Source organism: Thermobia domestica, chromosome 11 (genome assembly GCF_964235325.1).
Source record: "Thermobia domestica chromosome 11, izTheDome1.hap1.1, whole genome shotgun sequence".
In the NCBI taxonomy this organism is placed as follows: domain Eukaryota; kingdom Metazoa; phylum Arthropoda; class Insecta; order Zygentoma; family Lepismatidae; genus Thermobia; species Thermobia domestica.
The window spans coordinates 43,947,542-44,235,899 of NC_137464.1; the positions used below are offsets into that span (position 1 = coordinate 43,947,542).

Below are 288,358 nucleotides of genomic sequence, written 5' to 3' on the forward strand. Positions count from 1 at the left end.
CGCTTTCTCTTGCGGTCACGCATCCTTCAACTTGAAATTCATTTATTCCTTTTCTTGCTACTACGTACTGTGCTTTGTCACATGTGATCATAGTAACTGTCATTCATATAAGTGTTCCAAAAGCCACAAGGAGGACAAAACATCATGCGTGTTGTTTATTATTACGTTGCATGTCCAAGTTTGACACTACTGCCCTTTTCTTTTTGAATAAATTCACCATATGTGGGCTTCTTTAGAACGGGTTTATTAACGCAACATATTTTTACTTTATTTTCGATTAGAAGGACAACCGAGTTTAGTAGTTTTGATATATTTCTGCGGTGGAATGTATTACCTTTCCACTTCAATAAACCCACCCTAGTAATCATCTGTACCCTCATTGGGGGTGAGTTGAGTTGATTTTTAGTTTAGCGTCTCTTTCAACAACGAGGCTATATGAGACGTGGACCTACTGATTAACGTGGAATCCGAACCACATGAGCTCCCGCCGGGAAACAAACCCGACCCGCAAAAGGCGCGTACACTAACCGCTTAGCCACGAGGGAGTTCTTATAGTGGGTGGTTCTTGCTAGAAGTTTGTAGTGATTTGTTTCAAACAATGAGGCCACGGTAGTTCAGTGGTACAGCGTTCACCTCTGGTGCGTGGGGTTCGTGCTTCCATCCCAGTTCGTGCCAAGTGGACTTTGTGGTGGACAAACGCCGTGTGCGTGGATTTTCCCAGGGTTCTCTCGTTTCTTCCCACTTTATTCATTCCACCATTTCTCATAACCACCAACTTCTTCAGCCTACTCAGCATAACCGTTGGACGTTAAACTAAAGGATTTCATTATTTTTTTTTTTCAATCAATATTTGAATCTAAATTTCAAATAATTTCTCTTTCTAAATGCTGGAAGTCATGCAAACATCTTCACGCCTTCGGTACTTAAGAGAGATCTCCGGTTGGAAGAACATGTCATTCGCATCCCAAGTAAAGTTTTATGGCCACGTCCCATATAGCTTCGGCACTGAAACGAACACTAAACTTAAATTCAACGAAATCAAGCATAGTTACAACAAATACGTACCAACTCTGAAAACATTAATGAAAAAAAGAAAAAAATATATATATTTAAAATCAAAGTGTTATTGGTTGGTAGGTGTTTAGTGAGCTTTTCCAGCCAGGCGCGTCATGTAGGAGGGGTCAAGACAAGGAACAATTTACATTTTAATCAGAAATTATGGTAAAACTAATAGAAAATGTGAGATTACTTGTGTCCATCTCCTCCTTTCATCAAGCGTAATTTGAAATTTGTTTAGCTAAAACATTGTCCTAACATAACACATAGAGCACATCAAGCGGAACGGGTGAATTCACATGCGTATTTTTTGAGAAAATCGATTTAAAAAAAACGGACTTTGTGTCGTTAAAAGGTATGTCGTTCACTATCTATATTAATGGACAGAGTTTGCATTTTGCAACATGAAACTCATTCTTCTTAATAATTTACTGTTAACTAGCAGTCTTTTTCTAACGATGATACGTATACGTGGTGTGTTCAAAAAGAATCCGGACTTTTGAAATAGCGCGCCAAGTAGTAGTGGTAGCGCACTGCTGCTACTGATCGCACCTAGCGGCAGGTTTAGGCAACTAACTGCCATTTACCTCGTTTCGGTATGACCGTTTTAGTCGCTGGGTAACAGCTGCTTAAGGGCCTTCACCACAGCGAAATTAAACTACCTATAATTTTAGAGTTTTACTGTAATATCTTAAAAACAGATAAAAAGATTCGAAAAGCAGAAACGCAGTGAACTAGACAATACGATTTTGCATGCGATACCATTATCACAACTTATCTATCTGCTTTTGATTTGCAACTGTAGATAGATTTAGCTTTTTTTTTTTTTTTTTTTTTTTTTGCGGATTCTGTAAATAGTGGCATACCAAAAGCAGATGGGTGAATTGTGGTAAAGGTATCACATGCAAAATCATATTGTCTAGTTCACTACGTTTCTGTTTTTCGAATATTTTTATTTGGTTTGAAGATATTACAGAAAAACTCTAAAAATTAGCGGTAATTTAATTTTGCTGTAGTGAAGACCCTTAAGTGAGTACGTGCATAAACCGTTCGTCGGATTAAATGATACAGTGACAATAAAACAGTTCAAAGAACACCATATATGAGTGTGAAATTTTGCTACATACTTGGCAGAACATTAACAAAGACACTTCAATTGGTTTTAATTTCATTAAGGGTTTCTTCGTAAAAAAAAAAAAAAAAAAAAAAAAAAAAAAAACACGCATGGGTCGGTCAAAGATCAAGATGATGTTAGTAGTGTTTTTTGATGGGAAAGGCATTGTCAATAATGAATTTCTATCACGTGGTCAGATAGTAAACAAACAGTTTCACCAGGGATGTTGCGCAAAAGAAGAGCCGTAAATTGTGTGAAAATCAGACTTGGATGGTGCACCGTGCGAATGTGCCCACTCACGCTTAGCTCCTCATCCACAATTAAATGGCAAACCATTAAATTTCCGTTGTGCTCTATCCATTCTATTCTCCGTACTTGGCCACAGTAGATATTTTCCTGTCTCCCAAACTTAAAATCGCTTTGAAAGAAGTCGTTTCCAAACCATAGAGGAGATTCAGGACAATGCGATAAGAGAGATCTGCGCACCATCCCAGAAAGTGCGTTCCAGAAGTCTTTCTTTACAAATGGAAGAAGCGTTGGGAACGGTGTATTGCCAGCAGAGGGTACTACTTTGAAGAGGACAGTGCTTAAAATCTTCTACAATGAGCAATAAAGATGATATAGCAAAAGTTCGGTTTCTTTTTGAACCAAACCTCGTATTCTTTACACACATACTACTTGTGAATAGATTTTGAAAGGATCTGGGACACAGCTAAAGTGTAGGTCCTTGAGGTCAATGGCAAAGGGTTCTGCCAACAGAAAATTAAGTTTAAAAAAAATATTAGGTGCAGAAGAATAAACAGCAATTTATATATATTTTTAAATGTAGGAACAGTTGGAGCGTGCCCGAAATGAAGTTTCTTGCTACGAAACTGGGTAGTGACAATTCGTAAGTGGTTATCCGAAGAACTACAGAATACAAATAAACCAAGACGTGCGCACTAAAAAACACAGGCCTACAGAAAAAAAAAATTTTCTTGGTGCCTAAAATTTTAGAGCTGATTTTAACTATGTGTGGGGCGCTGAATCCAATAATGTAAGCAGTTTTTTTCTATCAGCTCTACTTTGGTAGATACAGGCTACTGTACCAGTAGTGTTATTTACGTTACAATGTATGTGGAAGAAATATTACAATCCAAAATAAATATGTAAATTATAAATGATGTAACCACTATTTCTGCATGCTTCTTGCAATAGTATACAAAATAAGCAAAAGAAATACAAATATTCTCGTAATAACAAGTTTGAATATGATCTTATAAACTCTGCAACTCAAATAAATCCTACTGTGCTCTATAGAGATTTCTGTTTGGAAGAACGGCGCTCTTTTCTCATTAGTGCTGCTATCTGTCGGTACTAAACGGAAACTAGTCATATAGTAGTTCCAGGAACGTCCACTAGATTGCATTGGTATTCTACTTGGCTAGTGGATCGTAGTTGTTGTCTTGCAGGTGGAGTGACATGTTGGAACATGTGAGTTTTGTTCTGAAATCATAACTTGTATCGCGTATACTAAGGCTTTATATTTAACATCCGTGTTAGTGGCCTGAACATAAAATGAGTTCAAGTCGAAGAAGTTGTGTTAACCATCCTGATGTGTTTTGCTACATATGTGGTGAGTACACATTTAAAGACAATAGAAAACATATCAGTGACTTTGTAAAAAAAGCATATCATGCATATTTTGGTGTACGCCTAGGGGACCAAGATAAAACGTGGGCTCCACATATTGTGTGTAAAATGTGTACTGAACACTTGCGACAGTGGACAACTGGAAAAAGAAAGAGTCTTAAGTTTGGTGTTCCAATGGTTTGGAGGGAACCCACAAACCATGTTGATGACTGTTATTTCTGCCTGGTAAATGTTACGGGTATGAATAGAAATAACCGGAACAAGTGGACATATCCTGATCTGCCTTCAGCAAGACGTCCAGTTGTTCATTCCGATGAAATACCAATCCCAACGTTTCACCACTTGCCAGAGCTTTGTGAGACTGAAAACGAACGTAGTGAACATTCTTGTGACATGGATGATGGAAGTGACAGTGATTATGAGGGAATGTCAACAATTCCTCAACAGTTTAATCAAGATGAGCTAAATGATCTAGTTAGGGACCTTAATCTTTCAAAAGAATCGTCTGAATTACTTGCTTCCAGATTGAAGGAGAAAAACGTACTAGAACAAGGAACTAAAATCACATTCTACCGAACAAGGGAAAAGGAGTTTTTACCATTTTTCACTGAAGACACAAATCTCGTATTCTGTCACGATGTTAGAGGTCTCCTAGAACACATGGGTCTTCCAGAATACAATCCAGATGATTGGCGCCTGTTTATTGATAGCTCCAAGCGAAGTTTAAAATGCGTCCTTCTACACAATGGCAATAAATATGGCTCAATTCCAATCGCTCATTCAACACGACTGAAAGAAGAACATGAAGCAATTGCTTTGGTTATGGAAAAAATTAAATATCAGGACCATCAGTGGGTGATTTGTGTGGATTTAAAGATGGTGAACTTTCTTCTTGGACAGCAAAGTGGCTACACAAAATATCCTTGTTTTCTATGTCTGTGGGATAGCAGAGACAAAGCAAACCATTGGTCAAAAAAAGAGTGGCCGCAGAGAGACGACATGGTTGTTGGTAAGAAAAACATTATTAACATGTCTATTGTTGAGTGTGACAAAATCATTTTGCCACCTCTACATCTCAAGCTCGGTTTGATGAAGCAGTTTGTAAAGGCGCTAAATAAGGACGGGCCGTGCTTTGCTTACATGGGAAACAAGCTACCTCAGATCAGCACAGAAAAATTAAAAGCTGGAATATTTGATGGTCCCCAAATAAGACAACTCATGAAAGATCCGGCTTTCGTGGAGTCCATGAATGAGACTGAACGTAGAGCTTGGACCTCATTTGTAGAAGTTATCAAGAATTTCCTTGGCAATAATAAAGCTGATAACTATGTTGAGCTAGTGAACCAGATGCTTAATGCATTCCAAAAACTTGGATGTAATATGAGTATCAAAATTCATTACCTGCACAGACATTTGGACCGTTTCCCAGACAACGTAGGCAGTCTGAGTGAAGAACAAGGTGAAAGATTTCACCAAGATATTAAAACAATGGAGGACCGCTACCAAGGAAGATGGGATGCCCATATGATGGCAGATTACTGCTGGAACCTAAAAAGAGACTGTGCAAAGAAACATTCAAGGATGTCACGAAAACGAAGCTTCCGAAGTGTTGAATAGATCGTTTTGAACAAATTATTTGATTTTTTATTCATAAAAACTATTATAAAATGTAGTTACAGAGTTATTATGTACTTGATGTTTGTGTTTATATGGTTTTCATTATTTTCAAAGTGTTCCAAATAACAGATTTAAATGTCATAGTTTTCTTTTCACTTACAGTAAAACAGCACCTATGCAATTTTCAACGTTGTAGCAGGTCAGTCTTGCAATTCCTATATCTCAAAAACTAAAGCTGTTAGGGGAAAACTAACGCCATATTTGGATTCAGCGTCCCAATTCTACTTCAAATCAGCTAAGAAACACCCGGCACCAAAACCACTGTAAGCCAGTGTTATAAATACATTCACCGTCTACTTACTATATATAAATGAAGCATTGAAAAACATATCGTATATCGTATATTAGGAATTATCAAGGAAAACAAGAAAAATCTATATCAATAAAAGTGAAAGTGACTATATTTGTGACCTTATACCTCTTGACTGCTCTCGATCAAATATTCAACATAGATAAAAAAAAAATCCTATGATTTTAATCATTTCTCTTTGACGGTGCAACTTATGGGAGGGGGAAAGGGGGAGATATTTCAAAATGATCGAAAATGACCGATATTAGTGTCGAATCCATAGTTTTCGGAGTTGCTGAGATGAACAGTGACACTTCCGATGTCGTTTAAATCCAAATTCAGCCCCTTTATGTCTAAAATTAAACGTATTCTCCCTGTGCGAAGAACGGGTATTATGCTAGTACCATATAATTCAAAACGATGATAAGAGTTATCGATATGATTTTTGAAAACAAAAGACATTGAAATGACAGAGGGCATGGAATAGTGAAATTATGATCCCTGGACAAAAAGCAAACTTTGATTGGATACCGACACAGTAGAAGAAGCCTAGTCACATAACCAAGAAGAATTTCAGAATAATCTTCGAAAATATTACCCAAGATAAATACTTGTGAACAAAAGTTGGTGAGATCTTTAACCACCAATGGATTGATAATGATTGAATATGACGATGAGAATGATTACGGTGAAACGAAGTGCATAATGCAGTTTTCTTTCACAACCTGTACGAACAGAACCTTCGATACTACAGGTTGTGTTAACCTTTTTTCACTTTCAAGCATCCGGCCTCTGGAACCATCGTCATATTAGGAAACTTGAAAACACTGTTACCTGATACCAAGAAACACCTTGCAATCCATCACGACAACCCATTAAAGCACATCCATTATGTGGCTGTCGCTGGAAATATTGATTGTTATTTCATTTTGAGATTCTTCTTTCAAAGTCAAATATACGCAAGGTTTATAAAACAACCGACGTAACGAAAGAATATTGAAATGTGCTCGGTATGAACAATATTCTGCCCAGCTGTAAGTTCTAGACCATTTACCATCTGAGTTAATGAGTCCATAAAGACAGGTAAGCACAGGTACAATGAAAAAGTATGGCCATGTCGCAAATCCTGCCCTGCTCCTTAAATAATTAGCATGTACTCGTAAATAAAAAATGAAACTGATGTTTCTTATGATCGTGTCACGGGAAAATAGCCGAACCGTTTGAAAATGAAATGAAATCTTTCAGTTTAACGTCCCACGACTATGTCCTTTAGATTAAATGAGATTATGATTAAGGCAAGTGAATGATGATAGAACAATTAGTGGAATGAGTATGAGAGAGGAAATGGGAGAACCCCGGGAAAACCCACGGACAAGATGTTATCCATCGCAAATTTACTTGGGCAGGGATCGAACCAGGAACCCCACGTACCAGAAGTAAGCTCGCTACCACTAAGCAACTGAGTGTCGAACTGAGTGACATAAATTATTCACTATAAATTGCACCTACCCTGAACTGAGTTTTTTTTTTAATTATTATTGCTTTGTTTAAAGTATGCATTCTAAGTAGGGAAAGGAAGTTCAAAATTTATGCCAAAAATAGGATATCTCACAAGTCATTGGGGTTAGGAAGATAAAACTTAGTATATAAACGTGTAATTAAAAATAATTGGGAATATGCATCAGAGATTGCCAAAATTTCGCTCCTAAGGAGGAAAGGCGTCAATTTCTCTATATATTCTTTTATTCAATACAACAAGGTTTGTCTCATCATCACGAAAAAAACGCCTAATTCGTTAGAAACAAAATTTCATACTTTAATTTCAACTTACAAGCCCACATTCGTTTAGAACACCTAAACGTCTCTATAACACAGGCACGTCATTTGGAGAGAGATGGGGCCATTTCCTCCTTCCAGAGTTTGAGATACACAATTTTTAAAAAATAAATTTTATACAAATACACTAGCAAATAACGTGAATCTCTTACGTCAATGTCCAAAAATCAATCTTTCCTCCTCCCCCCCTGGCAAAATCTGAAACGACGCCACTGCAATAACTCTATCACAATCAAAAGTGCATCGTTTGACATAACGAAATATTAAGTTGAAACTTAAATTGATTCATTTCCGTACCTCACTCCGACATATTGAAGTATATTATAATTCTTGACTACAACACAAATATCAGATTTCGGACTGAATCTTCATAGGTAACTCGTATGTAAAATTTTGTATTACACTTTAATCTGAGGCCTACTTACTCAGAGATAATGTAAATGTTGGAACGAAACAAACATAAAAACAATGCGGTTGTAAAGAAATCGTGGCTAGAAGGAAGCAAAGCCTAAAAACACTTATAAGATTTCATTCTCCCTGTTTGTATTCCGCCCACATAAATACCCGACTTCTTTAAACGGGTATATTGACACCTTGTTGAAACCCTACAACCGGTAAGAAAAGGCTTTCTGTATAAACGGAGGTCATTCTCGCAATGGTTAACAAAGTGACTTCAAACAAAGTGTTGGATGGCGAACGGAAAGAAAACTATTGCTGCGTAGTTCATTATTATTATTATTATTATTATTATTATTATTATTATTATTATTATTATTATTATTATTATTATTATTATTATTATTATTATTATTATTATTATTAACCAGTTCTTCCTCAAAGTACGGTAATTGCTATAGTTCTCGATATCTTGAAAAAATGAAATCTTATGCATCCGTTTATAAATTAAGTTTTACGCCATACATTATGCCGGCTAGGCTAAAGGAGACGGCGATGATGAGAATGAATGACAGTGGAATGAAGAAAGTGGGAGGAAAGGAAGAAGACCGAGAAAACCACGCACACTGTGTTTGCACACCATAAAGCTCACTTGGCGTGAGCTGGGATCGAACCAAAGACCCCATGCACCAAAGGTAGCCTCTCTACCGCTGAGCCATCGCAACCCAACTCGATATTTTGAATGGTTTATGAAATAAACCTCAACATTCACAAATATTAGAAATAGTAATAATTTCAGGGGTGGCCCAGGGGAGATTTCTACTAGGGTCATATCACCGATCATGTGGATTAAGCAATATTTTTACAGTACTACTTTCCACCTTCTCCCTCCGGGCTAACCTGAAATCATCATTCATCAAAATAGACGTCTATAATTCAATTTTCGCTATGAAAGAATTGTGAAATTTTGATTTTTTTAAAATTTATTTTTTTTCAAGATTTTCTTAACGTCTATGATAATTCAAATATGAAACAAAGTATGCACTGTTTATATATAAAACATATCAATACATTAAACTGTTGAGCACAGTCAGGATTAAATAGACAGCGAGCTCACCTTTGGGGACTAGGGTTTGTTTCCCGTTGGGAGTACAAGTGATTGGATTTCATTTTAAGCATTTAACTCCATGTATCGTATAATCGAGGCAGTGAAAACGGACGATAAATTATATATATATATATATATATATATATATATATATATATATATATATATATATATATATATATATGAAATGAAATAAACTCCTTGAGTTTTACGTCCCATATATATATATATAAAGATTTTAGCAGCTACTCTCTGTAAGATGGAAGTTGCGCTTAAACAGAAAATAATATGCTATTCTAATTGTTAACATTTCCAAGCATGAACATTCTCGAAGAACTGAGATTGGTCTAGTCAAAAGGTTTTGAGTAAATTTACTACGAACGACTGTCAATTACTAAATCCCTGTAAAACGAAAACAAGTCGAATACGGAGTGCGTTTTCCATTAAAATAGAGCAAATCATAATAACGACCAGTACAGGCATTTGTATTAACCGTTTTTAGCTTAATTTTGTAATAGGAACACCAATTATCTTATTGCCTTGCCACGTCACAGAAACAACAGGGATCAAGTAACGATGGGCCCAACTACGTATGCTAGCGATAAATATTCCCGCAGCGCATCACGGAAGGACATATCTGAGTGTTCGCTGACTTCTCCCATGGACACTTGGACGCGCGTTATCATCACCGAAGTAGCTGTTATTTGCTTTTCCGTCACGCTAGAGGTGGCTTAAAACGAACAGACTTTAATAACAAGAATCAAACATCGTTTATTTACATAGCCTATATCTACCAGACATTTTGTTTTGCGTTTGATTGTAATATGAGGCGAGCCACTCTGATCAGTGGTGGATCTAGCCCGGGGCGGTGGGGCAGGGGAGTAAACCCAGTTTTTGAAAAAAAATGAAGTCTTTGAGTTTTACGTCCCACGGTTATGCCGGTTAGGCTAAAGGAGACGGTGATGGCGAGTAATGAATGAAACGGTTCATTGAAGTATTTTATTCTTTATAAAGAATCCAACATGTGATATGTATACCTTCATATGTCATCTAAGCTGAATAACAAAACGTTCCTGTTCCTCCTTTTGTCATACGAAGCGAGAGAAAATTCGAGAAGCACCGAAAAGCAAACTGGGCTGGCGTGTTGAGATCTCGCTCAGTGGACGTCCGACATTAATCTCCGGCTTTACGGGTCTGTCCTCACGTCGTTCGTTGAGAAGGCCTTCCAGCACACTCAGCTGTCTGTTCATGGATAAAACCCGGTAAATTATGACAAAGCATGCACTGGTTCTTAAACAACTAGTGACGACAGTAATATATTGTTAGAATCAGCACCGCAAATGAATAATCACTTAACTAAGTTAACTTCCGTATTTTACTCGATTTTGACATTACTATTACATACCTTACTTTCGATAGAGGTAATTACTATATTATTAATTAATTAATTAATTAATTAATTAATTAATAATAGTATCAGTATGGGTATCAACGAATGTACTTGTTTCATACCGATTTAGCTGAGTTTTATTCGAGTCTTCATAGGCTTATAACAGATATTTCTCACGAAACATCGAATTAATATTTAAAGAAAAATAGTAACTATGGTAATCTACCGGATGCAATGAGATTGTTGAAGTGAGGCAATGCAGTGTATAACTAGTGGGGCTAGTTGGACTAGCCTGACTAGTAACTATTGGAGAAAATTATACCGCAATGATATATCCAGACAAATTATTTGAAGAATTTACACCATTAGTTTCTAAATTCCACCCACCCCCCAATTTTTTCAAAGATAAGGTGTAGCATGTAGGTAATGAATATGGTTTTCCTCCCTAGAGCTCTAGATTTATCACAAATCGAGAAGACTGGATACAGTGTTGGTAATGTGTTTTTTCATTCAGTGTCGTGAGGATAATTGGGGAGCTAGTTGAATGGAAAGATATAACGGACTCCAGTCAAGAACGTGAAATAAAATCCTAAGCACAGAAATGAGAAAAAAATATTTTAGAGAAATAAAACATATTTTGTGGTGCTTTGAATAGATAGTTAAGAAAAATATTCATATGTTTTGTTCTGGAGCTTTATATTCTATGCAGAGGTGCCCCCAAAGTAATTGTGCACGATCCCCCGAATTTTAGCTTTCTCCAAATTTACCATTCCTTCATTTTACATTTCTCCTCCAAATTTACCATTCTTCGCCAATTTTACTTTTCTCCTCCAAATTTACTATTCTCCTTCAATTTTACCTTTCTCCAAATTTATCTTTCTCCTCCAAATTTACCATTCTCCACAATTTTACCTTTCCTTACCAAATTTACCATTCTTCTCCAAATTTACCTTCTTTTCCCCAAATTTACCCTTCTTCTCTAATTGTACCTTTCTCCTCTAAATTTACCATTCTCCTCAATTTTACATTTCTGCTCCAAATTTACCATTCTCCCCCAATTTTCCTTTTCTACTCGAAATTTACCATTCTCCTTCAATTTTACCTTTCTCCAAATTTACCATTCTTCCCCAATTTTACTTTTCTCCTTTAAATTTACAATTCTTTCACAATTTTACCTTTCTTCTCCAAATCTACTATTCTCTCTAATTTTACCTTTTTCCAAATTTACCATTCTTTCCCAATTTTACCTTTCATCTCTCTCCTCCCAAGTTTACCTCCCCCCCGCCATTTTTCAGGTTAATGTACCGTTCTTAATTAAAAATTATGCCCTCCAAAATAAGCTCTTTGGCATCCGTAACTCTATGGATCAGAAACGTAGACATTACGAAAAATATTGAAGGCTTGCGAAATGTGGAAGTGGAGAAGAATATAGATAATTAGCTAGGTTGAACGGGAAGGGAAGAAAAGAGCGATTTTTAGATGCAATTAAAAAGAGGAAAAAAGTTTTAAAATTTTCAGTTTACCTAGAATATCAACATGAATAATCCATCATTAGGGGGGGGGGTGCGGCTTGATTCATCCAGAAAAGTAGACAAATAAGTACAAGTAGCATTACTCAAACTACTAAGTCTAACTAAAACGCATATTAAAAAAAAATTAAAAAAAGAAACATTTATTTTACCTTCAACTGAGAGTTATCTGTAGACTGAGCAAACTTGTATTTCTTATACCTGCCAGCAACAATAATTTAATGACAGACTATGTAAACTTATGTATGAAATGAAATTGGATTTATATTATTGTAGCATCAGATTTTCAGAACTGGCATCTAGCGGTCAGAAGACAATTTTCGAGACATGATTTTTAGAATCACTCAAGTGGGTCTTATAAAACAGTAATGTTACTAAGTACGAACTTTACTTCACACGAGCAGTCTCGAACGAAACTGAAATATTGGCTTCTGTCTTCTGCAATAGATAGCTAGAGCGATTTATCTCGGCCGAGTTTGTTAATATAGCCATATCCGTTAAAATATCCAAGGGTAACGGTGACCTACGTCAGTCCGTTACTTCACATGATAGCTCTAGAAAGAACGGTGTCTTACGTGCACCCCCTTATTCCGCATGATAACTCTTAAATGAACTCTAACTTACGTTCATTCGTTACTCCACATGATTGATAACTCTTGAACGAACGGTGACTTACGTCCATCCGTTACTCCACATGATTGATAACTCTTGATCGAACGGTGACTTATGTTCATCCGTTATTCCACATGATAACTTTTGAACGAAGATGAATTTCTGAATTCTGTTTTTATTTTTCAATAGACAGCTAGAGCGATTTATTTCGGCCGAGTTCGTTAACGGAGTCAAAATCGTTCAAATCTTTCATGAGTAACGGTAAATAACGTCCGTCCCTTACTCCATACCGTAACTCTCGGACGTAAGCAATTTTTTTTTCAATTCTGTTTATTGTAATGGATAACTAGAGCGAATTCCTACGTTAGTTAACATATTCTTAGATAATTTGTCTTTTACCGTGGCTTTCCATATTCTATTTTCTATTATTTAAACAAATGTGTATAATCATAGAGTGCTCGAAGTTATATATCGCACAGTTAGATAGCAGTAAACATCCTGCAGCGGTTGATATCTACTGGACGAAATTGAAACTTCTAGACGGGATCCTCTTTACTGCCTTTAACAGAGGAATAATAATAATAATAATAATAATAATAATAATAATAATAATAATAATAATAATAATAATAATAATAATAATAATAATAATAATAATAATAATAATTCACCTAATTAAAGGTAAAGGACTCTCCATTTAGGAAACGCCATAGGGAGCACAAGAGGTCGTTAGAATTTACCAACCAGGTCTCACCAGCTTATAGAGGTGAAACCGTGAACTGCATTAGAATATGGATGGAACGAGAAAATAAACCCCAATCCCCCACCGGAGATCGAATACGGGTCGCCTTACCGCCTATGTTGGCGCAGCTCTAAATCAGTTTAACTATAATGAAAAATAATTTTGAAAAACAAAATTGAAATTAAGGGATTTTATTCCATAGACTTATAAAGCTTGGATAATAGATTGAGGGTGAGATTGCAATTCCAGTTGGTAGTTGAACCTGGCCAAGTTTATGCGTAAAAAAAAGTCAACAAGGTATCTCCATTTCACTACAAGACAGCTACATGGTCTGTGTTAAGATGAAGAAAGTGTGAAATCAAGCATAAGTATCGGCCAAACTGGAGGAAACAAAAGGTCGAAGCAAAAAAAAAAAAAAAAAAAAAAGTATCCCCGTTGAGGCTCAGGGCGAGAGTGCTGCATCGTGCTTCAACACAATAGCTCATATTAATTCTCAAAATCTAAGAAAATACATAGGCTACCACACAAGCTGCTGTCATTACACCAATCTCAAATTTTCTTCAATACTTCAATAAGTCACATTGTGGCAGCGATACTCTTGCATAAGTAACGATACGGTGCAATACTACTGTGACGACTCTTACGCGTACAAGCTTTTTCCAAAGCTTTCTGTTGAGTAAGACAAACTACTTATAGCTATTTGATTACTTGGGAACAGGAAATAAGACTCCTAAAAAGGGGGAGAGGAAAAAAGCCGGATATCTCAAAAACTCAGTAATCAAAAACACGATTATCGCTTCTCTCTACGGCTTGGGAAATCCGGATTCGGTTCCCGGTGGGAGCTCATATAATTCGGATCTGATGTTAAGCCGGGATCTAGTCTCATATAGCCTCGGTGCCGAAAACTGGCATTAAAATATAAACAAACCAGAAGTCAACATCGAGTATTTAAATTTTTATTAGATATGGTCAGTTCAATTTCTAATCTTGTAATTTAAAAAAAAAAACAATGGAATTAGAATTAAGAATGGTCATTAAACAAAACTAAATTTCTGACTGGAACCCTCGAAATGATTTAACCAACCAAGCGGCTATTTTTTAAGCTGTGGGCCATGTGGTTAGAACACTTCGACTCTCACTCACTGTTTTTGCTGGACTTCTGACCCAAGTCCACAACCTCTTTCGTCCAATTATCTGTCCAGTTGTTCTCATGACGCCGGATTAACACCGTAACGGCAATATCATCAGAAGAATCTCAACAGTCACCTGTCCGAGGACTGACAAAGATGTAGCGCGCTGGTTTCACTGGAGCTGGTAGGTAGACTAGTGCGACTTGTGCGTTGGCGGACACCGGGCACTAGATGGGAAAATGCACGTATACCGTACGCCAAACATGTCGAGAGCAACTCCGGCAATTTTTTTGTCGTAGTAACTGCGGTACTATCAGTAAAAGGAGAGTAACCCAGCTCGTAAATAATACGAATTTCAAATTGTTTTCTTGATAATATTATCCTATAAACCTTCCGAGACTGTGTGGTGAGAATCTACTTCCATAGTGCAGGTTCGGATCTTAGTTCTACTATATGAAACTCAATTGGAAGAAACACCGCCTGCCTTGAGGACATTCAGATTTATTATTATTATTATTATTATTATTATTGTAAAGTAAGCGCGTATTATTATCTTTTTTAGGCGTTAAAATGCATACTTTTAAATCAAGACTATGTATTATTTTAGCACTTATAAGGGTGAAATGATAAGAATTCTGGAACAGACCGATTCTATCATTTAAGCAAGAGACGATGAAAAATTATCCATATAACAATGGAAAGAATTATGAAAGAATAATATAGTACATAACTGCCATACCCTGAGCGAAATTCGAACTTGTCATATAGACTGGTCTCTAAATCACCTGACTAACAACTTACACTGCTTAATGATGCCGGCCGGCTGGAACATGTCACTTCGTAGAATGTTTGAATCAATATGGTATAACATGATCTCACTATAATACTTATTAAAACATTTCGACCTATTACATTCATAGTGAAACTTCTTTTTTTCTCCTCTTTTTCAATACGTAAGGAATAAATAGGAGTCTACAAGAACATTGCGCTAATTAGTGAAGTAGTCGAAGGAAATGATATAAAACAATTTCTAATTTAAAATGAATTTGACATGATAATGTTTATATCTCATACAACGCAAGAGTTGCGGTAATGTAGTTGGTAGAGCGTCTATTTCTGCCACTTGAGCGGCCCAGGTTCGATCTCCGGTGCAGGCGTAATTTTTTTCCTCGTTCTACTCTCATTTTAATGTGACTTAGACGATCACCCAGTGTCTTTTTACATTGAGTACGTGGAAAAAAGAAGTAAAAGGGCCGGAGCGTGTTGCCAAGAAAATATGAAACCTTCACTTCTACATACATCTCGGAAACCCGGATTCGATTCCTGGTGGGAATTCATATGGTTTAGATCAAATATTAAGCTGTAAGCCCACGTCTCATTTAGCCGTGCTACTGAAAGGGACGCTAAACTCAAACCAAATATTAAAAAAATTGGGTCGCAGTGGCTCAGTGGTACAGCGTTCACCTCCGGTGCTTGGGATCCGTGCTTTGATCCTAGCTCGCGCCGTGTGGACTTCGTGGTGGACTAACACCGTGCTCGTGGGTTTTCTGGGAGTTCTCCCGTTTCCTCCCACTTTCTTCATTCCACAATATCATTCATTTCTCATAATCACCGTCTCCTTTAGCCTAACCGGCATAATCGTGGGACGTAAAACTCAAAGACTTCATTTCATTTTTTCCCCAAATATAAAACAAATCCACACACAGCTCTTGGACATTCACTGCCAGTGCCGCAAGAAGCTAGGGGTTAGTCTTCACTTATGCATCTCAGCCGTCCGCTGCAGAATTATCCTGACAGGTCAGTTGCCGGCAGTAAGAAAATGCTGTGATGTAATATAATACCTATGTGGATCGCCTTGTACTGTACAGGTTTACGAAACCAGAAAAATAGAGAAAAAAATAATTAGATTCTTTTTTTTTTCTTGTTCAACTCTGCGAAACCTAGTTAAATAAGATAGACTTCCATATACGCCTAGGCAAACGAATCTGTTACAATTGGTCGGCAAAACGGCAAAGCACCAAGTTTTCGCCGCATTGCTCGCAAATGAAGGTACTAAATAAAACAAGACGTGTAGCTCAGCAAAAGGCACTTACATACACATGCGTTAGATACTTCTTTTCCCTGGTAAATGAACAGCCGCTGAGAAAAAAAAAAAAAAAAAAAAAAAAAGAAGGAAAATGAACACTGAAGACTGACACACGACACAAATTTCCTCTAGGCTAGCAAGAAAATTAAAAAAAAAAAAAAAAAACGCACATATGTAGAAGGTTCCCTGTTTGTATTGCACTTACAAGTTAAGATTTCACACATGTGGTTTCGCCGTACCGTGCCGAAGGCAGTTACTTGTTCATTATTTTAAGTTTTGTTTATAATTAAAACAACAAAACGAGGTTCAACGTAAGGTGACAGCATTGTCTATCAACATCAGAAGAACGTCCGCATTGTATGCAAATCACGGACAATATAATTAAAGTTTTTTTTGGTACCTTTGAAAGACCATATGTATAACAATTCAGCAGACAATATGACAAAAACAAAAAAACAAAAAAAATCACAAATCATATAGGGCAAAAAGAAAACAAAAATGTTAACACGTAAACAAAACAAGCTTTTTTGTTAAAAAAAAAAAAAAAAAGGTAGTTAATTTAATTACTAAAATGTGAAAAAGAACTTACTTGGTTTGTCGACCTCCGTAAGCTCGTCACCACTAGCCGCATATGTAATGAGCGCCATCCAGAAGATTATAGAGTACAATATTCGAACGTCGAATGACATATTGGTTTAAGGTTTTCCCACAAAACACACTAGAACTTCCACTATTTTCGTGATTCAATTTCTCTTCTGGTCTCCAAACGAACAACAAATATTGTAAAAAAAAAAACACCAAAGGAAAAAAGATCACTTTCTTTTAATACTGAGAATGTGTGTATATAATTCTTTTAAAAATGTTACTTTTTTTTTTTCAAAATGCCACTAATTGTAAAACACTGTCATAGAAAGTCGAACTTTTTTAAAAATTTGTTTAGCCAGTAACAACACGTATTTTTTTTTAATTAATGTAAAAAATAAAAATTAGTTTTGGCGAACAATATTATTTTGTTTAATTAATCACACTGCCTTTTTGTTTTAATTTTTACTGTTTTGTTTTAATTTCCGAAAACAAGTAATTCTTGTTGTATTTCTTTTCTTTTGCACACAGACATAAATGCACATATGATGATTAAAAAAAAAACGATATTAGTTTTGTCCTTTTAAATTTCTGTATGGGATTGGGCGATTCTCCTTGATAGGGGAGATAGGACTACATATGACATACACACACAGACGAATAGATGTATTAAAAACAGATATATAAGAAAGTATTATATTAACCGTCTTAAATTCACTTTTTAGTCACACGCAATTTTCTAAAAAAAAAATCACTTCTTTAACACATTAGTAATACCATTTTTTAAAAAAGTTTTTTTTTATGTCTTTTAAGTGTTAGTAGAACAATTATGTTCGTTCCTAACAAGAGTTTGTGCCTCAAACTTCTCTTAGAATTTTATTTTTCCTGAAGTTTGTGAGGGAACGCAATAAATGTGTTATTTTCTTTTGATGAGATCAATAGATGTACAGTTCTTTTTGTTCGTTTGTTTGTTTGTTTCGTAGATAAATAGCACTCCTATGGATGGTTCGTTCTTTATTTGTTTTTTTTAATGTACCGCACACTCCAAAATACTGACAGACAAAAATTGGTTAATAACGATTACAAACACGCACGCACACGCAATTCACACTAAATCATAGCACGCAGAGAAATGTACTTATTTACGTTCTTATCACATTTGTAAACTTACGCACTTGAAACGGCGTCGATGTGTATAGCGTTAGTTAATTACACACGCAAAACATTCATTCTGATGTCTTTGTTGCTTTTTTTTATTTATTTTGTTCAGAAAAATGTATTTTCTATTTCTTTCAGTATTATAGGGTAGGAGAGATAATAATTTTACTGGGAGCCAAAAAATATCAGACAAGTTTACATTAAAAAAAAAAGAAAATCACAACGTACCGGAACCACAACAAATTAAATATATTCCTGTCTTTTATTCAGGGTTGTGTGTTCGGTAACCGAACATATGCTAGAAGAATTAAATTACCACCTTGCCGCTGTACTTTTTTAAGGTAGTCTTTTTTAACAGCAGAAATATCGGCCAAAAATATTTCGCACACTATTGCTTGTCGGTATCAAGTTCTCCCGCGAGGATAGAGAAACCGGGTTTTTCTGAAAAGCATTGCTAAAAAGGACAGTTACAATAGCACCACCAGCAAAATATCCAATCTTAGTAATAATAATAATACCAATAATAATAATAGTAACAGCAACACGGGTCAAAAAATCACTAAAATTATTATTGTTGTTAATTTGGCTGTTGTTGTTCTTGTTAGTATCTTGGGAGTAAAATTTCATTGCCGACAAAAACAAATTGAAACACGCTTTTTTTCTGATTATTATTATATGTACGCACATAAAAAAAAAAATCACTTGGTTTTTCACTTCAGTGGTTTTAAGACGAAATCGAAACGAATTACATGTTCGATTCCTTGCTTGGATACATCACAAATGTTGCTATTATAATTAATGCTACATAAGGACGAAAGTTGTTTTCGCAATAATAATGGAAAATGCGAACGGGACATGTCGCTTAAAGTATACGCGTAAAATGGATTTTTATTTTTTAAAAAATCACTTAATTTCTTTGATTAAACATTTAAAAGAAACTAATGAGCACACATACACTGAATTGGTTTTGGGAACAAAATGGATATAACTCATCAGTGAGGAGCTAGCAAAGTGATTTTGCCTTTTTTTTTAACTGTTAATTTCCTGTCTTAAGCACAAATTGTTTTTAGTTGATCAATTGTTTTACAGATCTTGTTCAGACTAAAGCTTCACACGCATAAACAAACCGTCTTGTTTTCGAATTATTATGTTTTTTTAAAAAAAAAATCTTTCCTTTTTTTTATCAATGGGACGATTACAAATCTACTTACGTATATAAATCACTTTATGGTAAGTATGTTTCAAATTCGATTCTTTTTTTTTTTTTTTCAGTTAAGCACAGACTCCTAGATAGTAGACTGTTACATGTTCACCATCTTTTTTTCCACAAGTATACAAATCACTTTAAAAAGCACTTGTTTCCTTTTATTTAATTTAAACGAACACAATCTTCCAACAGGCCAGCAAATTCGTAACAATTTGCCGGCAACTTTAGGCCTTCTACTGCAGATTCGCACCTGGTAGTGATGTTGTCATAAGGGTACACCGAATAATCCACGGCTTTGAAAACGTGTTGCAAAGTGTTATTAATACGGATATAATTGCCCGGTTCACTAATAAAACGACACGATACGTTATCCACGAACAACATTCTCGGGTCTCGAACACGGCAAGATCTTTTCTTTTATTATTATTTTTTCCTCTTTTTTTCTTTTTCAAAAAAATAAAAGTTTCGCACTGGTCAGCGCAGCGGTCCTAAATCTGTACTTGTTCGTTTTCGTGTCGACTAACTTCTTACTTCACGCCAGTGCCGCTGCTGTTAGCAGACGAAAAACTTCTCCGTCACTCACGACCTCTCGCTCTTAGAAGAGCCGCTGTTTGTGTTTCCTGCCGCTGCCGATCGGACGGCGCTGGTGTCGATTTTGTTCGCGCGACGCGACCCGAACACTTCTGCTGCGCGATGCCTACTGATAGTTCAGTTGCGGAGCGTGCTCAGTTAAATAAAGGCAAAACCTGCAGCACCAATCAATTGGGGTCTTGGGTTCTCGCTCGAAACACGCTCCTATATGGCGATATTGCTCATACTTTTTTCTTTCCTCTTATTGCTTCTATCCATATATATATATATATTACTTTTTACATATATATATAAATGTCAAGCAGTGATATAAACTTTCAAATCTATATGGAGGCACTTCGCTTTACACAACGTGACAAATTACCGCTGAAGTTCTCGTTATCTTTGAAACATCGAAAGTAAAGTGTTTTTTGCCATTACCCTTCACCCAAAAGATGCAACGATTAGTTTTTTTTTTTTTTTTTTTTTTCGCGCGGAGCATAACACGTAAAATGATAACGATATATGCATTTAATTGTCAATTCATTTCTGGATGAATGAATGAAAAAAAGGTCTCTCTAGCTATTTTCTACAAACCATTTATGTTGGGCAGTTTCCTTTCCATATTATTCCGTAGTAATTCTAGATTTCGTTGCTTCATGTTGCATGAGGACGTTTCCTAGTTACAGTCTTGTCTCGTAATATTAAGCCAAGGATATCTTTTCTCTGCCGACCATCATTATTTTCTTGCCACAACATGTCCAGCTCATTATTTCCTCCTTTTTAAAATAAAAACATTCGTCAGTTCTGTCAGTCTCCTATCTATGTGATATTTTTCTAATTTAGGCCAACTAGGCAGCCGCCTATGGCCGGTAAGTGATTTTTTCGTTTTCCATTTTTCTTGCTTTGTGGAGTTTATAGCATTAATAGCGTGAACAATTACTACATTGCACTATGCAAAAGCATTGAAGCAAGGTACCATATTGCAAGCTTCATCGTGTAATTATGCTCTTTATTTTAAGGGAGACGATGAGTAAGGTAAGTGAATGATAAGGAAGAATCAGTGGAACGCGAAAGTGGGAGGAAACGAGAGTGTCCCGAAAAAACCCTACGAACATGATATTGTCCACCACAAACTCACCTGACCGGAGATCGCACCAGGGACCCCACATACCAGAAGTAATCGCTTTACCACTGAGAGTACATGATTGGAATCAAAATGACATTAACCTATGTTCAGGTCAGCAGGGTAATGAAGGATTTTTTTTTTGTTTAAGTAGAGGCTTTTTACCTAAACGAAAAAGAAAAGCTATTCGGTAATCCTTATTGCACCCGTTCCCGGAATGACGAGGTGAAAATCTGAGGGGAACAGAGGGCCTCGAAATATTTCTCGCCTAAGATGCCAAAATACCTAGAGCTGGACCTGCATACACTTCTAAATGCTTCGCTGTGTAATTTTAGTGATTGAATATATATTTGAATCAATACCGAGATTATATGAGACAGACATACAGTACAATATATGTGGAATCCGGACCACCGTAATGCTTTTAATGTTCTTGCACCAGCTCCCTTAATGGAAAGAGTGACACTGTCAGCAAAGCCGCATTTAGATTTAATGAAGTCATACGCTATTGAAGGTAATGAGGCCCTTTATATGTTCAGTTGTTCCTTATTAATGACAAATTGCCTGCACTGTAGTACGCATCTGAATTCTACATGCTGCCATGTAACCAGCCAATGAAGAACATAGGCACCCTACATACAGAAATGAGCAAACTAGTGATATTTTACGGAGTAGGAGGAGCCCCATTACTTACATAGAGTCTATATAGAGCAGTAGAATACTGGTTTTTGTTGCAAAAATAACATAATTATGCAAGCATTACATTTTGCTATCAATTTTCCCTTTGCATAACATTTCTATAATACAGGATGGCCCAAAAGTAGGTATACACCCTTGGATTGATCAAAGTATAACATTCTAGTTTATGGGTTTATTTGTTTCGGCTCTTCTGATCTTAAGATGTAAGTAAAAATACATTAAGAACAAATAATAAAGAAACCATGTCTACCTGATGGATAACAATAAGAAATAATATAAAATGCAATGAGCTAATCAGTACTGTATTATATACCTACTTTTGAGCCACCCTGTATTGTGTAGCAAGCTGTGATGCGTGGTCACCTAATCAATTAAATGATAATATGTAACTTGGGTATTGATTTCCTACTTTAGTAGCTTGTTGTAAGGTCATTTCTAATGACACATGAATGAGCGGTATAGCTAAATCATCGTCAGGTCTCGGATTTTTTTTTTTTTTTTTTAAATTTCTAGAGAAGCATCAACTTTCGTTAACATGGAAAATTCCAATAACATCCTGTTAACCTGATTAGGACCAGAGTTGCTAATGGCATTACCATTGGTCCTTATTTCTATGAATGTTGTCTCATTTGCTGAGTACAGAACCCACCCTCTTCTTGAAACGTAATGCTTCACCAATTTGTAGGGGGACAAGCTGGGTCAGTGGTAAAGTGCATACCTCTGGTGCGTGGGGTCCTTGGTTTGATCCCAGGCCAAATAAGTTTGTGGTGACAACATTGTGTGGGTTTTCTCAGACCTTTTCTTCCCACTTTGTCATTCCACCCAATTTTTCCATCATCATTCACTTGCCTTAATCATTTTCTCCCTTAGCCTAAGGGGCATAACGTTAAACTGAAATATTTTACTTTTACAACAATTTGCTTATTTGTTTGTTAAAATTTAGAGTCTCTTTTCAGCACTGAGGCTATGTGAGACAGTTTAAGGTGAAATCAAAACCATCATACTGCATTCAATGCTCTTACCTAGAATCGAACTTGGGTCCGGTGCATCAAAGGTGAGTGCGCTATCTACTAGATTAGCAAGGAGAGGTAGTGTATAAACAGGGTAGAGCCCCTATGCATGACCAAACTCCTTTTCTAAAGTGATTGAGCAATCAATCTCCAGTGTGGATTGGATACAATAAGAGCCTGGGCTTAACAACATGAAACGAATGTCTGTGCGGTCTCTTCCGTACAAGAAAAAAAATCTATGGAATTCGTTTCAAATCCACTGACGACTTGAAAGCGGGACTTAGATGTGTGCCTAAGAATAATTATTCCAGAGATGCTGAAGCAAGCGATCAGACGCACATAGCTGCGAATACAGTTGTGTAAAAAAAAAAAAAAAAAAAAAAAAAAAAAAGTCTACTTTTCGAGAAGTTTGATAATTAGGAGCTGCAATAACATTAATGTTAATCTGATTTAATTTAATTTTTAGCTAAGCGTCTCTTTCAGCAGCAAGGCTATTTGAGATATGGACCTAGAGTTTAACGTGGGATCCAGACCATATGACCTACTGCCACGAATCGAACCTGCGTCTCCCGATATTAATATTGTAAGAACTCATGCGCCTTTCTTTCTTTAATGTATTAGTTTCAATTTTAATAAAATTTCTGCATTCACTGTCGTATCCACAGTCTTCACAACAGCAATACTTTAAAACACACAGATGTTATGCAAGGTGTTAATGAACTATACTGACAAACTGAAAGAGGTGATTTCTCACATCAAAATAAAAGAAAATGTTCATATGGACTTCTGTGGAAAAGTACATAGTTTCAGAGCTAAGTCTGTCCAAAAGGGTGCAAAGAATAAATTGCAAGACGTGTTATTTTGAATATAGGGGAATCCATATGGTGTAAAGAAGTTGCATACATACGCCATCGAAAAATCTATATTTCAGCGATGTGCAGTGGATGTGTAAGGCGGTCCTAGACATGCTTCTAGCAGGATTCCTAGATACGCTCGGATTTAAAGGTTGGACAAAATAGACTAAAAGTAAGCCTTAACAGCACTTAACACAGAATGAGTCGTTCTCTGCCAACTCCACGGTCACTCGTGCTCGAAAAAACGCGTGCAGAGATGTCTTTTTCACGCCTTTAGATGCCCTAGCTCTAAAACTATGCACTTTTTCCCACATACCCTCATAAAATTTCTTTTTTCGTTTGATGTGAGAAATCACTTCTTAAAGTTTGATGGCAAAGTTCGTTAATATCCTGTAATTTCTTTAGCATACTCATCTTTGGCGCGGGAGATCCGGGTTTGGTTTAGGGATAGCTGGAACCTGTTACTGATGGAACCGGTTTTCGGTTCTGAACGGATCCGGTTCTGAAAGATCCGGTTCCGCAACCGGGTCTTCAGATCAAGATCTGGAACCGGTTCTCAAGATCCGGAACCGGAACCGGGTTTTCAGATCCACTGGAACCGTTTCCTAAGATTTGGTTCTGGAACCGGGTTTTCGGATCCAGGTCTGGAACTGGTTCCTAAGATTCGGTGGAACTTTGTGGCCATCGCTAGTTTGGTTCACAGCCTAGGCCCCCCAGTTTTTTGAGTAAAAATAATTTAAGCTAATATTTATAAATTTTTGAAAGTTTTAATAAACTCGTGATATGCTTATCATAATCTACGTTCTAGATGCGCCTCTGTTAACAATGTCTAAATATATCATCGCAAAACTTTAAGAACATTAAAATGTATACCATTTGTTGATATGAAGACATCCACATTCACGAATAGACACTTTCTCACAAAAACACTGACATTGGGCAACTGTTGAGTCTATTAAATTCACCCAATAGAACAATTCTACAAAGGGAGTCGAAGCGCTACTCTTGAAATAACCTATAAATCAGGGATGCAAATAACCACTGGCCCACTCACCCGGGGCGAGTGGTTCATCGGTGCAGGCGAGTATTTAATATCATACCCAAGGTAAGTAAGTGATTTCTATTGTGGGATATGGGCTAGTAACTTTTTTCTTGGGCAAGTAAAATTTTGTTGCTTATTTCCATCCCTGCTATAAAAACTCTAGATCAGACTCAATGGGAGTGATTGGACCATTATCGGACGTTCAAACACTCTAGTCGTTCAGACCAGACATGGAGTGGTCAATGAAAACTTGACACACCACCCCTGACCCACTCCTACCCACCAAAACCCATAGTCATCAACTCTGACCCATGATCCACGCCCTCCTTTCCACTGGCTAAAGAGCTTGTAATAAAACAAAGCTCTGAAGTTTTCACTAATCAGAGTTTGAATTTCTACGGCCAATCTCTCAAGCACCACTCTGTCACAATACCGATATAAAATAGTAAAGTGTTAGTCATGGGTCATATTACGATTAATTTCAATTTAATTATCATATATAATTATTTCCTTGTTGAATTACAGAAATAGGATGAAACTCAGTGGAAAACTTCGCAATTTTGGAAGTATTACAGAAACTGAAATAGGATGAGATAGAACAGAAACTTTGCAATTACAGAAATACGACGAAATTTTAATAGTCTCAATTCAAGGTAAAAGAGACCAACGTAAAGGAAAAAGTGTAAAATTTTCCATATAATTACGCATACCGTACAAACTTAGAATTTTCATGTAATTAAGCTTGCAGTACAAATTTTATGTCTATTTATTGCTTTGTGCTCTGAACGTTCCACATAATAAACACAAATAGAAACAAGTGGATATAAAATGCGAAGCACTCTAGTAAAATTTTATTTCTCCGTTAATAATTGTTTCTCAATTTGTTTTTCAATTAATATTGATCGTTTTCTATTATTTTTACAAATCAACTCACTACCAATTTCCCATATATAAAAAGTGCCTCTCATAAAAGAGATTTTTTTAAAAAAATGCTAGAACCTATTCTCTTTACTTTTAATTACCAGTTAATACACTTAATTTTAGCTCCCTAAGTTGAACGGCTTGTGAGATACTTAATTCTTCACAAAAATTTGGACCCCCACTCCTCGCTAGGGATGCGTTCAAGTCGAATCGAGACAGGATTTTCCTGACAAAATTCGAGTCGAGACACAGCTCTTCCAATAGAAAAATATATACTTTTCGAGTCGAGACATCACTTTTACAGCACATTTTCGAGACGAGACAGTCTCAAATCTTGTCTCGTGTGCATCCCTACTCCTCGCCCCCCCCCCCCCCCGCTCATTATATGTATTAGAATGAAAGCGATATTTTAATATCCTATTTTGCATTAAGGCAGAACTATATACCAAATATCATTTCATTTGACTTTGCAATTTGGCTGAGATGATCACGCACACATAGTTATATTCAATTTTAATTGAGGCGCCTAGTATCAAAATCTACCATGTCCATTTCGCTTAGTTTCGAGTAATCTCACAAAACCTGCAGTGAATCTCCATATACACGCGTACAAAGTCCCATATTTAAACTAGTATTTTAGTATGAAATATTAAGCTTTTAAACAAAATTATGTTTCCATGGAATTCCTTTAAATCAAACATATAACAAACGATATATAACTCAATTTCGGCAAAAAAAAAAAAAAAAAAAAAAAAAAGGATTTGGGGGGCTTTTGATACTAGGCGCCTCAAAATCATATATACCTAAGATTCAAAAATATTTTCTCCCTAGTAGTTAGCTTCTCTAAAAGCTCACAGGCTGTGTCTCGAAAGCTAAGTAGTAATTCCTATTGCTATTATTGCAAGTACAAATATTAACATCTAAAACTGCGAAGTTCTTTTTTTGTTTAGAGATATTCATCTCAGGTAAATAAATGGAAACAAACAAACAAGGAAGGAAAATGGTGGTCTTGAAAGTTAAAAAGTAGAAAAAAATCACCAGTGTTCAAAAAATACTGTCTACAATGCAGTAAGTAGAGTAGGTCAGTGAGTTGTAGTATGTCAGTGGGTCATGTAGTGTTGACCCACAACTCATTGACCCACTCAAACATCCTTGACCTATTTGACACGTTGACCCACCGGGTCACTGACCCACTCCATATCTGGTTCAGAGTTAGATAACTAGGAGGAAAATGCATTCAATGATCGCCCATTCAAGAATTCAAGACCCAGCTGCGAGGAAAGACAGGATAGCACCATGGATGAACTAGAAGAAAAGTCACTATCACATTTCGTAGAAGTATTCACCTTATGCTTCCTGAAATGGATCTTGGAAATGTATCATTGAGCTGATAGACCAAATCCACACATTTTTGACCCGGAAGGAAAAGCACTCACATACGTTCACATAATCCCTTTACTCCACCAAGGTAATGTACAAGTTGGCCCCAAAGTAGGTATACACCCCTGCATTGACCAAGTATAACATTATAGCTTATAGGTTCATTTGTTTCGGTTGTCATCTAAATAAAAATACATTAAGAACAAATAATAAAGAAACTAAGTTTACCTGATGGATAACAATAAGAAATGATATAAAAAGCAGTGAGTTGATCAGTACTCACTTTTGGGCCACCCTGTACAGTACAGTCATGAACATAAATAAGTAGAGGTTGAAGCCATAAGAAATACTTTTACCTCTATTTATTTACGTTCATGACTGTACAATTTAAAATACGTATATTAGTTTCTCTTCCTTGCTCGGCTCCATAACAGCGTTTCTCACAATTTTTGTTGAGTTCCATCGTGACTAAGCGGTTAGAGTACGCGTCTTTGGCGTTTGAAGCCTGGTTTCGATTCCAGGCGAAAGATTCGGCGTTTGGTTCGGATTCCGCGTTAAGCAATAGGTCCAAGTCTCATAAAGCCTTGCTGCTGACAGGACAGTAAACTAAAAAATGAAATTAAAAAAATAAAGAAAATTATTGCCACAACACATCATTTTTCAAAGACATAACTTCAAAATATACTCAAGAACCATTACCGCCAAGCAGAGTAATTTCGTCCCAATTTTAATATATTCCAGTGTGGTATGAATTGACAACAAAATATTATATATATATATATATAAAAGAGCGTAAGAGGATAGCTTTATCAATTTAATGATAGAGATTTACCTGGCAACCATGGAAACGTTCTTGGTAACAAATCATCTTCTTCTACTGGCTGAATGAAGTAAAAGAAATTCTATATTTTGTTTTCCTCTCTGGTGCATTGAATGAATTTTTCCAATAGCACTTCACTATGCAATATACAACTGTACCCTGATAACCTACGGAATCTACCTCGCAGTTCTTGAGTGAAATACGATCAGCAAACTTTTTTTTTTTTTTTTAAATCCATCATTCTTTGAAATATTAAATGACTTGTGTAAGTTCTCATCATCACGTTACGTAGAACACTGATGTTTCCTCTTTTATTTTTTTTCCAATTCTCTCCCCTTTCTCTTTCTTCTCCAAACGGAAAGAGAAGAAAATTAAAAATTAGCATTCTGTTAACTTGTTTTTCCATGGTTTTTTGCCCTTTAAATTCTCTGGCGAATAATTTCATGGTAGATTTTCTATTTTTCATCCGATGAATATTTTGATAAGCATTTACGTTTTCCTTATTTTCTTTATTTCTCATTCTTTTGCCTCCCTTTCCCTCTCAACCCGCCTCCCCCGGCACAATTCTTCAAATTCTTTGTTTTGGTTTCCCGCGTTTCCATGGCATTTTTCTTTCATCTTCTATCTTCTTTTGTTTTGGCTGTATTTCTTGTGTTTTCTGGTATTCTCCCTTTCCCTACTTTTTCTCTTATTCATCTTATGCTGTGTCATCGTCAAATGTGGTGTACAGTTAATACTAGAAACTATCTGTGTGTGTATACCCACCTTTCTCTCATCCAAAATAACATACGAATCAAAAGAAGGAAAAAAAAACACATTGGAAACGGAGTGTGGTGAGGTTGGGGGGAGGGGTAAGTTTAGTAATTGAAATACCACCCTGGCGGATCTAGTTCCTGTTGGGAAATCACCTTGACTCGATTAGTTCCAAGCGAACGACGTGAGTGGCGCTGCAGTCAACTCCACCACAGAACCTTGTAACAATATTTTCCTTCTTTTTTTTTCGTTCCACCCTCGTATTTACTACTTTGTTTTCGTCCCCATACTTTCACTTTTTTTCGTAACAGTTGTTTTCTTTCATTCATTCTTTCTCTCTTTTTTTAGTTTGGTTTGGTTCCAAATTCGTTTATATTCGTGTGAACTTGCTTGCACTTGCTGATAATACCTTTGTACTTTTAGGAAAGAAATAAATTTCCTAATAATTTCCACACATACATACTCATATATATATATATATATATATATATATATATATATATATATATATATATATATATATATATATATATATATATATATATATATATATAATTTTAATCTAAGGCGGTAAACTTAACTGTATCCCATGTATTAACAATAGTAAACGAACTAGACACCCAACATGAAAGATTATTGATTATAACGGTATAAAAGTTAGTGCATTTTATTTTAAACAGAACCCCATGGTACGCCACCTCAGAAGAACTCTACTCGGTCAAATGGTTTGTTTGTTTGTTAGTTAGTTTGATGCAATAGTATAGAAAAATCTTTCAGTTTTACGTCCCACGATTATGCCGGCTAGGCTAAAGAAGCAGTAGTATAGAATAGAACAAGTGCCTTCTGCACGGAGGGCATAAGTAATTGAAAGTTGACACATTATCCTGAATCAAAATATACGATGAATCCGTGATATGTAACGAATTATATTAAATCCGTGCCTGTAAGATTAATATTAAATCCGTGCCTGTAAGATTAATATTAAATCCGTGCCTGTAAGATTAATATTAAATCCGTGCCTGTAAGATTAATATTAAATCCGTGCCTGTAAGATTAATATTAAATCCGTGCCTGTAAGATTAATATTAAATCCGTGCCTGTAAGATTAACATTAAATTCAGCAATTAGTTCTATTTTGTTTCGATTTAAAACGAAAGAAAAATTTACTGTTTTCTTCCTAAAATTTTCGGGTATTTTCAGAAAATTTGAGTTAGTTTTACCATTAAAAGAAGAAGAAAAAAACACTTGGCGTATAAGCCTATTTGTGAGCATAAGTTTGCTCCAGCGCCATCAGCTAGCGAACGGTTGAATTATTTCCAGCCTTGTCTCTAACACGCGCATCAGAGAGCTTGCTAGACGTAGTGGGCGTCACGTCTTGTTTTCACATGACTCCTCAGTTTGCCTCACGACACTGGGAGGACGCTGAAAATTGGGAAGCACCGGTCGGGAATCGAACCGGGACCACGTTGACATAAGTCCAACACTATAACCCTTAGACTAATGTCCCCTTTTTACCATTAGTATAAGCAAATACTAATATACTACTGGGGGCGCGGTGGCTCAGTGGTAGAGCGTTCATCTCTGGTGCTTGGGGTCCCGGGTTCGATAACAGCCTCCGCCAAGTGAACTTTGTGGTGGACAAACACCGTGTTCGTGGGTTTTCTCGGGGTTCTCCCGTTTCATCCCACTTTCTTCATTCCACCATTTCATTCATCTCTCATCATCACCGTCTCCTTTAGCCTAACCGGCATAACCGTTTGACGTAAAACTTAAAGATTTCATTTCATTTTAATATACTACTACTACTACTAAATAATAATAATAATAATAATAATAACTAGTGACATATGGAGGCCCGGATCAACGCCTAGCCTCAATAGCTGGAGCCTAGGTTTGATATATTTGTTTCTCTCTCCTTCTCCTCCTTGTATATTACAGAATAAATTAATATTTTGTGCTTGAAATTTCCCATCTGGGAGTTTCTGCGTTATAGATTATAATATTTCTTTCCCTTCTCGAGTGATCCTGCCGTATAAATGTGTATTAAACAACTATTGCCGTATATTTTGTGTAGCCGCGGCTGATTGCTGGGTCCATTATCGAAGGCAATTTAGTCGTTGTAATTTACAACGGAATCTAATAGCTCGATCAAAATATAAATGTTTCTTCATATATTACAATAACAACAGAAAGAATAGTATTTTCAAGCTCGAAAAGTAGAAACATATTTAAAATTACTCTTTTTTTTTTTTTTCATTAATTGGTTTTGCATCCTTCTCAGGAACACGAGGGGGAATAGTGTTCCAGAAGTATAGCTTAGAACAGTGGTTCCCAACCTAATTTCTATCACGATTCCATTTTATTACATCCCTCTTGCCAGCAACCCCCTTATAATCTTCGGTTTGTAATAAGCGTGTGTGGCATTTTTAATATAGCTATTGCGGAAATCTCAAGATATCCATCTATTTCTATAATAGTAGAATCCATTTCTTGTATAGGCCTATAGTGAATATAGTATCTTCCCTAAAAGCAAATGGATTAAAACCAAATTTGGTCACTTCATTCATATTTCAAAAATCGAATCCGATCCGTCATACTGTTTCAAAATAAATACCATTGGCCGGAGTGTTTTTTTTTTCTTCAACGGTAAGCATTAAAACAAAGACAAAAAATCGCTTATCAGTTGAAAATGACTTGATAATGTGTGTCACGAAGATTGAACCAGACAGTGCCGCACTAGTGAAATTCCACTATGCTCAGGTATCTCATTAGCTTTCAATTTTAATTGTATTTCAATATGCATGGTTTGTTGTATTTTTCTAGTATTTATCTGATCACCCAGAGAGATTCGTCATTAATTTGTGGCTACTAAATTTGAAGGCAATCTTGTTGAAGTGTTAACGTTTCTTTACACACAAACATATATATATATATATATATATATATATATATATATATATATATATATATATATATATATATATATATATATATATATATATGCATAGCTAAAATTTACCAAATAAATTCATGTACAGTACGATTCATATTGCATGATCATGTGATACTATAAACATAGAATAAAGATACATATATTTTAATAGAAATACATGTTATTGAGGGCTAGTGGTATAAGATTTGAAGGAGGCGTAGGATTTCCAAATCGCAGATGGTTATAGCCAAAGTCTGAAATGATGCTACTACATTCAAATGGGCTCAAGCATTCAAAAATACATAAAATCAACAAAATAAAGGAATTAGCTGAACAGAATTTGCATTGAGGCTAAATGCAAGTGTGATGCCTTAGTGGCGTGCAACAAGGTGCACAATTCACAATATATAAGAGCCATCCACAAAATACAAATCATAACCTTCTGTTGATGCAGTGATGCTTTTGTTGTTTGGAAGTTAGTTCATATTACGTCAACGAATAATAACTATGCCATGAAGTATCGCAAAGAATGTATCTCCATTGCACGTCAGAACTCTGTCCAAATAGAGATATGTTTTTCCTATAGAAAACATAAAAACACTGGCAATCCTTGTGTCGCAGTAATTTGATATGAAAAGTATCGTCACAGTTGGTAACATTCTTCAAGTTGATGGGGGAATTGAAAACTAGTTTCTGTACAGTGATTAAATGATTCTCTAAGTGCCTCACATATTTCGCCACATAATCGGCCTCAATAATCACCATGAGTGGTTTCTTTATTTGTTTGTTAATTAGAATTTAGCGTACCTTTCAGCAGCGAGGCTTTACGAGGCATGAACCTACGGCATAATGTGGAATTCGAAGCACACGAACTCCCACCGGGAATCGAACTCAAGTCTCCTGGACCAAAGAGGCGTACGCTCTCCGTATAGCCACGAAAGAGAGCTCTTTGAAGTGGTTTGGTATCTATGGTTTGTTGGTTGTCCTATAATACTGTAAGAAAAGACCTTTAACCGTTTTCAAACTAGTGAAGCATATAGGTTTCTATAATGCTGTTGGGTTAGCCATAGATACTCGATCCGTAGTTTTTGATGTCTTGGATTTAATGTGGATACTTCAACAAGAAAGCCGTGAGACGAGATACTCTCCAACACGATTTTTTTTTTTTTTTTTTTACTTTGAAACAAAGAGCAGTGTTGGATGGGCATGCAGTACTACCACATTTCCAAGAATTTGTTGTATCTAATAATATAGTATCTGACCAATTCACAGATATGACTGAAGTAACCTTGATATATATAATCTGTCGAGATTATGATCTCAAGTAACGAGAACCAATTATTAAGTACAATTACGACAGTGGCGACTTGTGAGGGAAGTAACATCGTTAAGAATTACAATTTTATGTCCTGAAGCTAAAGGAAGAAGACAAACTACTGTCGCAATTTTCATATATAAAAAGTGGAACATTAGCTTGGTGCGATAAATTGTAATTATTGCAGATGTGACTTCTCTTACGAGTCGTCAGTGAATATTATTACTACTACTACTACTGTTACTACTACTACTACTACTACTACTAATAATAATAATAAACTGCCGTTATCTGCTAGTCATTTTAAATTCGTAAACTTCGATGTAACACAAACCTTTGTTAATTTCTTCGTTTCGACATACTCGATGCATTATCGTACATCAATAGTAACCACCTTAATACCCTAAGACGTTTACATATTAAATACCTATTTCTAAATATCTTCAGAAGATTTCTCTTCCATCTGGGAGCAGAGATGGAATGGGTCAGTGGATCGTAGGTCAAATGGGTCAAGATTTGTGAGTGGGTCAGTGGGTTGTGGGTAACAGGACGTGACCCACTACAAGCTACTCTGTTCAGTGCATTGTATATAGTATCTTCTGATTAGTAGAGAATTTCGTCACCTCTATTTTTCTTTCCTTTTCATTTGTTTTTATTTACTTACCTCAGATAACTATATCTAATTGAAAAAAGAACTTCAAACATTTTTGGATATTGATATTTTTAATTGTGATAATAACAACTGAACTTACTAATTGGCTTTCGAGACACAGTCGAGTTTTACTTTTTTTTTTTTTTTTTTTTTTACGATAGCATACTTTACCTTGATTTGGGATTTTCAACTTTCATCCTATTTTCCAGTGAAAAGTATCTTTAATTCAGCAGGAAAATAATTATATACGATAATTAAATTGAAATTCATTGAAGTGGCTCATGACACACACACTTTACCATTTTATATCGTAAAGATCAGATCCACTGGGATTGTATCAGAGCGGTGCTTGAGCGATTGACCGTAGACATTCAAACTCCGATTAGTGATAATTTCACGGCTTTGTTTTATTACAAGTGTAAACTCTTTAGTCCGTAGAGAGGAGGGCGTGGATCATGGGTCAGAGTTGATGACGATGGGTTTTGGTGGGTGAATGGTCAGAGTGGGTCATGATGAGTCAGTGAGTCATGAGTCAAGTTTTCATTGACCCACGGCATATTTGTCGGGAGAGCCGGGCTCGATTTTGTCGGGAGCTTATATGATACGAAATCAACGGCAAGCTGTAAGTTCATGTCTCATATAGCCTCACTGCTAATAAGGACACTAAACTGTCATCCAACCAACCAATAAATATCTTCAGTATTGTTCTTTCTTCCAAAACTATCGCTAATATTTTTTTATTGGTTTTACGTTACATCCTCCAAATAGTTTCATTCTTCCCCATATCCACGTTTAATAAGCCTCCACTCATTTTCTGTCTCTTTGGTAACGTCTATGCTTATGCTCTGTTCGATATAAATCTATATATATAAAGGAAAGTGACTATCTTTATGACTTAATAACTCTTGAACTACCCGACAGATCTCGGTCAAATTTTCAACGTAAATGATGTACGGGCCTCGGATGCTTTTTATCATTTCACTTTCACGGTTCGACTTAGAGGAGAGGGATAGATGTAAAAATAATTGACAATGGCCGATGTTAGTGTTGAATCCATAGTTTTTTTTTTTTTTTTTTGGTAGCTGAAATGAACAGTGACACTTCCAATACCGTTTATATCCAAATTCATCCCCGCAACTTGGAGGACGAGGAGTTATATTAAAACGATCGGAAATGACCAATAGTGCTGAATCCACAGTATTCGGGTTCGCTGTGATGAACAGTGACACTTCCGATGCCGTTTAAATTTAAATTCAACCATGTAATTTGAGAGAGAGGGGCGGGGAGATATGCAAAAATGATCGAAATTGACCGATATCAGAAAGTTCTCCACTAATAGTAAAAAGTGACTGACTAACGGAATATAATACTAATTATTCTTATTTTTAAAACAGCAAAGCGGGTAATTGACTCTAGTAATAATAATAAAAAATATATTACTATTCAATACTTTGGGACTCTGCCTCTACTACTACTACTACTACTACTAATAATAATAATAATAAACTTCAGACACACTCACCTTATTAATTCATGTCCAGAAGCAATATACTTTTTTTTTCTTTCTTAAAATAGCACCCTGAATATGGAAAATTCAGAAATTTGAGACAAAAATAAATATTAAATTCAACGTGTAGTTTTTATATTTCTTTAGCATTTTCTTAATTTTTTAAAAAAAGTTTTGTTTGTACGATACGCTTCCAATAAATATAATCCTAAAGGCTGAGTTTGAAAATTTCGGCCACCGCGTTAGTATCTCTCTCTTTCTCTCTCTCTCTCTCTATCCTTTAGTCTGATCTGTATTAGATTTATAATGGCGAATGGTATTATGCCCAAAAGAGTTTACCTGTGTAGAAAACTAAGCTAAGGATTTTATGTTAATAATATTAACATTCCGATTATTTTAATATGAACTGTTTTTTTTTAATATTTAAATGTATGCGTTTTATTGTGAATTAATTATTCTTTAATGTCAAAACAGCTGCTAGTATTTCAGCGTAATTTTACTGAAAGCTTAATATCTGAAGTTACAGGGCTTTACAACTTTCTATTAAAAGGTAATAGCTGATTACATCTATCATTTTAAACTAATCGCTGTTATGACATAGGAAAACTTATTTCCATCAGTCGAATAAAGGGCAGAGAGAACAGATGGACCAAAAGTAGGAAGAAGATAGCGTTGCCCGAAAGACAAAGAGTACATTTTGAAATTCGAGATGAGAGTAGAAATATAACATTTCTCGTCTCAAAGAGACTAGGATCGAGAAGAAACGCGACATTTCTCATATCAAGTCTCGGGGGAAACACTAGTTCACAATCAAGCGCTAGAAATCTTAGTATATAAGCTAGAAGTTGATAAAGTGAGTGTAAACACAAAGAAAAGTATTTAACAACGTCTTAAAAACATGCAAGTCATTACACAATACGCTCCAATAATAGATATGGTGTGAATGTTGTTATATCACACTATTCGGGGATCTCTAATGAATTGGAAGGGTTCCAATAACTTATAGATGATATTAGGGGAAAAAATCAGGTCATAAATTTTTGCGTAAACTTACAAAACAAGACGAGACGAGACTTCATCAAAACTTACAACAACGAGACGAGAAAACCTTACTTCGTCTCGTCACCTGGCCAATACTACTCAAATTCGTCAGCATTATACTCCTTCAAAGCGGGGCATGGAATACACTCACAAACTTATCTCTCAGTTATATCTCTCAGTGATGGGAGACACTCTCTAGTGAATTGTAGTCTTACGGCATATCCACTGTCGGCATCACAGTATAAAGAGAAGCTTGCTTCTTTCGAGAGTTCCAGTAGAGTCGTATACCGAATCTCACATCATCAGCACTGTAGTCCTGAAATTTTCAGAGGGTACCGGTACACGCTGATTTGTGATCATCTATCATTGTCACATAGAGACATTGAAGACCTGTTTTAATGAACAATGTAAATCGTATGTATTAATAATATAAATAATACATATTACTGTTTTTTTATAGTCTAAAAGCATTTCGTGCTATTTTCTTGATGACACTTCTTACCCAAACCACAGCATTAATAACATAAATGGGTGTAGGTATGGAGAGGGAACCAACTCACTCCGAGAAGGAACAGAAAAAAATGGAGCCGAATTTTTTTTTCCATGACTCATATATTTAACATCTGCTAAGAATATAGGAGGAAAATGTTGATATAGTCACTTTATCATTGGAGTCATGGCCCGATTCAATAAATATAAACGAAACTATACACTTTGAAGCAGAAGGTATACTCTCATGACTAAGATTAAGCACAGGGTATACGGCGTGTACCCCGTGTACCCTCGACTACAGCCCTGCACATTATGACCAATATTCCATTTGGTCCAATCCAATTCGTGAACTTCCTGAAACCAGGAAGGACCCAGGTCTTTTAATGATCTGTCCTGTTATGCTCCATTCGAAAGAGAAAAAAATGTTGTCATCACTTATGAAAAATGAAATGAAATGTTTGAGTTTTACGTCCCACGGTTATGCCGGTTAGACTAAAGGAGACGGTGATGATGAGAGATGAATGAAATGGTGGAATGAAGAAAGTAGGAGGAAACGGGAGAACCCCGAGAAAACACACGCACACGGTGTTTGTCCACCACAAAGTTCACTTGGCGGGAACAGGGTTTGAAGCCGGGACCCCAAGCACCAGAGGTGAACATCACTTATGAGTTTCACTCAACCTTTGTATATGATTTCCATTAGGTGAGCAAATCATTTTCCCATTTACAGCAATTTGATATGTCAAACCATTCCGGAGATATGATAAGCATTGGTAAAGTTTGTAAAATTGCTTACAACGGCGCTTTTGTGGAAAATGTTTATAATGATATTATAAACTTAAATATTACATTTATATAATCATATATTCGTGATAAAACTTTTTGAAAAAAAAGTCGAATTTTGAATCTCATGGGGCGCGGTGGATCAGTGGTAAAGCGTTCACATATGGTACTTGGGGTCCCTGGTTCGATCCCAGCTTGTGCCAAGTGGACATTGTAGTGGACAAACAGTGTGTGTGAGCTTTGTCGGGGTTCTACCGTTTTCTCCATTTTATTCATTCCCTTATCCCCGTCATTAAGAGAAGGGATGAAATGGTGGAATGAAGAAAGTGGGAGGAAACGGAAGAACCCTTAGAAAAACGACGCACACGGTGTTTGTCCACCACAAAGTTCACTTGGTGCGAGCCCTAACCGTCTCAGCTGTGGTATTAGTGTAATCAGGGCATCCAAACACACAACAATAGGTGTTGCTGTATGTTTTCGTTTAACATATAGATTTGAAATATGTAATATAATCTGACATAGTGTCATTTGAAAAAAAAATATTGGATTGGCAACACTATTCATCTGTTTGTGCTGCGGCGTATACCTCATTTTACCATAACTTTTAATGATCTTGTAAAATGGTGAAAATGTACGCAAAACAGCTTCACAGTTAGAAATCAAATTTTTTTTCTTTTTTTTCGCACACAAATGTGTGGGAAAGTACAAAATTGTCAACTTAAAATTATGTCGTTCGTCAAAAGAAAGTACAAGGTTATTACAAACACGAGTTTTCTGTAATTTGGACATGTTATGTACATGGACTGAAAATTGCAGTGTCATTAGCTGATCATGACATGTATGATGTTCTTAACTTAGTTTCTTTCTTTATTCAATATAGTGTCAAGTTCTGTCATGTCACGAGTCGTCCATAACGTGACGTTTACAACCCTAAACGTGTCTGGAATTCTCACTGTTCGAAGACGACACCTTTAATAGTCACCCATTATTAATAATTGCGAAGGTTTTCCAGAATTGAGACAGTGTTTACCGCAGTTTATCTTCGTTTACGTAATTCTTTCTTAACACACTGATATATACAGTGATAATCAAAATAATGGAAACGCATGCAACTTATATGAATAATATGGCGTGGGATCACAGTTATACAGGGTGTCCCTAAAGTAGTGACTTTCTTGTTAGGTCCGGTGGAATAGGCTGTATGTTTGATGTTTTTTTTTTTGTTTCTTGTTTTGTTTGTGTTGTAGGGTAATAGTTTTTCCTTTTTTGTTCAGTTGGCAACACTATAAGATGGTTGCTCGCCTGACCCTGGAGAAACGTGTCCAATGCGTTCGCCTATTTTCTGAGACACACAACGTTACGAAAGCCCAGCGACGAATGAACGAGCTGCACGGACATCCTACACAACAGCGGAAGACAATAACAAGAGTGAACAAAACCTTCGACACCACTGGTAGTGTAATCGATACCACTGGTTGGCCTAAGTCTGTCAACAATCTCGCAAATGTGGCTCGGATACAGACGGAACTTGCAAGGTCACCATAGAAGTCGAAATCGATTCGACGGTTGTCCCACACCCTGAATATCCCGAAGTCATCTGTTATCAGGGTTCTCAAGGATCCGTTCTGAAGCTGCGCCCGTATCATCCTCGCCTGTTGCACTCACTCGCCTGTTGCACGGATCGCCATATCTAGTTTGCTGAGTAATACCTGCGGACGGTGAAGGAAAATCCTGAATTCGAGAACTACATAGTCTGGACGGACGAGGCAAAGATCCATGTTTCAGGGTCAGTGAACCGTCACAACTGTGTCTACTGGCGTCCTGAACATCCAGTATTGTGGAATTGACGATGAGAATCACCGAGGAATTCAACAACATTCACCTTTCAGATGTGCCGAGATGTGTGCAGAAAGTGCGTCTCCGGATGCAGTCTTGCATCGATGTTAATGGCTGTCAGATCGACCTCCAAATGGAGAATAGGGATTAGATACTGTAAAGCAGTTGAGTTTTTCATCATTCCTCTGTACCTACAATTTTGTTTCATGCTATTCTTGTTTATAATAAAAATGTACTGATCACTCAAAAGGCGAATCACTACTTCTGGTACACCCTGTACTTCAGAACAGCTCTGATTCGTCATGAAATGAAAGAATGTAGATCGCGTATAATTCCAGATAAATATTGTATCATTTCCGGTGCAGTTCAGCATTCATTGATCATGAGTACTTAGTTGTTAAGATCTGGAAATTAGGTAGACCAGGAGAGGTGTAGTAGTTCATTTCAATGTTCATGAAACCTCAGTCTCAATAGATTCAGCAATACGCATTGTCATCTTGAAAAATATTATCATTGGCCGGAAACATCTTGACCATAATAGGTACGTGTTCACATAAAATGTCCACGTAATCGCAGGACTCACGGAAACTGTGACCCACAGTATTACAGACTTACCACCATGTAGTACACAGAATAGAATTTGGAGTATAAGCTACTTTGGAAGTCCGTCGCACATAAACACGTCCTGTTGCTGGAGATAAGGTAAAGAGAGGACTCATCGGAACATACGAGGGTATATCCAAACATTTCCGGCCTGAAAACTGTAATGTCGTGCAACTGATAAAAGCCGTTCATGATTTATAGAGAAATCTATTTAAGAAATAATGTATTAGTTTCTAGCTGCGTCAATGCGTTTGGAGGCAGTCGTTTGTATCTATTGCATGACAATACTTCAGTCCACACAGTTGTTGCTGCCAAAGCTGTAATAAAAGACTGTGGCCTCGAGGAGCATCACCCAGCTTATAGCCAAGGTTTAGCACTACGTCCTTGGCAACAACGGCCGCGTGAACTAGAATATTGTTATGCAAGATGCAAGCTCAACGGACAGCAACAGATGCAAATTACTGCCTTCAAAGAACTGAAGCCATTAGACTGTTTGACATTAAACATACATTCTTTTGTCCACAGATGGCAGTATACGTCATGAACAGATTTTTATCATTGGCGCGATATTTCATGTCAGACTGGAACGTTCGGAAATACACGCGTATTTTGCATTTACAATCATCGATGATGCACTTTGCAATGTTTTCAGCACCATTTATACTCTAAAACAGGTTTTCTCAAAGTGTGATCCGCAAACCCCGAGGCTTCCTAAGAGATGATCAAGGCTCCGTGAGATACTTGGGAATATTGAAGAGAGAAACCACGATACTCGTAAAATAAAATAGTTATCTTTAAAAAAATACTCAGCTCATGGAACAATATTCTCAGTTGCTCTTGGTTGGAAGTTGTTTATGGTGCTTCACGTATTGTTCCATAAGAAATGACTCTTTGGACCAAAAGGAATTTGAAAATTTGAACAGTTTACTAATTTCGTCCAGATTAAAACTGCTATACAAACTGGACTAACAAGTAAAAATAAAATGAAATCTTTAAGTTTTACGTCTCACGGTTATGCTGGCTAGGCTAAAGGAGACGGTGATGATGAGAAATGAATGAAATGGTGGAAGGAAGTGGGAGGAAACGGGAGAACCCCGAGAAAACTAACGCACACGTTGTTTGCAAACCACAAAGCACACTTGGCGCGAGCTGGGATCGAACGAAGGACCCCATGCACCAGAGGTGAACGATCTATTACTTTTTTTTTTTAAAAAAAAAAAAAGTTAATTGATTTACCGAACGTGTCCAATTAAATTGCTTAACTACTTATTAATAGGTTTCTACTTATTTAACTCGCTTTTTCCAATAACTTAGAACGACAGGGACACAAACACAGTAACATTGAGGATAGTTAAAATTCCGAAGGCTTACCCAGCGGGAATCGAACCCGGAACCCCGTACACAAAAGGTGTACGTGGCAGCCACTAGACCACAAGGGAGGATTACCACTGAGCCATCGGGGTCCTCAGGACTAACAAGTTAATTTCATTCTTGCGCTATTTAGAAAATCCCATTTTTGTTAATATTCGACATTCAACTAATAAGAATAAAGTGCACTTGGTCACTCACCTTTGGTAAGTGTTGACCTATCACTTAGCTAATTCCGATATTTTAGCAAAAAAAGTAGATAAATAAATATGAATATACTGTAAATTTTCATGGATGTTTCTGCTTTTGCTGAAATTTTTCATAGGTGTCCTGGTTTTACAGTCTAAAAATTTGGGAAATTATTCTCAACAATGTAATACTATAATCCTATACATCATTGGGAGTAATTTCCCATATTTTAGGGTGAATCCTATACATTATTCCCAATATGATTTTTGATAGGCATGCGCTTGATCGTTTAAATATATATATATAGCCCATACCTACCACCGTTATTTAAGGTGAGTATAGTTACTGAACTATACAACATTAGATGAGTATCAGAGATGGTGTGTGTCAATGAAAATTTGACCCATGATTCACTGACTCACTACCCACTGTGATCTACTCTGACTCAACATGACCCATCCTTACCCCTCTAACCTACCACCCACCAAATCCATCATCATCAACTCTGACCCATGATCCACGCCCTCTTCTCCACTGTCTAAAGAGTTTACACTTGTAACAAAACAAGGCTGAATTTCTACCGTCAATTGCTCAAGCACCGCTCTGTCACACCGTTGGATCTGACCTTTACGATATAAAATAGTAAAATGTTTGTTATGGGCCATATTACGATGAATTTCAATTTAATTATCACAGTTCATAATTATTTCCTTATTGAATTACAGACACTTTTCAATGGAAAATAGGATGAAATTTGAAAGTCTCAAATCAAGGTAAAATAGGCCAACGTAAAGGAAAAAAAAAAAAAAAAAAAAAAGCAGTGTAAAATTCGACTGTCTTGAAAACCAAGTAGTAAGTCCTATTGCTATTATTTCAACTACAAATATCAATACCCAAAAATGCCTGAAGTTCTTTCTTCACTTTTAAATAGATTCATCTCAAGGAAGTAAATGGAAATAAATAAAAGAGGAAGAACATTGGAGGCTTTGAAAGTGAAACGTAGACAAATTCACCAGTGTTCAGAAGATGCTCTCTACAATGCAATGAGCAGTGTGGGTTGGTGGGTCAGAATGGTTCACGGTAGGTGGTGGGTCTCAATGGGTCACACCCTGTTGATCCACTTACCCACTCAAAAATCTTGACTCATTTGACCCACGACCCACTAACCCACTCCATCTCTGGTTGGTATATGCCGTATACATCCTATTAAATCCTTGATTGTGCCTTATAAGCTCCAATATGAACAGGAGTGACTTATTTGTATATTATTGTTATTGATTAATGTATGTTAGACTTTAAGGGTGTCACCAAATTGCTGTTAGATATCTTTTTTTATGAATCACTTTTCATTCTTTCAAAAAATTGCTACCGGGAAAATAGCCATAGTTATAGTATTTTCAAGGCAGCTAGATATGTGTTAGTCCTTCGAATTTACTTCAGTGTCCTTCAAAATGTCCATTGTTCAAAAAACTGTTCCCTCGCTTTAAGTATTTCTTCCGATAGGACAATAACACAAAGACACCAGGGTGTCTTTCCCGTTATTATATTCTAAAACCGTAGAGTCTATTATATAATTAACAATGTCTTACAACTCTTTCTTTAAAACTTAATCAGTCTAACATAAATCATGGAAACAAATTTACAGCATTTCTTTTTCCAATTGCATTCTCATTCTCTGTTAGTTTCTACCTGTCCCATGGAAGCCATATGTCGGAAGAGAACAGAGGTAAATTGCTACACAGCAGTGGATTAATATGGTAATAATAATAGTGCTTCTGTCTCTTAATGCGGTGGAACAGATTAAGCAACGGAAATTTTCATCTGTTTGGTCTGACAACTCATTTGACTTCAAACAGCTTCCAATTCTATTGTTTAATATGTGGGAAGGATGACGTCACATTGTATTAATTGAAAAAACCATAGCTAGAAACCCGTTCACAGGTTGTGCTTTAGTCACTCACAATGTTGCCAGATTGTTAGGGTCAATTAAGCATCATAGTTTGAATTAACAATTTCAACAAGATGAATGGTTTTGTTATAGGGGTGACAAATAAAGACTACGTTGCTACTATACAGGGTGTCTCAAAATTCCCTGGCATAGGGTAACTCTGTTATTATCAGAGTTACAACATAATAGAGAAGAAACCGTCTCCAATGATGTTCTCAATCTAAGTTTTTTTTTTTTTTAATCGGGGAGCTGTTTGGGCTGTACACTCTTTATGCGTCCAATGTTAAATGAAAATACAACGTTGCCATTTACCTGGAATCACAACATAAGTGAATGAAGTTATTGTCTTTTACGCTAACGTGTCGATGGCCAGCCCCCATTTCAAACAGCAACTTCATTTACTTATGTTGTGGGTACAGGTAAATGGCAACTTTGCATTTTCATTTAACATTGGGTGCATGAAGAGTGTACACCCCAAACAGCTCTCCTGATTTAAAAAAAAAAAAAAATCCTTCACTTTAGATTGAAAACATCATATTTGGAGATGTTTTTCCTTCTTACATATTTGTTGTAACTCTCATAATAACAGAGTAACCCTATGTCAGGGGACTTTTGAGACACCCTGTATTTTCCTTGAGTGGGATTTATGTAAATTATGAAACAATCACTAGAAGTTTTTAAATAAAATAAAACAGCAGAATTGGTACAATTCAATGTATGTACCTATGAAATGAATCATTTTCATTTCTGCAAAATCAATGTGGATATAAAATTATGAAATGTCTCCACTGCTAGTTCCCTCATGGTGACTCCCCATTCGTAAATTTAATGCCTTTTCCCCTCAAGAAGGATATCATCGTGGCTTTTCCCCCAAAGCGGATTTCTTTGTTGTAGTTTAGCGTCTCTTTTCAGCACCAAGGCTATATAAGACATAAATCTAAAGTAGAATCAAAATAGTATAATAGTCTCCCCACTAAGAATCAAACCTACTAGATATCAAAAGATGTTTGTACACCTCAGCTAATAAATACTTGTCGTCTCTTTAAAAAATAATATTTTACAAAAGACTATTGCAATGGTACAAAGATGTGTTCAATGAATATACGTAATTGATTCAACCAAGTGATCATATATCAGAATTCACAGACTAATTTCCGATGCAAGACATGGATCTCAAGTTGTTGAATACAAAGTTAACATATAGATATATAATTATGTATAGTACAACATTTAACACTGAGAAATAAATATGCGTACACTTTTTCATATTTACCTTCAAAATATATTATATTTCATATAATTAAATCGTCATCATCATCACTCAAGTCAAGACTTCTTCAAAGTCGGCCATGGCATGAACCGCAAGCAGTCACGCATTTTAGTGTAGACCGTTTTTTTTTTTATTCGACATGAACAAATTCCTGTATTTTTTTTTTTTTAATTACAGGCCTATTTTACATTTACGCCTGGTAATACTCGGGATATTTTGCAGTGTAGGACCATGTCACACTAAATCGGTTCATATTTTTACATTTTTTCCCTCCCAAATCCACTCACTCGGGTTTGTTTGATTCGGGGTCGGATCCAGGATGGACTTCTGGGAGGGTGGTGGGTTGTAATACTGCTACTTAGAGCTACTTTTAAGAGCTCCAAACTCTGGGATGAGTTTTATTTATATATAAAATAAGGAAGTTTCCTCTTCGAAGGGGGGGGGGGCAATCGACCCGATCGCCCCCTTCCTGGATCCGTCAGTGGTTTGATTAATACTTGAAGGCGTACACGTAAAGAATGCAAATAGACTGCTCGTTCCGTCAGTGGAAGTTTCTGAGTTAGCCTCGTTGCTGAAAGGGACGTTAAGCTCAAACTCAACTTCACTCAACTGAAATCACATACGTTTCCCATAAGTGTTAGAGCTACGTCCGAATTCTTCATTTTGTTTAACTAACTTTCTCCAGTCCATAACATGAAGATGTTGTGTCGCATTTACTTATTACATGAATCAGAAAAATCATTTTATTTATTTGTTTTTCATATTTCATGAATATAAATTAATTTTTCTTTTTTTCACTCGATTTCACATACATTTTGCTATTTCCGCTTTGCAGTGATAAACAGGAAGTACAACCAGGGGCGTAAATAAGGGCTCCGCAGACCCCGCATTGCGGAGGTACCAAGCCATCAGGAGACCCCCAAATCGTGAAATGGGACGTAGAAAGAGCCCCACACCAAGCTGTCTGCGAGAGGGCCCTCAAACCTTTAGTTTCTGACTACGCCGTATATGTCTTTAGCTATTACTGCCAACTCGACATTATGTGATGTAAGGTCAAAAGTCGTTGAAACAGTTAAGATTTCGGCATCACTTTCTGCGTGTTATATGGAATATTTACCAAATAAGAAAGTATTGGAAAGAAATTGGATGAATTATATTTTGGCCGCATTGTTTGTAAGGGATACACGCTGGGTTCTGTAAATAGGTGAAAATTTGTCAAACATAGCAGTTGTTGCAATGAATATCGAATATCTCCGGCCATGTTCATGATCTTTTATTGATAATGCCTCGCAGTAGCCATCAAGCAATACTATCTCTGATGATCCATTTTTCTCACCGATGTGCTGTTCATTGTCTGCTTATCATTTCTTCGAAAGTACCCTCTTTGCTCCATCGCACGTTGTGCATCAAAGCATCACCATCGATGATGTAGTGGTTGGATTGTGTAAACTCGAAGTTGTTACAATCACGTTGTAGTATAATACATATTCTAAGGAAGCTCTCTCCGGCCTCAACATCCGTTTCTTGCTACCTCTAATCGTTTTTACTTTATGATGATCGATCAATATTAAAACTAGATCAATACTAAAACTATATTTCTTTTCTATTTCTACCAATTCTAGCTGCAACGGGAAGATAAGGACACTTTTTAGATTTCTGGGCTGTCGGCAGCTATGACCATTTAGCCTGTCACGTTTGAGGAATGACGTCCCTCGGCGAGCACACTATCCGGGAAAATGGAAGGAAGAAAGGATTGGGGAAGGAAGGAAGTGGCCTGGGACCCATAAATTAGGTACCACCCCGGCATTTGCCTGGTGGAAAACCTTATTCAGGTTGGCTGGCCTGAAAAATCGTTTTAAATTTTTCGACCGAGTGTCCCCCCCTGGAATCAAACCCGGGACCGCTCGCATCGAAGGTGAGAGCGTTAGCGACTACGCTACGCGGGTCAAAATGGGGAAGTAAGGTAAGAGATACACCCAATTCCCGGAACGCTGAATCCATATCAACATTCGTTTTTTGCTGTCTCTCATCGTTTTTACTCTATGATGATTGATTGATATTAAAGCCAAATATGATATTTTTTTACGACTTGTAATTCAAATGGGAAGATAAGAGAAGAGCTATAACCTCTTCCTGTAACCCCGAATACACTTCATAAGACCATTCCCTTTTGTTCCGATACTTGTCGATGGATGCACTGACAAATACATGTGTTCTGTAAGACTCTTTGCATTTACACTTAGCATAAGTTTGAAAGTCAAGCATTGTTAAGCTCTTATACAACATTAAAGTTGAGCAGAGATTCTTTCAATTAGCATGGAATGGGTTACACTCTTCCGGATCTAAGCAACATGTAGCACAGAAATTTAATTGAATGCTAGTCCTATATTTTAACAAGTATTTCGTAACTTTCTAATCTATACGCGCTCTGGTAAACGGGAATCTCAATTTTTACAGAGAAGAGATCGATACAACGTAACAAGTTTGTTGTATTGAATTGCTTTAGGTCGGTTTCTCTGTAAAGTGGCTTCTCTCTCTTTTTTTTTAATAGCATATTTTTCACCGTTGAGCAAAAACTTTCTCATGTAGTAGATTGTTATCTTTGCCATAATTTAGACAAGTGATCAAACCTGAATTTTAACCATAATTAGTACGACTTACTCAACTAACATAATCTGTTTTCATTTCTAAAGAAGATCAAAAACGTATAATGGAAACTAATGTCATGTGCAGAAAAAAGAGATCTGGTTAAGTGATATAAATTGTCTTACCTATTTGGGTGACGCATCCTAAATGAGAAAAAGATAGTGTTTTCTTCTAGATGTTGAACGGTCAAACCATAAATAATTGTCTTCGCTCGCTTTGCTTTTTTAAAAAGCAAATACCGCCCTCTTTAATTTAGTATGTGACTTTGTCAAATAGATTAGAATAAGCTAAATCGTGTTTTAATTTTAAGATGAAATTGGCCATTAGATACAGTATGTTGCATGAAATACGTTTCAATTAATTTCTACATAATTTCTGTTAGTTTTCTACTATTATTGATTGTATTGATTTATCAATATTATCAATCTGAGGTCTCGTATATAGGGTGCATCAAAAGTTCAGGACCAAAGGCCTAACTCTCTTATTAGTAAAGAACATAAAATGGAAAAGCAGGAACGTTATTGAAAATAGGTGATTTTCAATCTAAAATGGTAGCATTTTCCAGTCAAACCAGCTGCACTTCTGTAAGGCATATCATATTAAATGGAAAAGCAACGTTGCCTGATGAACAGCTAGCTATTCGAACAGCTTGCTAAACTGGAAACGTGTCTTTTGATTTAACATAGGGCACCTTATTAACGTTCCCCGTGTCATTTTTTCCGTGCCCTTACGTTCTATTCAAACAGTCTGCTGAACTGAAAACATTGCTTTTGATTTAACATAGGGTACATTACTAACGTTCTTCGTGTCAGTTTTGCATGCCCTCACGTTCCATTCAAACAGCCAGCTGTCCTGAAAACGATGCTTTTGATTTAACATAGGGCACCTTACCAAAGTTCACCTTGCCATTTTGGCATGCCTTTACAGCCTACTGAACTGGGCGTTACGTTCTATTCGAACAGCTTACTGAACTGGAAACGTGTCTTTTGATTTAATATAGGGTACCTTATTAACATTCCCCTGGTCATTTTTTCGTGCCCTTACGTTCTATTCGAACAGTCTGCTGAACTGAAAACATTGCTTTTGATTTAACGTAGGGTACATTATTAACGTTTTCCGTGTCATTTTTGCATGCCCTCACGTTCCATTCCTACAGCCTGCTGAACTGGAAACGTTGCTTTTGATTTAACATAGGGTACCTTATCAATGTTATAAGCGTCATTTCTGCGTTCCCTTACGTTTCATTCAAATAGCTTGTTGAACTGGAAACATTGCTTTTGATTTAACATAAGGCACCTTACCAACGTTCCTTATGTCATTTTTGAGTCCCTTACGTTCCGTTCAAACAGCCTGTTGAACTGGGAACGTTGGTTTGGATTTAACATCGGGCCAGTGGCGTATTTACGACTTTGTTTCGCGGGGACTTTCCTGACGTTATTCCTGGAAATGTGAAAATTCTGCAAAATATTTCATTAACTTTAATATAGTAAATAAAATTTCTGGAGGGGGGCTTAAGCCCGGAAGCTCCCCCTTAAATACGCCACTGCATCAGGCACTTTACACTTTACCCAATGTGGAGCTAAGTGATTAGAAAATAATGAACATTTCATAAGTACCTATTTTTAACAACTCTGCTTCTTGTATCTTTACTCGCAACGAATTTTTCTCATGGCTGCAAACTGTTGATACAAAATTTATATATATACTTATAATTATCAACAAATTTACCAAGTCAGTTCTTTCTAGGAAAATATGATGTGTAACCTCTTACATTTTAAAAACTTATTTCTTTGAACTGCCGAATGGTTAACCGCATATGCGAATTACTTTTTGGTTCATGTGGTATCGAATTCAACTCTAAGTATCTTAGAAAACTAATTCTATGGACTATGGAACCCTGAGGTTCAATGCCGCGTTCACAAAATCTCCCCATTGACTTCTGTCCTTATCCAATTCAATCCATTTCTATTCTGTATTCCTATTTCTGCTAGATCCATCTTAATATTGTTCTCCCATCTGAGCCTAGGTTTCTAATGGACGTTTCCCGATTGGATTTCCAGTTAAAACTTTGAAAGCGTTCCTACTTTCTTCCATTCTGGCTACATGGCCTGTCCACTTGAGCCTCCTAGACTTGATGACCTTAACAACGTTTTGTAAACGGTATAATTTATGTAACTTCTCGTTATGCAGCTTCCGCCATTCCTCATTCCCGTTCCTTTTCGATCCGAATAGCTCAAAATTTTATTTTCAAATAAGTATTACTTTGAGTCTGCGTTCTTTCTACAGAGTAAGCGACAATTTTTCGCAACCATACAGCACAGCAGACACGAATATCGTTTTACGTATTTTAAAACTTCAAATTCCTCGACAGAATTTGCGGTCATAAAAGATTTTGAACTGAATACTAACACTAATTTCCTGCTTTCAGTTGTCATTTAGTTTCTTCGTGGTTATAGCTTTGGTCTGGCAACACTGATCCTAGATATTTGATCAACTCCCAATAATATCACAGAATTTTTGGTTGTAACCTGAAACCATGGACAACTTTTATGCTAAAAGACCTCCATATGGCTATATGGTTACCATACATATTCATAGCTGGTGATTACAGATTGATTGCCGATGAGATTTTATGTAACTTATGGACTAAATTTTGAAAGTGTCTATTCACCGAAATTGTTTCATTGAATTTTCCGGTTCTCCTTCAGGACGAATTATTACAAAAGCGAGGTAGAACGGAAAAACTAAATAAATTTGCACAAAAGAAATGAAAATGAAAATATTTAAATACAATGCAGAAATAATGAACACTTCTGACCAGAGTATATATATACTTGTTTATTAGAAACTAAATTACAGTGTAACGGTTTCGACAACTTAACGTTGTCTTCATCAGACACTTCTGTCTGATGAAGACAACGTTAAGTTGTCGAAACCGTTATACTGTAATTTAGTTTTTAATAAACAAGTATATACTCTAGTCAGAAGTGTTTATTATTTCTTTAGTGAGTTCCAGAGTCGTGATGGATAAAGTTACATATACACTCCATAGATACAAAGTGTATAAAGATATCAAGACTCCTTACGTCCGAAATTGGCACAACGCTGTAGTACTAACAACATCATATATATGGCTTGGAAAGCATAGTGAGTTCTAATCAAAATTTCAATTGTACGTATAGTTATATGTAAGTTACTTTTTGCTTTATCAAATGAGAATATATTTTTCACTTGAAGGCATATTTTGATTTTTTTAAAAAAAAGCAAATATTCTATTTTTTTCTAAATCTACCATTATTTGAGACATACGCGTATATTGTAACAAGTATGTGACTTACAAATTAAGTTTAATAAGGCACTGTGGTGGAAAATACAAACGCATTGACTTCAAGCAAGTGTGAAGGAGATAATAATACGATGGAATGTCACGGAGGGAACTAAATTACCAACGATAGATTCTACGTAAAACACGACTTCATGTAATAGCTTCTTCAGGGCAGTCGTGATAACGTTAAAAATCATGAGTTAACTACCATATTGACACTTACCGTGATTATGCATGCGTAAATCCAAAAGACAACTCGAAGAATTCTCTGCATACTGATTAACTCTTTGGACAACTATTCTTTAGATTTCTTATAAATCACTGTGATGTTCGAGTAGTTGTTAATGCTCCAAAGGCATAGCATATTTACAATATTACAAGCAGTAATTGTCAGGCAGGCAAGAAAGCATATATTTATTTCGGGAGAGGACCAATGTTTTAGGGGAGTTCAAATTCAATGTCAGGATAAATTATACCAAGAATTGTAAAATCAGTCCTAAAATTAGGCTAAGCTTACACAAAAATAGGGATTTCGGGTGGGGTTTGGAACCTAGGACCCACCCTTGCGTACGTCCCTGTGTCAGGTGTATGCGTGCAGTGGTGCAAATTTCTTTGTAACATCGAGGAACCCTTTCAAGTATGTCCATTTCGTTGCCAAATACCCGAGCAAAAATATCCATATCCTATGGGGATCAAGTACACTTTGGGGAAAGATGGAGGGGGCACACGGGACCCATAGGTTTCCTCAGTATGTATTGGGGGTCACAGTGGTTTAATGGTATAGCACTTATCTCTGGTGCTTGAGGTCCCTGGTTTGATCCCCGATCGAGAAAATTTGTGGTGGACAAATCGAGTGCGTGGATTTTTGGGGGGTTACTCACGTTTCCTCCCACATTTCATTCTACCAGTTCTTCTATCATCATTCACTTGCCTTAATTATTCGTTTCCGTTAGCCTAAAGAGGATAATAGGAAGAAGTCAAACTGAAAGATTTCATTTCATTTTTGAGTATGTGTGTCATCGTTTTTGAGGAAAACGAACTAATAATAGATATAGTCAGCTGATTGATAAGTAAACAATTTGTTCCAGGAGAATTAAAAACTAAAAATTATAATTGATAATGAACGACATACTGTATATACAGGCAAGGGCGCCGATTCCAGGGGGGCCGGAGGGCCCCAAAGCAAATGTGGGCTCCAGCATTGTATTTATGAATATACAATATTTGGCATAATTTGAATGCATAATTTGTCAAAAAAAAAATCCTCATATATACCTTCTGGATCTGAATGGGCCACCTCAAATTTAATACAAATCGGCGCCCTTGCACACAGGGCCGGACCCAGGATTGTCTGAGCGGGGAGGGAGGTGCACCAATAACTACCAAAATATCCAATCATACTAAAACTCTTCAAAGTGACATGTGACAATATTCTTTACTCCTGTCAACATAGAACGAAGTTTTTCTTCCCTACTTGAAAAATGTTATATTATTTTGCTTGGTGAATCTTATTCCTTCAACCTCCAGGAAATCAACTTAAAGTATTGCTTTTATAAAGCTTTGCCTTCTTTTAAACCCCAAACGGAAAATGTTGGCAGAAAGTTTCGGAAAGTGTTGCTATTTTCACTGCTAGCTTTTCATTTTAGATAATGTATATTTACAACTAAGGGGGAAGGGGGTGAACGTGCACCTTTTCATCCCCCTTAAATCCGGCCCTGTGTAAATACATTAAACTCCACAAAAAATCATCTCCCACTGTGAAGAGGCCAAAGAGACAACTAAATGCTCAATTGAGTGAACACTTACTTGCATTTTAAATTTATTTACTTACTGTATAGATATGCGTAACTAGACGAGGGGCCAGGGGGTCAGGATCCCCTGCAATAAGGTTGCCCACCACCCTTAGAATACTGCCGAGATATGAATTTTTCACTCATCCACTTTTAAGTAAGAATGCATTTTACAGACTACCTACTTTCCTGCTTTTTAATCACTATTCACTCCTTTCACTTGAAAATATATTTCCCTAAAAAGTTTGAGAGAATGAACCTCCAGCAGTCTCCTCTATGTAACCCAATACATCCACAGGTTTTAATTTCATATTTTCCAAACCATTCCACTATTATTTGTGTGTTTGCACACTTCTGGATCACCTTGTAGCATGTGTTAAAACAGTTAAGGATACAAAGAGTTAATCAGCGGATGACTCAACGCTAAGAATCTGGTGCAGAGGTCACGAGTATGAAAAAAAAGGAGAAACAGGTATGAGGACACATAATGGCAATCATCTAAATGTGGATTGGTTGAAGGTGCAGCCGAGGTGAAGAATGCTTTCTCCCCTTGCGTCCTCAATGACAGAAGGTCTAATTCCTATAGCTATGTCTTTTGTATACTTAATTACGTAATCAACTTAATGTCTTACCGACCGTCCGTCCCTGCTGGCATTAACACAACGAGACAGGAAAGAAGCATTTAGGTGAGGGATTCTCACAGCAAGAATGATGTAATCGCGAAGTAAAGTAGAGCAGAAGAGTAAAGTAAATGAGGGAACAGCTCAAAGTTGAGGTGCATTAATCAAAAAATGGGTGTTGTTCTATACATGAGCGAAAAGTTAAGATCTACGTGAAAATTAACTTTGGTTTTTACTCAATAGTTATTGTCTGTCCGTCACATTAAAGTAGTAGAAATTAAATAACTTTGTGGGAGAAACAATGACCTATTATGTTAGTTTTTTTGTTGACTGACCTCATTAACAACTATTGACCCTGTAGTTTACATTCGATAAACAAAACACGGAACATTTTAGCGTTCCGGCAAACGTTTTTGGGACACCGGTACAGAACTCTGAGAAAGGGATGATCCCGTATTTCACGGGATGTATAAGACTCTTACTCCACGACCCCTAAACTTCCCTTCCAGCCGGAGCTCCGGGAGCCCCAGTCAGGCCAGTAGCCAGCCCAAAAATGTAGGGGGGCCCGACTGAAGTTAGGGGGGGCGATCCAACCATATTATAGTTCATCACTATATTACAGTTTATTTGCAAGCCCACCGTGAAAATTTTAGAGGGGGCCCGCAAAATTTTAGGGGGGGACGGCCCCCTAGACCCCCCTGGATACGGGCCTGGCCTTAGTTCGACACTGGGTTTGATAAAAGAGAATGTGGGTGATAAAATATTTACATTGGTTGATAAAGCATTTGCACAACTATTATTAAGACACGAGAATCAGGTCGAAATAATAAATAGATATACGAGCATTGTATAATATCCCGTATGAATATTGTATATTATCTCAACTTATTGTTATTTTCATATTTCCAACTCGGTTGATGATGATAGGAACTCCATCCGCAAAGTCCAAAACAAATCAAATGTAATTATATTATCATATTATATACTACAACCATCGTACTCATAAAATAGCTTACGGTTTAAATATTTGCTCATCGTTAATTAATAATAAGCATATATAATTACTTGTTTGCAACGGCACCATAACTGTAAATAAAATTAATTATTTTCATTAAACACTGTATATATATATATATATATATATATATATATATATATATATATATATATATATATATATATATCTTCCTTTTGACGTGAAGGAGGTGTAACAATATCAGTGGGTGGTATCACTACTGTAGCTATATTTGGAAAACCGTGTTTTGTTTTCAATCCAAACAATATAAAAAACTACATGAACTGTCATAAAATAACGGGTACTTCCGGTTGACGTGAAAGGTTGAAATTTGGCATGATTGTAGCTTTCCAGAAGTAATTCACAGTAAAATTGCCAAAAGTAAATATTTTTAATATTTAGGGGGTCTAAAGCAGGGTTGAAGAAATTTCCAGTATTATTTAAATGGACCTTTTATCTTTTACATATGATCTCATGTTTTAGTTACTTGGAATTGGGATAAAATCTTGAAATTCAGTATACTTGTTCGTTTTGTTTAGCGTTACCTAAGTATATCACCAAAAATAAAAATTCCCAACTTCAGGGTGATTTTATGGGGAGCTGAAAAATCTTTTCCATGTTATTTATATTGGATATGTTGAGGCACTTCCGGCAGGATTAGAATGATGAACTTTGGCATAATTGTAGCTTTCCGGGACTAATCCACAGGGATATTGCCAAAAGTGAATACTTTTAGTTTTTAAGAGGTCTAAAGGGCGGATGAAAAAAAAAACAACAAAAAAACGTTACTTAAACGGGCGTTTTCTTGGGATACAAAATCTTATCTTCTAGGCAGTTTAAATAGAGAAAGAAATTTGAAATTTGGTAGAAGTGTGGGTTTAAGAGGAGCGAGGCCATAGACCGAGTAAACGCGGGGATCAGGGGTAAAGCCCCCAGCTGGGCTAAATTCAGGAAATATTAAGAGCAAATGCACGAAATTCACTCTTGATGCAGAGGCTGACACGTAAGAAACGCGAGGTCGTACGGAAAGCAAATGCGGGGGTCTGGGGGTGGAACCCCCAGCTAGCCAAAGGCCAGTTATACATATAAAATGCATGTAAAGTTTTATTATTATTCTCAAGTACTGATTTCTAGTTAAATCATTGACTTGCTACATGCCACATATTTTATATACCCTTCCTTCATCGTTGCTATAAACAATGCAGAGCTTCAGAATAAAAAATTGCCTGACTACCAAAATGACAAATATTTACAAGGAATTTATAGAACGTGAGACCCCTTAAATGATTACGGCGTTCAGATTTGATGGTATTAGGGAAGAATAGATCTTCTCCTTATCAATATATAGGGAAAACCGGGGCTATTTGAGTCAAGGGGCTTTTTTGGGTCAAACTCAAGAAAAAATGTCACTGTTTATTTAATATGCATACTAATATGCTGAACCTGCATTCAGTTGTGAGTTCGTTGGCAAAGGAAAGGTTGTGTGTGTCGTTGATCTGCTGCGTTCTTATCAGTTGTTGTGAATGTATTATTCGGAGTAAGTTGCATTGCAATACTTAATATTTGAAAATGAGCATTATCTTTTCTGACGATCTAGCTACTTATTTGGGTTTACCAACATCCAAAGTATCGTGATAGATGCTTTAGTGAACAAACTACTTCTGGTAATTAAACGACTTCCAAAACTTTGGTTCTATAAAACAAATGTTTTAAAATCTCCGGATGAAATGTGTGTGATAGCTCTCTTTCTTAAGCTTGTAATACAAGAACATTTGACAATCGAAATTTGAAATGTATTCAAAGCGCCATAATATCTCCGTCTTCCTTCCTACAAATTTATATATACAAGGTACGAAAGTAGCTCGAAAACTATGAGATATATCAAAGGCGGTTAAAGAAATATTAGAGGAACTAACAGAGTTGGGACGTATTGGAGCAACGAATATTGGAGAGGGAGTTGCTGTATAGTTTCCGCTCTTCCACCGCTCTCTCTAAAATCATGTGCGCCGTCACAACTCAACTCTGAAACATAGGTATTTAGATAAAGTGTGTATTAGTTCCTCTAATAGTTCTTTAACCGCATTTGATATCTCTCATACTTTTCGACCTAGGCATCCTCGAAGTTACATTTTTCTTGATTTCAGCGTCTCGTAACTTTGAAACAACGCGGTTTTCGCCCTATGTTCATATGGAATTAGGTGTGAGAATTTCACCAGTGGATTTTGGCTACATAATAAATGATGAACACCTTGGTTTTGGAAAACAGCTACATGATGTTCATATTTCACAAAAGCATATTTGATTCAGTCTTCTAATATATTTGTAAGATTAAAAACACAGAAAAAATAGGTTCACTCGAGCAGGTGGTTCCGCCAAATACTAAAATAGATAATAGTATAGATAAAATAAATACTAGTATAGATAAAATACGAAGTGAAACATTTTTCATGAAGGAATGAGAGCGTGAAAAAATGAATTTTGACTGATAGTGAAAGTATTGTATGTATAAGTGTGCTTTTTCACTATTATCGTTTATACGTGTATTCTCCGTCGCTGACTCGCCTGCTCCCTACGGATGTACCCCTCGCTACCGAAGGGTCCCCATGCTGCACTCCTGTTCTGACTCGGTTAGATAGCATTCGTGCTTTTTAGTGGTCACCTAGCACAAGTTGGTTCGTGTTTTATGCACTGTAGTTTTTATGCCATACGCCTACATTGTATTTATACTGAGACCTGCTGGAGTCAATCTGCAAGTGGTAATGGAGCTCCTCATTTCGTACATGCTCTGCTAAAAAAAATACAGGGAATAATTTAGTTTCTGGGGGTGGGGTATAATCAGCAACGAAACATATACAATCTATATATCAATCGATTAAGCTTGACAAATCGAATCGATCGATGCCGATTTTAACTACTTCCGGTTAACCACTTCTGGTTTACTGAGTCTAATTTAGTTTCCGGGGGTGGGGTATAATCAACAACGAAACACATACAATCTATATATCAATCGATTCAGCTTGACAAAACGAATCAGTCGATACCAATTTTATCTACTTACGGTTAACCACTTTCGGTTTATTGAGCCCACCTCCGGAAACTAAATTATTTCCGAAATACAAAGCTCTAAAACCTAACTTGAAAATGTAAGAAATGAAACAAAATTTAAGATCTGTTTAGAAAATTGTTTCGTAAATAACTCTAGCAGCTTAGTAACAAATGTACAATCTGGCCTAATAAATTTTTCTCAGAGTAATTATTAGTTTTCGGTGAATTATTTTCAGAAAACGTTTTAAACAATGTCTATGATAATTTTGCTCATATATAACGAGTCTCTCATTGAAAAAAGTAACATAATTGAATTTAATCCAGCTTTGAAAAAATAAAACCCATCTTCTTAAAATGTCATTCGTATTTTGCGGGTAGCTACGTATTTAATTAACTATTGTAGTATGCTAAACAGTTATCAAACTTGTAACATAACGTAACATAATTTATGGCTTAAATTTGATTTAGGTGCCTACTTGATGGATGTCAAAATTATAAAAGATTGGCTTAAATTTAAATATTAAAATAAAATCTGCATAAGTGACCTTAATCAGGCAATATAAGGCTTGTCACATGAGCCAGTGTCTGTATTACTCAAACTAGGACACGGAAAAGAGAAATTTAGTCCACGAGGTTCGAATTTCAGATCTCCAAACGTGGCATTAACTTAATGGAGAATAATAAACGGAAACTAACGAAAGGAGTTAATGCATGAAGTTCTATCTTCCCGGTGTACTCCAGGGCATTAGGAAGATAAGGATTAAATTAATTAGAACGTAAATTTATTTCTATGGTGTGGCAATTCACTTGCTGTTCAAGGCTGTAAGTAAAATTTCTTGCTCTAAATTTCGATTGTCGGCTATACTTGCTGTCTTTCGCCTACAGATCAAATCTCATTGATAGAATATAAATCGATTAATACACCTAGAAAAATCCTTATACGAATAGCAGTATGTTGTACAAATGTACGGGATCCATATGTTTGCAGAGCGTATGTTATCCATATACTACATACGTACGTGCTGCGTCTTTCCCGCTTAGATGTTACATTATACCACTGCAAGTTGTCTGACATCTAACAGTCTTCCATATGTTACAATACATACGTGTATTATGTAATATACGTCGGCTATATGTTATATACTTCAATCTGTATGTGAGATCCATACCGCCTATACCGGTATACAGTTCTTACTTTCATACGGAAAATATGTATAGATGAAACACTTGTACCGAAAGTATTATAAAACATACGTTTTCAGTTATACTTTCGCTGCAGAATTTTACATATTGTTGTACTTTAAGTGCAAAAAAATACAAGATTTATACATGTAACCTACGTGTTTACGTACGCCACATACATTTTTTCTCTGTGTAGCAAAAATTACAACTGAATAGAGATTTTACAATTGCAATAATGGTTAGCTTAGTCGTGTCTTTACGATTGAATAGTAATACAGAAATATTCTTGTAATTTCTCTACTTGACTTAATTAGAAGATTGATTTTGGACTAATGAATTTAGTATAAAATCAACACTGAATATTTGGTAACAGTAATAAAATTTTTGATAAACCTAAACTTAATTAATTCAGTAACATGTTTAAAAGAATAAATGACAAGACAAAATAATAATTTTCAAAAATGAAAAAAATAATCATTGCTTGTTCCTAACGAAAATAAATTCAAATTTACTTCTATTAAAACCTTACCAGAGACATTAACAAAGAAAAATAGCTTTTTAATAATAAAACAAAACTGTGAATTTGAACGATTCAAAATCGACAAAGAGCTAAATTCTAAATAATATTCTTTCCACAAATAGTAGCATTAATTCCAAACTGTTAGACTTTTTAAACATCTACCTATATCTTTATTACATACAAGGAACAGACACAAAAATGTACATGGGAAGCTGAAGAACACCTGGGCTTCTCCATACAAGGCATTCTGAAATGCATATCTTCCATGAAGTTTGAAGCCTATAAGAATTTGGCAATTGCACTTTTAATTTTGATTACACTGCCTATGTCTGTCACATCAGTGAACAGTTGATAAGGTCGTAGAATAATTTGCGAATTTTTCAATTTTGATCTCTCCATTGAGTGTGTGTCTTCGCAAAATAACATATCGCAGAACGTTTTACCAGAACTCTTAAACAAAACATGTGGGAAAAAATTGATACTGTAGGTATATATCTATCCTATTATAAATGGATAGGTATATACCTATTACAAGAATTGTGTAATGAGTATAATAATAAAATACATAGAACAATTGGTATAAAGCCTGTAGAAGTTAATAAGAAAAATTAATTCTTTTTAAGTTCGTCCTGGCAACGTTCTTCGAGCATTCTCAACTGGTCAGTGCCGTGCCGTGTAAAATCAGCGTCCGGGGCGAGAGTATATGATGGCGCCCCCAATTACATATATTCCAAGAAATTTTCCTCTCTTTTTTCTTTTTTCTTCTGAATTTTGCGCCCCCTGTTGATAAAATCGTACTTGCGTTCAAGTAGGAAACAGCAAAGATGTACAAATATGACTATTTTCCCACTAAGCGTGAAACAACATCAACTTTCTGTATTGAGGATATCGCAGCACCCAAAGCACGAAAGATTGAATATTAACGTAGAAACAGGCTAGCGAGATAGTGGTATGGTATGGGAAATATCAACTCATGTATCAATATAGGAATACATGCTCGTAAACATTTATGTAGACCATACTGAACATAAGCCCCATAAAAAAAACTGAAAATAAAAATAAAACACTTAAAAATACAAAAAGATAAAAATAAACAGCGCTACATAAAAAAATAAGATACATCTAATTTTTACTACTAATCTCCGTGCATTGGTAATCGTAATGGAAAATAAGAATTCCGGTAGATAGTAGCGGTGTACATTCAAATTGCTTTCAGAAGCTGATCTCGATTAATTTCATTTGACCCGGGACCCAGATAGTCTTTAGCTGCCTCTGTTACCTCTAATTTTCGTGCAACTTGTCTCGAAAAAAATCAGTCTTCCTGATGTCTTGATTATGTAGCACAAAGAACTTGATTAGATAGCCTATGTTTATTATTAAATGACATATTGTTCTCAGTAAAGAATATGAAAACTAAAATTTATTTAAAAACGCTTTGGAAGTTGTCTGTCCTGCATAATTTTGAAACGCATGAAAAAGAATTACATTGTGATGTTAGCTTCCAGCAGAAGAAAGACATACCGAGCAAATACTTAACGTTGACAAATAAGGCAAACAAAAAATTAACAACTGTGCAAACAAATTAACTCTCTGGTCCTTCTTTTTTAACAACGCCAAATTTAACGCCCTCTAGTTTGCACAACAAACACTTCGTTTGTACTTTGTCATCCGGCAAAGACCTTTTTTTTCCTTCCTCTTCCTTCAAGCACCCACATACATTTTTTTTGTAAGCGCTGACTACTTCTTTTGATGAGTAAGGGGTCACTTGTTAGTGCTAAAAGCAATTTCTCTCCATTGGCGATTCACTTTCAGACGTCAAGATGACATATGATACAAAGACAATTGTGGCTATAACGCGTGACAAGATTGTAAAAATGTTAGTATTTGGTCAAAGAATGTGAGAGTTACAACTCTTTCGTGTAATGTGTTAGTAAATACTAGCAAAACTCTACACAAAATGATATGTATTGCTTTAGTACATCTGTTCGTGACTGGAAGAAACGAAATAACAAAGACATCTGAAAAGTCAGGTATTTAACGAATTTCATGTAGGAATTATTTTCCGTTTATACATTGTTGGCAAGTGGTGGATTTGCCATAGTGGGGTTGTGGACAAGCCTGGACTGGCCCAGGTGGCTAGGCGGCGATCGCCTTCCAGACAGGGGCCAAATGAAAATTTTAGTAAAGAGAGGAGGTAACATAAATTTGGAATTACGTTAATCGAAATGAAAATTCATTATCCACTTTCTGATAGGAATATTAAGATTTACTATTGATAATTTCTTTCCTGATCTTTATCACGTCTCGCAGTGGGGCCAAACCAGGCAATTCTTGGCAAAAACTCGAAAAATGAAGTAAAAGATTGACTCGATAGCTATAATTTGTTATAATGAAACCTTAGTAGTGTGCAGGAAAGGAAGTTATAGCAGCTTACAATGACCTCATGGTACGTGTAAACTTGGTTATCCACCGAAGCCGGAGAAGCACTGCTTAATGACAGAAGATAGGCAGTTGACTTTGAATGCGACTATCCCTACATTGCTTATAGATATTCAGTGGCTGGCAAACATGGTGACACGACCCATATGTATGTATCGTTTTGTATATTTAAAATGTTGATGTGATATATAGTAGTATTACTTAATATCATATTTGGAAAATGCTGTGGTACTGAAAGCATATAAATTATGGTCAAACGATAGAATGGCATTTTAGTAGAAAATATGGCATAATATGTCTGTGATTTTTTCAATATGTCGTAGCGGAAACATTGTTCTTACTGTATGCAAAGAGAAAACCTGGAAATATTTGCACTTTGGGGAAATATAGCGCATGAAAATGTCTGAGGAAAGACGCATTCTGGATGTAGTGCTGCTTTTAGCTTGAGCTGGGATGAATGCAAGAGCAAGTGTTAGGTTATTATACATGTGATCCCCATGCAAGCACCGACGAAGTTGAATATAAGTCGATTCTGGGAATTTTGCCCCAGACCTCGTTGTGGGCTTCATTCACCTAGGCCCCATCTTGTTCCCAACATCTGGCATTCACCAACGGAACTAAACTCTAGTCAACCACATTTGATTAATGGTGGCGATATTTTGAAACGTCAATGTTCGCTAAACAATCTACGGACCATAAGATAGCACCATATTAAAAATGGTGCTGATCAATTCAGTTTTTTTTTTTTTTTTTTTTTTTTTTTTTTTTTTTTTTTTTTTTTTGGGATGCGTGCACAGAAGTGACATTGGAATCAACTGTAATGAGCTCGCTCCAGCTCAGAGTGTTCCAATCAAAGCCCTGAAATGAGTCCACGTATTCCATGATGCAATCTATGAAACAGGTTACTGACGCGTGTAAATCATAATATGGTTAATATATCTGATAATATATTCATATCGAGAACGTATGATGAGATATATTTTTTTATGTATTGAAGCGTCCTTGCATCTTCATTGTCATAACGAATCCTCCACGACATCGAAATAATTTTGAGAAGCAAGAACTTTTCATTAATTTTATTATTCTTCAGTTGTAAATTGAGTAATTACACTTTTCCCTTTCATAAATACAACTTTCCCCTTCAATAATGTAAACCAATCGTAAATTGCCAAATCAAAGCATGCTGCCCACGCGTGTGTTTATGCCAATCATGTAATCTGTTATATAATTTAGGTGTGAATATAAGGCATATTCCCTTTTCTAATGCAAACGTTTATATTTTTTGATGAAATAATGTCGAAATATCATAAACATTTTAGTCCATAGATCTTCTTTTACAAAGACATGTTCATATAGTGCATCTTGGTGCGTGCCATCTAAAAACTGTATTTTTTTATGTTTGCTTGTAAATTTATTTTGTGTCCAAATATTTCTCCTACATATTGAAGACATTATTGTAGCCACTGCACATACCGGGTCTTTTTTAAAAAACAATTTTCTGCTTGATATTACGCATTCCTACTTTCTGCCAAGAATTGAGTGCTTTGGCCCCACTGTGCGTCGCAATCATGGTAGATGATTCCATTACGAGCCCCCTTAGGCCTATATGTGCACACGATTTGCATAAACACACCCAATCTGGGTGCTTGACATAGTTCGTGGACCACAAATTCTTGCTGATATTAATGTTTTTACAAGATGATTTTGTCGTGCTTGTTTTGGAAGGTATATCCTCCCGGAAAAATATTTCGGGCTACCTGCAGTGGGCGTTCCTTTGCAGCTTATCGTACTCCTTGTTCACGAATACTGAAACTGCGAGTGTTAACTTTATATTAATTTGTCCGTAGTTCTTTATTAACAAATTACAAATTTCAACCATCCCACGGCAAGATGAAAAAAAATATATACTAATGATTACTGTCGGTGTTATTCTCATAAATATTGTTACGTAACATATATCCTGATTTTATATTATGATCTTTATGGCATAATGCATGGTGTGGCTAATAAAGGTGCTTTTATCGTGGGGAAACAGTGGGCAGTTGGGGTAGCCTAATGATACTTGAGGAGATTGAGAATTAGGGGCCAACACAATATGTCAGCCGCCGGGGCCAACTAGTAGCCGGCCGGCCCTGGTTGTGGAGCTTTCCACAGGGGCCGGTAGATCTAAAACAACTTTCAGACAGTACAGTATGACCAAATCAAAAGATGTAGACTATATCTGTAAAACATTTTTAAAATAAATATACTTCATGGTTCTGAATAATCACAATAACATTTTAAAACACATTTTTCTGACCAGAACAAAATGAATTATTTAATAATTATACGATTTTTGTTACAGTTTCAAGGACCTAACGTCCTCTTCATCAGACATTGAGAAAAGACAGATGACAGCAAATCTTATATCTTCCTCAGCCGTTAGTTTGCATTTTCATTTATATAATTTTAATTGTTTTTTTATATATATATAAAATTTAAATTTGTAATATGTAACAATATCATATAATTACATTGTTAATATGTGTTAATTGTCAATGCAATTTACAATTCTATTGATCTTCATATAAAATAAAATAAAATAAAATAACAGAAATTTGGAAATATTCAAAGTCTTATGCATTTTTCTTTTCTATCACTTCTAATAATTTCTCCCATTGCTCATGTATATTTATACCACTTGTCCAGTTCATTAAGTTCTCCTCTTGTTCTTTCTTTATTCTTCTCGCTTCCTTCCACTTCCTAATAATCTTTCTTTTTTCTCTTTCTAAACCTCTAGCCCCTTCTCAATCTATCATATGTCCCGTTTCTTTCACATGTTTCTAAATAGCATTATTTTCTCTTTTCATTCGAACATCATCTTTATGTTGTTTTAATCTGTCCATCAGCCTTTTTCCCGTCTCCCCTATGTATTTCATGTCACACACACTCACCGGCTGAGGAAGATATAAGATTTGCTGTCATCTGTCTTTTCTCAATGTCTGATGAAGAGGACGTTAGGTCCTTGAAACTGTAACAAAAATCGTATAATTATTAAATAATTCATTTTGTTCAGGTCAGAAAAATGTGTTTTAAAACTTTTAAAATGTAGGCCTACTGAACAGTCAAAATAATTAATATCTTAATTTCCAATTCAAAAATTGATTCCTTTCCTCCACTTTCGAAATACAACAATGTTCTTTATTTTGCATAACGCTCAGGTAATGTAAAAAGAAAGAAAAAAGAATCTTGTGTCTATAACGTAGCGATGGCCAGAACCAGATCCGGCTCTAGAAGACCCGGTTCCGGATCCAGGTCTGGAACTGATTCCTAAGATCCGGTTTTGGAACCGAGTTTCGGATCCAGGTCTGGAAAGGGTTCCCAAGATCCGGTTCCTGAACTGGGATTTCGGATCCAGGTCTGGAACCGGATCTCCAAGAACCGGTTCCTCGCGGAACTGGAACTTTGTGGCCATCCCTACTTTAACGATATTTTATATTGAGTCAATAGAAAGAAGGTGAGGATGGAAACGATGAAACCCTTAGAACATGGAGTTTCGGAGAAGAAAGACTCGATAAAGAAGGTCGTTTGTAAATTTGTGTACAAGTGTGGAAATTGCTAGTTACTTGATGTTTAAGACGCCAAATAGGAGTGAAAGTGCACGGACACTTAATATGGATCACGTGTGGCTGTTCCCTTGTGTTTGAAATGTGCTTTGGAAATCACTCGAAACATCACCAATGTGTTTTGGACATTCTTTGCTGACTTAGCTATTCTTGATCCAAAATGTATCCAAGATATTAGAAGCAGAGGACTTCAACCACGAGCACTTGAACGTTTAGCTAAGACATTAGCATATTATAAGTCGCATCACAGCAGATCTATTAAGAACGGAACTGGCCAGTTTAGCTAATCATTGAGAGGGACTGAAACAGTCCTCTTTGGATGAGTATGATGTAATGGAATTAGAGGAGGAGGTTGAAACCACACACATTTCTCCGGATGACTTCACTCTGAAGAAAAAGTGTATTCGTTGCTACAGACTTTTGTGTAGGTATAATCTTTTGACAGAAACTTATTGTAACATAGGATCTGCCTACAAGTACATGCTCTTTTATATAGGTAGCATGTATACCTATATATAGTTTCTTTTACATAGGTAGCATGATAGAGAAGCTTTTCCGTGTTAAAGTTCATAAAAAAAAACAGACTGAAAACGACTCTATCACAGAATAAGTTGGAATCCTTTATGCTTATCTCACTGGAGAAGGAAACGTTTCAATATATTGATGTAGACAACATCATAGATAGTGTAGCACAGAAAAGCGATGTCCTAAAACAATTACTCATAACTTGAAAATTTAATCTGAAAGATATATAAGTATGTATCAATGTCTGGCTGTAGCTATGTGCTCATATTTCTAATTCACTTCACAAAACTTGCTAAAATATATAACAGCCAGCTAACTCCCAAAATTTTATTTTCTATGAAGTTGAAAATAAAAAGCTAAATACACAAAACAACTCTCTCTTAAAACAGTAGAATACCTATACTATTGTAACCATTGTGTGCTAAAGGAGCATTGAGAATATTAAGCACAAAGTAGACCTATCTCGAATTGTATATAATTCCATTTACAAGAGCGTATATTCCTTAATTTCTAAAGGACCAATTTAAAAATATAAAATTATAAAAATTATTATTGGATAACAAAAAAAAATAGACGCTACTTTTTTTTTATAATCATACCCTTTTAGAGATTAAATTAAATAAAATTAGATTTAATATAATAATTTACGACTTCCTAAACGCCCTTGAAGAATAAAGTTTAATTATTAACAATGTAGGAATTTACTGACTTATGTAGGTATTCCTAACTTTAAAGTATTCTTAATTCCGACTAAAGATAACTATATAAATAATAATTTACATAATTTATTAGTTATTGATTAATCTAATAACCTAATTATTACTTATTAATTAGCCTACCTTTAAATAACTGTTTATCTAACCTACAATTCAAATAATGCCTTAATAGTAAGACTTCCCAAACGTCTATTTAAAATGTAAAGAAAACTGTCGACTTTTGACAGAGATGACAGAGTAAAGCCGACCTTTTTTCTTTTCTTTTCTTTCTTTTTCTTTTTTTTAAATAAAAAAGTCAGCATTAGCGAGTGCATGCTCTGGGCCCCCTCCCACAGAGTAGGCATTTATACCTACATGGTGAATCTGTTTTCGGTCCAGGGGCGTCATTCGGGGATTTCATGCGGCAATTCTGAGTTTGAGAAACACATTCTTTTCAATAAATTATATAGTAATAATAATAAAAAACTGAAGCTCTTGTCAGTGAATAATCTTCACCCCTATTCTTCCCACTGGCAAAATCTGGAATGATACTAGTGATTCGGGATCCCAGCTTGAAACACGGATTAATAGTATAACTCATAGGATAACCATGCAATGCTTTAAGCTAATTAAAATTCTGCAATAGTTAGCATGGAATAAGATATTACATTAAGAACTCCGAGATTTTGGTCTTCTACAAAATTTCATTGATGGCAGTAGGCCGTACGTGCAGCCATAAGCAACAGGAGTTCTTGGAAATAGATGGCAATACTGATTCTATCTGGCATAAATGGTTTTCATTATCATTCATAAAATAAATAGTGTAATATGCTTCGCATGACTCTGTTTACAACCAACTAATACATGTTTGTATTTATTAAAAACACCATGCGCGTCCTACTACGAATTGCAACAGTGGCAGACGACAGAAGACCAGTTACACCAATAGTCATGTGACGAAGAAGGACCATCACCACAGCCACACTAGAGCAGCTATATAATCGACAGGACCATCAGTACAAACGTCAGTCTTTGGCAGGTCAAATCCACTCTCAACCAGTGATGCCAACCTGTGGGAAAAATCCCATATCGTGGGAGTTTTTGACCTTATTTTCTTGGAAAGGGATAATAAGCAGCATATATGGGATTTTTCGAGAAGATAGAAATTTTACGGCTTATTCATTTAGATATTGTAAAAAGTGACTAACACAAAGAAATTTAATTTTTAATATTATAGCATACTTTTAATTAGTATAACGTGGGAAATTCATACGTAAAATGGGATTTTTTGCCTTTCGACATGGGATTTCATATTGTTTCAGGTTGGCATCACTGCTCTCAGCTTGCCTGAAGCTTTGAGAGGCCCAAAGCGTTGAGCTTGCTCGGAGCTCTACGCTTCCTAACCTACCCACTTAGTTCCCTCGGAACTTTGTGGAATTCCTAACCTCACCCACCCAGCTTGTCTGGAGTTTTATGGCTTTCTAACCCCTCTCTGCTTGCTCGGAGCAATGAGGATCCTATATCCACTCCACTTAGTTTGTTCGAAACTCTAGGCTACTCGGGTCTTGGGGAAAAAAAATATTTTACCCAGTTATTACAAAATTTTCATCATACGTTATTTTTATGTCATACTTGTATAGAAAGAAAGATTTTGTAATAAAAGTTCGTAGTGGGAGAAAACGATTCCCGAGTATGATTTGCTCTACTTAGCAGAACTTTACATGGTGGAGGTTATTAAGAACTTTACAAAATGCATTATTGTTATTTTAAATTTTAGTGCCCCTTAAGAAGTCATCGCGTACCCCAGGTTGAATAAGAGTGCTCTAGAGATTCCAAAGTATTCTACTTCTTTTCTTTTCTCAAAAATTACGAAATGAGAATGTCTTGTATTTTGATGTTTGAAAAGGTTTAGACAACTGTGAAAAGATGTTTCTTTATATATATATATATATATATATATATATATATATATATATATTCGTCTTGAGAAAAGAAAGAAAGAAGAAAGAAAAAAGGAATATTAAATCAAACTTCCAATTTATGAAAGTAAATCAATACATACATACAACCATGCCCAACAGTCTTCCATTTAACTATATTTAGCTTTGCTCTTTCTTTCTTTCTTCTTGACGTTCTGAAGAAGAGAGGAAAGCAAGGTAGAGAGAAATACAGTTCAAAAGAAAAGGTGAAAATTTAATTAACGATTTTTTTCCTTTTATATGTTTTCTTTTTATTCCATTTTTCTTGTAGGATCGTTTTCTCAGATGTGATTCATCTTTTGATAGAATACCACTTCCTGCTGTATTTTTGTACCTTTCCTTCTTCTCGAGTTCTTGTATGTATAGTACTAATTAATTTGGAAGCCTTGTAGAAGCGATTTCTTTTCTTTCACTTTTGATACTTTAGTTCAAGATGTAGAAATATAAGAATATCTCAAAATAGCTTTACGTTCTTTTCTCTCTCTTTTTTTTTTATTAATTTCTTTTAGCGGAATATAGGCTTAAGCTTAGGGTTACACGAGAATAGATTGTCACGTTCGTGTAGCGTATGTGAGAAACAATGCTTCATTATTTAAGGAAAGATTTATACAAGGTGTGTTCAAAAAGTATTGAACCTATGGTTGGTAAAAATACATTTATTAATTTGGAAATTCGAAACACTAGTGCAGGGCCGTGCCGTGGAGGGGGCGAGCGGGGCGACGGCCCGGGCGCCGAAATAAGTGGGGCGAAAAATTCGACAGAAAAAAGGAAAAAAGATAGGAAAACTTGCTTGGAAAAAAGATAGGAAAACTTTCTTGGAATATATGTGTGGGCGCCGTTGTATACTTTCGCCCCGGGCGCTGATTTTCCACGGCACGGCCCTGCACTAATGCACACCTAGTAGACACCTTGCTAGTGCACACACTTCTCCCAGCGCTCCCGCCATCGTTGATAACACTTCTGGAATCCAGTTTGTTGAAATGGTGAGCAACCGTGTCGTCGCATTCTGCATGGTGTCTTCTCTTGACTCAAATGGGGCCCCTTTTAGTGCCATTTTCAGCTTGGGAGATAATCAAAAGTCGCACAAAGCCATGTCAGGTAAATAGGGAGCGGACACTCTCCTGCTGCCCAAATTCTCGTTCAAAAATGAATGTACCGATCCGATTTAATAGTTTCCACTTGGGTATCGTATTTTTTAAAGAAAAACTTGATACCATATCGCTGCATTTTTTTTTGTAATTTTTACAAAGAACCGAAATCTGACGACCGCTCACTACACGTTTTTACTCATTGGCCAATTGCCACCGACTGGTGCTTTCTGCAGACGGGAACTATTTACGACTGCGCATGAGTGTCCCCACTACAACTACACTGAAGAAAGTATCCCGCGCTTCATTGGTTTCAGCGGGAAAATAAAATATTTTCAATAATTTTTAACACACCTCGTATATTCTAGAACAGGGCTGTCCAAATGGCGGCCCGCGGGCCGCATGCGGCCCGCCAAACCATTTTCTGCGGCCCGCAAAGCTTTCTTGATTTACGATTGTTATAACATAATATTTTAATTTATATTCATTCATTCTTTTAATGTTTCCACTCTTCTTTCGGAATAAGGCATACATTTAGCGCTTCTATACAACAAAAAGACGCGAGCATCCATGGCAACACTGGAGTCGGTAATGTAATCGCTGCTGAAAGGAACGATTACTTCAAGAACGTATATATATTTGATCTAGCTTTTTAAATCAGACCCTTTCTTCCTCGAACTTTGCCTAGAAGCCATAGCGCGCAAGACATACACCACTTCTTGTGATAAACACAATTTAGCATACTTTCTAAGTTGCAATCGTCTGACATTAGGTTTTGAAAATGAAGCATTTAATTTTTCTGAGTTCTGTAGAGACATCGAGAGTATCACGAATGGATTTAATGAGAAATTCTCAGATCTTGACAAACTAAAACACGACATTGCGTTATTTATAATCCATTGACAATAGACATCGAAGAACAACCTCCAAACTTACAGCTCGAACTTTGTGACCTTCAGGCTGACCATTCTTTCAGACAAGAACAAAGAAAGGAGTAGATTTTTCAGACTACTTTCTAACAAACGTTTCCCTAACTTTTGTGAGTTTAGTCGAAAAATAGTGTCAATGTTTGATAGTACTTATTTGTGTGAAAGTGCATTTTCCACCATGAAACTTGTGAAGAATCGCTTCAGAAGCTGCCTTGGAGATTCTTCTCTTTTACATCTCCTGTGTCTAGCAACAACAAAAATGGATGTAGATATCCCAGCCCTTGTAAAGGCTACTAGTCACTCTCAATTGCCACATTGAATAGGTATGTAATATTTCAAAATACATTTTTATATTTTTGTTTCGTAGCGTAATAATAATAATAATAATAATAATAATAATAATAATAATAATAATAATAATAATAATAATTATTATTATTATTATTATTATTATTATTATTATTATTATTATTATTATTATTATTATTATTATTATTATTATTATTATTATTAGCTGCGGCCCTCCACCTTACTAGTAAAGACTGTTATGGCCCTCAGGCTCATTATAATTGGACACCACTGTTCTAGAACATACAGGATGGACCATTTATCTAGATACATCCCTGTATCTTTTAAACTGATGGTCAAAAAGAGCTGAAATTTTTGTATCATGCAAATATCGGCAGGCAGACATTGTTTGGCATACTCTGGAAGACCATAAGGTTAACTGTGTTGCAAGCTAACATAAAGTTCTATTTTTTTTTTTCAAATGGCACTACCTCAGGTTAATTCTTATTTCAAATGTATATACATGCTAAACGAAAACATGCAACGTTGGACTTATTAAGTGTTGCAAACTAAGGAAGCTAGAGTATCACAAACATCCAATTTTTGCTGGTTTTCTGCAGAAGTAATAACGCAAGTGAGGTAGACAGAACAAAGCAGATTCAAAGTACTTTATTTCCTAATACTATGATCATGATACGACGGATTCGAATGAATAGGAACAAAGACACAAGGGATTGAAAATTTTACTTTTCTCAAAAACCTTTATTCCGCACAAATGGTTAGATAAGTATTTCATTTAATTATATTGCAAGTATTCATACAACCGCACATACTATATACCACATGTTACTATAAGCATACTATAAATATGTGTATTTATGATTCGTAAATAAATAGCGGCTGACAACATAAGGAAGTCACACTGTCATACTTACAGGAAGACACGAAGAGGTCCGAAGATCAGAAGTTTCACGACGATGGACCTTAAAAGAAGAGTTGAAGGAGAAGACCGGCATCAGTGCCTTGTACTGATTGTTCACCTACAATCCCTACTCCGGAGGCCGCTTTGGACTAAGGAGTCTTAATCTCCGGAGGCAGCTTTGAGCAATGGGGCTCTATTCTACCTCCTTCTAACAGCTTCGAGTTAGGAAACACCGATCTCGTCTGAGGCCGCTTTGGGCTAAGAAGTCTTAACCTCCTCAAGGCAGCTTTGTACATGGGGACTCTATCCTAACTCTTTCTAATAGCTTTGTGCAGGGGGACTCTATCCCATCTCCTTCTAACAACTTTGTGTTAGGAAACACCGATTCTGTCTGAGGCCACTTTGAACTAAGGAGTCTTAACCTCCTCGAGGGAGCTTTGTACATGGGGACTCTATCCTAAATCTTTCTAATAGCTTTGTGCAGGGGGGACTCTATCCCACCTCCTTCAAACAACTTTTTATTAGGAAACACCGATTCAGTCTAAGGCCGCTTTGGGCTAAGAAGTCTTAACCTCCCCGAGGCAACTTTGTGCAAGGGGACTCTATCCCACCTCCTTCTGACAGGATTGTGTTAGGAAACACTAATCCTGTCTGAGGCCGCTTTGTGCTAAGATACCATTCTGTCAACCCGAGGCAATATCTTGTGCCGAAGGGGCCCTTTCTACCTAATACTGAAAATACTTATTATTATCAAATTAATTATTATTATTAACACATTATTATTATTATTATTATTATTATTATTATTATTATTATTATTATTATTATTATTATTATTATTATCTAAATTAATAACAGACTTGTAGAAATATTTATTGAAACTTTGTATAATAACTTTATATTACATTTTGTAATAAAGGGTAGAGGTCTAAATCCTATGTACGTTATTGACTCTACCTACAAGAATTTTACAATATAGATGGTCTTCATAGATGTGAAAATCACAATGTCATTTACAGCAATTCAATATCTCAAAACTGTTCTGGAGAAATGTAAAAACTGCTAAAGTTTGTAACACGGCTTAAAATTATGAATTCCGTCAACTTATTGTACTTAAATCTATCAAAATGTTAATGTTATAATGTAATGTTCTGGTCAGAGGAAAAATAGGTGACCGTTTGTACCCACCAGATGGTGTAGGTATTACGGCGTCCACCTAGTATCGTGAGAACAATTGTGGAGCAACTTGAAATAAAGAAGTAGCAAACTCCACTCTAGAAAGGTAGCATTAACGACAATGGGAACCGAAATACTGACTATACATCACACCAAAAGGCATGTGTGCCACAAGCCAGCTGTTAGGTTATGGCCCTCCAAGGGTTTTTGCGTCGGAAATTTAATTTCATACCTGAAATTAAAGCAGGATCTGTATTAAAGTAGAGCATTCGATGCCCTCCCCCGGGAATCGAACCCGCGATCATGTGTTCCAAATATTTTGGTGGTTACACTAGTCACTCTAGTCACTAGACTAGCAAAAAGCAATTAACTTACAAGTGCTAGCGTAGTACTTCAGATTACGGTTGTTTATATTTCAAGATAAAGATCAAGTATGTTATTTAATGTGAAACCAAAGTGTTAGTTATGAAAAAAGTAAATCTTATAATGTCTAGTTACTACACCTATTGTTCATGGATCCAATTAGCCTTTCTTTAATATGCAAAAACAACTTGTTTCAATGGCTTTTGTTGCTGAATAGTGCGTTTGCCGATAGGAAGAAAAATGGGGACAGCTTGTTTCGCATGCTCATTCGAAACTTGGTTGTTGCAGCGGAATTGATTTGTGAGGTTTTGTGATCGATACCCAGTAGCCGCGTACGATAATTGGTCTGAAGCCTCGTGGCAAGGAGAACAGTCTGTTTCATCCGTGTTGTGTTTTTGTCCCTCGTTGTGGAAACAGGAAATCTATAGTCCTGTATGGCTCATTTCACGGTCTAATATTGAAAACAGAGAGAGAGAGAGAAAAAAAATTGCAATCGCTTTTGCACTGATTCGGTAGCTGATATGTTCACCATATTCTCAAATTATGGCCAATACAGTAACTTCAGTAGAACGGAAAAGTATGAATATTTAACATTTTAGGTAATATTATTTGTCATTTGGAACATCCCTTAGCCTTATTTCAAAAATTACAAGTATAAGTCTATGGTAAGGAAGAATTATAAATAACGTTCTCACTCTGTTTGACGAAGATCCAGGTACAATTTCTGGTAACCAGTAACGCCACAGGCCACACGACTTTTGCACGGTTCACCCAGACCTGGGCCTCGCTTTTCAAACCCGATCTGACCCGGAAATAACCGAAACATTATTTCTATAGTATTACTGCTGTATATCATAAGTTCATTGATCTTTTTTTTCTTTTCTTTCTTTCACTTTAAAGCCACACGAGTATCTCCTTTAGGCTAAGGAAAACGGATAATTAAGGCATATGAATGATGGGAGAATTGGTGGAATGATAATGGGGAAGGAAACGGGAGTACCCCGAGAAAACCCACGGACACGATGTTGTCCACCACATACTTACTTACTCGGGGACCGAACCAGTGACCCAACGTACCAGAGGTAAGTGCTATAACGCTGATGCACTGTACCCACCCACCGCCATAGTTCAATAATGATGGCCACTACTAGAGATCTGATAGTCACGTGTTCGATTCCCGGTTTGTCATTTCTTATTCAAGGTACTATCATGTCTCAACGATAGCCAATATCTTCCCATTTTGTAAAAATATTGCATTGTTTTTGAACACAGACTACATAAAACATTTAACAAAACACTGTTTGAGCTCAGTGGGATCTCTTATATTCTACACTGAAAGTCTTATACAGTCTCGCTCGATTAAATGTTGACAATTCCTTACAAGAGAAACATGTATATTTTCTTTTCTATGATTTCTACGCATTTTTAATCTTATAAACCTTGCAGTTACCTATCAGTGCAATGGTTTGATACACACACACACACACACAAAAGAGAAAGAAAACTATAGATTTTATGAGAAGAGAGAAAAGAAAGAAATGTTAGAATTACGTTAGCAGCCTAAAACACACTTTCAGGCTATGTCTCGTCGTCTCCAAGTCATATCAGGTTATTCCAAGTCACAGGTCTATGTGTGTCACTGAGTCGGACCTGGTCTCTCCAGATTACTGAATTCAGTGAGTCACAGTTCTCACTGCTTCCAGGCTACAAGTCACGGAGTTCTTTACCTGTACCATTACTAAAAGGCATGAGAGAAATATATACAGAGAATGCCAATGAGTCTGAGTTTGTGTGTGTGTGTGTGTTTATGCAACACCCAGGTTACAAAGAACGGACTCCATGAAAGAGGGCACCTATAGAACTACGACCAGGACTGAATGCGATCCAATTGACTGGTGCATAGATAATCATGCATGATCAATCCTCGCAGTACAGGCCGTTTTCCACCACACTATCTCGCCAGTGGCAGATCTAGACCGGGGCCAGGGGGCCTAGGCCCCTAGTTTTTTGAGTTAAAAAAATATTTTAAGCCATTATTTATATATTTTTGAAAATTTATAGTAAACTCATGATATACCTATCATAATCTGGGTTTCGGCTGTCCCCCTAGTTTCTATCTTCTAGCTCCAACACTGTATCTCGCTTTCAAGAAAGCAAAAGTTTTCATTAGATGATTAATTGGTTAATTAATTCATGACTTTTAACGTCCTTTGTCAGCACCAAAGCTTTTATAAGACAAAATTTATTTCTTAAAAGTGAGATCTGAACTATTACTTCAGTTTGAAAAAAAAAAAATCTTTAGATCAATGTCTTAGGATTATTCCCTAGGCCAGTGGTCGAAGTGAGATGGTATGCGGTGGTATGCCATACCGCCTCTGGTTTTTCAGTGATAAAGGCATACCGTCTATGGTTTTCCAATGATTAAAACATACCGCCACTGGAAAGTACAAATGCTAAATACCTTTGATAAATCCATTTTTATACACAGCAATTGACGAACAGCTTTGCACGTAAAAGGTTTTATTTCTTATGTAGAAATACAGTAATTTCACAACACCGACATTTTTCTTAAACCTTTCTCCCTATCATTTGTTTTTTAAATGAGGTATCTGCAAAGAAGTTCATCTAGTTTATATTTTGATGTGCCATATTGAATTGTTTCTTTGTTGTGTATGTGTGTATTTTCTTGCCTTAATACATATAAATGCCATATTTTAAGCATAGGTGGGTTTACGGGTTGTCTGCTGTGGGAGCGGACCTTCTGGGTGTTTGGAATACCCCACGGTCGAGTCAGGGACCGGGAGTTTCCCCGCAGGAAATTATTAATATCCTCATTCGGTTTTTGAACATTTTCTTGTATAATTCTCTATAATACAACAATAATAAGGGATATTTTTTCTGAAAGTTGTAGGGGATCAAAGTCTCTCCATGTCCCCCCCACCCCCACCCGTTACTACAGATATGCTCTCCAATGGTTTTCAGTCATTATGTAAACAGAAATGCAATCTTTTAGGCAACATACCGTTACTGTATTTCAACATTAGGTAGCCGGTATGTCGAATCAAAATTGCAATAAAACATACTGCCTCTGTTTTTTTTTTTTTTCTACTTTGAACACTGCTGTAGACTAAGGGAGACAAATGATTAATGTAAGTTAATTTTTAATTTCTGAAAAAAGTTCTTGATAAATGATTCCTTTCCTAAGGCAAAGTCACATTTTTGTAAAGGCGTTATAAGCAGAGTAGATTGTTAAAAAAAAAAAAAAAAAACTTCATTCTATTCTATGTGAAGTTGGCCAAACCACTTCGAAAAAAAAAAATGAAAAATATTCAAGTCAGAAGTTAGTGTTTAATTAGTGCTTTCAATTCCACATGGTCCCAGAGTTAGTGCTCAATAAATAAGGGCACACGGGGCAATCTCTAGAACAGTTTGAGCACTGATTCTATGGACTTGAGCACTAATAAGCACTAATTAAACACTAAATCTTGACATTAAAATTTTTGTTTTTCTGTAATGTGGTTGGGTCAACTTCACCTGAATGACTGCCTCTAGGTAACTGTACACTATCCTTCTGCTTGTACGAAATCTGTCCAACACTAGAGATTATCATACTGTAATTATTTGCAATTATCGAAAAGGTAGATTGAAAAGAAGTTCGATTTATCTACATTTTTTTAAACCATTGTTTTCAACATAATTTTCATGTAGAACAAACTTTTTTTGTTCTAATTGTCCAAGTTCGAATTAACGAAGAGGAACAATAGAGAGAGCAATGGCAGTATAGAAACTGATATCACCATGGTCGGATTTATCAACTCGGCCCGGACCTAGGGTCGCAACCTTCTTAGGAGTAAATACGAGCTCGTACTTTGAACAATACGGCCTCTAGGTGAGTGTACACATTTACGATAGAGTCGAACAGATGGACCGACTTCCGAAACTCATTTATTTTCGCCATGTAGAATCAATGTGTTGTAATATCCTACATGATTGTGTTTACATGTGCTTCTATTTGCAAACATCAACTATATGCATCTTACTACGGAGTACTATAGCTGCAGACGACTGAGACAACAGTGACGTAACTGGTCATGTGACAACGGAGGAACAACAGTGCCACTGCCTCACCGGGAACACCTGTATAACCGAGAGGATTTCAACGACAGGCATCGATCTCCAATGGTCAAATTCCCTTTCTTGGCTTAAAGTGGAGCCTTGGAAGTACCTCACCTAAATCAAAAGCCTCTAGCTTGCAGTAGAGCTCTTAGCATCCTTTTCCTCGCGGCTTGCGTTGGAGCCTTGTGGAAACCTTTACCTCTCTCTTCTTGCAGTGGAGTATTTTGAGATTGATTATCCCAACACCAGTCTAGCTTGCAGTAGAGCATTTTGAGATTGATTATCCCAACACCAGTCTAGCTTGCAGTGGAGCATTTTGAGATTGATTATCCCAACACCAGTCTAGCTTGCAGTAGAGCATTTTGAGATTGATTATCCCAACACCAGTCTAGCTTGCAGTGGAGCATTTTGAGATTGATTATCCCAACATTAGTCTAGCTTGCAGTGGAGCATTTTGAGATTGATTATCCCAACACCAGTCTAGCTTACAGTGGAGCATTTTGAGATAGATTATCCCAACACTAGCTTGCAGTGGAGCTTTGTCGGGACTCTAACCCTTCTCTGCTTGCAGTGGAGCACTGAGTGTTCCTACCTCCTCCTCACCTAGCTTGTTTAGTGAGGATTCCTTGCCGAGACTGTCAGGTCGAAAGGACACATACTTTTACCCAAACATTATAGTGGAATTTTGAAATTAAATCTGGTAATTGGATTCCGGACTGTAATTTGCTATATCTACGCTCAAGAAGAACATTACAGTAAAAATCCCTTTTGAAAGTAAAAATAAAACTAATCATTCTGTGTAGCTTTATTTTTTTCTTTTTAAACATAAATTTGTAACAATTCAAATATTTCTTTTGCAGCAGATTCAAACTAAAAATTCATTATTAAAATTTATACAAAAAAAAAATCGTTGAAACGAAGGTATGTATAATAGTATATAAGTTTATTATATTTATTTTCTGTTGAGTTAAAGTTTTGTTTGTCGGAGTAAGGGGTGGTAAACATTTTTCGGTCTAGGGTAAAACATTAAATCCGGCCCTGGGTATCACTCTATAATAAGTGGTTGAATGTAAATGACAAATATGATAGAAAATAGAATAACGTATATAGTTTCAGTACCATAAATCTTTTGCACATAACGTTTGTCGTTTGTGTTTCGCACCAGAATGTTTCTTTTCTTCTTTCTGAATAACCCTCGTACTAAATAACTCGTTGTTGCCTGAGCAGGAAACAAAACCAATATTCATATCCAGTGTGCCAGTGACATTATGATGCGAAACAAACCCTATAGATTCTTCTTGTTCGAAAAAGACGATTTGGCGTTTCTATAGGAGAGGGCGTGGTGCATTTGCTTTTAAATGTCCCTTCGATTAAATCCCGTCTTCCATGGCAACTCGTAACTTGAATAATTCTAATTTCCTTTGTCAAACCACACCCACTTCAGGAAGCGTTCACAGGAATCAGGGTAAAAGATTAGGTGCTAACGAGAGGTAGCTTATGATCTGGAACTAATTGTTCACACGGGGGCCACTACTAAAATGATACAGGCCTCTGCCATAAATAAAGATAGATCCTTCAATGTTCGCTTGATAATTACTCCACGCTCTTGTGTATTAAGCGTTGAATACGATATAAGACCTTTGATACGTCTCTTTGAACCTTTGTTAAATATTAATCCCTACATTTTATGGAACTTTTTCTTCTGTATGAGAACAAAGAGTATTAAAATAGATTGTATAACTTAGTTCATGGATTTTTATTTATTTTTTTTCTGGAGTTTAACATCCTATGGAAGTGTTTGATAATCAACAAATATTATTATTATTATTATTATTATTATTATTATTATTATTATTATTATTATTATTATTATTATTATTATTATTATTATTATTATTATTATTATTATTATTAGGCCCTATTATTATTATTATTACTAAATGAAACATTACATCAGTTTAAAGCGTTAGTTTTGCAATCGAAAGAAGTGCCTGTCACGGATCTTGCTCATAGTATGGATATTTTTTGTTGTGTCCTTTCAAAGACAATTTTTAAAAACTCCGTTTGCGCATGTGGTTCCCTGTTTCGATACCAGCAAGTAGACTTTGTGATCGGACAAACAATATGTGTGTGGATATTCTTTGGGTTTTCTCGTTTCCTCCCACTTCCTTTGTTTCACCATTTGCTTCATTCTCATTATCACTGTTATCCTTTATTCTACACGGCATAATCGGGGGACGTAAAGCTAAAAGATTTCTTTTCATATTTTCCGTTTATACATGCGCGTAAAGTGCTGGAGGTCTGGGCCGGCAGAGCAGTTCAGAATTAACGATCCCATGGGACTTTCTGCAGCTGAGATTAATCGCTAACTGCACAATTAAGAAGTAAACATTATAAGCGAATATATCTACATCAATTATATCACATATTTAAGGACGGATGAACTAATATGCACGATTGGTTCATAGGATATGAATTGTTTACGTACTCTGTGGGCAGAAACATGGACGTTATGCAACAGTGATGAAAAACAACTGAAAGCGTTTGAAATGTGGGTGTGGAGAAGAATGGAGAGAATTAGCTGAATCGACCTGAAAACAAATGAGAGGGTGTTAGAAATGGTGGGGGAGAAAAGAACGATTTTAGATATTATTGAGAAGAGGAGGAGAAGCTGGTTGGGACATTGGCTATGAAGGAACTGTATCATAAGTGACATGCCAAAGGGTATGATGGCAGGAAAGAGAGGGAGAGGATGAAGGAAGTTACAATTGATGAATGGCATCAAAACAGAAAAATCGTAAGTAAAGACGAAGAGCTTAGTTGAAGACCGAGGAACATGGAAGTGACCCGCCAATAGTGACAGAATACGTATGATAATGATACGTATTATATTTCTTAATATGCGTTTAAAACTTAGCTTTATCTGGATGCCAAGAACAAGTAAAATCCTGTTTAGATTGGTTTGATTAGAATAATTTATTTCTTTCAGCAGTAGGCTATGTGAGACATGGACAAGAAGAGCTTAAGAGTCTTCATCCCGGCGAAATTAAAATACCGCTAATTTTACATTAATTATGTGATATCTTCAAATAGATAAAAGATAATCGAAATGTGGAACAAGAGCGCCCTAGACAATATATTTTACTTGAGAAACCGTTATCACGACTCACTTATCTGCTTTCGATTTCGAACCATTTTGAAAATCGGCATTTATTTTTGCGTTTCTAAACAGCTGAAAACATAAAGCCACCAGGTGACTTGTGATAACGGTACCTCACGCAAAATGATATTGTCTAGGGCGCTCTTGTTCCATATTTCAATTATCTTTTATCTATTTGAAGATATCACATAATTACTGTAAAATTAGCAGTATTTTAATTTCGCCGGGATGAAGACTCTTAACATGGAATCTGAACTACGTGAATTTCCGTCGGGAATGGAATCCAAAATCCTATTCAAAATTAGCAAAACTGATGTTACGCTTTCTGAGCTTTTGAGTTGATATATTTATTAGTTCTAAAAATGTCCTCTTTATTACCTACACGTCATAATGAATGTTAGGGAATGTGTATTTCAGATCATATAAATAATACAAAAATATATGTACTGTGTAATTTATCTGCTAAACCAATGTAGAATTCTCGTATTTAAACAGAAGCGTAATTAGCTAACAATAGGTGGGACAGCTCTCAAGTGTATTGTAAATGGACAAACAGTCAGTTATACATTCAGCAGCTCTCATATCCATTAATATTAATTAATTTACAACATATAATTAAGAAGTGTACACAAATAGGACAACAGATTACTGGCAAGATAAATAGAATGACAATTTTGTATTATATTTAACAGGTATTACTGAGGATTTCTCTTCGTATAATACGTCATTTGTCACGGGACAAATAATAACTCTGTTTTCTTTGCAATTTTACCGTGTACCATTAATGCCAAGCGGAAACTGTACTTTCGTGTCACTCAAAAAGACATGAAATCTTCTCATACACGACATTAGGTACTGACGTAATCTATGACAGAAGTAAAAGGATTTGACGTCACATCCGGTAGAGGAATAATAGTAATAAGGCGCCGTTGTAGGAGTAAGTAAGGTTTCCGTGTCATAAAGTGAATCTGTGCAAAATTGAAAGAAGAAAAAGAAAAAATACCTCTCTTTTTTTTTAAAAAAAAGAAAAATGCGTGGGATTTCTCGAGAAATGATGACAGCATCTATTCATGTATGACAAGGTAGTGGTATCTCCGGCTCCATTATTCTACTTAAAGTCTGCAGTGACTTCTTATAAGAATATATCGGCTATTGTTGATAAAAAATGTCTTGAGTCTTTGCCATTGGTCTAATTGCTAGCGCGCGTGTGCCTTTGCTTTACGGAGGTTTTGGGTTCGATTCGCGCTCCAAAAGGCCTTCAAATTTGTATACATATTACGGTGATTCAAATTCCACCTTAAATTGTAGAACTGCTTCTTATATAGCCTCGGCCCTGAAAGTGCAAACCAACCAACCATATGTACCTTAAAAATTATTGTTTGGAAATGCCTGTTGATCATTGAAACGTTTTAAGTTTTCATTGATTACATACGCATCTTTGGGAAGGCGATGGTTTTGATGTTAAAACGATTCAATTTGTGTACCACTGTTAAGGTGATACTTCAACACTAACTCCTTCCCCTTTCTAGGGTATCGTAAACATAATTGACAGTGACAGTGTGTATTAGTTGTTATTTTTGTTATATACAAAGCTTTTCGCGTTATATTCGACATTTATATCAATAAAGGAAAACGTATATTTCTTGTACCACTTAACGAAAATTGTTTTGTGTGAGTATGACTTTTCTCACAATATCATACGTTGTCAACATCATCAGGAAATATGACATGTTGTTCGTTTCTTGGTATTAATGTAGAACATGTTGTGTAAAGCTTTGCATATAGCAAAAATAACAACTAATACACACTCTCACTGTCAGCTATTAGATATTTATAATACCCTAGGAAGGCGATAGTGATAAAAGTAATAACTAATACACACTCTCACTGTCAATTATTAGATATTTATGATATCCTAGGAAGGCGATAATGATAAAAGTAATGACTAATACACACTCTCACTGTCAATTATTAAATATTTATGATACCCTAGGAAGGCGATAGTGATAAAAGTAATAACTAATACACACTCTCACTGTCAATTATTAGATATTTATGATATCCTAGGAAGGTGATGGTTTTGGTGTTGAAATAATACCTTAAGAGCCTGTCTTACTAAAAATAATACAAAATTTACCATTTTTCTTTTGCATGTTTATTCATTAGTGAAAGGAGATAATGAAATGCAAGTCACCACAATCATAGATAATGCTATTCTACAACAGAAAATATGAATCTGAAGAATGTTCAGTATTGCAATCCATAGAAATTACAGTGTTGCCAGAAAAACAATTTCCCTAAAACCTAAGTTATGGCAGTCTGTAGAGGAACAAACTCAACTGCATTTGGTTACGTATCATATTGTTTTGGTTTCCTGTGAACTACTTTTTAAATAATGGTTGTATTTAGTTTGTAATAAACAAAATAGTTTTAACATACAGTTATTAAAACTAAATAATAATGTTAATTAAAACGTAGTTCACAAGAAACCAAAACAACATGATACGTAATCAAATGCAGTTGAGTTCATTCCTCTACTCTTTGTCTTAACTTAGATTTTAGGGAAATTGTTTTTCTGGCAACACTGTAATTTCTATGGATTGCAACACTGAACAGTCTTCAGGTTCATATTTTATGTTGTAGAATAGCATTATCTATGATTGTGGTGACTTGCATTTCATTATCTCCTTTCACTGATGAATAATCAAGCAAAAGAAAAATAGTAAATTTCGTATTATTTTTAGTAAGGCAGGCTCTTAACAGTGGTAGACACATTGAGACATTCTAACACTGTCATTTTTTGCTGTGCTGCTCCGCCTCTGTAGTGGAATTTTCGAATACCCCGGAACATGTATTTTCTTATTTTTATATGTTGAATTTCATCTCTGTAACTTCCGGGATTCATGGGGTATTCAATTCTTGGCAGAAAATTTACCTCCTCTCAGGATATGTGTTTCAAAAAGAATCCTGTTTTATCTCTTGCCTCCGTGACAAAAGAAGTATTCTGTAAAAAAAAAAAAAAAAAGTTATAAGTATGGCCTGAATGACGATGAGTCAGACACTTTTATAACACAGTTATACTATACATTTATGAAACACTTAGCCAATAAGTATGGAAATAGAATACATGTATATACTCGTAATTTCTATAATATTTGATATACTTTTTGGTACTTAAAACCGTTTAATTTAGGTAGTTAAGAATATTTGTAAATAATATTCTAGTTGGTATTGTCAACTAAGCCTCATGGTTGACCTGAGTTACCTAGTTCTTTGGAATACGTATATTGGAATAGATGGAGTCACAATATAGTAAGTAAATATTCTTTAACAACAACTAACAATGGTGCAGATATGTAGAGACAAATATCTATGCTTTAAGGTGAACATGCCCTAGGGGACAGTGTTGATCATGAAGAACAGGGAAATAGATAGAAGGTAGACAAAACCTCGGAAAAGTACAGAAGAGGTCAGCTAAAGTAAGGAGGTCGATGAGGTCCTCAAAACGTAAAATACTCAACAAGGGGATAGATAAGATCCAAAGAAGAAATAAAGATCCAAGAGAACCTGATGAGTTACTTAGGGCACGGGGAGGTCGACAAGAAGTTGATATTGGTTCGAGGTTAGTGAGGTTCTGAAAGAAACGAGAGTGGTCAGCATAGAAATCAATGAGGAAATTTGAGAAGGTACTGTGGTTCGGTGTAGGGATGCGCACGAGACGAGTCGAGACAGGATTTTCCTGACAAAATTCGAGTCGAGACACAGCTCTTCCAATAGAAAAATATACATTGTTCGAGTCGAGACCAATTTTACAGCACATTTTCGAGACGAGACAGCCACAAATCTTGTCTCGTGCACATCCCTAGTTCGGTGGTAGAATTCTCTATCTGATGCGAGTGAATCCCTGGTTCGAATCCAGAATATGTGAGTTTGTGGTGAACAACACAGTATCCATCGGCTTTATCGGACTTTTCCTGTTTTCTCCCACATTCCTTATTCCACTAATACTTTGAATACGCTCGGGATAATTCAGTTTTATTTGATCCCTTGTTGCCTTTAATCTAGAGGGCATAGCCATAGAACGATAAATTATATATATTAGAGAGTGGCCCAAAAGTAGGTATACACCCTGCATTGATCTAGTATAACATTGTAGTTTATGGGTTTATTTTCTTCGGCTGTTCCCAGCTTACGGTGCAGATACAAAATGCAATGATTTGATCAGTACTGTACTGTATACCTACTTTTGGGCCACCCTGTATATATATTTATATATAGATAGATAGATAAATATCTTTTCACTTCTTAATGCATTTTTACTTCTTTATAATATTTTGATTGTATGATGTTCTTGTGTGAGGAAAAAGAAAACAAGCGACTGCACTAAGAAGGAATAGCACACAATGGTAAACCTATAAGTTAAAAGGAAAATGCAAAAGTGAAAAAGAAGAGGGAAAAGGGTTCAATTTAAAAAATTAAAAACGAAAAAGGTAAAGAGTAAGCGAATAATTGAGTTGTTAGAAAATCATGCAAACATCATTTTCTTCTTAGACGTTTTAACCAGACAGGATAATTTCCATACATCACGGAATTTCCTTTTTTTTTTTCAAAGCTCTCTGTACGGTTTCCGCAGAAGAAGAAAAACTTTTTCAGTATTTCACTAAGTTGGAACCAGCATTTGCGTTGGAGGAATATACTTTAAAAAAAAAATAAAAATAAAAGCATACAGTACTTACTAGCTGTGGTTAAGTTATGTTAGCAGAGCTTAATTACTGGTATGTTTCTTTGCTTGAAACTTTTGATAGCTTAATTTGCAAAGTTAACGCATACTCTATATACTTTTTTTTGCTTGCTTTAACTTTTATTCTGCACTTTTTTGGGTACAAAAATAAACTTTTTTTTGCCTAATAATGTTTATTTAAGTGTACCACATAAAGCATATAAAAGTTGGCACTGAGTTAGAGATTTTTTATGAGTGCCCTTATATGATGGAAATATGTTATTACATTTTCCCTTAACCTCAAGCAGACTTTCTGGAAACTTTATAAAGTGTTAGCATATGCAAATTATTTGTTTACTTACATAAATTTAGAACATGTTATTTTCTCTTAACTTCAGTGTTAAAAAAAAAAAGTTATAAGCTGATGTTAATACTTAAAATATCTTTAGTACAGGGTCAGTGATAATTCTCTTCTGAATTTCACATCCCGATAGCACAATAACCAAGGGAGGCAGAACAGAAATGAAGCTACCAGAAGACACAGGCTCTTTCCAAGTTTTCATGCGTAATAGACACTGGTATATAATGAAACTATTAACAGGGAGAGAATTTCTAAAAGTTTTAATGCACAATAGGCACAAAAAAAAAAAAAATAATAATAATTGAAAACTAACTAAATCTATGGCCAATGAAACCACACTGTAAAATATCGTTGTGTTATTTCAACGACATGCCTATGTGTTAACACGATTGTGTTAAAAATATAACACAAACAAGTGGTTACAACAACTCACTCTCCATTTGGAGTTGTGTGTCAAATGCCGGTAGTTGAAATGACACACAGCCTGTGTGTTAAATTAACACAAGTGTAGAATCTTCGGTGTTGTTTTCTGCGTGATTGCCAAATATGTTGGGCATCTAATTATAAAGGCTTATGAATTGAAGCTACAGACAAACACAGTAGAAAGAAATACGTAAACAAATCCAGGTATACGCAAAATTTCAAAGTGCAACCCGCGCGATGTGTTTTCAATTGTTTTACATAATGTTTCTGAAGAAACCCTAGCAGCACAAGATGTGCTAGGCATGTGCCATTTAGGTGTTCTAAATTCATCTCCCACATTTGATGCGTTTATTGCTTCTTTTTCTAAGCGATTGTGTACTAGAAGCAACAAACGCATCAACTTTGTTAGATGGCAACTGGCGCCGATCATTTGAAAGTGAATATGGAAGAACTATAAAATAAAGTAAATAGACAATCGTCATTTTGTTATAAAATTAGGTCTACATGGCGAGCAGATTTCATCTTATCCCGAACTGTTATCGTCGAATATACGCGGCTTAAAGGAACACTCTGATTAACCAAATTCAAAAGACCTCAATAATTTATCCCTCTACAAGCGTCGCTTTCTTCACCGCCTCCGTGGCCAGTGGCCAAGTCGGAAGAACCCGCGGCCAGTAGTTGAAAGGTTGGTGATTCGTGCCGATCCCCCGCCACTGGAGTACATTTTTTTTTTTACTTGTTTAAAGTGTTTCTTAGACTCAGCATAATGTAAACACATTACGCATATAGGCGATTTAACATATTTTGGGGGAGTAATTTTAACAAGGATTAACACGGAGCGTTATTGTTTATCAGGTACGACGTGCTCCTCAGATTAAGAGACCGAAGCTGCAAGGTAAGGTCATCAAACTTTATCATGACAATGCCAAGACTCACACAGCCATGATGACACTGCTGAAAATCATGAAAGTAAGATGGAAAGTCGTCCTTCAGTTTCTTTATAGACCGCACTTTGCTCTTTCGAATTTCTTCTTGTTTGATTGTCTGAAAGGCCACCTGCATGGAAAAACATTCAACAATGACAAGGACCTCTTTTGTTGTGTGAAGCCATGGTGTAAAAATCACCCACCTGAATTTTACCAAAGTGCATCAAGACATGGAAACAACGTTGGACGAGCAGCGATGCCACTAGGTGTCGCCCAGGACAAGAACTCGCCTTAGCGCCTCCCCCCCTGACCAACCAAACCAAAACGATCCCCGACTATACCTGATATTGATATCACACAGGAATTCTCCTATTCCATGTTTTGTCTTGAAGTGGTAAAGTTTGATTTCAAAATTGCAGTACATAATTTAATCTTTAGTACAAGATAAAACACCAAACTAATTAGCATTTGATTGCCAAATAATCTGAGAGTATCAAGCTTGACATATTCTTATAGTTTTATCATAATAACTGGAAATCACAATGTTTTCAGAATTATATTTAGATGTGCGTATGTGTAGAATGAATCAACAATTTGTTGTTTTAGAATACAATATTTAATTATGACAAACAGTCAAGCTGTTGTCTCGAGTATTATATTCGGATATTTTGCAAATCTCTTAAATCGATGTAAGTTAAATGAAAACGATGGAATTAAAATTTAACTTTGCGGGCTCTTTTGCCTTTAAAGGTTTTTAGAATGTCCTCAAAAGATAGCTTTGAAACTAACTTATTCTCTATGGTTATGATCGTAAGGTTGGTGAGTCATTGTAGTCCTGTTAAGTTTCTAAGGTAACTTTTATGATCTTTAGTTTGCTAACACTCTCTTCTTTGCCTTATAATGAAAATAAATATTTGCCCAGTTTTGCACCTCCCAATCCGTCGCCCGAGGCACAAGCCCCGTTTGCGCGCCCCTTAGTTACGTTCCTGTGAATGAGATGCGCCATAGCAGATGAACACTACATTGAGTGACACAGTTTTGTAGGCAAAGGATCAAACTATGTTTATCTAAAAATTTCATAATCAAATTGCAAGTAATATTTGTGCAAAATTTACTCAACGCCCGTTGTATATTACATATATAATGAACGAAACGTAGCCTAATATAAACGTTGCAGAAATTTACTATTTATTTTAAAAGAACTCTTACTCAAATCTAACTTTTTCTTATATAGTGGTACAGAAAGAAACCCAACGAGTTGAGTCTTCCTTTTTTTATTATTATTATTATTTTTTTTTAAATTTTTCTTTCGTTTCTTTTGCAGTACTCATAGGGATAACTGAAATCCTAAATAAAGTTTCTACTTTTAGAACATGAAACGGAAATTTTTAATACAGAAAGAACTCTTTCTCATTTTTATCTCCAACAGAAAGAAAGAAAAAAAAAATGGAGAAAGAGTTGTTTTAAAGTAATGAAGCATTCTTAGATGTATAATTTAAACAACAAAAAGAAAGAAAAAGTTTCTAAAAATGTTTCTATCTTATTTTTAGATTATGAAGTGGAAAGAATGGATTACTTTTAAGGCAAAAAAATATTTTACTGTCTGTATAAGGGCTTTTATTGTCCTTGAAGCATAAAATTAACTCTACACATAAATTTCACTGTGTGTATGTATAATTTTGTATTAGTATTACGCATATGAAAAGAGAAAGAAGCATATATTCCTATCGTGGGGGTTCCTAGTTTAAAAATAAGAGTGAATTGTTACGAGAAACTGTGGGGGTTTGACCGTTCGTGCGTTTGGGGGATTTGTCCATTTGTGTGGGAGTTATGACCGATCGTGTGGGCGTTTTGACATTTCTTGAGTGTGAGGGTTTTGGCTGTGGGGGTTTTGGCCGTTCGTGCGTTTGGGGGATTTGTCCATTTGTGTGGGAGTTATGACCGATTGTGTGGGCGTTTTGACATTTCTTGAGTGTGAGGGTTTTGGCTGTGGGGGTTTTGACCGTTCGTGCGTTTGGGTGATTTGTCCATTTGTGTGGGAGTTATGACCGATCGTGTGGGCGTTTTGACATTTCTTGAGTGTGAGGGTTTTGGCTGTGGGGGTTTTGACCGTTCGTGCGTTTGGGGGATTTGTCCATTTGTGTGGGAGTTATGACCGATCGTGTGTGCGTTTTGACATTTCTTGAGTGTGGGGGTTTTGACCTAGACCCTCTAATGCCACGTTCACAAAAGCCCTCCATTGACATATGTCCTTAGCCAACTGCTTCTAGTTTCTACTTTGTGTCCAATCTCTCAGAGATCTATCTTAATATTGTCCTCCCATCTGTGTCTGGGTCTTCCTAATAGTCGTTTTCCGATTGAACTTCCAGTTAAAACTTTGAAAGCGTTCCTACTTTCTTCCATTCTGGCTACATGACCTGCCCACCTGAGCCTCTTAGTTAGAAATGATGACCCTAACAATGTTTGGTAAACGGTATATAAACTATACAGTCCCTCGTTATAAAGTTTCCGCCATTTTTCAGTCCTGCCATCTTGGATTTGAATGCTCGTCTCAGGATCTTATTCTCAAATGCTTTTAGTCTACGTTCTTCCCTTATAGTAAGCGACCATGTTTCGCAACCATACAGAACAACAGGATTGATTATTGTTTTTATAAATTTTAAGCTTCAAATTCCTCAACAGAATTCGCTACGACACAAGATTTTGAACTGAATAATAACACGAATTTCCTGCTTTAAATCGACATTTAATTTCTTGGTGGATAGTCTTTTGATCTGTTAACATTGATAATAGATATTTGAAAGTATCTACTTTGTCGAGAGTATTACTTGATATTTTGACCCATCTATAATTCGCACTATTACAATCCCGGCGAGCTTCCATGTACTCAGTTTTCTTTGCATTAACTTCGAAACCCGTGTCCCTGTAAGCACTTAATAATATCTTTGCATTTCTTTCTATTGTTTCTTTCTATTGAAAACAAAAGCCTAACATAATCAAAATACACCATAACCTGGTGACTACCATCGAGCTCTTGGCCCTGATTTCCTAAAGTTGCGTAGTCGATTTAGGATTTAGGATTTAGATTTCTTGGCATCTAAGGGATGACGTCCCTCGGCGAGCACACAATCCAGGGAAAGGGAAGGAAGGAAGCTTCCTGGGAACTATAAGTTGGTGTGAATGAGGAAAACCCAGGAAAACCTCATTCAGGGTGGCTGGCCTGAAAAAGCGTGTTACACTTTTTTGACCTAGTGACTCCACAGGGAATCGAACCCGGGACCGCTCGCACCGTAGGCGAGAGCGTTAGCGACTACGCTATGTGGCCCCGTGAATTTATTTCATTGTTTCAGTCTATTCTCAACGTGAAAGCTCGTGGACAAGAATTTTTCTCGTAGACTTCCAAATTATTTGAATTTAATACCGAATCCGGAAGTAGTTGACCTTTAACTCCAAATGGGGTTTAGTACAGGTATAAAGTCGGGGATGGAACCTGTAATTCGAACATCTATTTCTTAAGTATATTTTTATGCAGGTATTAATATTGAAACCCATTACTATTTATGGCTTTGAATAGAAGGATTAAGGTTGAGATGAAACTAATATTATGGATGCTTAATCCATATCAAAAACCCATTTCTCGCTATGTCACACTACTTTTTCCTACATGGGGATCAATACTGAAACCAAAAGTAATATAGGATTTCCACCACTTCTAGAACGCTGAATCCATATCAAAAACCCATTTCTCGCTGTCATACTACTTTTTCCCACATGGGGATCAATACTGAAACCAAAAGTAATATAGGATTTCCAACATTTCTAGAACGCTGAATCCATATCAAAAACCCATCCCTCGCTATCTCATACTACTTTTCCTCACATGGGGATCAGTACTGAAACCAAAAATAATATAGGATTACCACCATTTTAGAACGGTGAATCAATATCAAAAACGCATTTCTTGCTATGTCATACATTTTTTTTTCACATGGGGATCAATACTGAAACCAAAGGTAATATAGAATTTCCACCACTTCTAGAACGCTGAATCCATATCAAAAACCCATTCCTTGCTATCTCACACTACATGTTTTCCACATGAAGATCAATACTGAAACCCAAAGTAATATAGGATTTCCACCACTTCAGAAATGCTGAATCCATATCAAAAAGCCATTCCTCGCTATCTCATACTACTTTTTCCCACATGGAGATCAATACTGAAACCAAAAGTAATATAGGATTTCTACTACTTCTAGCACGCTGAATCCATATCAAAAACCCATTTCTCGCTATGTCATACTATTTTTCTCCACATGGGGTTCAATATTGAAACCAAAAGTAATATATGATTTCCACTACTTCAGAAATGCTGAATCCATATCAAAAAGCCATTCCTCGCTATCTCATACTACTTTCTCCCACATGGGGATCAATACGGAAACCAAAAGTAATAAAGGATTTCTGCTACTTCTAGAACACTGAATCCATATCAAAAACCCATTTCTCGCTATGTCATACTATTTTTCCCACATGGGGATCAATACTGAAAACAAAAGTACTATAGGATTTCTACTACCTCCAAAACGCTGAATCCATATCGAAAACCCATTTCTCGCTATGTCATACCATTTTTCTCCACATGGGGATCAATATTGAAAACAAAAGTACTATAAGATTTCTACTACTTCTAGAACGCTGAATCCATATCAAAAAGCCATTCATCGCTATCTCATACCACTTTTTCCCACATGGGGATCAATACGGAAACGAAAAGTAATATAAGATTTCCATCATTTCTAGAACGGTGAATCCATATCAAAAACCCATTTCTCGCTATGTCATACTATTTTTTTTACATGGGGATCAATAGTGAAATCAAAAGTAATATAGAATTTCTACCACTTCTAGAACACTGAATCCATATCAAAAAGCTATTCCTCGCTATCTCATACTACTTTTTTCCACATGGGAATCAATACTGAAACTAATAGTAATATAGGATTTCCACCACTTAAGAAATGCTGAATCCATGCAAAAGGACGTTCCTCACTCTCATGCTACTTTTTTCCACATGGGGATCAATATTGAAACCAAAAGTAATATAGGATTTCTACCACTTCTAGAACACTGAATCCATATCAAAAAGCCATTCATCGCTATCTCATACCACTTTTTCCCACATGGGGATCAATACGGAAACGAAAAGTAATATAAGATTTCCATCATTTCTAGAACGGTGAATCCATATCAAAAACCCATTTCTCGCTATGTCATACTATTTTTTTTACATGGGGATCAATAGTGAAATCAAAAGTAATATAGAATTTCTACCACTTCTAGAACACTGAATCCATATCAAAAAGCTATTCCTCGCTATCTCATACTACTTTTTTCCACATGGGAATCAATACGGAAACTAATAGTAATATAGGATTTCCACCACTTAAGAAATGCTGAATCCATGCAAAAGGACGTTCCTCACTCTCATGCTACTTTTTTCCACATGGGGATCAATATTGAAACCAAAAGTAATATAGGATTTGTACCACTTCTAGAACACTGAATCCATATCAAAAAGCTATTCCTCGCTATCTCATACTACTTCTTTCCACATGGGAATCAATACTGAAACTAATAGTAATATAGGATTTCCACCACTTAAGAAATGCTGAATCCATGCAAAAGGACGTTCCTCACTCTCATGCTACTTTTTTCCACATGGGGATCAATATTGAAACCAAAAGTAATATAGGATTTCTACCACTTCTAGAACACTGAATCCATATCAAAAAGCTATTCCTCGCTATCTCATACTACTTTTTTCCACATGGGGATCAATATTGAAACCAAAAGTAATATAGGATTTGTACCACTTCTAGAACACTGAATCCATATCAAAAAGCTATTCCTCGCTATCTCATACTACTTTTTTTCTAGATGGGGATCAATACTGAAACCAAAAGTAATATAGGATTTCCACCACTTCCGAAATCCTGAATCCATACAAAAGGACATTCCTCACTATCTCACACTTCTGGGGATAAATACTGAAACCAAAAGTAATATAGGATTACCACTACTTCCGGAATGTTGAATCCATATCAAAGGGACATTCTTCACTGTTCCTTACTGTTTTTCTCTGTGGTGATTCAACATTAAAACTGGAAATGATAATGGATTTTCGGATTTAATAGATTAGAGAGGGTGGAATTGGAATCTATCCTTGTGACGTCGAATCAATTCCTAAGAAATTGCTTTGCGCCCTCTATTTCCTTGTTTGCTATATGGTTATCAACGTTGAAACCCGAAATAGTTTATTTTTAGCACTTCCGGTATGAATAGAAGATTGGGGGAGTCAATGAAATTCTTTCCTCGGGACGACATATCGATTGCATTAAAAAAAATTCTTGCTTTCTACTACCTTTTTCTTTGTGATGTCTGTCGAGTAACAAACGGACATAGACAGTGCCCGATTTAGGTTTGATGGGGCCTTAAGCTATTGAAAGGGGCCCTTTATACGTCAAGCTTTAGGGACCCTTTATAGCTAAGTCAGGCTTTCTTTTTTAGTAACAAAATGTCGCCTTTTTTAAAAGTTTGAATATATGCTAATTTACAGACCTAATGGATATCTATATGGAAACAAGGGCCCATTACGAGCAGGGCTGGGAAACAGGGGCTCCATTATAAGCAGGGCTTGATAATAGGAACCTCATTACAAGTGGAGCTGAGAAATAGAGCCTTGTTATTTGCTTCATAAAAGCCTAGTATGTAACAATACAAAACATCATTATTGTATGTGCGTTTTATCTTATTTGCTTTTCCTTGTTATTTGAAAATTACATTACAATGCTATTTTCTTTAATTTTTTTGGGGGGGGCTCCCAAGCAAGTGTGGCCCTGAGCTATAGCTAGTTCAGCTTATACTTAAATCCTGCGTAGGACATAGGAGTTCTATAAGGTATGTTAGTGTTTCACTTTCCATCACCTTCACAAGTTGAACATTTGTGAAATTTAACATTTTAACCTCCTGATTGTTTCATCACGATGTTAGATGAACAACGATAATCTCACCAAAAATCGAACTTGAGACACCAAAGACACACACGTCAACTTGGTTAGAAGACAATCAAAAACAAAAAACAGCAATTTTAACCAAATATCTGCCAGATCTTATCGTTAATTTATTTATAACATAGCACATGCGTTACAATACGTGTAGTGAATGACTACATGCATAGTTCCGTCCAAGCACGGAGGAAACTAAACTTTAGCGTACCGTTTCAAGGAGAGAATGGCGTGTTATATGCAACATTGGTGCTTTTAATCATGCATTCCACACGACAATCGAAGTTTAATTACAAATAATACTTGTGGTTGTGTGGGAGACACGCCAGAGAAAGAGAGGGAGAAAAAAATAATAACTTAGTGAAAAAGTGGCAAAAATGTTACGAAGAATTCAGCAAGAACCTATATATATATATATATATATATATATATATATATATATATATATATATATATATATATATATATATATATATATATAATTCAAAAGGAAGGAAAGGTGAAGGTGATGTTCAATGGAAAGGTGTATTGAACACAATGAAAGTTTTTCTTTCTCTTAAAAAGAAAAAGTAGTGAAAGTTCCGTGAGTAAAAAAAAAGTTCTTAGAAATACTGCATTTGATAAGAGTTGATGTTCCAATTAAAATAGAACTCCTTTTATCTGATATATGAGTCGTCCATTTCGAAACGACATCTTGACCAAGAAGATTCAATTTTGAGATATGGGCACCATTGGATCAATGGTATTCGTAGCAGGGGCGTCATTTAGGGGGGGGGGCAGGAGGGGACAATTGTCTCATCAAGGGTTTAATCGATTGTCTACTAATATATTAATACAAAACGTGAAAGTCTTATGTCGGTAGTGCTCTTGCTCCACCCCGCCAAGCGAAATATCAAAAGACTCCCCTGATTCGTAGCTTTCATATGATACATGGTTTATAGTTCCAAAAAAATCCGATAAACGGTTCCAATTACGTTCAAATGTGAGGAATGTTGTCTTTGCCCATGTCCAACAAACCAAAATGACAGAGGAAAAGATTTTTATATTTACAGAAACAAACGGCTTTTTGTCCTTTGATACATTTATAGTGTGTAAATTAAACAATTCAAATTGATTCTCGTCTACAAGTCACAGCTTGATTCAGATGAGTTAAAAACGTACTATTTTCTCATAACACAGTAGGTTCTAAGGACGGTATGTTTATTCGTAACTGTTGGTAACCTTTCTATTGTTGTTACTATCTAAATAAAACATGTTTTCAGCGTTCAATATAATGATAAAATGGCTTCGTACAGTTCCAAAACGTATCTTGTCTTTCAAAGAGTTCCAAAAATGACTCTTGTCTAAATTACTTTTTAATATTTCCTTCTAACTATTGTATAGTTTTTGCTTAAATTTTTAGCAGAGATGTATTTGATCCTAATCAATAATTCTGCAATATATATATATATATATATATATATATACAGTGGCGGATCCAAGGGGGGCTATAGCCCCCCCCTTGACGCTCAGGTTTACACTAGATAAAATGGGCTTCAATCCTGCTTTACACTGGATAAAACGGCAAACTATGGTTTAGCTCCTCCCTTGATCATATCCTGGATCCGCCACTGTATCTATCTATCTATCTATCTATCTATCTATCTATCTATCTATCTATCTATCTATCTATCTATCTATCTATCTATCTATTTATCTATCTATCTATCTATCTATCTATCTATCTATATATATATATATATATATATATATATATATATATATATATATATAGTATATAGCACATATTAGTGAAAATTTGAAGCTCAGAACTTTTTTTATTTCTGGAAAATTGTGTTTGGTTGATAAGATGCTATTTGGAAATGGACGACTTATATATAAATCTATATGTGTTTAGACAATCTAATATATTAAGCGATTTTAAGAGGCTTAGCCTAAACTCAACAACTCCCCTCGAGAGAACTGAAATTCATAGTTTAGGAAATTTAAGAAATAGACTATCAGCAGGACAATGTGAATTAAATTGCTTTGCTTACTCGCGTACATCGTTGTGTCCTGTTCTGTGGTCCAAGCTGTAGAATAAGCACACAGATATACTGAATCCACTGAAAACTGTCATAACCAAAGTTCCAACGGTCCGCATTTCGAGTCTTTGTTGCACCAAGAATTTCTACAGATTCAGACGTCAATGTATCGGCAAAGTGGCTGAAGTAGTTCTTCTCCGTAGCCTGACATCTACTTGTGGTATCCCGAGGTCTCACTGTAAGCAAACGGAAGCAGGGTATCAAGAGAGTAGTAACCAAGTGCCGAGATTCAATTAAAGGACTCCTAATATCCTGGAGGTTGTGATTAAAATAGTGCTACTAACATTCTGGTGTCAAATCGATTTAAAAGCACCAAGAAAATGAAGAATAGTAATAGAATTGTCCAGAGAAATTTCTCGTTCTATACGCCGAAGTTAATCGATGGTCAGTGATGCTCTTTCTGATTCATCTTCGGGGATCCCAATTGGTGGCATTGATTTACACAGTGTATCAACTCCAAAATTGATCTTGATATCTTCTGTAGACGCTGAAGCTTAAATTGAACTTTGCACTAACTGATTTAGCAAGTTTTTCCGTTGTTGTGAGTTTGTTGCCGAAATGATAATTATAATTATTAAGTTTAACTTGATATTCACTGTTGGAAATTTTCCATTAAAAATAATAATAAATAAGGACAGACTGACCGAAGTACAAATTAAAAACAAAATGAATTTATACGAGTGTTGCGTCATTCGATCGGCCTCACCTTTAGTTAATTTTCCTTATATTTTAAAAACAAGATTTCAGAAAATCCTTTTAAGTGAATTCTAAAATCGGAGAGGGGAACGACCTGATATCGTTACAGTTTGTTTTCAATAATTTTATTTAATTTTCGTTAAGTATTGTCCGAGTTAGTCAAATGGTGTTATAATTTATAATTTTGCAATTAAATAATTTACATAATGTTTCTAATTTGTCGATTGTTTCTCTATCTGCACCTTACAATGAGAACTGGACGTTATAGAATTTGAATTTAGTGCCAATTCTGTTCTTTTTCATTTTATTAGATTTGATGTAAATGGTACACAACTGTGATAAAAAGAGTAAGATTTTATTTAAATATTTTCCCAGAATAATTACAGTTGTTAATTTAGATTATTTACCACACAGAACATTGTAAAATAGTTATTAAGTGTGCTTAGATTATTATTTGTTAGAGGATATAAAAGCAAAGCTTCTTTTCTCTGATTAATTGACATGTATAGCAACATGAAAAATTTTAGTTAAGCTTCTTGGGCCCGTTTCCTTGATTGTAAATACCTTTAACAAATGATGCTCAACTGAATATTCGAATCCCAGATTAAAGTTATGGATACTCAGGTTGATAAATTGTGTACAACTGTGAGCTTGAAAGTTTATATAATAAGCATGAGTCTTATAATAAAGGAACTAAAGATTTTGAAATCTGTTTTTATTTAAGTATTCGAATGCTAAACAAATAACATCGATGGCCTATGTTTAGCAGAAGGGGTTCAGCTCTTTTCTCTAAGAAATGTTACAATTTTGGTAATTTTTGTTCACATTTGGTTAGTTTAGGGTAGGTTAGGTTAGTTTAGTTTCTGTTATATTAGTGTAGGGGTCCCGCATAACTTTCCAAAAAATGATGGAATTTCGCTTATTTCTACTAATATTAGGTTAGTTTAGGTTAGTTCAGTTTAGCTTAGGTTAGTTTATGTTAGGTTAGATTTGGTTACGTTATGTTACGTCTAAGTACTTGCATCATTCATTTCTCCTGTAAATTGTGTTTTTTACGTGCTTCTGGACCCCTTGTACTAAACATACTCCACATCAATTACTGTCAGTCGTTGCTTCAACATCTCTCTCCTCATGTATGAATTCTTTGTCACCTCAATAATCTCCTTATCTGTGTCTTCGATCTGGTGCCTTGTTCTACTGCAACGTAGCTGCAGATGCGTAGCAGCGTTACAACATAGTAACAATGTACAGTTTGATGTTGGATTGGCACATGACAATAATATTACGTTATACTGTCTCAAAGTTTGCGGGATGATCACAGCATCGCGTTTGGACCTCTAGATATTGTTTCTGACAGGCACGTTCTATTGAAATCCACTGAAAATTCCGTAAATATTGCCATTTTCTTTAAACATTCTGCCCATAGAGACAGTCCCATCAAAATCCAAGGAAAATCCTGCAAACATTTCCATGGTCCTTAAATCTTCTACTGATAGAGACACATCTCATTGAAATCCAAGAAAATTACATGGATATTTCCATCATTAAAAGTTTTTACAGTGACAAGCACATCCCATTGAAATCGAAGGGAAATCCCATGAATATTTCCATTATCCTTCAATTTTCTACTGTGACAGACACATTCTATTGAAATCCAAGGGAAATCTCATGACTTTTCCATTATTCTTCATTTGTTTTTACTGTGACAGGCACATGATACTGAAATCCAAGGGAAATCCTATGAATATTTCTATTATCCTTCAATTTTCTACTGTGACAGACACATTCTATTGAAATCCAAGGGAAATCTCATGACTTTTCCATTATTCTTCATTTGTTTTTACTGTGACAGGCACATGATACTGAAATCCAAGGGAAATCCTATGAATATTTCTATTATCCTTCAATTTTCTACTGTGACAGACACATTCTATTGAAATCCAAGGGAAATCTCATGACTTTTCCATTATTCTTCATTTGTTTTTACTGTGACAGGCACATGATACTGAAATCCAAGGGAAATCCTATGAATATTTCTATTATCCTTCAATTTTCTACTGTGACAGACACATTCTATTGAAATCCAAGGGAAATCTCATGACTTTTCCATTATTCTTCATTTGTTTTTACTGTGACAGGCACATGATACTGAAATCCAAGGGAAATCCTATGAATATTTCTATTATCCTTCAATTTTCTACTGTGACAGACATATTCTATTGAAATCCAAGGGAAATCCTATGAATATTTCTATTATCCTTCAATTTTCTACTGTGACAGACGCATTCTATTGAAATCCAAGGGAAATCTCATGACTTTTCCATTATTCTTTATTTGTTTTTACTGTGACTGGCACATGATACTGAAATCCAAGGGAAATCCTATGAATATTTCTATTATCCTTCAATTTTCTACTGTGACAGACACATTCTATTGAAATCCAAGGGAAATCTCATGACTTTTCCATTATTCTTCATTTGTTTTTACTGTGACAGGCACATGATACTGAAATCCAAGGGAAATCCTATGAATATTTCTATTATCCTTCAATTTTCTACTGTGACAGACACATTCTATTGAAATCCAAGGGAAATCTCATGACTTTTCCATTATTCTTCATTTGTTTTTACTGTGACAGGCACATGATACTGAAATCCAAGGGAAATCCTATGAATATTTCTATTATCCTTCAATTTTCTACTGTGACAGACACATTCTATTGAAATCCAAGGGAAATCTCATGACTTTTCCATTATTCTTCATTTGTTTTTACTGTGACAGGCACATGATACTGAAATCCAAGGGAAATCCTATGAATATTTCTATTATCCTTCAATTTTCTACTGTGACAGACATATTCTATTGAAATCCAAGGGAAATCCTATGAATATTTCTATTATCCTTCAATTTTCTACTGTGACAGACGCATTCTATTGAAATCCAAGGGAAATCTCATGACTTTTCCATTATTCTTCAATTTTTTTTTTACTGTGACAGGCACATTATACTGAAATCCAAGGGAAATCCTATCAATATTTCTATTATCCTTCAATTTTCTACTGTGACAGACACATTCTATTGAAATCCAAGGGAAATCTCGTGACTTTTTATTCATTATTTTTCAATTTTCTATTGCAGACCTAAATGTCCAGAGACAAATATCAGATATTATAATGACGTTACGTGGAGATGTGCTATTTGGATAATGTAATGGCTTTCAATAATAGTTGTCCTAAAACTACTATTGATTCCGAGATATGATTAAATGTAGTGTATTTGTTTGTGTGTGTTACTTAGAAATCAATCCTCCGTTTCTAGAAATTTTGCAATACCTAAGAATAAAGCTCACTAGTCGCCACTGTTCCTTTCATATGAAATAACTATGATATTTTCACGATGACTCCAACTGTTAACTAACACTATAATTAATTTTGTTTTTAGAGATTTAATAATGAATTTCAATTTATATAAAGGAAACACACTGTACATTATGTTTTAAAGAAAGCCATAAAGGTTTCTAATTTCTGGGTAGGACGCTTAGAATACAAACACATGAGATAATTTAGAACTCCAACAGAATAATTATTACATAATTTTACGCCTGTAATATTCCAAATGCTTCTATTATATTACTAACGAAGGTTAAACGAGTAACTGATAAGCATAGCAAAGTACTCCTTTGGTCGCTGTTGCATAGTTTTCTAAGTGCAACTTATGCGCTTGAAGACCACTAATATATGTGGTTACATGCAAAAAGATATGGAGTTGGTAAGAGAAACAAGAATCTGCTATGACTAATTTATACTTCAAGCATCACGAAAAGCATAATTATACGTTCGTGAATCAAGTCTGAAGAATACGTTAGAATTCATTTATGTTTTTCGTTTCTTTTTTTGTCATTTTGATCTTCAACACACGGAAATATTCGCTTTGTTTAGTCCTTACGGCTTACAACGTAATGATTTTGTAAATCCCTGTTGAATCTTTCACTTGAATTGTCAAACGAATAGATTCCTCTTCAAGATTTCAAAACTAAAATGTGTAGAATAGAATCTCTTCAGAGTATAACGGTAACTAATTATTTTCGTTTCCTATGCCTACTATACGCGTATAAGGAGAAGAGAGAAAATATATGAAAGCTTATTCGCAAGTAGTTGTTGCGTTCGAACCTTCGGCCCATCATATACTACACATTTAAAATCGTGCTTAACAGCTTTAATTAAAGGGTGCTTTTAATTTTATAAGTTTTTAAAATATGCCCAACAATTAATTTGAGCTTGCACAAATATTAATGCTGAAAGCTAATTATAGTTACAGTCATTCTCTTAATAATAAACAACAAAGCATGTTTATATTTAATATAATCACTGCCAATTTTCAAGTACTTAAAATTAGATAATACAGTTTAATTTGCAATTAACTCATATACGATCAAATTATTTTTTCCCGAGAAATTTTGTGAAATTCGCCATATTGAGTCTATAGGCTACTGGTCCAGAAGGAAAGTTTATAAATGAATTTTCGTAAAACATACATATTTACGAACTTTTTAAAAATGTTGCAATAACGCATCACTAAGCACATACCGATGACATACTGGCAGAAGCAGGGGCGGATCCAGGGGGGCAATCGCCCCCCCAGAAAAGGAGAGTTTCTTGTATTATGTATATAAATAAATTCCATCCCAGAATTTGGAGCCCTTAAAAATAGCATTATGACAACCCACCGCCCCCCCAGAAGTCGGTCCTGGATCCGCCCCTGAGCAGAAGCTTCTTCTAAGGTTACAAAATGATTTACAGAAGAAATACCAATGAAAACGCTTCTGCTTCATTTTCACATTGCTAAAGAATACATATTTGGTCTATGTGTTTGACAGCAGTAACAAACAACCTGTTAAACAATGAGCTAATAGTAATTGCACACTGTACATTAGACCAGAACATTTAATTGTAAATGTGATATTTAATTCAATCGTTTCACCTGATGTTCAAACGCCTATTGTTTGTGGAATATGTCGAAGTAGTTGTGGTGCAGGGTCACTTTGCATCTTTTTCGTTGTTTGCGACTTGCATAACGCAAACCTAAGTCTTTTGATATCAGTACCTATCAGTGTTTCTTTCAGAAACAATGTTCCGGGGGGCACACTTAATATTCGGGGGGGCACTGCTGGTACTATTCTGTTTATTATTATATTATATACGTATTATTTGGTCTCCTCTGGGGTCACTCTCAGAGCTCCGGGGGGGGGGAGTGCCCCCTCAAAAACGTGTCTGAAGGAAACATTGGTACCTATCACATACTGTCCCTTATTATACCGCACTTCAGTAGGCACTGTCTTTGATATAAGAGATTTGACTCTTCCTGCCTTAGAGTGTTTGGTCCCGTACTTTTACAACAAAGGAAGTGCAACACATCATCTAAATTTCAGGAAGTCCATTAGTTTTTCGCTGTATCTTAGCTGCATTTTTAGATAGAGAAAAAAGGAATTTTGAAGAGCAACGCCAATCCCAAAATAAACAAGGACAACCACCATTTCTTACTTCTTAAATTTGTTCTGTATGACGCTTCGTTTTGGTCCATAAGGTCAGTACGGTATAATAGTTCAAGTTCAAGCAGCGAAGAATAATTCAAGTGAACGGAACGTCCATGACTATTATATGTAAGATACTCAAAAGTTCAATGAGAAATGGATGATGAGTTGTGTTGTTAAGTGAAGAAATCATTGGTTAAATCGTGGACGAATTTCAACCAAAGACATTTTAAATGAAAGTAAATAATTAAATTAAGAATTGAATTTTCCTGGCGACGTGATTTTAGTAAGTCTTCTCGGGCTATCAGCCAGGTGAAGGTATTCATATCCAACATTTCGAATGGAGACATGGCATTCATCTTCAGGGATTGTAATGAAGAGATCGAAGAATGTATATATGGTGACTATTTAGGGGGAGAGCTATGAATGGGCCAATCAGAATCCAGCACTTTCCTCAGCCAATCACAAGCCCCATTCATAGTCTTCCCCCTAAATAGTCACCATATATACATTCTTCGGTCTCTTCATTACAATTCAATTCAATTCATTCATTCATTCAATTGAATTCGAGTAAAAGAACGCGTACAGAGTGCTTAGTATACTCAATTCTCATGGTGCTAAAGTGGACAAGGAAGACTGCAATAACAGACACTAACATACCACACACAGGAACAGAATCACCTCCTCTTCCTCCTGACATAGAGAAGAATACCTGCACCACACCCACAGAAACAGACTCTCCTCTTATTACCGCTGATCCTGAGAAAGGTTCCTCAAACAGTGAATTTCCTTCCATACCTATAAGTTATTACGTCCTCACCAACCTCGCTGCTCTTCAACTACATCATGGATCAGAATACAGTCTCTGTCTGCGTGCCGACGAACTCATAACGGAGAAGATTTTCATGTCAGCATTCAAATAAAAGAGGCTATAGATGCGTTTCACAAAAAGTTCATCCTGAGAGATTTTGGACCGAAATTCAGACTGAAAACCATTTCAACCCAAGAATACATCGCTCTAGAGGGGGATGGAAAGCTACATCCTCTTGAAGAACAACCGACTAAACGCTCAAAAACCTTACCTACACATGTGTGATCAAAGACGTTGATATGAACATTGATCTCGAAGACAATGAACATGAATAGAAATGTAGACTTCTTCAATATCACCAGAATCCAGAACTCAACTATCAGGCCCACTCCTCCTGCTTCGACTCTTCTCAACTAGTACTGATACCGTCAGCAGATTTATCGCTGAAGGCATTTGAATTCACGACAAGATTTACAAAGCAGAAGCCCCACGATCCACAGCCAGACCTACTCCGTGTTACAACTGCTACGCCAATGACCACCGCACTCATGCCTGTACACGTCCCAGAGATTGTTTTTGCTGCGGAGATAATCACAACTCGCCATGCAACAAATCTATCAACCGATGTTTCTGCGCCACTTACAAGAGGATCGGATACAGAACGGGAAGCAGTGATTGTCCACAGAGGCCTCGTCACAAGCCACTCAGACAGACCATACCCAATATACTGAACCCGATCGAGTTCCCACCTCTGCCAGCTTCCAGCCCTTGTCAGACCCATAAAACAACTTCAACAGAAGAGAAGAAGAAGAAGAAATGGAAGAATCTGAACCAGAAATATAACCAGCCATCCTTTGTGCAGACCTAGATGCCAAGATCGCTGCAGCCATAGACATAGCCACCGACTCCATCATGAAATGGATAGCATTCATCCTACCTATAGTCACTGACCCCCTACGACAGAAACAACGCCATCAACGAAGTCATCAACAAAGCCATCAAGCCATCAACAAAGCCACTCACAGTATTTTCCGCAGAGAACTCAACATCCTCACCAGAACCCAAGACAACCTTTACATCACACACACTAAACTACATAACAGTACAAAGAAGAACACTACAGAGCAAAACATTTCCAATAATATACCATCGGATATCACCTAAACACACTATCAATACAATATTCGCACCAAGATGAATATCCCACCCAACAACTAATACCTAACCCACACAAATGTTTTTGAACTAAATATAATGTGCCTTCTGCTTTTGCACTCTCCACGGATGTATGGAAGTATTCTACAATCAGCTCACATTCTAGCACATTCTATCATCGACAGAAGACATCACCACCAAGTCAGGTACAGGACCACTTTCCAGGAACAAGATCTCTTGACCATCGGCATCACACATCATCGGCAACGCACGCAGAAGTGCAGAAACTGAATTCTATTCCGTCTTCTTTTGTCATTTCGTCTCACCACACCACACAATTGACTGCAATGGACAAAATAGCATCACTTGGTAGACATTCCTCTCTGCCTGAGAGCAGAGTAAAGTTTTTATTTATTTTTTTTTTTTTTTTGTCTTGTCTGTCTTGTCTTCGTTACAATCCCTGAAGATGAATGCGATGTCTACATTTGAAACGTCCAATGACAGTACCTTTACCTGGCTGATAACCTTAGAAGACTTACCGTACTAAAATAATTAAATAAATAACACGTTTCTCTTTTATTCATATTCGCAAAATCTTTACTATTAAGTGCACATACGGACTCTGGTCCTTGGGCAAAGGCGTGCTCCGAAACGTTTGCTAGACTCCCTAAGATCTGGTTTATCTTTGCTTGGATATCTGACAACGAAACACAAATATCTGAAATGCTCCCTCCTCCCAATAATGTTATACAAAAATTGGCACCTGGGCCCACGGTGGCTCAGTGGTAGAGCGTTCACTTCTGGTGCTTGGAGTCCCGGGTTCAAACTCTGCTCCCGCCCAAGTGAACTTTGTGGTGGACAAAAACTGTGTGTGTGGGTTTCCTCGGAATTTTCCCGTTTCCTCCCACTTTTTTCATTCCACTATTTCATTCATTCCTCATCATCACCGTCTCCTTTAGCCTAGCCGGCATAAACGTGGGACGTAAAACTTAAAAAAAATTGGCACCGTTGTCTTTTACTAGTCGAAAAACGATCATCCAAGCTAATAAAGGATTTGCATGCTTGTCATTGTTGCGACATTTATAAAAAATGAACTTCAAAAATTCAAGTTGAATTGTCCGTAACTAAGAATATGTAACAAATCCAATGGCAGAATAAATCAAAGTAGCTTTGTAAAGAGTGAAACGAATAAAATTATGATGTGCAAAATGCAGGCAAAAGTTTTCACATTCTTCTAAGAAACAAGTATTCAGTTTACTGCCTCAGGCAATGAAAAAGACTTCAAATTTGTGCTACACAACTTGAAATTCTTCACATTTACTCAATCTTCATCCTGCGTAGAAATTTCACTTACCGATGGAAAGATAAAATCAGTTACAAGTTGAAGGCAAAATTAGTTACAAGCTGTAGGTAAGTCATTATTGTATATTTTTTAACCGGCTTAAAAAAGAAGGAGGATTAATATTCAATTTATAGCTGTACATTGTTATATTCACACATAACTTCAAAATAGGTTCCCCGATTTTAAACATTCTTTTGTTTGAAAGAATACGCTTTCGCGATTGTCCGACAGAAACTTCATTAGAATCTGATCAGAGTCTTCGGTGCTAGGTTAAAGAGTTTCTCAACGGCTGAAAATGTTACTCCAGAAAGATTAAGAGAAAACTTTTTTATTTCTGAATAGGATGTGATGGTTCACAGATTTTATAGGAGTTAAGAATGAACTTCATGAGTCTCTGGAAGCAGAAGTAGAAGTGATACATGTACACCACGTGAAGAAGTTTAGTTTAGAAGTTTAGTGCGATATTTTCTCAATTTATTTTTGAAACCGAAAGTGGTAGTAGATTTCTACTACTTCCAGTTTCAGTAGAGGTTTAACGCAGGAGATAGTATATAACACAAGAGTACCTCTTCTTAGAACACTAAAAGACGATTTTAAAAATTCTTCTTGCTATGTCTTACCATTTTTGCTTGATGTATATTGTAAGGATCCCCATATCGCAACATGAGCACATGTTTATGGACGACACATGTTAACGTTTATAAACAAGCAGACGATACACTGAGTAGGAAGACACGAAGAAACCGAAAGAAGACGAGCCACGAGAAGAGGGCCTATAAAAGAGGAGCTACAGAGGAAGAAGGCATCAGTTGACCACTGATCACCTACCCACAACAGCTCTTGACGTCGCACTGGACTAAAGAGCTCTACCTATCCTAATATCCCTGGAGGCTGTTCTGAAACGAAGGGGATTCCTCAACACAACCATACCTCATGAGGATGCCATGAGCCAAGGAAGTTTCCTAGGACTTTAACCTGGTATCGCTACATGACACTCCGGTGGCTGCCATGAGCGAAGAGGTTCCCGTATGAAACCTCATTCCCTTCAACCTTGGTCATAAAGGAGTTTCTGAAGTATTGGCTTTGTAAAACTCAAAGACTATTTTGTATTTTTATAAATAATACATAGGTGAAGGGTCCATTATTGACTCTACCTACACTAATCATTTCCATATTCACCAATAATCAAGCTTTCTATAGAATTTGTAGTAGTTTTCTATTACTTCCGTGCTTTCAGATCAAAAAATCCAATGTATTTCAGTCAAAAATTTTCATGTAGGCCTTATATCTGGAGAACTACATACAGTGTAGCTAAACTCAAATTATCACTTAATACAATATGATGTGCTTATTCCGTAGAAAATACGAAAACTCGATTTAGAGGCCGCTCAAAAATGTTTGTAGCCTCTGATGTAAAAATTAATTATTAGCCAAGATCGCAATCGTTTGATGCAGTTTTTCTATCATTCCTAAAATTCTTGTTTGTAGAGACTAAAGGATGGAGACGAAGTGTATTCCTGGTACGCTTAATTGATTGCAGGAGACTTGAGTTTGATTCCCAGTGGGAGCTCATGTAGTTCGGATCCAACGTCAAGCTATAGGTCCACATCTCAAAGCCTCGCTGCTGAAAAGGACGCTAAACTTACGAGGAAACGGTCCCAAGTGTAAACAACCGATTTGGCTGGGGTCCGGATATGTGTTACGACAGACCAAAGTAGGAGACACGTATTTTGGCGTTTTGGCCCATACGCAGAAATTTCCGAAATACGGGGCCCAAAGTGCCCTTACATGCTGTAACTAGGAAGCGAATGACGTTACGTGTACACAACCGATTTGGCTGGGATCCGGATATGGCTATTATAAGCCCAAGTCGAAGAGATGTAGTTTTAATTTCGACCAACCCTGACAGGCCGGCAAACTTTACTTCCGCCACTCTGCCCGTTTTCCTGACAACACACGCTGTATCGATTAAATATTAATGTTCACTCTCTTGCACGAAAGTGTTCCGCCCGGTTTCCACACATCCTAGCCATAGAAATACAAGCGAAAAACGCAAACATTCTTTCGCTCGGTTGACACCCTCGTGGTCACCAGATCCCCCCTCGACGGCTTGTGCCAGCTGAACATCTGTTCAGAATTGCATGGATACCACATACGCCAACTTCATGGCCTTATTGAAAATCTAGCCATATGGGACCCTGTATATTCGATATTCCTTTTTGTGGGACCTAACAACAAACACAAGTCTCATACTTTTGGATATATTACAACATTTCCAACCCAAGCCAACATTCTGTATCAGTAACGTCATTCGCTTCATAGTTATAGCATATAGACCCACTTCGGGGTCCCTATTTCGGAAATTTCTGCGTATGGGCCCAAACGCCAAAATACATGTCTCCTACTTTGATCTCCCGTAACAAATATCCGGACCCCAGCCAAATCGGTTGTGTACACGTAACGTCATTCGCTTCCTAGTTATAGCATGTAGAGCCACTTTGGGGCTCCATATTTCGGAAATTTCTGCGTATGGGCCCAGACGCCAAAATACGTGTCTCCTACTTCGGTCTCCCGTAACACATGTCCGGACCTCAGCCAAATCGGCTGTTTACACTTGGGACCGTTTCCTCGTTAGTTCAATCAAACCGATTGTAGAAAACTGCTTCACGCTATTAACGATTTTGTACTGTAGTAAATGTTTAAACCGGATTTGGTTTATTTCTAGCATTTCTGGTTTGAATTTTACCTCCATCAACGAACTCGCTATTCCGAACTTTTGACCTTCTACCAGGCCGGTAGCCAGCTCAAAAATGTAGAGTGGGCCCGGTAGAAGTTAGGGGGCCCGACCCAACCATATTATAGTTCATTTTCAAGCCTACCGTGAAAATTTTAGGGGAGCAGTGAAAATTTAGGGGGGGGCACCCTAGCCCCCTTCCCCATGGATACGAGCCTGCCTTCTACATTCTGATCAAAATTAATGGCCACCCATCAAGTAGTTGTTGAGATATTTTGTCTACCGAATATACAGACAGGGTAGAAGTTTTGATCAAAGGAAGTTTTGATTAGAAACCAAAGTACTTAAAACATTCAAAAGTTGAAATAAACTTTATTTTTTGCCGAGCGACGTAGGATGCAGTTGATTGAAAAATAACTTTCTGACAACAATCTTAATTCATTATTTCTTTCTATTATTAAATCTTGAAAACGAAAGGATAAAAGATATAAAATAACACAAGAAAATCATAAGAAACATGTAAGTAATTTAAAATATATATTTTTTGTTCCTTGTTCTTATGCTTTCACATTCTACCTGTGTGAATCATATTGGATTGGCTTGGCGGAAAACAATAAGAGGTACTTGTATCACGAGTGGGAAAGTACAACATGCTTTCGGATCGTTTGGAAATGGTCAATAAACAATGATAACGTCCTTGTAAGTACATCACGAAGCAGTACTCATTCTTCTGCGAAGAAAATTCCAATCTCATTCTTTCAGAGAGAGAGAGAGAGAGAGAGAGAGAAAATACGAATCATTGGTTCCGTTCCGCGCTTTTCGCTGCAGAACAAGTTGTTTGTTTCGCTTATACAGGGTGTTACAAAAAAACTGTGTCACAATATTTTAGGAACAGATTAGAACCGCTGCAGAACAGACATCAAAATAAGAAAAAAAAGTTCATGTTGATCTGTGCTTAAAAAGTAGATAGTTTCGAAGTTATAAGGTGCCGAAAACGTGAAACAAGTGAATTTTAAAAGTACATAGCTTCACCACTATGAGACCTATCATAATGTCGGGTCAAGACATCACTGAGGAACTGGTATGTGAAATATCCAAATGTCCACGTTTAAGAATGCTCCAGTACTTACACAACAATTTTTAGAGAGATAGTTGGAGAGTGATCAAGTAGTCCCAAGCAGCCTTTTAAAAAATGATTATGCAAGTACCATTGGCTATGAATTGTTCTGACTATGCAATGAAATACATGAGACCTGGGAGTGGCCAAAAGACTTCCTGAAGACGATCATGATACCGATGGCTAAGAAATCGAATCCAAAGAGATGTGAGGATTATAGAACTATTAGTCGCATATCTCATGCAGCTGAAATTTTGCTCCGAATACTGAATAGAACTTTATATGGAAGAACAAATGAAGAAGTTGAGGAGGAGCAGTTCGAGTTCAGAAGAGGTAAGGACACAAGTGATACAATTAGATTATTAAGGGCGATCGGTGAAAGATTTATAGTAAAAGGGAAAGAGGTATATGTTGTCCTTATCGATCTAGAAAAGGCCTTTGACCGCGTGAAATGGGGATTGTTGTTGGGAGTTCTAAAGAAGATAGGGTTGGAATGGAAAGATCGAAGACTCATAAGAAACTTATACACTAACCAATCCAATAAGTGTTAGAATAGGGGAAGAACTGACGGAAGAGAGTGCAATTAGAAGGGAAGTTCGACAAGGATGCTGCTTTTCGCCAACACTATTTAATGTCTATCTAGAAGAGATAGTGAAAAGAGTTTACATGATGATGACGACATTTCGGTAGGAGGTAGAATGATTAGATGCATAAGATTTGCAGACGATATGGCGCTTGTTGTAGAATCTGAAAAGGAAATCAATAAAGTGTTAGAAAAAATGAGGAAGGGCTTTGAAGAATATGGGATGAAAATAAATGTTAGAAAGACAAAAACCATGGTGATTGGAACGAATATAAAAGTGGGAGGGGAGCAAATAGAACAATTGAATAGTTTTCGATATCTGGGTAGTATTCTTAGTAATGGCATGATGTGCGAAAGTGAAATAAAAGCAAGGATAGGAATGGAGAAAGAAGCCTTTAGGAGGAAGAAAAGTCTGTTTTGTGGGACCTTGAATAGAGAGTTGAGAAAAAGACTCATAAAATGCTTCGTATGGAGTGTTGTACTGTATGGGGCGGAAACGTGGACATTACGTAAAGGTGATGAAAATCGACTGGAAGCATTCGAAATGTGGGTGAGGAGAAGGATGGAAAGAATTAGTTGGGTCGAGCGGAAAACGAATGAGTGGGTGTTAGAAATGGTGGGGGAGAAAAGAACACTTTTAGATATTGTTAAGAAGAGGAAGAGAAACTGGTTGAAACATTGCCTAAGAAGAAATTGTATCATGAGGGACGTCATAGAGGGTATGGTGGCGGGAAAGAGAGGCAGAGGGCGAAGGAGACTACTATTAATGGATGATATAAAAACAGAAAGATCATACGTGGAGACAAAGAGGTTAGCGGAGGACCGTGGAGCATGGAAGCTTCTCAGCTGCTGCAAGTGACCTGCCAGTAAGGGCAGAATACCTACGATGATAATGATTGGCTCTGAAAGATGGATATTCGGATAGTTCACATACTAGTTCCTCAGTAATGTCGGTCCTATATTAGTGAAACTATGATCCTTTAAAGTTATTTTTTTCACGTTTTCGGCACCCTGTAACTACGAAACTCTACACTTCCGACCACAGGTCCATATGAACTTTTTTTTTTAATTTTGATGTGATGAATCCATTCCCAAAATTGACAAATTTTTGTAACACCCTGTATATTTTTGTTTCAATTCAAGTTCTTGTTAACATTTAGTGATGAAAGTTGTAAATTTGAAGGATTCGATTAACGAGTAATTCCATCCTTGCCTCATTTACTTTCGCGTCATGTCTTCAAGACACAAGAATCATTAGTCTGCCAGGGGCACACCCACTGGGGGGAGGTCCACAGGGGTCCGGACCCCCTCAAAAGTTCGTAAGTCGACATACATTCATAGCTACTTCTTAATAGAACTATAATTATTTAACATAAGAGTAAAAGTGCAGGTACCGTAACACGGGGGACGCCGTCCTACCAGCTCCAGAAAAATATGTACTGCGTCCCTCCAGTTCCTAAAAAAATTACAATGGACAAAAATAGGCAGGGGGACGGCTTGACGTCATGCCGCTACCTACCGTCCCCCTACCTTTTCAGACCCACTTTTACCCCTGGTTTAACATAGAAATTGTTGATGTAGCATAAAGGTTTGATCTTATCCTCTTTCTTTTCTTATAAAACCAATCTAGTTCTACTATTTTCCCCCCCTTAGAATATAAGTGGCAGTACTTAAAAATTACTTACCGCCTTTTCGGGTGTAGAATTTCACCGGTTCATTACTACATGGACGTGGTGTCTTATAGTATTGGACCTAGTAATTGGCAAATTCCCGGTAAGATATTTTACGGGAATATTCCCTGGGAAGATTCCCGGGATGATTCCCAAAAATGGGAATTTTCTTGAATTTATGTACAATTACAAAGAAAATTGCTTTCTATTACTATACTATGATTTCAAAGTTAAATTCGTTTTTTTTTTTATCATAGTATGTTATTACTGTTGTCTCTAGAGGATTCTTAAACATGTATATTCTGAACAGTATTAGGTTACTTTATTAATATTTTATTATATTTAGAGAGTACGCATAAATGCATATTTACTTACAATATGTTTTGTACAAGTAAATATGTGGAAAAACTGTTATAGTAAGTCTACATACTTTTACACCGCTAAACAGTTTAAATTTATATGTAAGTGGATTTTCTAAACTTGACTCTACAACTGATTATACAAACATATTAAATTTTTAAATGTTATAAACAAATTACGTTCGGTAACTGCCAGAACACATATATTCCTTTGGGGATCCCATAATACAATTTGTACCATACGGGTGTTTCATGGTACATTGCGTTATAACTCTCCTATTTGAGCTTTTTTGTCCGTTTTTTTTTTTTTTTTTTGTTTTCAAGTCCAGAAGCATTGTAGAAGACATTACGTATGGTTTCACACCTTCCTACGTCGAGACATAGGAGGTGATGACGTCATAATTCTAAAATATATATTTTCGTGTAATATTTTTTTTGGGGGGTTATGTAAAGTATTTTTGGCAGGCTTATTTTTGCACGTTGAAGATTGAAATTTTGCACAAACATGCAGTCCACCGAGAAGTATTTACCAGATTTTTTCAGATTTCTGCGTTAAAACAGGGGGGATCCAGAGGGTCAAAAAATTGAAAAAAGGGATATTTTTACCAAAAAATCCCTTTCTTCGCGATTTTCCCGCCTTAGATACATGATGGAGACAAGTGAATGGTACCGCCTGAAAGGCAGTTCTATTCTAAAGAGAATGATGTGCGACACATGGCCCTAGGGTAATTAGGGAAGTGTCAGGGAATTTTTATCAAAATATACTTCTATATAGGGGAATTTTGGACATTTTCAGTATTATTTTTTTTGCGGGCTTATTTTTGCACCTAGAAGATTGAAATTGTGCACTAACATTCAGTCCACCGAGTAGTATTTACCAGATTTTTTCAGATTTCTGCGTTAAAACACCGGGGTACAGAGGGGCTAAACGTTAAAAGGGAAATTTTTACCAAAAATCCTTTTCACGGGATTTTCCCGCCTTAGATACATGATGGGGACAAGTGAATGGTACCGCCTGAAAGGCAGTTCTATTCTGAAGAGAATGATGGGCGAAACATGACCCTAGGGTAATTAGGGATGTCTCAGGGAATGTTTAAAAATTTCCCTCTGTATACGGGAATATGGGACATTGTCGGTATATTTCTTTTTTTGGCGGCCTTACTTTTGCACCTGGAAAATTGGAATTGTGCATAAACATTCAGCCTACCGAGTAGTATTTACCAGATTTTTTTCAGATCTCTGCGTTAAAACAGGGGGGTCCAGGGGGGCTAAAAGTTGAAAAAAGGGTATTTAGACCCAAAAAATCCCTTTTTTCGGGATTTTCCCGCCTTAGACACATGATGGAGACACGTGAGTCATACCGCCTGAAAGGCAGTTCTATTCTGAAGAGAATGATGGGCAAAACATGACCCTAGGGTAATTAGGGATGTCTCAGAAAATTTTTTACCTGAGATCATGGTGTTTTACGGTAATTTGGGGCATGGTGGGAATTCCTGATAAAATTTCTCCCGCCCTTGGTATTCAAGATAGAAACTTGAAATTTGGCACACACATTCAGTATACCAAGTACTATTTATCAGATGTTTTTTAGATGGCTACGTTCACACAGGGCTGCTCCAGAGGGGCCCAAAGTGCGAGAAAAAATTCCCTCTGAAATTTTCCCTTTGACATAATTTTTCCCGCTCCTGGTATATAGTATGAGCATGCAAGTGGTACCATTTGAAAGCCAGCTCCATTCTGAAGAGAATGAGATATGAACCATGATCCTAGGATAAATAGTGACGATGCAGTAGCTGCTTGACTGAAAGTCTAAAAAATAGCCTAAAAACCCCGGATCCCTTAAGGGATATATGTCTTATCCCACATCAACGTCTTATTTTATCAACATTTGCGCATACATACTTATGTTCACAATATTTGCAAGATACTGACTTAACTTTATAATTTTGCATGGAACACTGCCACACGACCTTCCTACCTATTTCTCGAAATTTCATGCGTTAATTCACATGTAAGAGAAGTCCGAGTACCTCTTCAGAAATTTGAATCAGAGACAGGAGATAGACCGACTACTATTACTAACGGTGGTTCGGGATGTATTAATGGTACTTCATATCTATTTCTACATAATTTCTACATTACTTTACAAACTGGTTCCTTTTCATCATTTGTAAATTAGTAATTTGCTACTTTTCAGTGCAAATGGAAATGGAATATATAAAAAAAACATATTATTAGTTATATAAAGTACAGACAACAAATTTTAATTTTTCTAACCTCCAAATTTTTTAAAACCTAGAACATAATAAATTAGTCATATGGTTCTTATGATTTGGAAGATAAAGTAAAGAAATGAAAATAAATTCCTTCCCGGGAATTTATATCCCAGGGAAAAAACTCGGGAATATTAGCATTTATTATTTTCCTTCCCACTGGGAATATTCCCACTGCCCATCACTAATTGGACCCCGTCCCAAACTTTGGACTCCTTCCGAAAAAAATTTCTGATTACGCGCCTAAACCTAACTTTAAGATCATATTATCAAGATGGAAAATCTTTGAAACCTTTGATTTTAACGTCTCATGATTATGCACTTTTAGGCTAAGGTGTTAATCTGGTAGTCTGACCTTGAATTTTAATACAGGGAGTGTTGAATTAACACCAAAACCGTGTTACTTACACGGCTTTGACCTTGAGTTATGACACAGTTTGTATGTTGAAATAATAAGAAAGTGATGTAGAAGTAACACAGAAACTGTGCTATATTGTATTTGACATGGTGTAATAATTACACAAAGTAACTACACACTGTGTTACTTTCTTCGTGTTGGCGCAACACCGCCACAAGTAATTCAACACTTTTCTGCACACCTCTGAACCTGACATGGTGTCGAATCAACACCGAAAATACTAATCCAGATCCGAATTTAACACCACTCAACACCAGTTGTGTGTTAAAGACGTAACACACCTCCTGAGTTAAACGCCAAAACCGCGGGATCTGTGTTGAACTAACACCGCAATAGTGGTAGTCACGCTGGAACCACTGCCTGTGTTAAAATTGACTTGAATTAACACAACCACTTTTTACTGTGTACGAGTTTCTAAAGTTCGTTTGGTACAAAAATCACTTCCAGATTGTCTAGAAGAAAGCACACGTGCCTCTTTAGTGCACAGAATCCCGGATTGGATCCCCAGTAAGAAAGCCTATTGAAAATCTACGTCTCATGTAGTACTGAAAAGGAAAGCTAAACTCTTAACCCAAACTTGGTACAGAAAACTTACTGGTACTATACTGTAAAAAATCATTGTTATTTCAACGACATGCCTATATACATCTAATCATTCTACCTTCTACCGAAATGCCATCTTCATGATGTAGGCTTTTTTTTAACTATCTGTTCTAGGTAGATATTAAATAATGTTAGCGAGAGACAGCATTCCTGTCGAACTCCCCTTCTAATTGCACTCTCCTCGTTCACTTCGGCTTCTATTCTGGTAGTTCATATATGTTTTTCGAGTCTTCTATCTTTCCACTCCACTCCAACCTTCTTTATAACAATTGCTAATTCACGTGGTCAAAAGGCTTTTCTAGATCAATAAATACAACATATTCATTTTTGTCTTTTTCTCTAAACCTTTCACCGATTACTCTTAATAATCCAATTGTATCTCTTGTTTCCTTACCTCTCCTGAATCCGAACTGTTCCTCTTCAATTTTTTTCATTTTTGTAAACCAAAATCTTTGAAAAAAGCAGGGGCGGATGCAGGGGGAGGGCGATCGGGGCAATCGTCCCTTCCAGAAGAGAAAACTTTCTTATTTTATATATATAAATAAAACCCATTCCAAAATTTGGAGCCCTTAAAAGTAGTAGTATGACAACCCACCGCCCTCCCCAGAAGTCGGTCCTGGATCTGCCCCTGGAAAATAGACAAGGGAGGATAAGGAATAATTGAGCGATACGAATGCAATTAATCCATTTTTTAAAGTTTACTTGCGATTGTCACGTATATTATGTATAGAAAATGGTTAAATCGATCAAGAAGACGACGTATTTATATCTTAATCGTATGTATATACCATTACATTACAAAACATTTTATTCAGCTTGTCAACAGATATATATATAAACAAGTTGGTAAATTTCCCTTAGCTATTAAGGTTAATAATGAATGTCTTGTCTACAGAATCGAACAGAAAATCATAATAAGCGTTCCTATTTTACCAGTAATGAAAGACAACTGCGACAGAGTTAACATGCACCAAACTTATTCTACAAATGAAAAGATACTTAGTGATACATTAGACACAAGGAACATAATATAAGCTTTCTTTCTCACGTTATATTTGTGGAAAAGCAAATAATTCTAAGAATAATTATCACTATTACTGTTGAAAGACATATTTTCCGCTGCTATCCGTAGCTCCCTTCCCCAGTTACACCGACAGCAGACATGGTCGAGTTTCTTTTCCACTTAATATATACGTTATGCTACGTTTTTTCTTTATTTCTTATTATTCGTATCATTATCGGAACGACATATCATGATCGTGTACTGATCTAGGTAATGAATAATGTTTGTCGGACATGCAAAAAGAATATCCCTTATTTACGATTACAACCAATGATATTGGCTCTTTCATACGTTTACTATAGAAGCCTATTTGTTCACTTCGCTAGGGTCCTTTGTGTTTCTGAAATAAGGGTGGATACATAAGAAAAAAAAGATAGAAGAAACTCGAGTAAGAAAAAAAAGGAAGAAATAGAGATTCAGAAAGTACAGGTGAAAAATATATAAAAGACACGCCAAGGTTATCGTGTGCAGGACAATTCTCTTTTAGGTACAGAATACCAAGAAAGAAAGAAAGAAAGACTTATACAGTAGTGACACCGTTTCACACTAGTATTCAACTAAATTGGGGTCATATTGGTGTGATAAGGAAATAGATCCATCTTATTAATGCAACCAGTTCGAATCAAATGTTAATAGGTTTATTTACCAACACTTGTCTGAATAGCAAAATCTAAACGTCCGTATAACAAAAACCAGTTGGCGTGAAACTTACAAATGTATTTAGATAGATTAGTTTATCTGTCAATTATATGGATCAATGACTAACTTTATCTATCAACCATCATGTTTCTATTCATGGCTAACCGTATCGAAATTAGCGGCTAGTCATAACGATTCGCCTAGTAGCTATTGATTTGTTTTTATGAGTTCGCACCACAAACTATCATGAAGACGATTATTCGTTTCGATTTTTATTATGTGGACTATGTGTAAGATTAAGTCACCTTTACTAATATACAGTGTGTTCAAAAAGTCGCTTCTCAGTAGGTATACGTACGTGTAATTGAGAGAAAAGGATTGAAACATTCGCTTTTCTTGTTGTGTATGCGTATGTAATGTTATGCAAATGTCTGATACATATATGAACACAGACTTAACTTTCAACTCAATAGAGACGTATACTGGACAATAAAGGTAGTTTGCGTTATATTGTAACTAGTTCTTAAGCTCAACAGAGTTCTGTTGAGTATCGAATAATATTAACATTCGATACTCAGGTGTCTGTTCAATATTAACATTTAAGCAACAAGTGTTTCTTGGTTGAACTCGTGTTTCGTGCGGGTGACAAGTATAAAGAATTTGGTGAAACACTATTCATTGAAAAGTGGTTCAACAGTATTCGTTGAACAATTTCAGAATTGACGTATTACTATTAAAGTACTGAGAATCGCTGTGACATACAAGGTATAATTTACATACAATTTATCGATTACCAATTTTTACCTCGAATGTTTGAAAAAAAAAGTGTGTAGGAGGATTCAGCTGTGCTTTCAATCTAAGATAAACATATTCAACTCTTAATATAATGGAGTATTTCCATGTATCTTTTTGCTATAATCCACTGCGGAGCAACTTTTTGAGCGCACATTTAAAAGAATGTGTCTGTCTGCCTGTCATCATGGTTCCACCAAATTTTTTACATAGAGAAATCTTCACTAGATTTAATCGTGTACGAACCTGTTTTTTTTTTTTTTTTCGATTTTCGACTTGACGGGGCACTCAGAGGAGGCGCACGTTCTGAAGGTTCATAAAGTGTAGAGCATCTAAGAAACCCCTAAAGTTAGAGAACCCAAATTACTATGTGGTATTGTACGTTGTATACTGTTCAGTTCATGTGAAAAATTGACATTCCTACTAGAATTATATATATAAATGTGATGAAAAAGTCTTCTATTTCATCCTTTCAGTTTTACGTCCCACAGTTACGTCGTATAGGCTAAAGGAAACGTGATGAATGAATGAAATGGTGGAATAAAGAAAGTGGGAGGAAAAGGAATAACCACGAAAAAAACATGCACAGTATTTGTTCACGACAAAGTTAATTTAGCGCGAACTGGGACCGAATCAGGAACTCTACCCACCAGAGGTGAACGTTCTACCACTGAGCCACCACTGCCCCAAAATATCCCACATTTGAGATTACTTTTCAAGGCAAACTATGTTTAAAAGTAGTTTCATCGGATTCAAAACTCTCTAATTACTATATATATATATATATATCATATATTATATAAGTGCAAATAGATATGTATAAGGAGGTACCACCGTACAAACGCTATACAAATTCACATTGCACCAGAAAGTTTACTTAACTTCCATATCTCAACATACTATCTAAACAACTACACAGACAAACATTCATCAATAATTACAAAAGCGGTTATTTCAATTTTATAAAATACCTTTTGCCGACTGTCATTTGAAAGCTAAACAATATTACTTTTACAACTTTGATTTGATTTGAGTTTATGGTCCCTTTCAGCAGCAATGCTATATGAGATTTGGACGTACAACTTAACGTGGGATCCGAACCACATAAATTCCCGCCAGTAGTCGAACCCGGGTCTCCCACACCAAAGGCATGCATACTAACCGCTTAGCCATGAGGGTGCCCTATTTTTACAGTTCTCACCTATAGGGATGCTCTACTGTTATAACAAAAATCTAGCTGATTTTGCACTAACTAATATTTATTATGTTAATTGTATTTACTTTATCAAAACTAGGTCAATGGGAGAATAAATCTATTCAATTGACATCTACCAAACCTAATTACTTCTTAAACATAAGAACTTCATGCTAAAGCAAACTCCCTGCTTCAAGTATACCAATATACATTGGCGCAAATTCCGGGAGGGGGATGAAGGGGACATGTACCCTCCAATCTTGGAAATGGGGGGACTGTCCCCCCAATAATCCGATTTGAAATGTGTTTTTTGAAAAAAAAAAAAGTCATGATTTGTATCCGATTGCCAGAAAGGAAAGTGAGATGAAAGTGATGTCTCCCCAGAATGTCTCAATCTGCCCGCCTCCCAATGTTGAAGACTATACTCTGCTCCCTAATCCTCCACAGGATTGTTTTTCAACTTCACAATTTAAGCATCGCTTAGCAAAAAAAAAAAAAAAAAAAGTTTTACTTGTCCCCCCCCCCCCCATGTTGAAGGCAGATTTGCGCCGCTGCCAATATACAGTCCATTTTCGAAGCGACTGTAATCTTCGGAAACCTAAAAACTAAACACAAATTATTCGTATTTATCTTTCTATTTCCATCTCCATTTGTTACACCATGAGGTATAAATGTATGACTGCAGACATAAATCCAAGTAGCCTGTATTAAAGTTTAATTGAATCATTGAGTTCCAAAAACGGTCATCTCCATCGAAGCTAACTTGAGAGGAGTGACAAACAAAACTAAATTAATCAATATCTATCTGACATATAGAGTTATTTTCATTTTTGGAAAGTAGAAAAATTTCCGTTCTACGGACGGGAAACCAAATCAGCTCTGTATGTGAGATGTATATTGACTAATTTTGTTTTGTTTCTCACTCCTCTTAAATTAGCTTCTATGGGCATGACCGGTTTTCCGAATTCAACGATTCAATTGTAGCAAATTCTTAAAAATGTTTTGTTAGTAGTTACTGCATATATTGTAACTGAAGTAGTACAGACATGGGTCCGAGATTGTCTGCATTCGGGTGATATGTTTAAATACTTGAACTGTTATAAGAAGTCCTGGTATTGGCGTGTTTTATATTCCACTTAAACTACATATTATAAAAAAAAGTTGTAACAAGACATAAAATCTAAAGTAAATTTGTTCGAAAGTATAAAATATATTAGGTTAGTATAAAGCTCTGTTACTTAACTATTCTCCATCTTAGCAGGATCTACAAGAATCTGCAGGAAGGTAGCCTTAGCTTGCTTCGAAACATAGTCGATATTACTAAACAAAATATAACCGAAAATTCGTGGTCATTAAAAATAAGAATTTTAGAAATGATTAAAAATAATGGATTAAAAGATTGCGATCTTAGTCAAGAATTTTAGGAATAATAAAAAAATGGATCAAAAGATTGCGATCTTAGTCAAAAAGTTTAGGAATGACAAAAAATGGATCAAAAGATTGCGATCTTAGTCAAGAATTTTAGGAATAATAAAAAAATGGATCAAAAGATTGCGATCTTAGTCAAAAAGTTTAGGAATGATAAAAAAATGGATCAAAAGATTGCGATCTTAGTCAAGAATTTTAGGAATGATAAAAAAGGGATCAAAAGATTGCGATCTTAGTCAAAAAGTTTAGGAATGACAAAAAAATGGATCAAAAGATTGCGATCTTAGTCAAGAATTTTAGGAATGATAAAAAAAGGGATCAAATGATTTCGATCTTAGTCAAGAATTTTAGGAATGATAAAAAAATGGATCAAAAGATTGCGATCTTAGTCAAGAATTTTAGGAATGATAAAAAAGGGATCAAAAGATTGCGATCTTAGTCAAGAATTTTAGGAATGACAAAAAAATGGATCAAAAGATTGCGATCTTAGTCAAGAATTTTAGGAATGATAAAAAAGGGATCAAATGATTTCGATCTTAGTCAAGAATTTTAGGAATGATAAAAAAATGGATCAAAAGATTGCGATCTTAGTCAAAAAATTTAGGAATGACAAAAAAATGGATCAAAAGATTGCGATCTTAGTCAAGAATTTTAGGAATGACAAAAAAATGGATCAAAAGATTGCGATCTTAGTCAAGAATTTTAGGAATGATAAAAAAAATGGATCAAAAGATTGCGATCTTGGCTAATAATTAGTTTTTGGATCAGGGCTCAAAAAATTTTGAGCGGTCCCTAAATCGAGTTTTCGTATTTTCTACAGAATAAGCACATCATACTAAGTTAAATGAAGTTTGCGTTTGGCTTCACTATATGTAGTTCTCCAGCTATAAGGCCTACAAGAAAATTTTTGATTGAAATATGTTGGATCTTTTGATAAAAAAAAAAAAAAAATATCCGATTATTCAATACAATCTAGTATTTTAACTACAATACCTAGCACAAGTTGATCTGGAACTTTCAACTTTATTGAAATAGGAGAGATTATATTCTGAGCGAAATGCCGTAAAAAATAAAATAGAGGAAGTATATCAGAAAGTTACTGAAAAGTTCAAAAAGAGTTAGTATCAGCGGAATTGAAACCCTCTGGAACTTTACATTGCCAAAAAATACTCAAAACTGATATAACATCGTATGATTTATACCTGAAGTATGGCTTCCATTGAACAACTCAAAGACTTCTGTTATTCGTTTTTTGAAGCTACGGTTTTATGGACTAAATTTTTTTTATAAAGCCAAGAATCGCAGGAAAATCAAAGTTAATAGTTGGATAGTGAAGTATAATTACCAAGAACTATTGGTACTAAGGAAAGAGTAATTAAACATCTACGGTCTACACCCGCAGAAGACAACATAATTGTATCTGTGAATAAATATGCTTTCAATTTTTGTTTAACCTCGAAGCAGTTTTGCGGTTTTGTTAGTTTTAAAAGCACGAAAGAGAAGTGCAAGAGGTTGAAGAGTGATGTTGGATGCGAACGGAATGCTTTTTTTAAAGATTTTTTTGTTTCGTGAAGGAAGAAGGCGTTTCGAAACGTGGTAAATCTATAATTATCGCATTTCGCAACTTACGAGTATTCCATATTGTTGCAGAGACCTGCGGTAACTGTTGATAGCTCTTTGCATTCAATAGAAAGGCAGGAAATGACTCCGGTAATGAACATTATTTGAAAGACCACCATCATTAAATAATGAAAGAGGTTATTGGAGCCTCAGAATAAAGAACAAGCACATAAAAGCTATGCGGGTTTTTCAAATATACCATATCAATTCATAAATGAGATATATAGATTTTACGAATATGCTATGCCAATTCAAATGGAATTCAGACAGGATATTTATAGAACTTCTTGCACCAAATGCGTGGCTTAAGTCGATGAAAATTTATAAGCACAAGAGCAAAGCCAACAGAAACAACTTAAAACTGAGTAGTAGGTGGAAATTCGTAATTTGATTTTGTGCACAATAATAAAAACAAGCTGCTTTCATTATTATTTGTATTACTCGACCATTGAACGAAGGTCTGCGCGCTTTGTAACTTAAATGTGAATAAATACGCGTACATAAGCGTGAGAAATCAAATCATTTGGGATATGCTAGGCACATTGTTTGTATGAGAAATAGGCAGAGTATATAGTATATTATTTATTTTTTGGTAAGTTTGTGGTATAAAGATATCTGGGTTGACTAAGAAAAGGATCAGATGGTAATATAACACAGGTATCTTCTGTTTCGCCTATTTGTGTTTAGCCTAAAGCCCTGTCATCAATTTATATCATTATTTCATCTTATAGGTGTAGGCAAAACAAGAATTCCTACTTAGCCATTCTTGTATCACTTACAGCTCAGTTGGCAATCAATATCATTATTTCTATGTAATCATAGATATAAGCGAATCCAGATTAGCATATTCCTGTTTCTGCTGAATCTTCCGGGAGATGAAAAGACTCCAATTTGGGATGAAAAGTCGCTAAAACGTTCATGAAATTGCTCATCTATATGCACTGTTTTAAACTTGCAAATGTACTTTATATGGCTTATGTTTCCCACAAGGTTAAGGTCTAATACGACAACTACTATTGCGGCTCGTATTGATACTACTACTACTACTACTACTACTACTACTACTACTACTACTACTACTACTACTACTACTACTACTACTACTACTACTAATAATAATAATAATAATAATAATAATAATAATAATAATAATAATAATAATAATTATTATTATTATTATTATTATTATGACGGGATCATAATACGGCAAATTATGAGCGCGTTAAAATGGGTAAAATCGATGCTTTCAAATATCTAGGATCAATATTAACAGAAGAAAACCATATTCACGAAGAAATTAAGTGTCAACTAAAAGCAGGTAGTTCGTGTTATTGTCGTTGCGAATTCTGTCAAGGAATTTGAAGCTTAAATATATATATATACAACGATAATCCTGCCTGTTCTGTTGTATGGTTGCAAAACATGGTCGCTTACTCTGATGGAAGAACGTAGACTGAAGTTATTTGACGGTTTATCAAACATTGTTAGGGTTATCAAATCTAAGAGGGATAGGTGGGCAGGTCATGTAGCCAGAATGGAAGAAAGTAGGAACGCTTTCAAAGTCTTAACTGGAAGATCGGAAAACGACCATTAGAAAGACCTAGATGCAGATAAGAGGACAATATTAAGATGGATCTCGCAGAAATAGGAATACAAAGTAGAAACTGGTTTCAGTTGGCTAAGGATAAAAGCCAGTGGAGAGTTTTTGTGAAAAACTGATTGAACCTTCCGGTTCCATAGGCAAAGAGTTTGTTTATTATTATTATTATTATTATTATTATTATTATTATTATTATTATTATTATTATTATTATTATTATTATTATTATTATTATTATTATTATTATCACCAGGGCCGAATTTTGGGGGTGCACCGGTGCACGTGCAACTCTCTTCGCAAAGTAATTTAAATATACCCTATCTAAAATGAGAGCTAGCGCTAAAAATAGCAACAGTTTCCGAAACGTCTTGCCGTCACGTTTCCGTTTGGGGCGTAAAGAGGGGTTTTGCGAAAGCAATAGTTTAAGTCGATTTTCTGGAGGTTGAAGGAAAAGGATTCACTACGCAAAGTAATATAACATTTGTCAAGTAAGGAATAAAAACAAAAGCCAGGAAGAGAGAACAATTTTTCCTGCATATCACTTGCAACCCTCTTTAAAATATCCCTCCTCTCCGCCCCTGTTCTATGTATCAGGTGTAAAAAAATTGACACATGTCACTTTGAAGAGTTTCATGAGACTGGTTATTTTGGTAGTTATGGTGCACCCCCCGCAGAAAATCATACATCTGACCCTGATTATTACATACAATATGCTCTAGTCACGTCTAGCGTTGTGAAATTTCCGAAAATTTTGAACATGTTGGGAAAAAAAGTTGTTTTTTGGGGTTTCTTTCCGGAAAGATTGAAAAAATTGGGAAAATAACAAAAATATTTTTACTAGGTTAATTTTACTAGCAATGAAACCGTTTTTTTTTTTTTTTGAACGCGTGAAAAATGCAAGTTGAGAAATTTCAATATTGCGAATATTTAAAAAAAGAAGTATCCGAAATTAAAACTGTTGTGATTATTCTTGGAAATTGATAGTTATCACTCATTTCCTTTATGTGCTTTTTAGCCGTTTATTAGTCGTTTTTTATTAATTACAGAACTTTTACAAGTGCATACACATCTACCATTATGAAGCGTTTGTGTTACAATAAATAGGGCTCGTGAAGGAAACTGAGTTCTTAATGTGCTCTTTGATCTGGTGAAATTTTGTTAATTTTAATCAAATTACTTCTTAAAAGAGAAAGCAGTAGTCAAATTTCACTAATACCCATGAATTGAAACATATAATTACTATTATATAATATTCTAATATAGACTTTCATATAAAATTTATGCATAAAATTTTTTTTGTAAACAAATGCCTGTTTTCTAGTTCGACAAGTTATCTATATAGTATATATCAAAATGAAAGTGACTATATTTTGTAACTTAACAACTCTTGTATCAACAGACTGATCTCGATAAAATTTTCAACATAGATGAAATTTGAGCCTCGGATGCTTTGTATCTTTTCACTGTGAAGGTGCAACTTGGAGGAAGGAAGTTGGAGATATATCGAAAATTAGCGATATTAGTGTCGAAACCATAGTTTTCGGGGTTACAGAGATGAAGAGTGACACTTCCAATGAAGCTTAAATAGAAATTCAGCACTACAACTTGGGAAAACAGGAAGGGGACACACACACACACACACACACACACACATATATATATATATATATATATATATATATATATATATATATATATATATATATATATATATATATATAATGATCGAAAATGATAGATATTGGTGTCAAATCCATAGTTTTCGTGGTCGCTGAGATGAACAGTGATACTTCCGATATAGTTTAAATCCCAATTCAGCACCCCAACTTGGAGGAGGGAGGAGGAGTAGATATATAAAAGTAATCAAAAATGGGCAATATTACTGTCGAATCCATAACTTTCGAGGTCGCTCAGATGAACAGTGAACTTCCGATGCTGTTTAAATCCATATTAAGCCCACATTAGTATTCCTAAAGGGGGAGGGTGACATGTAAAAGTAATTTAAAATGACCGATACTACTGTCGAATTCATAGTTTTCGGGGTCCCTAAGTTCATTGGTGACAGTTTTGGTACTCTTTATGTCCAAAATAAAACTATTCCCCCCGTGCTAGAAACAGGTATTCTGTTAGTGTTTAATAATAACGAACGGAAGTTTTACATGTTAAATTCTTTAATATATTTCTTGCTGTAGAAATTAATGCACTTGTGCGGTGTATGTGTAAATAAGATAATCTCTCTTTTTAAATTGTTCGAAAAAGATACAAATAATAAAGGGAAATTTTATAAGAAATCAGAAAACTAAAAAGTAAAATTAAAACTTGTTGCTTTAAGTCTTCTTTTCCACTAGCGAGATACATTGTATATATGCTGCAGACACGTTACACCAAACAAGATTAGCATCAGGCAAAGAAATAGTTTTTAAACTATATTTTCCGGTTTATGCCAATATTTACGAACAAAATATTTTTTTCATAAAAGATTCAAAATTTTCGGAAATTTTACATAACACAAGGAAGATACAGATGGTGATCAGAAAAATGAAAACACCTGAACGAAATTGCAACTTACCAGATTAATATGGAGTCGGGCCACCTTTCGCCTTCAGAACAGCCTTGATGTGACGTGGGATGGAGGCATAGAGGTAATGAATGGTAGCAAGTGGAATTTTACACCATTCCTCGTGCAGGGCATCGGCCAGTTCTGTGAGAGAGGATGGAGGTGAAAATCGTCGCCGGAGTCGTGTTTCCAAGACGGACCACAGATGTTCAATTATGTTGAGATCTGGGGATTGGCTGGGCCAGGGGAGGTGTTGAACTTCATCCCGATGTTCCTCAAACCACGCTGCAACAACGCCAACTGTGTGAATGGGTGCATTATCATCCTGGAAGATGGCTTCATTGTCCGGGAACAACATCCGGACCATAGGATGCAAGTGGTCTCCTAAAATTGCGACATAATCGTTGGCAGTGATTCGTTCGCTAAGTGTGGACCCAATGACCACCACACACAGGACCCAATGAAAACCATGATATGGCGGAACACAGCATCACCGAGCCGCCGCCATGTTTCACTGCAGATCATAAGCTTCTTTGGGCGTTCTCCACACATAAACATGGCCCGTGGTTGGGAATAGGGTGAAGGATGACTCATGCGACCATATGACATGTTTCCAGTCCTCAACGGTCCAAGTTGCATGGTCGCGGCACCATTTGCGGCGTGCGAAAGCATTATGGTCCCTGATGAGTGGTTTGGCCCGTGCAACTCGACCCCGTAAGTTCATGTCATGTAATTCGCGTCGGACTATGATTGCCGAAACAGGGCGGGGGAGGTGCTGATTGAGTTCCTCCGTCACTTGCTCCGCAGTGGCACGACGGTTCTGCTTGACAATGCGCTTTAATACCCGGTGTGACCTGTCGTTCATGATTTTCTTCCACCCACTGTTCCGCTTCCCCGATGTGGTTTTCCCGTGTGTTGTGTAGGTCGTCATCATCTTCGACACTGTCCCACGCGACACACCTAACACAGTAGCCACTGCCGTCACACTCACTCCACATAACCGCGCACCAACAATTTGCCTTCTTTGAAAATCTGAGAGGTCTCCCATTTTACACTACCTCCGTCTGCTGCAGCCACTGGACACTGCTGTTCCATTGCGCCTGACGTAGTATGGAGACCGACCTAACACACCACCACCAGCGCTCCGATGCTGCGGGCGCCACGACACCACTGACAACCCATACATCTGACGTGTTGCCAACTACAGGTGTTTCCATTTTTCTGATCACCATCTGTATATCTTCATAAAATATATATTTGATTTTAACATATTAATTAAAATGATTCTGGACCCGTTATTTTAACACTTCCTTGCACAAAACGGGAACTTCATAACATAACTCAAGATAATTTAAATGTGTCTATATTAATTAATCTAACTATGGTTATATTTTAGTATGTTTTGTAGCCACAACGCCATTTTATCACAGTGCTAATTTTAAAGAAGTGGTGCACATTTATTTGTTGCCACAAATTTTCCCTATTCTAATACAAGAAACATAGGTACTCAATGATCTTAACTGTAAACTACTAAATATAAAAGGGTTTTTATTTTAAAAGCATAATAGAGTAAAATATTAAAAAAATTCGAGTTTTACCAAATTTTCCGGTTTTCCCAAGTTCGGGAAGAAAAAAGTAAAATTCTCATTTTTTACTCAAAATTTTCGTTTTTTTGCCCAGGCCTTCACAACACTAGTCACGTCTTTATCTACAGGACGCAAGCAATATTTGGATTCACGATTCATTTCTTATTATTTTCTGTACTTTTGTTTGTATTTTCAAGCAATGGCGTCATTTTATCTTTCGCTAGGAAAAGGAGAGCGGAAGCGAGACTACATCAATATAAATTGAGTAGGATTTTTCATTAGTATATTTATTGTCCTAACACTCAGTTTACTCTAAATTACACTTCTGCAGCTAATCGCCTTACTGTCGGTAATTATGGATTACTTGTGCCTCTCAACGGTAGCTCTGTAAACTAAGGGACATTGAAGGTTGGAGTTGTTTCCTGTTAAAGGGCAAAGAGCAATACAAAGTAAAGGAGAATTGTGCAGGATTGGTCAATTTGTATACTTGTCCAACTCTTCGCCGCGTTCTCTGATGAAAAGAAATATAGAAAGATAAAAGAAAATATTTAAAATTGCTTGTAATTAAAAGTGCCCGTCTGGTGTGTGGTCTCTGATTCGATCCCCGGATAAGTAAGTATGTGGTGAACAACATCGTGCTCATGAGTTTTCTCGGGGTCTTTTCTCACTTTCTCATTCCACTAATTCTTCCATCATTATTCAGTTGTCTTAATCATCGTCTTCCTTACACTGAGAAAAATTGTAGATGGTGTACTTAAAAAGATAGGTTACATGCGTAATTCTTGTAATTTTTGGACAACGTACAGGAGACGTATAACTGAAAACGCATGTTTTATAATACTTTCTGTATAAGTGTTCCATCTATACGTACTTTCCGTAAGGAAGAATGTAGGCGGTCAGGATTTCACATACAAATTTACGCAGTGGCGTAGGGAAGGGGGGCCCGGAGGGGCCGGGCCCCCCAAAGAGGTCGACAATGTACTTTGGTACTTTGATGTTTTGTAATTTTTTATATATTTTTGTTTATATATTTTTTGTTTGTAATTTTTCTATATGTACCTATAACAGCACTTGCCCCCCCCCAAACACACATCCTGACTACGCTACTGAATGGACGTATATAACATATAGCTGACGAAGGTAACATAAGTATATGCATGTGATATACGGAAAACTGTTAGATGTCAGACATCCTGCAACGGCATGATGTAACATCTAAGGGCAGTGCCTATGTAGCATAAGGATAACGTATGCGCCGTACTGATTTCTATAGTAAGCAAAAGGATACCGTATATTTGTACAATCTACCGCTGTGCGAAGAACGGATTTTTTTCTCTGTAGCCTAATAGGCGTAATAGTGGGACGTTAAACTCAAAGATTTCATTTCATTTTCATTTTAAAAGTGCCCGATTAGAGATTAAGTTGTTCACAGCTCAAAAGTAGCTAAATTTTGTAATAAAGTCGTCAAATCATCGTTTAAATATCACCAAGAAAAAGTTACCGATCAGAAAAATGTTTTTTTTTTTTTTCCTTCTATCGTATAAAAGTTGAATCCCCTAGATTTAGCGAATATCCGCCGGGATTGGAAAAAAATTGTCTCGGTCTCGTCTCAAGGAGCAAGTCTCGATCTGATCTCCATCTCGTCTTGATAATCTCGAAATAAATTGTGTAGAATTTAAAATGTATAAGTAATATCATCTTACAGCCTGTTGTTTCATTTTTTAAAAAATTACTAGCTGAACCTACGCTGTCTACACAGTGCATCATTCACATATGAGTATGAATCTCATTGTCATTCCTCACAACAAATGTACAGCGGGGTACACTTCTAAATGGTACACCTTAGCCGTAAATCTCCATATGGCTGTACCATTTAGAAGTGTCGCCCGCTGTACATGTCCCATTACAAACACAAGTGAAAGACTTCTTGATAAAATTCTGCAAGGGGTACGATAAAGGGGAGATATTTTTCGATTATTTCTTTAATATCTCACACCGTTTGCAAGATTTCAGCCTATTTCCGGTTGGAGTTTCTAATTCATGTATTCTCAGCGTTTTCTTCCTTCTTGCATTCAGTATGTATTAAGCAAATACATTACATATACAATGAATTATAATGTCAGTGACATATGGTGTTCATTGGACAAAACACTCCAAACAATAAAAGTTCATCTTATATGTTAGGCTGGAAATGGTTATCTTTCGTTTTTCATTATCATTTGCTCATTAAACAGGCGCCTGATAGATATACAACCCCTGCATACATTTATGTGGTGTTGAAATCTATAAATCGTAGGATATGGTGCTTTACTTTTTTAAAATTTCATCACTTCCAGTATACCCCTAAAATTTAATAAAGAAATAATGGCCATGTTTTTAAATATTCAATTAGAACTGGACAATCTACACAAAATTTGAAAGCGACCAATGAAAACTGCACATTTCTAACATTTGTGGTTTTCGAGATCTCATTGCCGAAATGATTGGAGACAAACATATAAACCTATCATCTTAATATATAGATTTTTACTCTTTATTTTTGAATTTCAGAACCCTAGCAGAAGTAGTGTGACGTAGGTATGGGCTCGCCCACTTTTCGGACGGGGGTTCCAAATGACACCACGGAAGAGCACACATACCCGGAGTAGCAGACGACATCTAAGTACAGACCACACCTCAAAAACCGAAAATGGACTTGACCATGTCTTTGACCTTTTCCCGCTACCCTGTTTTAGGATTATTCTTGTCATCTGTGAGCTGCACTTCTTCGTCGGTAACTGGAAACATACATTCTTGCTGTGTGTATGTTCGTAGATTCAATCCTCAGTAAGTGAGCCACGGTGGCTCAGTGGTAGAGCGTTGATCTTTAGTGCGTAGGGTCCCTGGGTCGATTCTACCTCGTGCCAAGTAGGCTTTGTGGTGGACAAATACCGTGTACATGGGTTTTCTCGAGGTTCTTCTGTTTCCTCCCACTTTCTTCATTCCACCATTTCATTCGTTTCTCATCATCATCATCTCATTTAGTCTACACAGCATAACTGCGGGACATAAAACTGAACTATTTCAATCGTCAGTAGTCTGTATATCAAGCCTTGAATTAATCAATTAATCAATCAGTCAATCGAGCCATTAATCAATTAATCAATCAATCCATTAATTAGCCAATCAATCAATTAATCAATCAAGCCATCAATTAATCAAGCCTTGAATTAAAGCTAAATGGTAACCTATACCCCGCTTTAGGCAATAAGTCTTGTCTCATATTGCTTCAGTGCTGGCTTTACAATCAAACTAATCAATCAATTCTAACAGTATCGTTTACTTCCTTTCTGTTGAATCAATGTTACTGAAACAGACGTAACTGATAACGCAAAAGGTGGCAGCAAAAGTATACGTAATTGAACCAAAATTCAAATTTTACGATTTCTCATTTATCATACGTTACTTTCGTTTTTGACTGTTGTAATCACTGCCGAAAACACCGTGTTTTGTTTCAAATGGATGAAATGTTTTATTACCACCATTCCTCATCTCAGAGTGTTGTTGGTGTTCTATAACACAGGTTTTCAGCAAATTTGTGGTCTAATAGATATAGAGTTCATCTTTGTTATGTATAATCTCGGGTTGGATCGCAAACGAGTTAGATTCAAACTCCGATCTCTCATGTAATTTGGTTCCCACCGAAAGTACATTCTGTTTCTTAGACTAATTCATAAAGTGTAAGAACATTATACAGACATATAATCTAAATTTCTTCTTGAGCTTAACATTATCAGTAGTTTCAAATTGTCCCATAAGTAGTTTCTAATTATGTTTGCAGTGGAGCAAGATGAAACTTTAGAATCTAAATTTCTGGTAGGGTTGTAGGCGATACAGGAATACGCTAAACAAGAATATAGAATCATAACGCGAGATCCCAGGAAGATGTCATCGTCATAGGTGTTCTGCCTTTATTGACAGGTCACTTGCCGCAGCTGAGGAGCTTGCATGCTCCACGGTCCTCCACTAACCTTTTCGTCTTCGCGTATGATCTTTCTGTTTTAATATCATCCATTAATTGTAGTCTCCTTCGCCCCCTCCCTCTCTTTCCCGCCACCATACCCTCTAGGACGTCCCTCATGATACAATCTCTTCTTAGGCAATGTCCCAACCAGTTTCTCTTCCTCTTTCTAATAATATCTAAAAGTGTTCTTTTCTCACCCACCATTTCTAACACTCTCTCATTCGTTTTCCGCTCGACCCAACTAATTCTTTCCATTCTTCTCCACACCCACATTTCGAAGGCTTCCAGTCGATTTTCGTCACCTTTACGTAATGTCCACGTTTCTGCCCCATACAGTACAACACTCCACACAAAGCATTTTATGATGAGTAACATTAAAATGATTTGACATACAGGGGTGCCCACAAGGGGGGGCTATGACGCAAACTGCGTCATTGAAATATTTGGGGGGGGGTAAAAATCTATATAAATATGTTTGAGGGGGTTAAAAATTAATCGAAAAGTTTTTTCATGGAAGAACACCTACGGATAGACAATTGAGGGGGGTGCGTCATGGACATGAGGGGGGGTGGGCACCACTGTGACATATAACAGTAATCAACTGTGAGATTTTGTTTCTTTGCCTTAAACTTACGAGTTTCATAAACAAGAATGTTAGTTATGCACATCTCTAAGAATAGCAACAATTTACTGTCTTACTTATGCAAAGACAAATTTCCAATCTAACTTCCGTACTGAAACAAGCTTTATAGGCACCAATTCCTTTTCGTACACCTCCCTATTCATACAACAAGAAAGTCAGAAAGAGAAAATATAGTGAATCTGTCTCTCTAAGTCTGAATCAACCTTTACTTCTTTTCGATTTTCTCCAACTGTAGTTTCTTTCGGGCCAGTTACTACATCTTGAAGTGTTTGGAGACAATTTCTGGCTCCTGTTAGATTCTTCAGTGCTTGCTGAGACGATCTGCTTCTAGAGCTGCGCTGCTAAAATAAACAGAACACACAGAGAAACCAACCTCGCTCGCAAAGAAGACTGTTGTATACCAAAAGCAGTGAGGAAAGGAAGCACTTGTATAAAGGATGGATAGATAGAAAGAAGAGGAAGAAGGAGAACAGGAGAGAGAGAGGAAGAACTTTTTGAGAGCATTTTCTTATTCCTCTTCTGCCAACTTCCTTCTCAACAAGAGGAACCTTACTTCCTGAACCTTTATGCGTTAGGGAAATTCACTTTTGTATATTTCGTGTTATCTTCTTACAAAATCTTTCGTGTTTTCCCTTTTTCATTCTTAATGTACAACAAGCAACAAAAATGCTTTTATGTTCTTCATAAGTAAGAAGAGAGACATTATTTGAGACAATGTTTAAAATTCTGTTTTTACTAGCTTTCCTAGTGTTTTGGTAAACATAATTATGTAAAATAACAAAATATTTTTCGTTGACAGTTCTCATTTTCCTTATACTGTTGTAGTTTGTGAGTCTTGGGAGAAATTCTGCAAAATAAATGTTCAGAAAAAAAACTGCTACAACAACAACAAGTATGAAGCTGTCAAGATTTGTCAACCTTTGCCATTGTTTCACTGCAAGGTACAATGCATAAAGCTTTCGTACGGGATTTACTTTATGCAGTGGTGGTTGCTGCTTTAGATTCTATAGGTATGCAACCAGCCATTTTTAATGTCTTTGGATTACCAAAACTCATTTATACAGGGTGAGTCAAAATGAGTTCCCGTATTCAATTATTATATCAACTGTGCATTGGGGGGACTGGTAAGACTGTTCCCATATATATTTTAAAGCGATGTTCAAAATATTTACGAAGTTGAAAAACAATACTGTGGAGGATCAGGTGAACAGAGTTGTCTTCAACATTGGAAGGCTGGTAGATTTGAGGCTCATTCTAGGAGGGGGGCATCAATTTCATCTCACTTTCCTTTGTGACAATCGGATACAAACCATCACATTTCTCCCCAGAAAAAAACACATTTCAAATCAGATTATTGGGGGTTAGTCCCCTAGTTCCAAGATTGGAGGGGACATGTCCCCTTCATTTACCCGGGATGTGCGCCAGTGATTATTATTATTGTGCTTTTAATAACACTATGTAAATAAAGATTTGTTACAGAGATTACACACACTGATTGATCACTCAAAAAGTTTTATTCTAACATATTATAAATATTCAATATGCGATCCACGAGTTACACGACACATTAGTCTATAGTCTAGTTCCAGACAAACTCTTGCAGTTCAACCACAGTTGTAGCAAGTGCAGGTGCAAATACCGTAAATTTACCACCGAAATGCCGTTGAAGTTACACAACGGACTTGTTCGCATGAAAATCAAGCACATAGAACGCTCTGTGGCCTGTAGAAAGCCATATTCTTTACTTCGACTACATTGCTCCCTGGTGGACGTCTACGTAACTATGCCTCTGCAATAGAAAGAGAAAAATGCTTTTTGAGATTACATTTCACGGATATATATATAGGCAAGAAAAGCTCATTACTTTTCGAATAATAAATTAATTAAATCGGAGCATCATTTTGACTCACTCGGTATAGGTCTATTTACTCTTCCCCATCTGTTCGTCACGGAAACAAAATATCTTCAAGAACTATTTTTGACGAATCACCATCAATTTTGGCTAAACTGTACAGGGTCAAAAATTAGAAATTGAATTCGCTGGCAGAGCTGATACTGAAACCGGAAGTCGTTTAAAATCAACCACTTCCGGTTTTAACGTTGATCATTATAGAGCAAATACAGTAATTGTAGATAGCGAGAAGCGTCCTTTTTATTAAGCTTTTAAAGAATACAATTCGTTTCCATCCTTAATTCTCTCCTAAAACCGGAAGTGATAGAAATCCTCTACAACTTCCGGTTTCAATATTGAACTACGTAGAGCAAAAAGAATACGAGATAGCGAAAAGAGACTTAAATCAGAAGTAGCAGACTTATCTATATTCGGATTTAAAGTTGGTGATCTCCGTAGAATAAATACCGTAATACGTAGCGACAACTGGTTTTCTGCAATCAATTAAGCTTCTCAAAAGTATATTCCGCCTCCGCTATAGTCTCCTAACTAAAAGCGGAAGTGACAGAAATCAACCACTTCCGGTTTTAATGTTGTTCGCTATATAGTAAAAACGGTAACATACAGATGGTGATCAGAAAAATGGAAACACCTGTAGTTGGCAACACGTCATATGTATGGGTTGGCAGTGGTGTCGTGGCGCCCGCAGCGCCGGACCGCTGGTGGTGGTGTGTTAGGTCGGTCTCCATACTACGTCAGGCGCAGTGGAACAGCAGTGTCCACTGGCTGCAGCAGACGGAGGTAGTGTAAAATGGGAGACCTCTCAGATTTTCAAAGAAGGCAAATTGTTGGTGCGCTGTTATGTGGTGTGAGCGTGACGGCAGTGGCTACTGTGTTAGGTGTGTCGCGTGGGACAGTGTCGAAGGTGATAACGGCCTATACAACACACGGAAAAACCACATCGGGGAAGCGGAACAGTGGGCGGAAGAAAATCATGAGTGACAGGTCACGCCGGGTATTAAAGCGCATTGTCACGCAGAACCGTCGTGCCACTGCAGAGCAAGTGACGGAGGAACTCAATCAGCACCTCCCCCACCCTGTTTCGACACTCACAGTCAGCCGCGAATTACATGACATGAACTTACGGGGTCGTGTTGCACGCGCCAAACAGCTCATCAGGGACCATAACGCTTTCGCACGCCGCAAATGGTGCCGCGACCATGCAACTTGGACCGTTGAGGACTGGAAACGTGCGGTATGGTCGGATGAGTCATCCTTCACCCTATTCCCAAAAACGGGCCGTGTTTATGTGTGGAGAACGCCCAAAGAAGCTTATGATCTGCAGTGTCTCCGCCCAACTGTGAAACATGGCGGCGACTCGGTGATGCTGTGGGCCGCCATATCATGGTTTTCATTGGGTCCTGTGGTCACACTTAGCAGACGAATCACTGCCAACGATTATGTCGCAATTTTAGGAGACCACTTGCATCCTATGGTCCGGATGTTGTTCCCGGACAATGACGCCATCTTTCAGGATGATAATGCACCCATTCACACAGCTGGCGTTGTTGCAGCGTGGTTTGAGGAACATCGGGATGAAGTTCAACACCTCCCCTGGCCCGCCCAATCCCCAGATCTCAACATAATTGAACATCTGTGGTCCGTCTTGGAAACACGACTCCGGCAACGATTTCCACCTCCATCCTCTCTCACAGAACTGGTCGATGCCCTGCACGAGGAATGGTATAAAATTCCCCTTGCTACCATTCACGACCTCTATGCCTCCATCCAACGTCGCATCAAGGCTGTTCTGAAGGCGAAAGGTGGCCCGACACCATATTAATCTGGTAAGTTGCAATTTCGTTCAGGTGTTTCCATTTTTCTGATCACAATCTGTACATTCAGCATCGGCTTTTCTGCAATCAATTAAATATTTGATATATTCCAACTTCTCTAATAACACCGGATGTGGTATAAATCTATTACCACTTCCGGTTTCAATATTGGGGGAAAATGTCACGCAACACAAACGTAGGGTACACGTAACATTGCTATTTGTTTTAATCTCAACGAACATTTTTAATGTCTTTAGTAGTATTTGAGCACAAATAAAACTTTGTTCTTCTGCGCAAGTCAATATTCATATTTCTCTCAAAAATTTATACTTTTAAAAAAGCCTGAAAAACAGGTAGCAGTTTACGTTTAGAGTTGTATAAGCAGATGAGACAAAGTTCACTATCATGACATTCTTGTTTCGATCTGGTTGATATGAAATCCACGAAGTCTATCTACACACATATATAAATTAAAGTGACTATGTTTGTGACTCATATTTCTTGAACCACCCGATCTTTTTCAATCAAATTTGCCACATATATGAGATTCGGGCCTGGAATGTTTTTTTTAAAAATCATTTCACTGTGAATATGCAACTTAGGGAAGGGGAAGGTGGACATATTTGAAAATGACCAATATTTGTGTCGAGTTCATAGTTTTCGGGGATTTCTGAGATGAACAGTGACACTTCCGATGCGGTTTAAATCAACCCTTTTGTGTCCAAAATGAAACGTATTCTTATCCCGTGAGAAGAACGAGTATTCTGCTAGTTTGATATATATGGAACAATTTTGGTTCTCATATATGTTTCGCTTAGACGAGCTTAATATCACAAACGTAGAGGGGAAAGGGGGGAGGTTTTTCCTAACAGGATCTGTAGATAGGAAATTTGAGTGATTAATACCTTTAGGTACATAGAAAATGCTTCACAATTACATAAATTTAATATTAGTAACACCATACAAAGAGAAGCAATTACAAATATATCTCTAAGGTGTAGTATTATCATGGAGAAGAATACGTATTTTGTGGATAGTGACGTTTCTGGGTATCAAAATTGAGTGGGTGGGTGGCGTCTCACTCCCATTTCAGTTTCGAGCCTATATAAGACATGAAACTACAGCTTAATTCAGGATCCGAACCCCATGAACTCGCACCACAAATTCAACCCGAGTCTCCAGTACCAAGGGTGCGTAAATTAACAATAGTCCACAAGGGAACTCTTTACAACTTAGAAGAAGGTTTACATCACATTAAATTTGAAGGAAGTCCACACCGAAGGACGAAAGGAGAGATATTTACTATTATTATGTTTCTTTTGAGCTGTTCGACATAGACATCTTAATGTTACTATACATGAGTTTTTTTTTTTTTTATGAGAATAGGAAAATGCAATTCACTTGAAAGAATTAAGTATGGGGGAAGCAAACAAACGAGACACAATGTGTCTACAGTAATACGAATAGAACAGTAACAAGAGTGTAAAACAACTGCGAACCATTGTGATAGATGATGTTATAAGATTAGGGAAGTCCTTTCCAATTTTCCAATTTTTCCCCCTATCTTTTTCTCGTTTTTCCAAGTCTTCATTATAATGAAATTCTGGTCTGAGAGAAACCTTAGTAAAAGAAGGAAGGAGAAAGAGGAATGAGAAAGACGGGGATAGAAATGAAATCTAAGAAGTATTTTAATTGAAGAAGCGTTTTCAATTCATAATATCGTCCGATGCGGTTTTCGTGAAAAATGACGAGAATGTCATGCACTTTAGGCTATATTTGAGAATTCTTTTTTTTTCTTCTTTCATCTTCACTTTAAGACAATTTCTCTAGAGGCTATCATTTTTTTTTATTCTCTCTGTATTAAGAAAAGTCTAACTGCGTATTTTCCTTGCTAACTTTTCCTTTTTTGATCTATAATAATTTTCTTGGAAACTTATTACAACTGAATTTCTTTAAAGATAAATATTACATCTGAGAAATAACTTTCTTAGATAATTATTAATCTGAGAAATAATTTTCTCACTTATTATAACTGAGAAATAATTTTCAGATCATTTTTATACACGAAAAAATCTTTTTTTAGACGTTTTTAAATCGATTATATCACAAATGAAAAAAAAACTATTTATTCCTGAATCATTATTAGAACATTAATATTAAATTCGAGAATTTATTTATCCTAAATAATTGTTACGCATTACTACATCAGTTGTAATAATGTTTTTTCTAAAATCGTTATTACATGGGAAACAGTTTTGATCTAATTCCATCTGAGAAAAACTATTCTTCAATTGTTAATACGTCTTGGAAATATTTTCAGATTATTATTACATCTTAGAAATACCAATTTGTAGACATGACAAAACTTTTAAATCTTACTAAATCTTTTTAAAAAGACCTTTCAAATCATTTAGAGTTGAGAAACATTTTCAGATCGTGGACGTAGAATGAATATGCATTTATTGTTGAATAATTATTAAAAGTGGATACTATTATTTTAAAGATCCTATTATATACAAAAATGTTTCCTGTTTAATTATTATTAGAACTCAAAAATGATTCTGGATCATTACAAGTAATATTGCGTTCTATTAAGAGAAATGAAGACAGTAATAGATGCATCTTCCACCACTGGTTCATATTTTTTTCTATACTTTGAGACGGAGTGGTCTACCATCAGCATGTCACATGTAATAATGACATGCTGCGAAAGCTCGGCCTACTTTATAGACTGGTAGAATATTTCTATTTTAACTGTGCCTTTGCTGGCGCTGCTGTCGATATGTGATTTCCCGTGCCTCCTTCGAAAGAGGAAGGACAAGTTGCTGCGGCCGAAATCTTTCAGTTGTTGGATGCGGAAGCGTTGCCACAATGAATTATTTTACGGACTTCGCTGTGCTCTGTCTTGTTAGCCATTCTAAGTAATCTACGATCTTCACTCGTCAAGACCAAACGACTAAATGACAAATTGGCAATACAGCTGAGATCATTCACTTCTTTTCTCTACTCAAAGGGAGTGCTTCATCCACCAGAGGGTAGCGGGGGTGGGGCCGAAGTATAGTTCGCATAGTTTCCGAGGGCACAGGTGGAATAGGCAGGCTCTACCGTTAACTATCCAGTCTATTCTTGGACCTCCTATATTCACATACGGGGAGTAGGATACGCACACTTCGCGGTCAGACTGAAGTCCTGATTGTCTACCAGTTTATCCTACTGGTCGAGTAGACCCTGGTAGCTTGCCACGTCCTTCAATGCTCTGCAGGCATGTCGCCCGCGTGTTATAAGGCAAGCTCAACTGCAAGCACTAGCTACCGCATCCCTCGATTTGACCATAGGCCGGCAGAGTCCAACCCAATCCAGGAGCCCTAGCCTTGCCTGATCATTTCCGGCGCTGCCTGCCCACTTCTACCGTTCAATGGCTACCGCTTTCCCGGTAGAGGTTTCGCGAACACGTCGAGATACTCCTGTATCTTATTCCAAATCCAATGGTACGTGTCTGGTCACAATTTGGGTTTGATGCTAGCTCCTTATTCTAGAGAGGTTCCTTCCTTCCACTGGAATCGGAAATCTTTACCCAGATACCTCAAATCAGTATCTTATCCCAATCTCCATTTGGTCTCCCTCCAACCAGTAAACTGACATTCTCCCCGGTAGAATTGTCCAAGAAATATGAGACGTCCTCTAATTACGGTAGAAGTACACCATACCTTCCCAGAGCCAATGACTAATGTAGACTGTCTGCGAACAGACATGTTCATTTGGGACTAAGAGAACCTCCTCTGACAGGCTCGTCCAAGCAATATGTGACTACCTATCTTTAATGTGTTTAGGACCACATACAAGTTGTAGCTACACTACTTTCCGAACCCAATGGTGCATGTAGGCTACCATTTGGGACAGACCATTTACATCCTTCCTCGGTAGAGCCGTCCAAACAATATGAGACTTCCTCTATTTACAGAAGAGGTGTATCTTACATTACCAGATTCAATGGCTGATGTGGACTGTTTCCCTTTGAAGACAATGACCATTTGGGAAAGGCGATTTCCCTAGTAAGGTCGTGGTTGCGACTCCACTACCTCATTCACTCTGGAGGTTGAGAGAGTGCGTTCGGATACAAGTATCCCATTCCGGACCCAAGAGCGCGCACTAAACGCTCATTGAGGGCTGGGCCATATCATCCTGTCGGTAGGATGTTAGATTCGCACCCCTGGGTAGAGCAACTATCTTTCATACGTGCTGGGGTACGACTTAATCTTATCTGTCGAACTCAAGGGCACAACCTAGTATTTCGGAGATAGAGTATTAGCTCTCACCTTTACCGTTAGACACGGCAGCAAAGATTATCTACCTCAATGAGAACGTGTCGAGGTCGCACATACCCTTCCAGATCCAATGGCACGGGTTATTCGCTATTTAGAGATCAGGTCTAGGAGCTTATTTTCCATTAGTTTGTTACCCGGCTAATTAACAGCATACATGATACATTAGAGCAGCATCACCGGATTTAAAAAGAGTAATGTGTTTCCTCACACTTTCCGAATTCCAATCTCCCCCTCTGCGCTAATCAGAATGCCCCGTCTCCTTTTCTCAGCACGGGCTTGGGACCGGCTATGGCGAGGCTACTTTTTCCTATGCAATACATGAATTAATGAAATAACTATTTTAAGAAGAAGAAAAAATATCAGCTTTATCACATTGGCAAGGAATGACATGTTTTTAACGCCACTCAAATTAGTTACTGTCGATTTGTTCGGAAACTAGATTTCACCTTTAAGCATGTCAGATAGTTCATGTCCTTACTAGCGATGCCAAAATAATAAATACATTTGAGAAAATATTTTAGATTATTATTACATAGGAGAAATACTTCTTCTTAGATCTTTGTTGATCATTACTATAAATGAGAATTATGCGTTTCGCCTTAAATCATTTTTAAGAGTGACAAATATTTTAGATTGTTATTACATTTGAGAAATACGACGTTGATTCAAATGACAAACTTAAAAGTACTGTAAATATTATAACAATTATTAAAGTATCTATCATTTTTCAACGTAATCTCCCTGACGTTCGATGCAAGTATTCCAACGTTTCGGAAGAGTCTGGATACCACGTTTAAAAAAGTCTTTTGTTCCTGACTGTAGCCACTCATACATCGCGGTTTTCTCCTCTTCATCACTTCTGAAATTCTTGACTCCCAACGCTTCTTTGATGGCTCCAAATACATGAAAGTCGTTAGGGGCGAGGTCTGGTGAATAAGGTAGGTTGAGAGACATTCAAATTTCAAATCCTGGATAGACTCAACAGTCAAATGGGCAGTATGCGTCGAGCGTTGTCATGCTGTAACAATACACCAGAAGTCAGAAGTCCTCATCGTTTACTCCGAATTGCCGGACTAAGTTAGTTTGTGAGCAGATATGAATAAGAAGTACTAATTACTATTGCTTCCTTCTCCATGTAATGTTTCAAAATGTCTCCCTTTGCATCCCAGAAGAGAGTGAGCATGACGTTTCTCGCTAATGGTTGAGTGGGGAATTTTTCCTTTTTCAGTGATAACCTATGGCGCCATTCCCTGCTTGATCTCTTTGTTTCTGGTTAGTGATAGTGAACCCAAGTTAGATCACTTGTAACGATTCTTTCAAGGAATGAATCACCTTCGCCGTGGAAACGACGTAACAGTTCTTCTCAGGCATCGGCGCGATGGCCTTTGAATTCAACTGTAAAGTGACGTGGCGCCCGTCTTGCAGACACTTTATTGAACTGCAGCACGTTACGGACAATATTGTGCGCCGAACCGACACTATTGTTCAAAATGATTGCTATTTCCTTCAGAGCAATACGCCTGCTATCCTTTACAAGCTCTTCCACCAAAGTATTGTTTTCGTCCATCACTACGTGGTCGTGGGTATCCTCTACAGACGTTACGCCCATTTTAAACTTTCTACACCACTCGAACATTTGCTGCAGAGACAAACATGAATCATCGTATTGTGCTGTCATCCTGCGATGAATGCTTAACATTCTCAGTACTCAAAAGCGTATCACAGATCGCTGCTCTAACGTTGTACACTAGATTCTCGCCAATCCGGCCCTCAGTAGTCCGGCCTCTCAGTAATCCGGCGCAAATCCAACCAAAAACACGTGCACAATAAATTATCGTGCGCATGCGCAACAATGCTTAGTTAAACAATGCTTTATGTACTGTACGTATTCGAAATTGTAGCATTCTTTACAGTTCGGTTGCGTGATGAAGCATGCCACCGTCGCGTATCATCATTGCGACAGTTAAAAATTAGGGACATGTTTCATAGTGAGTGGGACTAAGTTTCCTTTGAAAATTAATGTATATTTGTATTTAATAAAGTATATCCTCTATGTTTAAAAATTATATCCTTCGATTTAATAAAGTACAGTACACTATATCCCCTATGTTTTCAAAATAAATAAAAATACAAGATAAATAAATAAATCAAATAAATGTCAGACACTCAATAATCCGGAACTTCAGCTGATCCGGCACCCATATGTGCCAGGAATGGCTGGATTAGCGAGGGTCTAGTGTACATGTTGCTAGTGGTGCGGCCATCTTCGTACTAATGCTCTTGCCGTCTTCTGTGCTGTAGGTCTCTGCTGTAGGTCATTTTGTGAAACTCAAGGAACAATATTGCCAAATACCAATTCCATCATATAACTTTTCTGAATTTTGTAGTACTTTTAAGGTCTATAAATGAATCACCCTCGTATATATTTTTTTCGTGAATCAATGTTATAGATGAGAAGTAGCTTTTAAAAAAATCATTATACCTGAGGAATATAATCATTGTCAATTTATGACATTTTAGACTTTTCTAAGATCATTATTGCTACTGCAAAATGATGTCTTAAAATTGTTTTTATTGCATTTTATAAACATTTAAAGATTTTAAGGCGCTGTACATTCCAAATTTTAGTGTTTCTTTTAGCTTTAGGGAGATTTTGACATAAAAAGAAAAGAGTAGCGCGAATTTTTTATTTGATATACTTCTTTTTTTATTGTCTGGGCAAACAGATATGGTAACAACAATTATGATGTCATAGCTCATTTATCAAAGAGTGTGTAGAGCTTCTTAAGTAATTAAACTAGCTTATTATTACCTTACAGGAGTACTTAATTATTCGTTTAGAAGAACAGATGCTTAAGTTTATATTCTAGACGGCTAGTTTATTATCCTCTTAACATATCCTAGCAAATAAATTTAATTAGAATGAAAACAGCAAATTTCATAATTGAAAACTAAAAGCATTGTTTTTAAATCATGCTTCTTGCATTTTAAATCCACAATAAGCATTTTAGCGACATGTATTAGCGTCAGGCAGGCAAGCGATAGTGCAAGGAGTGACATCTATTAGTATGAATGTTTATTATTAGGAATAAGTGTGACGCACTTAGACCTAGCCTTTTATAAGTAGTATAGATATATGATACTAAAATATCGTAATTTTAATCATACAATGCTATAACAGGGTGTCTACTAAATTCTAAAATGAAATTTTGTGACCTTTCCCTTCCCAAATCATAAAATTTAGTAACATTCTCAAGAGCGAATTTGGGTGCGAATTTGGCCAAATTTTCAAGCATGCGATGGAAGCGTGGTTTGTTTGCGATTTGGTAGCATCTAAAGCCGACCAGAAACATTTTTAGTGGTAAATTTTGACGTTTTATAGAAAAAATTCCAATCTATACTTACATTTGCACAGAAAAAAATTCTTGACCCAAAAGCTAAATTTCGTGATTTTTTCTTGACTTTCATGACCGTTTTCTGATTTCGTGAATTTTTCATGACTTTTGTGACCGATAGACACCCTGTATAAGGACTAGGTACAGAATTAACCGATTTGTTTTGATTATACACGTGTTATAATATAATCAGTTTTGGCAAGAACTTTATGCTTTCTCTGTTATAGAATGCTAAGAGCTAGTTAGTCATAATTGTTATATTTTTTGTTACAAATTACTTTAGACTATTCAAGTAGGTAATACTCCCTTTCGCACAAATTGAGAATCTTCTAGCATATCACAATGGTTGTAAATATCCCTCCTCTCAAAAGCTACTACTTATATATCAATGTTCGTTCTATTACCGACTCTACGAATTCTTGCAGAGGTCGAGAACAGGTGAAAAAAAAATACTGCAAATGTTTGAATAAACGCTCCTAATTCCGGAAGAACATTTTTTTTTTAAATTTATGCATATGTGTCCATCATTCCTGCAGAAATATGTGGGCCACCATGTAATGACCATAATGTAATTTTGAGAGGGAAGGAAATTGGAAGACAGAAATGTCTTGCAATTTTGTTTTGAAGAGATAGAAAATCTTAGTGTATTATCTGCACTTTACGGGTACTTGTTCCGTTACCCTTCAAAGCAAGGGACAGCGAGTAATGGGAGGTAAAGAGGACAAACAGTTAAGAAGCTGATGTAACAGAGGAAGACACTAAATTAAATCGTTGTGACTTAAAGTACATATTTGTTAGTCTTAGAAGTACTTAAGTTCCAGTCCCTACTTATCCCTAGGGTGTCTTAGTATAGAGTAACTTGAAGTTAGGAAAACTTGGGTTAGGTGAACTTAGTTTGATTAGGTTAGTTAAACTTAGGTACTATACTTTAAGTTAATTTAGAGGGTAGGTAAACTTAGAAAATGTAAAAACTAATTTATAATAAATTTCTTTAACCAGGAATAAAAGTAATCTGAAGGTAAAATTAAGGAATGTTAAGTCGCTGCACCAAATATTGTTTATATAATAAAATGTTGTCTTTGGTGACAATAAAAAATACAAATTCTCCATTAATATTCATTCAATTAAAAAACTCACTTGACAAATATTTATTCCCAATAGTACCAAGGTATATGACACTACTACTATTTCATATGACACAAATAACAGTTTTAAAACGATTTTTAGGAATGATCCAAAAAATGAATCAAAAGATTGCGATCTTGGTCAAGAATTTTAGGAATGATCAAAAGACTGCGATCTTGGCCAACTATTAGTTTTTGGATTAGTGGCCACAAAATTTTTGGCTTTTAAGTCGACTTTTATTTATTTATTTATATATTTATTTACCGAATAAGTACATCATACTGAATTAAGTGATAGTTTGGGTTTGGCTACACTATATGTAGTTCTCCAGATATAAGGCGTACGATAATTTTTTTGGTTGAAATATATTGGAATTTCGTCTACACCGGGAGATTTGTGTTTCTTTAATTTCTTTATAGCAGTTTCTACTTCTATTCGGTTGAGTTCTGGAATATACGGTTCTGCGGTGTGTATCTCCTGTTCTACACACACACTAGTTTTTGGTTGCGTGTTAAGCAAATCGTCAAAGAAATCTTTCATCTATTTAAGATGCTATCCGTATCACTTGAGAACTGTACCGTCAGATTTCTTTAATATATAAGCACGAGGTTGATAGCCTTTTTAAAATTTGTTGACTCCCTTATACATGTCCCGGCTGTTTTTATTTTTACTATTATCTTGAAGTCCCTTAATTTTAGCTTTCAGAAAATCGCGTTTCTTTGTTCTAGAAGTTTTGGAAGTTTTCCGCCTGATATCTGAGAAATTTTGTGTAGTTATTTCATTTGGATTTTGTAGCCAGCATAATTTTGCCTGTTTTCTCTTCTCTGCTAGTTTTATGCATTCCTGGTTGAACCATGGTTTGTTCCTACGTATTTCCGTGTGTCCCAGTAAATTTTGTTTTAAGTGTCTTTGTTCTTAGAAAATCTTAGAGGGTTAAACGTAAATCTCTCAGAAGGTATAGACGTTTATTCTTTATCTCAAATGCTCAGATATCAAGAATGACAGCTGGGATCATATAAGTGAAGTAGTGATAGTTGTTCATATTTGAAACTCATACATACCATTATTAACAATTGTCGATCCATTGCTGGATGAATGTCTTTTAAGTACTTTTTGACAACCATCCATCTTGCATGATTCGTTTCCAAGATATTCGAAGTGCAACATAATTTAATCACAACATTTTTATGCTATGTAGGTCGCTGCATGTCACAAGAAAATTATATCTACCTACGTATCTGTCTACTATATCTGTCATACATATCTATATCTATATCTATATATATATATCTATATATCTATATATCTATATATATCTATATCTATATCTATATCTATATATCTATTTTTTGTCTACCCCTGTATATATATATATATATATATATATATATATATATATATATATATATATACAGGGGTAGACAAAAAAATCTAAAAACACTTGATACAGGACACGTAAGTTAGGCGCTCCACTGTACAACACTTGTTGCGGTTGCCGATCGTTTCTTGTTTTCAATGTGTCATACGGACCTTCCTTCTGTCAGCAGCAACCAGTTCACCTGTGAGTGTCGTGGTGTGATAAAATGGGCGACCTGACAGACTTCCAAAGAGGCTTGATCGTTGGTGCCCGTCTGGTTGGAGCTTCAGTGGCGAATATTGTGAAGGTATCGAAAGGCACTGTGTCCAATGTCACGAGGGCATACAGCTCACAGATGACGAGAAGAACCCTAGCAGAAATAATGTGACGTAGGTATGGGCTCGACCACTTTTTGCACGGGGGTTTCAAATGACACCACGGAATAGCACACGGATAACTACCCGGAGTAGAAGACGACATCTAACAAGTAAACCTTACGTTTGGGTGAATCGAGTTGCTGACTGAGACACATATGAGAAAGTAGTACTAAATGTGGTCAATATTTCAGTGAAGTTGTAGGTGCGAAGCTCCAGGGGTTTAGGAGATACAGCTACCAGAATACCATATGGAAGTACAGAATAGTCTTCATACAGTTGGAGGTAAAAGCTCTGTAAGACCTCTTGTAACGACAAAAGGTGAATAACAAATATATTAGGACTAGGGGGAAGTCATATAGTAAGGGTATACCTGACGGCGGCCATCTTGAAATCCGCCATTTTGAATTAAGGTTAAGTTTTTAAAATAGAAATAGGGTCATGTGATACATGATTTAAGGCGCAAATTTAATCAGAAGAACAATGGTGACGTTAATTTTGATTTACGCGCAATTGGTAAAAAGTTACAGGGAAATTAAATATTGTTGCAGCATATGTATTAGTCCTTTACCCCACCTTGTAAATTTAGTGTTAATGATAATAATTAAATAAAAAGCAGGTGGATAAATATTAGGTCTATGGTAAGAGTGAGTTGCCTTGATGGCAGCCATGTTCAAATCCGCCATTTTGAATCAGACAAAAGTTTTAAACAAAACACATAACATTGACACCTTATTAATAGCAAATTTTACCATAAATCCAACGGTATAACCATTTTTGCTTTATCATTAACCAGCATTTGTTATCGTATAAACAAGTTGCTAATTTAAGGAAAAATGACCAAAGTGGAATTGAGTCATAATTAAACTTGGGTCTTTCTTCCAGAAAAGTCCTCAATTAGTACAATCAATATGTAGTTCAGAAAAGAGTGCATGACTTGCACAAATGCTCTGCTCACAGTGAGCACACCTGACAAAGGCAATGGAGTTACACTTGACCCATTTGTCGTTAACAATTCCGTCAAAGCAGTAGTCGTAAGGAGCGATCCATTTAATTTTGTGCTGGTTAATGATAAAGCAAAAATGGTTATACCGTTGGAGTTATGGTAATATTTGCAATTAATAATGTGTCACTGTTATGCGTTTTGTTTAAAACTTTTTTTGATTCAAAATGGCGGATTTGAACATGGCTGCCATCAAGGCAACTCTTACCATAGACCTAATATTTATCCACCTGCTTTTTATTTAATTATTATCATTAACACAAAATTTACAAGGTGGAGTAAAGGACTAATACATATGCTGCAATAATATTTAATTTCCCTGTAACTTTTTACCAATTGCGCGTAAATCAAAATTAACGTCACCATTGTTCTTCTGATTAAATTTGCGCCTTAAATCATGAATCACATGACCCTATTCCTATTTTAAAAGCTTAACCTTAATTCAAAATGGCGGATTTCAAGATGGCCGCCGTCAGGTATACCCTTACTATATGACTTCCCCCTAGTCCTAATATATTTGTTATTCACCTTTTGTCGTTACAAGAGGTCTTACAGAGCTTTTACCTCCAACTGTATGAAGACTATTCTGTACTTCCATATGGTATTCTGGTAGCTGTATCTCCTAAACCCCTGGAGCTTCGCACCTACAACTTCACTGAAATATTGACCACATTTAGTACTACTTTCTCATATGTGTCTCAGTCAGCAACTCGATTCACCCAAACGTAAGGTTTACTTGTAAGTATAGACCACACTTCAAAAACCGAAAATGAAATTGACCGTGTCGTTGACCTTTCCCCGCTTCCCTGTTTTAGGGTTCTTCTCGTCATCTGTGAGCTGTACGCAATTCATGGGCAAACGACGTCTACAAAGCACAACAGTGGTCGAAAGACAATCTTGTGAGATACGTACCGGAGGACATTAAAACTGATTGTAGCAGCTAAAAAGACCACTGCAATGAAAATTACGTCTGAACTCAATTGCGGACTACAGAACTCGGTTTCAACGGAAACAGTGCGACGGGAACTTCATAAAATGAAAATTCATGACAGAGCTGCTATCGCCAAACCCCTAGTCACAGCAGTAAATGCGAAGAGGCGTATCCAGTGGTGCAAGGACCACAAGGCGTGGACTCATGAGCAGCAGAAACACGTAATGTGGTCCGATGAATCGACCTTCACCTTGTTTCCAACAACCGGTCGTGTTTACGTATGGAGAACACCGTCGCAGGCCTATGATAGACTGCCTGCTCATAACTGTAAAGCATGGGGGTGGTTCTGTTAGAGTATGGGCAGTGATATTGTGGTTTTCTGCAGATCCAATCATAGCCCTGCATGGAATGATGAATGCTAAGGCATATGAAGCCATTTTGGGGACCAGGTTCTACGCATGGCCCAAATATTGTTCCCTGATGGTAATGGCATCTACCAAGGTGATTTGGCACCCTGTCACATTGCATAAACGGTGAAATCATGGTTTGAGGAGCATGACCAGGAGCGATCACACCTCTCCTGGGTCCCACAACCCCCAGATCTGAACATCATTGAGCCATTGTGGTCTGAGTTAGAAAGGCGTGTTCGGTCTCATTACCCTCCACCAGCATCTCTTAAGGAACTGGAGCATGTTTAAGGATGAACAATGGAACAAAATTCCACATACCTCGATTCAGAAGCTGTATACGTCCATTCCACGTCGGATCCAAGCTGTTTTGGACGCAAAAGAAGGCCCTACACCATACTAGATATGATGTGGATTTAGATATTTTTAGATTTTTTTTTGTCCAATCCCTGTATATATATGTACACACACAGAAAGAAAGAGAACCGGTTGTTAAAAAGTTCGAATAGTACCACTGCTTATACGGGAGTTTGCAAAGATGAAGATGCGGAGGACGCAAGTATTTGAATCTCTATTGTATAGCAAATAGAACACTAGGAATATTTCATTAAAATGTACTATTAAAAAAAAGTATTGAATATAGAGTGTGCCATTCCAAATTTTCTTGCGGAGGACCGAAATTTCTAGATCCGGTACTGAGTTTTTACTATCTCTAGGAATTAAAATGAGGAAATGGATAGAAAGTGTTTAAATATAAATTGCAGATAGATTACGAAGCAAAATATGTACGTAATTATACTCCATGAAGACAAACTTTTCAAAATAAAACTTTAAGAATAAACAAAATAAAGCTTATCATTAATAAGTGAATAAATAATACAAAATGAGATGTTAAAATAATTATTTCTCTACAGAGAATAAAAACTACATTGGTTCTGAACGAGCCAAATTCATAAGACATTCAAAAATTGTTTTGTATTTTCTTTGAGAATTTACATGAAACAATTGTAATGTTTGTTGTTGTAAGGAACAAGCATACTCCAGTTGTTATTATAAGACATTGTAATGTATAATATATGAAATGTTAATTCAGCCAATTAATAGCCTTTAGTTTAGTTGGTCTATGTTAAAGATATTTTGGAAATCGCAAGACGTTACTAGAGAAAGATCACTTATCCCCTGAACTGTTTCTTCACTTCCACTGAGCTATTACCTCCTCAAAGAAATATAAAAAGAAAATAATTACAAGTTGAACTCCCACCAGTACGAAGTAATTAAATTAAGAAAATTTTAAATTATATTACTTATTAGAGATGCAATATTTATGGAGGTCATATGATTCTTCGACCTTCAAAGTCTCAGTAGAAAATAATTGTCAATTTATTACCCATGTTACTCTTGTTCCAAAGCGAATCAGAGGTTTATCAAACCTCTCTACGAAAGAAAATGGATACCGTAGAGTTGACGTGAAGGTAAAATTAAGGAATGTTAAGTCGCTGCACCAAATATTGTTTATATAATAAAATGTTGTCTTTGGTGACAATAAAAAATACAAATTCTCCATTAATATTCATTCAATTAAAAAACTCACTTGACAAATATTTATTCCCAATAGTACCAAGGTATATGACACTACTACTATTTCATATGACACAAATAACAGTGTTAAAACGATTTTTAGGAATGATCCAAAAAATGAATCAAAAGATTGCGATCTTGGTCAAGAATTTTAGGAATGATCAAAAGACTGCGATCTTGGCCAACTATTAGTTTTTGGATTAGCGGCCACAAAATTTTTGAACGGCTTTTAAGTCGACTTTTTATTTATTTATTTATTTATTTACCGAATAAGCACATCATACTGAATTAAGTGATAGTTTGGGTTTGGCTACACTATATGTAGTTCTCCAGATATAAGGCGTACGAGAATTTTTTTGGTTGAAATATATTGGATCTTTTAATCCAAAAAGAAAAGAAAAATGTCAACATTTTTGTGAACACATGAGGTAGAATTATACAAAATTAGTGGAAATAATAAGCGATATAACAAATCGGTTGTATTATTTGAACTCTGAAATTACCTAATTTGTACAGACAACTTCTTAATCTATAAAGTCCATTTACCAATTCTGATTTTTTTTAGAGAAACTAAGTTCATACTTATGTTGGTTCAGTGTATACTACTAAAAGTACTACCTTGACATTGGATGTATGCAAACTACAGTATGAATTTCACAAACTTGAGTATTCTTTTATGCCATAAACGTAACAACATAATTATAATATACATAGAATATTACGATAGACATTGATAACGCTTTATGCGAACAAGATTGAGAAAACACTTAAAACTGTCTTGACTTAGAGAGAGAGAGAGAGAGAGAGAGAGAGAGAGAGACGGAGTTAAGCATTTAAGTTTGAAGTGTTTTTCATCTTAATTCATTTCACCTTGGCTGTTCTTCTTCTAAGGTCTTGAGACCTTTTTTTTTAATCTCATTTTATGTTTCTCTTCTTCCTCCTCATTTTCTTCTTCATAGTTCCTTTTCTTGCTACACTTCTTTCTTTTTTTTCTTCTATTCTCACACTTTCCAAAAGTTGTATTAAGCGTCTCTAGGAAAGTCAAAAAAGTTTTCACATAAATTTCTTTCTCCTTACTCTTTTTTAAGCATTTTTTTAAACTTTTCTTTAAAAGAAATTATTTTCTTCTGATACAGTACCTTCTTCGTCTTCTTTTGTGTACGAATTCTAAAGAACCAACGAAAAAGCATGGTATCGTGGAAGAAATCATGTTGATTGAGTTTAAACTTATTATTATTATTATACTATGTATTATACAAGAGTAAATTCCAACGTGGGGGCCATGAAAGGAAAAAAAGGTGAAGCAAGTTGCTACATAACAACGAGTCATTTCAAACAAAGAAGTGTATGACGCAGAAACACAATGTTGCGATTGGACTGGAGTATTGTGCTGTATGGGTCAGATACATGCACATTACGCAAAAAGGATGAAAAACGACTGGAAGCATTCGAAATATGGGTGTGGAAAAGAATGGAAAGAATTAGCTAGGGCGAGCGAAAAAGGAATGAGATGGTATTAGAGATGGTAGGAGAGATAGGATCAATTTTAGATATTATTAAGAAGAGGAAGAGAAACTGGTTGGGACATTTGCTAACATGTAAGAAGGAACTCTATCATGAGGGACGTGCTAGAGGGTATGGTGGTGGAAAAAAGAGGGAGAGGGCGAAAGAGAGTAAAATTAATGGACTGTATCAAAACAGAGAAATCGTATGTGAAAACGAAGAGATTAGTGGAAGACCGTGGAGCATGGAAGCTTCTCAGTTGCAGGAAGTGACCTGCCAATAATGACAGAATACCTATGATGATGATGATGATGTTTTGCAATCTTTACGTAACTTTCTGCTAAAAATCGTAATGCTAAATTTATACAGATACTAATTGACCGCTGGTTCCTCACACGGGGAAAATAATATGTCTATGAGAAATATTTGAAAAAGTGGATATGAGAACCCTCTTTTCCCCTTTAGGATGCATATTTCAATCGAAATAAAATGGCAAGAACGTTACTTGACCCAAGTGCTAAATATGATTCTCTTTGTTACGTAACAACTACCCTTAGATTTCTTCTTTCTCTGATCTTCTAAATTTGTTTGTTTCGTCACTGGTATTGTGTGGGTTATGTTGGAAGTCTTCGTTAGAAACAATGCAAATATGTTATACAGTGCAATAATGAAAACCAGAATCCATAGTTACGTTATGATATATTCTGTTCTTGAAGTCAAATTTGAATTTCTGGTACTTCAGTTACTGCATAACACGCATTTTAATGAAAGTGACACAATAAAAAAAACTAATTTAAAATAGGTCCTAACTATTCAAAAATTGATACCAGTCGGTTCAGTCGTTCGAACTTGAAACAATCACAGAGAAGATTACAATCATTTTGAATTGATACAGAAGATAAGAGTATACATATAAGTTCACATTTGTACCGTGTCCTGCGAAAACGAACTAAACGCCACTTTCATACTTTTAAGAAAATTACGTATAAAGGTTGATGTCCAGCATTAATGTAGCAGTAATCAAAAGTGAAATTGTTTTTTTTTTTCTTTTTGGAAAGGTGTTGGTTTTCCTCTCTTTTCGATTGTGCAAAACGTTATAATGCTTATCAGGAACCAATCATCGCATTTACGTGGATTTTCAAAGTTTGGCGCTTAGTTCATTTTTGCATAATACGGTACATTTTACTTTTACAATTATTTAGTTAACAGAGATTACTTTCTTCAAGTAATTAGAATTGTATCAATTTCTATAATTTAATCAAGTGATTTTGCATATTATATGAAACACCGTACCAAAAATATTAGAGAAAATCAATTTAACATATCTATATGTATTTTCTGTACGTTGCATTGAAGATAATTCACTAGGACTCAGTTCAAAGTTAGTTAAGCTACACTAAAACCATAAGAAGTTCAATAAAAACTTGTTACTCATTTTATACAGCCTTTATTGAATACGATTTAGTGCTGTAATGTAATTTTCAAAACAAATCAATGTTTATTTAAAATCTTTGGGCGGTATTCAGAATGAATTCGTTAATGAAAGGTTAGTCACAGACTAGTTAGTGGCATACTAGCTCTTTACTAAGTAAGATGTACTTTTTGGTATTCAGAGTCTACTTTGAGTACAACTAAAAAGTTGATTTGGGTATGATTAACTAATATAACCTCAATGCATCGAGTGAGATAAATAAATGTGGCAACTACGTAAAAGTAGATGTGCGCATGCGTAGACTGTAAACATGAAAATACATGAAATACGAAATACAATATGTGTCGCTCAAGCTAAACCGTGACTAAAAGGATACCCTCTGCTCTAGATTAATTAGTCACATGTGATTAACTTCGTCAACTACTACGTCCTAGTCTGAGACTCTGAATACACTTTTGATAACCATCCGTTAGTCAAACCCGTAGTAGGGCATTAATCAGACGTCAAAACGACTCTACATAACGCCCTTTGTAATTAAAATTAAAATAAACAAGCTGAGTTTCCATAAACAAGTTCACTTTCAAGGAAGTGAAATTAAAAGATGAAAGTGAAAATGACAAAAATACAAAAAACAAAACAAGGAATTTACACAAATTGAAAGCCAAACCAGAGATATTTAAACCAAAAGCAAAAACCAGAGATATTTAAACTAAACAATAAGTATACAAATGGTCAGTAGAAGCAGAGTTGTCAATAGCATCGTCATAGTCAAGTTAGTCGACAGCTAGATTGGAATCCTTGTCAGAATGTACACTCATGTCCAAAATTATTGTCGCATGTTTATAACTGCCTTCTTGTAAGAATATAATTTGATTATGATTTTGCAGTGTACTTTTAATTATGATACATGTGTATAATCGGGAAATGTATATTTGTGGTAAATATCATGGAAAAAGAATTATAAATTCGAAATTTAGAATGAGTAAAACAAAATGTTGCTAAATGGACAAAGTTTTTTTTCGGTATATTGTTCTTATTTTTACTGCTCTTTTAATATGAAATTTGCCACATACATGTCTTTGCCGATTATACACACACTAACATTATAAGAAATACCGGGTGAATTCGTTATCAAATTATATTCCTACAACAACATATTTATAGATATGCGACAATAATTTTGGACATGAGTGTACCTCAGCCTGTATAAACCAATTTTCGTGTAAGTAACCTTGATTTAATTGTGCCAAGAAACGACACATATGACAGGCTTAGATTGTTTTAAATTCATAATTTCTGTATTTAGAAAATTTTGTAACTTCCTTTTAATTCAGCGTAACTTGTGTTCATAATAATTAAGATGAATCTAAATCAGTATTTGTTTTACTACCAAGGATACTAGAAACCATTTCAATTGTTCAGTTATTCTCATAAACTATGTGTATTATGGAAAATTCTCTGACTCAAAAATAACGGTAATTCATATCTAAATATAAGCAATATCCTATCACAATTATTTAAATTAGTAAACAAATCTCTCTCTATTTTAAAGTTACGAAACAGTGCTATTCAATCAAAGGTAGTTTTGCAGAAGTTATACAACTTTGAACTAAAACTATTATATGCATTCAATCAAAACTTGTTACTTAATTTTGTGAAACTTTTCTTGAAAATAATTTTCTATTATTCATCAAAGGTGGTTATCAACAATTTATGCAACCCTGAACTAAAAGTATTATAGTGACTCATAAAAATTTTCCTAATGAATTTTATGCATCCCTTATTGGGAAACATTTACATTACTCCCGCGAGCAAAGACTGCTATGCACAATTTATGTAACCTGAAACTAAAAATATTGAAGGAAATTCAATCAACATTTATTGTGGATTTTATTGAAAATAATTTACTTGAATTAAATGATTGACTGCTCACATTATGCAATCGTTATAAGAATTAAAATTTATTATGCATTTTATACAATTATCATTGGAATATCAAATCAAAAACTTATATGCATGCTTTAGGCCACACTGAACTAAAACTATCAAAGAAATCCCATCAACGCTTACTATGCATTTTATGAAACCCTTATCGATAATAATTTACTTGAATTTAGTCTTAGACTCTGTTCACTTTATACAATCATTAGGTAAAGACTATTATAAAAATTTAATGAAAGGTAATGGGTTATGCTTTTTATACAATTATTATTGGACATAATTTACTAGAATGCAATAAAATTGGCTATGCACATTTTATGAAATATGAACCATATTTATTCTAGGTAGGGCTGTTCCGATAATCGAGTAATCGATAACAATTCGATAAAATTTCAAAACCGTTTCATCGATATAAAGAATTTTAATTTTATCAAATTATCGAACTTTCGAGACTCCCGAAATGATTGAGAATCTCGAAATGTTCGAGACTCTCGAGATGATCGAGACTCTTGAAATAATCGAGACTCCCGAAATGTTCGAGACTCCCGAAATGTTCGGGACTCTCGAAGTGTTTGAGGCACTCGAAATGTAAGAAACATTAGACAACTTCGAGACACTCGAACTTTTCGAGAGTCTCGAATTGTTTGAAAGCAGCAAATACAGAAATATATCAATATGATCGCATTTGTCGAGTCGCTTGAATATTTTGAAAAGTTCGGGGTTATCGGAGTGTTCGGAACAAATCAATGCATTCGAGGTTAGCATAGTTGTATATAATATGTATTACATATATGCAGGGTGTTCATATTATAACTTCTCTCCTTAGCAATGAAGTGAAGAAAAAGTTGTTTTTTTTTCGCACAGATTTGTACAAGGTTTAAGCAGTCTGTCAGAAGAGAGAAAGAGGAAGAGAAAACATGCATCACCCGAATAGAATTGGAACCCAAGACACTATTAGTCTACTAATAGTCACTTTGCCGATTGCGCCAATAACGGGGCAGGCAGGAAAATAATTTTACATATGATTTCGACAAATACAACTTTGCAATAACTTATCAGGTGAAAAAAGTTGTTTGATTAGGTTGGCTGCAAGAAGAAATCATTGGAGAGGTGAAGGAACCAAACTGTCCATCACTACTTTTGATAATACCCGAAACTTCGATAATACTCAAAATGTCGACAATACCCGAAACTTCTATAATACTCGAAATGTCGATAATATCTGAAACTTTGATAATACTCGAAATGTTGATAATACCCGAAACTTCGATAATACTCGAACTTTCGATAATATCCGAAACTTCGATAATACTCGAAATTTCGATAATACCTGAAACTTCGATAATACTCGAAATGGCGATAATACCCAAATCTTCGATAATACTCGAAATTTCGATAATTTCAAATACTCGAACGGTTTCGAGTAACCGATGACAACTCGATAAATTTTCACTCCCGAAGTTCGATAGGTCCTCAGCCTTGTCGAACACCCCTAATTCTAGGAATTCAATCAACACTCATTATATATTTTATCAACTGTTATTTGAAATAAGTTGCGAGAACTCAATCAATCTTTATGCACACTTTGGGCAGACCTGAAACAGATATATTATAGAAATTCAACTAACAGTAGTTATTTGCAACCCTCACTGGAAGTGATTTATTAGAATTTAATCAAAGACAATCATATTCACTTTATGTAACTAAATTAAAACTTCTATAGGACTTCAATCAACATTTGTTATGCACTTATTCCAATCGTTATTGAAAAACAAATATACTCCAATTCGATCAAAGTTGGTATGATTATTATCCAACCACAAAAGCCTCTGGAAGTTCAAGGCAAACTTCAAAATAGAAATAACACAAAGCCTATGAGCAAAGCACATTTTTTAAAATTAAAATGTTGATGTGTAACAGTTTCGCCAACTAACTGAAATATCATTATATTTAGAACCATCCTAGGTTATTTGCAGGTCCGGATTAAGGGAGAGGGAACTTAGGGGAGCTTTAGCCCCCAGCCTCCAAGTAGACAGGAGTCTCAACTCTGGTCAAGATCTCAGCTGTCTATCTAAAAAAGAATCACGAAGATACAATCATCATCATAAAATAAAATATGACCAAAAAAACACGAAACGTATTCACTTAATTTTCCTACTGTACATTCACTGAAATGTATTAGATGAAGTCAGCAGGGGCCAAATATTTTTTTCTAGCCCTGGGCCTCCATATGGATTAATGCAGTCCTGCACTCCTGGGTATTTATATACAATAATAATATGAGACTTTCTTGTATTATAACGTGTCTCATTTTGCCAAGGTTTTAGTTAGTTGGAGAAGTTATTAAAATATTGTACTTTTCTCAGTGACTGTGTTATTTCTATTTTTTTTTAATTACTGAAGCAAAGCTAATACGAAACCAAAAAGCCAAATTTAGTAAGTATATCTTCAAATTATGGTGGAGCATAATTTATTATAATTGAATCAAAGATGGTTATGGTCACTTGCAATCCTGAACTTAAAGTATTTTGGTTTGAGTCAACACGTCTTATGCGTTTTATGCAACCACAATTAAGAGTAACTTACTGTTAGTAGAACACAATCAATGTTCTGCAAGACCCTTACGTTTTATGCAATATTACATAAATTATATCGTTGGGATAAAGTCAAGATTAGTGAAATTTCATTTGGATTAATAAAATCATAACAATGAAAGTGACTGGTTAGTGTATATACAGTGCCGGATTTAGGTTTGATGGGGCCCTAAGCTATTGAAAGGGCCGTTTATACGTCGAGCTTTAGTAGACCTTTATGCGTCAAGCTTTCTTTTCTAGCGACAAAATGTCGCCCTTTTGCGCAATGTTTGTATATATGATAATTTACGGACCTAATGGATATTCCTAAATGGAAACAAGGGTCCATTACAAGCACGGCTGGGAAACGGGGGCTCCATTATAAGAGGGACTGGATAGCAGGGGCCTTATTACAAGTGGGGCTGAGAAATGGAACTCTATTACTTGCTTCAAAAAAGCCTAGTACATAACAATACAAAACATCATTGTTTTATGTGCGTTTTATCTTATTTGCTTTTTTGTTGTTATTTGGAAATTACTTTACAATCAGTTTTCTCTTTAAATTTTTTGGACTTCCAAGCGAATGGGGCCCTAAGCTATAGCTTGTTTAACTTATAAGTAAATTCGGTACTGTGTAAAGATTGTAGATATGTAAATTTCTTCACAAAAGCCAAGAGAATAACGAGAAAGCAGTAAATTTGATTTTCTCTTGTAAAAATGTCTTCTGGTAATTACTTTTTACTTGAAAAAAATCTTAAGGTGACAAAAAATGTTTGTAGTTCCGACGTCACGCACCAACAATCAGTGGCACGTGATAACAAAAAGGAAAGAAAGTAACAAATGTAATTAGAAGTAATTAGTTAAAGGAAATTGTAAATTGATATAATTGACTAATAATTAAACAAAAATCCGAAGGCCAAACGTACTTTCTTATTATATTGTATTAGGTGAGCATATCCCTAGTAATAAAGGTAAGACCATAAATCAATATAATATGTAAGTTACAAAAAGGTTAGATAGTAGTACCCTTTTGACCTACAACAAAGTGAAATGAATATAATTACATAAACAATTTTTACAGTGCCGGATCTATAAACCGCAAACCCTGCGGTGTGGGGGGCCCGGACCCTAAGGGACCCAAGGGCTTTCAACGGTCCCCCTGCACCTTGCCTGTAAATATTAATTTTTAAAACACTTGAAAAATGATATTTTCACAACAGTTTAACTAGAACCAAGTAATGAGCTACCAGGACTGACAACGACGCACAAGATGTCTCTTACTTTCGAGGGGTTTAAAAATAAACTTATCCGTACATTATGCCTCTTGCAAGAGTTGCAACACTGCTGAAATGTTTTCAGGATTTTTTACATCCAACTGCATCCAGATTTGCAACTCTGGTGTTAAGTCATTTGGAGAAATTGGGATTGTCTTTGAAAAAATGATGAGGGCAGGGATATAAAGGCGGTGCTGGGATGAGTTTGCTTACTCTCAAGGAACCCATCTGAGTGCGAGGTCCGCAAAGCAAGAAATCGTTGGTGGCATTAAAAGCCCCTTCCCATCAAATAACAGAATACAAAATATTAGCTGCTAATGGCACCACAGGGGGAACCAGAGGGGGGTATCAAAGACAGACGCATGTGATGCAATTGCAGGAAGACGTGATGGACACGAGGGAGGTGGAAGGTATGTAAATCTTTGGAAATGAATAGACAAGGCAAAAATAAGGCATACGTATTTCATGGAAAAAGCTGAACAACGACAGGGGCATGACCCCTGGAAGTGCTGCATGTATCGTGATTTTTATACGCAGACCAGGATTCCAGCAGAAGTAAGTTATTGTCACTATGGGACAAAAGCAATGTCCATACCAAAGTCACAGTTCGCGCAATCCCATTTTACCACTCTTGCTGGCAGTGACGTACACAGTCCCTAATGCATTTGAAAGTTGGTCCACACAGGGCCTAATTGTGAGCGGTAGAGAACCCGCAACTTCACGCAGAAAATAAATAATTTGCCAGCTAACGTCCCATCTAATCAAATAATTGACATTATGGTGCAAGAGTGGGTCAAATCACTGATGGACGTTGCTCGTGCCACAACTGTCTTCACACCACGAATAGCCAGGGTACCTTTCTTATGCATTTTCTCTTCGAATCCTGACTGGTCTGTATTGAAAACACAGTTCCTGCGAAACGTGGGAATTAGTGCGTTCACCTCATTTAGAAATGCTTGTACGGACGCTCTATTTGTTTGTTCATCGGCACATTGTCATCTCGTTTGAAATTTTGTGATTTTACATCTCCCTATTCTGTAGTGTTTCTTAATCTTCTCCAGCCACCCTTTGCTTGCCTGACAGCAGGGTTGATATGTTTAAAACAAAATGTTTAAAAGAAGTGTTTAAAACATGTTTAAAACGAGAGCTGTTGTTTTATTCAGTTTGTTTTAAATGTTTTAAACAAATTGTTTTAAACGTGTTTTTTTTTTGATGCTGGTTGGACATGTTTAAAACAATTAAAATATCAGATTGAAGAAGCTCATTTAATTTTCTAACAAACAACCCATCCTCCGCAGGATTTGTGCATGGAGTAAATTACAAGCAGAGTTATATTCTTATTATAATAACAATTACTGAACGAAATTCTGCACATCAATGTGCGTATAACTAAACCAACAGAAATTCAAGTGAAGTATTAGAACATTTCTTAATTTTCAAGAATAATGGAGGTTAAACACACTATACACTATTCTAAGATCCAAATTCACAAATTCAAAACTTGGGTATTTTTTGATCACTATCATTTCCATAATAGTGAACAGTTCTCACATCATAAGTTAGAAGAAATAATCTGACAAATACAATACAACTCATAGAAAAGAGCAGTGACTAGCCTACAAGGAGCAAAGAGCAAGGAGCAGTGACTAGCCTACATTTTAACTAAACAGTTTTCAAGATACATATCTATCTGCAACATGGGTAACTAATAATGATTAGTGTCTACGGCATAGAAATTCCCGATTTCTTTCTCCGGAATTGAACATTTGGGCGGATCGAAATTAGGGAAGTTCCCGAAATTTGATCGAGCGGTTGAATATAGATGACAAGCAATACCTAAGAGTGTAAAAATGTAATATATATGCCTATTTAGATTATTGTTTTAAACAAAATAAACATTTTAAACATGTTTTTTTTTGTTTAAAACAATGTACTTTGTTTTAAACGTTAAAAACGTTTTAAACAAAAAACATGTTTTAAACATAAAAAACGTTCTTTTTTTTTAAATCATGTTTTTTTCCAACCCTGCCTGAAAGTCAGTGTACCCAATATCACGTGCACATTGAAACCCATAACGTTGTATATCACTATCATCAGGGTTGAAAAAAACATGATTTAAGAAAAAAAACAAAAAGAACGTTTTTTATGTTTAAAACATGTTTTTTTGTTTAAAACGTTTTTAACGTTTAAAACAAAGTACTTTGTTTTAAACAACAACAAAAAAACATGTTTAAAATGTTTATTTTGTTTAAAACAATAATCTAAATAGGCATATATATTACATTTTTACACTCTTAGGTATTGCTTGTCATCTATATTCAACCGCTATATCAAATTTCGGGAACTTCCCTAATTTCGATCCGCCCAAATGTTCAATTCCGGAGAAAGAAATCGGGAATTTCCCGATCTCCGTTCACAGAATATGTAGTGTAGTTTCTTTGTGTTACGTTCTATCAGGGCTTTAAACCTCAGTGGTTCAGTCTTAAACCTCAAATTAAGGCTGGAAGATGGTTTTGGTACCAATTTATTCCTGAAAGATGCAGCTTTGCTGATGTGCATTTTATGTATGTGGAAAGAGGGTAAATATCGTATTTTTTGTTTTTGTTTTTTCAACAGTTTTTTGGGGGCCATTCCCCCTCTTGGGGGATAGATTCATAAAAATTGTTACGTGAAGCAATGAAGTAGGCCACTACATGGTAATATCGTGTATTTGGACTTCTTACGTATATGGGGAAAGCAGGAAGGGGACAAAGTTAGCCAATTTTTGGAGTTTTTTTTTAACGTAAATTACATTTATTTTTACAACAAATAGCTCAGTCCTTAATTAAGCTAGAAAGATGATTTGGCACCAAAATATTTTTGAGAGATGAAGCTTTCCGTCAGTAGCATTTTATGTATATAAGGGGTACGTATGTACGGCCGAGAGAGGGAGGATGAAGTTTTTTTTCATCAAATTTTTTTCATCAGGTTTTGGCGGGTATATCTTCCCCCTTTGTGCCACATCCCTAAAAATGGTAGTGAAGCAATGAAGTAGTCCCCTACATGATAGTAACCTGTATGTGTACTTGTTGTTTATAGAGGAAGAGGGGGTCAAATTTGGTTAATTTACATTTATTTTCGGGACGGTCCCATATAACACAAGATATATTTCACTGAAGTGGCCTAGAAGCATAATTCTTGTTCGTATGCATGATGTGTGCAGCAAAAATGATTTGCATATGGACGTGGTACTATAGTGGGGGAGGGGAGAGAATGTCTAATTCAATGAATGTTTTTCTGCGTATATTTTTTTAAATATTTCCTACATAAAACGAATTCATACGCAATGGCAGCAATGGCTACTATTTCTTATATTATTGTCACAAGTATGTGGCCTACACATTAGCATCATTTTGTTAGCGTAGGGAGACTGCAAGGGTTGCCAAGGCCCCGCAAAATCAATATTTTCATATTTTTAATGATTTTTTTTATGTCTGTTCTTTTTCTACGAATACGGCGGGAATTTCACGAATGTTACCTCGTTGGAATTTGTGGTCTATAAGCTTTCCAATGGTGTATAACTCATGACTCTGTGATAATTAAGGGGTCACCAGAGCCCCGAACATGAGAGTCTACCGTTTTGTTAAAATCCCTGGCGGGTGTCTAAGAGTTAATTGTGTTGTTATGCCGTAGACACTAATCATTATTAGTTACCCATGTTGCAGATAGATATGTATCTTGAAAACTGTTTAGTTAAAATGTCATTTGCTCCTTGTAGGCTAGTCACTGCTCTTTTCTATGAGTTGTATTGTATTTGTCAGATTATTTCTTCTAACTTATGATGTGAGAACTGTTCACTATTATGGAAATGATAGTGATCAAAAAATACCCAAGTTTTGAATTTGTGAATTTGGATCTTAGAATAGTGTATAGTGTGTTTAACCTCCATTATTCTTGAAAATTAAGAAATGTTCTAATACTTCACTTGAATTTCTGTTGGTTTAGTTATACGCACATTGATGTGCAGAATTTCGTTCAGTAATTGTTATTATAATAAGAATATAACTCTGCTTGTAATTTACTCCATGCACAAATCCTGCGGAGGATGGGTTGTTTGTTAGAAAATTAAATGAGCTTCTTCAATCTGATATTTTAATTAACAATTTGTTTAAAACGTTTAAAACAAACTGAATAAAACAACAGCCCTCGTTTTAAACATGTTTTAAACACTTGTTTTAAACATTTTGTTTTAAACATATCAACCCTGACTATCATGAACATCGTGTAATTCGTCCCGAGCCTATTTGAATCGCATGAATATCAGCTCTCGTAACAATCTTCCGTTATCCTCCTGTGACTCCCGTATTTTTTATGTACTACTCGATTACATTGCATGAGCTCCTTCGTGGCTAAGCGGTTAGCGTACGCGCCTTTGGCGTGAGAGACCCGGGTTCGATTCCCGGCGGGAGCTCATGTGGTTCGGATTCCACGTTAATCAGTAGGTCCACGTCTCATATAGCCTCGCTGCTAAAAGGGACGCTAAACTAAAATCAACTCAACTCGATTACATTGCTGTTCACTAATACGAAATTTGTTCATAATCGTTTTCTTTTTATGACGTGGATGTTCATTCAATAGTCTGTATCTTTTCGACTGCCATTGTTTCCCCTTTCCGCCGTTTACTTTGTGGGGAGGGGATAGTGGCATGATGTTGCTGATGACGATCCCGCCTCAATATCGGTAGCTGTATCACTGCTTCTATTATATGCCTCCTCTTCATGTGTCTCCAGCTTTAAGTTGTCACAATCCAGAGTATCTGCTATTATGCAATTAACTGTATCGTCCTGTAAAAATGCGAGAATTTCATTAGCCGCTTCCTTTTCCTTATCGGATATCTCTTCTGTTTTTGGCACGCGAAATATCAACTTTGGCAACTGTTGTTGCAAATACCATACAATATTAACCCTATTAACGCTTTCCATTGCCACCTACCTTTTCTGCTACACGCAAACAAATCACTACACTATTGCATTTGCCACATTCGTCACTGCCCGTTTACGTGTTTTACTGTCCGCATCTTCCACTCTATCCGACTACCTCTCGGGCAACCCGTCTAGGTTTTGTCCACTACTAACACGCATTCGCCGTCAGTACCTAGTGGCGCTTCGATAACCCTTAACAACGTTTCCCAGTCACTCTGTCAACTTCTACTGTGACCGGATACCATTCCTTCACTTCCGGGGCTTATTCCCCCCGGCCCTATCGTTGTCTAGCTTTTTACATGTAATACGTATTCCTTATCTTTGTTTTGTCTATTCATTTCCAAAGATTTACATTCCTTCACCTGCCTCGTGTCCATCACGTCCTCCTGAAGTTGCATCACATGCGTTTGTCTTTAATAAAGCTCCCTGGTTTTCCCTGTGGTGGCCATTAGCAGCTAATATTTTGTGTACGGTTATTTGATGGGAAGGAGCTTTTAATGCCACCAACAATTTCTTGCTTTCCCGATCTCGCACTCAGAGGGGTTCCTTGTCAGATGTTGAGAAAAGACTTCAAGAAATTGAAGAACGAGGTATACATAGTCCTATTCACTGCGAGGTACATAATTTAAACCTTGTCATTAATGATACTGTCAAAGGTGTAAAAGAAGTTGCCAGTTACTTCACAACGCTCCAGGATTTGCATATATTTTTTGGCCAGAATATAAATAGGTGGGATATTCTGTCATCATTGACAGGAGAATCATATGTCACTTTGAAAAAGTTCAATCCAATTAGATAGGCTTTACGGTATCAGCTCATTGTAGCTATCAGGTTGAGATATGCTGATGTAATGAAAACTCTCCGAAAACTTTCACTGACAAGTGAGAAAGCTATTGTGCTGCCAAAATGTCTTGAGCCGTGGCAAAAATGCGAACTAAAGCTCACACTCTCATACTCTCACACACCCACGCGTTGAGCCAATACGGGTTCAGCTGTTACTAAGCGAGAGAAAGTGAGTGGAATTTCTTCAGCCGATAGCAGCGCTTGCAACGGAATACTAGGGATCAAGTCAATATAGCATATCTATAACGAGGTATCAGAAACAGAGCAATTGGCGAAAGTAATGGATTCCTTCGATTTCATGTTTCTGACTATGGTGCTGTCAAAAATATTTTCACAACTCAACATTGAATCGCAACTTCTCTAAACTAAACAAATTGACCTGAGAACGTTTACACACTCTTGAAGACAGCCAAGAGAAATTGAAGAAAATGATTGAAGAATATCATCAAATAAACCAAGAGGCCACAGCTGTTACTACAAAGTGGAAAGTCAAACCTGTGTTCGTAGCAGAAAGACAACCCAAAGTGAAGAAAATTCGATGAACTGCTAGAAAATCGTCGGTTTTCGGACACAGCGAGGCTTGCTTCAGGGTTAACGTTTACAATTGACTTCCAGATAGAAAAGAAGTACCACCAAGACATCGGTCCGTCACTACTATTGGAATTAAAAACCATATTTCATATTGGAATTTAAAAAAACAAAAACATATTGGAATTAAAAAGATCAACACTGTTTTTGAATTGGCGGTGTATGTCGAGTTTAATACTATTGCCCCAATTTATCCTGAAGTTTTGACTATTCTTGCTTTATCCCTGATTTTACCCGAAACTGTGGCTTGTAAAAGGTCATCCTTAAATCTTAAAGAGGATCAAGAGCTACTTAAAGTGTTCCATAACACAGGAGAGAATGGCGTCTTGGGAATGTTGACAATCAACCATGAGAGAGCTTTGACCATTGAAGAGAGAGATCTTATACGCAGTGGTGTCATACAGCCTGTTCGCGCGAACCGGTTGTTAAAATATTTCGAGTTCGCAGAACCGTTTGTTAAACCGAGATAAACATACATGCATCACATACACACACATATACATCACCAAGCCAAGCATGAAAGAAAGAAGCCAAAAAAAGTATGTGTTTAAACCTGGCAGAACTCATTTTCAGAATTTAAAAACTAAACCATGCATATCGTTTGTTCACGATTGTTCCCATAAAATTTTCGTTTGTTCAGGATTTGTAAAGAAATTATATCATAAAACAAAATGGGCGGTGACAACTTCACGTAGCAGAACCCATTTTCGGCAATCAAAAATAAACCACGCAGATAAGATTTGTGTATCTTTTGTATTAGCATAACAAGTGTGTGCATTGTAAATTTCAGCTGGAAGGGAGAGCTTGTAGAATACAAATTTTTCACAACCAAAACAATTGACCCATTTAAAGAACATTACTTTGCTCTGTACTTACCCGAAGATTAATGGAGGGCGAGGGTAAACGGTAAATTTTATTTTAATTCTTACAGGGTTAAACGTAGATCTCTCAGAAGAAGGTATAGACGTTTATTCCTTTTCTCAAATGCTAAGATATCAAGAATGACAACTGGGATCATATAAGTGAAGTAGTGATAGTTGTTTATATTTGAAACTCATGCATATCATTATTAACAATTGTCGATCCATTGCTGGATGAATGCCTTTTAAGTACTTTTTGACAACCATCCATCTTGCATGATTCGTTTCCAAGATATTCGAAGTGCAACATAATTTAATCACAACATTTTTATGTTGTGTAGGTCGCTACATGTCACAAGAAAATTATATCTATCTACGTATCTGTCTACTATATCTCTCTCATATATATATATATATATATATATATATATCCAGGGGTAGACAAAAATCTAAAAACGCTTCATATACGACACGTAAGTTAGGCCCTCCACTGTACAACACGTGTTGCGGTTGCCGATCGTTTTTTGTTCTCAATGTGTTATGTGGATCTTCCTTCTGTCAGCAGTAACAAGTTCACCTGTGATTGTCGTGGTGTGAAAGTGGTGCGGTAAAATGGGCGATCTGACAGACTTCGAAAGAGGCATGATCGTTGGTGCCCATCTGGTTGGAGCTTCAGTAGCGAATATTGTGGAGGTATCGAAAGGCACTGTGTCCAATGTCACGAGGCATACACAATTTGACGTCTACAATACGACGGCATGAGCAAACGACGTCTACAAAGCACAACAGTGGTCCAAAGACAATCCTGTAAGATAAGGACCGTAGGATATTAAAACGGATTGTAGCAGCTAAAAAGAAGACCACTGCAATGAAAATTACGTCTGAACTCAATTGCGGCCTACAGAACCCGGTTTCATCGAAAACAGTGCGACGGGAACTTCATAAAATGAAAATTCATGGCAGAGTCGCTATTGTCAAACCCCTGGTCACAGCAGTAAATGCGAAGAGGCGTATCCAGTGGTGCAAGGACCACAAGGCGTGGACTCATGAGCAGTAGAAACACATAATGTGGTCCGATGAATCGACCTTCACCTTGTTTTCAGCAACCGGTCTCTTTACGTATGGAGAACACCGTCGCAGGCCTATGATACAGAGTGCCTGCTTCCAACTGTAAAGCATGGGGGTGGTTCTGTTACAGTATGGGCAGTGATATCGTGGTTTTATGCAGGTCCCATCATAGCCCGGCATGAAATGATGAATGCTAAGGCATATGAGGCCATTTTGGGGGACCAGGTTCTACCCATTGCCCAAATATTGTTCTCTGATGGCGATGGCATCTACCAAGATGATTTGGCACCCTGTCACGCTACAGAAACGGTGAAATCATGGTTTGAGGACCATGACCAGGAGCGATCACACCTCTCCTGGGTCCCACAATCCCCAGATCTGAACATCATTGAGCCATTGTGGTCTGAGTTAGAAAGGCGTGGTCGGTCTCATTACCCTCCACCAGCATCTCTTAAGGAACTGGAGCATGTTTTGGGGGAACAATGGAACAAAATTCCACATACCACGATTCAGAAGCTGTATACGTCCATTCCACGTCGGATCCAAGCTGTTTTGGACGCAAAAGAAGGCCCCAGACCATACTAGATATGATTTTCACATTTTTGCAAACGTTTTAGATTTTTTTCGTCTAATCCCTGTATATATATGTACACACACAGAGAGAAAGAGGACCGGTTGTTAAAAATTAGAATAGCACCACTACTTATACGGGAGTTTGCGGAGATGAAGATGCGGAGGAAGGATTTCTTCTAAAACGTAAGTATTTGAATCTCTATTGCATAGCAAATTGAATACTAGGGATATTTCATTAAAATTTACTATTAAAAAAAGAATTGAATGTAGAGAGTGCCGTTTCAAATTTTCTTGCGAGGGGCCGAAATTTCTAGATCGGGTACCGAATTTTTACTATCTGTAGGAATTAAAATCAGAAAATGGACAGAAAGTGTTTAAATATAAATTGGAAATAGATTACGAAGCAAAATATGTACGTAATTATACTCCATGAAGACAAAATCTAATATAAAACTATAAGAATAAACAAAATAAAACTTCTTATCAAAAAGCATGAGATGTAATATAAATTGAAATAATTATTATTTCTCTACAGATAATAATAAGTACATTGGTTCTGAACAAGCAAAACTTATAAGAAGTTCGTAAATTGCTTCGTATCTTCTTTGAGAATTTACATGAAACAATTGTAATCTTTGTTGTAAGAAACAAGCATACCCCAATTGTCATTGTAAGACATTGTAATGTATAATATATAAAATGTTAATTCAGCCAATTAATAGCATTTAGTTTAGTTTGTGGATGTTAGTGATATTTTGGAAATCGCAAGATGTTACCAGAGAAAGATCACTTATCCCCTGAACTGTTTCTTCACTTTCACTGAGCTATTACCTCCTCAAAGAAATAAAAAAAAAAAAAAAAAAAATAGTTGCAAGTTGAACTCCCACCAGTAAGAAGTAATTAAATTAAGAAAATTTTAAATTATATTACTTATTAGAGATGCAATATATATGAAGATCATATGATTCTTCGACTTTCAAAGTCTCAGTAAAAAATAATTGTCAATTTATTACCCATATTGCTCTTGTTCCAAAGCGAATCAGAGGTTTATCAAACCTCTCTACGAAAGAAAATGGATACCGTAGAGTGGATGTATTTTGCACCAACAAGGGTTACTTTGCACCTAACAGAAAAAAAAATATTTCGTTTGACTGTGTTGGTAATAATCTTATATTCTGTGACATAATAATGACCGATATCACAGATAGTAACATGGAGGATGTCTGAAGAAATGTGACCGCAATTGAACTGTTACTTGCTCTGTGAGAAGACAGTAAAGTTTAGTGGACAAATTTATCCACAAGTCAATTCAAAATAAGTCTATATCAACTTAGCTCTCTACTTGCGTAGGGATTATGAAGACGTAAGCGATATTAAAGTTGATTCCGGTTTCTGTAAAGATCATGTCAATAAAAGAGTGAGATGCCATATTGTTCCACAGTCTCGTTAAGAATTCAGAATGGTGTTACTTTGCACCATGTTTCAATTGACAATAGAAAAGAAATTACAGATTACCAGTAAAAGTTGCTGAAAGTACTGAGATTGGTAAGAACAGAACAAGAGGAGGGAAGGAAGTTTAGAATAGAACCAGGTAAGAATGTATCACATGATGATTTACAAGAGCTGGATATGCTGGTACAACCCTCTTCTAGTGCCGGTATGTCAAAAGTATACGATTCTACTTCCAAACGTAAAAGAATAACAGTAATAATAATAAGAAAATTTTAGATACTAGTGATTCAGATAAGGAATAACATATGTAATATACCTATATATATATGGGACGTCTGCGGATGAAGATTGTCCGGATAACTCTACCAGTACGAAGAAAAACGAAAGCTTTGAAGAACATTGCAGTTGAACGTGTATTTTCATTGTTTTCATTTAAGAAGAACTGTTTCCTAGTCAGATTATACAAGTAAATGACAGGGGGCTATTATTAAGGCCACGGCAAGATCGGAACGCTACTGGATATTTTGCAATATTTCTGGGAAGATATTGTCGCCTATGTCAGTAATTCAAACCCAACCTTACGTCGTAAGAAGTGATTGTAGATTTCATAAGATGCTTGTTTACTTTCTATATTGTATTAGTTCTGTAATGTTATATAATAGAAGAGATAGTCGTTTGCTACGTTTGTCATGGCACCTTAGTACAAAATGTTCTTAAGTAATTCTTTTTTAATAGTTTAGGTATTGGTACGCGCACATGATTTATGTAATATAACAAATCGGCATAGATATACTTACTTTAGAATAAGTTCAGTAAATTTGTAAAAACTTATCAAAAACAAGAATGCTGTAAAAATTACTAATTATGCATAATTTACATATTTTGTTAATTATAATTATTTGTTAGCAACCACTAATGGTAGATGTATTCACTACAAGTTGCAGTTTCGTACCAGTAGTACTCAACAGTACATAAATTACAAACTTTTACTAGTGCGAAGTTACATGCTTATGTGGGTGTCTTTGCACCGATTTTTGAAACCAATCCCACCATACACATAAGATACGTAATAGCCAGAGCATGAAATGTGTAGATCTCAAACCTTAAACTAAAGAGGCGAAGCCAAAGCAATCTTATTTTACTATAATGACGGAAACCAAGTAAGAAATCACACTTTACTCGAAATTTGGCGCAAGTATATCCACTTTACGGTAGCAGGAGAAACTTGAGGGATAAATACTAGTGAAACGTGCTCATGACTTGCATCGAAGTCAAGAAGGTACCAAGCGTTACTTTCAGAGCATCCGTTGGCCGGCAAGGCCTGTCTTGAATAAGGGTTATTCCTTATCTGAATGAGTATTTCAACCGCTGAAAGCAGAGATACTACCACAACTAACTTCAAGTTACAAATGTTTACGCAAGAATGTCGATACACTTTCTTTTCACTCCAATTTTTATCATACTTCACACCTACTACCAACTAATGATCTACCATTAGAGATTTCAACATAAACAGGAACCTTCCTGTATTTTAAACACAGTTTAATTAACTTAAGCCACTTTTGGCATTACTATATTCCAAAACTCTGTCATATATATCAATAACAACTTAGTTACGTTACTCATTTGTTTTATATAATCATTCAACTAACTTTTAACACCTTGTCCTAGTATTTTATTCCCAATGTCTTCCTGGGTATCACCTAAAAATGAACTGTACTCACTGACATCGGCGCAAATCTGTCTTCAACATTGAGGGGGACGGCTAAGACCGTTCCCATATTATGTCTTCAGTGGCGTATTTAGGAGGCTATCGGGCTCAAGGTATCCCCGAAATAAGTTTGTTAGTTTTTCGCATTCCACGTACAAAAATAATTTTTCTTACAATTCTAAGAATGTCATTAATTTACCATTTTCTTACGCTCTTTGTTCAGAAATAATACTGAATTTGTCAAATTTCATTCCATGTAAGAACTGCGTCCTTTTGTTCTTTCTTTCGTCCTTTCTACTTTTCTATTTCTTTTTCTTGACATTACTTCCTTTCATTTCGCCTATTATACTTTATCGGCAGTTGTCAGTTGTGATTTAAGTCGGCCGTCATCACTAACACCAAAACAAAGAGCAGTTGATAAGCGAAACTGGTGTTCCACACCAACTTGCGCGGATATCAACATGAAAGGACTTTAGTTATTATAACAAAGGAAAAATTATATCGTTTAGTTATTTTTAAAAGAAGGAAATGTTTGAATTAAAGAAAATCAAAACGAGGGGAATAATTAGCCCGGGAAATTAGGAAGGAAAAGAGGATGCTTCCTTTTTCTTGTATGAATAGAATAACGGGTTAGATTCACTCCTAAATTTTTGTATTATATCATATAGGATTTATCGGACTGCAAATCTTACCATTATAACTTCAATTTATGCATAAATTAAAATATATTTAATTCTCAGACTCAGGTGGGCAATTGTCCACTTCCTTCCTTGTGTTGGGCATAGCCCCTCGAAACAAAATCCTAAATACGCCATTGCTTGTCGTCAACATTGGGAGGTGGGCAGATTTGAGGCTTATTCTAGAGAAGGGAGATGAAACTCATATTAAGGTAGATGAATCTGATCAACTGTTGTAGAGTATATTATATATTAGGCGATGTAGATGAAGTAGTAGTACATATCAGTATTACAAATCACTGCCGTGAACACATTCTGAAATCTGAATACATGCATATTTATAATTTGAATCTTACTAATTAGGCATCCACAAAGATCCACCTTAAAATTGTTTTATAATAATATAATAATATAAATAATAATTTCCCCAATACTATGAAGAAAGAATATCAATTATGTATGACGCAACAATACTCTTTGAGCAAAATGATGATAATCTTAATAACATTACAGGAATCGTTACAGAAATCTGACGCATGTCATATACGCCAGATGTAACCTGAAGATTATGGAGAGAAAAAATCCAGCAATTGAATTCTTTTCTTTGCTTACGAAGGATTCTCTCTGAAAAGAAAATTTGGACACGCGAAAATACATAGAAACAAACCATGGTTCAAACTAGCAGAGAAGAGAAAACAGGCAAAATTACGTTGGCTACACAAAATCAAAGACTACAAATCCGAATAACTATACAAAATTTCGTAGACATCAGGCGGGAAACTTCCAAAACTTTTAGAACAAAGAAACGCGATTTTTTGAAAGCTAAAATTTAGGAACTTGAAGATAATAGTAAAAATAAAAACAATCGGGACATGTATAAAGGGATCAACGAATTTCTCGTGCTTATGTTGAAGACAGCTGTATTCCAGAACCCAATCGAATGGAAGTAGAAATCGCTATAAAGAAATTAAAGAAACACAAATCTCCGGGCGTAATCGAAATTCCGCTGAGTTAATTTTAGCTGGAGGCGAAAAATTGTGGAACAAGATACACAAACTCATTCTCCTTATCTACAACAAGGAAGAATTGCCACAAGAGTAGAAAGAATCAATCAATGTTCCAATCCACAAGAAAGGCGACAAAACTGACTGTAATAATTATCGAGGCATCTCTCTTCTGTCAACATCCTATAAAATCCTTTCAAACATTCTATTTGCAAGATTGACCCCATACGCAGATGAAATTATTGGTGGAAATTATTATCAGTGTGGATTTAGACGAAATCGATCAACTATCGACCAAATATTTACCATTCGCCAAATACTCGAAAAAAAGTGGGAATACAATACCCCGGTACATCAACTATTTATTGATTTTAGAAAGGCGTACGACTCGGTTAGGAGAGAAACATTATACATCGTTCTTACAGAACTTGGAATGCCGAGAAAGCTAATTAGATTAATTAGGATATGTTTAAATGAATCCCAAAGTAAAGTCCGGGTAGGAAAATTTTTGTCCACGAGCTTTCACGTCGAAAATGGCCTGAAACAAGGAGATATGTTGTCACCATTATCATTTAACTTTGTTCTGGAATACGCTATAAGGAAAATCAAAGATAGCAACCAGGGCCTAGAGTTGAACGGTATTCACCACGTTATGGCATATGCTGATGATGTAAATTTAATAGGGGATGATAGGAAAACAATAGAAAGAAATGTAGAGGTCTTATTAAACGCTTGCAGGGACAAGGGCTTAGAAGTAAATACAGAGAAAACTAAATATATGGAAGTGCGTCGGGACCGTAATACGGCAAATTATGAATGCGTTAAAATATTAAATAATACTTTTGATAAAGTGGATACTTTCAAATATTTAGGATCAATATTAACAGACGAAAATCATATTCACGAAGAAATTAAATGTCGACTAAAAACAGGGAATTCGTGTTATTATTCAGTTCAAAATCTCTTGTCGTCGCCAATTCTGTCGAGGAATTTGAAGCTTAAAATATATAAAACGATAATCATATATGTTGTTCTGTATGGTTTCGAAACATGGTCACTTTCTCTGAGGAAAGAACATACACGGCGTAGACTGAAAGTATTTGAGAACAAGATGCTCAGACGAATATTCGGACCCAAGAGGAACGGGAATGGAGAATGGCTTAAACTTCATAACGAGGAACTACATGATTTATATGGTTTACCCAACATTGTTAGGGTCATCAAGTCTAGGAGGCTTAGGTGGGCGGGTCATGTAGCTAGGATGGAAGAAAGTAGACTTCAAAGTCTTGACTGGAAGACCAATCGAAAAATGACCATTAGGAAGACCTAGGCGCAGATGGGAAGACAATATTAAGATGGATCTCGCAAAAATAGGAATACAAAGAAGAAACTGGATAGAAGTCAGTGGAGAGCTTTTGTGAACGCGGCATTGAACCTCTGGGTTCCATAGGCTATAGAGTTAGTTAGCTTACGAAGCATGAGTAGATGCCTAGGCTGATACTACAAAATAGATGAAATGCGCATTTACTGAAAAGATGGGTTCTACTGACATTGGATAGTCTATATACTCTTCGTGTGCTACGCCCTAGGGGAGAGGAGGAGATAACATTTCATATCAGGTTACGTCACGTACAGTCGCACGCCAAAATGTAAAAGCCAAGAGAAACAAATTTCATCTCACTTTCCTTTGTGGCAGTCGGATACAAATCATCACACTTATCTGCAAAAATCACTTTTCAAATCGGATTCTTGGGAGAGCCTCCAGTTCCAATGTTGGGGGAAACGTCTCACCATTTCCCCGGAATTTGTGCCCGTACCTACAGCTGTGACAACTTTCCAGCATGAGGAGAGGGGCATATTCTCCGGTGGCATTTATTGCAATTTGTGCTCAAGTAGCGGAAGTGGAATTAATACATATTGATGAGACTTCTAAACGCACTACAGCACGAAGTTCAGTTTGAAATACTACAGAATACGATTCTTTTTAAAAAGCCAAGAGAAATCAATTTCATCTCACATTTCTTTGTGGCAGTCGGACATAAATCATAACACTTATTCCAAAAAGCACTTTTTAAGTCAGATTATTGGGGGGAACAGTCCTCCCCAGGTCCAACATTGGGGGGACATGTCCCCCTCATCCCCCCGGGATTTGCGCCAGTGCTCACTGACTTCCAATAGTTAGCAACTACTAATGGTAGATAGATTCGCTACAAGTTGTAGTTTCGTACTCGTAGTTCACAATAGTACATAAATTACATACATATTTACTGGTGCAAATTTACATGTTCATGTGGGTTCCTTTGGGCCGAATTTTGAAACCAAACCCACCATACAGTTAATACACAATAATAGTCAGAATATGATATGTGTTGTTCTCAAAACTTAAAGTAAAGAGACGAAATCAAACCAATCCTGTTTTTGGGAACAGAGTAAGAAATCACATTTTTCACGAAATTCAGTACAAAGTACATTCACTGTACGTAGCAGTTTATACTTGAGGGATAAAAATGGGTGAAGCGTGATCCTGACGTGCACCAAAGTCAAGAATACTAAGCGTGACTTTCGCATAATAAGTGGACCACAGCGGCCTGTCCTGAATGAAGGTTATTTTTTAGCTGAATGATTATCTTGAGTTTTCTTCAACCGCTGAGTAACACCTAACAAGCAGAAACTGTGCTCTAATGGCATGACGTTGAAAAATGATGCAAAACATTGAGGGACAAATTCAATAATCGTTTTAGAAAGTTAGCCCTTTTACAGTATGTCGAAGTCAGATTCATGGCTGGCTGTGACTCCTATAAGCATTTCAATAATATTTGAATATTAGTCAGTAGTCATTTGGAGCCCTTACGCCAAGATGTGTTGAATTTGAAGAAGAGTATTTGTTTTCAGTGCCCATCTCGTTTTGTAGTAGAATCAACGATAATATTACCTTCTCACTTCGGAGCCCAATTTCATCACACTTAACTCGCGGAGTACTAACCTTAAATTACGTACTGTACGTTGGAGATAAATATTTTTCCATCACAGACAATTCAATTGACTGAATAATTGTGCCCCGGACACTTGTTCATGTCGCCGGAGAGGTATCGGTATGGTCTCGCCTGTTCACTTGGCTCCCAGAGCAAAGATTTCAAACTAGGTCTGTCAGACTTAAATATTTTCTCAACGCAACATACATGGGCGGTATATTTGGTCGCCTACCTGCTCCCTAGACATTTGATTCAGGTAAAACTAACTTCAAACTACGTTTGCCATAGATAAACATTTCCCCAGAGCATTATGCACTGGCGATATGGTTGGTCGCCTACTTGTATATTGGGTTTAGCTCAGGAGGGGTTGACTTCAAGCTACGTATGTCATAAATATTTCTCAGAGCAGCATACACAGGCGAAATGGTTAATGCGTACTTGTTTTTTGGGTTTAGCTCGCAACTGGTTGACATGAAGCAACGTATGTCATACATAAACATTTCTCCAAGGCAACATGCACGGAACAATTTGATTGAACGCTTATCTGTTCGCTGGGTATGTTTCAACAATTGGTGGTTTCTGTGTGAAACACAGAGTCCATATATTATATAAGATTTCCAATATTTGTTTTTACCTTTGCGACAAAAAAGTTTAATTTTTATGTCAGTTACAAGGCCAATTTCTATTTGATTTTCAACCTGTTTAGTGGTATAGAATTCTGAGAAAATAAACCAACAAAGAAAGAAACCTAGTCTGTAAAAATCTGTGAACATTGTGTGGATTTTTGGTTGAAACTTGGTTTCTGTTGTCGTGACAGGATGAGAGAACGTTTAAAAAATACGTGCTTATGAAGATTTAGAGAAACGTGGAAAACACTCATTTTTACTTTAGATGTTGTTCATTTCGCGGAAAACCTTCTGGAAAGGTCGATCTTAATGCACGTGTACAATTAGACATACCGGAATGTGGTGGAATCGATCATAGTTTTCCTTGGAAAGCCAGTAATTCTTGAGAGGGAGAAATACAGAGAGAAGGATATATTTTAAACACAAAGATGATTTTCTTTGTTAACAATAAAATAAAATAAACAATAAAATAAGAAGAGAGACATGTATATTCAACATGGCTATCAGATGATAACATAATTAACACATAATAGTAAATTAGTTTAATTTTTTAAAGTGCAAATTCCTACGTGGTTTTACAAACATTTTTGTGAAATATAAAGAGAATAATGTTAAGTTGTTCAGGCTTGTACTCTTTTGTTTAGGTTCTGTAAAAAAGGCAATAATGACAAAAAATAGAACCTGGAAATGAGTACATTTTTCAAATAAATTTTATTTTTTTTTTACTTTAACATTTATTGTTATTATAATTTGATTTTAGAATTAATTTAGTGTAATCTTTTATTATGATGACATAAACATAAATCCGCCATGTTTGTAAAAGTTAAAATCGGAAGATTTTGTCAAACTTCCCAACTGAATGATAAAGAAGTTAAGAACACATGGAAATTATTGACAGTTTACTGTAACGTGAACTTAGGCTACAAGAATAAGATTTAAAGTGTATGACCTCTTATTTTTGGGAATTCCAACAACCTTTCAGAAGACATTGCTATAATAATGTTTGTATTACTTTCTGAGACTCCTTTACCCACTCTCAATGTCATCTTTTCAAATTATTTCGTTCTCTCTCTTTATCTCTTCCATTTTTGTGGACTTTGATATGGAATTCCTTTAATATTGGTCTCGTTCATTGATTCTTCTATTTCCATTTTCCCTTCTTTATTTTCCAAAATCACAAGTTTTGTGTGTTTTAACCCGAAACTGTCATGTAATATAGATCACTGAAAACCTATTACATCAGAAATCTGTTTCCTATATGTTGTTGCTACTAAATAACTACCAACAAATCTGTTCTACTTATTGTTGGCAGGAAGAGTCACGAAAGAATGTACATGCCAATGTAGTTTTAAGTTAATGGTAGTTAGTCTGTGGGTTGCTAAGATTAACAAGAGGTTGTTAACTCTTTAGTGGGCAGTGTTGCTCTCAAGCAACGTCGCATTCTATTGCGTTATCCGCACGAATTATAACTTCAGCGATTATTTAATTGGCATTACTGCTTTCATACAATATTCATATACATGATTTGCGGGTCGCTTCTTTAGATACTTCTAATCTTCGTTAACAAGGAACAGTCAAATTTAGTATTGTAGAAGCTTTATCTCCTATGTTCCGCGAAAGTTCTTTTTTTTCTATTTGTGGTTTCTTGCTCTGTAGGAAAATATTTCAACGAAACTGTTGGCAATTACTGTATTCTTATGATATTTTATCATAATAGGGCAATGCTGCTCAGTAGCTACACATAAGACCTATTTCATGGCAATGTTGCTTTGAAATAAACACTCTGTATTTTGTAATCAAACTACAAAAATACTTTAAAATTACGATATTATGATCAGGAAGGCATTGTTAGACCATAAAAGCAAACTAAATATTTTAAGGGTAATGCTATAAATGCTTGTCAATTAAAGGGTTAAGATTAAACAAGCAGTAATGAAGATATAGATTATATGTCTTAAGGACAAAAGTTTGAAAGGTTATGTAAGTATAAGAATTGGGAAAGATTCAAGGAGATTATTGTCAAAAGATTAAAGATCAAAGGTATGATTTAAAGAGAGAATAAAGCTTCTAGATCTATACAAGAGTGATCATGTGAGTTTGATTTATAGTGCAATAAGTTTACCGAATATTTCGACCAACACTAGCTTAATCCTCTTTAACTTTCACAAAGTAGCACTTATGAAAACCCATTATTAAACAGAGTTTTACATACAATTTACTCTTGCATTTCTTAACAAAAGCTTGCATATTCGTAAACGTGGCTATCTCGTTCTTAGTTTACTCTTTACATCTTATAGGAACATAAATAAATTTACATACAGTATCATATTATAATTTAACATTGTAACATGTTAAAAATCAGTAATGGATTAATATTTATTATTCATTTTTATAATTATTTAAAGTAAATTGTAAAATATTTTAATTTTAATTTTTTATAGTAAATCGTTGGTGTTGTTTACTGGTGTTGCAGATTAATTATACAATTTGCATGAAGCTACGTATGTCATATATAAACATTTCTCCAAGGCAACATGAACAGAACAATTTTTATAGTAAACATTTTATAGAACAGAAAAAAACACACACACATGTTTTATATATACAAATACAAAAGACATTTTTCAACCGAAAAAGTACAGTAGTATGTGAACATAGCTGAGTTGGAGAGATATAATTATCTTTTCCCCAAGACTCAAAAATAAAAACCTGCAAATAGACAGAAGAGAGCAGGTCAATAATACGGAAATAGAGGAATCGTAGACGGGCCTGAGGGACACCAATAACAGTCTAATAATATTTGTAGTACAATCAACACCACCTTTATCAAATATAACATATCTATGACTGATAGAAGTACAAACTTCCATTCATTAAGTTATTATGCACTACAAATACAAATCTACGTCTCTTATATAAGCAAAGTTAAAATTTATATTCGTTCTGTGTAAAGAAATAAAACATCTTAGAAAAGAAAAGAAAGAAAAAAGAAAAAGGAAAAAATGAATTTAATAATGTTAACTCAGTGTCATATTACAGCTACTTTTCTCCTGAATACCAAAACTGTTTAGCTGTAAAGGGTGTAAATATTCATTTGTAGTCCTAGCTTCCTGAAGCCTTGCCCATTATATTCGGGTCGATCAATATATATATATATATATATAAACAGCACATTTGAATATCAGATACATATTCTTTTTTCTGTGATGAGTCTAATAGACAACACGGCGGATGTGTGCTTCTCATCATAAACCACCTTTTTGTGTTATTTATCAGTCATTCTCTAATTTCCCACTCAGCCCAAATATACATACATACATATATACACACAACTGATATCACACAAAAACAAATATACAAAAATGTTTGTTAGGCTATTCAATTAATATTTCATTTTATGTTTTCTTTTATTGTTTTGTATTTGGTAATTGAATACATCTGTTGCTTACACTTAAAAAAAAAATTGTGTTGTTCATTTTTATTCTGTATGTACCTTTTTTTTTATTATGCATCACGCATATTGAACATTTATCTAAAAAAATATATAAATATAAATACAAAGCAAAGTTAGAAAAGGTCAAGAGAGCATAAATGTGTATTCATACAAACACACACACACGCATATTCTTTTTTGTTAGTAATGGTGAAAGCTCAGTGACGAGTACATGTCTTATGAGACACGCAATGCTCAAATTAATTAGCCCACTGCCCTTCCTGATTTAAAAGGGGTTCAGAAAGAGAGAGAGAGAGAGAGAGAAAATGCAAATGACAAAAACACTGTACTGTAGGTAGTAAGAGTTTACGTGACCACAGCCTTATAATTTGATAACAATTAAGGTGCCCAAAACTGAAATTTTAAGTGGAGTTTATGATTTTGCACGTTCTTCTACTTCACTGTATATATATTTTTACTTATTTTTAACATTGGACATTTCCCTCCCTCCCTAAATCTACCTTAAGAGTATAATGAATTTTGTACTTTGTTTTGCTAATCTCTTTCGAACCGTCAAATATGAAAACTAAATATGAAAGTTTTCTTTTTAAGTCAAAATTAAAGTCTAATATCGTAGTACAGTTATATACTTAGGGATGGCCGGATCCGGATCTGGCCGGATCCGAAGATCCGGATCTGATTGGGTCCGGATCTTTTGGATCCGGATCTCGGATTTCGGATCTGGGTCCGGATCTCGGATTTCGGATCTGGATCCGGATCTCAAATCTCGGATCTGGATCCGGATCTCGGATCTGGGTTCGAAATTCGGATCTGCATCCGAAATCCGGATCTCAGATCTTGATTCTTATCCAAACTCACATCCCACCCAAATTGTGATAAACTTGAATATCAAAAATTCACCGAAAGTAATTTCACGAAGTCCTGACAGTGAAGAAGAAAACAGAAAATTAACAAGTCTATTTGTCTCCTCCATTCTACACTAAAGATCAAATGCTTGCCTTACTAAAAAATAATCTGATTTTCGAATTCGATTCGGATGAGAATTCGAATGTCGAATCTAGGTCCACCCGGTCGCAGGACCGAGATGAAATACACACATATTTATATTTGAAACCGGAATACAAAACTCGAATATTTAAAATACCTCAATACACCTATTTCATTGATAGTTAAGAAAACAAACAGTTAAGACAAGTATTGACTAGTTTTTACATATATTTATCTTGCTCAGTCTGCTCTAAATATCAAATGTATACCTTACAATTAGATTTAATAATTATTTAGTAAATCACAATATGAGCACCGAGAATAAACTATGAATTTTGGTGCCCCTTATCTAGATTTGAAATTTCGGATTCATACATAGAATCAGGCTGAAAGATAAATATTTCAGATCTGGACACCGAAACAAGTGCTAGTACCAAGATCGTAGCCGTTTTACCTAGGTAATGCGAGCGGAAGGCGAGCACTAATTCCGCATGTACCGGTACTTTGGGGGAACACGAGAAGCTAAATACAGATAAATATTCTTTTTCAGGGGCAACTTGCGCTTTAACATGACTTTTCATGAGTGTTGTGTTCAAATACGAAAACAGTAATGACGACTTGTTTGAAATAAATGGCTTTTCTTTTTTAGCAATAAAGTTAGGTACTTTCACATTGAATAAAAATTAGCAAAGCACATTTCACTGATTAGAGTGCTGGTTCTTATGGAAGCTTTCACACTGAACCGAAGATTTCCTCATGTGGGTATCGAATTGCCACAATTCACCTTGCTGAAAGACGTGGTTTATCAGGAGGTCGGCCAAGATTCTTTTGGACTTAGCCTGTAGACTGCTTCTGGTCTCAATTATTCCCATATAACAATACTAACCATATATAAAGTTGGTTCGAAATGATTTATAATATTACTAATTGACCTTAAGGGGATAATCGCGATTTAAATATTCGTAAATCAGAAGAGATGTAAAAGTTAAGCGTTAAAATGAATCCGATAATTCCTAATGCAACCTAATGATAGCAATAAAACTCCTTATGTAACATTTTCAAAGCTAAGATTAACAGTTTTGTTCCTGAAGAGGGTTTATGGCAACATAGAATATTATAAATCCAATTATCATAAGTAGTACCTCTGACAGCCCCGCATTTCACATCACCATCGCCCTTCATCCTAACAAGTGGAAAATTCACTTACCCACAATGAATTTTCAGGCATTCCACTGATATCAATATCTCAGTTTGGGTTTGGGATCATGCTTCGGTGAACCTTGACTATCACCATCAGCAGCTATTAGAGAATCAGAACTTATTTCTGTATTAGACAATGTGGGTAACTATAGATTTTCGTCTATAGAAGACAGAGAGCGTGCCTTAGATGCCCGTGGTCATGGGTTCAATTCCCGGAGAGGCACTCAACAATTTCGATGGTGACCCAGCATCGTGAGGACAATTGGGGAGTTATCTTAAGTAAGAGGTAGCGGACTGCAGTCTAGAAAGTTGGCATTAGTGACTTCGGGTGTCGATGCGTTGACTACACATCCCCACTTTCAATGTAAGCCCGCTGGTAGGAACCAAAGGACTGTCGTGCCAAGAATTTAGTTTGTTTTAATTATCATAAATGGCTTCTTTATTATTAAATTTTATCCAATATTTTCTTTTCAACTAGTTTGGGAAACTCAGAGCTAGCTACTTGTTTTCTTTTTAATTCATGTTCATAGTTAGCACAACTAATCACTAAGGAAAAACAATCTTTTCAATAAAATTCGCCTCGCGTCTTTCGTAGCTCTAAGTTTAGTTATTTTTAGTTTTCTTTTTTTTCAAGTTGAAGGGCGGTTTATCATTTTCCCCTCGCTTTCCCTATTTTTTTTCTAGTTTTACCTATGTTTCTTTGCACGGACATTGCGCCTATACGCACGTGCTTAGTGTGTTCGTTTACAAAAGTGGGTCATTTTCCTGGCACTATAGAAAGAAGAGTGCACTCTATCAGAGAAATATTAATTGACGTATGTAAGTGAATATATCTATGACGAAGTCATAATTACTCAGTTTTTGCATCGTACATAGTTTCCACATCCTTATTAATCGCTTCATCCTCGCTTCCTGAATTCCAGTTCTAGTATTCTTTCTTAATGGGGACTGACGTCTCATGTAGGCTTATTAACTATAACATCAGCAATAAAGAAAGTACGGTTTAATTTGCACTAATTTTAAAACATTACGTTAATTAAATAATAATAATAATAATACGGAGCGAGTTCAGGCTACTTGTTAGTATTGTTGCTTCGCAATTGGATAATACCGGGTTAGAATTCGGAGACCAGCCATCCTGACTGAGGATTTTCCAGGGTTGTTCCTCAGTTATACTGGGCTAATGCTAGGTTAGTACCTTGATCTAAGGCTCTGGAGACCTTCCTTTCATTCCTTTTCCAATGTTTTCATCTGTTGATTACTACAGTGTAAAATGGCCTCTGAGGATGTATCTGGTAGCTTATAGTAAATAAACAATAACGACGTAATATATCTTCACGAAACGTGTGGGTTAGTCCATACAGTCAGTCTACAGCCATACAGTCCCAATAAATAGCTAAAGTTTTAATATCAATTTCCTGACTTTTGTATACTATTTTCATATTGTTTCAGCTTTCAATTTTCTCATGTATGTTCCCACCGAGAATTGAACCTGAGATCACATGAACAAATGCGAAAATGTTAAATATTTTTGAACATTTTAATATACAAAACACAAAACGCTTCAATGACACGACGCATTGATGGATATGTTTTGGTTACGTCCTGCAATGTATGATTAAAGAAGCCAGGAGGGTGAAGAAAAAATAACAGAAATCTCTTTCATATTTACTTCAACAAACTCCCGACCTCAGAAGGACAAGCCATAAGTTAGGTAATAAAGTCATACAACGAACACAACCATATCACTCTCCTGAAATTCTCGTGTGTATGTTTCACAATTTCAGATGTAGGTTTGGATACGAATCAAGATCTGAGATTCGAATTTCGGATCCAGATCCGAGAACCGGATCCAGGTCCGAGATCCGAATTTCGGATCCAGATCCGAGATGCGGACCCAGATCCGAAATCCGAATTTCGGATCCAGATCCGAGATCCGGATCTGAGGTTCGGATCCGAGATCCAGATCTGAGATTCGGATCTGAGATTCGGATCCGAGATCCGGATGTGAGATTTGGATCCGAGATCCGGATCTGAGATTCGGATCCGAGATCCGGATCTCACTGGATCCGGAAAAGTTTTGGCCATCCCTATTATATACAGCATTCTATTTTCTACACCACTGTGTGTAAGACATTTTCAGTATAAATTTATATAATATTATATACATTATACTATAAATATACCACATTGACTGGACACCTAGTCTTCCGTTCCTAGCGCTGCTATCGGCAGAAGGAATTCCACTCCCTTTCGCAAAGACTCTCTCGCTTAGCAACATCTGGACCCTTATTGGCTCAATGCGTGGGTGTGGGAGGGTGTGAGCTTTAGTTCGCATTTTTGCCACGGCTCAAGACATTTTGGCAGCACTATAGCAAAATACTCGTTCTTCGCAGTGGAAAATACGTTTCATTTTGAACATAAAGGACTGAATTTGGATTTAAACGGCATCGGAAGTGTCACTGTTCATCTCAGTGACCTCGAAAACTATGGATTCGACACTGATATCGGTCATTTTCGATCATTTCTTAAAAAATATCTCCACTTCCCTTTCCCCTGCGTTGTACCACAAGGTAAAATGATAAAAAGCTTTCCAGGCCTAAACCCCTCATACATGTTGAAAATTTGATCGAGATCGGTCGGGTGGTTGAAGCAGTATAAAGTCACAAACATAATGAATTTCATTTTCATAGCCAATAAAGAGATAGATTTCTTACCGAACACCGCACGCAGATTGACCGTAAAATTTTTCAATCTAAAATTTACGTATGTGGTAACTTTGATAATTTTCTTTTTATGGTGAAGTGAAATTTTATGCTATACTGTAAGTATCTGTAACCTTTGTAATTATACGAGAATTAGCTGAATGCAAGAATAAACGCGTGAGCTTTCTTCCATAATGTACGTACAAACTAAGGCATTAAAGCGTCACACAGCTGAAGAAAACTGTATACAAGAATTAGTACATTAGGTGAGCTTTCTTCCCTAATGTATAAGCTTAGCTTCCTTTAGGTTGGAAGTATTCTAGAGTGATGATGTTTCTAATAATAGAGAATGCACAGAGCAGCGAAATTTTGCATTATATGATTTTGTACTAGACATTTAACTATTTTTATTATCCTCCCCACAACTATTTTCTTGTAAGATAGCCAATAAGAACACGTTATTTGAAGAATTTAGAAATTACTTCATGTGATACTCTAACAATTGATATTCAATTATGCATTTATTGCTAATACGTAGTATGTGGGTCACTGCTAGGAGTCACTGTTAAAAGATATCAAGGACCTTTTGGGGTTCCCAGGAGGAAAATGTTGTTCGTGTGCTTCCTGTGCTCCAAAGAAAGCCGAAGAGTCTTAGCCGACGAGCTACGTCCGGTATGTCTTTTTTTATTATTAGTAATTAAATAGTTACCACTAATAACTTTCCAACGCACATATGATTTCAAGAAGTTAAGAAGAACACAGAGGCTGAAGGCTTCCATATGAACTCTTTTGAAGTATTCACTCAAGTATGACAGTACGCTCTTTCACTACTTCCAGAGAGTCCTACATCACTACAAACACTCTTGATGATGGCCCAACACAGCACTTTTCACTGGAGAAGACTTTTTTGCAGATGTACAAGGGAAGTTTTATTCCACTTACGTTGGGATGTTTCCTAGAGGAAGGAAACTATACGCCGCTTGCGAGAAGAAAGGCTGTATTTCAGGAGTTCAAAAGCACAATAGTCCATTATGCTGGTGTCGGACTCTCCACTGAGATGTCGGTAGAAGGAATAATATGAATTTTGGTCATAGCTCCCATCCATCTGTATAATGCGAACGATGATTTGGGACACCTTGTCCTGATACAGTTCTATCCGCTTGGTGGTAGCATAGATTATAGGAATTTCGTTGTGGTAAACATCTGTTAAAACATGTTCTTGATAATACAAAAGAATTGGTTGTCAAAGGATACACTGTTGTCAACGCGACATAACTTTAATTTTCCTTTCTAACAAAATTAGCCACATCCAATAAATCAATTGATATGTTTCGATGCCTTGAAGAAAGAAATTACTTTGTCCATTTGCATCGGCACTTCCGTATGTAATTGCTTGAACTTTAATAGTCAGATATTGCTATCCATGCGTTGTCTACGGTGACTACAAACTTCCACTGATTTTCGCAGGTGGCACTTGTGCAACTTTCTGCAGTTGGGTTTCCGTTGCACAAGATGACTTCCAGAACGTGAACATCCGTCTTATGAACCACCATGAGATGTAGCTAATTGTGAATGACGTGGTGGATGGTTAGTTGTGACTAGTGATGGGTAAATTCCCGGGAAGATATTTTTCGGGAATATTCCCGGAAAGATTCCCAAAATGGAAATTTTCCCGGGAATTTATGTACAATCATAAAGAAAATTGCATTCTATTACTACGTTATGATTTCAAAGTTAAATTCGTTTGTTTTTTTATCACAGTATACTATTACACTTGTCTCCAGAGGATTCTTTAAAATATATATTCTGAACGGTATTATGTTATTTTATTAATATTTTATTATATTTAGAGAGTACGTATAAATGTATATTTACTTACAATATGTTCTATGCAAGTAAATATGTAGAAAAAATGGTGTAGTAATTCCACATATATTTACGCCGCTAAACAGTTAAAATTTATAAGTAAGTGGATTTTCTAAACTTCACTCTACTACTGATATTATAAACATATTATTTTTTTAAATGTTATAAACAAATTAGATTGAGTAACTGCCAGTAGATACATGTCTCACCAATGTATCAACATTTGCGCATACATATTTATGTTCACAAAATTTGCAAGATACTGACTTATCTTTATAATTTAGTACGTAACATTGCCACACACGACCTTTCTTCCTACCCATTTCTCGAAATTTCATGTAATTCCCGCGTTAATTCACATGTAAGAGAAGTCCGAGTACCTCTTCAGAAATTCGAGTCGGAGACAGGAGACACCGACTTGTATTATTAACGGTGGTTTGGGATGTATTGATAGTACTTCATCTCTATTTCTACATAATTTCTACACTACTTTATAAACTGGTTCCTTTTCATCATTTGTAAATTAGTACTTTGCTAGTTTTTAGTGCAAATGGAAATGGAACTTAAAATATCATATTATTAGTTATATAAAGTACTGTCAACAAATTTATTTTTTTAACCTCCAAATTATTTAAAACCTAGAAGTAAATCATAATAAATAAAATAATTAGACATACAGTTCTTGTAATTTGGAAGATAAAATAAAGAAATGGAAATAAATTCCTTCCCGGGAATTTATATGCCAGGGAAAAAACCGGGAATATTCCCATTTTTTATTTTCCTTCCCACCGGGAATATTCCCACTGCCCATCACTAGTTGGGACACGTGAAACAGGTGTTCATAGTACCCGTGTCGGTGGGGTCTGTTTCTGATTGGCTTAGTTAGTGATATACAGTCGTGGAAAAGCCACGCTGCATATCATCGCATTGTGACATTGACTGGAGCGTCCAACGTACAGTAAATCCATGTTTATGGCACTGTTTAACTATACTGGAACAACAGAAGTGTCTTTCGGACATTACAATGTTGTCTTTCTATAATCAGTTCACTATTTTCATATTGGAACTCGCACATTACGACTATTTTGCTAACACTACTGCCACACACACTATTCCCAGAATGATGCAAAGTTCATTTCTGTGCCAAGCTTGCACTTGTATTATGCCCTTTACATTTCGTCTATGGGGAACCCTATTAGCCTCTGTAATTTAAACTCTTCCTGATGCCCTTTATAGTAAAAATTGAGGGGTTTAGCCAAATTGTAAGCGGTGAGTGGTGTAAAAATTGAACGTTAGCCAAATGGTTAACGTTCGTGGCACCAGATCCAATTCCCGATAAAAAAAAAATGAGATTTTCCAACTAATTAACCCAACATCATGAGACAATTGGAATGATACATAAATTAAGAGTTAGTAAATTTTACTCTAGAAGACCAGAAATAGTTATGCAGACTACAAACAACATAACTAGGAAAAACGTATAATTACATACGTACGTACCTCTTTCTGGTTGCATTTCAACCCGCTCGAGTTTTTACAAACTGAGCAAGAACTTGTCATTGAAAGAAATAATATGAAAGTAAAAATATCGACGCAAGTTGCTCTAAGTATAAATTTAACAAATAGCTAATATTAGCATACAGTGTATCGCTACTGCACAAAAGTATACAGTACATTTAAGAGTGGCACACATATTGTAGTATATTAAATAAGCAAATTATGTCTGTGAGCAAAGATCTGGAAAACCCATGTGAATCTATCTCTTCAGGCGGTCATTCATAGTATCCCCTCCTCCATTTTTTTCTTTTTCATTATAGTGTTTGTAAAAAATGACTTTACCTTGTGGAGGCGTTACTTCATAACTCTTGCAGTAGGTGTGCAACGCGAAGGGAAGATATTACAAAACAAGCAATGAATGGAGCGTTTAGAAAAGAAAAACAAATTAAAGAAAAAACAAATTGTGAAAGGTCAAAGTGTGCTGCAGGCCAGAAGAATTTCCGGTCTATTCAATGTTAGGTGGTAAAGAACAAATTATTGCTCTACGTAGGGCTATAATAAGAAAATCCATGGCTGTTGGTTCAGAGTTCCAATACCAATGGAGTAACGTTGTTTGAATTTGTTTTATTATTAGAGTAGACTGGCTTAGTTAGTGATACATAGATTGCACGTAACAGTTCAATACCAAAACATATACTCCATTTTTCCTTGGTTTATACCTTTCACTAAAGTTTTCGATTTGGTCGATTTGGGATATATACAGGATGGTAAGAAACTATTTGAACAAACTTTGGGAGCTGATTCCTGGCACCGAAACAAGCAAAGAAGTTCTCTGGAACTTTGGTCAGTGAGGGATAGTTTCGGCGATATAAGGTGCGTGGGAAAAATGAACTTCAGAGGGCTGTAATTCAAAAACAACGCAACGTAGAGAATGCGGTTTAGAACTCGAAGTCATACCTGCTCGATTGAAAAATGTATGCTTGAAACCTCCGCAATATATGTGTGAGGGATTTCCCAAAGGAACGTAGAGATTACTTGCCAAGTTTATAGGAGATCCCTACGTTCCTTTGGGGAATCCCTCACACTCAAATTGCGGAGGTTTCAAGCATACATTTTTCAATCGAGCAGGTATGACTTCGAGTTCTAAACCGCATTCTCTACGTTGCGTTGTTTTTGAATTACAGCCCTCTGAAGTTCATTTTTCCCACGCTTTCGGCACCTTATATCGCCGAAACTATCCCTCACTGACCAAAGTTCCAGAGGACTTTTTTTTGCTTGTTTCGGTGTCAGAAATCAGCTCCCGAAGTTTGTTCAAATAGTTTCTTACCACCTTGTATATCCCCAATTAATAGTTAACTCAAGAGAGGTGGAGAAAGAAAAATCATATCTCAACACTTTTTTTACGTTTCCATCGCAATTCTTTAAATCGCATTTTCGGCGGCAAAAGAGAACATTATTATTATTATTATTATTATTATTATTATTATTATTATTATTATTATTATTATTATTATTATTATTATTATTATTATTATTCGTCGAATAAAGTGTCGAAACGGATATGGTCTCTTGTCATCAGTTCCACGGACAGTTTTCAGTAATTTGGTATGTGATCCGTAGTAGATTGTATTCTTGAGAACCTAACGGACACGAACAGAAACCTCGGCTTTCTTTTAGGGGATTCGACTCTGAACTTTAACTATATCCAAGATCGAAAAGGAACCGTTCTGTCATAAAGGAAAGACAATGATTGACCATTTTGTATTGGAAAAGTAGTCACTTCGATAAATCTTTAAGTATTACGTCCTACGAGTATGCCAGCTAGGCTAAAGGAGACGGTGATGATCATAAATAAATGAAATGGTAGAATGAAGAAAATGGGAGGAAACGGGAAAACCTCGAGAAAACCCCCACACACGTTGTACATCCACCACAAAGCTCACTTGGCGCGAGGTGGGATCGAACCTAGGACCCTATGTACCAGAAATGCACGCTCTACCACGGAGCCACAGCGGCCCTTACTTCGGTAATAAACTATGATCATACATACATTGCATTTTGCAACGCAATTTTTCGTTTGTATCGCATTTCTAGGATTTTGTGCAACAAACTGCGATGCGTTACAGCTTAAGTAAAACGCTGATGTATATTTGATCCGACTTCCGAAAAGTTGTGGTTATGATATCTCAGTAACTTCACGAACTATTTATATAGCAACACTGTTATAACCGGTAACGAAGTTTTCCTTCTTCCCTTTTCGTAAATTAACCAAGATGATGGAGAAAAGTAGAAAAAAACAGCAAAAATAGTTAAAAAGAAATAAGAAATAGTAAATGTGGACAGCGTTCAGTGCATTAGCGCATTTCCTGTTTCCGTTAGCTTCTTTATGGAACTTGGATAAACTCAGATCCGGAACAGATTCGATTGTTTAGTTTGATGCTGTTGTTCAATCAAAGAGTAAAGTTACTTTGTTCTTTTCTTTCTTTTATTGTAGCGAAGGGTTGAGCTCTGATGGTCCAAAGAAGAAAAAAATACCAATAACTTTGAATTGCAGTTTGATAGCATTGCTATAAGAAGGAAAATGCTGTATTTAGTTACCAGTAGTGTAGTATCTTTACCTATGATGGTCTGGGTACACCTAATAGAGTACCATCTTTACCCGTAATGGGCTTGATGCACATAGTAGAGTAGCATCTTTACCCATGATGAGCTGGGTACATAAAGTAGAGTAGCATCTTTACCCATGATGAACAGGGTACATATAGTAGAGTAGCATCTTTACCCATGATGAGCTGGGTACATAAAGTAGAGTAGCATCTTTACCCATGATGAGCTGGGTACATATAGTAGAGTAGCATCTTTACCATGATGTGCTGATACACGTAGTAGAGTATCATTACCTATTATGGGCTGAGTACACATTATAGAATACCATCTTTACCAGTGATGGACTGGGTTCACATAGACAGTAGCTTCTTTGTAGTTATGATTTTGGTACACATAGTAGAAAAAATGAAATGAAATCTTTAAGTTTTACGTCCCACGGTTATGCCGGTTAGGCTAAATGAGACGGTGATGATGAGTAATGAATGAAATTGTGGAATGAAGAAAGTGGGAGGAAACGGGAGAACCCCGAGAAAACCCACGCACACGGTGTTTGTCCACTACAAAGTTCACTTGGCGGGGGCTGGGATCGAACCCGGGACCTCAAGTACCAGAGGTGAACGCTATACCACTGAGCCGCCGCGGCCCCGTGCACATAGTAGAGTAGCATCTTTACCCATGATGGCCTGGGTATATATAGTGGATTATAATTCTCTATAATGGGATGGGTACATATAGTAGAGTGGCATCTTTACCAATGATAGAGTGGGTACATATAGTAGAGTAGCATTTTTACCCGTGAAGGGCTAGGTACACATAATAGAGTAGCATCCATAGTCGTGATAAACTAGATACACATAGTAGACAATCAAATTTACCCATGCTGCGCTGGGTAGAGTAGCTTCCATACTCGTGATGGGCTAGGTACTCATAGTAGATCATCAACTTTACCCATCATGGGCTGGGTACACATAATAGAGTAGCATCTTTACCCGTAATGGGCTGGTACCGATAGAGTAGCATTTTTACCCGTAATGGACTGGGTACCCATAGAGTATCACTTTTACTCGTGATGAACTGGGTAGATATTGTAGAGTAGCATCTTTACCCATGATGGGCTGGGTACATATTGTAGAGTAGCATCTTTACCCGTAATGGGCTGGGCACACAGAGTAGCACCTTTACCCGTGATGAACTGGATGGATATAGTAGAGTAGCATCTTTACCCGTGATGGGCTGGGTCCACATAGTAGAATAGCATCTTTATCTGTGATGGGCTGGGTACATAGAGTAGCATATTTACCCGTGATGGGCTGGGTCTACATAGTAGAATGGCATCTATTGTCGTGTTGGGCTAGGTACACATAGTACCCATCATGGGTTGGGTACACATAGAGTAGCACCTTTACCCATCATGGGCTGGTTACACATAATAGAGTAGCATCTTTACCCGTAATGGGCTGGTACCCATAGAGTAGCATTTTTACCCGTAATGGGCTGGGTACCCATAGAGTAGCACCTTTACCCGTGATAAACTGGGTAGATATAGTAGAGTAGCACCACGCATTACCCATGAGGGGCTGCATTTCCAAAAGAATACACACTTTACGAGACCAATCGTCACTTTCACGACGCCTTTTCGAGATGAGGAGTAGGAGTTAGGAATTAGATTTCCGGGCTTTTGGCATCTGTGGTCATGTTGCTATCCCGTCAAGTATGAGGGATCACACTACCCGGTAAATTGGAGAGAAAAAATTGAAAGGGAAGGAAAGAACTGGCCTGTGACCATGATGTTAGGTGTCTTCCCGGCATTTGTCTGGTGCGAATAAAGAAAATTTAGGAAAACCTCACTCAAGGTGGCTGGCCAGCCACTGTAAAAGTTGTCCGCTCCTGAAATCCAAGCCTATTAATCACAAAGTTACGTTACCTCTATGATAAAAAATTTAGTCAATATAAGTCAAAGTTATGTGGCATGGGAGCATGAAGTAGAAAATGCTGTATATGCTACAGCAAAATTATAATACTGACTCTCTTAGCCTATTGGCTAGAGTGCATTTCTTTCGAGCATGAGACTCCGGAATTGGTTCCGGTGGAAGAGCATCGAGCCTACTGCAGTGGTTCAGATGTCGCTTTGAACTGTAGGTAACGTCTTCGTATGTAACCTTGCTTCTGACAAACGATATAAACATATACATTCAACCAATCAATCAAAATCATATTGTATTGCATCATAGAAGTATTTACTATGAAAGACATGTATCTACAATGGTCAGATGTAAGGGTTTCCTTCCTCAGAAAGGTCTTGGACGGAAACTTTGCAGTTTTACTATTCCCCTTCCAAAGTTTGTCACTCTCAACTCCACAATTTACCTTCCTCCTCGGAAAGATAATATTATGCGCTCCAAATATAACTTTCTCCCTCAAAATTTACCGTATTTCATTTTGATTATACCATTTTCCGTGTAAAATTGTACCCTCTCCCAGAAATATTCTCGTAAGCGCAAAACGGCGTCCTAAAACTTAAAGAAAATGGAGTAAATGTGAACTGTGCATGGATTACGCGAGATATCTGTCGTGTTGATGACTGCTCTTTCTTGTGACTGTAAGTTCGTGAAAGAGTTTTATATACGAGGTATGTTCAAAAAGTACTGAACCTTTTATTACACGCGTAAAGCAATGAGGCGCAGGAGACTTTGTTCAGTGTAGATGTAGAGGGGACACTCATGCGCTGTCGTGGATTTTTTCCCGCCCGCATGAAAGCATCAGTCGCTGGCAATCGGCCAACGAATGAAGACGTGTAGTGAGCGGTGGTCGGATTTAAGATTTTTGTAAAATGGCAGAAGAACTTGAGCAGCGATATTGCATTAAATTTTGACAAAAGCTTGGCGATACCCAAGCGGAAACCATTCAATTGGATCGGTACATTCAATTTTGAACTACACTCTGTAAAGAAAAAATAGCGACGCTTGCTCCGATATAGTTTTCACAACACACATCAACCAATATGAGTTTTTACATGAATTGCTGATAATATTAGTATGCATATTCTTAATGAGCAGTTCATTCTTAATACTTGCGCCGCAGTTTCATGTTTTTTTTATATGTATATAATGAATTTATATGCATATATTAGTAACTGTGTGTGTTTTCAGCAAAAACGGCTGTGGGAAGAATTATACATAAAAGTATGAAAGATCAACAATAATAGCACAAAACAAAAAATGTAATTTAAGAGTAAGATATATTGTGTACGAACATTGAGAGGTACAATATATCAAACTAGATTTGGTATATGGACCATGGGCTTTAGGAAGTGCAGGGAATCGTCGAGGTCTTTTCGTGATAAGGCTATTGCAAAATCAACCTTGATTTCATGGAATCACTCCCGGATTATCTGTTCCGTGAGTTTAATTCTGTCAGATATAGTTGTTTATTGAGTCTTCTGCTCATATTGCCCAAACTTTACAATTTGATTCATGTCAGGTGAGTTTGGAGGCCACATGAGTCTTTGAATAGTCATATTCTTGCACCACGTATTAACGATTTTCGCTCGGTGACATGAAGCAATAACGTCCTGAAAAACGAAGTAGTCCATATTTTCATGAGGAAAGTTATCTTTAGCTGTTGTAAGAATTTTACGTACCAGAATTTGAAGACGTTTTTGTGCATCAAATGACTCTTCACATATATCCATTGTTCTGACGTCTTTGGCGGTGAAGCAAGCTCATACCATCACTCAGTAACTGAATATTTGCATCTCTTCAACAAAATCCGTATCAAGTTCCTCGCTCATTCGTATCCACTACTTCACACCACTATCGTTTCCCACTATTCTAAACTTTTTTCAACGGAGAAAACATGCTTCCAGTTGTCATAAGTCCAAGTAGCATATCGCCTCACAAACCTACGTGTTGAAGCCTTCTGTGTTTTTGTCAGTTTCAACTTTCCAGGCGGTTTTTTCTTCGTAATATCCTCTTAATACAGTTAAGACAATACAGTCGTACGAGTAACTGCATTTCCAAGATCATCTCAAATTATAGAAACGATTTTTGGGGAAGTCATTCCTTAATTCTGCAGTCTTATTGATTTTATTTGGCGATCTGCTCTGGTTGATGTTTCTTTTTCCTAGCACACTCTTGACGAAGGGATGATTTCTTATACTATTTTTGCTTGTGAATTACTCTTTCTGCCGTCGAATGGTAGATTTTGAGTATTCCAGCCATCTCCCTTAGAGATGTAACTTAGCTGTGCAAAGCAAGAATTATGTCTTGTTCACGTGGCGACATGTCACATTTCTTACCCATCATACTTGTTTACAGTCCACATGTAGCAACAATTTCATACACAAACAACGCTCCACAACAACAATATTGCCACTTAACACTGTTCAAACAATGACAAAGCAGAGAACAATCACAAAATGCTAATTACCTGGACCTACACATCACAAATGCAATGCAGAATTCTCAATAAAATAACTTACGAGACGCTCTCAAGTGCCATCTGGAGAGAATATTACTGATACATAAGTAATTAGTAAGCGCCGTTGCACACCATAGGTGTCACAGATAATCCAAATGAACTATCACACTCATCATTTCCTTCTAGCCGGCTGCAACTATGGTTTTCTGTGTAAGTTACCTTGAGAATTGAGGTGTCGCTATTTTTTCTTTACAGAGTGTAGAATTTGGGCATGGGGAGGGTGTCCGCAAAATTTGATTAAGTCTTTCATCGCCAAACACAACATTCCTGTGTGTCGTCAGGCTCGCCACTCACCCGACATGGCTCCGTGTGACTTTTGTTTATTTCCCAAGCTGAAAATGCCACTAAAAGTGATCCGATTTGAGTCAAGAGAAGACATTATGCAGAATGCGACGGCACAGTTACTCACAGTTCCATAAACTGCGTTCCAGAAGTGTTTCGAACATTGGCGGGAGCGCTAGGACAACTGTGTGTGTATTATTAAGGAGTCTCCTTTGAACGGGGATTAGGGTTTCGAATTTTCAAATCAATAAATGTATTTTTGCGAACCAAAGGTTCGCTACTTTTCGAACACACCTCGTATATAACATTAGTTCTTGATAAACCGAGTGAAATCATGTGTAAATCTAAGCCTTTAAGATAGTTTTTTTTCGTGTTTTTGTGTCCTCTGTGGCAGGCGACTTCCCCTTCCTTTTTTTTCATCTTCAACAATCTCCCTTTGGACTCAGGGACGTCAGGGATGAAACGAAAAGAACATCCCCCTCAAGGGAGCCTTGGACAACGTTTGTCGCTCTATCTATTTGTTATCTTTCAACCACAACTAGAAACAAACGGGGGGAAGGGGAGTATTGAAGAAAAGACTGAGAGAGAGAGAAAGGAGTTGTTTTCGGATGAATGGTAGGCGACTGCTCCCTTACGCTGCTGTTAACCTTGTGATGTTATCAGAAGGGAAATCTAAACACGCGAGATGCATCTGCCTTATTAGGGAAGGTAGTGAAAGTCAGTCTTCACTTGTAAAATTCAAATTCCGAAGTTTGAAATATGGCTGACAGAAACCATAGAGGGATATAAAAGGGGGGAAGAAAGAAAGAAAAGAAACAATATAACGAAATTTGAATTTACAATTAACTTCTAAATTACCACAGGATGTTTACTTAACGAGATAGTAAATCAGTTAAATATATACCATCAAGTAGATTAACCACTATATTGCGTGCTTTGTTAAGTATCTAAGTACACTATACGACGTTTCTTTATTATATGATTTCTGGTGATGTCACAAACAACTGATGCAGCTCTTTACCTCTACTCAACTAGAGAGACACTTACGTATGCTTATCTATGTAAGAGCAGCCTCTCATAAATAATACAGAACTACTACTACAAAATTATTTATAGCGTAAACTTGTAAAGAGGGTAATACTCAGTAAAGGTAATTATATTTTATGGTTAAAAGGACTGAGTTCAACACTTCTTCATGTATTACTAATAGAAAAAAATAATATCTGCGTCAGTGTTCGGGTTATGGTTGGATTTTGGTTGATTAGTGTTTAGCGTTTTTTTTTTTTTTTTAAGCAGTGAGGCTATGTGTAGACGGCTATACGGATGTGGACAGGGATGTACGCAGGGGGTGGGTCCTGGGGGTCCGGACCCCTCCCCCCCAAATACTGACTTTTTAATAAATTTAGTCTAATTTTACAATTTTTAATATAATTTAGCCTGAAATTGTGTTTGGACCCCCCGAAAAGCTTTGGACCCCTCCCGAAATAAATTCCTGCGTACGTCCCTGGATGTGGATATATTTTTCAGTTCCTGTGCGAATGGCGGATACAAATGCAGATATTCGTGGAAAGACAAGAATTTTACATACCTTTCCTCTAGACACTTTTAACTATTTACATCGTGTGATTACTCTTTCGGAACAAATGACTATCAGAATAAAATTATTATTATTCGTTAATTATTATGTCTTTTTCTTTCCTGTTAAACCCTATAATCAATATGAAATACTAATATGATTTTATGGGAATTTGGGTGAGATAGTTTATTCTTCCTTCTAGAGAGTCTTTTATCTCCATTTATTTTGCCTGTGCGTTCTAAGCAAAGGCACTTATGTAGGCCTATCATAAGTAGGGATGGTCACATTTTTTCGAAAAATGGCTTTTTCGAAAACGAAAAACGAAAATTTTTTCGAAAAAACAAAAAAAGAAAATTTTTTCGAAAAACAAAAAACGAATTTTTTATCGAAAAAACGAAAAACAAAAATTTTTTTCGAAAAAACGAAATTGAAATTTCCGAAAATCGAAAAACAGATTTTTCGAAAAAGGCCATCCCTAATCATAAGTTAAGAAAACACAAGGATTTCCTCCAACATTGAATTGAAATGAAATGAAATCTTTCAGTTTTAGATCCCGTGGTTATGCCGGCTAGGCTAAAGGAGACGGTGATGATGAGAAATGAATGAAATAGTGGAATGAAGAAAGAAGAAGGAAGTGGGAGAACCCCGGGAAAACCCACGCACGCGATGTTTATCCACCACAAATTTCACTTGGCATAAGCAGGGATCAAACAGCAGAGACCTCACACATCTCTAAAATTAATTGACAGATACGGTATTATTAGCATGATACATATGTATATATTTGTTAGGAATTTGCATTTGAGGAAATCTTAACTAATTATGCGTAGTAACTAAGTAGGAGTAGTTTGGCTAGTTGACTTATAGCAGGGAAAGAGGATATTGAATATTTAATTTGAATGTTATCGATATTATATCATAAGATCAGTAAACTATAAAGGAGAGATTTAGAATTGTTACAGTAGAAATTATATTTGGAACTGTAACTCTTATAAAAGAAAGAAGGTTTATAATTTGTTATCACATCTGCGGATGCGGCACAAGGTGTTGCGTATGTAGACAGAGATTTTGCGGATACGAATTATCCTTCTGTAAAATTATGTACAAATTTGATATTGCATTTGATATTTGTTTCTTAATTTCCTCTAGAAGTTACCAGAGTTTCTCACGAAACGTCCCCGAAATGTGTGATGTTGCGTCTACCCACGAACTGTGAAACTCAAAAATACAGTGGTAGGGTTGCTAACAAAGCATTCCAGCTATAAAAATTGTTTTCTCCTTATAAGACATTTTTTTTTTTTTTTTTTTTTTTTTACAGTCAAGACATTACATAAACAGTGTATACAATATAAAAACATCTTCATAGGTACGTGTACAAAATTCTATTCTTACGAAGATTATAAATTATAGTCGAGTGATGCCAATTCCATAATGAATTATAGAACTTCTTGAATGGTGACACTTGTATATACAACGTTCGAGATGAAGTATTCACCGATCTTTTACGTTTTCCAGAAGTGCTTCCTTATACGAGTGGCAATGTGGTGTCTGCAGACAGAACGTGAACTACGTAGACAGTGCTAAGAGAAGATTGGAAGTCCCTCAGACGTTTCAAATGTGCTTTGTTACAAATATTTATCATTCTACGTGGTAAGGAACTTAGAATAGAAGAGAAGGGAGAAAAGAAAATGGATAGAAAAGAAGATAAAAAGAAGAAAACGGGGTTTGAAGATGAAAAAGTGAAAAATCTTGGTTCTCTAAATATTTAGTAGAAACTGCGGAAGAAGTTTGTTTTTACTAACTTGGAACCTATTCGCAGTTTGAAGGAGAAATTAAAGCAAAAAGAAAGAAGCAACAGTTCACTAAAGATGGTCCTAAATTTATTGGATCTCTTATTTATTCAAAAGGTTATTCTGAGCGAAGATATTTTTTTATTTAGTTACTTATTGAGAATAACAGAAATCAGATGTAGTCCAAGGCCACCTAACTTTTTATGTTTAAAAACTTCACAGCTGCTATCAACACGTACTACAGAGTAGTCCGGTGATAACTTTCTTATCAAGTAGGATCTATTAACTCATTGCCAACTGTTCTATCTGCACAGAAAATGAAACAGATGTTTACTGATGCTGTAGCAGTAAAGTTAAAGTCTTTGGTCGTATTACGTAGAAATGTACGTAGAAGAGATGTAAAAAGACGCGAGTGTGTTCTCGGGTTCTGGATCAACGGTTGAGACTGAACTCCTGTAATCACAAGTGCTATAAGTGAATAGTAAGTACCCGGCTATTTGAGGCGATCGCAATGCGTATTTATTGGTCATGCGTACGCTTGGAATACGCTGACCATGTATTTAAATGTATTAATAGATGGCTAATCACAAACGCAAAAGCAATAAAAAACGCGGAGAAAACGTCAGTTCGAGCGTATTTGGTGCATTTCGGAACAATAGACCGCCTGCTGTTTAAAAGATTTCAAAAGGAAGGGGGAAAAAAGGAAAGACGTGTTGCCAGGCAAAGGGATTGTAGCAAGAAACAGCTGCTTGGAAGATGGTTTGTGCAGAGTATTGGAACTCTGCTATTACACACCTGGACTTGGCAAAAATTTCCTGAAACCCTGACTGGCTCACAGTATGATTTACAACTCTGGTGAAAGTAAAATTACTGAATAGCCACCTTGACCGCGTTCGCTACAGGGGGTAACGCTTTCTCAAATAGCCTAAGTCTAAATCAGAGCTCTACTCCGAGCGAGTGCGATCACAATTGAGTGAAATTCCCATTATGTGCAACCTGTGGCGTATTTAGGATTTTGTTTCGGGAAAGGAAGATGGCTATACACAATGGGTGCCGACAAATTTTAATGAATTTCATTTTCCTTCCTTTAATATTTGTATAATGACACTTCCAGGTATGAGGAATGAAAACATTGAGTGGAATACGCGATAAAACGTACTAGCGATAAAACGTACCACCGACAAAACGTACCACTTACCCTGCGGGCTGCTTGTGAAGGGTTTTCTAAAAAAACATTTTAAATAATGACAAGCTACGAAACGTATCACTTGCCTGGAGGGCTACTTGTAAAGAGTCTTCCAATCAGCCATCAAATTAATAATGACAGGCGACAAAACGTACCACTTGATAGGACGGTACATAAGTATATATATGTACCGGCCAAAATAAGGTTAAAAGTTGGACAGATTGGTGGTGAGAAAAGTACCGATGCAAGACCAAGACTAAGGAATGCAAGACCAAGACCATACCTGCAAGATTCTCGCAACACCAAGACCATATCTGCAAGATTCTCGCCAGACCAAGACCAGCAAGAATCTTGAACAAGCACTATTTGAATATTTGCTAATTTTCATCACACTTTATCCAGGCTTTGGACTGGCAAAATAACAATATAATGTATAAATATAGCTACTTTGGCGTGTTTAAAATCTGCTGTGGCTAAGCTGTTGTCAACATTTATTTTCCTTTTTCTTTTTTTCTTTTTCTTTTTTTTTGTGCGTATTTTTGTTTTTCATTTTATTTACATCAGCAACGAGAATGTTTTGGTCTCTTGTCATTTCAGAAGATCGTTGTAGTTTATTCCAGTTTCTGTATGTAAGCTATTGCCTTTAAGCAAGATCTTAGACTTCCATTTTCTTCATAATTTTGCTTCACTGTCCTTTCAAGGCGTTCATCATGCTTTATGTACTTCATCTTCCTCTTAGAACTTCGAATATTGAACTCTGACCTCAAAAACGCACAGTGTGATCTCTCGGCTTCTTCTCTCAAACAAATAATGACGTCTTTAACGCTCGGGTTTGGTCTTCCTGAGAGTGTGTTCAGCCGGTTGGTCCAACCCTCTACGGCATTTGTAGTTCGGTGTCGTTTATTATTACAGTTCCACATTGTTACTGGAATGTCCTCATTTTCCAACTAATTATTTACAAAGTAATCGAAGAAAAGAGTTAGCTTCGTTGATTCTGGGGCTTCCGAGTGTATTTCCAGCCAGCCATCGTACACTTCCTCTGGTTTTAAAAAAGCCAGAGCCGCACACATGCGTATATGCAAACGGATTTCCTCATTCTGTCGATACTCCACCGAAAGTCCTATCTCCTGAACTTTCCGCCAAAGACATTTCTTAAAATGGAAGAAGCATCCACTGATTTCTGTCGAAGAAAATACTTGGCGAAGTGCAGATATGGCTGACGATTCAAAGTCCACGTTCACTATTTCTGGTTTCCACTCCGGAACAGACTGAAGGATGAGTCGAAACAAACGAATATATGTCTCTTTATTCTTATTGGGTACTAAACCAAACACTACCGGATTGATGTTGTTTCTTCATACGTAGTGCCATAATACAATTTTGAAGTACAGATGTATAATATAAAAATTACACTAACCTTTGTCATGTAAGTTGTCTAGCGTGTCATTGTAAACTCTCGTAATTGACGTGTCTTCTTCTCGAACCCTTGTATACGCTTGTTCACAACCAGCTGGGCATCGTTCGGGGCTTCACAAACGTGGTCACTCAACGGGCCACTAATCACTTCATTGTCTTTTGATTTGATAAAAACGCAACACTTACTAGATTGTTGTGTTTGGCAAATCCACGTGATTGTATCATCTCTTTCTCCTATATGCATACCCTTCGAAATTATCACACAAACAGCCCTCATTTGTAAGACTTATCTCCATTTTCTTTTTACGCTCCAAACTAAATATCCCACATGAGCCCCAAGTCATAATGAGTAATGTGAGTGCTCGGGTTTGTGAGCTCAGTAGAACACCCAAACCACCACATGATAAGACTAGCCAATCAGTACGCGAGGAGGCCTATCCCCCCCTCCCCACGAAAACCTTTCGTGAAAGTAAATTTTAATGACTACCACCGACCCGGTTTACAATGTCAGATTTCCTCGAAGTAAAAGAGGAATGGTCAATTGGTCAACGAAGGTCAATTGGTGAAAGCAAATTTTAATGACTACCACCGACCTTGTTTACAATGTCAGATTTCCTCGAAGTAAATGCCTGACATTTCAAGGTCAACTTTTTCCGTGAAGTGGTACGTTTTGAAAATGAAATAAAATCTTTGAGTTTTACGTTCCACGGTTATGCCGGCTAGGCTAAAGGAGACGGTGATAATGAGAGATGAATGAAATGGTGGAATGAAGAAGGTGGGAGGAAACGGGAGAACCGAAGAAATCCACGCACACGATGTTTGTCCACCACAAAGTTCACTTGGCGGGAGCAGTGGTACGTTTTGTCGCGGATTAAATAACTGAAATGTTTTAATTAGTCAATGACAGATTGTCATTTATATAAGTGGTACGTTTTGTCGTGGAATAAATAACAGAAATGCTTTAATCAATCCATGACAGGTTGTCATTTATGACAGGTCGTCAAAAGTGATACGTTTTGTTGCGAAAATTCAAGTGGTACGTTTCGTCGGGACATCATTGAATGAGAGTAAGGAGGTGGCAGAAATAACTGAAAAGTAAGATAATATCTAAGTTATCAAGAAGAAAATATGCGGGGGAAAGGCATGAAATTCGGTGGCGGTACATTTTAGAAATATAAATAAGCTAATTTCCTACCTAATTTCCCGGGCTACTTATTCCCCCTTCTTGATTTTCTTTAATTCAAACATTTACCTTTCTCTATAAGTAAACGATGTAAATATTTCTTTCCTATAATAGTTAACTAAGTTCAATTACTGTATGTTGATATCTGTGCAAGTTGGTGTGGAACGCCAGTTTCGCTTATTAGCTCTTGTTACTTTTGGTGTTACTGATGACGGCCGGCTTGAATCACAACTAACAACGCTCGAACGTACGATAGGAGAAACGAAAGAAAGTAACAACTAAGAAAAAGAAACAGAAGAATAGAATGGACGAAAGAAAGAAAAAAGAAAGCAGTTCTTACATGGAATGAAATTTGACAAATACATTATTACTTCTGAACAAAGAGCAGGGGAAAGGAGGGTAAGTTGACGAGGTGTTTAAGATGACGAATTGTCAATTTCAGAATCCTGAAGTGATATGGCAACACAGCCTTCATGCGGTTCTAAAGGCACTAGTGCCACATGTGTTGGGAGATAGAAACTATTCCAATCGGCCATGTTCCAGTTGACCAGGAGTGCTTTGACTGTTTGCACGTCAGTTCGTTGTAAGATTTCGGTGTCAGAAAATAACGTCTGAAGCTATTGTGGTAAGTCCCCAGGACATGATTTCTGTTTTTTTTTCGAAACAATGTAGTATATTAATTACATCAATAGTTCAATGTAACTCAGAAATAACTTGATGACAGATTTGTCTCTTTTGCAATAAAAAATGGCTGTTTCGCGTAAGATGACGAATCAAATAGGCGGACAAGACGGCGAATTCGTCATCTTGCCCGAACTGCGTGAGCCTAACAAGGAAGCAATTTGGAAGAATAGTTTATGACTATGTTGAGACTATGACGATTCCTCACCGATTCAACCAAGAAAAGAAGAAGGCCGGCAAGGACTTCATCAAGACCTTTATGGATAAATTTCATTACTCTCTGCGAAAAGCGGAATCTACATCTGCAGGGAGGCTAGTTGCTTTCAACAAAACAAATGTTGAATCGTTCTTTAGTGTCTATAAAGATGTTTTAAATTAGAAACACTTTGAATCTCATCAGATTTTTAACATGGATGAAACGGGCTGTTCAACTGTACCTACGAAACCTCCAAACGTATTAAGTTCAAAAGGAAATCGAAGAGTAATTAAAGTTTCTTCTGCTGAAAGAGGTGTGAATGTAAGTGTGGCTTGTTGCTTTAGTGCTGTTGGCAACTACATCCCACCATTCTTTATTTTCCCGAAGGTGCGTATGCAGGAACACTTTTTGAACAATGCTCCTCCTGGCTCTGCTGGTATCTGCAATGAGTCCCATTCCATATTACCTTACAGGCAGTTAACGTGTGCAGAGAAAATCATATTAGCCTCTTAGGATTTTCTCCGCACACAAGCCACCGGATGCAGCCTTTGAATGTTGCTCTGTATGGTTGATTGAAAACTGCATATAGCCGTGCTTGTGATAACTACTTGATGACTCATCCAGGTGAGAGAATCAGCATAAAGAATGTTGCTGCCATTCAATGTGGCATATAGTAGGGTGGCCACGATCAGTCATGCAGTAAAGGGTTTCCGTGCTACAGGGTTAGTGCCATTAAATTTTCAGATTTTCAGCGATTCTGATTTCGAGCCATCATTGACAACCGAAAACCAATATGTTTCTGAAGTTACAGCGACCGCAGCAACTGAAATAAATGCCACGGAACATTCAACAACTACAATGTCTAACTCAGCATCTGCATCATCTGTATCAGTACCTAAACCTTCTATTCCAAAATTGTCTCCTTCCTTTGCGCAATCTAACCAAATACACTTTGAACCTGCATCAACACTTGCAGAACCCGATTCTTCCATTTCTGAACCAGGACCATCTCATGCAGACCCTGGACCCTCAAATGCGAAATCATACAATGGTCTACCCCTGCTTCCTAAAGCAGTTAACAAAGGCAGGAAACAGCGAAAGAAGCTGCCTTCGTTGCTTATCACCAGCAGTCCTGTCAAAAGAACTCCGGAAGAAAGAAAAACCGGGAAATAAGCCAAAGAGAAAACAAAAGAAGATATGCGTACCCAGAAGAAAGGAACACGGAAACGAAAAGACAAATCTCCGCAGCATAAAAAGAAGACATGTATTAAGGATTTATATTCAGTCGACTCCTCTGACTCTTCTATATCAGTGACTTACATGAACGAAGACGACGATTCCGATGTTTTGAGGGAAGAAGTGTGTGTAGTATGTAATGAATATATTTTAGTAAAAGTGAAACGTGGTTCGCTTGTAATGTTTGTCAGAATTGGGCCCATGTTGCTTGTACTGAATTGTCTGTAACAGAAGCAAAATTCAAAGCATACATCTGTGACTTTTGTGCTTGAAATCACATTGCGCTTGTGTTCATATTCTTCTATTCATGATATTATTTGTGTATTCTGCAAAATACTGCGTTTGAAATACAATAACCAGTCCAGTTCTGTTCTCGCTTTTTGTCTCGTCATCTTACCCACCTATGGAAGTCATCTTACCCGCATAGGAGGGTAAGATGACGAAAGTGATATGGGGTTAATAAAAGTGAAATATCATCGTAACTTTTGAATTTAAAACCATCAAATAATTAACAGAGTAAAACGAAAGTCTAATAATTGCCGTGAACATAAAATCGAAACATTTCATCAACACAAGGCTGACAAAACATGCATAGAAGCTTACTATCGTCAACTTACCCTCCCTTCCCCCATAAGAAAATGGAAAATCAATGATATTCTTAGAAATGGTAAGGAAAATTATTTATTGTTCTATGTGGAATACAAAAAGTAACAAATTTATTTCGGTGGGCTTGGGCCCGATACCCCCCTAAATACGCCACTGTGTGCAATGAACCCGAGCCTATGAGAGTAACAAGTGCAAGGTCGAACTATTGAGAACTGTGTTAAGAATAGCAAGCTCAAGTTCAATCGATTTCGAGCCTGAATTTCATTGAAATCTGAGCGCGAGACACTGAGCTTGACTCTTCCTGAGTGAATTTCAGTGGCAAAACGTCTTCATTGGAGCTTCCATTACGAGCTCCAATGAGGATAATCACCTCGACTTTTTAGCAACCGCGAACCTCATTGCGAGTAGAGAGCCCGAGCTGTAGTGAACTTCTGGCTGAGCTATCATGAGCCTCGTTGAAATGAGATCATTGAGCACAAGCCAATAAGATTCGTGAGAGTGAGCAAATTTGAGCCTCATTAAGTAAAGCGAGCTCGAGCTAGAGCGACTTCGAGCCTGAGCAAACGCGAGCCTAAGATAATGATTAAGACAAGTGAATGATAGCGGAATAATTGGTAAAATGAGAAAGTGGGAGGAAAGGAGAGTACCTCGAGAAAACCCACGGACACAATGTTGTCCACCACAAAACTACTTGACCGGGGATCGAACCTTGGACCCCATGGACCAGAGATAACTGCTCTACTAACGAACCACCGTGCCTCTTCCATAAGCTGGATACTTCAATATGGCCTACACAGTGAGTGCTATTAAAGAATTATATTAATAATTCTTCCATTAATAAACTGCATTGGTATTTTCTTTGAAGTACTGTGCTCTTCAATACCTGCTTTTACTTTCAAATCATATTTGCTCTGTAAAAAAATTATGTATTATACGGAATTGAATCTTTTTCATTATATTGGATATACAAGAAAAATAATTTTAGAGTATTGTGATACATACGTTCTCTTTTTAAGCACCTTTCAAACCCATTAGCTCTTTTTTCATACAGGAAATCACTTATTTTCTGGCTACAATAAAGTACCTCAATGACATTTCCCTCCATGAAAGATCGATTAGAGTAAATTGTCTACAAAAGGGCATTATACTTTTTGCCATCTATGGTTTGTAATTTATAATTTTCAAAGAGAGTCAGTCTGTAATTTGTTTTGATATATTTATGGAATCACATGACCATAAATAAAGTGCAAGTGTTAGTAATTTCATTGCAAGGTGTTTCACTTTTTTGTATGCGTGCATTATGGGTAGCACTTGTCAATGATTACATGTAATTGACTCCATTACTTATGAATGACATCGATCTTTGTGATAGCTATTTCTAATTCGTTCAATCGTGTCGCATTTGTTTCCTGTTTTTTCCAAAATAGTCTTTTTCTTCTTTCGTACTTTTTATTGATTGTTAAACAAGATCGAATTGAATTTGTATTGCATTCTTTGTTCTTTTATAGCCGTACAAAGTACAAAGAACGAACACAATATTAAAGAATAGATTCCTCCGTTCCTAAGAAGAAAACATTGGTAAAGCTATATACACTGATGTTAGCGAAAATTGCAAATGGGGGGGGGGGGGAAGCAAAATATGTAAACATGTAGGTTTGTTTATTTCATTTGAGTGTAGTGTCCCTTTTAGCAGTGAGGTTATATGAGATGTGGACTGAAGAGTCTTCATCCCGGCGAAATTAAAATACCGCTAATTTTACATTAATTACGTGATATCTTCAAATAGATAAAAGACAATCGAAATGTGGGACAAGAGCGCCCTAGACAATATCATTTTACATAAGAACCCGTTATCACGACTCACTTATCTGCTTTCGATTCTGAGCCATTTTGAAAATCGGCATTTATTTTCGCGTTTCTAAACAGCTGAAAACATAAAGTCACTAGGTGACTTGTAATAACGGTACCTCACGCAAAATAATATTGTCTAGGGCGCTCTTGTTCCATATTTCAATTATCTTTTATCTATTTGAAGATATTACGTAATTACTGTAAAATTAGCGGTATTTTAATTTCGCCGGGATGAAGACTCTTAAAGTTGAACGTGGGATCCAAACTATATGTGCTCCACAGTGATTAGAACCTAGGTCTTCCGTACACTAACCGCTTAGCCACGAAGTAGTTCATGTAATATTTAGAAATTGAGTATAACAAACATACATGTGGTTTCACATAGAAATAAAGAATCATAAGCTGGTTTCTTTTTAAAATGATAAAGAAAAAGAAACACTGTTCAATATTGTTCAAGATTTGTTGCCTTTCTTGAAAAGAATACACCTTCCGATTGATTGATTGATTCTGAGTTTAACGTCCCGTTCAGCAGCGAGGCTATATGAGACGTGGATCTACTGATTAACGTGGAATCCGAACTACATGAGCTCCCTCCGGGAAAATACACCTTCCGATTAGGTATGGAAGTTAACTTTATTCAAACGATTGTCTCGGCTCGCTTGACACTGCCCAACCTGTGAATCCAATTTTGCACTATATGTTTGATAGTTTGTGGCGTTATTTCAAGAATAGTTCAATTAATACTGTATTTCAGTGTCTGAATAATTTCCGAATTGTCAGCATAACTAGTGTTCGATTCTCGGAAAGTGTGCTTGGTTCAGATCTCATTTTAAGCAATAAGTTCTGTCTTCCCAATGCTGCAAAAACATGGTCAAACTCCAAAAATCAATAAATGAAACATCAAGTATCAGATATATTTTGGTACTTACTCAGTGTTATCAAACCCAGTTTGTTTATAGATACGTACCCCTTTTTACTCTCACCGTAATATTACTATTGCACTAAAAATAAAACCTGAAATTTATTTTATTTTAATAACTGTTACATTAAAATACACTCAGGAAATAACTAGCTCTCGAAATGTTTAATTTAACACATTAACGAGTAGAACTCTTCAGGAGTTCATTTGATTTATATTCTTTTGTTGCAGCGACAGTGTTGTTAAGAGTTTAAAAACCGATTTTGAACTCAAACTCACATATCTGGCTAGATGATCTTCCCTTTCCCCCTCTCCCTCCTCTTTGATATTCTTTTCTGATACATCAGATTGGTTATTGTTTGGATCACTAGCTTTCACATATCCCCACATTCACACACACACACATACACACGTGTGTACGCATATCTATGTGTGCTCACCCGTACACTTCGAAACAGGAAAAGGGAAACCACAGACGCTGGTTCAACACTGTCAGGAGAAAACAATAACACCTCGGAGAATTGATCAATGACAAGTTTGGAAGAGTGAAAATCTGTGTCGAGCTTTCGGCTGACAAGCGGGAGGAGGGGGTAAAATCGGGGGTGAGACCATTAGGAGGATGCTCCCTTTGGAATTCAACATCAACAGGGAAAAAGAATAGTGCAGGGAATTCAACTGACTATTAGCAAAAAGGGCTGCAGAAAAGTTTTTTTTTTTAATTTTTTGTTTTAACCACTTTCCACATCAATTGTATTACGAAAGAAAAAAAGGCAACTTTAGTTTTTTTTTTTTTTTCATGAGAACGCTTTAAAACTGTTTTGCAATCAGTTACTTTAAAGGTACTTAAATATGGTGGAATTTACGTATTACACTGAAAGCCTCAATTTAGAACGATTTAACTTGACAAATCGGTGATGGATGAAACACCAAAGAAAGTTGTCACTTAAGAGTTATCTTTGTAAGATAAGAAACAGGTCATCTTACCCCCTACTTTCCGCCTCTTACCCATACTGAGACAAAATTCCAGTTTTACTTGTAATTAGTTTCAGATAGGCTTTGTTCTTCAGTGGCGAAGCGTGATTTAATGAAAAAGTTAGGCCGAAACTATTACATAAGAAATAGAGAAACATTACCTCATATATCATCTTGGAAGTACAACGGTAGTTTAATCGCGTAAAGTAACCTGTTTCTTAACGACGTAGCAAACATTGTCATGGCTAAGTGGTTAGAGTACACGTTTTCGACTCTGATTAATGATGGGAATTAATATGGTCCCCTTTCGGACCCCTCCTTAAGCTGTGATTCCACGTCTTATATAGCCACGGTACTGAAAAAGTAACGTTAAAATCAAACTGGACCTTATAATTTTGAGTTTACACACACACACACACGGGGCAGGAATAATGTTGCACATGTGATGAGAGATAATTCTCCACTCCACTCGTAATTTTGTAGAAGTCTCGTACTGAAGCCTTATAATTTTGTGTTTATACACAGGGCTTGGGGGCCAACTCACACACAGCGTTGAGTGGGGCCCCTTCTCTACGTCCCACTTTACGAGTTGGTGCCCCGCAATGAGGGGTCTGTGGGGCCCTTATTTACGCACCTGTTTATACACATAAAATCAGGTATAGTTTTGCCCACAAGGATAAACGATATTTTTTGGTCCCTCTCATAAATTTTTGTAGAAACCGTGTCTCGTCTCGAATCTCGAAGTATTCTTTCTCGTCTCGTCTCGATTCTCAAGTCTCTTTCCCGTCTCGTCTCGTAAATTTTGTAAAAGCCTCGTCTCGTCTCGATTACCAATAGTTTTCCCCGTCGTGTCACGTATATTTTGTAAAAGCCTCGTCTCTTCTCATAAATTTTGTAGAAACCTCGTCTCGTCTCGATTCTCGAAGAATTCTTTCTCGTCTCGCCACGATTCTCAATAGTCTTTTTCCCGTCCAGTCGCTTAAATATGGCAGAAGCTTCATCTCGTTCCTAGATCCGGCCCTGATATTTATTATTGAAGCATATTGTGTAATGGGATTGATAAATGCTGTAAGTGATTTTATCTGTGTATCTGTAAGTGATTTTATCAATTTATAGATTGTATGACAATAGAAATAGTAATAAATAGTAGGAGAACAATAGAAATAAATGTGGAGGTCTCATTAAATGCTTGCAGGATATGGGTTTAGAAGTAAATGCAAATACATGGAAGTTCGTCATGATCGTAATATTGCAAATTACGTAAGCGTTAAAATATCAAATAATACTTTCGATAAAATAGATACTTTCAAATATCTACGATCAATATTAATAAACCAAAACCATATTAATAAAGAACTTAAATGCCGACTAAAAGGAGGAATTTCGAGCTATTATTCAGTTTAAAAACTTTTGTGGCCGCGAATTGTTTCAAGGAATTTGCTGAAAGTTTATAAAATGATAATCAATCCTGTTGTTCTGTTTGGTTGCGAAACATGGTCGCTTACTCTGAGGGAAAAATGTAGGCTGGAAGTATTTGAGAATAAAATCCTGAAACGAGGAACGGAAATGGGGAATGATGGAAACTTCATAACGAGAAACTACATAATGTATATCGTTTTCCAAACATTGTTAGGGTCATCAAATCTTAGGAACTTTGAAATTACCATGATAAAACTTTTACTTACATGCACCTGGCAACACTGCTATTGATTTCTGTGGGGCTACTTAAAGCAGAAGGTATACAAGAACAATTCTCGAACTATACAAGACCTGGAAACGAACATTCGCAGTGCCAATTGAGAATATTAACACTTCTACGCTTCATAAAGTTGTTGCCAACATGGTGAAACGTGTGAACCAGTGTTTGAATCAAAACAGGGAACACTTCCAGCATCTGCTGTAGAGCTGAGAACTCATTGCGTGGTAGTAGCAGTGTTGCCGGGTGCATGTAAGTAAAAGTTTTATCATGATAATTTCAAAGTTTATTTTTCCATTGTTTTCAGGAATTGCATAATGTAGACAGATCTTTAACAATTTTTTGGATGCGCTGGAACATCAGCAATGTTGCCAATTCAGAGTATTAATTTATGAAAACTATGATTTCCCTAGTTCCTCCTTACAGAGGCCTCACCCGATTAGTTATCGATGGAAATGAAAAATTGTTTTTTTCCATCCCATAGTTTCCAATCTACTCCAACTAAACAAACTGGGAATTAACGACAGAACATCCATACGTATGAGCTATGAGTCAATTTATATGTTTTGTAAAAAAAATTGATTTACCCCTTCGGCTAAATCTGGCAACATTGTGTGGTTCCTAATGTACTTCAATCGTAGCTTGCTAGTTTAAAAATATATGCATGAACAAAGCTTTATTTTGGTATAACCATTATTCGTGTATCGCTTCAGGTTCAAAAGTTCTACTATTCCAAACTCCGGGTTGCATTGCATATTGGACACCCTGTAGTAAATTGGCCTTTCACCTCCTTGAAAAACTTTGTATTATAAGAACTTAGAGCAAAGAAAGTGATCTTTAAAGCAAATCAATTAAAATATTTATTCTACGCCAAAGTGTACTAAAAATTGTCAATATGCCAGAGTTGAAGCTGTATCGTCTTGAAAGAATTTTGTTAAAGCAGGCCCGAACTTAAAGACCAGGATCCCTAGTTAACAGTGTCGAGCACCCTTTTACGGCAATTTAACAAAACATGAATTTTACTTTTATTTATTTATCTTGCGTACTTTGATTTCAGAAAGTAGACTTAAAAGTAGAAAAGAAAGACCGTAAGTGCCTACTGTATACCCACTTTTTCATATACTATTTTTTACAACTACAAGATTGGTTGAGTTGAGTTGATTTTAACGTCCCTTTCAGCATCGAGGCTATAGGAAACGTGGACCTATGCTGAGAAAAATCCGTTTTCCGGACAGCGGTATATTGTACAAATACACGGAATCCTCTTGCTTACTACAGAAATCAGCACGGAGCGTACGTTATCCGTATGCTACATAGGCACTGCACTTAGATATTACATCATGCTGTTGCAGGATGTCTGATATCAAACAGTCTTCTTTATATTATATACATATATGAAGTTACCTTCGTCAGCTATATGTTATATATCCATTTGTATGTATGGAAGACAGAAAGTATTATAAAACATGCGTTTTCAGTTATACGTTTGCTGTACGTTAAGTCCAAAAACTACAGGATTTACAAATGTAACATACGATTTTTCGTATTCCACATACATTTTTTTCTCAGTGTACTGATTAATGTGGAATCCGTACCAAACGAGCTCCTGCCCGGAATCGAGACCGAGTCTCCCAAGCCAAAGGCGCTTACGCTAACCGCTTAGCCACGTAGAAGCTCAGTTACAAGATTAGGGTAGCCATATTGACCATAGGATGAGACAGCCACACACAGGCTGAGACAGGATGAGACCATAGGATGAGACAGCAGTGCAACCAGAGAACTGTAGGCAATGTAAGAAAACCTCCTACCTCATACTCATCCGACGTCCAACCACGTGCTACACAAACACCACTCCAACGTTGTGATTGAGCCCTGTGGTCAATATACTCAGACTTCTCTGTTCTCATCCTCTTCTGCCTCCCTCTGCCTTGACTTCACTGTCCTGTCCTCTGGTCAGTACGTAACTAACCTTAATTTTGCCAAATCAGGAGCTTTTCTCTCTGTAAAGGAGTAGATGACCTTACTATAGTCCGCAGATTGCATTATTTTTCGTGTCTTGTATCCTCAATATGCATTATAGTAATCGCGAGGAGTCGTGAAGCTTGACCTACATTTACCAATTTCGCCACCCAATAGAACACGGTCCGGTCGTCAACCCCCATCGACGTAATTTTGCCAGTATCGTCTCTCGGAGTATACAGAGAACATATTCTGAGGGTGTAGTGTTGTCGGATTGTCGCTACGTTTCGTTTTGTTCGTTATTGTTACTGTCATTATTTTATATTTTTCTTACCATTATTGTTACCATTAATTCAAATAATTGTTAGTGTTCGTGTTAATGTTCTTTAAGTGCTGTTTTTTGACATTCGTTTCCTATGTCCTCTAAATTTGGTAACGTTATTGGTGCAGTTCGATGTTTCGCTTTTTCCGTAGTATGCGTTCAGAAAGCAACTCCAGGAATCGTACAGAATTCTTCCCATGCATTACGTGAGAGAAAGCAGTTCTGTGATTTGTATTGAGCCCGGGGTTCACGAGTCCTCTAGCAGGGCCTTCAATCATAGTATGGGCCATAGGCAGCCACCCGGGCCCGAATTTTTGTGTGTGATGGAAAATCATATATCCATAGTATTTCCTATTGCAATGATGCCACGTCCTAGGTCCTCTGTTTCGCTTCACCGCAAGTAAGTAGAGGTACCAACTTATGAGTCTGACCCGAACGAAGAGTGTAATGATTATATAGCGAAGCTGCATGAATTATTATTAGCAGTGGCGTATTTAGGGGGGTGGCTTCCGGGCTTAAGCCCCCCCCCCGAAATCTTACCTAGTATAGTAAAGTAAATGAAATATCTTGCATAATTTTCACATTTCCAGGCAAAGCCCCCCCCCCCGAAAGTTAACAAAGCCCCTCCCGAAACAAAATCGTAAATACGCCACTGATTATTAGATTTATGATTATAAAAAGTTAGTGATTCCAAAAGTTATCAACGTGCTGGAAAGGGTGTTGACCTAGTTCCTAGCTAGAAGTAGCGTAGTTCGCCTACATAGACTTTCTATTTTTTAAAAGAACTCTGTCCAATATCGTGGACAACCCAGAACTTTTTTCCTAAAATATATTTTACGTTTTTTAAAAGCCTTTGCTAACTTTCTTTTTTAGGTATACGAGTAATAAATATATTCATTAATGTGAAAGAATTAAATACACAAGACATTGTTCTTAATTCAAGCTGATGATTAAAAAATTTTTTTTAAAAAATTAAAAATTTCTGCATCGTTTCGCTTTTCTCAGTGGCGGATCTAGAAGATAAAACCTGGGGGAGAGAGGCAGTCAGAACCAAGACTATGTTAGGTATATCATGAGTTTAGTATAAACTTTCAAAAATATATAAATAATAGCTTAAACTACTTTTGTGTTTGAAGAAACTGGAGGAGCCTATGCCCTCCGCCCCAGGCTAGGTTCGCCTTTCGAGTTTCTTCAGATAAATTCAAGTACAGAAGAAGAAAAAGATAGAAATAGCCCAATATTTCAAGTATGAAGGATTTGTAGTTAATATCTTATAGGTGACAAGATTTACCTGATGACAAACGTATTTAATTAAATTAATTTGTAAAGTTTACCCAATAGAAAGCTACAATGTCCGGTGCTTTAGTTTTTTTTTTTTTTTAACTTTTTATTTTTTAGTTAAATCCTGTGAGTGACTGTTTCCTTTCGAGAACCGTTTGCAAGTGTTAAGCACTGCACATCATCTCATTCATACTTAATGAAGTTCTAATGGATTCCTACCTAGAGAAGCGTCTAAAGGGACACAAAATAACCGTGTTACATTTACGCGGATTTCTGCAGGGATACAGGAAATTGACCCAAGCAAAACCTGCCACAGCTAATACCATACTGTATTTCCTGGTCAACTGTCGCTTTCCAGGAAACCGGAAAGGCAAAAGCTGAAGTTTAAATGGAGCCTTCTCTTAGCCTTTTACATAGCTACATTATATGTTATTATTAGGAAGTTAATTTTACCAGAATGGTTATTGCGAAGTCAAAGTCTCTTCCATTCCTGTTAAAATTCACTAACAAATAACATTAAGTATTGTTACAATTTAGTTTTTTGTGCATACGAAGTACGTACACAAACTCAGATACTCTGACATTCATCAGAAAAGCTTGTCTTCCCATGGTAACATGACACAATCAAATAAATCCTCCTACTGATACATTTCTCCCTCAAAAAAGTTGACTTTACAAATATACTCAATGATTACTACGTCTACCTTGCCTTAATCTTTCTTTAAAATGTAGTCATCAGTTGCTAACAGCTGGTAGATTGATTAGAATTTAGGCCTCTCTTTCGACAGCGAGGCTATATGAGACGTGGACATACAGCTTAACGCATGATTCGAACCACATGACCTCCCACAGGGAATCGAATCCAGGTTTTCTCTGGCAACAGTTAATCAAATTTGAAGTTTCAAAAAAAAAAAAAAAAAAAAATTAGCATCCTTACAATTTTAATGCATTTATAGCGCACGAAAAATGAATAAAAATGTTCATTAACAAGAACTTTGGAGGAAACCTGGACATTCGTGGTTGAAGGTACAACTGTGATTCTTTTGGCATGGTAATTTACTGCGGCAAAAATCATAACGATACAATAATGCAAACAGGTTTCAGAAGTGAGGAAAATGGAACTTGACCAAAATTGGTAATATTGGCACTCCGTAATCACGATAGAACCATTTTAGTATTCTGATGATGTAAATATACACAGCCGACCTGGCCAGTACACACCATTTAGTTTTGAGTTGGCAGAATTTTGGAAATTCAGCACTGTATTCAGGATAAATTTTCTTGAATAAAACACAAAATTCATTTAAGTTGGAGAAGGTTAATCTTCTTTTGCATGGATACCTTTCCAGTATCTCTAAGCCCACTAACACAATATCTTTTTCCTTGGGCTACCATTATCATCCTCATAAAATGCATGAATTTCAGACAGTACTTCAGGGTGAAAATCGTTTCTTTTTATTGGCAAAACATCAAGCAATATGCCTTGTTGGTGTTTTCCAAATTACATAAAACTTTGTTTGTAATAACTGCTTGATGATACAAGAGTTTGTACAGTTTTTCAGTAATTTTATTGTTTTGTACACGTACGTGTACTGCCATCAGCTTTCTAATAACTCTTCAACCACTTCTGTATGCCCGCTAGTTCACGTAGGACAAAAACAGTTTTGGTGCTTTTTGACAAGATTTCGTGCACTTGATCTGGCTTTCATTTGTTTTTGGATGGATCTATGTGAATGACATCATTTTCACTTCGGATTTCAACTACTCTTATTATGGAGTACATTTTATTTATTTATTTATTTATTTTTGTCATGATCTGAAATGATCATGCTCCCAGTCATTTGCTAATTTCACGTTGAATGTCCCAACGGAAATCAAACCTGGGTTTCCCGCCCCAACGACGTTTACGTTAATTATGCATCTAGGAGTGATTTGACAGTCCATAGGGTATGTGACGTATGGCATCACTAAGAGGGGATTTCTAGAAATTCGACCGGCAAGAGTGTGAAAAGGTGTTGGTAACTATTACAATACGATGTCCATATTTCATTCGTTATCCCCCAAGGTTACTGACATAAATTTGGCATTTGGACTTTTCATTTAAAAATGAGTAAACGTATGTTTCAGAGCTTCACTATAGTTTATCTAGAAAGAAAACAAAAGAGGTGGGGGTAAGGGTTGTTCAATAAAATCCACGTACGAGGTGTTTGAATTTCGTGCAAAGCTCACTCAGTTGAATTATATATGAAAGAATCACAAGGAGGGAACGAAAATACTGTCAGCAGGAACACATGGGAACATTTCCTAGTAATAAATTTTGAGAGGTACATTCAAAACAAAGAAAGGTGGGTGAACAAACAGTCAGAAACTCAGAAAATGCAACGTTCTAAAAATAAAGCAGGAATTACGTAATAACAAACTTATACAAACTATCTCTTCTTTTCATAGATATTAGTGAAACAAAACGAAATAGCGAAAAACAAAGTAGAACAAAGTTAATTTTGAAACAATATTATGTTTGTCTGTATAGTTTCGTTCTTGATTATCCTTAAGAAACGAGTCTTTTTCCCCCCTTTTTTTTTGAAAGAACTAATTACATTATTCATTATGCATTAAACAGAAAGAAGAAAACATGGGGTATATTCTTATATTTTCTTGAACAAATAAATTAAAATTTCTGAAAGAAAGCGAAATCTTATGGTACGTTGGCTTGAGAGTTAAATGTTTACACAAACAAATCTCTCTTTTTTTCTTTAATTATATATTTTTCTTCTTCTTAGAATTTAAATTATTGTTGGATTGTTTGTGTTAGCTTTAAAATGCAGCACAAGTTTATTTTTTTTTTCTTTTATCTTGTAGGTTCCAACTGTAGCAATTCTTCTGCATGCATAAAACTAGTGAGACGAAGTGTGTTTTTTTCATTTCCTCACATTGTTCTGAATACAAGACCAATTTTTCTTCTATGACGTCTACTGAGTTTTCTTTCGGATTTTTTTTTTTTAATTCCAGCTTCTTCTTCTGTTTGTGTCTGTGTACTTTTTTTTCGTGCTCTCTTCTGAGTACAATGTCAGAAAAAAAGTATATATATATATATATATATATATATATATATATATATATATATATATATATATATATATATATATATATATTCTTACGGGTCTCTTGCCAGTCATTTGCTTCCTACTTTCTGTATTTGTCTGACACATTGTAGTGAACTTAAGCACAAGAGAAGTAATTATGGTAATTGAAATTAAATGTAACATCATTTTCATTCTTCTGTATTCTCAGATTATCTTATTTCTGAAGTCTTTGACACTAACTGTTAATGACAATATTCATGAATAGTTCACATTAAAATATCCAATTCAAATATATTTTCCTTTGATGGAATTTCATTGTCTCTTATATATTTTTTTTACTCTTCTCTTTTAGTCCTTGATTATTTACACTAATTAATGGCAATAATTCTTAACAACTATGGCTAATAGAACTATTCATATCAAACAGTTTTCCTTTAGATTGAGATTCTTCATCGATTTCATTTTCACCACTACTTCATTGCTGAAACATTAGGATAGTAGTAATAATAAGAATTTTCAATAATAAATTTCGATTCACTTCTTGGTTCATAATAGAATCCTTTATGGTTTTTTCCCCCTTTCTTTTCAACATCATTCTCTTTTTGTAGTACTAGACAATAGTAGCAATAATATTCAATAAAAAAATTTCAACAAGATTATCGGATTCAAATACCTTTTCTTATTGGAATTAGTTATCACTTTTATTTCTCGGTTATTTTCTTCCTACAACATTTGAAATTAATATGTAATAACAAATTTCAACAAGACTGTTGAATTTAAACTACTTTTTTTTATTGGAATCAATTATCGCTTTCATTTCAAAATTATTTTCTTCCTACACATATTAGGCAATACTAACACTAATATTTAACAAATATGGCCAATTGATTTTTTTTTCAGACGATACGACGTGCTTTGACAAGATTGCATATAATTAACATGAAGAACATATTATAAATGCACTTAAAATTATATTTTGTAAAACTAAGTGGGCTTTGTACAATTTGCAGTGTTGCTCCAAGCTAAAACATTTTAAGGTATTTAAGGGCAAATCTTAAAGAAAGAAAAAAGAAACTGCATACGGGTCGAAATAAGTTTAAAACATTAATGCAAATATTTGGACCATAAACTTGAAGTATAATGCTGACTGGAAATAGCGAAATGGGCGACCTGGAGAAAGGAAATTTAATATCACGTGACTCAGGTTCATGGTTGCGGACAAAAGTAATAGGTAACAAAACTAAAGCCGTTAGCATTTTATAAAGGTAACCAAGAAAGTTCTGTCGCTTTCTGTGGAGGTCTGTGTTCCTTTGGCCCTCACATCGTGAGATGAATGCGAATGGAGATAAAGTGAAGGTCAGTTGTTGCTATGGGTATATCCAACGTACTACTTGGTTGTGGCAGTTCAGTTACACCGTGAACTTGCGTAAGGACAGAGTGAACATGGGACCTCAACAGAGCGAGCGTCATAAGGGCGTGTGTGCTGTAAGAGTTGAAACTGGGGTCAAACGCCACTCCAGCGGGGCGGAAAAATGCCAGACCTTTGGTGAGGATGTCCTGACTACGTGGACAGTACATTGGTAGTTTAACAAGTTTAAGGACTGACGTAACACTCGAAGATGCACCACGTGCCGGAAGACCAATACATGTACAAAATGAAGATCTTCAAGCAACAATTGAGGAGCACAGTGGCCAGGCATGTGAAGAACTGGAACTACAATTCAATATGAATATAGAAAACATTCGACAGCACGTCCATCAACTTGGGAAGCACTTCAAGTTGGGTCAATGGGTCCCACATGATTTGACTCCTGGCCAAAAGGCAACGCGAGCAGACATCTGTGTTCCTTTGCTGTCTTGTCTAAGGAAGGAGCCATTTCTGAACAGGGTGTGGACATTGATGAAAAAAGGCCCCGTACGAAACTCCATCACTGTCATCATTGGTTAGCATCCCATGAATGGGTTCCAAAAGAGCCGAAACCTGCACTACACCAGAAGAAGGTCTTCCTGTGTATGTGGTGGACTGCTCGTGGCATCGTGTATCGGAAACTGCTACTAGCTGGTCAGAGCACAATGCAGCTACGTACTGTCAGCTGTTGAGCCGTGTTCAAGAAAAAACGCAAAACTCTTAACCCAGCACTTCTGAACCGCAAAGGGGTCCTCCTGTTACAGGACAACGCTAAGCCTCACGTAGCTAGAATGACCCGGGACACCATTCTACGCCTTGGATGGGAAACACTATTGCATTCGCCATACTCCCCGGACATTGTACCGTCCGATTATCACTTGTTCCATTCCTTGGACAATCACCTTAGAGGACGCCAGCTCAAATCCCTAGTAAAGGTGCAAAATGCACTTGATACCTTCTTCGCTTCACGGCCCACCAAGTTACCGCGATGGAATCCATGGCCTTCTAGAACGTTGGCAGAAGGTCGTCGCTGCTGATGGAAACTACTTTTTGATTTTCCAGGTACGTTTTATTGATGTTCGTAGGTGGTGGGTAAAAAAGCGACAGAACTTTCTTGATTATCTTTATAACTCATTAAAAAGAACTGTGGCTGTCCAGGTGGCTTCAGATAAGCGATAACCATATTTGATTCCTTTAGCATTATTTCTAGCTATCTAAACATAGGTTTGCTACCTTTTAATTCAAGTAGCACACATTTTCTCGTTGGTAGTTCTCTAGGGCTACGTGATCCGGTAGAACGTATAGCAATAGGAAATTTTCTAGATAATCAGTTTTAATATTCAAGAAAAGAGAGGCACCAACAGTAGGGGAATATGATTGAAAGTACTTTATTCTTAAGTTCGTGATTTATTTTCGTGTAGGCAAAAGAAATTAAAACAATAAAACTGTAATAGTTACTAACTTATTAAGTAAGAAATTAGTAACTACTATACATTTCGCGATTTTATCCGTGTATTGGGTAAAATTCTGTATCATTCTGACAAATTACTAATGTTTACGTTATTCCAAGATTCAAATACAGCGAAAGTGTACTTCTTCAATGTTTCTAGAGGTTTTTGTAAGTTTTATTTTGCTTTCCGCAACTTTTCGTTGTTATTATTAAAATGAAACGGTGAGATTTATATATTGAGTAATGAAAGTCTGTAAGAGAAGGAAATGCCTATAGTGTAGACGTATTAATATTAACATTTCTTAAGATATTATCACTAATCAATACAAAAACCTCTACGGTCCTAGGCAAGGGAGAAAGGAAGATGTAGAGGTCTTAAAAATTTTACATAGTCGGAAGATATTGGCAGCGACATAAGACTACAGTATTAAGTAAAAAAAAAAAAAAAAAAAAAAAAAAAAAAAAAAAAAAAAAAAGCTAATTAACTAATACTATGAATATTAACCGGAAAAAGAAATACATTTCAAATTTGGTTTCAAAACTGCTCATATTTTATTGAACAATTCATTTTTTTTTTTTTTTTTTGTGATCTTGTTTCTAAATAGTTTGTTAATTTTCCGTTTTGCTTACTTCACATTTAATTATGAGTTACCCGAGCATATTCACAGACACATAAATAGACAAGTACATAAAAACAAAAAAAAATACATTTATTTTGTGAGTCAGGGGATCTAGAAAATATAAAAAAAAAAACAAAGGAAATTTAACAACTACCGCATGTGATTTTTGCGTAATTTATTATTTAAATGTTTTTGTTATTCAGGTCATAATTGAGTTTTAATAGATGCATGCTCTAGTTTCCTCAGAACTTTTTTTCAGGGAGCGCGGAAATTACATATTCATGTATACTGTAACGGTTTATATATATATAGTATGTGCATATATAGGAAAGAGATGTCACTACGGTCTCTATCTCGCTCTGTTATATTTAACTTCCGGAAGACAAGTTTCATTTTTTGTTTGGTAGAGCGAAAATACCCCTGAGATGTTTCCAGTTATCTTGAAGCTAGATGTTTTTTTTCTTCATCTTTTTTTATTTTTTAGCTAACCGAGAGGGGGTGTAAGACCTTACATATATGTGTGTGGACGGTGGTTCATCAGGTTGAAGCAAGGAGTCACGTGTGACAAACTGCGCACGAGCAACCGCACGGGACCTCAGCTGGAACGTGATCTGATGCCTACAACGGAAGAAAAGAAAAGATAATCTTAATTGTGTTTCCTTCCTCTCTTTCCCTTCTTTTCTTCTCTCTCTATCTTTCTGTGTTTTCGTATCTCTCTTAAAAAAAAAAAAAAAAAAGAGTTGCGAAAAATTCTAAGCTGGAATCGTATTTTCTTATACATATAGTAAGTACTCTGTGACAAATTGTATAGTGAATGTATTTTGTTGGATACAAACTCCGCAAAAAATCACTTCAGTTTCCTTTATACTGTATGTTTCAAGGACGTTAAAGCTTTGTTTGGAGAAATGGTTGAGTTTGTTTGTTTAATTTATTGAGGTTTATTGCGGAGAAAAGCTTCTTCTCGCAGAAATCAAACTCGGAACACATCAGGTCAAACTATGTATTTGGCTAATTGAGTTTGAGCTTTCTGAAAATATTCAGTACCTTGAGATGATCGAAATATTAAATCTGTGACCTCTTAGTGTAATGCAAATTTTACATTTTAGTTTCTGGAAACCAGAACTCATAACATGGGCTTGGTGCGATCGGAATGTCCAGTTTTAAGTCTCATGGGGAACCATTAAATGGACCGAGGTCAAATACATGAAGCTACTAATTCCGTACATGATCGGAAAACAGGCTGGGGTGACCGTCAGTCAAGGGACAGTTTGTTCTTGATTAGGATTGTTTAAAAGTGCACCACGGAGTGTGCACATATGCGAATGAGCACCGATTAGGACATTCTGCACCAGTAGCGGTTTCTGACGTAGGGCTACCGGGCTACAGCACGCTTCCTATGTTTGTGTATTTGTGTTAGACTAATTTTAGTTCAAAAAATTTTCATCTATTCATTTGTTTAAACTGTTCATCAATTAACAAAATACAGAACTTTCCCATGACGATCTTCTTTTTTGAGCGTGGAGCGCGATTATCAGCGCCTTCAGCACTGTGGAAGTTGTACTAACGAACCGAGCGGGCTGTACTGAATGGAGCCCGCTTGAACTATACAAGCCTACTCAACAAATATATCTCTAGCATGGAGCAAAGATCTCAGTATGCCTTGTCCACTTTCCTTTTCTTACACCCAGAATAGCTACCACCGTGCTGTGTTAGGTTGAGCCCGAAGACATTCTGCGCAAGCGCCAAGTATTCCTCTTTCTCGCTTTCTTCTGCTTACTGATGGCGCTCGCCGCTCGGTTCTGTCTTTTCTCTTTTTTTATTTTCTTTAATCCTAAAGGTCCGGGAGCCCAGAATTGTCGGGAGTGTATATTAAATGAATTGAACATTTTTGACACAGATTCAGATCGTAGCAAAATTATAACGCACACATTTAATGGGGCATCGATAATAAGAGATCAATTAATGGCGTACAATCTAAAATTAAAGAATACTTTCCTTTGGCACACTACATCCATTGTTAACCAATTAAATTTGATAATGGGAAGAACTGCATCTCAAAATCAATCGACAAGGGCTTTTTTCCTGTAGTCTTTCAGGATTTTCCACATTTTTCCTCAGCGTGTATCTGTTTTGGAAAAAGTGGCTGTACGACGTATTCCGAGTGGGTCAACTACTCGATGGAATTTCAAGTCACGAACCGTCAATTCCATCTATGAAACTTAAAATGTTTCGAAAGAGTGTTTTTCAGAACTAGAGAAATCCAACACAGGGAATTCACGTTTTGGTTAGAATTTTTACACAAAATAATGCCGCATGTGAATATTTTCTATAATCAAATTCAGTGCAGGCCTACCATTAAAGTACAAACAGCACCTAAATATTTCATTGAAGCCATTGAGAAAATTCGGAATGACACAGACAATATTAGGACAAGTGATATGTTTCTACCAACAGTTGGTAATACAAATATGGGTGGATTGTATCTTGCAGAGTACCCAATGCCAATGAAGTATGTGATCGCATTTCTGCGGATGCGCGAAATCGATTTGAGAGAACAAGCCATTTGGATGCCACCAAACTTCTGGATTCTGCAAATTTTAGTGATTTTTCCGGAACATTTCTGGACACTGCGGTTGAAAGCTACCCAATGTTAGGTAAGCAGTGACTTCGCACTGAGCTTTTGGTTCTGTCAGCTTATCTTTAAAAACAATTTACAGGACAATTTTAGCGAAATAACAACCCTTTTGCAAATAATAGTGACAATACCAATGTCCACAGCAGAGCCTGAGAGATGCTTTTCGTCTCTAAAGAGAATTGAGACATTCGTAAGGAATTTCCGTAGGTCAGGAAGGTTAACTGCCCTTGCCATGCTCTCGATAGAAAAAAGTTTGATCAACAACATGCTAGATTTCAACTCCAGGGTGATAGAAAAGTTTGCCAGCATTAAGAATCGAAGGATGGATATCAACTTCCGCCTTCAGTGGGTAAATACACGTATATATATAATATTGTAGCACGCTTTGTTAATGACAGTACGAGCCGCCACTGTTCTGCACATTTAGCAAGGAAGAAAAGCAGTGGCTTTGGAGTAGGAATAGTGAAGAAACATGCAACACACTTTTTGTTTGTGAAATTTTGTGCTTGTAACACAATACTGAAAAATGAACTTCACGGTTACTGTCCAACATCATGTTATGGTGAACCTATCAAGAACATGGAAGCAAGTCCTCACAAATGTGTTCACGCAATTGCACATAGTTAAGAATAAGCACTATCATCCAGCCCCTCTGCTCAATCAATAAGGTGGAAAAATTAGACTAATGGTGCTACATGAGTTGACCCTTGCCTACAATGACCACCATCTGCAGGTGTATACTTCTCTGGGTGTATGGGGTAACCGGAAAAGCTTCTTGCAACTAATATTAACTCCTAATAAAACAAGTTAGTTTCGTTTCACAATTGTGGAACTGCGTTAGAGTTGCAAACGATGTACATTCAATATTACATCTACAACTTCAAGCTGCAACAGAGGGATAGAGAGAGATGATAGCTTTTCAGTAGTACATTTCTACTACATCCGGTCTTAGTATATAAATACTGGAAGACACTAAATCAATTATTTACAGCGGTTTGTCGTTATTTCTGACCGTTTTTTGTTCTATTTCTACCGCTTCCGGTTTGAATAGAGGGCTATCAAGTAGAGGATTATCGAAAAGGTGAAACGTACCCTTTGGACACTGAGTCGATTCCCATAACCCATCCTCGATGTCTCTTACCCTTTTTGTTCTATGCAAATCAATATTGAAATCGGAATTACTAGAAGAGATTTCATCCACTTCCAGTTTTGGTAGAATGCTAGGATGTTTATGGTGTATTCGCTTGAGACATTTCAATCTCTCCAACGGAATAATTGTTTTGAATAACTGAAGAAATATAATTATGTACTAACATCAACTTTAGATTGCCTTGTACGGGAGTTGTGGTAATGCGTAGAACATATTTGTATTTATAGATTCATGATACTTCGTTTATTACTAGGGATGGCCAGAAAGTTCCGGTTCCGGCGAAACCGGTTCCGCGAGGAACCGGTCCTCGGAGATCCGGTTTTCAGAACCGGTTCTGGAACCGGTTCCGGGCCTGGATCCGAAAACACGGTTCCAGAACCGGATCCTAGGAACCGGCTCCAGACCTGGATCCGAAAACCCGGTTCCAGAACCGGATCTTAAGAACCGGTTCCAGTTCTGGATCTGAAAACTCGGTTCCAGAACCGGATCTTAGGAACCGGTTCCAGATCTGGATCTGAAAACCCGGTTCCAGACCTGGATCCGAAAGCCCCAAAGACCCGTAAAGGAGGCATAAAGCTCACCTTCAAAAATAATGCAAAGAGGACCATGCGCTTGTGCCTTCCCCGCTCAGACCCGCTTGTGCCCCCAGAAAAAAAATTTGGTCCACCAGTGGGTGTTTAGCCAAATGAGTTGGCCAGTTTGCCTGTTTAACCAATGAGTTTGCCAGTTTCCCAGTTTATTTAGCCAAATGAGACAAGCTGCCGCCGCCTGGGCGCCTGCCTGTCGCTTCCACCATTTCATCTAGCATACTGTTCACAGCTTGCCAGCAACTCGGGTTTAGCGTAGGGATGGTCACAAAGTTTCGGTTCCAGCGGAACCGGTTCCGCGAGGAACCGGTTCTGTTTTCAGAACCGGCTCCGGACCTGGGTCCGAAGAACCGGTTCCAGACCTGGATCCGAAGAACCGGTTCTAGACCTGGATCCGAGGAACCGGTTCCAGACCTGGATCCGAAAAACCGGTTCCGGAACCGGATCTTCTAGAACCGGATCCGTTCAGACCCGAAAACCGGTTCCACCAGGAACCGGTTCTGGCCATCCCTATTTATTACCAGATTTTACAAATGTTATTTATTTAGAACTATCGCTTCGCTGGTCTAAATAAGAAAAGTTAATAATATGTTCCGTTAGTTAGTCTCTTTTTAATGTTACTGAAGCGCTCTCTGACATCGGTAATTTTCGATCATTTATATATATATATATATATATATATATATATATATATATATATATATATTAGGGTGGTCCTTAATTTTCGATTTCCGAATTTCTTTGCTCCCAATCCCTAAATTGGTTCCATGTCGGACCAAATTAATCTTTGAAAAAAAATGGGCTCAATCGAAGAATATTTAACCGACCCCCAAGCGACCTAAACATTTAAATGCATTTACAATGTATAGTACGGTATATGGCAAGAGTTTGTAATGAATTCTTGTAACTTAAAAATGGCTAAAGGAAAGGAATCATATCTTGAATAGAGGTTGTAGAAGTAGATCCATACCTGATACTGAGTAGTGACCGAGATGAGGCATATTTTTACGTCCACCATCTTGGATTCGGGCACAAAATTTTAAATAGAAATGACCTCGTATGATATATCATTTTGAGGTAGCTTTTGACGACAAACAGACGTCTGCCTTTATTTTCCACTTATCTCTGAACATGTAATAATTATCAACTATGGAAAATAAAAGCTCCGAAGTAATAAAACTTATTATTCTGTGAGTTTATATCACTGTACGGGCTGCAGATTTATAAGATTGTTGAATAATTTCCCTTATTTGAATTAAACCATAAAGTAAAGAAAGAAATGCACATTCGTTTCTCTACAGTAAATGAAAAAGTAAATATGGTTCTTTCCTAATCAATAATTTAAACAATATGTTCCAATTTATCTGTAAAAAAAAAAAAAAAAATCGCTAACCACTTATGGTATCTGTCACCAGACACTGCGGCATTTGCATCCTTTGATGATGAAGTACCACAACATGTGAAAGAAAAAATGGTTCTTAATATAAAAAAGAGTACAGAAGTATATGATGCACAAAACCAAATAAAGCGATACTCTATAAATAGTGCAGAACTCAACAGCTTCAGAGAAAAAGAATTCTCAGACTTCGTTTCCGCAGATTCGAAGACATGTTTCTCAAGATTTTCGATAAATACACATTTTCTGCAAACATGCCCATCTACTTGGAAAGAAGTTGTGAACTTTCAACGTGTGTTGAATATATTGAAAAACATTGTGGTGGTGAATGATGCAGAGAGAGGTGTGAAACTGAGACAAGAATACGGGAACATTTTAACAAAGGACGAAAAAGAGAAACAATACATATTGCAGATAGTCAGTGAACACAGAAAAAAGTATCCTGATGCTACAAAAATTGGCTTAATGATGCAGTAGAATTTGGCTAGTTATCCACAGTCTTTAGCTTTGGTTTATTATCATTTTAAAGATTCATTATATTATTTATGTATTTCATTTCATATAAATAATTTCAATATAGGTTGGTGTGTATTTCGACGGAATGTAATTATATAACAACATATATAATTATTTCCTTGTTACATGTATGTAATAGTTTATCAATATTTCAGTAACCTATAAAGAAAAAACAATATTGAAAGATAATAAACTATTATTTCAAAGCTAAAAGGAATTAAATGACCACAGATAAGTTGAAAATATAGGAAGATATGTTTTTATAATGAAAGGTTACCCAAAAACGATGCCACAAAACATCATTTCCATTTTAAATTTTGGGTCCGAATACAAAATTGCGGAGTTCAAAATGGCCGCCATCATGCTATTTCTCAGGGTCAGATTTGGATTACTTCCAATCCCAGTATCCAAGATGTGGACCCTTTCCCTTTAGCCGCTTTAAAGTAAGAAATATTTATTCCAGACTTTTCCTATATATTAACATATTGGATATGCATTCAAACTTTAGGTCGCTTGGGGGTCGGTTAAATATTCTTCGATTGAGCCCATTTTTTTCATGGATAAATTGGGTCCGACATGGAACCAATTTACGGGTTGGGAGCAAAGAAATTCGGTAAAAAAATTTCGCCATGTAATTAAGGACTACCCTAATATATATATATATATATATATATTATATATGTAACCTTCTCCAAGTTGCGGGGCTAGATTTGGATTTAAGTGGCATTGTAAGTGTTACTGTTCATCTCAGCGACCCGAAAACTATGGATTCGGCACTAATATAAGTCATTTTCTATCATTTTTAAATATCACCCTCCCCTAAGTTGTAACGTCAAAGTGAAATGATAAAAGATATCCCAGGTCCGAACCTCATCTATGTGGAAAATTTGATTGAGATCGGCCGGATGATTCAAGAAATATAAAGTCACTTTCAATTTTATATAATATATATATATTTTATTTTGAAATTTAATTATATTGATCTTAAAATCGCAAAATTGTGATCTGTAATAGTTAATTTCCCAATGAGGTGCTATTACCTTAGGATCCATGGTTCGTGGAAAAATTCAATCTTTTCAAATACCCCATATGTTGCAACCATACACACAGAAATAGCATTTTCTTTTGTATCTCAGAAGAACCAATAACTTTCAAAATTTAAACAATTTCAACAGACTATAGATATTGATAGAATTATTACAGGTCTATGGTCTTCTCTGGAAACATAATTTGTGTTCTATGTGTTTTACTGTCTAAGTGAAGAAATTTATTATAAGATAGTCTTACTCGAAAGTCAAAAAAATAAGTATTGGCTTTTCTTTACGCTTCGGAGATAACGTACAATTTCAATCGGATGCAATTTCACTTATTTATGGTGGTCCAAAGCCATCTTCCGTGATAATGTCCTTAGTCACCCGTCACAGACACAAGAACTGAAAAACATAGCATGTGTCACTTAGTGATATTTTACAAGGTGAAGATGGTTTATATGACTTGGAGTCACTTTCTAGCTGAAACTGTTCGAACAAAGAAGCGCTCCTCTCGCTCGTGTTTTGGTTTAGCAGTTTGAGGAGACGATATGTTTGTTTTTCAAACGCTGTGAGTTATAGCATCCATTTGTTTCCCTTTACGCGTGTTCAGGAAATGAGTAACTGTACTGTTTCGTCCCTACTCAACACGCTCTTTTCCCCTTTTCTTGGATTTCTTTGTACATGTATCTTCACGATCCACGCTGAGAAATGACTATAAAGTGTAGAATGTGGAAGTGCATTGTTCTCATGTTAAAAACTTTAGTGCATTTTGCGTACGTAATAGATAGTTTCTATCCAAACAAACTAGTGTTTATCTCTGGGTTCAAGGAAGCTGGAATTAAGACATTGCTGTAACTGATTAATTTATAGAGTTATCCTGCGAGGGTAAGAAGGAAGTTGCTTGATTGATCGATTGGGGTATAAAACTTTTGCATCAACATGACACATGCGAAGTTTAATATAATGCTCGAATTAGTGTACGTAAATTTCCGGTCCCAATCTCTCAAATATCGGAAGAAACCTTGTCATGAGCAATGTTATTTTGCGAGGGTGAGAAGGGGTACTTGATCGATTGGGGTATAAAACTTTTGCACCAACATGATCCATGTAAGGTTTAATTTTTTCGAGTATTCGACTAATGGATTCCTCGAATATTTGTTGTTTGAATAATGGATTCTTCAAATGTTCATTATTCGAATAATGGATTCTTTGCATATTTTTTACTTGAATAATGGATTCGTCGTTATTTTTCGTTATTCGAATAAAACTCTTTATTCAAATAATTATTCGAACATTTGAACAGAGTAATATTCGAATGATACTAGAAAAAAAATGTCAGAATAATTTTAACACCACTAACACGAAATTTAGAAGGAATAAGAGTTCAGGTCTTTCAATTTGGAATAGGTTGCCAGTATATGACTTATTTATACGCAAAATTTATCCAAAAATGAATAATAAACCAAAAAAGTATAAGATTAAAGCCCTTCACTAATGTCACTTGCATTTCTTTCGATTTTAGTGAATAAGCCAATGACACTTAAAAGTATATAAAAAATGTATATGGATTTAGGTTAGTACGTACAAATTACTATTATATAAACTAACAAAGGTTTATATATCCTTTCCTTATACACCAGAACTTTGAGTTCGAAGCTTATGACATCAAAATTGTTAGGCACTCTTTCTGCACTATATTAAGATTTTGAAAATAATTATTTGTTCACATACTAGCATATTGCACATATTATCTGACTCACTTTTTTTTTAAGTTTTTAAATGTTTTCCATAGTCTCTAAGTTATTTACTAAAATGCAAAAAAAAAAAGTTGAATTTATCGAAGAGCCATCCTCGAATTTATCAACCAGAGATGGAGTGGGTCAGTGTTTCGTGGGTTAGGTGGATTAAGATTTATGAGTGGGTGAGTGTTTCGTGGGTTAGGTGGATTAAGATTTATGAGTGGGTCAGTGTTTCGTGGGTTAAGATTTATGAGTGGGTGAGTGTTTCGTGGGTTAGGTGGATTAAGATTTATGAGTGGGTCAGTGTTTCGTGGGTTAGGTGGATTAAGATTTATGAGTGGGTGAGTGTTTCGTGGGTTAGGTGGATTAAGATTTATGAGTGGGTGAGTGTTTCGTGGGTTAGGTGGATTAAGATTTATGAGTGGGTGAGTGTTTCGTGGGTTAGGTGGATTAAGATTTATGAGTGGGTCAGTGTTTCGTGGGTTAGGTGGATTAAGATTTATGAGTGGGTCAGTGTTTCGTGGGTTAGGTGGATTAAGATTTATGAGTGAGTCAGTGGATCATGGGTCAACAGGACGTGAACCACTGCCACCCATCACCCACCGTGATCCGCTCTGACCCATCGACCAACCATGACCCACTACGATCTACCATCCCACTGAGCTCAGTGTTACAGACAGCATTTCCTGAACACTAGTGAATTTGTCTACGTTTTACTTTCAAGGCCTCTATTTTTTTCTTCCTTTTTCATTTGTTTTTATTTACTTACTCGAGGTGAGTAGGCCTATTCTAAATGAAAAAAAAAAACTTCAGGCACTTGGATACTGATATTTATAATTGTAATAATAGCGATAGGACTTATTATTTGTTTTTTTTTTTTTTTTTTCAGAACAGTCGAAGTTTACAGTTTTCCTTTTTTCCTTTACGTTTGCCTACTTTATCTTCAATTGAGACTTTCAAATTTCATCCAATTTCCCACTAAAAAGTATTCGTAATGCAACAAGAAAATAATTATATAGAATATTTAAATTTAAATTCGTCATAATATGACCCATGACAACACATTACCATTTTATATCGTAAAGGTCAGATCCACCGGTATTGTAACAGAACGGTACTTGAGTGATTGATCGTGGAAATTCAAGCTCCGATTAATGGAATTGAATTGATTTTTAAGTTTAACGTCCCTTTCAGCATCGAGGCTATATGAAATGTGGACCTACTGATTAACATGGAATCTGAGCTACAGAGCTCCCGCCGGAAATCGAATCCGAGTTTCCCACGCCAAAGGCGCGTACGCTAACCGCTTAGCCACGGAGGCGCTCTCAAACTCCGATTAGTGATAATTTCACAGTTTTGTTTTATTACAAGTGTAAAGTCTTTAGTCAATGGAGGGGAGGGCGTGAATCATGGGTCAGAGTTGATGACGATGGATTTTGGTGGATGGTGATCTGAGTGGGTCATGGTGTATGTTGGTTCGGAGTGTGTCACAGTTAGTCAGAGTGGATTATGGTGGGTGGTGGGTCAGAGTGAGTCATGGTGGCTGGTGGATCATGGTGAGTCGTGGGTCACGGTAAGTGGTGGGTCAGTGGGTCAAGTTTTCATTGATCCACGTCATCTCTAGCCTCAACTAATCTGGTAAATTTAAAGAAATGATTAGTTTGTCTACGTATTTACGAACTATAGTTTCTGTCAGTGAAAGTATTTGAAAAAAAAATTAAGAACAAGAGAAGTGCTTTAAGAGTAAAAGTTCTTTAGTAATCAAGATTTCACTTCACTTTTCAAAGTGTTAAAGTGCGGCAACTTTTCATTTTTTTACACGCTTCCTTGTCATGCACGATTTTCTTTAGATATTTTTCTTTCAGAAAACAAACCAGTTTTTTAAAAAATAAAACTTAGTATTAAAGAAGAAAAATCTAAAAGATCATGAAATACTATTTACATGACAACGTAGACGACAGAGAACTTTATAAGATCATTTTGTTAAAACTTTACACGACATAAGTTATATAGACAGTATCTATGCAGTTAACTCAACACTTCCAGTAAGGATCGTGAGATGTTTAGTTTTCTGCTTTTCTAAAGAAATTCTTCAAGAGACATACAGACGCATAAGCGAGAGGTAGTTAAAGTTATATAAGAATTGATTTTAAATATGTTAAAAGTTTCTTGCGGTAAGATTTTGGTGTTTAGAGTTAACAACATGCAATGTCTGTAAAAAGTAATGCGATGTCCTTAGTTACGGTTAATCCCTAAGGCATAACTCATTTATGAGAAGCTATAGCCGCTGGCTCTAAGGATTGTGGGGGACCCATGACAAATTAGAGAAGAAAATAATTTTATTATAGTGAAATATTGTTGGATTCGTTATGTTTTAAGAAAAAAAAAAGTAAGTTTAAAGAAATTGTTTTGCCTTATCAAAAACAATAACCTTCCCTATAACTTTGAAAACTCATGTTTTTTTAATTCATTTATCTTACAGACATGGTTTTAGTGTCATTTTGTAACAAAACACGCCAAATGTTTTACCTTATACCTAAAGAGGTTCAATATGGCTTGCACCAGGCACGTAGCCAAGGGGTGGGTCCGGGGGGTCCGGACCCCCCCTTCAAGACCAGAAATTTTAGAAAAATAAGGAAGGTTAAACAAAAAGAAACGAGAAATAGGAAGAATCAGCGTTAAAAATAAAAAGCGAAAAATAGAAATAATTTTTCATCATCGCTTCTTTCTAGGGTATCAAACATGTTATTTCAGAAACGGTTTTCAACTGCTCCTTTAAATTATCATTTGGAATAGACAGTAGTTGACGGAAAAATAGAAACAAAAAGTTATGTGGAAAGCAAGCTCTGTTAACATTTAATTCAACAAAGGAACGCAGATATTATAAAATATTTTACATTATTGGATACGTACTTTTTTTTTTTTTTTTAAATAATTGAGGTCATAATGAAAGGAAAATTGTTATATTCTAATGAACAGAAGGAGGAATGTAAATATTGTAAAATCTTTTTAAATCTTTTTAATATTCTTTTATTCGAGATTTCTTCATAGTTTGTTACTAAAATACTTACCAACTTGTCCTAACAAACCAATATGTGTTGCTAGTAAAATAATTTAGATTGATCAAGCTCCTGGTGTGATAACCACAATATTTCATGTCACACTCCCCCCCCCCCCATTACGAAATCCAGACTAAACGAACCAATGTATGTTACCAATAAAATAGTTTAGAATAATCGAACTCTGGTGTGATAACCACAATATTTCATGTCTCGGACCCCCCCTATTACGAAATCCTGGCTACGTGCCTGCTTGCACTGATGACGCGGCACGCGTCCTCTCTGAAGTCTCACTTGCTCTAACGTCTTCAGATGTACGGGGACGACTTGAAGATTTGTTGTGTCTTGCTGGACATCCAGTTTCAATAAACCACTTATGCCACTGATAGGTAGTAGACCTACTGGAAGGATCTTTACCATACTTTGCACGAAGATTACATTGGACAGTTGTCGTAGACTTGGATTCTTCAAAAACCCAAACACACACAGCTAGCACGTTCGGGATCAGCAAAGGCTACTTTGGTGCAACAGCCGCTAGCGCTTGCGGCAGCTTGTTTCTGAACTAGTGTACTACGTGAGTCAAAACTTGATGCATTTTGCTACAAAATGACACCAAAATCATGTATGCAAGATAAATGAATCAATTAGATATGAGTTTTCAAAGTTATAAAGTTCTTTTTGATACACCCTGTACAATTCTAGTACACGTGACTATTCATTGTAGAGGCAGTATAATGTTTAATGAATCCAAAACAAGTAACTTAAAAACTGTAAAAATGGCTCCTTTTAGAAACTGAATTTTTGAATGGTCTGAAACCCCGGCGAAATTAAAATACCGCTAATTTTACAGTAATTATGTGATATCTTCAAATAGACAAAAGATAATTGAAATATGTAACAAGAGCGCCCTAGACAATATTATTTTGCGTGAGGTACCGTTATCACAAGTCACCTAGTGGCTTTCTGTTTTCAGCTGTTTAGAAACGCGAAAATAAATACCGATTTTCAAAATGGCTCGAAATCGAATGCAGATAAGTGAGTCGTGATAATGGTATCTCATGTAAAATAATATAGTCTAGGGCGCTCTTGTTCCACATTTCGATTATCCTTTATCTATTTGAAGATATCACATAATTACTGTAAAATTAGCGGTATTTTAATTTCGGTGGGATGAAGACTCTTAAGCATGATTTTTTGAGTAAAGATTCGAACATTGGAATATTATAAACATTAAAATTTTTTTCCCACTTCTGAGGATGGAATTTTCGTGAACGCTGAAATAGTTTTTTTTTTTTTTTTTTTTTTTTTCAGGAAGCTCATAATGTAAGGGACATAGAACAATCTCGCAGAGGGGAAGGTACCATTAGTCCTGGTTATAAGCAAGTAGAAAATTAGTAATGCAGACAGGAATTCAAATAAAAATGAAATATTTCACTTTAATGCCTCATGATTACGCCCTTTAGTCTAAGAAAGACGGATGATTAAAGCAAATGAATTAATTGGTGGACTGACATTATGATAGCAAATAGGAGTATCCCGAGAACACTCACGGACATGGTGTTGTCCATCACAAACTTACCTGTCCGGGGATCGAACAAGGGACCCCACGCACCAAAGTTAAGCGCTCTACCACTGAACCACCGTGCCCCCCGGCAGGAAATCAACTTCAGGTGTATTATTATTTGATTCTTCCTATCTAGATGATAAGTGCAATAAATTCACTTCCCATATTGGTCATGTTAATTCTAAGAACATAACACTTAGAAACAGGGGTGTAGGCAGAAGATTTGTGTAGGGGGGCCCGTCGTTTTTGATGGGGGGGGGGGCAGCTACAATGTACAAAGTCAAAAAAAGTGTTGCTGCTAGTGTTTTTGAGGCCTGAAAGAAAGGAAAATTTTGGTTTTCTTCTGGAAAACTAAAAACACTATTTTAGCTCCTTCTTCTTCTTCTTCTTCTTCTTCTTCTTCTTCTTCTTATTATTATTATTATTATTATTATTATTATTATTATTATTATTATTATTATTATTATTATCCATAAATTATATTGAAGATAGTTTTTATTATGCTTAATCAAGAACTACTGCCCGGGACCAAACGCTATACGTTTGTGCATAACTATAAAGGTAACCAAGAAAGTTCTGTCTCTTTTCGTGGAGGTCTGTGTTCAATTGGACCTCACACCGTGAGTTGAATGCGAGTGGAGATAAGGCGAACGTCAGTTGTTGGTGTGGGTATATCCAACATACTACCTGGTTGTGGCAATTCAGACACACCGTGAACTTGCGTAAAGACAGAGGGAACATGGGACATCCACAGAGCGTCATAAGAGCATATATGCTGAACGAGTTCAAATGGAGGTCAAACGCCGCTGTAGCGGGACAGAAGATATGCCAGGCCTTTGGTGAGGGTGTCGTGACGATGCGGACATTGCAGCGATGGTTTAACAAGTTTAAGGACGATGACGAAACTCCCAAAAACACCACGTGCCAGAAGACCAACACAAGTACAAAGAGGAACTGGGACTACAATTCAGTGTGTGGAGAAACCATTCGGCAACACATCCATCAACTTGTGAAGCACTACAAGTTGGGTCGATGGGTCTCACATATTTTGACTCCGAGCCAGAAGGCAACGCGGCAGTCGCCTGTGTTTATTTACAGTTTCGGAGCCATTTCTGGACAGGGCGTTGATATGTGATAAAAAGTGGGTCCTATACAAAGCTCCACGGCGCCGTCATCATTGGTTAGCATCCCATGAACCGATTTCAAAACAGCCGAAACCAGCACTGTACCAGAATAAGGTCCTTGTGTATGTTTGGTGCATCGTGCATCGGGAACTGCTACCAGCTGGTCAGAGTATCAATGCAACTGTGTACTGTCAGCAGTTGAGCTGTGCTCAACAAAAACTCAAAACTCTGGAGCCATCACTTCCGAATTGCAAATGTGTCCTCGTTTACGGGACAACGTGGCTAGGATGACTTAGGACACCATTTTCCGCCTTGGATGGGAAACAATATTGCAACCACTATATTCCCCGGGTATTGCACCGTCCGATTATCACCTGTTCCATTCTTTGGACAATCATCTTAGAGGACGCCAGTTCAAATTCCTAGTAAAAGTCCAAAATGCACCTGATACTTTCTTCGTTTCACGGCCCACCAAGTTCTACCGCGATGGATTCCATGGTCTTCCAGAATGTTTTCAGAAGGTCGTCAATACTGATGGGGACTATTTTTGATCTTTCAGGTTAGGTGACATATCGATGTTCGAAGGTGGTGGGTGAAAAAGCAACAAAACTTTTCTTGGTTACCTTTATATTTAAATTTAAGACCTTGTATACAGAATCTATCTACACAAGATTGATTTTCTTTGAAATTTCACTTAATTTCTTTACAGTTTCCTGACAAAAATATTTATTTATTATTCGTGACTAAGAAAAACATAATTATTTTATTACACTGAGTACAAATAAAAGAGAGAGCGAATTTAATTCAAATTGAATAAAATCATTGTTTTTCGCCAAATTTTCCATCCTCTATGTCTTTTAAAACACTTGTTATAGCATATAAAAATATACTGTACTTACAAATCAGTTTAGTACCTTTGTTTTATGGCTGTATTTGTAGTACCTTGTTAAAACGTTTGTCTTCAAACTGTCAAATATAAATCGCAGTAAATTGTGTAATGTGCTGTCACAAAAAAAGTATCCTATTTTTCGATCGGTATAAGGAAGAAATACTATATGAACAAAAACACCAGAGGTGCAAAAAGTGCAGCCAAGTTCGTCAGCCTCAAAAAGTGTTGAGATGAGGATGGATGAGCCAAGTTCCTTGGTCACTGCATCTGAAAGGAACACTGGAACTTGGCGTGAGGTGTCTAACATATTCGAATATATTAAGATGTCTGTTCCTAGTTTCACGACCGGGACATTTCAGTCCTAAGGCTAGTGGTGACCCACAAATCCACCACGCTCACAAACACCACCCCTAAGGCTCGTTAACATCATTTACTTTGACACTTCGTGGAGGAATATAAGTTTTCTTTGTCTGGGTTTCGAGCCACCAATCTTACTGCAGTATACTGTATATGTGCCTTAGCGCATTAGGAAAGTTGATATTCTTAAGGTTGATGGTGGTCCCAAACCCACCATGCCCACCACCACTATCCCTAAGGTTCTTTAACATAATTTTCCTTGACATCTCGCGCCAAGTTCCAGTGTTCCTTTCAGATGTAGTGGCCAAGGAACTTGGCTCATCCATCCTCATCTCAACACTTTTTGAGGCTGACGAACTTGGCTGCACTTTTTGCACCTCTGGTGTTTTTGTTCATATTTCACTTCTTTTTGTAGTTCACCATGTCAATATCGTATATTGCAATTCTCAATTGTGGCATATTGCTGCATTTAAATTTAAAATTGTACATTTTTAAAGGAGACATAATGTGTCACATACAACATTAGTTCCCAAGGGCTCTCCCACCCGGAATCGAACCCAAGATCTGTACAAGAAAGGCGCACATGCTAGCCACTAGAACAGCGGAGAGGATTTATTCTATAAAATATCTGTCAGAGCGTTATGTCCAAACGGGATTCCAATTCATTTACCCGAACTACAAAATCACGATCGCTAACATCTCATTTTTCATTACCTAAATACGAAGAGTATCAACAGGGCCCAAAACCCTTGATGCTGAATTCTCGCTGCTACATCACTAGACATAGCTGGTGTTTCAATATGCTTAGTTTTTCTCTACCTTTTCACATTGCGAAATTACGGAGTTCATTACATGACGCGCATGTTGCGCAGTTTCATTCTGCCTCGGGTTTTCCTTCCAATGATATACACCTTTCAAATAGCATGTAAACTTAATAATATTTGCCACCAACATATCCTAACTGCATATAAAGGTACATGAACTGGCATAAATTAAAGTGGGGTTTCCGGTTGACATGGAAAGTTTAAATGATGAAGGAGGAGGATGAATTTTCCCATGTTATTTAATTTTTTTGACTTATAATCTCATGTTTTAGGAACTTGGAATTGGAATAAAAAATGAAATTCGGTATGCTTGTACGTTTTCATTAGTATTACCTAAGTAAATCAGTAAAAATAAACAATTCCAACTTTAGAGTGGTTTTATGGGGAACTGAAAAATCTTTCCCATGGTACGTATTTATATGAGACACCTTTTACACCCCAAAATTATACGACACTTCCTGTATGGCTACAATGATTAAATTTGACGTGATTGTAGTTTTTCGGAACTAACCGACAGAAAAATTGCCAAAAGTGAATATTTTTAATTTTTAGGGAGTCTAAAGGGGAGACGAAGAAATTCCCCATGCTATTTAAATAGGCTTTTTTTCGACTTATAATCTCATATTTTAGGTACTTGAAATTGAAATACAAACGTGAAATTCGGTATGCTTCAACGTTTTCGTTAGTATTACCTAAGTAAGTCAGTAAAAATGAAAATATCCAAATTTAGAGTGGTTTTATGGGGAACAGAAAAACCTTTTCCATGTTATTTATATTGAACGTCTTCTACATCCCAAAATGTTTAGGCACTTCCGGAAGGGTTAGAATGATGAAACGTGGCACGATTTTAGCCTCTCGGGAATAACAAACAGGAAAGTTGTTAAAATTGAATATTTTTAATTTTTAAAGAGTCTAAAGGGAGATGAAGAAATCACTATGTTATTTAAATAGGCGTTTTCCTGGAATACAAAATCTTATCTTTTAGATAGTTGAAATAGGAAAAGAAACTTGAAATTCGGGAATTGTAAGCTTAAGAGATGTGAGGAAATAGGACGAGCAAAGGCGAGGGTGTGGGGGCGAACCCCCGAAGGGCAAATTCAGAAAATATGAAGAGCAAAAGGCACGAAATTCGCTGTTGATGAAAAGGCTGATACGTAAGAGATTCTCACACTGTTCACAGATAGAGACACGAAGTATCAAGAACATTTTTACATAACGACTGTGGTAACTATAATATAACTCTGGTACCAATATATTTACGAAATCGGTTACATTTTGTTGCTAGTCTCACATAAATTCGAACAATTGGATTCCTCATTTCTTCAAAAACTTCATTAATTTTAAACATTCTCACCTCAACATTATCTTACTTATCAAATTAATTTCAATATCTATTTAATACCGATGACTGCAATAAAGGAAAAATATTCACCGAAAAAAGACAAAATATTGGCTTTCCTTGTCTGGGTTTTCAACCACGAAATTTACGGCAGTATGTACGTGTCTTAGCCCACGGTTTTAAAAGTTAACTGATTCACAGAACGTGCCTCATTAACTTGCTTAACTACTTATTACTAGCTTTCACTTATTTTACTCGCACACTGAGAAAAACTGTATGTGGCGTACGTCAAGACGTTTGTTACATGTGTAAATCCTGTAGTTGTTGGACTTAACGTACCCTAAACGTATAACTGAAAAAGTATATTTGAACGTACTTTCCGTATAAGTGTTCCGAATAAACGTACTTTCCACACGAACGAAAAGACTGTATGTAGGCGGTCAGGATCTCACATACAGATGGCCGTATTAACTTATAGCTGATGTACGTAATGTAAGGAAGACTGTTAGATGTCAGACATCCTGCAACGACATTGTGTAACATCTAAGCGGGAAAGAGGGCAGTACGTATGTAGCATATGGATAACGTATGTTAAGTGTTTATTTCTGTAGTAAACATAAGGATCCCGTATATTTGTACACTATACCGCTATGCGGATAACGGATTTTTCTCAGTGACCTTAGCTTATTTTTCTATTAACCTAGAATGACAGGGACACGGACAAAGAAGCATCGAGGAGAGTAAAGATTCCAAAGGCTCTTCCACCGGGAATCGAACCCAGGACCCCATACACCAAAGGCGCACGTGATAGCCAATAGACCAGCGAGGAGGGCACCAACTCGACCACTCAGACGATTGACAACATTATCACTATGCACATGATGTGTTCAATAACGGAATCGTTCCCGATTTCTGATTGTAAGGACAGTTTTCTTGCTAATGAAAAAATTTCCGTAGCAAATTCCTCAAAATTCATTTTCAAGCCGTTATAGTGTACCTTTATGGAGAGTTTTGCATCTTTATCTCATTAAGAAGTACCTAATGGCTATGGACAGTTCTTCGCCCATAAAAATTCAAATAGTACATTCCTTAAATTTGGAACCTTTACTTACACAAGTCATTACATAAGGTAGGCACCATTATGCAGAGTTTCAATTCTCTATCTCATTTGAAAGTACCTAATCAATGAAGAGTGAGTAAATGAACCGATCTTTCTTTGAGTAAGGACAATTTTTCGCCCATAGAAAATTCCATAGCACATTCCTTAAATTTCGGATATTTTTCATATTCAAGCCATTATAAGCTACCTTCGTGTAGAGATTCACATCTTCATCTCATTGGGAAGTACCTAATGGCTACGAACTATTTTTCGTCTATAAAAATTTCCCATAGCACATTCGTCACATTTAAGACTTTTTCCATACTCAGGTCATTATAAGATACCTTTATGCAGAGTTTCACGACTTATCTCATTGGAAATACAAAATCAATGTGATGAGCGAGTGAGTAACCGATTTCAGCTTGACTAAGGACAGTTTTCACCCATAAAATTTTTCCATAGCACTTCCTTAAATTTCAAATCTTTTCCATACTCAAGTCATTATAAGGTACTAATATACAGACTTTTACGTCAATATTACATAAACAAGTACTTAATTAATGTGACGAGTGAATGAATGAACTGATATCTGCTTGGCTAAAAATAGTTTTTCACCCATAAAAAAATTCCCATTGCACATTCCTCACATTTAAGACTTTTTTCACACTCAAGTCATTATAAGGTACCTTTATGCAAAGCTTCACGTCATTATTTCGTTGGAAACTAACAAATCAATGTGATGAGTGACTGAATGAACCGTGCTTTGCTAAGGACAGTTTTTCGCCCATGAAAAATTTCCAATAACACATTCCTCACATTTCGGAATTTTTTCACACTTAAGCCATTATAAAATACCTTCGTGAAGAATTTCACGTTTATAATTCATTGGGAAGTATCTAATCAGTTTGATGAGTGAGAGGACGAACATATTTATGTTTGGCTAAGGACAGTTTCCCGCCCATAAAAAATTCCCATAACACATTAAACACATTTCGGACTTTTTCTGTACTCTAGTCATTATAGGGTGCTTCTATGCAAAGTTTCACGTCTATACCTCATTGGGAAGTACCTAATCAATTTGATGATTGAGAGAATGAAACGATTTCTACTTGGCTAAGAACAGTTTTTCGCCCATAAAAAAATTCTAATAACACATGCCACACACTTCAGAATTTTTCTATGCTCAAGTCATTATAGGGTACCTCTATGCAAAGTTTCACGTTTCTATCTCATAGGGAAGTATTTAATCAATTTGATGAGGGAGAGAATGAACCGATTTGTTTTTGACTAAGGACAGTTTTACGCCCATAAATAACTCCCATCTCACATTCCTCAGATTTCAGACTTTTTCCATATTCAAGTCATTATAATGTACCTTTATGCAGAGTATCACGTCTCTATCCCATTTGGAAGTAACTAATTAACTTGATAAGTGAGTGAGTGAAAAGATTTCTTGCTTGACTAAGGGCAGTTTTTTGCCTATAAAAACTTTCCCATTGTACATTCCTTAAATTTAGGACATTTTCCATACTCAGGTCATTATAAGGTACTATTGTGCAGAGTTTCACGTCTCTGTCTCATTAAGATGTACCTAATCAATTTGATGAGTGAGTCAGTTGAACGATTTTTTTTCCTGGCTAAGGATATATTTTGCCCATAAAAAATTTCCCATAGTACATTCCTCAGATTTCGGACATTTTCCATACTCAAATAGTTATAGGGTACATGTATGCAAAGTTTCATGTCTCTATCCCATTGGGAAGTACCTAATCATTTTGATGAGTGAGTGAGTGGATCGATTTCTTGCTTGGCTAAGGACATTTTTTGCCTATAAAAACTTTCCCGTAGAACATTCCTCAAATTTCGGACTTTTCCATATTCAAGTTATTTCAAGGTACATTTGTGCAGAGTTTCACGTCTCTGTCTCATTAAAAAGTACCTAATCAATTTGATGAGTGAGTGAGTGAAACGATTTTTTTCCTGGCTAAGGACAGTTTTTTGCCCATAAAAGATTTCCCATAGCGCATTCCTCAGATTTCGGACTTTTTCCATACTCAAGTTATTGTAGGGTACCTTTATGCAAAGTGTCAAGTTTCTATCTCATTGGGAAGTATCTAATCAATTTGTTGAGTGAGTGAGTAAAACGATTTTTTTCCTGGCTAAGGCCAGTTTTTGCCCATAAAAGATTTTCCGTAGTACATTCCTCAGATCTCGAACTTTTTCCATACTCAGGTTGTTATAGGGTACCTTTATGCAAAGTTTCAAGTTTCTATCTCATTGGGAAGAACATCATCAATTTGTTGAGTGAGTGAGTGAATCGATTTCTTGCTTGGATAAGGACAGTTTTTTTGCCTATAAAAACTTTCCCATAGGACATTCTTCAAATTTCCGACCTTCTTCATACTCACGTTACTGTAGGGTACCTTTATGCAAAGTTTCAAGTTTCCATCTGATTGGGAAGTACCTAATCAATTTGATGAGTGAGTGAGTGAGTGAAACGATTTTTTTCCTTGTTAAGGACAGTTTTTTGTCCATAAAAGATTTCCTATAGCACATTCCTCAGATTTCGGACTTTTTCCATACTCAAGTTATTGTAGGGTACCTTTATGCAAAGTGTCAAGTTTCTATCTCATTGGGAAGTATCTAATCAATTTGATGAGTGAGTGAGTGAAACGATTTTTTTCCTGGCTAAGGACAGTTTTTTGCCCATAAAAAATTTCCCATAGTACATTCCTGAGATTTTGAACTTTTTGCATACTCAGGTCATTATAGTATTTTTACACAAAGCTTCAAATTTCTATCTCATTGGGGAGTACCTAATCAATTTGATGAGTGAGTGAGTGAAACGATTTTTTTCCTGGTTAAGCCAGTTTTTTGTCCATAAAAGATTTCCCATAGCGCATTCTTCAGATTTCGGACTTTTTCCATACTCAAGTTATTGTAGAGTACCTTTATGCAATGTTTCAAGTTTCTATCTCATTGGGAAGAACCTAATCAATTTGATGAGTGAGTGAGTGAAACGATTTTTTTCCTGGCTAAGGACAGTTTTTGGCATAAAAAATTCCCATAGTGCATTCCTCAGATTTCGGACTTTTTGCATACTCAGGTCATTATAGGGTACCTTTACACAAAGTTTCAAGTTTCTATCTCATTGGGAAGTACCTAATCAATTTGATGAGTGAGTGAGTGAAACGATTTTTTTCCTGGCTAAGGACAGTTTTTTGTCCATAAAAAATTCCCATAGTGCATTCCTCAGATTTCGGACTTTTTGCATACTCAGGTCATTATAGGGTACCTTTACACAAAGTTTCAAGTTTCTATCTCATTGGGAAGTACCTAATCAATTTGATGAGTGAGTGAGTGAAACGATTTTTTTCCTGGCTAAGGACAGTTTTTTGTCCATAAAAGATTTTCCATAGCACATTCCTCAGATTTCGGACCTTTTCCATACTCAAGTTATTGTAGAGTACCTTTATGCAAAGTTTCAAGTTTCTATCTCATTGGGAAGTATCTAATCAATTTGATGAGTGAGAGAGTGAAACGATTTTTTTCCTGGTTAAGGACAGTTTTTTGTCCACAAAGATTTCCCATAGCACATTCCTCAAATTTCGGACTTTTTCCATACTCAAGTTATTGTAAGGTACCTTTATGCAAAGTTTCAGGTTTCTATCTCATTGGGAAGAACCTAATCAATTTGATGAGTGAGTGAGTGAAACGATTTTTTTCCTGGCTAAGGACAGTTTTTTGGCATAAAAAAATCCCATAGGGCATTCCTCAGATTTCGGACTTTTTGCATACTCAGGTCATTATAGGGTACCTTTATGCAAAGTTTCAAGTTTCTATCTCATTGGGAAGTACCTAATCAATTTGATGAATGAGTGAGTGAAACGATTTTTTTCCTGGCTAAGGACAGTTTTTTGTCCATAAAAGATTTCCCTTAGCACATTCCTCAGACTTCGGACCCTTTCCATACTCAAGTTATTGTAGAGTACCTTTATGCAAAGTTTCAAGTTTCTATCTCATTGGGAAGAACCTAATCAATTTGATGAGTGAGTGAGTGAAACGATTTTTTTCCTGGTTAAGGACAGTTTTTTGTCCACAAAGATTTCCCATAGCACATTCCTCAAATTTCGGACTTTTTCCATACTCAAGTTATTGTAAGGTACCTTTATGCAAAGTTTCAGGTTTCTATCTCATTGGGAAGTACCTAATCAATTTGATGAGTGAGTGAGTGAAACAATTTTTTTCCTGGCTAAGGACAGTTTTTTGTCCATAAAAAATTTCCCATAGTATATTCCTCAGATTTTGGACTTTTTCCATACTCAAAGTGTTATAGGGTACCTTTTGCAAAGTTTCACGTTTCTATCTCATTGAGAAGTACCTAATCAATTTGATGAGTGAGTCAGTGAGTCAGTGAGCCTGAAAACTGCATATTTTGGGGGTCCAGTACTCGAATATGGTTTAAGGTAGGAATGTGAGATTTGGTATATGAGTACATCTGTGGGATATCTCCTTACATTCTAAATTTCATGTTTCTACCCTTAATAGAATCGTTTTTACAAAGCCTCGAAATCTGCGATTTTACCCAAAACTCTTGTTCGTGTATAATATGCTTACGGCAGTGCAGGCCAGTTTTTATTTTCTTCGCGGAACTTGGCTGCCATGCACTGCCGTGCATGTCGATACTATTTTTCGTTCGGTATGGAAAAAGCAATATTTCTCCATACTATTTTACCATAAATTATTAATTGTCAATAAACTTTGTTACTTTTAAATGAATGAAGAGAGATAATTTTACTATGATGTTTTAAAAGTTGGTCATTTGAGAGGGCCAGGAAACCATTTGGGGGGCCTGGCCCCGATGGGCACCCCCTTGGCTACACCCCTGCTTAGAAAGTATCTACATGATGCACACAAATATAGGGTTAGCTTAAGAGAAATAGATTAAACGCTTAAAAATTCGAAAACGTTTTCTAGTACCTGTACTGTTTTATAGAAAACAGTCTTCAAGTTCACATTCTCCGCTTTTTGTTTATTTTTTGTTCATGACGTAAGCATGACGTTAGTCGAACAATATAGCCGCTAGCCAACTAGAAAAGCTATCTGCATGCTTTTACTTGTTCTGTTACTCTCGAACAACGCCGTTTCAGAACAAGGTATCCTCGTCGCCATAAGTGCCTTTACATCGCAGTGACGGGTATGTGACCGCGCAGTACTCCAAGGAAGGGATGGTTGTATAAGAATTTGTGATTAATTTTGAAGAGTTTTTATTTTGACTAGGGAATTAACATAGGTGAAGGGAGTAAAGACACAGATTTGAAGCATCAGTTCACTGTTATTGAAGCATCAGTGCACGAAAAGATTCGTATTCTCAGTTTTTCTATTTATTGTTTTATATGTTAAGTTAAACACCACAATATGTATCACTGATATCGCAGATCGTATTATTTTTTAAAATCGTGTTTGTAACCTATTGTCAAAACATTCATCTCCAGACATGATGTAGAGAGAAGAGAAAGAGATACATCTGTAATATATGTATATGTGATTCACTAAGTAACTGTAGAAATTAGTTAAAGGTCACATAAGAGAGCGAAAAGGAGGTCTAGAAGTCTGAACTTTTTAGAAACGTCCTAGATAGGTGAAAATATAGTTAAAAATTGCAAAGGGTATCATGTAATTTACCTCTCTTTTCTTATATTCTAGTATACTTTTTCTTTCACATCCAAAGATCCCTATTCAGATTTACGAGATAAAGGTGAAGAGAGAAACATTTCCATTTCAAGAATTATATAAGGAAAAAAATCTTTTGACTTAGACTAGATTCGAACTCGCAACCCTTGAATCCATGGCTCAGCGCTCTACCGACTGAGCTAACAACTTCTGTTGGAAAAGCCTGATTTCTACAACTACTGGTTGCTGAATGATGTGTATTAACCAAGTTTGCCGAGATAATTGCTTCATATAGCTATTGCAATAATAATAATAATAATAATAATAATAATAATAATAATAATAATAATAATAATAATAATAATAATAATAATAATAATAATAATAATAAAGCAGAAGAAGAAGATCAGAATTTAAAAAGTCGCATATGTTAAAAGTTTGACGTGCAGAGTAAGTCCTAATATGAGATTTTATTAATTATATATAATAAATGTAAGCGTGGTTTATTCGTGCGTGCTATTCAAACTGCGTAATTCACTACCTAGTCCCATAAGGGTTGTACAGTATGGCACAGTAGCCTTGCATCCTCCAACCGTGAAGAATGTTTCGGTTTGAACCTATGCGTGTCCTAAGAGGAAGGAGGAGATTGAAAGAAAGAAAAGTGGTTTAGAAATTATGCAAACGTAGAATATCTCACGAGGTGAGGTGATTTAGAGTTCAGCGTGTCTTTCAGCTACTACTCTATACAAGACGTGCATCTACGACTTAACGTGGAACCCGAACCACACGACTCCTGACGGGAATCGAAACCCGTATCACCTCTAGTTCTATTATGGGAGACACAGGAACATATAAAAATAATCGAAAATGAACGATATTAACGTTAAATCCAAAGCTTTCGACGTCCTAAAAATTCGTAATTGAAAGATATGAGTGTCTACTCAATAGTTTTCGGGGTCGCTGAAGTGAATAATGACACTCCAGATACCAAGAAAGCCCAAGGCTTTATTCTTCGTTAGCGGCAAGTTTATTCAGTTGCTCCTGCTGGAAATGGATTCGTACTATTTCATTCCGATTCAAATACGTATTCTACTGGGAAAACTAATCTCAAATATATCTAATGGTTATATTTAATGGAAATAGACATATGCATTTTTGAATATTGTATATGAATTGCTAATTCATACTTTATCTAATAGAAAATGGTGCATCCAGGATATATTCTGAAGTAATAGGGAGAACTTTTGGAGGTATATTTTATTAATCTACTGTCGAATTTAGTGTGCAATAATTTCACACAATTTACTTCGGAACTATCGAGACGAGACTGAGATAGCTATTTGTCGATTGAAAGGGGACTAATACTGTAAGTAGTCTCGTATTGTCTCGTTTTGATATCAGTCTTACTTCGGGGCTTGTTCTCTAGTAACTGGTTGCGTAGTGCACCTACATAAGACGTCGTATATTTAAATGTTTGAGAACTTACCCCACCTCCAGTTGACGGATCGTTCTATCTAAAACTACCAGACCGTTTATGTAATTTTTCGTTTAAGTACAGGTCCTATCCTTATGTCAATTATTTTCTTGCAACAGAGAATGAAAAATGTAACAGTTATAATCAGGGTGCGAATTACCGGGGGGGATGAGGGGGATTTTCCCCCTCAATTACATTTTGTTCCCTCCCAAAGAAGTCAGCTTACACTTCATTAAAAGTATATTTAAATAGTGTTTTCTAGTGATACAAATATGGTAATTAGCTTAATTTCTCGTTTTCTTTGTTACTGTAAAGTTCACGTTATAAAGACACTTTTCTGGCTTTCAATTTGGCACAATCTCTTTATTATTGCATCCATATCAATTTCATTCAGAATGTCATTTTCAATGGCCATCAAAGCTAGTCCATTTAATCGTTCTTGAGATATACTTGATTTCAAATAATTCTTTATTAATTTTAGTTAAACTAGTTCAATACACAACAAATGACAAAAGTGTGTGTCTTAATTTATATGTAATTTGTCCCCGATCAGTGGCAGAACTTTAAAATCAGGTTTCTCCGCAAAAATTCTTTTCAGGGCCCTTTATGCCTATAGAACAATTCAATTCTTTCATGTTTCTTTCCAACATAGACGTTCGAAATCAGGCAGTAACACTATGTAAACACAAGCACTGATGCACCCAAGATTTTTCTTTGGGGTCCGAAGAGTTTTTCGGAATACCCTACAAAATGCAAATAATTTTGTGTATTTGCCCCCTGAAATTGTGCTAATTGGGAGATCCACTCTCAGACTACCTGTTCAGTGTTTCGTCCACACATATTTTAGGGGGCCACTCCCCCCGGGAGGAGATCAAAATAATACGTCTATAATATAATAATAAATAAAAGAGTACCAGCAGTGGCCCTCTGAATACTAAGTGTGCCCCCCGGAAGATTTTTTCTGAATGGAAAACTGCACCTATTAGGGATGCGCACGATACAAGATTTGTGGCTGTCTCGTCTCGAAAATGTGCTGTAAAAGTGATGGCTCGACTCGAAAAATGTATATTTCTCTATTGGAAGAGCCGTGTCTCGACTCGAATTTAGTCTGGAAAATCCTGTCTCGACTCGTCTCGTGCACATCCGTAGCACCTATCTCGGTACATCCCTGAACACAAGTAACTAATAATCAAAACTCTACTTTGCATTAGAATTATTACTAATTTAAAATATAGCTCCATCTAAATTTATTAGCAGAAAATGGATTAATAATTATTGTGGAGTGGAGTGGATTTTAGTTTAGCGTCCCGTTCAGCAGCGAGGCTATATGAGACGTGGACCTACTGATTAACGTGGAATCCGAACCACATGAGCTCCCGCCGGGAATCGAACCCGGGTCTCCCACGCCAAAGGCGCGTACGATAATAATTATTGTTATCTGTCATAATAAAACGAGCATCTGTATACGCTGCTGTGATTGAAAGTGAGAGTACTGAAAATAATACTTGTCATCCAAATGACCTTTCGTCGCTTTCGATTTTATCCTTTCAAGTTATATACTTATATGCCACGGGAAAACTAATTGTATTCAAACAAATTTTGAAATACATGAAATTTAATTCAGACCCGTAACCGAAATGACCGTATCGTTCCATTTTAATTCAACAATTAAATTACTGTAATCAGGTAAAATAAATTTACAGAGTCAAAAGAATGTCGACCTGCAAATTCTTTCGTTAACAGTGACTGATATTAACAACTCCCCACCTCAATATTTGTATGATTTTGTCCAGCACTCGAAAGAAACTTTTTCGATTCCCGGCGGGAGCTCATGTGGTTCGGATTCCACGTTAATCAGTAGGTCCACGTCTCATATAGCCTTGCTGCTGAAAGGGACGCTAAACTAAAATCAACTCAACTCGAAAGAAACTTTTTAGAGCCTTCGGTTGCCTCTTATCTTCTTTCACGTTTTGTAGCTTTCTTTTACTATAAAATGCTCACTTGGTTTTATATCGTTGGTCGAGTAATGAATGAAATGGTGGAATGAAGAAAGTGGGAGGAAACGGGAGAACCCCGAGAAAACCCACGCATACGGTGTTTGTCCACCACAAAGTTCACTTGGCGGGGGCTGGGATCGAACCCGTGACCCCAAGCACCAGAGGTGAACGCTCTACCACTGATTCGTTAACTTGGTAGACGTATATGAAGAAATCACTAACATAAAATAGCTGATAGCTTTACGCCTAACCATCTCAGCGACCTCGAAACTATGAACTCTAAATGAACATCGGTTGTCGTTTTCGATCATTTTATATGTTACTCCCTTCCAAGGTGTCTTGCCCCTTATCCCAATGCATGAAAAGCAAATGATGTTTTCGCAAACAGCCAGGGGCAGGGAAGGAGTAACAGAACGCACACAACTCGCTGTATAGCTTTAGGGCAAATACCTAAAGGCACAAGCAATAGGCCACTTGACCAAGAGCAATGTTGCGAAACATAAGACAAGATAAGCCCACGCTCAAGATAAGCTCAGGCTCACAAAAAATCACTGACCCTTCGAACAAGATAATATTGTCGCGCTCTCAGAGTCAGGTTTTAATTGCATTTGTGTTGAAGTACGTTTTCTTTGTTTTTTAAACATTTGATGAATTTCTTACACACTGTTGTGTATGATATTTTCTATGTGGAATATTATTGTATATTTTGTACTGTACACGTTGTGTAAATAGAACTCATCTGTATTTCTTACATTGACTTTGAAAACTTTAGCAATGCCCTCATGCGCTGTGTACGGCTTTAAAATGAACACACGAAATAGAAAAGTTGGTGAAGAGAATGTTAAGTTCCGTTCATTTCCAAAGCAGGGAGATATACAGCAATTGTAAAGCAATAGGGGTGTAATTTTGTCATCTGTGGTTGGACCCAAAAAGCCGTAGATCCACGCTGCTTATGCCCTTAGCAGAGCTGAGCTGATTTTGAGTTTAACGTCCCGTTCAGCAGCGAGGCTATATGAGACGTAGATCTACTGATTAACGTGGAATCCGAATCACATGAGCTCCCACCGGGAATCAAACCTGGGTCTCCCACGCCAAACGCGCGTACGCTAAGCTTGTGCCCTTAGTTTTATGAATTTTACCAAATTAATGAATATCTACACAGTATATGAGTTCTTTGCTATACTGCTTCTGTAATAATATTTTTGTCATTAATTTGCTTATTCTGTATCTTTCTATATAAAATAACTAGTTCTGGCTGGCTGATTGATCAACGCTAGGCCAAACCGCTTAAGCTAGAAACTTGAAGTTTAGAAAGGGCATATGATTTGTAATGTAAGGTCCCACTAAAAGAAGAATATTTGGAAATTTGAAGGGAAAAGGGAGAAAGAGGAGTGGCAATTATCTTAAAATGCCCATACCTTGGAATCTTTGAGTGTTAACGACATGAAATTTGGTATATGGACTTCTCATTTAAAATAATTAGATATGTATGTAAGCGCTTTTATGATATTTGCCCTAGGAAGGAAGAAAATAGGGTAAAGTTACAATTGTTATAATTGGATGGTCATAACTCGAAAATCGTTAAGGTTATTGACATGAAAATTGGTTGAGTTGATTTTGAGTTTAACGTCCCATTCAGCAGCGAAGCTATATGAAACGTGAACCTACTGATTAACGCGGAATTCGAAATACATGAGCTCCCACCGGGAATGAAAATTGGTGTTTAGGTTTTGCAAGTAAAACAATTAAAGACATGTTTCTGCGTTTTTTCATTTTTCCTTAGAAAAAAAAAGGTTTAAATTGTAATTGGTAAAATAGAATGGCCATATTCCAAAATCCCTTAAGAGTAGAAACATCTTGATTAAAGATGTATTTCAGTTTTTTGATATTACGGTTAGACGAAAAACAGCAGGAAGACAAAGTTGGGGGTTGAAATTGTTAGAATAAGATATGCCATATCTCGAAACCACTTAAGATCAGAGATCTTAGGGATATGAGAAGTGAGAGGCCGGAGAAAGAGCAAATGCAAGCGTCTGGAGGCGGACTCCCCGCCTAGCCGAAAGCAAGTTATGCAATTAAAAAATTTGCATCAGTTAAACTTTACACGGCGGTTTCTGGGTGTTGGTTTTTGAAGCTCCAAGTTAATCACATAACTTCAATTTACATGTGTTTATTTTCTAAAATTCAGCAGTTGTTTATAAGTGGGTATTTTGGACTCAAATTTTACATTTAAATTCATATGTTTTTTCGTTATTTATATCTGGTATCAACTTTATTTTCTTTATCAGAAAGATAGAAGATAATTTATTAGAATATTTTCATAGAATTTTAATATGTCACATTAGGGTGGGCCAAAATATAAAACGAACAGTAGGCGATTGTCCACAAGGTTTATTTTATTCCTTGTGATGTATACAAATAACCAACGAAATTTCAGTACAATTAAGTCATATTTACAGGTCGCTTCATTTTTGCCTTGTTTTAGTTATTGTAGGATTAAAAGTGGATCTGAAAAGGCATGGGGACGCATTCGGTCACGCTGTCCCGCGTGCCTATTTTTGCCATTTGTAATATTTTAGGAAGTAGAAGATGCCATGTATATTTTTTGAAGTGAGGCTAACGGCGTCCCCCCATTCCCCCTCAGTTTTACCCCTGATTTGTTGCCAAAACTTTTAGAAAAATGTCACTATTCCTCAATTTAAAAAACGCTTTCTTCAGTGGAGTGGAAACATTTTTAAGATGGTTTTCGACCAATCGAAGAATAAACTGTTTCTGTTCCTAGTCTTTTGTCAAGGCTTCATTATACTTTTGGATGAGACTGATACCTCTTTCAGCTACATTATTCACCACAGCCATTTATTTTGATAATTCACAAAATTCTTGAAAAAAAAAAGCATTATCTCGCCAGCGTTGTAGTGTTTGTTTGAGGAAAGATTGAGACTTCTCTTTGCCTTTTTTCATTAGGACATCAAATATTGAGTGTTCTTGCTGTTACTAGATCCTCCAAATTAAGATCTTCGGGTTTCTTTGTCAACTTAAGTCGTAGTGGAATGTTTGGTTATGCTGGCCGCTGCAGGCTTTGGACCATCTTTTCCTTTGTTTCTTCTGATAATCTCTCATAAAAAAAAAAAGCTAATTCTGATAAAAGTGCAGACAAAAACTAGAGATATCTTGAAAATGCTGCACATGCACTACTAGAAATGCAGTCCTCTGAGTAAGTTTTCAAAACTGACATAAAGTTAGTCATTGAGAGGGATTTGGTTGACAAGGGGAGCTTCATTCCACTTTTTCACATAAACAAGGCTGACAAACAGCGCTAAACATGTGATAATTTACTTTCGCGCAGTCATCCTAAATTGAGACTTAAAAAAAATTTCAATGCTTAAATGCCTTTCCCCATCCATCTAGCGTGATGTTTTGGGTCTCGAGCTCGAAATGACTGATTGTCGTTGCATCCACCAAGAAATATGAGAAATAAACGCAAAAGTTCCTTATAATCATCTCTAGGCTTCTTGGCTTAAGGAGCACTTGGTAAATATTTTAACATCTGATATGTTTGTGCTTCAATGGATTTCGTGCATAGCATCTGTGCATCACTGGACTCTCAAATAGGTCGTCAGTTATCTTTGTAAATCATCCTGATTTACTGATGACCACTGTTTATGAAATTGTTTGAACGATGAAGTTGATAGACCTTCTGCCGGACTAAACAAACATTTGAAGATACTAGAGAGGGGCCGTGGTGTGTCAGTAGTAGAGCGTTCACCTCTGGTGCATGGTGTCCCGGGTTCAAATTCTGCTCCCGCCAAGTGAACTTTGTGGTGGACAAACGCCGTGTGCGTTGATTTCCTCGGGGTTCTCCCGTTTCCTCCTACTTTCTTCATTTCACCATTTCATTCATTTCTCAACATCACCATCTCCTTTAGCCTAGCCGGCATAACCGTGGGACGTAAAACTCAAAAATTTCATTTTATTTTTTAAGACACTAGAGAGGACTACCTCCATAACATGATGACACCATCTAATGATCACAATGAAAGCTACGAACTTATCCGGCTATCCGGCTATTAGCACAGCAACTGTGTTAAATTACATTGTAGTCTTGACGCCTATAATATAGTATACATGAATATAATACCCATTAGGAACCTAATATTTTTCTAGTGCAGCATATATTTACCTTAAATTTACGAATGAACGAGTATATACGGAGAAGGGTATACGCTATATTTTTGAGAACGGTCCAGCGTATACCTCAGAAAACTTCTAGCGTTAGTTCATTGGTAATACTACATAAACAAAAAGATTTAAAATGAAGCGACCTGTAAATATTAAGCAACAGTGCTGAAATTAAGCAAGTAAATAGGTTATGGCTAGAGGAAAAAATAAGCCTTGTGGACTATTATTTTGAACAAGTTGAATTTTTGCATTTGATTTTGGACCACCCTAATGTTACATGTATCGTTAAAAAAAATAATCCTATTCTTTCTAAAATTATTTATGTAGATCAAACAAGGAACAGAAAGAAGTAAAATTCGTCCTTATCCGTTTGTATTTCAGCTGCTATTTGTTCCTTTCGTTTTGTAGAAAAATCAAAGTACAGAATTGTGCAGGAAAATTGCTTTTGAGAAAGGAATTAAATGAAGATTGTTTAGAAAATTGAAAGGGAATCACTTGCGGTATCGGCATTTGTGATACTGCAACAATTGCGGTACTTCGAGTATTGACTTTTGTGGTATTGGGACATTTGCGGTACTATTTGAAATAACTTCTTATTCTCTTTGCTAAGAGAAAATATTTTCGAGTGTTCAGTTACAGGATAAGCACGCAGTATCAACTGCTACACAACGACCAAATTTTATAACATTGGTGTAGCTAGCACTTTGTTTTAGGGGAAAATAACATGACTGTTTTAGGGGACTCGGGTTTTTGCATACTAAAAGCAGACTAAAAATCTTCTTTCAGAATATGAAACCATTATTAACTCACATACATACATACAAACTTTTCTCAGAACACTAAGAACATGTAAACTCAAATATAAGGATCAATTATACAGAAAAGTGAAATGAAAAACATTTACTAGGATACATGGTAGACACATCCGAAAGATGTAAACAAATGCTTGTTTGTGATTGGCCAAAACTGGAAAATGTAAACAAATTCTTATCTCTCATTGGTCAAATGCCTGTCCATAATATTTAAAGGAAACTTCTAGAAATGTTTATATTTTTGTTTTCTTTCATAGCTTTCATTAACACTTTTCCAAGAACTACAGATAATTATGATGGATAGATTGGGACAACTTACAATCACAATAATAAAAACAATAAACAACGTAGTCTCTATTCTGGAAGAAACAATAATTACTCCAACTTTTGAATGTGTACCATTTTCCTCAAGAATTTCTTGACATCTTTTGAGGATACATAATCAGTTAATGCTTTTTCTATTCTTCCGTCCAATTCTATGTACGCTTGTTGTCTACGTTTCCCTTCAATGTTTAAAGGTCATCTTTGATACAGCTAGCTGCTGTACACAGCCTCATTTTTTAGATACTTCTAAACAACACACTTAGGAGTTCATTTACTTATTAATGTTTTGATTCTGTAATTCCACCTTCAACAGCATTATTCGTTCTGTGCTCTTGATTCGAGTAGTTTCACATGAATATGTCAATACCAGTATTATTTAACCGGCATTATTTCTTAATCACTGTTCTGCAAGATAATCTAAAAACCTAAAGTCTTTCGTGATGTGATGCATCTTCGATAATGGAAAGCCACCCAATAGCAATATCATCTACAGGGAGAAATGGTAGGGCAAAAGAAATTCTGAGGCGGAGCCTCACCTCTGGAACTGATTTATAGTTGAGTCCTAATTCCTGAACCTTCCTCCACAAGCACTGATTAAAATGGAACTTACACCAAGTAATGTGCGTTTCCTGGAACAGTGTTCTTCGAGATGTTATTGCTTTTTGCTCGAAACGTAATTTGCTTAATTTCGGATTCCAATCATAATATTAACCTTCACCAAACTGAAAAACTCTGATATCTCTTACTATCTCTTGCTGGTAAAAGGACGAAGATCCAAGGGACAATATTTGTTTCCTTCAAGATATGTTCCCGTTCTTGAAATTTCAATATTGTCTGTACTGAAAACCCTGATGAGAAACGCATGGTTTCTTAGATGTTTCGATTATTGTGATAGTTTCCATTAAGCAGCCCGCGTGATCTCCTCTTATATATTCATGACCTACTAAAATCAGCCAAACAGAATGAATCACATATATTAGGCTGTTGCATCTGCATACCCAACCTCTTTATTAATGTATTCATTCTAATTTAGATTAACGGGGCTGAAACGGATGATTTCGGCGCACGTTCCACGGTGTGTATCGCAAATGTCCTACTGTTTAAGGGAAAGTTTTGAACAGTACCGCAAATATCCCAGAAAAACTGGTGTTCTGGTTTTATCGCAAATGTCCTGATACCTAGAAAACTAATGAGTTCAAGCAATGACCATCCGGATTCTCTAAGATTTAAGTACAGATAAGAGGGTATATAATGGAAAAGCATTCTACGTAAAAATATTGAAGCCATTGAAGAACCTTATACACAGCAGGGAACAGTAACATCTGCATTAATTGAAGATATATATACTTGAGAAACTCGGCACTACATGATGAATTATTTACAACAGTACCAGTGTTGTCAACGGCTTGAGCGGATCGGATCACGGCTCAGTAACCACCGAGCCGAGCCGAAAAGTGAGCCAAGGAAAGAACATCATTAGAAAATTAACAGGCATCATAAAAAAATGAATTTGTTAGCAAGTGTGAACCGGAGGTTTTAATATTTTATTCCATTTAGAACATACATAAGTATAAATTAACTAAACAAGCAACTGAAAAGTTCTTCCTCCGAAAGAACATTTTACAAGCAAATGAAGAAAGTGATGAAGTGAGAAAATTAAAAGTTCTGGAAAGAAATTCTGATTGACAAACGCAACTGGATTAGGCCAACTGGGGATACAACTTAAGGAAAAAAAAAGAAAAATGAAATCTTTGAGTTTTACGTCCGACGGTTATGCTAAAGGGGGTTGGTATGATGAGTAATGAATGAAGTGGGAGAACCCCGAGGAAACCCACGCACACGGTGTTTGTCCACCACAAAGTTCACTTGAAGGTGGCTAGGATCGAACCCGGAACTCCAAGCACCAGAGGTGAACGCTCTACCACTGAGCCACCGGGGCCCTTAAGGAAAAGGAAAGAAAAGCGCACCACAGACAATAACTCTAGAGTTGTGGGGAAAGTTGTCCAAATAGACTTTTCTTTTTATTTACATTTAAAAAGAAATAAAATATATTTCCATGACGGAATAAAATTCCACTAATATAATAGACATCTAAATTAGAAATACCAAAAGACAGCTGAAAGTAAGGAGAAAACAGCAATTTCACATCAGGTTCCAAAGAGAATACACAACAGCAAGCGAGTAAGCAAACAACAGCGTTACTTCTCGTGTGGTTCTGTCCCGAGCGAGTGTCAAAGGTGACGTCATTGCACGAGTAGGACAGAAACGCGTTCAGTGATGAACTTACCAAGGCAGTAACTACTGTATTTACTCCACGGAGTCCGACACTCTATAAAGTGCCTTTTATCTATACAGGATTATGCGCGATCAACATTATAACCAGTGTGCGAATTAGATAATCTATATTGGGGGGGGGGATAAAATTAGGCCAAAGGACATAGTCTGAAGGTTCAAATTTCAAAATGAGACAATAAATGCCTTACCCCCATATATATATATATATATATATATATATATATATATATATATATATATATATATGTGTGTGTGTGTGTGTGTGTGTGTGTGTGTGTGTGTGTGTGTGTGTGACATCTGTAATAAATAAGAGATTTATTAATTTAATAAATCTACCGACAATAACTATGCACATATATATTGTCTGACATACACACACCCCACTAAACCTTTCTGAACGTGTTTTAATGTTGTACTCACTCTTGTTCCCGTAGCTCTCTAAGGTTTATTTAGTTAATAATTCGCCTCGAGCGATGATCACAAGCATATGTTAATTTTTCCACTCATATTGAAAGCTTCCACTTTGCATTAATACCTACAGGTTGCGGAAAGAAACCTACTTCAGTCTTGTGAAAACCACTAAAATTATTAGTTAAACCGGACATTTATTTATTTTTTTTTTTTAAAGAAAATCTAGATATTAGCCTATCAAATAAGAAATGGATTGTTGCTGGTCCCGATTTCTCACATCAAGGTCAAATCGAAGGCCAAATGTTTAAAATCTCTCAATTCAAATTTCGAGCTTGTGCTTCTACTTCCCGCTAAAGCTGTGCTCATCACGACTTTTTTTCTCCAAATATCGATTCCGTGATGGGCACAGGAAGTCAACACTTAAAAATTACTTTACTGTTAGGTTGAAGATGAGTTGATTCACTATGGGCTACGTTATTCAAATAAAGTAAAACATTACACTGAAGTTTTTCAGACAACATTAATTGCGTGGACAGCAAACTGTACAGCGAAAAGATGGAAAAATGAAGGGTTAACTTAAAAAAAAAAAAAAAAAAACGCTTCAGTTTAAATGCTTATACAGACACGGACAATTACACGGAGAACCAGTCGTATTAACAAATGCTGAAACAAATCTTGAATTATTCGCTTATTCACCTAAAAATCACCTTCATTAACATGTCTGGTCACTAGGAGCGTATCCCCCAGCGTATACGTTAACATATACTTACGAGATAATACCTATATCTCAGATTTTGAGTACAGTTTCAAAAGTTCATTTCCGTAAACTGTAAAAGCAGTGATTACTATGCTAATTATCACAAATTAAATGCAACTTTTGAGTTGCATACACCAACCTACTAGGGAATGAAGACCATGTGCTAACAAAGAGTACACTGGAAAATGAAATAACATGTTATAACAAAAATTAAAATAAGATGATAATCGATACAAATATAGAGGATGAATATGACATATCCGAACTTCGCCAAGTATGGTAGAAGAAGCTATTTGTTTACTTCTTCTTGGCCAACCGCTAATAACATTTATAAATCTATATGTGGCTTTGTTATACGCAATTAGTACATTCAAATTCACAAACGATGTCGAACTGAAGGGTACGAAGGTACACTTGCAAGTAACAACCGTAGTCATAATAATATAGTTCTACTAAACAACGTTGAAAATAGGGGGTAATTAGGTGGTAAGTAGAAATGACCAAAACAGAACAGTTTACATCGATCATTTCGAAATACAGCTAGAAGATTAAATTTACAAGAAATAACAAAAATCAGTGAAATTTGGAGTTATACTAAGCATAGTTTGAGGGGGAAAGCGAGCATCCCTGGTGGAGATACTTCAGCTGACTTCTTTGGGGGGGAACAAAATGTAATTGAGGGGGAAAATCCCCCTCATCCCCCCCGGTAATTCGCACCCTGATTATAACTGTTACATTTTTCATTCTCTGTTGCAAGAAAATAATTGACATAAGGATAGGACCTGTACTTAAACGAAAAATTACATAAACGGTCTGGTAGTTTTAGATAGAACGATCCGTCAACTGGAGGTGGGGTAAGTTCTCAAACATTTAAATATACGACGTCTTATGTAGGTGCACTACGCAACCAGTTACTAGAGAACAAGCCCCGAAGTAAGACTGATATCAAAACGAGACAATACGAGACTACTTACAGTATTAGTCCCCTTTCAATCGACAAATAGCTATCTCAGTCTCGTCTCGATAGTTCCGAAGTAAATTGTGTGAAATTATTGCACACTAAATTCGACAGTAGATTAATAAAATATACCTCCAAAAGTTCTCCCTATTACTTCAGAATATATCCTGGATGCACCATTTTCTATTAGATAAAGTATGAATTAGCAATTCATATACAATATTCAAAAATGCATATGTCTATTTCCATTAAATATAACCATTAGATATATTTGAGATTAGTTTTCCCAGTAGAATACGTATTTGAATCGGAATGAAATAGTACGAATCCATTTCCAGCAGGAGCAACTGAATAAACTTGCCGCTAACGAAGAATAAAGCCTTGGGCTTTCTTGGTATCTGGAGTGTCATTATTCACTTCAGCGACCCCGAAAACTATTGAATAGACACTCATATCTTTCAATTACGAATTTTTAGGACGTCGAAAGCTTTGGATTTAACGTTAATATCGTTCATTTTCGATTATTTTTATATGTTCCTGTGTCTCCCATAATAGAACTAGAGGTGATACGGGTTTCGATTCCCGTCAGGAGTCGTGTGGTTCGGGTTCCACGTTAAGTCGTAGATGCACGTCTTGTATAGAGTAGTAGCTGAAAGACACGCTGAACTCTATATCACCTCATCTCGTGAGATATTCTACGTTTGCATAATTTCTAAACCACTTTTCTTTCTTTCAATCTCCTCCTTCCTCTTAGGACACGCATAGGTTCAAACCGAAACATTCTTCACGGTTGGAGGACGCAAGGCTACTGTACCATACTGTACAACCCTTATGGGACTAGGTAGTGAATTACGCAGTTTGAATAGCACGCACGAATAAACCACGCTTACATTTATTATATATAATTAATAAAATCTCATATTAGGACTTACTCTGCACGTCAAACTTTTAACATATGCGACTTTTTAAATTCTGATCTTCTTCTTCTGCTTTATTATTATTATTATTATTATTATTATTATTATTATTATTATTATTATTATTATTATTATTATTATTATTATTATTATTATTGCAATAGCTATATGAAGCAATTATCTCGGCAAACTTGGTTAATACACATCATTCAGCAACCAGTAGTTGTAGAAATCAGGCTTTTCCAACAGAAGTTGTTAGCTCAGTCGGTAGAGCGCTGAGCCATGGATTCAAGGGTTGCGAGTTCGAATCTAGTCTAAGTCAAAAGATTTTTTTCCTTATATAATTCTTGAAATGGAAATGTTTCTCTCTTCACCTTTATCTCGTAAATCTGAATAGGGATCTTTGGATGTGAAAGAAAAAGTATACTAGAATATAAGAAAAGAGAGGTAAACTACATGATACCCTTTGCAATTTTTAACTATATTTTCACCTATCTAGGACGTTTCTAAAAAGTTCAGACTTCTAGACCTCCTTTTCGCTCTCTTATGTGACCTTTAACTAATTTCTACAGTTACTTAGTGAATCACATATACATATATTACAGATGTCGTATCTCTTTCTCTTCTCTCTACATCATGTCTGGAGATGAATGTTTTGACAATAGGTTACAAACACGATTTTAAAAAAATAATACGATCTGCGATATCAGTGATACATATTGTGGTGTTTAACTTAACATATAAAACAATAAATAGAAAAACTGAGAATACGAATCTTTTCGTGCACTGATGCTTCAATAACAGTGAACTGATGCTTCAAATCTGTGTCTTTACTCCCTTCACCTATGTTAATTCCCTAGTCAAAATAAAAACTCTTCAAAATTAATCACAAATTCTTATACAACCATCCCTTCCTTGGAGTACTGCGCGGTCACATACCCGTCACTGCGATGTAAAGGCACTTATGGCGACGAGGATACAAGAATTTTGAGGAAATTTTTTGTTGTTTGTGCAAGGGCAAAACTCCTGTGAGATCACTCGTATCTCAGGGAACAGTAACTCGTGTTTGTGAAACGTTGTTGGGACATCCGTTTCATTGAGACCTGTCGTGTTACAAAAGAGTAAAACACAGCATTGTAAACTTCAAGGCATACTTTTCCAGCCACATACATATTCTCAATAACGTTATCAAAGCTCTTGACTGTGTAAAATTTTAGAAGTGTCTATTATTGTTAGGTTCACTCTGTATATCTTAGTATTGAGGTAAATTAAACTGAAAAATACAATACATAAACTAGACATACAAAAAATGGCATAAACTCTTTTATATGTTTCTAGATTGTAATACAGATAACTATCTTCAATAGTTCAACTCTTATCTATTGTAAACAAATATTAATACTGTATAACAGTATTTGCACTGAATCCTAAGAAGACATTTATTACGAAAACACAAGGGAGGATGTTATATAAGATTGCTCTCGAGATAAAAGCTAAGACTGTCTCGTCTCGGAAAGGAATAATAGTAATAGTGTTTGTCGCGTCTCAGAAAATGTAGCTTTCAACAGGAAGAGAGCTCTGTCTTGTCTCGGAAAGGAATAATCAAAATGATGTCTCTTCTCGGAAAGTATCGGACTCAACCGGAAGAGGATTCTGTCTCGTCTCGCATCTCATCAAGGAAATTCTGTGTCTTTTTCTGTTTCACCTTGTCGGCAACTCTAAAACCATATTAACTCACTCGCACAAGTAATGATTATCAGATTCAAAATATTGCCGAAACCCACTTTCTTCAAGCGCGGTGGCTCAGTAATAGAGCGTTCACCTCCTGTGCTTGGGGTCCCTGGTTCGATCCCAGCTCGCGCTGTGTGAAATTTGTGATGGACAAACACCGTGCTCGTGGGTTTTCTCAGGGTTCTCTCGTTTTCCCCCACTTTCTTCATTTCACCATTTCATTCATTTTTCATCTTCACCGTCTCCTTTAGCCTCACCGGCATAACCGTGGGACGTAAAACTCAAAGATTTCTTTTCATTTTTTTCAAGTTTCCTCAACTTAAAAAAAAACTTTGGATTTTAGGGTTTTTGGTGATATGTTTCTTTATGAAATACTGACGGCGCTAGACCTAAGAGTTATCAAGGCCTTTGCCGGCTAGCATCAGTCAATACCGGCTTTCTATAAAGTCCAATACTTCAATAATTGAAGCTACATATCCTGCAGTATAAACGTACACTCAATTCCAACAGCCTTTCGTTTTCTAAAGGCTGATTCACACATAGTGTGCCATGCTCCCCACCGCGACGATTTGCCGTGCCGTTTCCGCTTTCTACTTCATTTCCCAAGATGGATTGCAAGGAGAAAGACATTGTTCCTGTGCTTCGTGTTGCTTCGTGTGCTACGAAGAAAGCCGAAGGATCTTGCCGATGAGCCACAACCATCGGTTTCTCTTCAAGGCGGCCTGTCGGGGCACGACGTGCGTACGGGGCAAGCACGGCACGTGATGCATGAGTTAAAAAAGACAACGCAATGAATTTTCAACGTCAAAGCCTGAAAAAACTGCGTGGGCCACAGCACATTATGTGTGAATTAATCTTTAAAAATTCAATCCTTCAACAAATACAACCAATTGTGACACTTCGTGATCATAAGTTTGGAGAGGCTATTATTGTCCCACCTTTTTTAAAAAAATATTATTATTTCACGGGAAATACAAAACACGTTATCTCTTGTTTTATGTATATTAATGTATGCGAAATTTTATTCTCTTCTGTCTAGTTCTTCCTTCATACTTGGTGTCGATTTTCAAACTTTTAGGTGGAGGCTTTTTACCTCCCAAAAACCGTTTTTCCGTAGAAAATATTAGTAACAAAAAACACACAATGCTTATTTTATGTCTAGTATTTACATGCCAAATTTGTTCGCAATCAGCTTGGATCACTGAGATGATATTCCTTGCAAGACTTGGCTGAACTAATGTTGCCTACGTGACTCCATGAAATTTCTCGTCTGAATTCGAGTCTCGTCTCGTATTTTCATCTCGTTTTCAAGACGAGGCAAGAATTTCCTAGTTTTGTGGACAAGATTAGTCCTTATGCAATACCAGGGTTATGAAGGGCGTAATCTATCCGTGGGCTCTGAAGCATAACTGGAGCTTGAATTTTAGTCCAGTCTTCAGGTGCACAAGCCACCATGTACGTGTAAGATCAATCTTCAAACTAGAAGAGTAGTATAGTTTTGAAATAAAAGACAAATACAAGTTAAACATAGTGAAGTTATAACATGTGTAGAGACTAGGGATGGCCAATTAAAGAATTTTTACTTTCCGGAATCCGGAAAGTAAAATCGAAAAAATTTGAGAATTCGAAAAAATCCAGAATTCGAAACAATCCGGAATTTAGAAATTTCGATTTCGTAAAAAAAATCTGGAATTTTCTAAATTTCAGATTTTTCCGAATTCGGGAATTTTTCCGACATCGGAATTTTTGCGAAATCCGGAAAGTGAAACTTCCGATTCCGGAAAATAAATTTTCCGACATCTGGATTCTAGAAACTTTTTGTCATCCTTACTATAGATGTATGATTAAATCCCAGATATAAGTGACAAACGCATCTATAATCCATCTTAAACTTAAAATGAACCTGATTTGTTAAGACTTAGAACTTTGAAAGAGAAGAACTAGATCAATGAAAGAAAGAAAGAAGCAGAGAAAAATGAAGAATAGGATTATCGTAATATCAGCATATAGATTTCCCTTCAACTCTTTCCTTTTCTACTTTCTTTGCCATCTCATGATATAAATATAGTTCGTTGTTTAAAATCGACCACGGATAAAGCTAATTTGGTGGACGAAGCCACTCTTTTCTCCGTTCAACTTATTCTTCTCTCTTGTCCTAGTGACAGAATTGGATGCTGGGAAATCTTAAAAAGATGTTCTTCTCTACAGCCTCCCTCTGTCTTGCTCTTAAGAGAATAACTACATCCATTTGTCTTTCTCTCTTCTCTCTCTCTCTCTCTCTCTCTCTTACTGTCTTTTCCATCAGACTAGAATGTAGCGGAGAAACAATTAGTAATGATTTTCTCGTTTTCCCCCCTTTTAAAAAAGATTGCTTTTCTTCTTTCTTTTCAATTGCAGTTGTTGTAGAACTTCTTTTAACAATGATGATACTGCCAGCTCAATCGTTTGTTTTATCAAGACCCTGGTACGCTCTTAAAGCATATAGCTTTAAATGGATTCACGAAAATGAGCGTGATATATATATGCACTACAAGATCTGGTCGGAAAGTAATGAGATGAATTAGTTTATTTCAAGATATGCTTACTGCACACTTAAAATTACTCGAAATAACACCCCACGCGCATTAATACACTGTTGATAACAATTCTGGCATGCGTCTTTAACTTGTCTGGACGTGTCGAACTGGACATTCATTACGGCAGTTTGAACGCATAGCCCAAGCCCATAGCCAGAACGACAAGACACGGGGAAGGTGGCTGGTGGTTAAGTCCTCATCCGACATTGTTGACTGCTTAGTTTTGAATATATATTAATATAAACAAACAAACAAATTAAAGTTTAAAGAGAAAGAGGATAGAAAGCTATAGCTTTCTCCTAGGTACGGCCCTAGCGCAGTTGCAAAATACTGTTATTTCAAGTTGGATTTGAACAAGAAAGGGGAAAAAGGAAAGTAGTCAGTAGGGTTGTGGAAGTTGGTGCAAAGTTGCCTCGGTTTGCTTCACCAGAAACTCTGTTAGTAGTATTGCCGTAATGAAGACTTACGTATTTGCAATCTCCAGGCGTACGCGTGTTACAATGTTTGTCCAGGTTGTACGGATTCCTGATGAACAACACATTGACAGTAAAAGAAGAAAATAAACATCGATTTCATCTTTGACTTATCCAATCGAGTCTTCTTTGGGTGGAGAGACTAGATAGTGTGCCATTTAGAGGTGTACTTATGAAGTACTTGTGCTTTTGATAGAAAATTTCTCCCCGTAAGCTTTTTGTATCACAGCAAGAGTCTCGATAAGAGATTATCCGAGTTTAACACAAAATTTTATCGCGTATCGTTGCTGAACATTCTCTGAATTTTAACCGTTACTCTGTGCTCACACGTATGTCCACTTCGCAAGTGATTCACACTCTGAAAATCTCAGATTCAACTGACGATGAAACCTGATCGTTTTCCTAAGAGCCACCACCGACTGCCATAACCGGAAACCTTTTCCCCAGGTTCTTATTGGACCAAGAAAATTAGTCTTATCCCTTTGCGGACAGACTGTATTTAGTTTTATTGCAATAAATAAATAAGTTTATAAATTTTCTTCCTGTGTCGGTAGGTTGTTGAATTAACAGTTGCCTCATGAACTAATCAAATATCACAAGAAATGTACTACAGGGTGTAGGATCGTGGGTTGTAGAAAAGAGCGACGAGAATCAACTGATATATGGCAATGAAGAGATGAAAAAATAATCCCCATAGCATACACGTCCCTTAGATGTTCAAGGAATATCAATCTTGGGATACTGGGATGTCCAGATGTATGCTTCTCTCAGGAACGGACTTACACTGGGACATTTTTTAGGTCTTTATAGGATAATCACAAAATGACTTTAGGACACACAATTATTATCCCTCATTGGTACACCTTGTTCAAGTCCAATTGAAATCTGTGAATATTTCCATTATCCTTAAAGGTTTTACTGCGAACCTTGGTGTCCTGGGAAAAGTATGGGACAGTCAAAGGACACCCTTGGATATGTTCTTTCACGTGGGTATTTGTGTAAAACGAAAATTAGTCAGGAAGTAAAATGAGCAGAAACTAACCATAACGTAAAGGATATCCTATAAGCGACAGACTACCTGAGATCTAAGAGCTAGGTGCAAGTACGGCTGCATAGTTACTAGATTTTAGCACACACAGAAAATGATACGGTTAGGATTACCCTTTGAACGCCTTTATCCCTCAAGTTTCCACAAACACTCATTTCACACAGGCTGGGACAACGCCTGAACAAGGGTAGAACCAGTGTCGGTCTGGAGCAATCACGGGCCCTCGGCTAAAGTTGGTTGTGGGCCCCTGATCGAGAAACTTTTCACAGCGTATCTTCGGTACTTACAACAATGATTAAAGGTTTGTTTATGAAAAAAAAAGTTTGTGAAGTATTTTAAATCTATCTATGTTACGATAAATGACAAGGTAAAACATACTTAAGCAATATAACGTAGATATAAATCATGACATAGGTTTCGGCGTCAGTTCAGCATTGTACTATATGATGTAATGAGGCTATGAGTGAAATGAAGAGAAATATTTTGATATCGGAAAATTATGCAAAACCCGTATAGCTATAAATATTCTTTTATTCTATGAGAACTAATGACAAATATTTAACGTGTATTACAATATTTATATGACCACATAACTGTAAAACGACGAAAATATCGGTATGCACTAAGTAAACTTATTCTAGATTTATATTAATACAAACCAAGAAAATTATTGATTACTACTAATAAATGATTAAATATCATCAAGCACATAATTGTAAAATTGAAAATGACTTAGACACACACGGGAATTACAAAGTATCAGGAACATATCAATACATTAATTTTCTTTTCAAAACTACGCTTGTCACCGCAATTTCATCAATGACTTTATTTTTGTCCAAATTTATAAACAAGTCTCTCTCAACATTCATCAACATTAAAGGAGATAGTAAGTTGTCGCTTAAAGAATATCTGAGTCTGTTTTCTGGAATTTTCAATTTCTGGAAAATCACCTTCTATATCAATTTCCCCATTCCTAAAATAAGCTTTGATGTCTTTAACCAGGGATTTACATTTGTCATGCAATCTTTTAAAATTTTTGTCACTTCTTTTTCTTCTAATTTCGTCTAATAATGCATCTACCGACTGCCAGGCCTTTGCATAGTATACAGACTTGCTTTGGAGAAAGATGGATACAAAAGAAGTAACTGAAAACATGTCTAACATGACTACAGCTAGAAACAAATTTTCGAATTTGCACCACTCTCCTAGAAGGGAACGCACTGTAAATTTTGTTTTGCAATCGAAATTGCCTGTTGACATATCTAACAATATTGACAAAAATGTAACGAATTTAGAAGATTCAACATTATCATAATGTAAATCTATTATGGATGATAGAGCTTTGTGAAAAATACGAAAAGAAAGGAACAATAAATCTATGAAAACTGTCACAAAGGAAAGTGCGGCAACTATAAAGTCCGAAGGGAAATAGTATAACAGATAAATAGTTTTCGGTACTATATCTGGGTAATGTTATTAGAGAAGATACCGTATGAACTGTGAACTGAAAAAGATAGATAGGAAAAAACGTCATTATATCCAACTTACTTTTTTAATATTTTGGGGGCCCCTACAAGAGTGGCGCCTTAAGCTATAGCTTGTTATGTGTAAATCTGGTACTGGTTGTTTTTTTAACTGGTTTTCAAGCATTACATTAAACTATGTTGTTGTGTTTTAAAATTATCAGTAGTTAATTCTGTTTTTGTATTCTAAACATCTGATAATTAAGTTATTTTTTAAGTTTTAAATATTTATTTTCCTATGCGTCCGGGCCGTCCCAAAGGCTCTCGGGCCCTCGGCGATTGCCGAGCAGCCGACCTAGCCAGACCGGCACTGGGTAGAACGGCAAATAACACCGCTCTGCATGCATTCTAATGTTTTCAAACGAATATCGTTTCTTAAACTGAATTTTTGCACTGATGTGAAATATGTAATCAGTTTTTCTATCACGTTAGATTTTTTTTTGAGAATTCGATATCTTCAAAGATCAAGTTTTAGTGGAAAAACTATTTATGTCTTTCTGAAAAACTACTAGAAAATATGAATATATTCTAGTAATTGCTAGAAAATTGGCATTAAATTTACTATGGACGAGTCCTACAATATCTTGATATCTTTACAGTCAGATAAGATAACGGAATGATAAAACTATTCGCTGTAGTAATGTGTTATTTTGGGTAAAGTGAGCTACTGTCGCAGCAATTGAACCCATGCCCCTCTAGTAGATCATCTCCTGATAAATCATTTGACACTGAAGCAAAACCCGGATGACTCGCATTCAGAAAGTAATGATTTTATACCAAGTGACAATGATAAACCACAACTATTTAACCAGCAAGAACTAAATGACTTGGCTCGCGATTTGTATCTATTGAAAGAAAGTGCTGAATTTTTAGGCTCAAGACTCAAAGCCAAAAACTTACTTTTATCCGGGACTATTTTATCTTAGTATAGGCAAAAAGAACACGAGAAGATCTTTTTTTTCTTTTTTTGCAGAACATGGATCAGTGATTTACTGTCGTGACATAGCAGGACTTATAGAATGGTTTGATGCTTCTGATTGGAAACTTTTTATCGATTCATCGAAATCAAGTTTGAAAGGCGTCTTACTTATTAATCATGCTGTAAGCTGTCGTCTTCCAATTTTATTAACTATGCTGTACTGTCGTGTTCCTATTTTATTTTAACTATGCTGTATGCTGTCGTCTTCCTATCACATTAATCATGCTGTCATCTTCCAATTTTATTAACTATGCTGTACTGTCGTGTTCCTATTTTATTAACTATGCTGTATTCTGTCGTCTTCCTATCACATTAATCATGTTGTCATCTTCCAATTTTATTAACTATGCTGTATGCTGTCGTCTTCCTATCACATTAATCATGTTGTCGTCTTCCAATTTTATTAACTATGCTGTATGCTGTCGTCTTCCTATCACATTAATCATGTTGTCGTCTTCCAATTTTATTAACTGTGCTGTACTGTCGTGTTCCTATTTTATTTTAACTATGCTGTATGCTGTCGTCTTCCTATCACATTAATCATGCTGTCATCTTCCAATTTTATTAACTATGCTGTACTGTCGTGTTCCTATTTTATTATCTATGCTGTATTCTGTCGTCTTCCTATCACATTAATCATGTTGTCGTCTTCCAATTTTATTAACTATGCTGTATGCTGTCGTCTTCCTATCACATTAATCATGTTGTCGTCTTCCAATTTTATTAACTATGCTGTATGCTGTCGTCTTCCTATCACATTAATCATGTTGTCGTCTTCCAATTTTATTAACTGTGCTGTACTGTCGTGTTCCTATTTTATTAACTATGCTGTATGCTGTCGTCTTCCTATCACATTAATCATGTTGTCGTCTTCCAATTTTATTAACTGTGCTGTACTGTCGTGTTCCTATTTTATTAATCATGCTGTATAATGTCGTGTTCCTATCACGCTGTATGTTGTCGTCTTCCAATTTTATTAACTATGCTGTACTGTCGTGTTTCTATTTTATTAACCATGCTGTATACTGTCGTCTTCCTATCACATTAGTCATGCTGTATGCTGTCGTGTTCCAATTTTATTAACTATGTTATACTGTCGTGTTCCTATTTTATTAACAATGCTGTATACTGTCGTGTTCTTATCACATTAATCATGCTGTATGCTGCCGTCTTCCAATTTTATTAACTATGCTGTACTGTCGTGTTCCTATTTTATTAACTATGCTGTATGTTGTCGTCTTCCTATCACATTAATCATGCTGTATGCTGTCGTCTTCCAATTTTATTAACTATGCTGTACTGTCGTGTTCCTATTTTATTAACTATGCTATATGCTGTCGTCTTTCTAGTACCATAATGAAAACATTGATTAGTGTAGACTTCAGGATGGGTTTCAGCTTAACTTACTGCATACATTTTTAGGTTTATGAAAAAGGAAACTTGTTTTTTTTTTATCGATTTTCTCGAAAATTACGCATGTGAATTTATACTTACTCATATTATCTTGTTTAGCCTAGTGAAATTTATCGACTGTCATATGTTTCATGTTTGGACAGACTTTTTGTCGTTAAGCATTAATAGTATTGTAGAATACCCAAAACTTACTGTATACGATGGTTTCATTTCGGTGTCACCTTTTCTTTGCTTTTAAACATACTAAAAACATAGTTAGGATTAGGATTAGAAATTAGATTTCTGGGCTTTCGGCATCTATGGCCATGTTAGCTTGATACACATATGAGAGATGATCCCTCGCCGATCATACTGTCCGGGCAATTGGAGAGGAAGAAAGGTTGGGGAAGAGAAGAAGCGACTATTATGTTAGTTGCCATCCCGCCATTTGCCTGGTATGAATGAGGAAAACCTAGGGGAAACCTCACTGAGGATGGCTCACCTGAGAAAGCTGTTACAGCTTTTCGACCGAGTGTCCGCACCGGGAATCGAACTCGGGACCGCTCGCACCAAATACAAGAATGTTAGCGATTACAATGTAAAATGAAATGAAATATTTGAGTTTTACGTCCCACGGTTATGCCGGTTAGGCTAAAGGAGACGCTGATGATGAGTGATGAATGAAATGGTGGAATGAAGAAAGTGGGAGGAAACGGGAGAACCCCGAGAAAACCCACGCACACGGTGCTTGTCCAACACAAAGTTCACTTAGCGGGGGCTGTGATCGAAGCCGGGACCCCAAGCACCAGAGGTGAACGCTCTACCACTGAGCCACCGCGGCCCCCGATTACAATGTAGTTACAAGTCTTAAGCTTCATTTTATCATTTTTCAGTGCATTTCTTTCTTAGAAGCTTACTTCATCATCAACTTGTTTTGTAAGTCAGAGTTTGAAAATCATATTCCTATAATAAAACCGAGGTATTAAAATAATTGGAGAAAAATACACTGTAAAGTCTATTTTTACCCGAAACAGCAGTATATTTCGTGTGATCGAAACCAGAAGAAACCAGTTGAGAATACTCCAAGAACATTGCCAGAGCGAACTTAAAAAGAATCGAGAGATGGAGCGGGAAGGATAACTGTGATTGTTCCTAGATGTAAAAGTAAATCTTTTTATCCGCATCTTGTTCTGTTTCTCGCAAAAAAATTTGCAAAATATCTTTATGACTTACAGTTCCCGAGATATGGCTCCTTAAATCTTCCGAAATTCGAACATTTTTGTCCAATATCTGGGAGACGGTGGCCAGTTGGCCAGTAGCCAATTGATCAGTGGTTACCGGTTACTATTTGGTACCAAAATGTTCACCATCCTCTTAGGTATTTATCAACACAAATTTGATCTCTCTGTGATTTACGGTTCTCGAGATCTGGCTCCATACACCTCTCGAAATCGGAACTATTTTCTGGCCAATATCACAGGAACGGTAGGTAAGTCATAGGGAGATGATATTGGTGTTAATCAATACTTAAGAGGATGGTAAACATTTTGGTACTGGTATTAATTGGTGGCCACTGGCCAAACAAGTGGCCAGTTGGACAGTGGCCACCGGTTACTATTTGGTACCAAAATATTTACCATCCTCTGTATTGATCAACATCAATATCATCTCTCTATAACTTGTGGTTCCCGAGATATAGTTCCTTAAATATCTGGAAATCGGCCATTTTTTGGCCAATATCACGAGAACGGTAAGTCATACAGAGATGATGTTGGTGTTGATACCTAAGAGGATGGTAAACATTTTGGTACCAATAATTATTGGTGGCCACTGGCCAAAAATGACCAGTTGGACAATGGCTACCGGTTACTATTTGGTACCAAAATATTTACCATCTTCTTAGGTATTGATCAACACCAATATGATTCTTCTATGACTTACAGTTCCCGAGATATGGCTCCTTAAATGTCTGGAAATCGGCAATTGTTTGGAGAATATCTCGGGAACGGTAAGAGTGACTCGAAAAATTTAATCACTTTGTCAGATAGTTTTTGATGCTCTATCGAATGCAGGGTTCAAAATTAAAAAAAAAAAATCGTAAATAACAGACAGACGGATAGAGACACAGACATACAGAATTCAGTAACGAACTTGTTAAGTTCGTTGATAAAAATCTGAATTTTCCATGTGTAAGTTACCAGTTAAGTTACAGAAGCTGTCTCTCTCATTATATATTTCCTCATTCCATATTATGTATTTATTTCTGTTCAATTGAGTTATTCTGGTGATACAATATTTCCAGTAATTTACTGTTTTGAGTACATTCTTTACGTATTTATGTTGTCATATCTTTAATATTTACAGAATATGTATATTGATTTTAAACTATGTACGTTTGAATTAATTGAAATTAAGGATCTAATGGAAATCTCCCTACTTATATTACAAAGTTCAGATTAGTGTAAATTTTTAGCCATAGCTTTTAGTTTTATAAAAGGTACAAGAATATTGGTGAAAATTGAATGAAAACAACCAAAGTTGCTTGTTGTGAAAGTGAAAGTAAGATGTCCTTAACCGTTAGGAATTTAGATGCTACTGCTAGAAGAAGATAAGATCTGATATTTAATAAAGTATTCTTTTTACATTATATAATACATAAATCTAGTTTTATAAACAATCTGTTCCAGCAAAGCATCAAAATTAAGAGAGCAAATTCATAAATGCAAAACTCACCTCAGTAATAGAAACAACACATACTTTCCATACTTTTGTTTGCTGAATTTAAGCCCTTCAGTAATCACCATAGTGTCATAGGAACGGAAACATCAAGAAATTGTTCAGAAACAATCAAAAGAATGACAAAATAACATTAATAATTGAATAATAAAAGATTAATTTTTCAACAAAAGAGAGTTTTCAAATAACTACTAGCTAAATCTGCGCTCTCTACACAGTGCATCATTCACATTTGAGCTAGAGCTAGAATCTTCTTGTCATTCCTCTCAATATCTGTACACAGGGACGTATGCAGGGGGTGGGTCCTGGGGGTCCGGACCCCCCTCCCCGAAATTTCGACTTTTGTGTAAATTTAGCCTAATTTTAGGGGTAATTTTGGGAATTTTAATATAAAATACCTTCATATTGAGTTTGGACACCCCCCGGAAATAAATTACTGCGTACGCTACTGTCTGTACATGTACCTTTACAGAAACAAGTGAAAGAAGTCTTGATAAAAATCAACAAATGATATCATAAAGGGGAGATTTTTTTGGGATTATTTTTTCAATATCTCGTAACATTTGTAAGATTTGAGTCTACTTCCGGTTGAAGTTTCTAATTCATGTATGATCAGAGTTTTGTTTCTTTTTGCATGTAATAAGCAAGTACATTACATACATAATCAATTATAATGTCAATGATGTATGGTGTTCATTGGGCAAAAAACTCCAAACAATAAAGATTCATTTTAGATTGGAGAAATGGTTATCCTTCATTTCTCGTTAGGATTTGGTCATGTAAGAAACGTCTGAGAGATATACAACAACCTCTATATACATTTATGTGGTGTTGGAATCTATAAATCGTAGGATATGTTGCTTTACTTTTTAAAAATTTCAACACTCCCAGTGTACCCCTAAAAATGTAATAAAGAAATAATAGCCATGTTTTTTTTTAAAAAAAAAATATTCAATTAGAACTGCACAATCTACACAAAATTTGGAATCGACCAGTGAAAACAGAACGTTTCTATTGCTTGTTGTTTTCGAGATTTCATTGTCGAAAGGACTGGAGACAAACATGTAGACTTTTCTTTGTTAATTACAGCAGTTATCACCTTACGAGTATAAAACTGACTTTTCTTTTAGTTTTATGAAGCTTTCTGTTATGTAGGAGCAGTTATTGATGTTCTTAAACAAACTCAACAATTTCAAAAGTAATTAATATATTATGCACAGCCTATAATTAGAAAACTTTTGCACCACGTTTCTTGACACAGATTACTGTATTTCCGCCGCTGTTTATCCCGACCTACCCCAAACCAATTGTTTACCCTACTGTGTTGCAATTTATGACACACCTTTGAACTTCCCCAATCAGTTACGGCTGTGCTGCTTTTGTTTATTGGTATGACGTGGCAACGGCGCTTTCAGGAACACGAAGTCATCAACAGCCAAGGACAAGCTGTCTTCTCCTTTAGACTCTACTGCAAGTGATTAAAGGACGTTTCATATAGCGATATGACTATAACTACTTTACAAGGTTGCCAACTATATAAACAACAGAAACAGTGTATGTTGAATAGCCAAAGCTATGTCGTTTCATATAGCGACACGACTATAACTACTTACAAGATTGCCAACTATATAAACAACAGATACAGCGTATGTTGAATAGCCAAAGAGGGACTGGAGACAAAAGTTGACTGGATCTCCTGAATCAATTTATAATCTTTGTCTACAGTTCCTCCTTGGCTTTTCAACATCATCCTTCCATCTTTCTCTCTTACCATTATGACTTCCCTATTTTTGCACAAATATATAAAACTCACTGCACAAAGAAGCCTCGGCTAGATGTCCATCCCCCTTCCCTCCTTCGTGGAGTAAATTGATTTTCGACCAAAAAATTCCGGAATCAGAAATTTCACTTTCCGGATTTCGGAAAAATTCCGGAATTTGAAAAAATCTGGAATTTAGAAAATTCCGAAGCTTTTCCGAAATCGGAATTTTTTTTTAAATTATGGATTTTTCCAAATTTAGAATTTTTTTCGGAAACGGAATTTTCCAAAATTCAGAATTTTCCCGATTTTAGTTTCCGAGTTTCGGAAAGTAAAAATTTTTGAAATTGGCCATCTTTAGTTCCTATATTCACTAACACGTTTCATAAAAAAGTATAACAGTCCGTACAGTTTCGAACGATAATCCACTATGGTTATCTTGAGAAACAAAAATATAGCAATGAACCATTGATGTCACTTCTTAAAATAGATTTCCAAATATTAGTAGGGTGAGCAAATACAAACAATGCAATGTCCTTTATGTACTCGGGGGTGATTGGAAAGATAAGCGGTATAGTTCCAAATGCTGAAGTGTTGAAATACAACGAAGCTACATGAGAAGCTACGATGTAAAGTTTAAGATAGAACCTAAAAAACAGTTTTACGTACAATGTTCTCAAATCAAGAACTGAACAAGGTTCAAGCGGTTCCGGCTCGATTCCCGGTGGGGGCACTCGGTCGAAAAAGTGTAAAAAGATTTTTTCAGGAAAGTTATTCTGAATGAGGTTATCCTGGGTTTTCCTCATTCACCCCAGGCAAATGCCGGGGTGGTACATAACCTATAGGTTCCAGGCCGCTTTCTTTCTTCCCTTTCCCCAGATAGAGTGCTCGCCGAGGGACGTTATGCTTCTTATGTGACGGGCTAAATGGTCATCAATGCCGGAAGCGTAGAAATCTAAATCCTAAATCCTAAATTCTCAAGGACTGAACGGGATCCGTGTGCGAGCACTGTCCGTTTTACCAGCGGGACGGGGCATGAAATATTGGTATTTGATGATCTACCATTGAAGAAAATAATGGAGTTTACTGCAAATCTTAAAAAAAAAAAAAAAAAAACTTTTATGGAAGCAGAAATTTCTAAAGAAGAGAAAAAGAGTAGACATCTTTAGGACTTTGTTTATACAGTATTTTCTCAAGGTTTTTTTTTTTTTTTTTAAGTCTGCAACGAAAGGAAATATTACGATATTACAGATTGTATTTCATTCTGATGACATAAATAGTTAATTTCCAAATGCCAAGAGAAAGGGAGAAATAAATTGAAAAAACATAAAAAAAAAATAGGACATGATAAATGTGTCTTTCCTTCATATATCCACCCTCTCTGAAAATTTAAGAGCGCAGTATTAAATTTTGTATGCTTTCCATACATATATGTTTCTTTTTTTTCTTTTTTTTTTTTTCGTCTCCGAAGAATGGAATTGGCAATGGACAAAAAATATGAAATGTATTATAAATATTGATACAATGGTAATTTAAAGCCTATTTCATTCGTAGGCTCGGCAAGAAGACAGAAATACTAAGAAGACCAAAGTACGAAAAAAAAAGGCTGAACTGTGCTAAGGAGAGTGGTAAAAATCACAACTGAAAAAGACATCATTTTTTGTTTTTTAAATAAGAATTCCAGTTTATAACATTATATATATATATATATATATATATATATATATATATATATATATATATGTCCCTACCCAGCTGTTCTGAGAGAAATTACGGTCATGGAAAATGTTCAGCTAAAGCTATCAAGACAGAACTTTACGGTCCATAATAATAGAACCTTAAACTTTGCTTGCGCCCTTATGTCACTCGTCGTCGTCTCGTCTCTTGGTATATATCCCTCCACCACTGCCCTCTTAGTTTTACCCTGTTATAGCAGTCAGTGTCTTTTCATCCGTTCCTCGTTCCGTCCTCCGCCCAAGGCTCCTGGTAAAAGGGAAAAGCAAGAAGTCCTGTCTTTCCCCTTGTGTCCTGGAAACCGTCGACAATATTGCTTATACGGGTGCAATTCATTCGTTACGGCATTTTGATTAGATATAAATTCCGTCCTGTGAGGAACAGTTACGTATCGCCGCCTTTCATGGTCTTCTCTCTGTAACTGCAGCATTAGCTCTCTCTCTCTCTCTCTCTCTCTTTCTCTCTAACAAAATAAAATAAAAGAAGAAAATGAGAAAAAGAATGAGCAAGGATGAGATAAAGCGAAGCTGGGAAATTTCACCAAAAAAAATCCCCTCATTATCAATTTTCCCGTTGTTTCAATGTAAAATTTCCCTCTTCATCTCTTTTCAGTCCGTTTTAGTTTGTTACACGTATTCAAACAAGTGAGTTTTGTTTCCACTGGTGAAAATACGATAGACTTCAAAATATGTGAAGCCGGAAGTAGATGATCTATAAACTTCCGGTATTGATAGAGGGATAAGGTCCGACACGGAATCTGTTCTTCGGACGCTGGATCCGTTTTTCGTGTCTCTTGCAATTATTACTAACTATATCGGAATCAGTAATTAAATCGTAAACTGTACTAGATTGTACTACACTGTTAAAAATACTTTCTTAAATATGAGAAACCGCTTCTTATCTGTGCACCGAGACAATATTTTCTTAGAAATGATATTTGACAATTCTCATTCATAAGGAAAGTAACAGTATATTTTCTCATTCCGCTTTATACAACTTCATCTACTTTTTTTCATTTCTCATTAATGAGAGTTTCCAACTCTTGTTTCTAAGTAAAGATATTCTCGGTGCACAGATAAGAAACGGTTTCTCAGATTTAAGAAAGTATTTCTAACAGTGTACTTCCACTGTCAGTAGAAGTATAATAGATGAGATTAAATCTATTCTTGGGACTCTGAATTCATATACAAAACCGCGTATCGCCATCTGCTGCTATTTCGCACGTTGAGAATCTACACTGAAACCAGAAGTCGTTTCAGTTGCAATACACGAATACAGTCGAAGATTGAATATCCAAAAGCCATTTCCCACTATTTCTTCAGAATGACTCAGTGCTACAGCGCTTACCTCTGGCGTGTGGGGTCTCTAGTTCAATCCTCGGACAAATAAGTTTGCGGTGGACAACATCGTGTCCGTGTGTTTTCTCGGTGTACTAATGTTTGCTCCTATATTATCATTCCATCAATTCCCCCATCATCATTCACGTGCCTAAAATCATTCGACTCCCTTAGTGTAACTACCATAATCATGGGACCTTAAACTGAAAAAAATCATTTCACTTTCCTCATTAGCTCTTACCGTCTTTGCTCTGTTGAGATTAATATCTAAACAGGCAGTATTGGTGGACACTGGAACTGGAAGCGGTAACGGTAAGGGTGGTAGGCAAATCGCTAAATCAATTCTTGAGACGCTAAGTCGATAATAATAAACCCCTTGTCGCTATCTATTACTGTTTTGTTGTATGGTGATGAATGTTGGAACGCGGAAAGGGCTTGTTTCCTAATACTTCCGGTTCGAGTGGAGTGGAGTTGATTTTGAGTTTAACATCCCTTTCAGCAGCGAGGCTATATGAGACGAAACCTATTGATTAACGTGGAATCCAAACCACGTGAGCTCCCACTGGGAATCGAACCGGGTCTTCCAAGCCAATGGAAACTTATTCTTAAGGCATTAAATCGATTTAAGGGAACCACTTTTCGTTGTCTTTATATATATATATATATATATATATATATATATATATATATATATATATATATATAGACAGATAGATAGATAGATATAGATATATATTGCTGATACTTGTTAACAGACAGACACATGGACGGAGTTATTCATGCCATAAGACTTTGCATATTTTCTCAAATTTCTAAACTAGAAGTAATAAATCTAAAACTAGACGTTTTTGACCATAATTAGTGAGATCACTTGCGCTAAATTTAGTACTTTATTTGCACTATGATCCTGTTATGTTTGTTTTGACATTAAAATTATCCTTTCGATCAATTACAACTTCCTTCCCACCCTTCTTTTACCTTCTACCAAACTGTGACTCAGTGCTAAAGCGCTCATCTTTGGTACGAGGTGTCTTCGTTTAGATTCGAGGGTATGTGAGTTTGTGATGGACATCTTGTTCCTTAGTTTTCTCGTTACTCTAGCGCTCCCTGCTCTCACATTCTCATCCAACCATAATTTATTAGTCACCCGTCACTGTTAGCATTAACAAAGAGCATGAGTAAAAATTAAAGATTAAGCAGTCCTTCTCAAATTATTCCCTGAACAGTTACTTTTTTCCTTTGTGTTTAATGATCAACACAACTTGTCCTGATATTATGTTTCACCCGCTATTGCTTATTCTGAGACCTGGGGCACCTATTTCGTTTACAAAAGATTCAATAACTTTTAGACAGGGGCGGATCTAGGACCGACTTCTGGGGGGTGGGGAGGCGGTGAATTGTCATACTGCTACTTAGAGCTCTTTTAAAAGCTTCAAACTCTGGAATCGGTTTTATTTACATATAAAAAAAACAAGAAAGTTTCCTCTTCTGGCGGGGGCGATTGTCCCCCCTGAATCCGCCACTGCTTTTAGATGACCTGGTGATAATTATAATAACACAAATTATCGTAACAAAGTGACCTTCATTTTCAAGCAGCACAGCCAGTAGGCTTAACCGTGGGAAACAATAGGCTAGCTAATGTAGGTCCTACGTTGTTATTGTCCCTTTTGCCGAGCATTTAGCAACCAACTCAGTTGCCATCGTTGGCCCTATGCTGTAATTTGTCGCTTTGCCAAGTATTCGCTAAGCAACTCAGTTGCAAACATTGGACCTACGTTGTAATTGGCCGCTTTGCCGAGTATTTCCCAACCAACTCAATTAGCAACATAACTCCTACCGAAGAAGCATCATAATTCGATTGAAGGCACGAGGTCAAACCTGTTGGAGTAATAACGGCTAATCGTTGGTTGTCCAACATACACTTTAAACTACGTTGGACCAACTTATTCCCATGGGAATTAAGAATTGGTTATCGCATAGATCAAGTCCAAGAATAGGGTGGCCCAACGTGGTTTAAAGTGTATGTTGGACAACCAACAATTAGCCGTCATTACTCCAACAGTTTCGACCTCGCGCCCATAATCGAATTATAATACTTGTTTGGTAAGAACCACGTTGCTAATTGAGTTGGTTGGCAAATACTCGGCCAAGCGACCAATTACAACGTAGGTCCAATGTTCGCAATTGAGATGGCTACCATATACACTACTTGCCAAAGCGACAATTACAGCGTAGTGCCAACGATGGCAATGGAATTGGTTAAGCAAATGCTCGACAAAGCGACATATTACAGCGTAGGGCCAATGTTGGCAATGCAATTGGTTAGCAAATGCTCGACAAAGCGACATATTACAGCGTAGGGCCAATGTTGACAATGGAATGTGTTAAGCAAATGCTCGACAAAGCGGCATATTACAGCGTAGGGCCAATGTTGGCAATGCAATTGGTTAGCAAATGCTCGACAAAGCGACATATTACAGCGTAGGGCCAATGTTGACAATGAAATTGGTTAGCAAATGATCGACAAAGTGGCATTAGAGCGTTTAAATGTTGGCAATTTGAAAAAATAAAGAAGAAGAAGTACAAACAAAAAGATTCACATATATATTTAAAATGTTCTATTAAGCTGTGCTCTTAAGTTTTGTTCAGAAGTAAAAATATTACATACTGTTAGAAATGTATTGTAGTCATGCGCTAGTCTATAAAACAACGAGCGTTTTATAATTGATAATCTAGGCGTCTCATAAGTTAGCAAATCAAGAGAACGAGTTAGTCGGCGAGGAACTCGGAAGTTAATCTGTGACAGTAAAAATTCGCAATTAATTTTAACATTGATAATCTTATATAGGTAAAGTAGGTCTGCAGTTCAACTTCGTTTGTCTGGGGTACACAAGTTCAATAAGACATTATTTCTTATCTCGTGTGGTCACGTAACTCGGAAATTCTAAATCTAACTATGGCTATAAAGAAGTTTAAGATCGAGTCAATGCGTGATAGGTTAGTGGGTACTGCCATATTACATACATATGAACAATACGGGGAAATCGGGGAAATACAAGCCATATAAAACATTGTAAGGGCAGGGAGACCTTGTATTTCGGGAAATCTATAAAGTAGACCAAGTAATTTCATAGCTCTGGATGAGATCAATGAGATGTGATCCGTAAAGGAAAGTTTTTCATCAAAGACAACGCCTAGGTCTTTTTGAGATGACACACTTAATAGGAATATTATTGACATTGTAAGTCTGAAGAAGCACATTCTTTTTATAAAGAGATAGAAAGGATAGAACATTTGTTGGGGTTTAAAGCTAAATTCTAGGTAGTACATATAGATATATAAGAAGATAGCCTCTCGAGGAGAGATCGCCCCCACTGTCCTCCCCGTGGATCAGCCAGTGCGTGTGAAACATATTAGCTCGGGTTCAGCTTCAACTCAAGATGTATTGAGTAGTGGTTCTCTTCATCTCCCTTAGCATATACGCCACATTTTTTCGGTAGCTGACTGTCCCTTGGTTAACTTTCTACGAACCTTAGTTTGGGAACTACCATTCTAAAATATTAAATCTTCCGTCCATGTACTATTCATAAAAATTTAATTTCAAACTATTTGTTGTCATAAATTTCTCTTGTTTCAAGGGAAAATTCCCATATTCAGAGGGAAATTTCACCCCACACTAGCACCACTGCACATAACCATCTGCTTTTACTCCTTGTCGTTCCTTCAATTTGCTATCTTACTCATTCTCTCTCTCATCGTTTATCCTTCCTTTTCTTTGTGTGTGTGTGTGTGTGTGTGTGTGCGTGCGTCATTTTTTCTCTCTGTATGTGTTTTTATTCTTTCTCCTTCCGTGTCTCTGGCCAAGTTCTCTGGTTGATGCGTTTCAGCAGATGGTTCTTGTAGCCGCGGGGGCAGAACCACAGCATCTGGACCACTTCAACTTCGAAGTCTCTACTTTGGGTCCGGCGTAATATTTCCGGCTATGAAGAGAATGCAAACATTTGAGGGTGGGACATTAACGTACGACTGGATAGCTGTAACATATGTAACCCCCATTCTGTCTGGCCCTTGCCTAAAGAGAATGGACGTCGATTTCTATGTGTGGTTGGTTGATATGTTGATGAAATTAAGTGTCCTTATATTGCTATAGTAATGCTTTCTCCGTAATTTGTTCCCTTTCGGTCATTTCATATGTGAATCTTCCTTTGTTTTCTACATGCATTAATCCCCTCCATAAATCATAGCTATAATGGTTCTCTCTGCTGCAAATCATCTTCAGGATCATTTTCTAAGATGGGGGTAAAACTACAATGTTCATCTTCTGGCATTATTACCACTGTCGGTACATGAGAGACAAAACAAATATGAACGATATTAATATACAGACTCTCAGTGGCGGATCTAGAGGGTAAAAACTGGGGAGCAGCCAGAATCCAGACTATGAAAAGTATATCATGAACAAAACTTTGAAAGGAATGGTAAGAAATCGCAATACTTAATTTTTGCTTCTCGTGCAAAGTAAGAGAAAGCACACATCTTTGTTGCTTTTAGTGTTCATTTTCTTGTATTTTACTACTACATACTGTGACGCAACACATAATCGTAACCCATTTAAGGACTACAGACAAGGGTCTAAGAAGACATATATAAAGATTATAACACATATTGAATTCAAATCATGCCAAATATTGTATGTTCATTAAAAAATTCATATACTAACAATAAAAATACATATTCATAAAAATACATAAAGGCCGGGCCTCTCAGGATTGACGCCCTTGGGGTCCTGCAGAAGTTTCCAACTTAAGGTTAGAGTAAAGGGACAAGTTTTGCCGATAGATGTCACTACAGTCTTCGTATCTCTTCCATGTATTTTTTTACCTTTCACGAAAATTTACAATTTCTTTTATAAATTTCAACCTAGAGACTTCAAATTTTTAGAAAAGGAACTGCATAACCTATTAAGGGGAACAATCCATGCCGATTTTTTATTTAGTATTTTCTTCACTGTTGAAACAGTTTCCTTGTTAAAGGTTTGGATATCCATTTCAACAATCAAGCCATTTCAACAATGAAGAAAATTCTAAATGAAAAATCGACACGGATTAATGTCTTCGATAAATTATGAAGTTCCTTTTCTTAAAATTTGAAGTCTGTAGGTTAAAATTTGTAAGAGAAATCGTGAATTTTCGTGAAAGATAAAAAATACATAGGAGAGGTACGAAGACTGTAGTGCCATCTAGCGGCAAAACTTGTCCCTTTAAGCCAACCTTAACTTTCTCCCGAACGATATTATAGATAGATTGGACGTTGACATTGTGGACCTCATGTATTGTTTTACATATTGTATAACAGAGAAACTGCGACTGAAACCATATCTAATATTTCAAAGTTTTCCAATTAGAGATGCGCACGAGACGAGTCGAGACAGGATTTTCCTGACAAAATTCGAGTCGACACATGGCTCTCCCAATAGGAAAATATACATTTTTCGAGTCGAGACACCTCTTTTACTGCACATTTTCGAGACAAGACAGCCACAAATCTTGTCTCGTGCGCATTCCTATTTCCAATAAAAGAATAAAAGGCAACGTTTACTACAAACTTTCAAAAATATATAAATAATAGATTGAATTATTTTTGTCACTTAAACAACTTGGGGGCTCTAGACCTCCCAGCTCCGGGCTATACTCGCCAACGTAAGTTCTATGAAAAGCAACGAAGTCTTGTATTCATGTTTTGTTTCTTTGTTTTTGGTTGAAACTTGGTGTTTCCTTTTCAGCACGGGGCTGTGGACCTACTGTTTAAGGTGGAATGCAAAGCACTGTAATTAGTGATGACGCTTGAGCGGGGAAAATCTGTATCACCGTAATCAGTAAAAAATATTAGAAGGGACAAGGGGACGGTTTACCCCCGCTGGCTTCGCCTCCCCTCAGATATGTTGAATTGCAATGTAAAGTGAAGTGATATAAAACTATTCTTTTTAGTATACAAGAAAATAGGTCGTCCGCTCACCCCCCCCTAAAATTTCTGTGCCTCTACCATTTTTTTGCCCGTCTCAAGATATTAAAGCCGACGTCGTCACTGACCGTAATGCGTTGAAATAGTAATCCTCTTCCACCGGGAATCGAATCCACAACCACGTGCACCAATGGCGTACGCGCCACTAGTCCAATGGGGAGTCCAAAATATTTAGGTGGATAATAATCAGGAATTCCTTTTGAAACTGTTAAAGTGTCTGAACCTTACCTCATCTCTCTCTACCCCTCCAAACGACTACTTCTTTAAACCGACCATCGTTAATCGCGCCCGTCTTTTTTTTTTTTTTTTTTAATGGAAGGGAATTTCCTATGGTTTCATAATAATAATGTCGTACACAGTAAAAAATGATGTTAAAAAATAATTAACTTTTAACAGTCAAATAGCTCCAGCATGACTACCGTTTTAGTGTGTAATTTGAACGGTGTGAAACTAACCCCGTGGTAGTGTTACAGATCTAGGTGAATAAACAAAGGAACGCCGAAATAGTAACAGCGTCTCAGTGACGATTCTCTCTCTCTCTCTTTCTCTCTCTCTCTCTCTCTCTCTCTCTCTCTCTATATATATATATATATATATATATATATATATATATATATATATATATATATATTGGGTGTTTTATAACAACATCGACAATGTTTAGGAGGTGATTCCTGACACCAAGGTAAGACAAAAAGTATAGACCAGCCTGGATGCAAAAATGCTTCCTTTCGGGATTATAGGGTACCGAAAATATGAAAAAAAATGGACTTTTAAGGTCTATGGCTCCAAAACTATGGATCCTACCGTGGTCTGCTCAAGATTTTATTTAGGAATTAGTATGTGCTCTATCCAAATATTCATGTTTCAGAATCCTGCGGTGCTTCTATAACAATTTTTATAGAAGTAGTTGGTGAGTAATTCAAATTATATGCCTGTAGCCAAACACCCTCTATAAAAATTGTTGTGTGAGTACCATAGCATTCTGAATCATGTACTGTATGTTATGTTTATTATCGTTGTCACTGTCTCATGTTTATTAACACTGTCTCATGTTTATTAACCCAGGACCACAAAGGCTAGAGACTAACTATTGCCCAAACCTTCTTAAGAGATTTCGACATGAAGGTGATGACTTGTTGAAGAGTATTGTGACTGGAGATAAAAGCTGGTTCCATCATTATGAACCTGAAACAAAACGACAGAATATGGAATGGCACTACTTGAATTCGTCACTGAAGAAGAAAGCGAAGATAGTGCAAGCAGTAGAGGAAGTTATGGGGAGTGTTTTCTGGGATGCACAGGCTTGTCTTCTGGTTTACTTTCTTGAGCTGGACGAAACATAAATTCTGCTCGCTACATCCAGACACTTCTGAAGCTCTGTCGTGCCTTGCGTGGTAAACGTCCTGGAAAGAAGATCATCCTTTAACAGGATAATGCGCGTTCGCTTCCCGCACGTGCCACTATGGAGCAAATAAGGAGATTTATTTAGGAAATACTTCCACATGCTTCCTACAGTCCCGACATGGAACCCTCCGACTATCATATTTTCGGTTTTGCGAAGGAACAGATGCGAGGTCATCGTTATGAGACACTGGATGATATTCGGCAAGTAGCGCCTCAGTACCTACGGGCAGTTGGAATGAAATTCCATCGGAAGGGTATTTTCAAACTTGCAGAACAATGGGAAGAATGTGTTTAAAAAAACCGAGACTATGTGGAAAAGTAAAAGAAAGTTCTGTAGACTGAGGTTATATATTTGGTTTCACTTACAAATAAAGATTACGGTCGTGAAAATATGTTACTTGTACGACTTTCAGTATACCCCTTGTATATATATCGGGTGTTCTAGAAACTGGCGCATACTGACTACAGAGCCCTATTCTACAAGTCAAAATAAAGCGGAATATATATATATATATATATATATATATATATATATATATATATATATATATATATATATATATATATATATATATATATATATATATAATTATGTACCGTTCAGATCCTCGCCTGGAGACGCGAATCGCACTATGTGGCAACGTCGCAGATAAAGAATCATAGAGTAAATCTACCAATCTATCAAATAGTTACATCAGTTCTCTCCAGATAGGAGTTAAACTCGATAGGAGTTGACTCTAGCACCACTTATTAACCTAACAATCGATGTAACTGCTTTGTGGATTCGTAGAGCAATGCTAATGGTTCCGTGTCAAGCTACAACGTTGCCATAGTGAATATTTTTGATTCCCTATAGCGGCTGAAAGAGGATTCAAAGAGTATAGCTTACCATTATATAATATTTTCGCTTTATTTGACCTGAAGAATAGCACACTCTGTTCTCCGTGGGCGCCATTTTTAGAACACCCAGTATATGCCTTATGTTGTTCTTAACATACCAACTACCATAGTCAATGCAAACCATTAATGTAGTAATATTAATAACAATATCATTCATCAATGGTCAACGAAACGTTTTATTTACATACTAAGAACAATGATTTTGCAAAAATATCACAACTGCCTCAAAATTCTGTGTACTAAACAGATATTAGATTAGTATAGATTTCGATATTACTACTAAACACCATCATCATGTCAAATGCTTGACTTAACCACTGTTATTTTAACAATTTTTCTAAAATTAGATGGAGTTGAATCAGCACCGGGCTTGTGTGAAAATTTAAACTACGTTCGGGTACACAGAACTATTTTGTTGAATTGACACAGCTATATTGTGTACTTGAACCCTCTTAATGCGTCCACCTCTTCTTCTCGCCAGGCGAAAACATTTTTTTTTTTTTTTGTCATAAAATATTACTTTACCCATCTTTTGTTTTCAGAAGGCGACCTCTTTACTACAAATATGTGATTTCATCAAGTGAAAATGTATTGTTAACAAACAGTCCAAAATTCTGTTAATAACCTGAGTTTATGGGATAGGTGGGTAAACCACAAAGAGTCACAAAAATAATTAAATTAATGGCGTAAATTTTTTGTTGCGCCATTGGGTTTGTAGATGTTGCATTGGCTCACGTAAATATGAAGCTTTATATGCGATATTCCTAAGCGATGTTTCAGGATAAACACTAATCCGGTTTTCAGAGAGAAAAAATATCCTTCGTAGTGAAATGAAATGCATCAGCTAAAAAGAAAAATCAATTCTACGAATGTTTCGCAGATTTTTAAAGGAGTTTGGTTGACCAAAAACTCATTTATATATTTTTTCTGTCTCTCCGTGTGTCCGTTCGAGACATACAAAATCTCAAGAATCTCTTGATGGAACACCATCAATGTTAGTCAGGATGGAGTAAATCAGAAGTTAGGAATGGGTATCGTCAATGGGTGTGATCCGTCCAGTTGATCTCAAGATATGGACAATCAAAAAATGATTCCATATGTATTCTTATGGTAGCAATTATAGGTATTATCCTTGCTAGATAGACTATCAGCAGTACTGTTGAGATTAGCGGGTTAGTATATGTAGGATATGGAGTTAAGGCAGAAAGTGCTCGCGAATTTGTGAGTGTCATGTACGTTATTAGGTGAAGTAGCATGTGCAAATAAATATACTTATGATATGGGTATTAAAGATTGAGATTACAAAGTTAGACATTATGAAGACATTGAGTAATGTATTTATTGTCTGTGTAAATTAAGAATTCTTTTGAGTTAGTTGAAGAGTGCTGTTGCGCACATATTGGGAATAAAGTGAAAGAAGAATACCTTGTGTATATTTTGTTAGTAGTCTGACTGATTAAGTAGCTGCAGTTAGCAAATTTGAGTCAGTGTATTAAAAAGAGCTAACAAATTTTGGTCTTTTTAAGAACAATGGAATTAATGTTATCAGGATGGCCATGTTACCAAATTTTCCTCCCTTTAATAGTGAAACCGATAAGATACAAACTTATTTTTAGAGATTGAAACAATTTTGTAAAGCAAGACACATATCAGAAGATAGAAAATTATCCATCTTGATCACAATCATGGAGACGGATGCTTATAAGCAAGTATGTAATATTTGTTGGCTTCATCTCTTGCCGATAAATCTTACGCAGAATTAGTTCAGGCTATGAAAAAATATAATGCAGCTAAGGTAAATATTATATCAGAAAGATATTGTTTCCATTTCATAAAGCAAAAGCAATACCAAGGTATCAGCAATTTTGTGTTAATTTTTTTTTTTCAAAAAAAAAAGTACATTTTGCGAATATTGCTGTTGTTTAGCTGAAAATTTAAGAGATTAAATTGTTTTTGGCGTAGCCGATGATGCTTTAAAACGCAAACTTTTAACTACTAAGAATTTGACTTTTAAAACAGCAGTTGGCATTGCTTTAACCATGCAATACACGGAACAGCAATTATGTTGGTTTAAACCAAGTTCAGACCCGGAGATTAGTATATTCATCGTTCATACACAGAAAGTTTCAGAATGACTTTCATCTAGTTCTTGTTCTTCATCACAATCTTTGCCAAAGTCTGTTATTATTTGTAAATTTTGTAAGTTAATACATAGGAGAGGAGCTTGTCCAGCTTGTGGACAGACATGTTTACGATGTGCTAGATTGAACCACTATGTATTAGCTTGTCGTTTTGACACATTTAACAAAAAAGAGAGTGAGCATCCATAACCAATACAAAACATTATGTCTCCTTAAAGGATTGAATTAGCATAACAACAGAAGAAATTACTAATTTCGCCAATTTTAAGAGATTAGATTCAATCTCACGTAAGAGTATTACAGAAGTAGAATCGTCTTAGTTTATTGAAGAACCAGGCATATCGAACTTTTTGTTCTGTGATCAATCCTGTTCCACAGCAATGAGATCAGAGAACGAACCTACTTAAACGCAGATTGGAATGATGGTACCTTAAGGGGCGTTTACACTTAGTCGATTTGCGTTCGATTCAGTTGAATTGACGTCACTTTCAATTTAATCGACCGTGTAAACGGGACTTCAACTTAATCGCTTGTTGATCGAAGGCGACTAATCGACTGGCAACTGAATTAAAAGACGTTCTATTTTCTGTGGTTGAAATAATTGAACACATCCATCAATCTGAT

General features: G+C 36.3%; 1 protein-coding gene across 2 annotated transcripts in view; it reads right to left on the bottom strand.

Moving 5' to 3' along the window:
• The window catches only part of side-IV (sidestep IV transmembrane protein), a 980,143-nt gene extending 959,891 nt beyond the window's left edge, over positions 1–20,252 (bottom strand). For both annotated transcript variants that reach the window (XM_081730407.1, XM_081730406.1), the window contains exon 1: positions 17,187–20,252. In XM_081730407.1, coding sequence (XP_081586533.1) covers positions 17,187–17,286 — 100 coding nt within the window. In that variant the 5' untranslated portion in view covers positions 17,287–20,252. The remainder of the gene's footprint in view (positions 1–17,186) is intronic.
• Positions 20,253–288,358: the final 268,106 nt, after the last annotated feature.